General features: G+C 49.7%; 6 protein-coding genes and 1 non-coding gene across 30 annotated transcripts in view; 2 read left to right on the forward strand and 5 right to left on the reverse strand.

Annotated features, from left to right (window-relative positions):
- The window catches only part of ATP8B2 (ATPase phospholipid transporting 8B2), a 49,924-nt gene extending 48,332 nt beyond the window's left edge, over positions 1-1,592 (reverse strand). The window contains exon 1 of the mRNA XM_056853505.1: positions 1,551-1,592. The gene's annotated coding sequence lies outside the window, so the exon portion shown is untranslated. The remainder of the gene's footprint in view (positions 1-1,550) is intronic.
- A 1,152-nt stretch (positions 1,593-2,744) lies between these two features.
- TRNAT-UGU (transfer RNA threonine (anticodon UGU)) lies at positions 2,745-2,816 on the reverse strand. Its single transcript has one exon. It is a non-coding gene; the product is annotated as a tRNA-Thr (tRNA).
- A 15,900-nt stretch (positions 2,817-18,716) lies between these two features.
- Positions 18,717-37,982, reverse strand: AQP10 (aquaporin 10). Its single transcript, XM_056853506.1, has 6 exons — positions 37,878-37,982; positions 32,893-33,019; positions 25,290-25,427; positions 22,967-23,085; positions 21,961-22,178; positions 18,717-18,996 (listed from the first exon to the last, which is right to left on the reverse strand). Exons 1-6 carry the CDS (start codon positions 37,980-37,982, stop codon positions 18,717-18,719), a joined length of 987 nt encoding a protein of 328 aa, XP_056709484.1.
- A 13,345-nt stretch (positions 37,983-51,327) lies between these two features.
- HAX1 (HCLS1 associated protein X-1) lies at positions 51,328-59,323 on the reverse strand. Its single transcript, XM_056853617.1, has 7 exons — positions 59,245-59,323; positions 57,452-57,690; positions 56,510-56,679; positions 55,088-55,142; positions 52,988-53,100; positions 52,389-52,506; positions 51,328-51,418 (listed from the first exon to the last, which is right to left on the reverse strand). Exons 1-7 carry the CDS (start codon positions 59,295-59,297, stop codon positions 51,333-51,335), a joined length of 834 nt encoding a protein of 277 aa, XP_056709595.1. The 5' UTR covers positions 59,298-59,323; the 3' UTR covers positions 51,328-51,332.
- Positions 59,324-63,462: 4,139 nt separating this feature from the next.
- Positions 63,463-143,275, reverse strand: UBAP2L (ubiquitin associated protein 2 like). 10 transcript variants are annotated; one of them, XM_056852395.1, is made up of 29 exons: positions 143,190-143,275; positions 133,610-133,739; positions 130,781-130,858; positions 128,202-128,312; positions 125,804-125,972; positions 123,514-123,609; positions 122,843-122,888; positions 121,281-121,393; positions 117,922-117,981; positions 112,484-112,536; positions 112,301-112,386; positions 110,583-110,751; positions 104,312-104,525; positions 100,849-101,126; positions 98,508-98,680; positions 96,475-96,664; positions 94,065-94,119; positions 92,641-92,818; positions 88,800-88,872; positions 86,687-86,876; positions 84,723-84,811; positions 83,713-83,766; positions 80,796-80,877; positions 78,934-79,151; positions 78,738-78,843; positions 69,094-69,161; positions 66,573-66,770; positions 65,789-65,824; positions 63,463-63,637 (listed from the first exon to the last, which is right to left on the reverse strand). In XM_056852395.1, exons 2-29 carry the CDS (start codon positions 133,697-133,699, stop codon positions 63,542-63,544), a joined length of 3,369 nt encoding a protein of 1,122 aa, XP_056708373.1. In that variant the 5' UTR covers positions 133,700-133,739; positions 143,190-143,275; the 3' UTR covers positions 63,463-63,541. The 10 variants fall into 10 exon arrangements, with proteins under 10 accessions (XP_056708373.1, XP_056708371.1, XP_056708372.1 ...); XM_056852393.1 differs by having other exon boundaries at positions 117,907-117,981; XM_056852394.1 differs by having other exon boundaries at positions 63,464-63,637; positions 88,800-88,875.
- A 3,636-nt stretch (positions 143,276-146,911) lies between these two features.
- Positions 146,912-167,352, forward strand: C7H1orf43 (chromosome 7 C1orf43 homolog). Its single transcript, XM_056853036.1, has 7 exons — positions 146,912-147,049; positions 154,595-154,696; positions 156,281-156,398; positions 158,297-158,350; positions 161,421-161,587; positions 165,220-165,278; positions 167,141-167,352. The coding sequence occupies exons 1-7, from the start codon at positions 146,981-146,983 to the stop codon at positions 167,337-167,339; spliced, it is 768 nt and encodes a 255-aa protein (XP_056709014.1). The 5' UTR covers positions 146,912-146,980; the 3' UTR covers positions 167,340-167,352.
- Positions 167,353-190,201: 22,849 nt separating this feature from the next.
- On the forward strand, positions 190,202-280,849 carry TPM3 (tropomyosin 3). Of its 15 annotated transcripts, none has more exons than XM_056853237.1 (10): positions 190,202-190,372; positions 203,069-203,194; positions 248,537-248,670; positions 251,760-251,877; positions 253,071-253,141; positions 256,824-256,899; positions 262,497-262,559; positions 263,274-263,343; positions 266,491-266,569; positions 278,444-278,486. In XM_056853237.1, the coding sequence occupies exons 1-10, from the start codon at positions 190,259-190,261 to the stop codon at positions 278,463-278,465; spliced, it is 873 nt and encodes a 290-aa protein (XP_056709215.1). In that variant the 5' UTR covers positions 190,202-190,258; the 3' UTR covers positions 278,466-278,486. The 15 variants fall into 15 exon arrangements, with proteins under 15 accessions (XP_056709215.1, XP_056709214.1, XP_056709216.1 ...); XM_056853236.1 differs by lacking the exon at positions 256,824-256,899 and adding an exon at positions 259,696-259,771 and having other exon boundaries at positions 190,204-190,372; XM_056853240.1 differs by lacking the exons at positions 256,824-256,899; positions 278,444-278,486 and adding exons at positions 259,696-259,771; positions 280,754-280,848 and having other exon boundaries at positions 190,205-190,372.
- The last annotated feature ends 2,469 nt before the right edge of the window (positions 280,850-283,318 follow it).

Here is a 283,318-nt window from a genome sequence, read left to right on the forward strand (position 1 = left end):
GGGTGGCCGAGGAGTGGGGCTAAGACAGCCTAACATGAGCATATTTGGGGGAGGAATGGGCCTGGGGAAACCAACTGGGGCAAGCAACGGACTGGAGGAGGGGAATCAGAATCCAGGAGTGTGTGTATGGGGGGGAGATCACATCTGGGGTGGGTATCAACTCCTTGGGTGGGGGCACAGCCCCCAGAGGAGGAACTATGCAAGAAGGGGTGCAGGACCCAAGCGTTAAAATTAAAAAGTGGGGGATCAAGACTTAGGGAAGGGGGTGGGTTTTCTGCGAGGGGTAGGCAAGGAAATCTAAGCTTCAAAACTGGGGGGCAGCTTTGAGGGGGCAGAGAAGGGGCATGAAGAAAGAGACCGGGAGAAAGAGAGTGCTAGGGGGAAAAGGGGGGGTTAAAGTATCTGGTCATGAGCTACCTAGATCGAGATTGGGGGAGCACATGGAGAGGGGGACGGAGCCCTTATTCCAAGAAGATCACCAGCAATTGGAGAGGGGGGGATTATTGCGGGGGGGGGCAGAACTGAAGGCTGCTCTGGGCAAACCTCCTGTCTAGAGGGATCCCTCCCCCCAAAAAAAACCTCGACTGGAACAGGCAACAGGACCTGGAAAGGACCCCCTCCCCAAATCCCAGGAAGTGGAAAGGACCTCTCCTCCCCAAATCTCAGGACCTGGAAAGGACCCCCCTCCCCAAATCTCAGGAAGTGGAAAGGACCTCCCCTCCCCTAATCTCAGGACCTGGAAAGGGACCCCCCTCCCCAAATCTCAGGACCTGGAAAGGACCCCCCTCCCCAAATCCCAGGAAGTGGAAAGGGACCCCCCTCCCCAAATCACAGGATCTAGAAAGGACCCCCCCTCCTCTTCCCAAATCTCAGGAAGTGGAAAGGAATCCCTTCCCCAAATGCCAGGAAGTGGAAAGGACCTCCCCTCCCCACCCCAAATCTCAGGACCTGGAAAGGGACCCCCCCTCCCCAAATCCCAGGATCTGGAAAGGACCCCCCTCCCCACCCCAAATCTCAGGACCTGGAAAGGACCCCCCTCCCCAAATCTCAGGACCTGGAAAGGGACCCCCCTCCCCAAATCCCAGGAAGTGGAAAGGGACCCCCCTCCCCAAATCACAGGATCTAGAAAGGACCCCCCCTCCTCTTCCCAAATCTCAGGACCTGGAAAGGAATCCCTTCCCCAAATGCCAGGAAGCGGAAAGGACCTCCCCTCCCCACCCCAAATCTCAGGACATGGAAAGGGACCCCCCTCCCCAAATCTCAGGATCTGGAAAGGACCTCCCCACCCCAAATCTCAGGACCTGGAAAGGAACCCCCCTCCCCAAATCCCAGGAAGTGGAAAGGACCTCCCCTCCCCAAATCTCAGGACCTGAAAAGGAACCCCCCTCCCCAAATCCCAGGAAGTGGAAAGGACCTCCCCTCCCCTCCCCAAATCTCAGGACCTGGAAAGGAACCCCCCCTCCCCAAATCCCAGGAAGTGGAAAGGACCCCCCTCCCCTCCCCACCCCAAACCCCAGGACCCAGCAGGGACCTCCCCTGCCCGGGCTCACCTTATCGAGCCGCCCCCGGCGGCCCCTCGCCGCCGCCGCCGCCGCCGCCGCCGCGCTCCATCCCCCGGCCCGGGCCGCTACGCCCCGGCTGCCGGACCCCGCGCGCCCCGGCCCCGGCCCCAGCCCCGGCCCGCCCGCCCTGCGCCCATGGAGGCGGCGGCGGGCTGCGCTCTGCGCTCTGCGCTCTGCGGGACGCCGCCGCCGCCGCCTCCTCCGGCCCGCCGCGCTCGCCGCCCTTCTCGCCGCCGCTGCCGCCGCTGGCTGGCTGGCTGGCTGGCTGCTGCGGCTGGCCTTCCCGGGCGGGGATGGCGAGGAGGAGGAGGAGAGGAGGAGGAGGAGAAGGGAATGGGGGGCGGAAGTGATGAAAGGGGCCGCCCGCAGCCCGGGCGGCTCCGGCCAGGGGAGAAGGGGCCGGGCCGGCCGCAAGCCCAGGGCCTCGGATGGAGGGGGGGGAGCGGGCCGGACGCCCCCTTCTGGGGCCGAGCCGTCCCGGGCAGGTTTCCTTCGGAGGAAGCCCCCCGCCCCAGGAACGCGTGGAGCTGCCTTATGCTGAACCAGACCCTGGGCCAATCCAAGTCGGTCTGGTCTACTCCACCGGCAGCGCCTCTCCAGGGTCTTTCCCGTCGCCTCCTTGCCAAGTCCCTTTAACTGGAGATGCCGGGGATTGAACCTGGGACCTTCTGCATGCCAATACCACTGAGCCCCAGCCCCTTCCCATGGCTCTCCAGCATCTCAGGAAGAGGTCTTCCACATCACCTACTGCCTGGTCCTTTTCAACTGGAGAAGCCGGGGATTGAACCTGGGACCTTCTGCATGCCAAGCAGAGGCTCCTCCACTGAGCCACAGCCCCTCCCCATGGCTCTCCAGGGTCTCAGGCAGAGGCCTTTCACATCACCTCCTTGCCTAGTCCCTTTAACTGGAGATGGCAGGGATTAAGAACATAAGAAAGGCCCTGCTGGATCAGACCGAGGCCCGTCAAGTCCAGCAGTCTGTTCACACAGTGGCCAACCAGGGGCCTCTAGGAAGCCACAAACAAGACGAGGGCAGCACCACCATCCTGCCTGTGTTCCACTGCACCCAAAATAATAGGCATGTCAAGCAGATGCTCTACCACTGAGCCACAGCCCTCCCTATGGCTCTGCAGGGTCTCAGGAGGAGGTCTTTCACATCCCCTACTGCCTGGTCCTTTTCAAGTGGAGATGCCGGGGATTGAACCTGGGGCCTTCTGCATACAAAGCAGATGCTCTACCAGTGAGCCACAGCCCCTCCCTTACACACATGAAGCTGCCTTATACTGAATCAGACCCTTGGTCCATCAAAGTCATGTTTGTCTACTCTGACCGGCAGCGGCTCTCCAGGGTCCTGGGCAGGGGTCTATCACATCACCTACTTGCCTAGTCCCTTTTACTGGAGATGCCAGGGATTGAACCGGGGACCTCCTGCATGCCAAGCAGAGGCTCTACCACTGAGCCACAGCTCCCTACCCAACCCCTTAGGGCTGACTCTCCTTTAAACCTGGCCGAGGATCCGGCCGGTTAGCAGTCGCCGCCTCCCCGCCCTAAACGTTTACTTCAGTCAGCCGGTGGGGATGGAGGCTCCAGATTCATAGTGATCCACTCCTACCTGGCCATTTATGCCTGGGAGGTTTTGCCTTGGATTTTTTGCTCTCTAGGTGCACATTTTCCCCATCCAAATTCTCAAAACTCCCGTTAAGCCTGGTGTGCTCTGATGCCACCCCAAGAGCGTGGGACAGCATGGTTTGTCATCCTTGCCTCTGCCCAACACCCCTGCGAGGTAAGTGAGGGCCGAGTGAGAAAGAGGCTGGCTCGAGGTAACTCAGCTTCACGGGAGTGGGGAATTGGCACCCGGGTCTCCCACACCCTAGGCTGGTGCTCTAACCACTGCACCACATTGGCTCAAACCCCAGAGCTGGTCCACCCTAGAATCATAGAGTTGGCAGGGACCACCAGGGTCATCTAGTCCAACCCCCTGCACAATGCAGGAAACTCACAACTACCTCCCCTACACCCCCAGTGACCTCTACTCGCCCAGAAGATGGCCAAGGTGCCCTCCCTCTCATGATCTGCCGACAATCTTAGAATCAGCATTGCTGACAGATGGCCATCTAGCCTCTGTTTAAAAACCTCCAGGGAAGGAGAGCTCACCACCTCCCGAGGAGGCCTGTTCCACTGAGGAACAGCTCTAACTGTTAGAAAATCAGTCCTAATGTCTAGATGGAAACTCTTTTGATTTAATTTCAACCCGTTGGTTCTGGTCCGACCTTCTGGGGCAACAGAAAACAACTTGACACCCTCCTCTCTATGACAGCCCGTCAAGTACTTGAAGATGGTTATCATATCTCCTCTCAGTCTTCTCCTCTCCAGGCTAAACATACCCAGCTCCTTCTCCCTCTCTTCCCACACCCAGAACCGTTGTGGACCCCAAAACATTGCCTCTCCAAATCCTAAAGCCTCCAAGCAGCATCCACCGCCATCAGACCCCTAGCCTCCTAGGGTTGCCAGCTCCAGGTTGGGAAATTCCTGGAGATTTTGGGATGGATGCCAGGATTTGGGAATGGGTATAATGCAATAGAGCAGCAGTTCCCAAACTGTGCTCCACGGAGCACTTGGTGCTCCGCGAAACATTTCCTAGTGCTCCCTGAAGAGATTGGAAAGGAAAACAAAATAAATGTGACAAATGTCTCAAAATTGCGAATTTTTGCGGCCCTGAACTGTGTGTAGGTAAGTATCGAGTAGAAATTATTTCGCTCCTGCAGTGTGCTGTGAAGCAGTAACTATAAAGGGCCAGTCCGTGTTCACTGTGCCAAACTCAAAGTTTGCCATCTGTCGCTCATCATATCAGCCCTATATAGGTGCTAGGTGAAAATTAGTGCTCCATGCAAATTTCTCTCCTGAAAAGTGCTCCATGACTCAAAAAGTTTGGGAACCGCTCCAAAGGGGCAGTTTTCTCCAGGGGAACTGATCTCTAGTCTGGTGATCCATTGGAATTCCAGGAGATCTCCAGGCCTCACCTGGAGTTTGGAAACTCTACTTTCCATTCTTCCCCCCCCCTCCCACCCCAGTCCCTTATAAAGATGGGCTAGATTGTGTTAGCATCACATCACTAAGTTTCTGTGAACTTAGATCATGAGAGGGAGGGCAGGAAGGGTTGCATCCGTGTTTGGCTTTCGTGGCCCTTTCTTACATGCCCAGGGAAATGCCAGTCGCCACTTTGGGGTCAGGAAGCCTTTTTCCTCTAGGCCAGATTGGCCAGGGATTCTGGAGGGTTTTTTTGGCCATCCTCTGGGCATGGAGTAGTGGTCACTGGAGGGGTGGGAGGTAGGTGTGAATTTCCTGCATTGTGCAGGGGGTTGGACTAGATGACCCTGAGTCCTTTTCCGACTCTATGATTCTATGATTTTATTTATGTGCCTACATTGTTTATAACCTACCTCTCTGTTAATGACCCGCGAGACCACTAACAACTAAATTAAAAAGTGTAAGTCAATTAAAATGTGCAGCCAGGGAAGCAACTTTGCCTGGAAACGCATGCCCCTGTTGCCTCCTGTTTCCACTCTGTTGCAGTGAGCAGAGTGTCTATCCTTCCCTTTGAGCATGGGGGTGGGGGGTGGGGTGGCTGCATTTTTATCTGCCACTACCAAATTTTCATCAAAGTATGGTACAAGATCTGTCCACAGCTTTGCGCCTAAGAAAAAGCAAAATACCATTTCCAACTGGTGAGACAGGGCCCGTAGAATCGTAGGGTTGGAAGGGACCACCAGGGTCATCTAGTCCAACCCCCTGCACAATGCAGGAAATTCACAATTACCTCACACCCCACACGCCCAGTGACCCCTACTCCATTCCCAGAAGATGGCCAAGGTGCCCTCCCTCTCACGATCTGCCTGAGGTCATAGAATCAGCATTGCTGACAGATGGCCATCTAGCCTCTGCTGAGTAATTGTGAATTTCCTGCATTGTGCAGGGGGTTGGACTAGATGACCCTGGTGGTCCCTTCCAACTCTTATGATTCTATGAATCCCAGGTTTCATTTGAAATGAAGTGTCTTTGCACAGTAAGTTTACACGGATAGCAGCCTAATAGCCCAGCCTAGCCTGATCTTGTCAGAGGTGAGAAGCTAAGCAGGGTCAGCCCTGGTTAGTCTTTGGATAGGAGACCAGGCTCTCTGTGCAGAGGCAGACAAATGGCAAACCACCTCTGTTCATCTCTTGTCTTCAAAACCCCACGAGTCTGTTGTGACTTGACAGCAGGTCAAGCCAGCCAGCGTGGAGTAGTGGTTAAGAGCAGTGGACTCTCATCTGGAGAATCGAGTTCGATTCCCCACTCTTCCACATGAAGCCTGCCAGGTGACACATGAACACGTGAAGCTGCCTTCTACTGAATCAGACCCTTGGTCCATAAAAGTCAGTATTGCCTACTCAGACCAGCAGCAGCTCTCCGGGTCTCAGGAAGAGATCTTTCACAGCGCGGTGTAGTGGTTAAGAGTGGTGGTTTGGAGCGGTGGACTCTGATCTGGAGAACCGGGTTTGATTCCCCGTTCCTCCACATGAGCGGCGGAGGCTAATCTGGTGAATTGGATTTGTTTCCCCACTCCTACACACGAAGCCAGCTAGGTGATCTTGAGCTAGTCACAGCTCTCTCAGCCTCACCTACCTCACAGGGTGTCTGTTGTGGGGAGGGGAAGGGAATGTGATTGTAAGCTGGTTTGATTCTACCTTAAGTGGTAGAGAAAGTCGGCATATAAAAACCAACTCTTCTTCTTCTTCACCTCCTACTTGCCTTTAACTGGAGATGCCGGGGATTGAACCTGGGACCTTCTTTATGCCAATCAGATGCTCAACCACTGAGCCACAGCCCCTCTCCGAACTCTCTCAGCCCCACCTACCTCACAAGGTGTCTGTTGTGGGGAGAAGAAGGGAAGGCAATGGTAGGCCGTTCTGAGTCACCTGAAAAAAAGGGGGGGTATTAAAACCAACTCCTCTTCTTCTTTGCTCCATGGAGGACTAGCATCTTGCTCAGGGTTTTAAAAACAGTCATAGACCAGCACAGCTCTTCCCAATTTACTATGGAAACCCTTAGCATTACACTCTACCCACAGATTTATACAAATAGTAAAAAAGTTATTTGCACAATTGTTGCAAACTATATATACTACCCGTTAAAATTATTGGCATACCGACGTTCTCCGCAGCGTCTGATGGATTCTACAGGCCGCCGCACAAAACTTTGCCGTTCCTGCTGTAACCTGTGGATTTTCATCTATAACCAGTATTGTAGTATACTCTGGACCTGAATGGCTGGGATGCCAACTAAGCCAGGGGGAGATAAACGTAGAGCGAACCTCTTGGTATAGTGGATAGCGCAGTAGGACGCGCTCCGTTGTTTCAATTTCCCTTCAAGCACAGGGACACACCCTATCCTCCAAGGGAACCTTTCTATATCTCCCATCCAAGAATGCCAAGGGAAGAGCTTGGCATCTTGCAAGGGTTGAATGCTTTCCTGTACCTGAAGATCTCTAACTGGGAGAGGTAGGCGGCAGGAGAGGCTACATATCTGGACTGTTCTGCTGATAGAAAAGCCGGTGCCTGATCTTTTTAGCGCTCCAGCCTGGCTCTCGCCTCCCTAACCCGGTCCTTGTTATTTGCCTAAGGCCCTCCCCCATTCATGTGACAACCTTGTGGGATTCCAGGACAGCCTGACTTCCAGAGGGGCCGGCAAGACCAGGACAGAGCAAAGGTCGCCCCGGCTTACCGCATTCCTAGCCAGACACCTTCAGCCCGGGCCAGCTTCCGCAGATCACATCTGGGTAGGGTTGCCAGGTCCCTCTTCGCCACCGGTGGGAGATTTTGCAGGGTGGCGCCTGAGGGGGCAGGGTTTGGGGAGAGGAGGGACTTCAATGCCATAGAGTCCAATTGCCAAAGCGGCCATTTTCTCCAGGGGAACTGATCTCTATCGGCTGGAGATCGGTTGTAATAGCAGGAGATCGCCAGCAAGTACCTGGAGGTTGGCAACCCTAAGTTATCCCAGTTGACCAGAGTCAGACCCTATTTTCTGAATTTTTTTTTCTTGCAGGCAGGGTTGCCAGCTCCGGGTTGGGAAATACCTGGAGCTTTTGGGGGCGGAGCCTGAGGAGGGGAGAGTTTGGGGAGGGACTTCAATGCCATCAAGTCCAATTGCCCAAATCGGCTATTTTCTCCAGGGGAACTAGTCTCTATCAGCAGGAGATCAGCTGTAATAGCAGGAGATCTCCAGCTAGTACCTGGAGGTTGGCAACCCTACATCTGGGGGGCATAGAATGGGCAAACCATGTTGTAAATGGGGTAGAGTTAAGGTGGCTGGAACGTCAGGAGGGGTCTGTTTGGGAAGACACTGGTGCAAGCCCCTTCACTCCCCCCACCACTGACACTAAGCCGATGCTGTTTTCCCTGGCTTCCTGTGTTGACCCCCTGATTCCAATTTTAGATTGCGAGCTCCTCAGGGCAGAGATCTGTCCTTATATGGATAAAAAACGCGGAAAGATCACAGCCCTTCTGCCTCTTCTCCCTCCTGCCGGCAGCTCCGACGATTTCTGCCGAAGCAGGAATCCTTGCCTGCTTTTCCATTGATTTTGTTGTATAACCATCCCTCCGTTTCCGCACAAAGCGGCTTTCTGCCGAGACTACGGTTGCCAACCTCCAGGTCTGGGAGATCTCCAGTTTTATTTTAGGCAGCCCTTGATTAAGTTACCAGCAGTCCTAAATTGAGATTGTAAATTTTGGGTTTCTTGAAAACATACTTTATTTGATGTATCTAACTACGTTGTAAGCCGCCTCCGTAAGGAATAAAGGCAGCTAATAAGTATTTAAAAATAAATAAAAACTTTTACTTTGATTTACTGGTCACCTGGAGGTTGGCAATCCTATGCCAGGACCTAAGAGCATTATCTCCCCCACACACACACTTTCTGTGCCCCACCCTTAGCACCAGGTGAGAAGAGCCAGCGGGATCTCTTTGGGGCTGTTTGGAGGATCCCTCCTGCCCTGGCCTGGTATCCAAGGCAAGCCGGGCCTTGCCCTGGGCTCGCCAGCCCACATTCCTGGGCCGGTTGTCGGAGGGCCTTCCTCTGAATCAGCTGGCATGTGCCCACAAGCCCATCAGAAAGTGATCGGGGCGGCCTCTAGTGGCAGACACGCGGCCTGGCACCGGCCTGGCGCTCTTTTGGGCGGCTTCCATCCCTTGACTGTTTTGTGCCAAGCGAAAGGCCAGACTTTGCAGCTTGCCTTTGCAGAAGGGGAGGAATATCCCTCTGCTTTAGAGCAAAGGAAGCGAAACTGTCCCTCCTGATCTTGCAACGTTGCTTCTCAGGTTTCCTCGCCGGGATTTTCTTTTCCGTACGCTCGGCTAAACCAAGTATTTCTTGCTTACCTCGGCCCTGGGAGGCGCTGGGAACGGATCCGGCGTCCGAGGCTCGGTAATCCAATTAAGCTTGCCTCTCTGCTCAGCCCTGCGTGGCAGCGATGAACAGGCCGCTGTGCCAGGTTGAACATCACCAGCCGGGTCACGCCAGGAAGCGGGCAGGGTCGCCACCCTCCGGGTGGAGCCTGGAGATCGCCCGGAATTACAGCTGATGATCTCCAGTCTACGGAGCTCAGTTACCCTGGAGGAAACGGCAGCTTCAGAGGGCAAGCTCTATGGCATTATACCCACTCAGGTCCCTAAGAACATAAGAAAGGCCCTGCTGGATCAGACCCAGGCCCATCAAGTCCAGCAGCCTGTTCATACAGTGGCCAACCTGGGGCCTCTAGGAAGCTCACAAACAAGACGGCTGCAGCAGCCCCATCCTGCCTGTGTTCCACAGCACCTCATATAATGGGCATGCTCCTGATACTGTAGAGAATAGGTATGCATCATCAGAACATAAGAACATAAGAAAGTCCATCCTGGATCAGACCATGGCCCATCAAGTCCAGCAGTCTGTTCACACAGTGGCCAACCAGGGGCCTCTAGGAAGCCCACAAACAAGACGGCTGCAGCAGCATTATCCTGCCTGTGCTCCACAGCACCCAAAATAATAGGCATGCTCCTCTGATCCTGGAGAGAATAGGGATGCGTCATAAGAACATAAGAAAGGCCATGCTGGATCAAACCGAGGCCCATCAAGTCCAGCAGTCTGTTCCTACAGTGGCCAAGCAGGTGCCTCTATAAAGCAAGATGACTGCAGCAGCATTGTTCTGCCTGCGTTCCAAAGCACCTAATATAATCGGCATGCTCCTCTGATCCGGGAGAGAATAGGTATGCATCCTATTATCCATTTTTACTAGTAACCACGGATAGTTCTCTCCTCCATGAACATGTCCACTCTCCTTTTAAAGCCTTCCAAGTTGGCAGCCATCACCACATCCTGGGGCAGGGAGTTCCACAATTGAACTGTTCGCCATGTGAAGAAATACTTACTTTTATCTGTTTTGTATCTCTCACCCTCCAGCTTCAGCAGATGGCCCCGCGTTCTGGTATTATGAGAGAGGGAGAAAAGCTTCTCCCTGTCCACTTCTCTCCACACCATGCATAATTTTATAGACCTCTATCACGTCTCCCCTTAACCGCCTAATTTCCAAACTAAACAGCCCTTAGCGTTTTAATCGCTCCTTATAGGGTAGTTGCTCTTTCCCCTCCACAGGCTCTACCTCGAAATCTCCAGGAATTTCCCAACCTGTTGGCAACCCTAGCCTTGGACGGATCACATTCTGGGGTTCCACATCAGCTGGCCACAGGCCTCTGGGCAACCCATAAGTGGAGCCCAGCCTTCCCCTGCTCTTTGTGCCCTGAAGCCGGTATTTCAAGATATACTGCCTCTAAATATGTAGTCTCCGTTGTGAGTCATGAAGGGCGATTGCCGTCCAAGCCCTGCTGGATCAGACCCAAAGATCCGCCCCATTCTGCATGCAGGGACGAACCATTTGCCCAGCGGGAACCTCCTAAACTTGACATGATGTAATCAGTTGCTGTTCGATATTCAGAGGTAGACTGCCCCTAGACATGAAGGCTCCATTGAACTATCATTGCAGATAGTTATGAAAATGTCAGTCATTAATTTTCTTTTTAACGTTTGCTTTGAAAACGTACACGTACCCTGGGTCTCGGTCTGAGACGGTGTGATCCAGCGATCCTTCTGAACCTGGGCAAGTGTGTGTCTGGTCAGTGCCGGAATGGAAGACCTCCTTCAAAGAATCATGTATGTCACCTTGAGCTAGGGTTGCCAACCTCCAGGTACTAGATGGAGATCTCCTGCTAGTACAACTGATCTCCAGCCAGCCGATAGAGATCAGTTCCCCTGGAGGAAATGGCCGCTTTGGAAATTGGACTCTATGGCATTGAAGTCCCTCCCCTCCCCAAACCCCGCCCTCCTCAGGCTCCGCCACAAAAACCTCCCACCAGTGGCAAAGAGGGACCTGGCAACCCTACCTTGAGCTATAGCCAGTCTGCCTAAACTACTTGTAATTAGAGTTGCCAACCTCCAGGTACTAGCTGGAGATCCCCTGCTATTACAACTGATCTCCAGCTGATAGAGATCAGTTCCCCTGGAAAAAATGGCCACTTTGGCAATTGGACTCTATGCCATTGAAGTCTTTCCCCAAACCCTGCCCTCCTCAGGCTCTGCCCAAAAAACCTCCCGCCGTTAGCGAAGAGGGACCTGGCAACCCTACCTTGAGCTATAGCCAGTCTGCCTAAACTACCTCACAGGGTTGTTGTGAGGATAAAATGGAGGAGAGGAGAATGATGCAAGCCGCTATGAGTCCCCATTGTGAAGAAAGGCAGGGTGTAATTGAGGTAAACGAACAAACGAATAAGTGATTAGACTAGGATCTGGGTTCAAATCCTCACTGAGCAGTCACACATTCTCTCTCTCTCTCTCTCTCTCTCTCTCTCTCTCCCCCCCCCCCCTCTCTGTGCCTCACCTACCTCACAGGCCTGATGTGAAGGGTGAAATAAATGTGTCCTAGATAGCTATAAAAGTGATTTTAAAATAACCTAAATACAATTTTAGAATACATCCTGTGTTACTTGAAAACACGCACCCCCCCCAGCTTTTATCCACTACTAGGCTATGAACATCTGAGCACTTTGCTTGTGCTGTGGTTTTGTTTTCGGGTGGGGTCGGGGCAGGAAACGTTACTACGACTTTGTACAAATCAGTTCCTTTATTTACAGCTGTACACAGGTTGAGAGGAACAACGTTAATCTGAAAGAGACAAGGAAGAACATCCATATTATGTTAAACGTTGGTGCCTCGAAGGAAGAAGAGGAAGAGTTGGTTTTTATATGCCGACTTTCTCTACCACTTAAGGGAGACTCAAACCAGCTTACAATAACCTTCCCCTCCCCACAACAGACACCATGGGAGGTAGGTGGGTAGGGTTGCCAACCTCCAGGTCGTTTAATGTAAACAATGGAGCTGTGCTGTATTAACCACAGTTATACCGAAAAAAATCAGTTGGTTAGACTAGGGTTGCCAACCTCCAGGTCGTAGCTGGAGATCTCCTGCTATTACAACTGGTTCAAGGAGCTTTGTCTCCCGTTGATTGAACGGTGTGCTGATGAAGCCGCTGACGCGGCGGTGAAAACGTTAAAGTTAATCCGGACTGCGTTTCACAATCCGTTCACTTTCACCGTTTTCTTCATGAACTTTGTTTGCTGAAGCCTTTGGGACTTGCTTAACTATATCTAAGAAGACTGCTTGAAGACTCCTTGAGAGCTACGTATCATCTTCTTCATTGGTTGTGTCTGTTGTTTGTGTAATCGAGCACCTGTTAATTGCACTAAATTGTGTTTGCATTCACGTTGTTTTGGTGCTTTTCTTCTTCCAACCTCCAGGTCGTAGCTGGAGATCTCCTGCTATTACAACTGATCTCCAGCCAATAGAGATCAGTTCACCTGGAGAAAATGGCCATTGGAATCTATGGCATTGAAGACCCTCCCCTCCCCAAACTCTCCCCTCCTCAGGCTCCGCCCCAAAAACCTCCCGCCGGTTGCGAAGAGGGACCTGGCAACCCTATAGGTGGGGCTGAGAGAGCTCAAAAAAGAACTGTGACTTGCCCAAGGTCAGGCTTCGTGTGTAGGAGTGGGGAAACCAACCCAGTTCCCCCAGATGAGCCTCCGCCACTCACGTGGAGGAGTGGGGGATCGGACCCGGTTCTCCAGATCAGATTCCACCGCTCCCAAGGGGAGAGGTTTGGCCCTCTTTGGACAGAAGGCTCAACTTGGCGTCCCGAACACGGGTCAAACCCCCCACCCAACCAAACAGACGTGTTATTCTTAAGATCGCCCCAACGTCACTGCAGGCCACTAAGAGCTGTAAAGATCTTGTCCATTTCAACCTATTGGCACTCCTTCGCTGATAGAGTGGGTTTGAGCCAGAGCAGGTCAAATTCTTCCCATTCCTGCTTTAATAAGGATGAAGGTGATGCTTAGAAGCCCTTAAAAGACTAAATGCTACACAGCAGCTGAGTCGAAAACCACAAACCCCACTTTAGCTTACAATCTAAAAAAAGACAACCTTGTAGGGGTTGTGGGGGGGGGGCTCAAGAGGAAATGAAGACGAAAGAGGGGATGAGAACAGAGGTCAAAGGTCCACGGTTCAGTTTCCGAACACAGGTTCAACCGGAGCTCCAGACCCGACAGCGCAATCCTGAGCAAGGTTACTCCATTCTACATCCCTCCCTCGATATCGACGGACTTAGAAGGGTGTAACTCTACTTAGGATAGTACTACAAATACGGCTGTTTTTTTAGAAAAAGAACACGATATCTTTTCACAAAGGTAGGCGGGAGGGGATGCTAGAAGAACGGGCGTGCGAAGGGAACGGCAGGCAGAGACTTTTATGGTGTAAAAGGGCTTCTTAGAGATGCTTTAGAGCAGGGGTCCCCAACGTGGTACCCATGAATCCTATAGTAGCCACTGACATCTGGCACCCGTCAAGTTTTTTTAGGAAGTGGGTGGGGCCAGGTAGGGTGTTTGCCCTGGAGGTGATGAGAACAGATGTGGGAACTGATCTGTATCCAGCACTTTGTAATTTATTATCAAGATGTGCAATATAAGAGGGAAATGCTTGAAGGACTGATGAAGAATTCAAATCGCAAAGAATTTGAAACGGCCGTATCCTCCATGAAGTTATTCCTCCTGAATTAATATTTATTACATCTGCTTACTTACCTGCATGGGATGAATACAGAAGATTGCTGTGCATATTTTGAGAGAGACTGCACCTCTGAATTGAACTGTTTCTATTCACCACCATCCTAGAGATGGTTTTGTGTGTATGTGTGATACAACTGTATGAATGGTTCTTTTTGTGTATTTATGAAGTGCGTATTATATTAGACACGGTAGCATATAAATAGTTTTTTGCACTTATAAGTATTCTTCGCTCCTGTACTGATTTTCTAATCTCTTGATACTAGTACAGTGGTGTCTATTTTCTCCCCCAACCTCCAGGTACTGGCTGGAGATCTCCTGCTATTACAACTGATCTCCAGCCGATAGAGATCAGTTCCCCTGGAGAAAATGGCCACTTTGGCAATTGGACTCTATGGCATTGAAGTCCCTCCCCTCTCCAAACCCCGCCCTCCTCAGGCTCTGCCCCCGCAAATCTCCAGGTATTTCCCAACCCGGATCTGGCAGCCCAAGTGGGAATATAACAAGTAACAAAGGAGAAACACGGACAAAGGCGAGGTGGAGGAGAAACTAAATGGGCAGCAAAGATCAGAGGGGAAAGTGAGAATCTGAGAGACGCCCACCAGAAAGAAGAGAATTGCAATAAAACAAGCAAAGAAAGAATGCTTTCATATACATGTTCATATATGTCTTGGTTGATTGCGTTCATTCCTATGGCTTCATCCACATAATAAAACCTGCCTGAGGTCCAGTCTAGAATCATAGAGTTGGAAGGGACCACCAGGGCCATCTAGATAAATGTCTTGCTTTTTAACACAACAGATGCTATCCGAAATTTCCATATCTTCAGGAAGTTGTAGATGATGGGCCGGATACCACAGATCTGTTGGGTGGGTGGAGGCCCTTTTCCTCTGGTCTTCCCCTGATGCAAGAGACTCTTCAGTTAGGGGAAGGCCTTTCGCACCAAAGAAAGCATGCGGGATTCTACTTCCATTGTACTGAATCATGATGAAGTTTCTTTTTGTTCTCTTGCGCTGGGGAGGGAGAAGACCCTCCTCTGTAAGACTGAGGAATCCTATCCCATAAGTAGTGTTGCCAGGTCAGGATTGGGAAATACCTGGAGATTTTTTTGTGGGGGGGAGCCTGGTGAGGGCATGGTTTGGGGAGGGGAAGGACCTCAAGCAGGGTATAATGCTGCAGAGTTAGGGTTGCCAGCTCCGGTTTGGGAAATACCTGGAGATTTTTGGGGCATAGCCTGTGGAGGGCGGGGTTTGGGGAGGGGAGAGACATCAATGCCATAGAGTCCAATTGCCAAAGCGGCCTTTTTCTCCAGGGGAACTGATCTCTGTCGGCTGGAGATCAGTTGTAATAGAAGGGGCTTTCCAGCTAGTACCTGGAGGTTGGCAACCCTAGGCAGAGTTCACCCTCCAAAGCAGCCATTTTCTCCAGGGGAACTGATCTCAATGGCCTGGAGACCAATTGTAATAGCTGGAGATCTCCAGGGGCCACCAGGAGGTTGGCAACCCTACCCACGAGTCCTCAGTATCGTCCAACGGAAGCTGCTTCGAAAGCTTTGGCCCTCGGTTCCCAATCTGGCCTGTCTGTTCGGAAAGTTTGTTCATTTTGCACAGCGCAACCAATGCCCTGGCCAAGTGAGCAAGAGAAATCTGGCATCCTGTATTGTCAAGCGTAACCACAGCGCTGCATAAGTCCGAAGGGATTCCGTTTGTTCGCACTTCCTTGTCGGAGGAAAAAAAACCTTGTCCTGTCCCTTTCGTAAAGACTTAGTGGGTGGAAATGAATGAAGAGCTGAAGCTTTTCATGGCGCTCAGAGGTAAATAGCATCACCTGGTAAATCCCACCCTATCACATGAACTGCCTTATACTGAATCAGCTGCCTTATACTGAATCAGACCCTCGGTCCATCCAAGTCAGTATTGTCTACTCAGACCGGCAGCGGCTCTCCAGGGTCTCAGGCAGAAGGTCTTTCACATCACCTGCTTGCCTAGTCCCTTTAGCTGGAGATGCCGGGGATTGAACCTGGGACCTTCTGCATGCCAAGCAGATGCTCTACCAATGAGCCACGGCCCCTCCCCTATCATGCCTCTATTAGACAGGACTACGGCTGCCAACCCCCAGGCGGTATATAAATCAATAGAAACCAATACCACTATACAAACATGAGACTATTTTATATACATTCATTAATGATAAACTCCATTGCATCTACATAAGCTGTGAGCTTTTATACAATTATTATAACATAAATGCATAAGCTTTTGACAAGGTTTCGCGATTATTTTTCTTTGTTTAACTAGTTGCTTCCTCAGGGGTCGGTGGCTTTAAATTCACAGGAGAATCTTAGCTGCTTATGAAGTCTGACTGATTCTTATCCCTGTTCTCTATATAAAACAAAGTTCATAACATAAGTTTATTTATCCTATATTAACTTATTTATTATACCAACAGAATAATATTGTTATATTTACCCAAGCAAGTGCTCAGTTAAATCTGACAGACCACACGAAACCTTGTCTCCAGGTATTTCCCAACCCAGAGCTGGAAACTCTAGACGGGACATTTTTCTCCAGGCCAGTTGGCAACCCGGCCCTTGGTGCCCATATACAATGTACTGACAGACACATGGACTTCAGGGATCAGTCATCTTGGACTGTGGCCAAGGGATAACAACCCGGGCATTGCCCACTACTGACCCTTGGGCAGTCGCAAATGTCTAGGCCCCATTCTTGGGTGGAGCCACCCCGTCACCTCCCCACCTCTCACCTTGACCCAGCCCTGCGGACATGACTCCACTCTGCCTACCTCGCAGGGTTGTGGGGGATAAAATAGAGGAGGGTTAGCTGCCCTGAACTCTCTACAGGGAGAGCAGGATGAAAATGTACTAGACAGATGTCAGTCATGTGACTAGGGTTGCCAACCTCCAGGGGGTGGCTGGAGACCTCCCACTACTTCATCTGATCTCCAGGTGACAGAGATCAGTTCACCTGGAGAAAATGGCCACTTTGGAAGGTGGACCCTACATTATGTTACCCCATTGAAGTCCCTCCTTTCCCTAAACCCCACCCTCCTCAGGCTCCACCCCCAAAATATCCAGGTATTTCCCAACCTGGAGCTGGCAACCCTACATGTGACTTTCCATGGGAACATAATGGGAATGCTCCTAACACTAGGGTTGCCAGGCCCCTCTTCGCCACCAGCGGGAGGTTTTTGGGGCAGAGCCTGAAGAGGGCGGGGTTTGGGGAGGCGAGGGACTTCAATGCCATAGAGTCCAATGGCCAAAGCGGCCATTTTTCTCCAGGTGATCTGATCTCTATCGGCTGGAGATCAGTTGAATTAGCAGGAGATCTCCTGCTACTACCTGGCAGTTGGCAACCCTAACCAACACCCCAGAAGAGCAAGAGCTTGCCAGATTTTTATGGGATCCTTGAGAGAGACTCCTGAGGTGAAATGTTAGACCACAGGCCTGCAGCCTCTAGCTCCAGAGCCAAATGCACAGAAGCAAAGAGGCTCTTTAACAAAGAAAATGAAATCTTTAACATTGAAGAAGAAGAAGAGTTGGTTTTTATATGCCAACTTTCTCTTACCATTTAAGGGAGACTCAAACCTTCTTACAATCACCTTCCCTTTCCCTCCCCACAACAGACACCCTGTGAGGTAGGTGGGGTTGAGAGAGCTGTGACTAGCCCCAAGGTCCCCCAGCTGGTTTCGTGTGTAGGAGCGGGGGAACAAATCCAGTTCAGCAGATTAGCCTCTGCCGCTCATGTGGAGGAGCGGGGGAATCGAACCCTGTTCTCCAGATCAGACTCCACCGCTCCAAACCGCCGCTCTTAACCACTACACCACGCTGGCATTAACCTATTTGTGGGATGCCAGAATGACCAGTATGCAAAGGGAATGTCAGGCAAAGATTTTTGGCGATGAAAGGAAAACAAGAGTGAACCATGCGCAGATTCTATGGTTCTGTGACTACACGTGGCCCGTCTAGAACCCAGCCGGAGTGACTGTGCATAACAGAAATGTTGCATGTTTCAAAGGCCAATGAACCAAACCGAAGTACACGCCAGCCTTCCTTTTCTGGCATCTCTGTCAGGAGACCCTTACCATTTGTACCAGCTTGGGCGTGACTTCCAGAGAAATCCCAGTCATATCACGTGGCCAGGCAGAATGGCAAGTTTTACCCCACCCTGGAATGTGATGGGTTCAGCCCAGAAATGAGGGTTGCCACCTTTATTGACGCTACAGGCCAGGATCCTTGCCTTTTGCACTGGGCAGGTATTCAGTTGGTGATGCGTACTTGGCATGCAGAGGCCCTGCAAGCATGACCGTTGGGTTCCCACCTGTTCTGCCGCTGTCAACATTCCCTTGCCGTTACTTACAATCACAACGATTTTTTATTTTCAGACGGGGTGGGTGGGAAATCCTCAGTTTTCCATGCAGGGGATGGGAGGCAGTGACCCCTTTCCTCAACACAAGTTGTGGAACTCCCTGCCCCAGGATGTGGTGATGGCTGCCAACCTGGAAGGCTTGAAGAGGATAGTGGACATGTTCATGGAGGAGAGGACTATCCATGGCTTCTAATCAAAATGGATACTAGTCATGATGCATACCCATTCTCTCCAGGATCAGAGGAGCATGCCTGTTATATGAGGTGCTGTGGAACACAGGCAGGATGGTGCTGCTGCAGTCGTCTTGTTTGTGGGCTTCCTGGAGGCACCTGGTTGGCCACTGTGTGAACAGACTGCTGGACTTGATGGGCCTTGGTCTGCTCCAGCAGGGCTTTTCTTATGTTCTTATGTCTCCCTTTGACTACCGAAACAAGCTATGCTGAGACTGATGGGAGCTGCGAATACAAAAACCACGTGGAACGAAGGGCTGTAGGGGAATTGAGCGAGATTAATTGAAAAAGCTGGCCAGATCCAACCCGATATATGAGACGGAAGGACTGTGGGGAAGGATTTCCATCACTTCTCGGACTTTAGGGTGACGGTGCCGCTTCTCTTTTGTCGTGCTCCGTGGCTGGGGCGACCACAGAGTTCCCTTCCATCCACGTGTCCACATACTTGTTCACCATGTAAATCGGAAGGTCCACGTCTTTCTCCGTCCCCAGGCGGGCCTTCTCTGGGGCAGGGGTGGGGAATGCCTCGTCCTCATCTGGAGGGTGGTGGAACGCCACGCAGAGCTGGTAGACGGTCGTGCCGGCGGCCGAGCCTACCATCGGCGCCACGATCGGAACCCACCACCAATAGTTTCCGGCTCTGGAAAAACAAGATGAAATGAGAATGAAGGCCAGCAAAGTTATCCTGTGCCATGCCAAGAGGCTTTTAAGTGCTTCAGATTCAGATAAGCTGCGATTGATTTGATTTAGCCCTGGAATATGCAAAAACAGCAATTCCCAGATTTCTGATAGCTGAGACAATTGTTTGCAAGTTCAGAGTGGAGGCTCTAATGCTCGCAAGTTTGACTTTCAGAGGCTATTTATGCTTGGTAATTATCAGCGCGTTCCAGACTGAATTGCCCCGCATATTTTTTTTGAGTTTTTCACGGTGAACCCTCATTTGGAAAGTGACTGTGAAGCTGGCGCATACCTGCTTCGCATTACTTAAGAGACCCTTTAACGCCACCTTTTGTGTTTGCTCTGCCCCCGCCGCGAAGAATCCCCTCAAGGAAACATGCAAAATCATAGCTGCGCATTAGAAATGCAACCGGCGATGGCTATGCAAACAAGGAGCAGGCGATTGGGGGTGGAGGTGGAACTTCTCCTTTTGCATAGGGACCGTGAATAGTCATTTTAAAGGTCGCATTTAAAAAAGAGCTTTGAGCGAGCTTCAAAAATGACCCTGCATAAATGGCCTCAGCGTGTGCATAAAAGTAAGGATGACCAGGCATCGGAGGAAACTGTCCCTGTATTTTCTGCTTGAGTCAATGCCCCCTGGTTGAAAGGAGAGCAGAGCAGTGACTCATTCAGAAGCCCAACAGGCAGCCTCCTCCCAGGATTCTGTGGCATTTCTACATCAGGGGTCATTGGATGATCCAACTGAATCACCCACGCCTCACGGAGGCCAATTCGGCCAATGACGGGATGATGAGATCACACCAGACACAGAAATGCCACAGAATTAGCTGTTCCCAGCTGAGGCTGATTGGAAGGGGATAAGTTCTGAGCAGGGACTGATTCAGAGGCACAGCAGGCAGCTTCCTGCACAAGTACTGGTTTGTACTTGGATGGGAGACCACCAAAGAAGTCCAGGGTTGCTGTACAGAGGCAGGCACTGTTTGTATCTTGCTTTGAAAACCCTATGGAGTCACTATAAGTCGGCTGTGACTTGAAGGCACTTTCCAGCACCAGAATGAGATCTGCACTGAGCATCCGTGGTGAGATAATTTCAGAAGGTAGCTGTCTCGATCTTCAGTAGAACAGCTAAATTCGAGTCCGGTAGCACCTTAAAGACTGACCAGATTTTCAAGGTTTGAGCTTTTGAGAGTCAAAGCTCCCTTTGTTTGCAAATTCAGATTAGGGGCCTCCTTTCTGCTAATGCTCGAAAGGCTGACTGTTAGATCCCTTCAGCATCTGACAAAGGGAGCTTTGACTCTCAAAAGCTTATACCCCGAAAATCTTGTTGGTATCTAAGGTGCTACTGGACTCAAATCTAGTTTCCTTTCCTTCTTTCCTTCTTTCCTTCTTTCCTTCTTTCCTTCTTTCCTTCTTTCCTTCTTTCTTTCTTTCTTTCTTTCTTTCTTTCTTTCTTTCTTTCTTTCTTTCTTTCTTTCTTTCTTTTCCCCTTCCCCTTCCCCTTCCCCCTCCCTTCTCTTTCCTTTCCTATCCTTTCCTTTTCCTTTCCTTGCTTGCTTGCTTTGTTTCTTGCTTGCTTTGCTTGCTTGCTTTGCTGTCAAGTCACAGCTGACTTATGGCGACCCTGGGTTTTCAGGGCAAGAGACTCTCATTGCCCGCCTCCGCCTCACACCCCTGGTATTCCTTGGAGGTCTTCCATCCAAATACTTGCCAGGGTCGAGGCTGAGAGTGTGTGACTGGCCTACGGTTGCCAACCTCCAGGTACTAGCTGGAGATCTCCTGCTATTACAACTGATCTCCAGCCGACAGAGATCAGTTCCCCTGGAGAAAATGGTCGCTTTGGCAATTGGACTTTATCGCATTGAAGCCCCTCCCCAAACCCTGCCCTCCTCAAGCTCCACCCAAAAAACCTCCTGCAGGTGGAGAAGAAGGACCTGGCAACCGTAGAATGGCCCAAGGTCACCCAGCATGTTTCCATGGCAGAGTGGGAATTCAAACTTGGGTTTCCCTAGTCTGACACCTTAACTTAGGGTTGGGGAACGTCAGGCCAGGGGGCCATTTAAGGCCCGCAAAATAATTTGGTCTGGCCCTTTGTGGGTCCTGGCAGATCTCTAGCTCAGAAGGATCTAAGACTGGTGATCCGCCCCATCCCGCAGACAGGAGTTGCCTCTATTCAAGGCAGATGTGAGTTTGTTTTGCCAAGTAAAGGAACCTTCCCCCACCTTGCAGAAGAGTCGTTAGCTATGGAGCTGCTAGGACTGCCCAAGAAACTGTGTTAACCCTTTCCCACCCGGGCCGTGGAGAAACGTATTCCCTCTGTACTACAAGAGGGCTGGGGGCGGAAGTGGCGACAATGGAGGCAGGGCCAGAATGCATGTGGGGGTGGGGAGTTCTTAGCCAGTGTGTCCTCATTTCATCCCTGCAGGCGGAGGTAGCAGGAGCTGGCTGTAGAATCCAGCCCCGACCATGCGGAGCAGGAGCAACTCCGGCGTGCGGCTGGATGGCTACGCCCGGCTGGTGCAACACACCAATTGTGCCACCAGTTGGGCGAGTGCGCCACTGGTTGGATGCCTGCCTGCTTGCCCACGCAGGGAGGGGGTGTCATCTGGGGCAGCTGCCTGCTTGGGACTTGGTCAGCTAATTTTTAAGTTGATAAAACTTAAAACTTATGGCCTGCGAATGATGTTATAAATATCCAAATGGCCCTTTCTGGAAAAAAGGTTCCCCACCCCTGCCTTAACCACTACACCACACTGGCTCTCTCGAATCTAGCCATAGCGAGATAAAAATCCTATGTCCCTATTCAGTGGGGGGGGTCCCCCCAGTGGTTGGAATACTCAAGTGACTTAAATGTTTACAGAAGGGAGGAAACCCCCTGGGAACAAACACTCTCCTCCTCCTCCCCCTCTCCCCCAGTTTGTGGACTCACCTGAAAACCTGGAGGCCCCATCCAGCCACATAGGTAAAGAGCCGGGGACCCAAATCCCTGGCGGGGTTGATGGCACAGCTGCAGTTGGCGCCCATGGCCAGGCTGAGGGAGAGGACCAGCAGCCCCACGCCCACTGGCTCCAGCCCTTTGGGGATGCTCTTGTTTCGGGAATCAGTGATCCCTAGAATGCACATGATCAGCATCCCGGTCCCTAGCATCTGTCGAGGCAAAAGAGGCAGGTCAGCAAAGAAAGCATCACACACACACATATGGTAAGGTTGCCAGCCTCCAGGTACTAACTGGAGATGGCCTGCTATTACAACTGATCTCCAGCCGATGGAGATCAGTTCCCCTGGAGAAAAGGGCCGCTTTGGCAATTGGACTCTATGGCATTGAAGGCCCTCCCCTCCCCAAACCCCGCCCTCCTCAGGCCCCGCCCCCAAAACCTCCTGCCGGTGGCGAAGAGGGACCTGGCAACCCTAATGCATGGTCTTATAATATATAAGGATGCACAGCAGGGCCTGGGCCCAGGGCTTAAGAACATAGGAAAGCCCCTGCTGGATCAGACCAAGGCCCATCAAGGTCAGCAATCTGTTTACACAGTGGCCAGCCAGGGAAACAACTTCTTTACGGGGTGTGATAATTCACTTGAAGAACTCCCTGCCACAAGGTGTGATTATGGGCTACCGGCTTCAAATTCATGGAAGAGGAGAGGTCTATACTAGGCATAATGGATCCATGGAATTCTCTCCTGAGTAGGGCTGCGAGCTCTGGGTTGGAAAATACCTGGAGGTTTTGGGGGCGGGGCCTGAGGAGGGCGGGGTTTGGGGAGGGGAGGGCCTTCAATGCCATAGAGTCCAATGGCCAAAGCGGCCTTTTTCTCCAGGGGAACTGATCTCTATCGGTAGGAGGTCAGTTGTAATAGCAGGAGATCTCCAGCCACCACCTGGAGGTTGGCAACCCTACTCCTGGGGGTGTCAGGATTTCTGGGAATGGCCAGCCCTACCTGATCCAAGAAGCCGTTGCGTAGGGACAGGTAGGGAGCAGGGTAAGTGGCAAAGATGGAAGCAGTTTCCCGGGGGCCCGTGACTGTCAGGGTCCCATTGGTATAGTGGTGGATGGCATCTGTGGGAAGAAAAGCAGGTGATCACGAGGACTAGTAACACAGAAAGCAAAGGATGAATAACCGCCCGTGTCTGATTCAATCCTCCCAGACAAACGCTCTGTCCTCCACCCTCACCAGAACTCAAATCATACCAACGGCTTGAAATCAAATCAAAAGAGTTTTTGGCTAAACATTAGGAAGATCATTGGTTCTTGTAGGTTATCCGGGCTGTGTAACCGTGGTCTTGGTATTTTCTTTCCTGACGTTTTGCCAGCAGCTGTGGCAGGCATCTTCAGAGGAGAGACACTGAAGGACAGACACTGTCCTTCAGTGTCTCTCCTCTGAAGATGCCTGCCACAGCTGCTGGCGAAACGTCCGGAAAGAAAATACCAAGACCACGGTCACACAGCCCGGATAACCTACAAGAACCAATGAACTCTGACCGTGAAAGCCTTCGACAATATATTAGGAAGATCTTTCTGACAGAGCGGTTCCTCAGAACAGAAGGAGGTGGAGGGCTCTCCTTCTTTGGAGGTTTTGAAGCAGAGGCTAGATAGCTCAGACTAGGCTGATCTCTGCAGATCTCAGAAGCTAAGCAGGGTTGGCCCTGGTCAGTAATTGGATGGGAGACCACCAAGGAATACTGGGGGGTTTTGGTTTTGTTCGGGATTCCCTCAATGATCCCTCCTTCCTAACAATGTTTTAATGTTTTGCAAGTATTTTAACATTAGAGCCAGTGTGGTATGGTAGTTAAGGTGTCGGACTGGGATCTGGGAAACCCAGGTTCGAATCCCCGCTCTGCGGTGGAAACTTGCTGGGTGACCTTGGGCCAGTCACATACTCTCAGCCTCCACCCTGGCAAGTATTTGGATGGGAGACCTCCAAGGAATACCAGGGGCGTGACACGGAGGCAGGCCATGGGAAACCACCATCAAATGTCTCTTGCTTCGAAAATCCTATGGGGTCACCATAAGTCTACTGGGGCTTGATGGCAAAAGATGTATTTTAACTCTGGTTTTTAAATTATATTAATGATGTGTGTTGGAGGGTTGATTTTAATGGTTTTACAATGTGATCTTATTATGTATGTTTTAAGAACATAAGAAAGGCCCTGCTGGATCAGACCAAGGCCCATCAAGTCCAGCAGTCTGTTCACACAGTGGCCAACCAGGTGCCTCTAGGAAGCCCACAAACAATTGTTAAATTGTTAGCTGCCCTGATGGCCCCCTGTGAGGACAGAAAGTGGGATAAAAATTTTGTACAATAAATAAGAGATTCCACCCTCCAAAGCAGCCATTTTCTCTAGGAGAACTGTAGACTGGAGATCAATTGTAATTCCGGAAGATCTCCAGGCCCCACTTGGAGCAGGCCTATTATATTGGGTGCCGTGGAACACAGGCAGGATAAATGCTGCTGCAGCCTTCTTGCTTGTGGGCTCCCTAGAGGCCCCTGGTTGGCCACTGTGTGAACAGACTGCTGGTCTTGATGGGCCTCGGTCTGATCCAGCACGGCCTTTCTTATGTTCCTATGAGCATGCCTAATATATTAGGTGCTGTGGAACACAGGCAGGACAATGCGGCTGCAGTCATCTTGTTTGTGGGCTTCCTAGAGGCACCTGGTTGGCCACTGTGTGACTTGATGGGCCTTGGTCTGATCCAGCGTGGCCTTTCTTATGTTATTATGTTCTTATGACTCACATGAACACATGAAGCTGCCTTATACTGAATCAGACCCTTAGTCCATCAAAGTCAATATTGTCTACTCAGACCGGCGGCAGCTCTCCAGGGTCCCGGGCTGAGGTCTTTCCCATCACCTACTTGCCTAGTCCCTTTAACTGGAGATGCTGGGGATTGAACCTGGAATCTTCTGCATGCCAAGCAGAGGCTCTACCACTGAGCCACGGCCTTTCAGCGTAAGGCAGCTCCATACGTATGTGTCTTCACTTCATAAATCTGCAGAAGCAAGCTCTGACTCACAAAAACCTGTGCTGGAATAAATGCCGTTCGTCTCCGAAATGCCATGGGACTCCGGTTTCGTTTTGCCGCGACAGAAGAACACGGCTACCCCATCTGCTATGGAAATGTGGGCTATAAAGTTTTCTAAATAAATAACCTGCATTCGTCACTGCGAGAACAGAACAAAGAGGGGGTGTAGCAGCCATTTGGGACTAATTCATCCAGAGCCCCCGAGGGAGTGGGTTTGATCTTCGCCCGGCCTCGATTACCATAGTATAGAGCGTAGACGGTGGCCGAGCCCAGAAAGGCCCCCAGGATTTGAAAGGCGGAGAAAATGGGCAGTTTCCACCACGGACACTGGTTCAGCAGACACATGGCAAGGGAGAAAGCGGGGTTCAGGTGCCCTCCTGCAGGAGAGAAAAAAGAAGGGGGAGACAAGAAGTTAAGCGAGGAAGCACCCGTGGCCAAGCTGACAAATGTCATGGGAGAATTTCAAAAGAACTGGAAATTGTGTTTTGACTGGGGTTGCCAGGTCCCTCTTTGCCACCAGCGGGAGGTTTTTGGGGCGGAGCCTAGGGAGGGAGGGGTTTGGGGAGGGGAGGGACTTCAATGCCATAGACTCCAATTGCCAAAGTGGCCATTTTCTCCAGGTGAACGGGTCTCTGTCATCTAGAGATCAGTTGCAATAGAAGGAGATCTCCAGCTATTACCTGGAGGTTGGTGACCCTAATTATGACTATGTAGCAGAATAAAACAAGAGCCCCGTGGCGCAGAGTGCTGCAGTCCAAACTGTGCTCACGACCTGAGTTCAATCCCAATGGAAGCCGGCTCAAGGTTGACTCAGCCTTCCATCCTTCCGAGGTCGGTAAAATGAGGACCCAGCTTGCTGGGGGTAAAGGGAAGATGACTGGGGAAGGCACTGGCAAACCACCCCACAAACAAAGTCTGCCTAGAAAACGTCAGGATGTGACGTCACCCCATGGGTCAGGAATGACCCAGTGCTTGCACAGGGGACCTTTACCTTTACCTATAGCAGAATAAAATAGTGTGGGTTTAGAGCTACTAAAATGTGATGTTATTGAGGGGCAAAACAAGTTATGCATCTTAATATACATGGATTAACGGGAATAGGCTCTTTGGAATCACTATCTTAGATTTATAGATCAGACATAATCGTTTAGAACTATACAATATATGTAATATATGATAACACATATTATACTATGCTGACAGGTTAAAATATATAACACTAGATTTGTATAACAATGTTCACGTACTACTAAGTGGTTATTCTATACGTTGATTAAAAGCTTCAGTATATAACATTAGTATTTTACAATAATAATTAAGCATTGTAATCTATATATCTTGTGGGAAGGGATGAGATTGTGCTCAGGTCTTCTCCTCCCTTTCTAAGGCTTATTTCTTTCTAGATTTATAAATGATTTATTAGAATAAGTAAGAAGGTATAGAATGATTTAGATCTGCTCCAAATATTAGTGGACGATTGTCTTGTCGTAGGTATTAACTACTGTTTATGTATAATGTGTTTTTCTCTCTCTCTTTTTGCTTGTTTGTTCTATGTTGTGTTGAAAATTAAAAATTTATTCCAAAAGAGATTGCTCCGTCTGCAGCCTAGCTCTCTTTGTGGAAGCGGCAGGCAGTGGCTTAGACCACGTGCGCCTTGACACTACAGTTCCCAAGCAGCATTGCAAAAACATGCATGCGCCACATTACGAGCATTTAGAACTCAATCCCTCACCCAAAAACTATTTTTAATCATTCATAGGGTGCTTGCAATCAACAACCCAAACATGATTCAAGGCCGGTGTCTCTGGGTTACTCAACACCAACTTAAATTTGAGACACATTTCACTCTTACGCCTCACAAGGTTTCTTTCAGAAGTATGAAAACAGGAAATGAGTTATTTGCCCTTGGACAAGTGGCCCTTATATCTCTGCATGATAGGGTTGCCAGGTCCCTCTTCGCTACCAGTGGGGTTTTTTTTTGCAGCGGAGCCTGAGGAGGGTGGGGTTTGGGGAGGGGAGGGCCTTCAATGCCATAGAGTCCAATTGCCAAAGCAGCCATTTTCTCCAGGTGAACTGATCTCTATCAGCTGGAGATCAGTTGTAACAGCAGGAGATCTCCAGCTAGTACCTGGAGGTTGGCAACCCTACTGCATCAGCAAATGTTCTGAGTGTTAGATTTGAGCCCTGTTGTCTCTTAGAAACCAACAACATTTGGGAGGGGGCATAAGCTTTCAAGGGGAGGGAAGGCAGCATGGTATAGCCCGATCTTGTAAGATCTTGGAAGCTATGTAGGGTCAGGACTTGGAAGAGAGACCTCCAAGGAAGACTCTGAAGAGGAAGGCAGTGGCAAACCACCTCGGCTTCTCACTTGTCTTGAAAGCCCCTTGCTGGCATCGCCATAAGTCATAGAATCATAGAGTTGGAAGGGACCACCAGGGTCATCTAGTCCAACCCCCTGCACAATGCAGGAAATTCACAGCTACCTCCCCCGCCCCCAGTGACCCCTGCTCCATGCCCAGAAGATGGCTAAGATGCCCTCCCTCTTATCATCTGCTTAAGGTCACAGAATCAGCATTGCTGACAGATGGCCATCTAGCCTCTGCTTAAAAACCTCCAGGGAAGGAGAGCTCACCACCTCCCGAGGAAGCCTGTTGCACTGAGGAACCGCTCTAACTGTTAGAAAATTCTTCCTAATGTCTAGACGGAAACTCTTTTGCCGGCTGCGACTTGATGGCACTTTATACACACACATACGCTTTCAAAGGTCAAAGCTCTCTTCGTCAGAGACATCCTGAGTGTGCATCCTGATGTAAACGGGGGCATGCCCTGAGCAATGACTCATGCAGAGAGACAGTGGGACTCCTCTTTGGAAGCAAGCAAGTATGCCGGATTTGTTCTTTGGGAGGGACTGAAGGATCCAGAGATTGGCAGAAGGTGGAAGGAGGGAGACAATACCAGAACGATGAGTCATGCAGAGGCAGCAGGCCCTTAGCTGCTCCTGTGAGGGAGTAGTTTGTTTTAATCCTTCACGCTGCTCATCTGAATGACAAGAGAGCTTGATAGAAAGTGAATTATGCCGGGTGAACGGGTCCTTCGCTCATCCAAGGGGGCTCCAGGCCGCTTCCCAGCATTGCGGGACACTGGCACCGACCAGAAGGGACACTGGTCATTTATGCATGGGTACTTTCACTCACGTTCACCCCAGGTCTGTCTGGGTCGTTCCTTGGAGTTATGCCTGAGTTTTCCGTCCATTAGAGATGACCTCGCTGCCGGCCCTCACAAATCCCGGGACTTCCCGGTCCTCTATCAACCCGATTCTTCAATCTCTCCTGAGATCATCCCGGGTGAAATAAGCATGCATAAGGCAAAGTGTGGGACACGGAAGCTTAGGGGAGTGATGTTTCGCTCACCGAAAGCACTACAACCAATTACAAAGCAGCATGTCAAGGGGCGGGGATTCAAATGCTTCCTGCTTCATAGAATAGAATAATAGAATTGTACAGTTGGAAGGGACCATCTAGTCCAGCCCCCTGCACAATGCAGGAAATTCACAACTACCCCCCTCCCCACACCCCCAGTGACCCCTACTCCTAGTCCAGAAGATGCCCAAGATGCCCTCCCTCCCTGCTTCCTGGGAGTTCTTTCTGAGCAGAAGAAAGGATTTTAGAAACTAGGCGTGGGTCCCCCCCGCCTAGGGTTGCCAGGTCCCTCTGCCACCGGTGGGGGTTTTTGGGGGCGGAGCCTGAGGAGGGCGGGGTTTGGGGAGGGGGAACTTCAATGCCATAGAGTCCAATTACCAAAGCAGGCATTTTCTCCAGGTGAACTGATCTCTATCAGCTGAAAATCAGTTGTAATAGCAGGAGATCTCCAGCTAGTACCTGGAGGTTGGCAACCCTACCCCCACCCCGTTCCTTTTAGAGAGTTCTGTTTTTTTAAAAAATGTTTTTTTATGCTGCAGTTGGGTTTGGGGGGGCAGACTTTTCTTTCACAGGAAGCACTGCAGCCAATTACAAAGCAGCATTTCAAGGGGCGGGGACTCCAATGCTTCCTGATTTGAGCTTGGAGACTGCTGGTGCAGAGATTCCCAACAGGAAAGTGTGGGTCCAGCGAGCAACGAACGTCAGGTAAAACTCCCGTGCATAAAGGACCAGTGGCTACTTCTTGAGCATGGCCTGAACGCAGCTGGTCTGTTTATTGAAGCATGCGTAGAAGCTGCCCTACAACTAGGGAACTCCCTCTTCCCATGGAGTATCTGCAAGCAGAGCTAGAGAATCTTCCAGAAGTACGGTGCCATCTTTAGGACTGGTTCTGTGAAGGCTGGGCATGTCAGGCTAGGCTTGTCAGCTCAGGGTTGGGAAATACTTGGAGATTTTGGAGGTGGAGCATGAGGAGGGGAGGGTTTGAGATGGGGAGGGACTTTTGGGCATTGGGGCACAATGCCATAGAGCCCAATTACTAAAATGGCCATTTTCTCCAGGGGAACTGATCTCTGTCACCTGGAGATCACTTGTAATAGCAGGAGATCTCCAGCCTCCACCTGGCAGTTTGCCACCCTATGCCAGATGAAGATTTGGGGAAGGGTGTCAGGGTTTTGTTTTGTTTTTAGCTTCTCTGTGATGCATCTTAAATCAGGAAAGCTTATGGCCAAGACACCTGCAGTGAAGAAGGTGAAGAAGAAAAAAAAGAAGAGTTGGTTTTAATACCCGGTTTTCTCTACCTTTGAAGAAGACTCAAACCGGCTTACAGTCTCCTTCCCCTCCTCTCCCCATAACAGACACTTTGTGAGGTAGGTGGGGCTGAGAGAGTTCAGAGAGAGCTGTGACTAGCCCAAGGTCACCCAGCAGGCTGCATGTGGAGGAGTGGGGAAACCAAGCCGGTTCACCAGAGTCCACCGCTCTTAACCACTACACCAATGTAAGAAGATCCTTGCCGGATCTGACCGACAGTCCCTCTGTCCGTGTGCACCAGTGACTAGCCAGAGACCTCTGAGGAAACTGGCTATCGAGCCTGAAGGGGATAGCTTTCCCCACAATTTATTCCCAGCATTCAATACCTAGTGGTATACTGCCTCTGAACATGGAGGCTGCATTTATTTGTCACGGGTGACATGCAGAGTTGACAGCCTGTACAGAGTGCCTGGAGTTTCCTTGGAATTGCAAGTGATCTCCAGAGTACCGAGATCAGTTCCTCTTAAGAAAACGGCTGCTTCAGAGGGCAAACTGTAGGTCAGGGGTCCCCAACCTTTGTGAGCCTGGGGTCCCCTTTGGGATTCTGGCACGGCACGGTGGGCACAGCCACCACAAAAGGGCTGCCACAGCTTAACTTCAGTCATGCGGTGAAGTTTCTTGTGCTGCGGTGGCAGCTGCTGCCAAAGCAACATTTTAAAACATCTGCACTGCCAATCACATCTCCAATAGCCATTCAAACCCTTGCCGGTCAAACGCCCTCCCTGCCCTATCCACTTCCTAAAAACACTTGGCGGGTGCCAGAAAAGGCGTCGGCAGGCGCCGCGGCACCACGTTGGGGGCCCTGCTGTAGGGTATACCACAGATTCTAAGTGAGATCTTTCCCCAGATCTCCCCTCACAGGCACTGCTCCCTGGAATATCCCAGGCCAGAGCTGTCGCTGTGAACAGCTGCAAGTCTTCTGAACTTTACCTGATGAATTAGCCACCTGATGATATTTCAACTTGTAGAGAAATTTCAAACAGTTAAAGGAAACATTTCATGTTGAACTTATGTGACATTGGACTTTACGCTGTATTTTACATCGTTTGGAGTAATTAACAAAAAGTTGTATAATTGACTTATAGAAACACTATGCATGAACATTCACAAACTATGTTGGACATTGGAAATTGTTAAACCGTGACGATCAGCAGTAGTTTTTGAACAATGTATACTAGTAAACATTGGATTTGTATTAGAAACCTGTGTGTGTGTTTGTGTGTGTGTGTGTTAAATGCCATCAAGTCGCTTCAGACTCATGGCGACCCTATAAACCAATGTCCTCCAAAAGTCCTATCCTTAACAACCTTGCTCAGGTCTTGCAAACTGAGGGCCGTGGCTTCCTTTCTAGAGTCAATCCATCTCTCGTTTGGGCTTCCTCTTTTCCTGCTGCCTTCTACTATTCCTAGCATGATTGTCTTTTCCAGTGACTCTTGTCTTCTCATAATGTGACCAAAGTACGACAGCTTCAGTTTAGTCATTTTAGCTTCTAGGGTCAGTTCAGGCTTGAACTGACCTATAACCCACTGGTGGGATTTTTTGGGTTTTTTTTGGCAGTCCAGGGTATCCATAACACTCTCCTCCAACATCACCTTTCAAAGGAATCTACTTTCTTCCTACCAGCTTTCTTCATTGTCCAGCTTTCGTACCCATACATAGTTATAGGGAATACAATGGCATGAATTAACCTGAACTTGGTTGCTAGTGACACATCCTTACACTTCAAAATCATTTCTAGCTCCTTCATGGATGCCCTTCCCAGTCTCAATCTCCTTCTGATTTCTTGGCTGCAGTCTCCCTTTTGGTTGATGATGGAGCCAAGGAATAGAAAGTCTTGAACAAAGAAACCTATAGACCAGGGGTGGGGAACATCAGGCCCTCGGGCCGTATAAGGCCCATGAAATCATTTGGTCTGGCTCTTCATGGGTCCTGGCAGATCTCTAGCTCAGAAGGATCTAAGACTGACGATTCGCCCCCTCCCGCAGACAGGAATAGCCTCTATTCAAGGCGGATGTGAGTTTGTTCTGCCAAGAAAAGGAACCTTCTTTCCCCCTTGCAGAAGAGTCATTAGCTATGGAGCTGCTAGGACCGCCCCAGAAACTGTTAACCCTTTCCCACCCGGGCCGTGGAGAAACTTATTCCCTCCGTACTACAAGAGGGCTGGGGGCAGAAGTGGCAACAATGGAGGGGCTAAAGGGGGCAGGGCCAGAATGCGCGGGGGGGGGGAGTTTTTAGCCAGTGTGTCCTCATTTCATCCCTGCAGGCAGAGGTAGCAGGAGCCGGTTGTAGAATCTGGCCTCAACCATGCAGAGCAGAAGCAACTCCAGAGTGTCGCTAGACAGCTACGCCCGGCTGGTGCAACAGACCATCCTGTGCCACCAGGTGGGCGAGTGTGCCACCGGTTGGATGCCTGCCTGCTTGCTTGCCCACACTGGGGGGGGTCATCTGGGCAGCTGCCTGCTTGGGGCTTGGTCGGTACCCCCTCTCCCTTCTGGTTCTTTCCCCTCTAAGTCTTGCAAAAGACTCGTAGGGTGGGAAAGTGCTGGATCAGGGCATTACTGGACTGGGCTCCTTGGCCTACAAGCCCCAAAGCGGCTTGTCGCTCACTCCGTCTTGTGTTTGCTGCCCTGCCTGAATCTCTCGGGCCCAGCTGGGGTCGGCAGAGCTCAAAAGCGAGTCGCTCTACGTGGCAGACACTCGGAGCCGTCTCCGGTTGTGCCTCTTGGCTAAATGTTTGACCAAATACAGCAGGCTAATTTTTAAGCTGATAATTTTGTATGGCCCGCGAATGATGTTATAAATATCCAAATGGCCCTTGGCAGAAAAAAAAGGTTCCTCACCCCTGCTATAGACTGTATTAAATCATTGCTAGTTATGGTTATATACACATACACTGTAGGTACTACTTTCTATTTGTAAACCTTCCGTATACTTAGTACCTTATGCTCCCTATTATTTATACTTGAACAGCTGGCACAAGGTGGCTGGATCACGGGACGGGTAATGACAGGGGCCCAAGGCCGAGAGAGATAAGAGCATCGGAAGAGATAAAGTGCCACAGATGTTAGAGAGCAGCTCCAGATCCGAGTCACAACAACTCTCTCCCCAATCTCACCTGAGACGCCACCTGAAACGTGAATGGCAACCATCACGCCGATGCCGCTGGCCAGGGCTGAACTCATATAGCCGCCCTTTGTCCCCTCGCTGGTGACAGATTGAGCGGCCGCACTGAGCGTGATCACCTGGGAGAGGGAAATGAGTTGAGTTGTTGTTGGGGTTTTTTATATGTCGGCTTTCTCTACCACTGAAGGCAGAATCAAACCGGCTAACAATCGCCTTCCCTTCCCCTCCCCACCACAGACACCCTGTGAGGTAGGTGGGGCCGAGACAGCTCTAAGAGAGCTGCGACTAGCCCAAGGTCACCCAGCTGTCTTCATGTGTAGGAGCGGGGAAACAAATCCAATTCACCAGATGAGCCTCCGCCGCTCATGTGGAGGAGTGGGGAATCGAACGCGGAATTTCCCAACACAGACTTGGCAACCATAGGGTTGTTGTGAGGATAAAATGGATGAAGTAGGATTGCCATCGACCGGAGGGGGGGGGAAGTCCTGTTACCTTTAACAGAGGTGTAATTAGGGTTGCCAGGTCCCTCTTCACCACCAGCGGGAAGTTTTGGGAGCGGAGCCTGAGGAGGGCAGGGTTTGGGGAGGGGAGGGACTTCAATGCCATAGAGTCCAAATGACAAGGTGGCCATTTTCTCCAGGGGAACTGATCTCTATCGGCTGGAGATCTGTTGTAATCCCAGGAGATCTCCAGCCACCACCTGGAGGCGGGCAGCCCTATGTGCCCATTACAGCCAGCGTGGTGTAGTGGTTAAGAGCGGTGGCTTGGAGCGGTGGACTCTGATCTGGAGAACCAGGTTTGATTCCCCCCACTCTTCCACATGAGCACTAATCTGGTGAACCGGGTTGGTTTCCCCGCTCCTACACACGAAGCCAGCTGGGTGACCTTGGGCTAGTCACAGCTCTCTCAGCCCTGCCTAACTCACAGGGTGTCTGTTGTGGGGAGGGGAAGGGAAGGTGATTGTAAGCCAGTTTGATTCTCCCTTCAGTGGTAGAGAAAGTTGGCATATAAAAACCAACTCTTCTTCTGTAGTGCCTTATTAATTTAGTTTAAGGGAAAACATATATTCTTTTATGTATATGCATATTCACATAGTATAAGACACACATACATATATATATTCTTATATACAAGTCTAGAATCACTATGCATTATGGGTAACATGTATTCTTTGGTCAAGAGACATTTCCTACTGTAAGGAAATGGGTCAGATTGACCCACAACTGTTTGCAGTCAGCTGCAAGTGAGATCATTACCGTATTTCTCTGTGTCTTGACTGGTACAGCCAAACTCGCTAACAAGCTAACAGGCTAGTGATTGATGAGACCATTAATGTCATCCTAGAATGTAAAGAGATGCAGATCTTCATTACCAGCTAAGGTGACGCCTTCACAGGATTCTTATAGGATATGCAAATACTTGTTTATACGTTCTATGTGGTCAGTGGCTCAAGTCTTAGATGTAATTATCATTAGGGCTGTCTGTTTAACCACCTATAAAATATGCTGTTTTCTTTGTTCTAGGTGGAGAGCTCTGACTTTTAAAAAGAGTCTCTTCCACGTGCGCTCTGCTCTTTTATTGATCAATAAAAGACCTGCTTAATTGTTAACCTCTGTCTTGAATTACTTGATTGAATGCTATAAGTAATTAGGACATTACACTTCTTCTTCTTCTAGGTCCGAATGGGATTGTCAAGAGGCCTGAAACCAAATGCCTCTTTCCTTTAATGGAGACTTAATGGATGTTATTTGCTAAGTGATACTATTTACCTCCATGCCACAAAAAGCTTCCCATTTCCACACATTAAGCCTCTATTAAAAGTAGAGGACATTTTTCTCCCGGCCTATTGGCAACCCTACAGAGGAGGGGAGAACTTGTCTGTGCTCCTTGGAAGAGGAGGGGTCAGCTTCAAATGTAATGAGCTGTCTAGTGGGAAGTAAGTCCCACCGAAATCAGCAGGGTTTGTTTCTGAAAACAGATGGGGCGACATATCAAAACGTTGGCAGATGGGAGCGATCTCGTCTGGGAAAAAAATCCCTTCTGAGCATCCTCCCAACAAGGGCCCGGGCGTCTGATTATTTAACGTTCCACAAGACAGGAGAACTGAACTTTGCTTCTTTGAGTCAGGGGCGATTGAAACTGAAGCTCTGCTGTTGGTCGGGCACAACCAAGGTTTCAACATGTGCACCAAAGCGTGACAGGGAGGGCATGGAAATAACCATCCGCTCCATTTCCTAAGATGACTAGCTTTACTTGTCACAGTAAGGAATCCCACTCTTGTTTTGAAAAGACATACAGTCCAACAGGAGGGGTGGGGATACTTGCACCCTGCAGCGTCGGAGGAGGAGGAGGAGGAGGAGGAGGAGGAGGAGGAGGAGAAGAAGAAGAAGAAGAAGAAGAAGAAGAAGAAGAAGAAGAAGAAGAAGAAGAAGAAGAAGAAGAAGAAGAAGAAGAAGGAACGAGGCATTTGGTTTCAGACCTCTTGACAATCCCATTCGGACCTAGAAGAAGAAGAGTTGGTTTTTATATGCTGACTTTCTGTACCACTGAAGGGAGAATCAAACCGGCTTACAATCACCTTCCCTTCCCCTCCCCACAACAGACACCCTGTGATTTAGGTGGGGCTGAGAGAGCTGTGACGAGCCCAAGGTCACCCAGCTGGCTTTGTGTGGAGGAGTGGGGAAACCAACCCGGTTCCCCAGATTAGCCTCCGCCGCTCATGTGGAAAAGTGGGGAATCAAACCCGGTTCTCCAGATCAGAGTCCACCGCTCCAAACCACCGCTCCTAACCACCACACCACGCTGGTGGTGCATCGTTCCGAGCACTGTCAACCTTTGAGCCTGTGTGGGGTAGTGGTTAAAGTGTCAGACTAGGATCTGGGAGAGCCAAGTTTGAATCCCCTCTCTGCCATGGAAGCTCGCTGGGTGACCTTGGGCGGTCACACACACTCATCTTTGCCCACCTCACAGGGTTGTTGTGAGGATTAAATTAAGGAGAGGAGAATGATGGAAGTTAGGGATGCTGGCCTGCAGGTGGGACCTGGGGATCCCCTGGAATTACAGCTCATCTCCAGGCTACAGAGGATCAGTTCCCCTGGAGAGAATAGCTGCTTTGGAGGGTGGACTCTATGGCGTTGTACCCCACTGAGGTCCCTGTCCTCCCCAGGCTCCATCGTCCAATCTCCAGGTGTTTCCAAACCTGGAGCTGGTAAACCTATCCCTCAACCCCCACCAGTGGCTAGGGGGGACCTGGCACCCCTAGAAATAAGCTGCTTTGGGTCTCCACTTGGAGAAAGGTGGGGTATAAACGATGCAAGTAAATAAATAAATGGAGACACCAAGAACTGACCCAGGGACCTTCTGCAGGCAAAGCCGGGTCTCTAACAGTGAGCTACACGCCCTATCTAATAACACTGGAAATAGCCTTACGTTTGCTGAGACCACTAGTCCACCTACTGCTTCAATACTACCTACAGAGACTGTTGTTGGCATTCCAAGGTCTTGGGTCTTCCCAGTGAGATCCTGTCACTGGAGACTCAGGGAATTAAATCAGGGAGCTTCTGCAAGAGAAACAGGTGCTTCACCACTCAGGCGCCTGTCAGTCAACATCCCATAACTCACAGTCCACCGCCTCTTCATAAGAACATAAGAAAAGCTCTGCTGGATCAGACCGAGGCCCGTCAAGTCCAGCAGTCTGTTCACGCAGTGGCCAACAAGGCACCTCTAGGAAGCCCACAAGCAAGACGACTGCAGCAGCATTGTCCTACCTGTGTTCCACAGCACCTAATATATTAGGCATGCTCCTCTGATTCTGGAGAGAATAAGGATGCATTATGATTAGTACCCATTTTTAACTAGCAGCCATGAAGAGCCCTATCCTCCATAAGAACATAAGAAAGGCCGTGCTGGATCAGACCGAGGTCCATCAAGTCCAGCAGTCTGCTCACACAGTGGCCAACCAGGTGCCTCTAGGAAGCCCAAAACAAGATGACTGCAGCAGTACTGTCCTACCTGTGTTCCACAGCACCTAATATATTAGGCATGCTCCTCTGATTCAGGAGAGAATAAGGATGCATTATGACTAGTACCCATTTTTAACTAGCAGCCATGGATAGCCCTATTCTCCATAAGAACATAAGAAAGGCCGTGCTGGATCAGGCCGAGGTCCATCAGGTCCAGCAGTCTGTTCACACAGCCGCCAACCAGGTGCCTCTAGGAAGCTCACAAATAAGATGACTGCAGCAGCATTATCCTGCCTGTGTTTCAAAGCACCTAATATAATAGGCATGCTCCTCTGATCGTGGAGAGAATAAGGATGCATCATGACTAATATCCACTTTGATTAGTAGCCATGGATACCCCTCTGTTCCATGAACATGTCCACTCTCGTCTTAAGGCCTTCCAAGTTGGCAGACATCGCCACGTCCTGGGGCAGGGAGTTCCACAAGTTAACAACGCGTTGTGTGAAGAAATACTTCCTTTTGTCTGTTTTGAATCTCTCACCCTCCAGCTTCAGCAGATGACCCCGCGTTCTAGTATTATGAGAGATGGATTCCAGATCACCTACTTTGACCTGCAGCGGCTCTCCAGGGTCTCAGGCAGAGGTCTTTCATGTCAGCTACTTGCCTAGTCCCTTTAACTGGGGATGCCGGGGATCGAACCTGGGACCTTCTGCAAGCAAAGCAGATGCTCTCCCACTGAGGCACAGCCCCTCCCCATGGCTCTCCAGGGTCTCAGGCAGGGGTCTTCCCCATCACCTACTTGCCTAGCCCCTTTAACTGGAGATGCTGGGGATTGAACTTGGGGCCTTCTGCACGCCAAGCAGATGCTCTACCACTGAGCCACAGCCCCTCCCCATTCCATCCTCAGTGCTCTCTTCGATTCCATCCCATCCTCTGCCTTCTTAGCCTTCTGGACCCTCCTCCCTTATGCGGCCCACTGCTGAACCTTTGGCTCCCCTCGACATCTGAAACTCACGATCAGCACGAAGTCCCCCAGGAGTTCCGCTAGGCACTGGCGAACCAGGAGGTTGCGAAGACGGAGGCAGCCCTGTGCCTTGGCGAAGCAGCGGGCGTAAATCATTGCCGAGCGGGTACGGGGAGGGAGTGGACAGTGCCGCAGAACAGGCCCTGGCAGCAGCATTTATACCGGCGCCACTCGATTGTGACTGGTGATAATTGCTAATTATTCCTTTTGACACGCGCTGATTGATTGCAGGGGGAAATTGCGTAAGGAGAGTACAAAAGGACGCGTACCCCGCAGATCAGTCAGCAAGAGCTTTGGCCAAGGTTCCGATGCCCAGCCCCTCCCGGCACTGGAATTATGACCTCTGTAGGCAGCAACAGCACCTGCTTTGTCCGTCCAAATGCTGTCCGTCCAAATGGTGCATGAACACACGAAGCTGCCTTATACTGGATCAGACCTTTGGTCCATCAAAGTCAGTATCGTCTGCTCAGACTGGCAGCGGCTCTCCAGGGTCCCAGGCTGAGGTCTTTCACATCACCTGCTTGCCTGGTCCCTTTAACTGGAGATGCCGGGGATGGAACCGGGGACCTTCTGCATGCCAAGCAGATGCTCTACCACTGAGCCACAGCCCTCTCCAAAGGGGGGCATCATGAACACATGAACACATGAAGCTGCCCTATACTGGATCAGACCCTGAGTCCATCAAGGTCGGTATCTATTAAGACTGGCAGCAACTCTCCAGGATCTCAGGCAGAGGTCTTTCACATCACCTACTTGCCTGGTCCCTTTAACTGGAGAAGCTGGGGATTGAACCTGGGACCTTCTGCATGCCAAGCAGATGCTCTACAAACTGAGCCACGGCCCCTCCCCATGGCTCTCCAGGGTCTCAGGCAGGGGTCTTTCACATCACCTACTTGCCTAGTCCCTTTAACTGGAGAAGCCAGGGATTGAACCTGGGAACTTCTGCATGCCAAGCAGATGCTCTACAAACTGAGCCATGGCCCCTCCCCAAAATGCTGCCCTCCAGCCCACCTGAAGATGTTGTCATTTCAACTGTTAGTCTACCTCTGAAAGCTTTATTTATACATGAAGCTGCCTTATACTGAATCAGACCCTTTGTCCATCAAAGTCAGTATTGTCTACTCAGACTGGCAGCGGCTCTCCATGGTCCCAGGCAGAGGTCTTTCACATCACCTACTTGCCTAGTCCCTTTAACTGGAGATGTCAGGAATCGAACCTGGAACCTTCTGCATGCAAAGCAGAGACTCTTCCACTGAGCCACAGCCCCCATTCAGTCTGGCAGTGGCTCTCCAGTGTCTCAGCAGAGGTCTTTCACATCACCTACATGCATAGTCCCCTTAACAGGAGATGGTGGGGATTGAACCTGGGATCTTCTGCATGCCAAGCAGAGGCTCTACCACTGAGCAACGGCCCCTCCACATCTTCTTACTCAAGGGACCATTAAAAAATGACCGCCATCCCAGGAGCAGGACCACCGAGCGCTTTCCCTGTGCACCCTGCCGATCTGGCGACATAAGGCTTCTGGCAAAACAGGTAGCGAGTTTGCCACAGGTGCCCTTTTGAGTTTTAGAACAGGGGCGTGTACCGTACACATGTGTATTGGGTACACATGTTGTTCTCTGCATGTGTACACAACATAGCCAACAGGACAAAGAACACCGCCCTGCCTGCCACAGAGATGGGAAAAGCTTAAAGTCAGGCTCCCACAGGCGCGGCCATATTGAAATAAAAATGGATCCGCTTTGATCAGACTGGTAATGTACACTTTTTGGGGGAATGGGAGGCATGGAGACTTTACTGTGAGAAGCCATTTTTAATAGGATCATTTAAAGGATATTCTTTGATTTAATCCCTTTGATAACTTTGAATTATGATTGCATTAAGATTAAGATATTGAATTAACATTTAGATAAAATAAGCCGAGATAAGTATATATTAGTAACAGGATAGGGATTAGCGCTGTTAGCAAAAGTATACAAAATTTAACTTAGGATGGAAGAGAATGAGGGGGGAGTCGTTTTATATATTAATTGCTATATTCTTTACTTTTTACCTTTTAATACTTGATTTGATTTCAAATACTTGATGTTTTTATATATATGTTAATTAAAAGAAGAAAACAATTAAAAAAATTATATTAAAAAAAATGGATCCGCTTTGGTCAAGGAGAAAACGTTCACTGACTAAACAAAGGCCCGTTTCCCCCCCAGTATCAACAGAAGACTCTTTACTCCAGCAGGGATATCACCAGGTTTACCAGTACACCTCCACGGGATCCAACCAGTTCAATCTCAACCTTTTTATATTCTTGCAGCTGCCCTTAGAACCAAGGTTAAGTAGAAAAACAGCAGGCCGCCTTAAAACTGCCCCGCTGTGCCCTAACATAGGGTTGCCAACCTCCAGGTACTAGCTGGAGATCTCCCGCTATTACAACTGAACTCCCACTGATAGAGATCAGTTCCACTGAAGGAAATGGCTGCTTTGGCCATTGGACTCTATGGCACTGAAGTCCCTCCCCTTCCCCTTCCCCGCCCTCCTCTGGTTCCACCCCAAAAACCTCCTGCTGGTGGCGAAGAGGGACCTGGCAACCCTAGCTGATCACCAGGAGACAGAGCTCAGTTCCCTTGGAGAAAACAGCTGCTTTGGAGGGGGGACTCCACGGGACTCTACGCTGCTGAGGTCCTTCCCTTCCCCAAACTTTGCCTCCCCAGGCTCCAACCCTAAAATATTCAGGTATTTCCCAACCTAGAGCTGGCAATCCTAGTAGAGTTGCCAACTCTAGGGTGGAAAATTCCTGGAGACTTTGGGGTGGCGCCTGGGAGCAGCAGGGTTCAGAGAGAGGGGGGAAACATAGACTCCACCCTCCAAAGCAGCAATTTCTTCCAAGGGAATTGATCTCTTTAGTCTGAAGTAGGGTGGTTGGAGATCTCCCGCTATTACAACTGATCTCCAAGCGATAGAGATCAGTCCCCCTGGGGAAAATGGCTGCTTTGGAAGGTGGACTCTAGGGCATTAATACCCCGCTAAGGTCCCTCCCTTGCCCTAGCAAGACTCCACCCCCAAAATCTCCAGAGATTTCCCCACCCAGAGCTGGCAACCCTACCTGGAGAAAATGGATGCTTTGGAGGGTGGACTCTAGGGCATTAATACCCCATTGAAGCCACTGTCTATTCCAGGCTTCATCCCAAAATCTCCAGGAGTTTCCCAACCTAAAACTGGGAACCCTACCTCCCCATCCCCCATCAGTGGCCAGGGGGGACCTAGCAACCCTATGCTCCTACATGGTGGCAGATCCTCCAGCTCATAAGGGTCCCCTGGCCTGTAGGATTGCCAGCCTCCAGCTAGGGTCTGGGCTCTCCCTAGGGTTGCCAACCTCCAGGTACTAGTTGGAGATCTGCTGTTACAGCTGATCCCCAGCCGATAGAGATCAGTTCACCTGGAGAACATGGCTGCTTTGGCAATTGGACTCTGTGGCATTTGAGACCCTCCCCTCCCCAAACCCCGCCCTCCTCAGGCTCCGCCCCAAAAACTCCCACCGGTGGTGAAGAGGGGCCTGACAACCCCAAATCACACTAGATCTCCAAGCTACAGAGATCAGCTCCCCTGGAGAAAATGGTTGCTTTGGACACTATGGCATTATACTCCATGGAGGTCCCTCCTGTCCCCAAACCCTGTCCTCTCCAGACTCCACCCCCATATCTCCAGGAATTTCTCAACCTGGGGTTGGCAACTCTATCCCTGGGAGGAGAGGGACCCTGCCCCTGAAGGAGGTTCATTGCTTTCCGCCAATCCCTGCTTGCCCTCTATCCGTCCCAAACACAAGCAATTCTTTTCGTACGCACACACACCCTGCCCGCTGACCCACCTTCTCAGATAGGGGCAGGGTTCACCTTCTCCAGGCTCTGATGGATAAGTGAGCAGAGCAGGAAAACCATTAGTTTAACCATTAGCTCCTATTAATCAAACATCAGCCAAGAATTCTAAGGGAGGGAATGGGATGGGAAGTCCCTGCGTGTTGGGACAAAAAACAGTTTTGGGGTGCCTTAAACACCTAACCCATCTAGAATATCCTTTTGCGGACTAGAGCCGGCTTTCTCTGAAAAAGCCTGCGTTTTTTGCGTTTATTTATTTACATTTGCTTTCGTCCCTGGTTGGGACTCAAACTGGGATGGTGAAAATTGGGTTGTAGTCTATAAGGGTTTAAGCTGGAAGCAAAAATCATTTGTCTTTGAGGTGCCACAAAAAGACGGCCTTTCAGGGATGCCAGTCTCCAGGTGAGAGCTAGGGAACCTCCAGAATTACAGCTCATCTCCAGATTACCGAGACCAATTTCCCTGGAGAGAATGGCTGCTTTGGAGGGTGGACTCTATGGCATTGTACCCCATTGAGGTCCCTTTCCTCCCCAGGCTCCACCCCCAAATCTCCAGGAGTTTCCCAACCTGGATGAAGAAGAGGAGGAAGGAGAAGAGGAAGAAGAAGAAGAGTTGGTTTTTATATGCCGACGTTCTCTATCTTTTTAAGGAGAATCAAACCGGTTTACAATCTCCTTCCCTTCCTCTCCCAACAGACACCTCTCTCAGCCCCACCTACTTCAATGCCATAGAGTCCAATGGCCAAAGTGGCCATTTCCTCCAGGGGAATGGATCTCTATCGGCTGAAGATTAGTTGTAATAGCAGGAGATCTCCAGCTAGTACCTGGAGGTTGGCAACCCTAGTCATGATGAGTACCTATTTTCTATAGTATCAGAGGAGCTTGCCTATTATCTTAGGTGCTCAGGAGGATGCTGCTGCAGTCGTCTTGTTTGTGGACTTCCTAGAGGCCCCTGGTTGGCCACTGTGTGAACAGCCTGCTGGCCTTGATGGGCCTTGGTCTGATCCAGCAGGGCTTATCTTATGCTCTTATGATGATAGAGATCAGTTCCCCTGGAGAAGATGGCTGCTTTGGGTGGGGGGGGGGGCTCTATGGCAAAGCATCCCCATGAGCTCCCTCCCCTCCCCAGGCTTCACCTGCTAATCTCCAGGAATTTCCCAACCCAGAGTTGGCAACCCTAAATGGAAGTCACTTAGATTCCTTACTGGTACTGTTTCTCTTGGGGAGGGCTTGAAGCAGAAGGTGGCAGTTAGACCTTCAGCCACTTACTGACTAGTCCTTTGTACCGGCGTACTTTCACCCTTGCGCATGAATAAAAAGGATGTTAATCTTTAAGGTGGTACGAAGTCCCCGTTTCTTTTTCGAAACCCCTCACAGTTATCCCCCTGCACATACACACAATCTGGAATTATTCCAATTATTACTGTTACGAGGCCAGCTTCCCCAAGACTGGTCCTCCTCTGTTTTAATATTACATTAAAGTCTCCCCATATAATATTTTTTTGGGCTTTAAAATCTACATCAATGCTGCCATGGGAGCGTTTGCTTGTGAGTCAGGCTAAATTTTATTCTCTACGAAAGGGGCGGCTGAACAGCCAAATTAGTGGACTCCTGGAAAGCTGATTTGTAACCAAGCTTATTCTAAATACACTCAGGGCGAAAACGCATGGTTGCTTTAGCCTCCTTTATTCCCTGTTTCAGCCAGGATCGAATGCATGCATTTTGCCGAATGTGCACTCGATCCTGACTGAATCCTGGCTGAAACAGGGAATAAAGGAGGCTAAAGCGACCATGCACTTTCACCTTTAGGCAGCGTTCAGCCTACGGTTGCCAACCTCCAGGTGGTGTCTGGAGCTCTCCTGCTATTACAACTGATCTCCAGCCGACAGAGATCAGTTCACCCGGAGGAAACGGCCGCTTTGGCAATTGGACTCTGTGGCACTGAAGTCCCTCCCCTCCCACCGGTGGCGAAGAGGGACCTGGCAACCCTAGTTCAGCCCCCTTTCGGTCCACAGGCTTTACGTATCTGCAAGACCGCCTCTCCGGGTATACTCCCCAGAGAAGGTTAAGATCATTCAACACCAACTTACTGGTGGTCAGCAGCCCGAAGAGAATCATAGAAGAGTGTCCAGTTGGCTGCGACCAGGGCCAGGGCCTTCTCTGCTGTGGCCCCGGCCTGGTGGAATAGTCTTTCTAGTGAGACCAGGGTCCCGGGGGACCTTACAGAGTTCTGCAGGGCCTGTAGAACAGAACTGCTCCACCAGGCCTATGGCTGAGGTCAGCTACGGTTTTCCTATAAATGCTGGCCTCCCTACCTTACTCCACTATTGCTGAGTGCCATTTTAGTCCAGGCTATATATTGGTTTCACATGAACCCATGAAGCTGCCTTATACTGAATCGGACCCTTGGTCCACCAAAGTCAGTACTGTCTACTCTGACCGGCAGCAGCTCTCCAGGGTCTCGGGCAGGGGCCTTTCACATCACCTACTTACCTAGTCCCTTTAAGTGGAGATGCCAGGGATTGAACCTGGGACTCCCTGCATGCCAAGCAGAGGCTCTTCCACTGAGCCACAGCCCCTCCAAACTGTCCGCAGGCCATACTTTGGCCTTATATCACAACTCTATGCGCCATTAAGTAAATGTGATTTTAAGCTGTTAGGGCTATTTTAACCTATTGTTTTATGTGGTGTAGCCAGCGTGGTGTAGTGGTTAAGAGTGGTGGACTCTGATCTAGAGAGCTGGGTTTGATTCCCCACTCCTCCACGGGTGGTGGATGCTAATCCGGTGAACCGGGTTGGTTTCCCCACTCCTCCACATGACGCCAGCTGGGTGACCTTGGGCTAGTCACAGTTCTCTTAGAGCTCTCTCAGCCCCACCTCCCTCACAGGGTGTCTGTTGTGGGGAGGGGGAGGGAAGGCGATGGCAAGCCGGTTTGATTCTGCCTTAAGTGGTAGAGAAAGTCGGCATATAAAAATCAACTCTTCTTCTTCTTCTATGTAATTTTATAGTCTTATTGTACTTTTCTGGTTTATGTTAGCCTCTCTGAGCCCAGCTTTGCCAAGGTAGAGTGGACTATAAGAATGATAAAATAAATAAGCAAATAATAAATACCTCCAAGGAAGTTTGTAAGCAGCCGAAGGCAGGCCACGAAGGACCAAAGCAGCAGAACAGATTGGCAGTAGATTAGAAGCAAGAGAAAGGAACATTAGACATAATTGGGAGAGCTGGCTGCACGTTTCAGATGGCCATAAAGGTTTATCGATAGGTCTATCTCCCGCATATCTGCTTTATATCAAGGGATGTCATTAGCCTGTCTCACTCAGATAGGGTTGTTAGCCCCCCTCGGCCAACAGTGGGGGGTGTGGGGGTACAGTTGCCAGATCCACTGAGGTCCCTCTCCTCCCCAGGCTTAGGGTTGCCAACCTCCAGGTGGTCAAGACTGCAGCAAACCTGCAGCACGTGGGCTCTAGCAATATAAAGAGGAAAGGAGCAGGAAGGCTTCAATTGATTGTCAATTCTTTGTGCTGACATTTTGCCACTTATTCCTACTTATAAAACTCTCTCACTATTGAAGCCTTCCTGCTCCTTTCCTCTTTATATTACTAGAGCCCACGTGCTGCATGTTTGCTACCACCTGCAGGTGGTGACTGGAGTTCTCCTGCTATTACAACTGATCTCCAGCCGATAGAGATCAGTCCCCCTGGAGAAAATGGCCGCTTTGGCCATTGGACTCTATGGCATTGAAGTCCCTCCCCTCCCCAAACCCTGCCCTCCTCAGGCTCCGCCCCAAAAACCTCTCGCTGGTGGTGAAGAGGGACCTGGCAACCCTACCCAGGCTCCTTCCCCAAATCTCCAGGAGTTTCCCAACCCAGATCTGGCAACTCTACCCCCCCCAGGGACCTGGCAACCCTGCCCCCCACAGGCTGCAGAGGTTTTCCACGAGCTACAGCTAGGGTTGCCAACCTCCAGGTGGTGCCTGGAGCTCTCCCGCCATTACAACTGATCTCCAGGCAACAGAGATCAGTTCACCTGGAGAAAATGGCCGCTTTGGAAGGTGGACTCTATGGCATTATACCCCGTTGAAGTCCCTCCCCTCCCCAAACCCCGCCCCTCGGGCTCCACCCCCTAAATATCCAGGTATTTCCCAACCCGGAGCTGGCAACCCTAAGTACTGCCGACCCCTGAGATGGAGAAGCTGTGTTTATGCTTTGTTTCTCCCCGCCGCCATGGCAACGGGGCCTAGTTCTGCCCAGGTGGGCCTTTCCATTGCTTCAAGTCAAGACAGGCCGCTGCGGTCAGTAGGGTTGCCCGGTCCTTCTTCGCCACTGGCAGTAGATTTTTGGGGCGGAGCCTGAGCAGGGCGGGGTTTGGAGAGGGGAGAGACTTCAACACCGTAGAGTCCAATGGCCAAAGTGGCCATTTTCTCCAGGGAACTGATCTCTATCAGCTGGAGATCAGTTGTAATAGCAGGAGATCTCCAGCTAGTAAGCTGGAGGTTAGTAACCCTAGTGGTCAGGCAGGAATCCCATCCCTGCCAGGATTCTCTCCCCAATTAAAAAGCGAGAGGTTTATCTAGCAGGCAGGTACCAGGCCTTGTTTTCTTTCCATGGCAACAATTTTGGAGACTTCTGGACCCAAGCATCACGGCCTCCCGAAAACATGCAAGAGAGTTCGCTGAGAGACCAACCCAACGTGGTTTTTGCCTGATCTTGGCTGTTACCTTCAAATTTTATTGCATGCTGAAATACGCTTATTTGATAGACTGAGAAGTTTTTTATCATGCTTGTAATCTGCCTCGAGACCCAGTGAGAACACATAAATACGAGACACGGCTGCCGAGATACTTTCAGAAATGACTTGCAATGCAATCCTATGCAAAGTTATTCCGCTCTAAACCCATGGTTTGGGCTGGAGTAATCCCATGGTGCAGAGTGGTAAACTGCAGTACTGCAATCCAAGCTCTGCTCTTGACCTGAGTTCGATCCCGGCAGAAGTTGGTTTCAGGTAGCCAGCTCAAGGTTGACTCAGCCTTCCATCCTTCCGAGGTCGGTAAAATGAGTATCCGGCTTGCTGGGGGTAAAGGGAAGATGACTGGGGAAGGCAATGGCAAACCACCCCGTGAACAGAGTTAGCCTAGTAAACGTCGTGGTGTGATGTCACCCATAAGAACATAAGAAAGGCCCTGCTGGATCAGACCAAGGCCCATCAAGTCCAGCAGTCTGTTCACACAGTGGCCAACCAGGGGCCTCTAGAAAGCCCACAAAAAAGACAACTGCAGCAGCACCATCCTGCCTGTGCTCCACAGCACCCAAAATAATAGGCATGCTCCTCTGATACTAGAGAGAATAGGTATGCAGCATGACTAGTATCCATTCTAACGAACAGCCATGAATACCCCTCTCCTCCATGAAACTCCCCTCCTAAGTCCCTCCAATCTGGCAGCCATCACCACATCCTGGGGCAGGGAGTTCCACAGTTTAACTATGCGTTGTGTGAAAAAATACTTCCTTTTATCTGATTTGAATATGTCACCCTCCAGCTTCAAAAGATGACCTCACATTCTAGTATTATGGGAGAGGGAGAAAAACTTCTCCCTGTCCACTCTCTCCAAACCATGCATAATTTTATAGACCTCTATCATGTCTCCTCATCCGCCTTCTTTCCAAGCTAAACAGCCCTAAGCGTCTTAACCGCTCCCCATTGGACAGTTGCTCTAGTCCCCTAATCATTTTGGTTGCTCTTTTCTGCACCTTCTCATGCTCTGCAATATCCTTTTTTAGGTATGGTGACCAAAACTGTACACAGTATTCCAAGTATTGTCTCACCATAGATTCGTACAAGGGCAATATGATATCAGCAGTTTTATTCTCTATTCCTCGTCTAATTATGGCCAGCATGGAATTTGCCTTTTTTACAGCAGCCATACACTGGGTTGACATTTTCATTGAGCTATCCACTACCACCCCAAGATCCCTTTCTTGGTCTGTTGCTGCCAGCACAGATCCCATCAGTGTATATGTGAAGTTGGGATTTTTTGTCCCAATATGCATCACTTTACACTTACATTGAATCTCATTTGCCATTTTAATGCCCATTCTTCCAGTATGCAGAGATCCTTCTGGAGCTCTTCACAGTCCGATTTTGTTTTAACCACCCTAAATAATTTGGTGTCATCTGCAAACTTGGCTACTTCACTGTTTAACCCCAACTCCAGGTAATTGATGAACAGGTTGAAAAGCACCGGTCCCAACACAGATCCCTGAAGCACCCCACTGCTCACATCCCACCATTGGGAGAACTGACCATTGATTCCTACTCTCTGCTTCCTATTTTTCAGCCAGCTCTCAATCCACAAGAGGACTTGTCCTCTTATCCCGTGACTATGAAGTTTGCTTAGCAGTCTTTGGTGGGGGACTTTGTCAAAAGCTTTTTGGAAATCCAAATACACAATATCCACAGGCTCATTCCTGTCCACATGCTTATTGACGCTTTCAAAAAACTCTAATAGGTTAGTGAGACAGGAACTACCCTTACAGAAGCCATGTGGGTTTTGCCCAGCAGACCTTGCCCTTCTATATGCTTAACAATTTTATCTTTAATAATGCTTTCCACTAATTTACCCGGAACAGACGTTAAGCTAACTGGCCTGTAATTTCCTGGGTCCCCCCCTAGAACCCCATGGGTCAGTAATGACCTGGTGCTTCCATAGGGGACTACCTTTAACCTAATTCAACATAGGACTGCACTGTTGGAAAATGCTTCCTTTGCAATGACTAAGAACTAGGGTCGCCAACCTTCAGGTGGGGTCTGGCGATCTCCCAGGATTACAACTGATCTCCAGATGACAGAGACTACTCACCCTGGAGAAAATGGTTGCTTTGGAGGGTGGACTCTATCGCATTATACCCAGTCAAGGTCCCTCCCCTGCCCAAACCCCACCCTCCCCAGGTTCTACCCCCAAAATATGAAGTAATTTCCCAACCCGGATCTGGCAACCCTACTCGAGATGCAAGAGCAACCCTGCAGGATCCTACCAGAGGTTCATCATGCCCAGCATCCTAATCCCATAGCGGTCGGCCAACTGTGTCCAGGAAGCGCACAAATAAGCCAACAAGTTAACAGACCTCTCCTGTTCTCCCCCCCCCAGGACCTGGCATTCATGTATACTGCCTCTGAACATGGAGGTGCCATTTAGCTATCACAGGTAATAGCCGGGAGACCTTTCCTCCTCCATAAATGCATCTAATTTCTTTAAAGTCCAATTTATTTATTTACTTACTTTATTTATACCTTGCCTTTCTCCCCAAAGGGGATCCAGAGCAGCTCACATTGTTTGCCTCTTCTTCCCTTAATCCTCACAACAACCCTGTGAGGTAGGTTAGGTTACATTCAAGCGTACACTCTGCAAAGCAGTGAAACGTGATCCATCCAGACAACCTCAGCATTACTAAGAGTACAAATGACAAGGATTCAGGAAGCAGAGCTGGAGATCTCCAAAGAGAAGACCCCAAAACAAGGCCTGGAATTATATCTGCTTATGCCCCTACCCTGCCCGAGAGAAGCTTTAGGTATCAGAAGATGACACGGATAGAGACTTTATTGCATCTTTCTGGGCTGCGGGGCCTTCTCGGAAAACCAGAAGGGCAGGGAGCCACGTAGGAAGCAAGCGATATCCACTACGGGGCGGGGATACACAGTTACGGTTTCTCTCCAGGAGCCAGGTGGGAGCCCCAATCAAACCTAGAAAACAGCACAGACCATCATGAGGGGGGGGGAATCTCACACGGAAACAACCTTTGCTTTTCTGCTCTGCTCTCATGGTGCCAGCTCTGCTCACCTCGGTGCCAGTGTGGTGTAGTGGTTAAGTGCGGTGGTTTGGAGCGGTGGAGTCTGATCTGGAGAACACGGGTTCGATTCCCCACTCCTCCACATGAGTGGCAGAGGCTAATCTGGTGAACTGGGGTTGATTCCCACTCCTTCGCATGAAGTCAGCTGGGTGACCCTGGACAGTTCTCTCCAAACTCTCTCAGCCCCACCTACCCCACAGGGTGTCTGTTGCGGGGAGGGGAAGGGAAGGCGATTGTAAGCCGGTTTGATTCTCCCTTAAGTGGTACAGAAAGTCGGCACATAAAAACCAAATCTTCTTCTAAACCTTGGGCAAAGTACAGAATGCCGCTCTGATCTTCATAGTTTCACGGCAGGATCTCATCAAGAAATGTCTTTTCCTTTACTTAAGTGGAAGAGCCGTTCCAGGTAAAGAAACTGCAGCCCCTGCTGTCAGGTTAAAAGTGAACAAGGGCATGCACTTCAACACACCTGAACAGTGTTCAATTGAATCTAATGCACTGTGAGTATATTCAAGGAGATGGGCAGAGGTGTGCGAAATGGTTCGTTGAAGGGGCCTTGGCGGTGTTTGAAACAGATTATCTTGAATGTGAAGACGGCGTGACTTAACAGAAAAAAACATATACATTCACACATGATGGTGAACTATACTGAATCAGACCCTTGGCCTACCAAGGTCACCATTGTTTACTCTGGCTGGTACTGGATATTCAGAGTTTCAGGCAGAGGTGTTTTACATCACTGACTACCTGACTTCTTTAACTGGAGATGCCGGGCATTGAACCTGGGACCTTCTGCATTCAAAGTGGATGTTCTGCCCCTTAGTCACAGCCACACCCCCTTCCTCCTTCAAGGGCTATTGCTCAAGCATGCATTAACTTGCTTTCACAGTGTTGTTTTTCTACTTCTGCAGTGGCATTTTCTGCATTGTTTAACATATTTCTAGTACTCTTTGCTTTGTTTCAGATTTCTCTAATCCCAGTCCTATTATGTCTCCTCCTAATGATTGCATGGGTTTACGCTGTGTAATCGGCCTTGAGTCTCAATGAGAAAGGTGGACTCTTTAAATAACGCAAATCAATCAGTCGATTCAGACGTCATGCCAAACCACCGTTTGCATTATAAGTTTTAGACATAGCTGTAACCTGAACTCAAGCTTCTGTATGCATCAAGGTTCCTCCAAGAAGAAAACCAGTAAGGCTTAAAAACATAAGAAAAGCCCTGCTGGATCAGACCAAGGTCCATCAAGACCAGCAGTCTGTTCACACAGTGGCCACCCAGGTCCATCTAAGAAGCCTACAAGCAAGACGACTGCAGCTGTGTTATCCTGCCTGTGTTCCACAGAGCCTGCTCCTCTGGCCCTGGAGCAAATAGGTATGCATCATGACTAGTATCCATTTGACTAGTAGCCATGGATAGCCCTACCCTCCTAGTCATGATGCATACCTCTTCTCTCCAGGATCAGAGGAGCATGCCTATATTAGGTGTTGTGGAACACAGGCAGGATAATGCTACTGCAGTCGTCTTTTTTGTGGGCTTCCTGGTTGACCTCTGTGTGAACAGACTGCTGGACTTGATGGGCCTTGGTCTGATCCAGCATGGCTTTTCTTATGTTCTTATGTTGAGTCGGAAGCAACTTGATGGCACTTAACACACACCACACACAAAAGGAAAAAGCTGGTTCTAAAAGGACCTCCTGCCCTCCCCTACTACTACCCACCAGGACAAACTATCGACCCTGGAACCAGCGGCGGAAGAAGGCATTCAGGATGGAAGAGGAGTCATCCAGGTCTTCTCTTGGATTTGCCAGGTCACCTGGGGAGAAACAGCCAGGTTAGCAGGAAGGGATATTGCTGGCCCAACGTATTAATCTACACTACCTATTTATCAGCACCCAAAGCACTGTTATCATTTTTCTTTTCTTTTCTTATTGGGGTTGGGTGAATTCTGCCCTTATCAAGATTCTGGCCCCCTCAAAAAAGATCAGCATTCTGCAACCTGCACAATTCTGCAAATTTGCACGACGTCTCTTCTTTTTTTGCAGAAAGGCTTCTGTGATTTAACAAATTTGGATTTGCAGAACACACACTTTGTCTGCTATTTAGGAGAACACATGAACACATGAAGCTGCCTTCTACTGAACCAGACCCTCGATCCATCTAAGTCAATATTGTCTACTTAGACCGGCAGTGGATCTCCAGGGTCTCGGGCAGGGGTCTTTCACATCACCTACTTGCCTAGTCCCTTTAACTGGAGATGCTGGGGATTGAACCTGGACCTTCTGCATGCCAAGCAGATGCTCTACTACTGAGCAACAAGTTCAGGAGGGCATTGAAATCTCCCAACCACCACCGTTGGAAAATCAAAACCAACTCTCCCTAGCTTCCGCGTTCCTGCAGGCATTCTTCACAGGCTCTCAGGTTTATCTTTTGCAGCCCTAACTGTGAGGAACTTGTGTTTTAAAATAAGAAATGATGCTCAAGAAGTGAATAATGACAACATCAGGCCATAAAATTGGGGACGGATGGGGCGGATAGGTACCATAGGGCTAGGCAGGAACAACAGGCAGAGGTATGGTGACAGAAAGACCTTGAGGGCTGCAGACAAGACACTGGAATTATACCTGTCCTGATCTTCTGCACCTGGTCAATTCTGTCAACATCTTTTTTGAATTGAGGCCTCCAGAACTGCTCCCAATACTCCCCATTTATCTCTTGGGGTCCTTTGCTTCCGAGGCCCTCTGCAGAGTACACAGCTTGACAGGGCTCATTCCCCCGGAACTCACCTGACCCACCCTGCTGGCCTCTATCAAAACCGCGATAGGCCTCCTCTCTGCTCTGGCGGGTAACAACCGTCTCTTCGTGGCCGTGGCTGTCTCGCACTGTCCGGCGCTCTTCCACAGTCTGAAGCGACAAGGCAGAGAGTCATGTCTGAGGGAAAGAGGTCTGCTGGCTAAAATATAACTAAACAGAACTCCCATGTTCAGAAGCAGAAAATGACTGCTTTGGAGGATGGACTCTATTGCATTATGGACACACACACAAAGCTGCCTTATGCTGAATCAGACCCTCAGTCCATCAGTATTGTCTACTCAGGCCGGCAGCAGCTCTCCAAATTCTCAGGTAGACAGAGGTCTTTCACATCACCTGCTGCCTGATCCTTTTACCTGGAGATGCCAGGGATTGAACCTGGGGCCTTCTGTGTGCCAAGCAGATACTCTACCACTGAGCTGTGGCCCGTCTTCAAACCCCACCCTCTCTAGGCTCCCCCCCCCCACAAATCTCCAGGAATTTCCCAACCCAGAGTGGGCAACCCTAGATCCAACTCTCCGTCTCCTGCAAACTGAACATTGAAAGGCACACATGCCCATGCCTCGGCACTCACCCCGTCCGGAGCCACCACTTTTGTGACCGAGATGCTTTTGAAATAAGACCGAGGCTGCTTCGCTGGCGGGAGAATCGTCTCGAGCCCTTCAGATGTGACGTGCGAGTCCAGATCTACGGGGGAGACACAAGCCAACGTTACCAGCCGAACCTAAAACCACACCTGGAGTACTGTCTGTAGTTCTCAAGGCCTCACTTCAAAAAGGATGAGAACCAATGGAGCAGGGGCAGAGGAGAGCGATGAGGGTGATCCAGGGCCTGGAGGCCAAGCCCTACGAGGAAAGGCTGAAGGAGTTGGGAATGCTGAGTCTGGAGAAGAGGAGGTTGAGGGGGGACAGGATTGCTCTCTTGAAGTATTTGAAGGGCTGTCACTTAGAGGAGGGCAGGGAGCTGTTCCTGTCGGCAGCAGAGGATAGGACTTGCAGTAATGGGTCTAAATTATGGGCAGAAAGGTACCAGCTGGATAGCAGGAAATCGTTTTTACAGTGAGAGTAGTTCAGTAATGGAATGGGCTGCCTAGGGAGGTGGTGAGCTAGCCCTTTCAACAAGAAAGAGGAAAACTCACAACCCGTAAGACGTAAATGAGTCACACAACAAGTTAAAAAATAATAATGCTCGTCAGCAAATGCTCAGGAGAACAGGACAGCCTTTGCTTGGTGCTTAAAAGAATATCGAGTGTTCACCAGGACAATACACCTAGGGAGAGGATTTACAGAAATCAGGTGCAACCACAAAAAAGGCCCTGCCTCCAGTAGCTGCCTGCCTAAGCTTCGAAGGGCCTCCAACCATGACCAGATTCCTATGGGAATTGCCGCTGTCTTGGGCCATCGGCTGTCAGTGGTCCACAGTGTCCTGTTCTCTGTGTCTCCTCTGCCCCTGCCTCCAACTATTCCATTTCTACAGCCAGCAAATCCGAAATGATGGAACAGAAATGAATACACAGATTAGATTACATTACGCTTGTTTAGACAGGAGTTGCCCTGGCCTGGATGGCCCAGGCTAGACTGATCTCATCAGGGTCGTTCCTGGTTAGTACATGGATGAGAGACCACCAAGGAAGTCCAGGGTCACTATGCAGAGGCAGGCAATGGCCAAACCACCTCTGAATGTCTCTTGCCTTGGCCTGGATGGCCCAGGCTAGCCTGACCTCGTCAGATCTCGGAAGTTAAACAGGGAGACCACCAAGGAAGTCCAGGGTTGCTATGCAGAGGCAGGCAATAGCAAAGCACCTCAGTTCGTCTCTTGCCTTGAAAACCCTAGGGTGGCGCCATAAGTCAGCTGTGACTTGACGGTGCTTTTGCCCTGACCTGGATGGCCCAGGCTAGCCTGATCTTGTCAGATCTTGGAAGCTGAGCAGGGTCAGCCCTGGTTAGTGTTTGGATGGGAGACCACCAAGGAAGTCCAGGGTTGCTACCCAGAGGCAGGCAATGGCAAACCCCCCTCTGAACATCTCTTGCCTACGGGGTCACCATATGTTGGCTGTGACTTGACGACCCTTTACACACACAGAGAGATAGGAATTAAGGTCCCAGTTAAGATGTCTGGGAAGGAAGGCATTCCAGGGAAAGGGGATGTTCAGAGCAAGAGGGACTAGAAACTTATGCTGTCTCATCAGAAAGGGGAGGTTCTCAAATGGTTGAATTCAGCATCACATGGCAAACTCTGCCCTTGAGAGTAGAGTCGACCTGCCCGTGTCTCGCATAACGTAAAGGCCTGGGATAAGAACATAAGAAAGGCCGTGCTGGATCAGACCGAGGCCCATCAAGTCCAGCAGTCTGGTCACACAGTGGCCAACCAGGAGCCTCTAAGAAGCCCACAAACAAGACGGCTGAAGCAGCATTTATCCTGCCTGTGTTCCACAGCATCCAATCTAACAGGCTCCTCTGGTCCTGGAGAGAATAGGGATGCATCATGACTAGTAGCCCTTTTGACTAGTAGCCATGAATACCCCTCTTCTCCATGAACATGTCCACTCCCCTCTTCAAGCCTTCCAAGTTGGCAGCCATCACCACATCCTGGTGATGACTTCAAAAACCTGAAACAGGCAGCTTCCGTGATGTGTACGTTTTCTCCCAACCCAACCTGTCAATCCTCCACTGACCTCCATCTTCCTTAGGGGTCTCTTGTATGTCAGCGGGTGCCAGCCTCTCTTCCAGCTGCGAAAACCAAGGAGAAAAAAAATGTCAGAAGGCAAACTTGGACTTTTAGGAGCACGGCTCTTGGGATGGACCACTTGGGTTTGTGGGTATGGAATTTTCTTTTAATGCTCCCCTACATTTAATACCTGGATGGCCCAGGCTAGCCTGATCTCTTCAGATCTCAGAAGCTAAGCAGGGTCAGCCCTGGTTAGTATTTGGATGGGAGACCACCAAGGAATACCAGGGTTGCTGTGCAGAGGAAGGCACTGACAAACCACCTCTGTTAGTCTCTTGCCATGAAAACCTCAAAAGGGGTCGCCATAAGTCGACTGTGACTTGAAGGCACTTTACACACACAGACACACAGACACACACATTAATTAAAAAAAAAAAAAAAAGAACTCCCTTCAAGTAGAAAACAAAAACATCAGGGGTAAAGATCTGATGTCACCCTTACTATCTGCAGGGAGCTTTTATCATGGGGGATCGCATTCAGAAACATGATTCTCCCCACCTGGACTTTTCAATCAGACTAACAGCTGGGAGACCCAGGTTCAAATACCCACTCTGCCATGGTGATCTTGAGGCAGTTGCATCCCCTCAGCCTGACCTACCTCACAGGGCTGTCGTGAGGATAAAATGGAGGAGAGGGGAATTATGTAAGCCGCTTCATGTCCCCATGGGGAGAAAGGTGAGGTATAAACACAGTAAAATAAAAAAATGAGCAAACAAACAAGCTGAACTATGAAATGGGGTGGTCCAGCATTTAACCTACACGTTCCTTAGTCTCTCCATTCTGCAGCGTGGATAAAATGAGCCAAGTTAACTTGTCCACTCTTTCTTTCTACGGCAAGGGGTCCCCAACCTTTTTCAGCCTGCAAGCACATTTGGAATTATGACATGGCATGGTGGCTGCAGCCACAAAATGGCTGCCACAAAATGTGGCATGTGTAGGAGTGGGGAAACCAACCCAGTTCACCAGATTAGTCTCTGGCGCTCACGTGGAGTAGGGAACCAAACCCGTTCTCCAGATTAGAGTCCACCGCTCCAAACCACCACTCTTAACCACTACACCACTCTGGCTTCAGTAACACCGTGCAGATCCTTGTCCTGTGGTGGCCGCTGCTGCCAAAGCAACATTTAAAAAAATCTGCACAGCCAATTAAATCTATAATAGTCAATGAGATGCCTGGCTGAGCAAAAGGGCCCTACCTGGCCCTGCTCACTTCCTAAAACCACTCAGCGGGCACCAGAAAAAGTTCAGCAGGTACTAGGTTGCCCATGGGCACCACATCGGGGGACCCCAGATCTACAGCTGCGTTGCTCTTCTTTGAACAACGATCAGGGATTGTCAGAGCTGGCCCTAGCTACATGTGACCACGTACCCCCTGGAATGGGCGCCAGGGCCTCCTCTCTGGAGCCGGAGGATCCAAGTCTTCCTCCGGTACTTGGCTGGGCCTGTTAATCTCTGGGTATTTCAGCATCGAGTCCCGCAGTGTTTGCCTCTTTTTGGGAGAGCGGTTGGCAGGTGGCGGAGCCTCTATGCCTGGGAACTCTGTGGGCAGAGGTGGAAAAATCAGTCACGGCTCTCCTACATATATAGTTATATCACTTAGGCTCCTCCATAAATGATATCTTGAGATGGACTCCAACGCAGCTTTGAAATCGATGCACGCCATGTACAACTGCTTATATGATCCATTTGGGTATTTATTGATAAGGTGTTGCAGTAGAAGGCAACGATCCAGGGTGGAAAGTCCCTGCCTAAATCCAATTTTTTCTGGTGCTAACAAGTTATTTCATAAGAAAAGCCATGCTGGATTGGACCAAGGTCCATCAAGTCCAGCAGTCTGTTCACACAATGGTCAACTCTAGGAAGCCCACAAACAAGACAACTGCAGCAGCATCCTGCCCGTGTTCCACAGCACCCAATATCATAGGCATGCGCCTCTGATCCTGGAGAGAATAGGGATACATCATGACTAGTATCCATTTTGACTAGTAGCCATGAATAGTCCTCTCCTCCATGAACATGTCCACTCCCCTCTTCAAGCCTTCCAAGTTGGCAGCCATCACCACATCCTGGGGCAGGGAGTTCCACAATTTACCTAGGCATTGAATGAAGAAATACTTCATTTTTTTGTTTTGAATCTCTCACCCTCCAGGCTCAGCAGATGACCCCACGTTCTGGTATCATGAGAGAGGGAGAAAAGCTTCTCCCCGTCCACTCTCTTCAAACCATGCATAATTTCATAGACCTCTATCATGTCTCCCCTTAACAGCCTTATTTCCAAGCTAAACAGCCCTAAGCGCTTTTAACCGCTTACCAAAGGGGTGGGGAGGCAGAGTCCAGGATCCCACCTCGTTGAACAGATTGTTAAAGTCCTGGAAGAGCTGGTCAAAGCCGAAGTTGTCGTGGAAACGCATCCCTCCGGGGCCGAAAGTGAAGCCAAAGTTGAAGTCATCAGAGGGTCCGGCCCCGAAGGAGGGGCCTCCGTTGTCTTCATCGTCGTCATCCTCCTCGTCATCATCCCGGGTGATCCCCCCAAAGAAGGGGTCTCGGGGTCTGTGGCAACAGTAGGCGTCTTAGGATAAGTAGAGGAGAACGTCCATCACATTTTTATCCCGCCCTTCCTCCGAGGAGTACGCAGAGTTCTCCCCTCCTCTCAACAACCCTGCGAGGTAGGTTAGGCTGAGAGAGAGAGAGCGACCAGCCCAAGGTAAGCCAGAAAGCTTCTTGGCTGAGCAAGGGTTCGGATCCAGGTCACCTGAGTCCATGTTTGCCACTAATCCTGCCGTTAACGGACAGCCACATTGGCAATCACCATCCACCAAAAGAAACTTGTGACCTCTATCTGCCTTGTGCAAAAAAAGCCTCCACCAATACACACAGTAATATTAACACAATATTAAATATAACCTTCTTAATAAAATCAGAGAATCATAAGGGACCACCAGGGTCATCTGGTCCAACCCCCTGCACAATGCAATAAATTCACAACCCACACACACACCCAGTGACCCCTACTCCATGCCCAGAAGATTGCCAAGATGCCCTCCCTCTCATGACGAAGGTCATAGAATCAGCATTGCTGACAGATGGCCATCTAGCCTCTGCTTAAAAACCTCCAGGGAAGGAGAGCCCACCACCTCCCGAGGAAGCCTGTTCCACTGAGGAACCACTCTCACTGTTCTTGAAAGTTCTTCCTAATGTCTAGAGTCGGAAACTCTTTTGATTTAATTTTAACCTGTTGGTTCTGGTTCGACCTTCTGGGGCGACAGAAAACAACTCAGCACCCTCCTCTCTATGACAGCCCTTCAAGTACTCGAAGATGGTTCTCATATCCCCTCTCAGTCTTCTCCTCTCCAGGCTAAACGTATGCCTGGTCCTTTCAAGTGGAGATGCTGGGGATTGAACCAGGGACCTTCCACAGGCCAAGAAGATGCTCTAGTGCTAGGGATGCCAGCCTCCAGGTGGGATTTGGGGGATCCCCCAGGAATTACAGCTCATCTCCAAACTACAGAGATCAGCTCACCTGGAGAAAATGGCTGCATCTGCTTGGAAGGCAGAAGGTCCCAGGTTCAATCCCCGGCATCTCCAGTTAAAGGAACTGGGCAAGTAGGTGATGTGAAAGACCCCTGCTTGGGACCTGGAGAGCCATGGGGAGGGGCTGTGGTTCAGTGGCAGAGCATCTGCTTGGCATGCAGAAGGTCCCCGGTTCAACCCCCGGCATCTCCAGTCAAAGGGACTAGGCAAGTAGGTGAAGTGAAAGACCCCTCTGCCTGAGACCCTGGAGAGCCGCTGCCAGTCAGAGTAGACAATACTGAATTTGATGCACCGAGGGTCTGACTCAGTTATAAGGCAGCTTCATGTGTTCAATAACTGGAGGGGACTTCAGGGATCGGACTCAGGACCTTCTGCGTGCAAAGCTCGGCTAAAGAGCCTCCTGAATTGGCGGGGCAGGCAGCCGCTCAGCCGGTGCAGCTGAACCAGCGCCCCGCCAGGAGAGAAGAAGCTACACCAGACGGATTTCTGCCTGCTTTGCCACGGGGGTCAAGACTAGGAGGGGGCGGAGCCAGTTTTAGGGTCGCCAAGGCAACGGGGCCGCTGATCTCCCACCTGCGCTCCCCGCGAAAGCCGAAGAAACCCCGGAACAGGTCGTAGAGGCTCATTCCACGGCGACCGTCAAGCGAAACCGCCCCCTTCGCTTCCGCCACTCTGCCGTGACGCGACTTCCCTCCCCCTCCTTCGTTCCCTTCTGCCGTAGAGCGAGCCGTCCTTCACGACGACGCCTCCGAACGTCGTGAGGGGAACCATAGACGCGGGGAAACGAGGGTAGAAGGTCCGTCGCGGGCCTCGCGGAAACTTCCTTCCGCTTTCCCTAGCCGAGGGAAGCCGCAGGGCGAGGCTGCGCAGTGCGCCCCGCGAGGCTCGCTGCCCGCGCTCCTTTGCCCTGACTGCTGCCCTTTTGCGCAGGGCCCGGGTGAAAATGCGGTGAAATCATTTTGCTAAATAATTCCTACTCAAAGCAGAAGAGACTAGAGAATATAACGGAAAGGTTGGCGCACCTTACTGTATTCCTGCGCTGACTTTTAATTTATCTGCCCAAGTCCCTAATCCTCATGGCAACACAAGCTTCAACAGCTTTGATACAGCTTTATTTTTTCCTATCTACTAGCAGGCTATACGTTTAAATTGACCGATTGTTGTTAATACTGCAGGTACTGGTGGTGGGGTGATCTGTCAGTTCCCCAGGGGAGCCTGCGCGGTCATCCCACCTCTTATTTTGTTTTCACGATAACCTTGTAAGGTAGGCTAGACGGAAAGCGATAGGCCCCAGGTAGTGCAGCTAGGGTTGCCAGGTCTCTCCTTCGCCACTGGAGAGGTTTTTGGGGCAAAGCTTGAGAGTGGGTCGAAGGCTTTCACGGTCAGAGTTCATTGGTTCTTGTAGGTTATCCGGGCTGTGTAACCGTGGTCTTGGAATTTTCTTTCCTGACGTTTCGCCAGCAACTGTGGCAGGCATCTTCAGAGTAGTAACACTGAAGGACAGCGTCTCTCAGTGTCAAGGGTGTAGGAAGAGTAATATATAGTCAGAAAGGGGTTGGGTTTGAGCTGAGTATTGTCCTGCAAAAGTATTGTCCTGTAAGTATCAAGATAATGTGCTAATGAGGGTATGGTATGTTAATATGGAACCATTGTATCCTGAAGTGATACAAACAAGGATAAAAGAACATGAAAGATACTGCAGACTTGGCCAACCTGAGAAATCAGCAGTGGCTGAACATGGACTGACACAAACAGGACACAGGGTCTTATTCCAAGACACTGAAAGACTGGACAATTCTACCAACTATTTTGTCAGATTGCACAGAGAAGCCATTGAAATTCATAAACATCAGCACAACTTTAACAGAAAAGAGGAGAGTTTAAGAATGAATAAGGCTTGGCTTCCTGCCCTGAAAAACCTCCAGACAAAGACAACATTCAACAATAGCCATACAGATTAGCTTTGGATTACACACATTAACAGATCACTTCAGGATACAATGGTTCCATATTAACATACCATACCCTCATTAGCACATTATCTTGATACTTACAGGACAATACTTTTGCAGGACAATACTCAGCTCAAACCCAACCCCTTTCTGACTATATATTACTCTTCCTACACCCTTGACACTGAGAGACACTGTCCTTCAGTGTTACTACTCTGAAGATGCCTGCCACAGTTGCTGGCGAACCGTCAGGAAAGAAAATTCCAAGACCACGGTTACACAGCCCGGATAACCTACAAGAACCTTGAGAGTGGGGTTTGAGGAGGGACTTAAATGTCAGAGTCCAATTGCCAAAGCGGCCATTTTCTCCAGGGGAACTGATCTCTATCAGCTGGAGATCAGTTGTAACAGCAGATCTCCAGCTACTACCTGGAGGTTGGCAACCCTAAGTGCAGCCAAACTTCATGGGTCTAGCAGAAATCTGCACTAACTACACTGCATCTGTATTACAAAGCTGCCCAGGCTTGTGTTTTAACAAAATACTCAAAATACAAATTGGCAATTTGTCTGCCAATCCAATAGTTGGAATTAGCTAATTCTGAGTGTCTGACTGGTTCCACCCTTTACATGCTAGTACTAAATATGTTTTTGCAACAACCGCTGTTGGAATGCATCTATAACTTTATCTGCGCATGGAAAGGTACACAGCAGGGTCTGTTGCAGTTTTTTTAAAGTTCCTTGTTTCCCACTTCTTACCTACTGCATTTTCATGCACTAGGCAGCACCCTGTCACATACCCCTCCACGCCAAAGGCTCCTCACTTTGTGAAAAGGAGACCCAAACTCCATCCACCCCCACCAGACGCACGTTACACAAAGCAGAGAGAAGAGCTCATGCTGCAAATAGTTCTTGGAAATTGACCCTGGCATTTTCAGTCACCTCTCTCTTTACCAAGAGCAGAAATACAGATACAATCTTGGACGGCCAGCATATGAAGCAGGAAACACTGCAGACTCCAACAGCAATGTTTTTAGAGCACATGCTTGCCATAACAAGGCAACGGAAAATGGGGGGAAACAGTACCAGGCTCGCATTTTTACAATTACCTGCTATGACAGTGAAACGCACCAGAAATGCGTATTTGGATCTTGTGTTTTGGTCATTTTTACTTTCATGGAAGACATCACCCCGTGTGTCAGGAATGACCCGGTGCTTGCACAGGGGACCTTAACCTTTTTACAGTGGGACAATGAGCGTACAGCTTCTGTCCTCTTGCGCAAACAAGCACTTCCATTCGTGGGAGACTGTGGCTCAGTGGCAGAGCATCTGCTTGGCATGCAGAAGGTCCCAGGTTCAATCCCCAGCTTCTCCAGTTAAAGGGACTAGGCGAGGTGATGTGAAATGCATCCGCCTGAGACCCTGGAGAGCCGCTGCCGGTCTGAGTAGACAATACTGACTTTGATGGACCAAGGGTCTGATTCAGTATTAGGCAGCTTCATGTTTTCACTTCCACCCTCCCACTGCAGGTCTCCCTGTTCTGTTCCCAAGGATCCACCAACCAGCAAGAGCAGGATCTGGAGGGGGGGAGACAGCAAGCTGTAGCTGCAAAGAGGGGCAGATTCCCTTTTAAGAGCATAGTTGAACACTTGCAGAGCAAAAAAATGAACCCATATTATTTAAAGCAGAGGTTCCCAAATTGTGCTCCGTGGAGCACTTGGTGCTCCGCAAAATCTCTCCTAGCGCTCCATGAAGACTTTGGAAAGAAAAATACTACTGTCATTCGGTTTACTATATAGGTGCTAGGTGATAATTAGTGCTCCGTGACTAATTTCTCTCCTGAAAAGTGCTCCGTGACTCAAAAAGTTTGGGAAACTCTGATTTAAAGGATTTTGGGATATTCTCCTGGCATTCACAGATTAAAACCTGGGCTACCCCCATGCCTGAGCTTGTGTAAAAGCACCTGATTTCCCACCTGATTTCCACTGGAGAATGAGCACACAAGGGTTGAAAAAAAAAAGAAGAGGTGGTTCTTACACCTTGTTTTTCTCTACCTTTAAGGAATCTTAAAGCAGCTTACAATCACCTTCCCTCCACGCCCCACCCCCAACAGACACTTTGTGAGGCAGGTGGGGCTGAGAGTTCAGAAAGAACTCTGATGAGCCCAAGGAATTGAACCTGGTTCTCCAGATTAGAGTCCGCCGCTTGTGTGGAAGAGTGGGGGAATCAAACCCGGTTCTCCAGATCAGAGTCTGCCGCTCTTGAACCCTACACCACCCTTGCTCACGTTGGCACACACACAGACACCCCTCACCCCAAACTGACAGCAGCAGCCGGATGGAAAACACAAGGCCCAGAGAAGAGAGTGGGGTTTTCGTTTTTATATACAAGACACATTTATCCATTAAATTTAGAACACAGTACAAAAAAAACACTTCAACTAATTAATCTTACAATGCGGTTCATATCAATTACTGCTCTTATTCCTAATAATAAAGGGGGGCATTGTAGGAGGGGGAGGACTCCAGGTGTTGACTCCTTTGGATCCGCCGGGCGGTACTTTTTTTGGGGGGGGGGGAGCGGGGAGAGGAGTATAGGAGTAGAAAAACAAAACAAAAAAAGGCCCCTACGGCTGAACAGCTCGTAATCTGAATGAATGCAGAGAGAGAGAGAAAAAAAAGAAAAAAAAAGATACAAATTCTATATTACATACAATTGGGGGGGGGGAGAGGGTGGCTGGGGGGGGAGAACACCGAGCCCAGCCACGCGGGCTGAGCTCGCCGGGGCTGCGAGGGCCGAGCCGAGGGTCAAGAAGATCCTCCCCCGGGGTCCTTCTTTCTTGGTTAGGTCGCTTGTCGATCGATCGTCTACTTCCGTCCGTTCGTCTCTTGGTTGAAGTGCGGGGCCGCCCCGAGCCCCCTTCAGTTGGCGCCCCAGTTGTAGCTGTTGTAGGTGGACTTGTTCGCCTGCGATTTCTGCGGGATGGAACTTCCCTGGCTGCGCTGGCCGGTGGCGCTCTGGGAGGTGGGGGGACAAAAAGGAACAGAGAGAAAAGGGGGATTACTTAGGTCCTGCTATAGGGAAGGCGGCCCTACTGCCCAAGGATCTAGGAAGGCAAGTCCTCAGCTGCTCTCTGGGGGAACAAGGAAGAAGAATAGTTTATATGCCGACTTTCTCTACCGCTTAAGGAAGAATCAAACCGGCTTACAAGCCAGCGTGGTGTAGCGGTTAAGAGCGGTGGTTTGGTTCCCCACTCTCCCCCGCCCCTGAGCAGTGGACTCTAATCTGGAGAACCGGGTTCGATTCCCCACTCCTCCACATGAATGGCAGACACTAATCTGGTGAACCAGATGGGTTTCCCCACTCCTCCACATGAAGCCAGCTGGGTGACCTTGGGCTAGTCACAGCTCTCTTAAGAGCTCTCTCAGCCTCACCTACCTCACTGGATTTCTGTTGTGGGGAGGGGACGGAGATTGTAAGCCGGTTTGATTCTTCCTTAAGTGGTAGAGAAAGTCGGCATATAAAAACCAACTTCTCTTCTTCTTCAATTACCTTCCCTTCTTCTCCCCACAACAGACACCCTGTGAAGTAGGTGAGGCTGCGAGAGCTGTGACTAGCCTAAGGTCACCCAGCAGGCTTCATGTGGAGGAGTGGGGAAACAAATCCAGTTCACCAGATCAGCGTCCGCCGCTCATGTGGAGGAGTGGGGAATCAAACCCGGTTCTCCAGATCAGAGTTCACCACTCCAAACCACTGCTCTTAACCACTACACCATGCTGGCTCTCAAACCTCAAAATGGAACTTCAGGCATGTTCCCTTCCAAACTGGTTGGCATTTGAGTTTTACATTCTACGGACAAGTCTGCTAACTGCGCAAGAGTCTCTTGTATTGGCAGAAGATGCCGTTGTTTGAGGAACAGATTTATGGGATCTGAACCACTATCTACACGCTTCAGCTTTGAAGACCGGGTTCTTTCAGCACCAAACTCTGAGAGTTGCTGGTACAGAGCAGCAAGAAGATTACTTATAGTTAGTAACTTCACACAAACACAGTCTCAAGTTTCAATTTAAGTAATGTCCATAACTGGGAGACGGGGATCTATAGCAGCAGATTTCCGCCACATTCTCCCCCTGCTTCTGATCACCCAAAGGGATTATTCTGGGGATTGCAGGTCTCAGGTTAACCAAGCCTCCTGCCCTGGACACATGAAGCTGTTTGTTCACCCAGATCAGAACCCCCAGGAAGCATCTTCCTGAGGGGCTGAACCAGACTGCTGTGGGGAAAAGAAGGTGGCGAGAAGCCGTCTCTGCTGACAGACCACTGGATCCAAGCCTATAAATCCTGTCTGCCTGAAAAGGGAACGTGACCTGGAGAATATTTCGCAGAACTTTGCAGCCAAGGGCTTCGTATTAGATCACTGATGACTTGCTAGTGGCCCACCCCAGTTTAAAAAAACACACACAAAAAACAGTCCTGCTGGTGGAAAGCACTGTCAAGTCGCACCCGACTTATGGGTTTTCAAGCCAAGAGACAAACAGGGGTTGGTTGCCATTGCCTGCCTCTGCATAACAACTCTGGACTTCCTTGGTGGTCTCCCATCCAAGTACTAACTAAGGCTGACCCTGCTTAGCTTCCGAGAGCTGACAAGACTGGGCTAGCCTGGGCCATCCAGGTCAGGGCAGAGATGAGCAGAGGTGGTTTGCCATTGCGTGCCTCTGCACAGCGACTTTGGTAGTCCTTGGTGGTCTCCCATCCAAATACTGTCCAGGGCTGGCCCTGCTTAGCTCCCAAGAGCTGACAAGATTGGGCTAACCTAGGTCATCCAGGTCAGGGCAGAGATGAACAGAGGAGGTCTGCCATCCAAACACTAACCAGGGCCGGCCCTGCTTAGCTTCCAAGCTCTGAAGGTTTGGGCAAAACAGTCTGTCTATATTGTGCTGTTCCCAGTACCTTCCTCTCCTCACACCTATTTTGTTTCCTAGTGGCACAGCACTATTACTTCGACAGCCCCAAGCACTGATGCTCCAGGACCACACGAGATGGAAAACATGTAAGGAAGAGGTACATCTGCGCCCTCCCACCCGCATCTCTGTCTGGGGGCAAGGGCCAAACCCCTATTAGGCGCCAGGCTGGGCAAAAGACACGAGTTGTCCGAGAGGTTCGTTTACCTGGTCTTCTTGCTGGCGCTGGAAGTACAGAATCGGCTGCAAAATTTTAGGAAGGTGGAGGCAGGCCGAGGATATGGAAAATACAAGGACACATTATGACAAAACTCCCTGAACCGGAGCGTGGGAGGGCGGAGCTTGGGGGGCGCGGACCTGCCAAGGACACCGGAATAGGAAGGCTATCCGGGCAGACTTGGTATGGGGAAGGGGCCTGTGGCTCAGTGGAAGAGCCTCTGCTCGGCGTGCAGAAGGTCCCAAGTTCAATCCCCGGCATCTCCAGCTAAAGGGACTAGGCAACTAGGTGATGTGAAAGACCTCTGTTTGAAACCCTGGAGAGCCATGGGGAGGGGCTATGGCTCAGTAGAAGAGCCTCTTCTTGGCTTGCAGAAAGTCCCAGGTTCAATCCCCGGCATCTCCAGTTAAAGGGACTAGGCAGGTAGGGGATTTGAAAGACCTCTGCCTGAGACCCTGGAGAGCCACTGCCGGTCTGAGTAGACAATACTGACTTTGATGGACCAAAGGTCTGATTCAGTATAAGGCAGCTTCATGTGTCCATGTGACCCAGCAACAAGGGAAGTTTTTTTGGGGTGGGTGGGAATGGGACACAAGAACGTCTAAACGATTAACCCTGGGGTCTTCCTCTCATGTGCCAAGCCTGGTGTCCCCTGTCTCCATGCCATGGGATACCAACAAATTTGCAGGAGGGGGAGAGAAGATGGGAACCTGGAGACGGCTGGCATTTGCAAGTGAGAGGGAGGGAATGGAGTGGGGGCGAGGGGGGGCTTACCTGCCCATCCTGCTGCAGGTGGTGATGCAAGATCTGAGAATGCGGCTGCTGATGGGGCGTCAGGATGTGCATGAACGGGGCGGGCGGGTACGCTGCAGCGGTGGCAGGGTTGATGGGGCCGCCACTGCCCAGCGCCGACGGCAGGTTGAACGAGGCCGCCGGGGTCCCGGTGTGAAATCCCTGCTTCTCAAAGGACTGCTGTTTGAGGGGGCAGAGAGAAAATTCAAAGTGCGTGAACCAAACTTTCTCGTGTGGAACGTGATGAAATGACCTGAAATGACCGGAGACCTTCCCCTCCCCACAACAGACACCCTGTGAGATAGGTGGGGGCTGAGAGAGCTCTAGAGAGTTGTGGCTTGCCCAAGGTCACCCAGCTGGCTTCGTGTGCAGGAGTGGGGAAACAAATCCAGTTCACCAGATTAGCCTCCGCAGCTCCAAACCACCGCTCTTAACCACACCACCATGCTGGCTTCTAGCTCTTGTGCTTTTCACTGGCCTCAGCAATGGGAATGGGGAAAATGCCCTCCCTTCTGCCATCTTTCAAGAGGCCTAGGGAATAGCGTGTGCTTGAAGGACCTTAGAAGGGTACCCAGCATCCAGAGCCTCTGGTTAAGCATCTTTTTAGTGCACGGGCTCTCCAAGGCAGTCACCACAGACCCCCCCTCTAACTATTTTGGATGAACCGACTTCAGCCACACATAACTTTTAAAAATGTAGAATCCCCTCCTTGGCTCACCTATGCGTTTTAATTTTACAAAGCAAGTGTTCATACTCAGAATCCCTTAAAACACTGCGGTTTAACTAAACCACGAAAGCATGATGGTTTGGAGTCTGCCGATCTGACTTGAGGACGCAAGAGGTGCTTTGCCGTATTAGTGCAAACCCATCAAAGAATCTGAGCAGCCGGTTGGTGTTTGGCAGTCTGCCAATCAGAAACTGGCCAATGGCCCATCAAGACAGGGGAGGGGCTGTGGCTCAGTGGTAGAGCCTCTGCTTGGCATGCAGAAGGTCCCAGGTTCAATCCCTGGCATCTCCAGTTAAAGGGGCTAGGCAGGTAGGTGATGTGAAAGACCCCTGTCTGAGACCCTGGAGAGCCGCTGCCGGTCTGAATAGACGATACTGACTTTGATGGACCAAGGGTCTGATTCCATATAAGGCAGCTTCATGTGTGTTCAAATATCAAGAGCTATTCAGATATGAACCAGATGGATACAAGAGGGCCACAAACAGTCCGGAAAGGCCCTGAAAGTTACTGTTCTGCAAAAACACTTCAAAGGGAAAATACAATGTGAAAGTGCCAAACTGTAAGTCATCAACAAATTAAACACTCCACGTCATCCTGGCTTACAGATGTTTTTTCCTCAGTGGTCCCAATCACCAGAAGCTCTACAAGACCCACCTTGTAGACATTTTAATTTGCTGTTCTGACCATGTTCTAACAAAGAGATATCAATTTAATTGCACTAATATCAGTTAGTTTTCACTTAAACTCTTTACTTATCTGTTTAAGCCTCTGATCTCTCTCACCACACAGTACGTGTAACTGCTAATTCTGTTGATGTATAATGGGATCCACATCTTGCCTTTCTACAATAGCTCAATAACTGGGTAGCAGTGTGTGTGAACAAGATCTTGGGGTACCGGTGGACCGTCAGTTAAATATGAACAGCTAGAGTGATGAAGCAACAAAAAAGGCTAATGCGATCTTGGGGTGTATCAACAAGATGTCATAGCGTTGCTGTACACTGCATTGGTCAGGCCACACCTGGAATACTGTGTGCAGTTCTGGAGGCCTCACTTCAAAAAGGATATGGACAGAATGGAGTGGGTGCAGAGGAGAGCAACAAGGATGATCAGGGGCCTGGAGACCGAGCCCTATATCCCTGAGAGCTCAGAACCAAAAGAAGCGGATAAATGCTTATGGAAGTGTGATCTTGCTATTTTTATTTAGATGCCAGAGTTCTCCCTCCCCTCTAAGATCTGAGAACTTCTCCCTCCCGTCCTATTGCACCTAAGAAATACGGGACCCACAGCTACAGAATCTGTGAGAGTTTTTAAACACCGTATGAGAGCTAAGAAGAAATTCTCAACTTGGGTCAAGTAAATAAGTAGGAAAAAAATATAAATGCAAGGCTGTCTACGGGATCAAGCACCCACACCACTTGCAACAACCCTGAAGGGTAGGCCTGGGCCTTTATTGCAGACAGGAAAAGGAACATAGGCTGGAAAAGATCGGCATGCAGAAGGCCACATGGCAGTCCTGGAGCAGAGATCAAAATAAAACCTGGGAATTCTCAACTCACTGGTCACAACCTTCGCCCTCATGCTATAGAAAGGAAGAGCTGCAAGACCCCTCAGAGGCACATCACTCGGGGCGCCTACGTGTTTAAGGGAGAAAGAGGAGCGACTGATTGCCCAGGAGGCCTGACTCCAAAGGCCGTTCTTTGCGCCTCATCTCTCATCTGCAACCGCGTGGGCACACAACTTTGCACGGTGCAAAATCCTCTGTCACAATACCAACCTGTGTTTTGGAGTAGACCGAGCCAGAGATATCCGGCACGCCTGTGTTACTGGATGTTACCGACACACCTGGAGACAAAAGGAGAAATGGAATAGGTGAGTGGGTCAGTGACACCATAGAGCATGGGTCCCCAACTTTTTTTGAGCCTGCAAACCCATTTGAAATCTTTAAAAAAAACAGCAGTTTTTGTTACAGTGAATGAACAATTGTAATAAAACTCAAACGGCTGCTACATAAGCAATCTCAAACATGCATCAATGGTTTGAACACTTGCAATCCATTACTGCAGATATATGACAGCTCCACCATTTGGAAAAAAAGTCTAGTAGTTGTAGTCCAATACACGAGACAGGAATCCGGTATTTCCTATTTCATAAAGTGTTCTTTCTTCAGTCGCATTTGAATAAGTTGAACTCCACCGCAGTATTATTCAATCCATATGGCAGCCGAATTGGCATAAATACAACTTTGCTGCAAAGTGCCCTGAAATTGGACTTATTCAGCCTCCATGAGGACTAGCAAGTGAACTGTTACAATTGTTCACTCACTATACTATATTTTCAGAGATTTCGTTAATTGTATAAGATATGGCCACAGTTGCTGGGTTTTTTTGGGGGGTTAACTGTTTGGATATTCAGCACGAGTTACTTTTGATTTCACATTTGAAATTCTGACACGGCACGGTGGGAGCAGCAACAAATGGCTGGCACAGGGGGTGGCGCCAGCCACAAAATGATCGCCACCGCTTAACTTTGGTAATACACAGTGTAGATCCTTCTTCTGTGTTAGGCAGCTGCGGCCAAAGCAACATTGAAAAAAAATCTTCACAGCCAATCAATCAACTCCAACAGTCAATCAGATGCCTTGCCAAGCAAAATCCCTACCTGGCCCTACCCACTGCCTAAAAACCTTTGGCGGACGCCAGAAAAGGTGTGCGTGGACACCATGGAACCCTCGGGAACCATGTTGGGGACCTCCGCCATACAGAGGCAAGCCTGGCTTCCCTTCCCTTGTTCTTGCTCATCATTACGGAGGTGTGGGGAACTCCCCTCCCCCCCGGACCACAATATGCTGGTGGCATCCACACACCTATGGGGTCTCGTTCCAAATTCTGAACAAGCAGCTCATGTTTCTAGCCATCGTGAGGACCGAAAGCAGCCCAAGGCCGTGCAAAATCAGCAAATATCCACTCAAGCACTTTTGAGCCTAACAGTCAGCAGCTGCCAGAGCATGTGCCAGTGGAGATGGGTGGTTTTGCTTGGTAAGCGCGGCACCAGCTTCTCTGAAAGGCCGTCTGCGTATATGACAAAGGTCAGCAAGTGTCTTTCATTTTAAGAGAAATGTACGAGGACTAAAACTAGCCAAACTGAGGATAGCGTACGGGAGGGGGGGATGTTTTTCAGCTGGACGGCCACACTTGGTTCTCCTCCTGCTTTGGGGGGCTCTGAGCTGGGTACCTGCCCTTGTTGTTTCCAGCGCTGGAAACAGGAAGAGGGGGCATCCAACCCTGGTGCCCTCCTTTACTTTACTGATGCTGCTCATACAGTCAATTCGGCTCTGAACAGTGTCACACTAAGACTAAAACAAAAAAATATATACATATAAGAAGAGGAGGAGTTGGTTTTCATATGCTGACTCTCTCCACCACTTAAGGAATAATCAAACAGGCTTACAATCACCTTCCCTTCCCCTCCCCACAACAGACACCCTGTGAGGTAGGTGGGGCTGAGTGTGACTAGCCCAAGGTCACCCAGCTGGCTTCGTGTGTAGGAGTGGGGAAACAAATCCAATTCACCAGATTAGCCTCCCTGCTCATGTGGAGGAGCGGGGAATCAAACCTGGTTCTCCAGATCAGAGTCCACCACACCGAACCACCGCTCTTAACCACTACACCACACTGGCTCTCTCTCCATGACTTCCTTTATTGAGTCAATCCATCTCTTGTTGGGTCTTCCTCTTGTCCTGCTGCCTTCCACTTTTCCTAGCATGATTGTCTTTTCCAGTGACTCTTGTCTTCTCATGATGTGACCAAAGTACGACAGCCTCATTTTAGCTTCTAGAGTCAGTTCAGGCTTGATTTGATGTATAACCCACTGATTTGTTTTTTGGGCAGTCCAGGGTATCCATAACACTGTGAGGGCCATCTGGTTTTGGCTCTTATCTGTTTCTATCTCTACCCCTTTGAACTCGTACAAGCAGTTCGCACCTCTGTGTATCTTCCTGAGTCCCCCGCCTCGTCCTTCTTGCCCAGGTGCCACCTCTCCTCCCCTGCTGTGCTTTCTGCCTTCACTCCCTCGGGCCGAGTCCGGCCTTGAAATGCAGATAGCCCTCACTGTCTCTCTAGGACTGTTTGATGTTTTATGCTGCACCAGTTTGCCTTGTAACCTCCCATGCCTCCCATGCGTGTGAACCTTCGTGCCCTCTAGTAGATAAATACTGTAACCCCGATAAGCTAGTCACTCGCAACTTTGTATCCATGAGCCTGTCTTCTCTACCTGAAGCCTTCAATAAATCTTTTGTTTCTGCATCCAAGTCTGAGCAATTGATTTGGCGAAGTTTGCCCAGCTAGGTTGGGGACTCTCACATTAAGTTGCGAGTCTTTGCCTCTTCGTTCTGCATCTGTACCCTACGGGACAGCCATGTCAGGCGACGAGGACAAAACTACCCCTCCGGCCTCGCCGGACGGAAGCGGTGCACCGGACAAGCCGGCCCCGAAGGACAGACCGGACCAGAAGGTGCCAGGTGCGCCCCGCCCGGGCCCGGGCACACGTCCTAAGACCACTTTTAATACTTGGCTGGATTCGCCGAAAGGTTGGTCGCTTTCCCGGACTGAGGCAAAGCACCGCCGCTTGGCCTTAACTGGTACGGGGTTCGAGGACGACCCCGCCCGTCGGGACGCTCTGATGGATGAGGAGCGGAGACAGTGGCAGGAGGAACGCCAAGCGATGGTGGAGCGCATAGGTGCCATGCAACTTGTGATGGAGGAGATGGCCGCGGCCATGGACGCGCTGAAGGTACAGCCCCCGCCGGGTAACCCTCCGGATGGGACACCGGCGGCTCCCCCCGCGCCTCCTCCCAGCACCCCGGCCCGCCGGGACCTGAAGATCACGTATGATGGGTCGGGGGACCAGTTGACCTTTTTCATGGTCCAAGTGGACATTTTTATGCGGGAGCAGGGCCGGACCTTTACCTCCGAAGAGTCCCAGGTCCAGTATGTGGCCTCCCTCCTGCAAGGCGAAGCGGCCGCGTGGATGGTGTTACAGTACGAGCTCCGCTCCCCTGTGCTACGGAGTTTGGATGACTTTATGATCGCACTCCGTAACAGGTTTGAGGACACGAATCTGGGGGAGCGGGCCAAAGCCGCTCTGATGCAACTGCGCCAAGGAACCAAGTCGGTGGCGCAGTATGCGAGCGAGTTCCAGTCCTTATCGAGTCGGATTCTGGACTGGAGCGAGGCTACCCGGGTGCAGTTGTTCAGGGAGGGCCTAAACCCGGACCTGCAGCATTGGGCCTTTATGCAAGGTAACCCCCCTGACGTTGAGGGTTGGGTGCGTCACGCCGCCGATATCGAAAATAGGAAGCAGCTCCTAAACTTGTCCAAGCAACGATCCGGCCGCGACTTTAAACCGAGAGGAGACAAGGCAAGTGGGATCCGTGACCCTCGCACCCCAGGTGGCGGCGGCCCCACGCCAGCGGAGCGCCGCAAGCGCTTCGAGGCAGGGGTGTGCCTGGTTTGTGGAGGAAAGGGTCACTTCGCCTCCCAATGCCCATCCCGCTCCGGACGCCCGGCTTCCAATCGTCCCGTCCCGAGCGAACCAGAGAAAGCCCCCGCAGAGGGTCAGCCGCGACGCCGAAGCAACGCTCCAGGACGACGGAGCACTCCCTCGGCACTACACGCGCACGCCCTGGATGGGATCGCCAGTTCGACCGGTCCATCGGGACCCCGGATTACCAGTGCAACCTCTGACTCTGCCGAGTCACGGATTACAAATACCTCGTCCAGCGAGGAGGAAGAGTGGGATGTGCCGGCAAAAAACGCCGTCGGTCTGCTGTAAGGGGGGCTCCTCAGCAGACCGCACCGTCCCCTGTGCAAGGAGCTCCACCGATGGTAAGCGCCCAGGAAGATAATGTTTATATCCGGGTTCACCTCTCACTACCCAAGGGGGGCCCAGTTTTAGAATTCCCCGCGCTCGTGGACTCGGGGTGCGCCCGCACTTTGATTAGTGAGGAGGCGGCCCGGAAATTACAAGTCCGCCGCAAGCGCCTCCCGGGTCCCCTCCGCTTCTCCCAGATGGACGGGAGTGACTTTAAAAAGGGGCCTGTCACTCACCGGACTACCGCGATAGTCATGACTGTAGGGGAGCATTGGGAACAGTTGTACTTTACCATTGCCCCCATAGTTGCCCCTGTAGTACTGGGAATGAACTGGCTACGGGGCCACAACCCTTCCATTGATTGGGTCAAGCGGACCCTTACCTTCCCAGAGGATCCCTGCGCCATGCATGACAGGGACCGCATGACCGGGACCCCGGCGGCCGCCCTAGTGGGTTCCCCAGGACCCGTTTCCAATACCCCCAACCTACCCTCGGAATACTCCCAATATTCGGATGTGTTTGATGTGCGGGAGTGTGACGAACTGCCACCGCACCGGGAGACCGACTGTGCGATTGAAATAGTTGGAGACGGCAAGTTATCCAAGGGAAAGGTGTACCCCATGAGCCCCAGTGAAAAGGCAGTGTTGCGGGACTATTTGGACACTAACTTGGCAAGGGGCTTCATCTGCCCCTCCAAGGCTCCGTACTCCGCCCCCGCCTTTTTTGTCAAAAAGAAAACGGGTGACTTAAGACTGTGTATTGACTTTCGGAGGCTCAACGCTGTCACGCAGTCTAACGCTTACCCCCTCCCTCTCATTCCAGACCTGCTAGCACAATTGAAGGAGGGCCGGATTTTCACCAAACTGGATTTAGTGGAAGCCTATCACCGCATCCGCATAAAAGAGGGGGACGAACCAAAAACGGCTTTTTCGAGCTGTTTTGGCATGTTTGAGTATTTAGTCATGCCGTTCGGACTTTCTGGGGCTCCGAGTGTGTTCATGCAGTTAATCAATGAAGTGTTACATGATTTGGTGTTTCGGGGGGTGGTGGTATTTCTGGACGATATACTCATTTATTCTGAAACCATGGAAGAGCATGTCCGGCTGGTGCGGGAGGTCCTCCAGCGGTTACGGGACCACAAGTTATATGCCAAAGTGTCTAAGTGTGAATTCCACCAGCCTTCCATTACCTTTCTAGGCTATGTAATCTCCCACCAGGGGTTGGAAATGGACCCCGGAAAGGTTCAGACTGTGCGAGATTGGGAACCCCCTACTACGCGCAAGCAACTGCAGCAGTTCCTGGGGTTCGCCAACTTCTACCGCAATTTCATTCCCAACTTTGCGCAAGTGGCTCTTCCTCTCACTTCCCTTCTGCGCACTAAGGGAAAGGGTGCCAAAGCCGCCTTGCCTTCGGCCCGACTGCAATGGTCCCCTCCCTGCCAACAGGCTTTCGAGGACTTGAAGCTACTCTTCTCGTCCGAACCGGTTTTGGCCCACCCGGACTGCACCAAACCGTTTGTGGTCCAGGTGGACGCATCCGATGTAGCTATGGGAGGGGCCCTCCTGCAGCGGGACGAAAGTGGCGCTTTAAAGCCATGCGCCTATTTCTCCAAGAAGTTTACCCAGTCCGAAATCAACTGGGCCATCTGGGAGAAAGAAGCCGCGGCAGTTAAGCACGCCCTCACTGTGTGGAGGCATTTTCTAGAGGGGGCAGAATTCCCGTTCGAAGTGTGTACTGATCACAAGAATCTGGAGGCTCTCAAAGGGGCTAGAAAGCTCAACGCCAAGCAAATACGTTGGGCCCAATTCTTTGCCAAATTTCGGTTCACCCTCAAACACGTGCCCGGCAAGGAAAACGCCCTAGCGGATGCTCTATCCCGACTGCCCCAGTACCGCAACGATTTTGACCGTCCTGTGGACTCTCTGTTCACTCCTGAGCAAAGGGGAGAGATCCCGGGTTTGGCGGTCTCCACCCGGTCTCAAACCCGCCGCCCCAGTGGTCCCTCGCTCAAGGGAATCCCGGAGGCTTTCCAACAACGCCTCCGGGAAGCGTCCCTACAGGAAGCGGAGCAGCAGACGCTCCCTTCCGGTATGGAACAGCAAGAGTCCTGGTGGGTTCAGGAAGGGAAACTCTATGTCCCAGCCTCTCTTCGCAAGGAGGTTTTGGGACTGGTCCACGGAGCCAAGCTGGCCGGTCACTTTGGGTTTGTCAAGACGTTGCATTTGGTACGGCGGCAGTTCTGGTGGCCGGGCATGAGAGGGGATGTAGAATTGTACGTTCGCAGTTGTCCCATATGCGCCACTGCCAAAAACAGGGGGGGCAAAACCCCAGGGCTTCTGAAACCTCTGGAGATCCCCACCCGGCCATGGGAGGTGATCGCCATGGATTTCGTCACCGATCTACCCCCCAGCAGGGGCAAAACCGTACTGTGGGTTGTTACAGACCTCTTCTCCAAGCAGGTCCACTTTGTCCCCTGCGCGGGACTCCCGTCGGCGCAGGGGTTGGCCAAAATGTTTGTCACCCATGTCCTCAGGCTTCACTCGATCCCTAGGAAGGTCCTCTCCGACAGAGGGGCCCAGTTCGTTGCCAAATTCTGGCGGGCCTTCCTGAAGCTTATGGGGGTGGGGGAACAGGGTCTCTCGTCTGCCTACCACCCGCAAACTGATGGCCAAACCGAACGGGTGAATGCCGTGGTCGAGTGCTACCTCCGATGTTATGTCAATTACCATCAGGATGACTGGGTGGACCTGTTACCCTTCGCCGAATACGCATACAACAACGCCCCCCACTCCTCCACGGGGTTTAGTCCGTTCCGTGTGGTATACGGAACAGATTTCGGCCCTTTCGGTGCCGCCCCCGTCTCCCCCGAACTCGAGGCAGTGCCCGAGATGCAGGAATGGGTACAGGCGGTCAGTTCCACTTGGCCCTGGCTACAGAAGAACCTTGAACGGGCCAAGCGGAAATACAAGGAACAGGCCGACAAACACCGGTCACAGGGATGGGAACTCCGAGTGGGAGAACAGGTTTATCTTTCCACGAAAAATCTGCGTTCCCTCCGACCCTGTAAAAAACTCAGTGACCGTTATGTGGGCCCCTTCCCCATTACCCGGGTGATAAACGAGGTAACTGCGGAGCTGGATCTTCCCAAAACTCTTCGCGGGGTACACCCCGTTTTTCACATCAGTCTGCTCAAACCGTTCGTCTCCGCTCCCCAGTTCCACCCCCCTTCCAAGCCAGAAGTGCCCACTGTTGTGGGAGGGGATACCCACATGGAAGTATCCAAGGTTTTGGATTCCAAGTGGAAAAAGGGAAAGCTGTATTACTTTGTACGGTGGAAACATCTAGGCGCTGCGCACGATGAATGGGTTGCAGCCCCCCATATGGCCGCCCCCCGGCTCGTACACGAATTCCATTGCGCTTATCCCGAGAAGCCTCGACCTCCCGAACTCGCGGGAGGGGGGCCTTAAGGGGGGCAGAATGTGAGGGCCATCTGGTTTTGGCTCTTATCTGTTTCTATCTCTACCCCTTTGAACTCGTACAAGCAGTTCGCACCTCTGTGTATCTTCCTGAGTCCCCCGCCTCGTCCTTCTTGCCCAGGTGCCACCTCTCCTCCCCTGCTGTGCTTTCTGCCTTCACTCCCTCGAGTCCGGCCTTGAAATGCAGATAGCCCTCACTGTCTCTCTAGGACTGTTTGATGTTTTATGCTGCACCGGTTTGCCTTGTAACCTCCCATGCCTCCCATGCGTGTGAACCTTCGTGCCCTGTAGTAGATAAATACTGTAACCCCGATAAGCTAGTCACTCGCAACTTTGTATCCATGAGCCTGTCTTCTCTACCTGAATCCTTCAATAAATCTTTTGTTTCTGCATCCAAGTCTGAGCAATTGATTTGGCGAAGTTTGCCCAGCTAGGTTGGGGACTCTCACAAACACTCTCCTCCAACACCACCTTTCAGAGGAATCTACTTTTTTTCTATCAGCTTTCTTCAATGTCCAGCTTTCACACCCATACATAGTAATAGGAAATACGATGGCATGAATTAACTTGATCTTGGTAGCCAGTGACGACATCCGAAGTTAGAGCCAGAAAAACCTAAAGCCAGAACTCTGAACCGTGAACCTCTTCCACCTTCCTGCTGTACGCACTCATAAAAATGGAATACACATAGATAAGCCAAAACTATAAAGTAAATGTCACAAGTACATAGTTAAAAGTGTGCAATATATTTGAATGTAACTTTTACATATAAATACAAACTTACTAATGGCGTACAATGTCAACAATACCGTACAACAATACCATACAGTGATGTTTATATATAAAGTCCCAATACATGATGAAATAGGAGCCCCAAGGCGCAGAGTGGTAAGCTGCAGTACTGCAGTTCAAGCTCTGCTCATGACCTGAATTCAAACCCGACAGAAGTCGGTTTTAGGTAGCCAGCTAAAGGTTGACTCAGCCTTCCATCCTTCTGAGGTGGGTAAAATGAGTACCCAGCTTGCTGGGGGTAAAGGGAAGGTGACTGGAGAAGGCACTGGCAAACCACCCTGTAAACAACGTCTGCCTAGTAAACGTCGGGTTGTGACGTCACCCCATGGGTCAGGAATGACCCAGTGCTTGCACAGGGGACCTTTACATGATGAAAAGCACAAGCTGGTATTCGGTTGGAAAGTGGTAACGTCATTACTCTGGTAATGTAAGCTGTGGGCTACATTGTAATAGGATAGAATGCATACATGTCAAGAAGCAAATGAAACTGATGAAGTATGACTATGAAACGGCAAGATTGCCTCTAGAGGACCGTTTTCCGCTTGGAGCTGAGTTGGTCCGCTTGGAACTGAGCTTCGGTTGGAACTGAGTTGTTACGCTTGGAGCTGAGTTGATTCGTTTGGAATTATGGTGAAAATCCAAAAGGTACAACACATGTTGGGACTTTATATATGAAAATCACTCTATGCTATTGTTGACATTGTATGTCAATAGTAAGTGTGTATTTATATGTGAAAGTTACCATTTAATTCTGTTGCACACTTAAACTACGTACTTGTGACATTGACTTTATAGTTTTGGCTTATCTATGAGTACTGCAGTTTTGGTAGCATTACATATTACATAGAGGTGTGTGTTGTTGTTTATTATGCACACACTCACCAATCAGGTACCCCCACATTTCAGGGGAGGGGCTGTGGCTCAGTGACAGAGCATCTGCTTGGCAAACAGAAAACCCCAGGTTCAAACCCCGGCATCTCCAGTTAAAGGGACTAGGCAAGGAGGTGATGTGAAAGACCCCTGCCTGAGACCCTGGAGAGCCGCTGCCGGTCTGAGCAGATAATACTGACTTTGATGGACCAAGGGTCTGCTTCAGTAGAAGGCAGTTTCATGTGTGTTCAGACTGTACACCCGGGTTTTTTTTGCCATTAGCTGCTCCTAGTGGCCATTGAGGTACACTGAGCATCAGAAACATTGCATAAGAGCCTCTCCCCTCTCGCCCCACCCTGTCAAGCCAACGTGCTGCCCCCCACCCCACCACCACCACCAAATTCCTGCTCACCAGTGCTGTATCCGTGAGAGCCGTAGCCACTGGGCTGCTGAAACGGAGTGGCTGAGGCGTTCACGCCGACATTCACGCTGTGCTGCTTAGAAGAGGTAGGCGCGACCTGGGGAAAGCAAAGAGCTGGCATGTCAGCGGCACAGGTGCCGGCCAGCTCCGCCCCCACCCCGCCGCTCCACAGCAGGCCCCCACTCACGGGGAACACCGCAGGCCCATACTGGAAGGTGCTGGGCAGCCCCGGGACCCCGGTGTAGTACGGCAGGCTGGTGTAGCTGTAGCCGGGGGGCAAGGCCGGGTTCAGGAAGGTCTGCTGGGTGGTGTGGTGCGTCTGCGTCTGGTTCTGCTGGGGCTGCGCCAGGGTGGTCGCTGGCGCAGGGGAGGAGGCGTCACCTCGGCCGAACTTCGTGAGGTCACCTGGGGGGCGGGGAAAGCGAGGGGTGTGGAGTGAGAAGCCGGCATCGGACCGGCCAGCACCTTGGGGAGGACCGGCCGCCTCCGGCCACGGAGTAAAACCAAACACACAACTCTAGATTGCTCTAGTGCACAGCTTATTAAACTTTTCCCACTTGCAACCCCTTTTCGCCCGAGAATTTTTTACGCGACCCCGGGTATATAGGTATATAAAATAGGTATACAAATCAAACATTTACTGATAATAAATCATAAAGAAATTTATACTGCTGCCAAATTTTTGGCGACCCCCACATTCAGTTATGCGACCCCATATGAGGTTGCAACCCATAGTTTAAGAAGCTTTGCTCTAGTGTCAAGAAATTAATATTTTTGTTAACAGACCCAGGGTTTGTTTCCTATAAGACCTCCCTGTTTGCCTTGGCAGCAGAGAAAATAAGGTCCAACGTAGCTGCTAAGAGAGTCGATCCTGTGAGTTGATTTTAAAGGGTTGATAGCTCTTACTGGTTTGCTGGGATTTCGTTGCAACTTTTAGCTAAAAGTATTTTGCATTTTACTAATTTAGCTAACGTAGTTTTGCATTTTACTAATTTGGAATATTTTCCGTTTTTATTATGTATACTTATAACTATTAGAGGTAGTTGTTGACATGTTTGTAATGGCCTATAGCTACATGCAAATAAAACTCATTCACCCATCCTTGAGTACAACTCTAGATCACAGTGGGTAGCTGTGTTAACACACACACACAATTAATTCTCCAATGGCTGAAAAAAAGACTCTGGCTTTTATAATTCACTTGCTGGACGCATTCATTTAGGATTAATGGTTTAGGGCAAAATTGTCTTGCTTAGCCCTGCCTCCGCAGCCAGTGGGGGCATAACCCTTTTCAGGATACCTTTTCCCCACTGATGGAGGATAAAGATTCCTGTAAAGAAGAAAAGGCTCGTTTTCTCTCTCCCGCTCTCATGTGCAATCTCTGGGGATCTGCCATAGGGCTAGCAACTGTGTTGCCTGCTGCAGGAGTGTCAGTTTCCTTCCAATATAAGCAGAACATATGCTTGTAAATAACACCGCAACTCTCCAGGGCTCCATTATTTGGAGGAAGCTAGAACCTGTAGCTTTTCTTTGCTCAGGGATGCAGGAGGTGCTACAGGAATGACTTAATTCCAGCCCAGGACTCGGGAATTTTTACACAGCCGTAACACTACATTAACTAACAACTGCCATTTTCTGGTGCCAAAAGGAAAAAAAAGAACATAAGAAAGGCCCTGCTGGATCAGACCAAGGCCCATCAAGTCCAGCAGTCTGTTCACACAGTGGCCAACCAGGGGTCTCTAGGAAGCCCACAAATAAGATGGCTGCAGCAGCATTTATCCTGCCTGTGCTCCACAGCATCTGATATAATAGGCATGCTCCTCTGATCTTGGAGATAATAGGGATGCATCATGACTAGTAGCCATTTTGACTAGTAGCCATGGCCCTCTCCTCCATGAACATGTCCACTCCCCTCTTCAACCCTCCCAAGTTGGCTAAGCCATCACCACATCCTGGGGCAGGGAGTTCCACAATTTAACTGTGTGTTAAATTATGAAACGGGCGGATTAAGTCCACCCCTTTCAGCTAAGGCGCTGCTGTCTTCCCTACCAGAATAAGGGTTGCTGCTCAGGCTGGCGTCCCTTCCAGTCAGCGGGGTAGTTGGCGTGGGGAACGGGATGCTGTAGTAGTCCTGCCAAAGATGGGAGAAGAAAGTAAGGGAGTGATCCTTGACCAGCTATGTGGGTGGGGAAGAAGCAGTCAGAACAGGAGCTTGCTACACGAATAGGTTTATTAGCTGAGGGCTGCACAGGGTTTGCGCAAAAATTCCATGTATAGGTAAAGGTAGTCCCCTGTGCAAGCACCAGGTCATTAGTGACCCATGGGGTGACATCACATCATGACATTTACTAGGCAGACTTTGTCTACGGGGTGGTTTGCCAGTGCCTTCCCCAGTCATCTACACTTTACCCCCAGCAAGCTGGGAACTCATTTTACCGACCTCAGAAGGACGGAAGGCTGAGTCGACCTTGAGCTGGCTGCCTGAAACCGACTTCCGTCGGGATCGAACTCGGATCGTGAGCAGAGCTTTGGACTGCAGTAGTGCAGCTTAAAACTCTGCGCCACGGGGCTCTAAAAAATGCCATGAGCCTGGTGACAGCAGCAAGAGTAACATATGCAGCAAAATGGAAGGCAGAGAAATACCCAGATTTGAATGAACAGATGAGTAAATTAACTGAATATGCGATTATGGCAAAATTAACATCCTTTATATAGTACACCAATTTCAGAATTCCAAGAAAAATGGAAATGTCTTTTTAAAATATATCTTTAAAAATTAAGAATAAACATAAATCAAAACAGAAGCAGAAAGATTTAGGTAATATGTTTCACAATAAATATGTTATTAGTTATGAAGATACATTGAAAAGATAGTAATGTTTGTTTGTTTTTTATTTATTTTTGAATTTGTAGCCCGCCCTCCCCAGTGAGCCAGCTCAGGGTGGGTAACATCAATTTAAAAATCAACAATCACATAATACAAACACTGATCATAAAACCAGCATTAACATTTTTAACTTACAACCACTAATCAAAGTTGGTGCCAGAATCCCCTTTGCTGTAAGAGCTCCCGCAGTCGGCTGCCCCCCAACCGCACAATATATATGAAGGGGGAGGGGTGGGGAGGCCAGTACAGATGGCATTAGCGGCTGCCCTCAGTCGTAGGCCTGGTGGAAAAGCTCTGTCTCGCAGGCCCTGCAGAACTCCTTAAGGTCCCACAGGGCCCTGATCATAGACTCATAGAGTTGGAAGGGACCACCAGGGTCATGTAGTCCAACCTCCTGCACAATGCAGGAAATTCACAACTACTTCCCCCACACACCCCCAGTGACCCCTACACCATGCCCAGAAGATGCCCAAGATGCCCTCCCTCTCATCATCTGCTTAAGGTCATAGAATCAGCATTGCTGACCGATGGCCATCTAGCCTCTGCTTAAAAACCTCCAGGGAAGCTTACCACCTCCCGAGGAAGCCTGTTCCACTGAGGAACAGCTCTAACTGTTAGAAAATTCTTCCTAATGTCTAGATGGAAACTCTTTTGATTTAATTTCAACTTGCTGGTTCTGTTCCAACCTTCTGGGGCAACAGAAAACAACTCAGCACCCTCCTCTATATGACAGCCCTTGAAGTACTTGAAGATGGTTATCATATCCCCTCTCAGTCTTCTCCTCTTCAGGCTAAACATACCCAGCTCCTTCAACCTTTCCTCCCAGGACTTGGTCTCCAGACCCCTCACCATCTTTGTTGCCCTCCTCTGATGTTCCTTAGCAGAGCATTCCACCAGGCCAGAGCCAGGGCCGAGAAAGCCCTGGCTCTCGTCAAGGACAGCCACACACTCTTAGGGCCAGGGACCACCAGCAGATTCTCATCGGACAATCTCAGTGTCCTTCCGGGGGGGGGGGGGGGTAATACCAGGAGAGGCGGTCCCAAGTGTGAAGGTAGTAACTTAAAAAATGCAAATAGGAAGCTTCGTACAAATGGTATGAATATGGACGTTCACGTTTTATATTTGTTTGTTTTGCATATTGAAATAAAACTTTTAAAATTTAAATTAAAAAAATTTAAATGCCATGTACCGGCCGATAATCAATAGCATAAGAATCAGTAACCCAGATGACATTGTAGGGTGGTGCTATTATGGCAAAACTAACAAGCTGTGCTAGAACAAAAAAATTCAGAGAACAACAAGCTTTTCTGGCTAGAAGCTTTCAGGAGTCAAAGGCATCTGACAAAGGGGCTGTGGTTCAGTGGCACAGCATCTGCTTGGCATGCAGAAGGTCCCAGGTTCAATCCCTGGCATCCCCAGTTAAAAGGGACTAGGCAAGTAGGTGATGGGAAAGACCTCTCTCTAAGAACCTGGAGAGCCATGGGGAGGGGGTGTAGCTCAGCGGCAGAGCATCTGCTTGGCATGCAGTAGGTCCCAGCTTCAACCCCCAGCATCTCCAATTGAAGGGACCAAGCAAGTAGGTGATGTGAAAGACCTCTGCCTGAGACCCTGGAGAGCCACTGCCGGTCTGAGTAGACAATACTGACTTTGATGGACCGAGGGTCTGATTCAGTATAAGGCAGCTTCATGTATGTGACTCTTGAAGGCTTGTAACCAAAAATCTTGTCGGGTCTCTAAGGTGCTACTGGATGCGAATCTAGCTTTTCTACTGCAGACCAACATGGCTACCATCTGAAATCATAGAACAAAAGGAAGACAGAAGCATAACAGCTTTATTCAAAACTTGACTCCATTTATTACTAATCGGCAAAGCCCCTTCTTCTATAAAAACGTCAAGATAAGCAACTATATTTGTACACTTAGTTTCCCTCTTTCTTTTAATACTTCCAAATACAGCACATTGCTGTATTAAAAGGGCATCGCAAACAAGGATAGAGATGCCTAGCACGCAACACAAAATACCGCAATATGAAAAACCCAGCATGAACAGCAGAGAAAAGAGAGACAGCGCCGACTCACCAATGGAAATCTCGTCTGAAGCATCTGCAGGTCGTCATAGCCGTAAACCTGGGGCTGCGGGAGAAGCAGGAATGCCAAGTTAAAGGGGAACCAAGTCCTCCCCCCTTCAGAGGGGCCAGGGAGGTAGCTCATCAAAACCCAAATGAAACGATGCTCTGTCGAATATGGTTAACGTTAACTCATCTGAACTGGAAACTAATTGGAGAATGTATTCAGAAATGGTGAGACTCAGTATTCAGGTGCGTCAGTTCGGTGAAGATTGCCCGAGGACAGTATGGCTCAGCAAGAACATAAGAAAGGGCATGCTGGATCAGACCAAGGCCCACCAAGTCCAGCAGTCTGTTTACGCAGTGGCCAACCAAGGGCCTCTAGGAAGCCCACAAGCAATACGATTGAAGTACTGTCCTGCCTGTGTTCCACAGCCCCAGGATGTGGTGATGGGAGGGTTGAAGAGGAGAGTGGACATGTTCATGGAGGAGAGGGCTACCCATGGGTACTAGTCAAAATGGATACTAGTCATGATGCATACCTATTCTCTCCAGGATCAGAGGAGCAGGCCCATTATATTAGGTGCTGGGGAACCCAGGCAGGAGAATGCTGCTGCAGTCATTTTGTTTGTGGGCTTCCTAGAGGCCCCTGGTTGGCCACTGTGTGAACAGAATGCTGGACTTGATGGGCCTTGGTCTGATCCAGCAGGGCTTTCCTTATGTTCTTATTTTATGTTCTTATGATGCACCTGCCAAGGAACCTCCTCCTCTGCCTGTGTAGGGAGATGCGCAGAGGGCAGATGTGAGCCTCAGCAAGGTGGGAGGTGGCCCGCTCTCAGAGCTGTTGTTCGAGTCGGATGTTGCAAGCACAAGCAGGTTGGGGGGGGGCTGCTTCGATTGCATCTGGTGCCAACTCCAAATTGCTTTCCCACGCTCTGTCCCTCCTGCCGTGGCACTGTCAAGAGCCAGGCAGGATCTACTGGCGTGGGTTTTGCGCCGCGGCCGGCAACGAGAGGTACTCACCGGATAGGCGTGCAACAGCCCCGGGGCCATGATGTACGGGTTCGGCAGCAACGGCGGCACTCCAGGAGGCAAGTTGGGAGGAGCTTTGCCTAGAGGGAGACAGGAAAAGTTACAGGTGAAGTCTCACGCCCCCCACCCAACAGAGTGCTGGAGACTGACGGCTCAAAAGAAAATGACAACTACTTAAGGCTGCTGATGAAAGGCAAGGAAACAACTGAAGGGGACGGGTCTTAGATCAGAGGTACAGAACCTCAGCTTTGTCGGCAGATGGTCCCCAGTTCAGAATGTAGCATTATTCAGGGATTTTTATTAATTCCATACATAGGACTGTTAAATTCTAATAGTGGGAAACAGAAGTCTGATAGTGGGAAACAGAAAACCTTTTGCATACTACTGAAGCCCCTATGCCCGAGGTGGCAAACCTATGGCACGCGTGCCAGATCGAGTACTCAGAGCCCTCTGTGGGCACGCGCGCCGTCGCCCCAGCACAGAGTTCTGCTCTGCAAATGTGGGGAGAGCAGAGCGGGCGACTTGTCCCGGCTGCAGTAGGAGAAAGGAGAGAGGTTCCTGTTTGTCTGCCCTTCCCACTCCTAAAGGGCCCGCTGGACAGGCTGCAGGAGAAAGGAGAGAGGCAAAAAGGCAATCTCAAATCCCTGGGTTGCTCTTGGGGCGCACGCTGCTCCTGTTTGCATTCTTGCTCCTGTTTGAATTCTTGCAAATTCTGGCTCTCTTTTCCCCTGCTTGGGCAGCAATCGCAGGGAAAGCGCAGATGACTTGTCCCAGCTTCAGCAGGAGAGAGAGGTTCCTGTCTGTCTGCCCTTCCCATTCAAAATGGTTCGCTGAACAAGCAGCTCTCCTCCCACCCCACCCGGCTCTTTTCTCCCCTGCTTAAGCAGCAAACGTGGGGAGAGCGCAGGCACTGAGCCTGGTGTCTTCCCTGCACCTTTTTTAGATGTGGTGATTTTCATCTCTTCCACACATACCCCAAGTTTGGTTTTTGAAATGCATGTGATAGGAGCGTGCAAAGGGGTTTGCTCTGACCCATAAGGACACCTCCTTGGCCCAAAAACTGTGGAATGTTGGTTTTTATATCTGTTTAGTATTGGCTTTTATCCCCCCCCCCCAAAAAAAAAGGTTTGCTTTTCAAAGGCATGTGGTATAAGCATGCAAAAGGGTTTGCTGAGACTTTTAAAGATGCTTCCTTGGTCCAAAGTCTGTTTAGTATTGGTTTTTATCCCTCTCCCCCCAAAAAAAGGTTTGCTTTTCCAAATGCATGTGGTGAAAGGGTGCACAGGAGTGTGCAAAGTATATAAAGCTCTGTTATTGTGTTTTTCTTTTAAGACAAAAGACGTTAACGTATGAGTTGTTTTTTCTAAACTAAAGCCTGAGTATTCAGGTTAAATTGCCGTGTTGGCACTTGGCGATAAATAAGTGGGTTTTGGGTTGTAGTTTGGGCACTCTGTCTCTAAAAGGTTTGCCATCACTGCCCTATGCATTTGGCATGCCTCATCAAGGGATCTCTAAAGATGGAGATAAATATATGTAGAGGCCCCCTGAGAAAGCTCTGTGCTAAAGGCATAGGATTTTTTTAGTGCACAATACATTTTTCATTTCCCACTGTACTACCGACATTCTGCCTTGCCTTCTTCCATCTTGGTGACTCGGGCAGCCCTCTTGTTTAAGAACAGGGATACCAACCTCATGAGCAAAAGGAAGGATGGATATATCTATATCTATATCTATATATAAAAACAAATCCAGTTCACCAGATTAGTGTCTGCCGCTCATGTGGAGGAGTGGGGAATCAAACCTGGTTCTCCAGATCAGAGTCCACTGCTCCAAACCACTGCTCTTACCCACTATGCCACGCTTTCTCTCTATACCATGCTGGCTCTTGGGGGGGCAAAAAGCAGTTTAACCCCCCAGCCCTACCCCAGCTAAGGGCAGGACTCCTGAGGACGCACCTGATGTCGTGGCCACCGAGCTGCGGGTGGTGGCGGTCACCGTGGAGTTGCTGCTGAGCCCCAGGCTGCTGACGCTGCTCAGACTGGAGGGGGCGCTGACCACCGGGGGCGCAGCCGAAACCGTGCTGGAGGAGGTGGAGAAAGTGCTTGCGGAAGAGTGGAGGCCGGCTTCGCTCTCGACACTGGTGTGCTGCAAAGGAGAGGGGGGCAGAGAGGAAGGGGGTCAGGGGTCTGGGGGGTCAGGGGTCTGGGGGGAGGGGGTGGACAGCCACGAGGGCTCCCAGAGGCGCAGCAGTTACGCATGTCGGAGCATAGCAGTTCAGCCAGCTACCGGTTTGGGTCTGGCTGCATCTGGTTGCTGCTCCGCATTTGCTCTCGCACACCCGCCGCCCTGAGTAGCTATGAGCCAAGCTAGGCAGGAACTGGGAGGGTGTGCATGCCAGAGGCCTCAAGGGTGAGGAAGGGAAAAGGCGAGCGGCGCTGGCCGCGAGCCCAACCATAGAGATCTCACAACCCTCCTCTCCCGCCCCCAATCTCAAACCACTGCATGTGTGGGGACAGGAAGGAGAAGAAGAGTTAGTTTTTATATGCTGACTTTCTCTACCACTTAAGGAAGAATCAAACCGGCTTATGATCACCTTCCCTTCCCTTCCCCACAACAGACACCCTGGGAGATAGGTGAGGCTGAGAGAGCTCGAAGAGAGCTGTGACTGGCCCAAGGTCACCCAGCTGGCTTCATGGGGAGGAGTGGGGAAACCAACCTGGTTCACCAGATTAGCGTCTGCTGCTCATGTGCGGGGGATCAAACCCGGTTCCCCAGATCAGAGTCCACTGCGCCAAACCACCTCTCTTAACCACTACACCACACTGGCTCTCCACAGGCCTGGAAGCAGGCAGAGGGATTCCTCTGCTTCTGACCCCATTTCGTCTACGAGGATATAGCCCCCCCACCTCCATATCTTCCCCCAGGCGCTTCTGTCAGGAGAGAACTATTTTCTCTTTAGCAAGCAGAGAGGTACACCGGGACGCCCTCACTGAAAACGATGCCTTCTGCATCTATTTATTCATTTCCCACGTTCCTCCCCATTTCGGCCTCCAAGTGGCACGTCGAACGTTGTTCTCGCCTCCTCTGCTTTCTCACAACGCCAGCCCTGTGAGGTAGGCCAGGTGGAGAGCTTGTGAGGGGGCCCAAGGTCATCCATCAAGCTTCCATGGTACAAGTGGGGATCAGAAACTGGGTCGCCCGGGGTCCTGGTCTTCCGTTCTATCCACTACACTAAATGGCTCTCAAAAACCATGTGAACATGACTACTCCCTGTGGGGAAATGGAAGGGATACTCCTTATGCACAGATTTATTAGTACACGTGGCAATCATAGAATGATAGAGTTGGAAGGGGGCACAGAGGGCATCTGGAACAACCCCTTGCTTAATGCAGGATCAGCCTACAGCATCCCTGACAAGTGTTTATCCAGCCGCTGCTTGAAGACTGCCAGAGAGGGGGAGCTCACCACCTCCCTGGACAGCCGACTCCACTGCTGAACTACTCTTACTGTAAAAAAATAATAATCCTAATATCCAGCCAGTACCTTTGCACCCATAATTTACACCTATACCCATCAGCATGGTGAAGTGGCTAAGAGCGGTGGGCTCTGATCTGGAAGAACCGGGTTTGAGTCTCCACTCCTCCACATGAGCGGCGGACATTAATCTGGTGAACAGGGTTGGTTTCCCCACTCCTCCACATGAAGCCAGCTGGGTGACCTTGGGATAGTCACAACTCTCTTAGACCTCTCTCAGCCCCACCTACCTCATAGGGGGTCTGTTGTGGGGAAAGGAAGGGATGGTGATTGTAAGCCGGTTTGATTCTCCCTTCAGTGGTAGAGAAAGTCAGCATATGAAAACCAACTCTTCCTCTTCATCATCATTGCGAGTCCCATCTTCTACTGCCAATGGTAACCCTTTTCTGAATAAGCCCTAGCAGAGGAACTCACATAAATCGTGGGGGGGGGGGAACTTAACCCCAGACGACAGAGCGTAACAAGTGGCAAAGAGTTGAAACTTCAGCATTCCTCCACAAGCAAGCCAAACCCGCTCCTCCTGTCCCTACTCACCAGGAGAGTCGAAGTCGACGTGCGGCCAGAGGAAGTGGAAGAGGAAAGGCTGTTCTGCTGGGTGGGTAACGTGCTGCTGAGAGGGAAAAGGAAGGACGGTCAGTCAAGGCTGGCGTTTCTGGCAACGCGCACAGCCGCCGCGAACTAGACGCCTGGCGCAGTCACTCCATCCTTACGCAAAAGACAACTGATTTAATGCCCAATGGCTCCACTTGCACAACCGACATGGTCAGAACTGGATCTGGATCATTTGATTTTGAACACACATGAAGCTGCCTTATACTGAATCAGACCCTTGGTTCATCGAAGTCAGTATTGCCTACTCAGACCGGCAGCGGCTCCCCAGGGTCTCAGGCAGGGGTCTTTCACATCACCTACTTGCCTGGTCCCTTTAACGGGCGATGCTGAGGATTGAACATGGGACCTTCTGCACGCCGAGCAGATGCTCTACCACTGAGCCACAGCCCCTCCCCGTTGCTGTGGGTGCTGTGGTCGAGAGCGGCGGACTCTGATCTGGAGATCCAGGTTCGATTCCCCACTCCTCCGCATGAGCAGCAGACTCTGATCTGGAGATCCGGGTTCACATGAACACAGGAAGCTGCCTTCTACTGAATCAGACCCTTGGTCCATCAAAGTCGGTATTGTCTACTCAGACTGGCAGCAGCTCTCCAGGGTCTCAGGCAGAGGTCTTTCACATCACCTACTTGCCTAGTCCCAACTGAAGATGCCGGGGATTGAACCTGGGACCTTCTGCATGCCAAGCAGAGGCTCTATCACTGAGCTACGGCCCTTCCCCCATAAATACCTCACTAACCAAATACGTTCCGTTTTCTTGTGACTGTATGAAGACTATCCCTCACCAAATACTACATGACTTCTTCTATTTACTAAAAAATGTATGCTTTCCATTTTCAAACTATTTTGGTCTCCAACTCTCCAGGGTCTCAGGAAGAGGTCTTTCACATCACCTACTTGCCTAGTCCCTTTAACTGGAGATGCCGGGGATTGAACCTGGGACATTCTGCATGCCAAGCAGAGGCTCTACTACTGAGCCACGGCCCCTCCCCATTTTCTCCTCCATTTTTCATAATTTTTGTAATACAAGCATACCTCGGAGATATTGAGGGTTCGGTTGCAGACTGCCGCAATAAAGCAAATATCGCAATAAAGTGAGTCGTGAGAATTTTAGGGTTTCCCGCTGTATACAAAAGTTATGTCTATACTATACTGTAGTCTATTATGTATGCAATAGCATTATGTCTAAAAATGAACTGTAATAATGAAAAAAGTTTGAAATATTGTGAGAAGTACCAACATGTGACACAAAGACACGTAGTGAGCACATGCTGTTGGGGAAATGGCGCCGACAGACTTGTGCAAAAACACAATATCTGTGGAGCGCAACAGAAGCACGATAAAGTGAGGTATGCCTGTTTGCCAGATGAACTGGTCGATAGTTTTTTTTATTTCATTTGTACCCCCCTTTCCTCCCTGATGCAGTCACTCCATCCTTACGCAAAAATACAACAGAAGTAATGCACAATGGCTCTGCACGCACAATCTATGCCAGCGTGGTGTAGTGTAGATTAGAATCCGCCGCTTCTGTGGAGGAGTGGGGAAACCAACCTGGTTCACCAGATTAGCCTCCGCCGCTCACGTGGAGGAGTGGGGGAATCAAAATCGGTTCTCCAGATCAGAGTCCACCACTCCAAACCACCGCTCTTAACCACTACACCATGCTGGCTCAGGGGCAACAGCTGGCTCCCTGAAGGGACTCCCCTCTGCCACGTGTCACTCACGCACTGCTAGGTTGCACAGCACACCTGTAACACCACCAGCCTTAGATGACGCACCTGCCAAGGAGCCTCCCCCACTGCCTGCGCAGGGAGATGGGTAGAGGGGCAGCTGTGAGCTTCAGCAAGGTGGGGGCGGCCCGCTCTCAGAGCTTTTGTTAGAGTCGGATGTTGCAAGCACAAGCAGGTTGGGGGGGGCTGCTTTGATTGCATCTGGTGCCGACTCCACATTGATGTCCCACGCTCTGTCCCTCCCGCCGCGGCAAAGTCGAGAGCCGGCCGGGATTTACTGCCGTGGGTTTGGCGTGGGTATCTGAGAACCAGTTGTGATTCCCTACTCCTTGACATGAGCGGTGGACTCTAATCTGGAGAACCTGGTTTGATTCCCTGCTCCTCCACATGAGCGGCAGAGGCTAATCAGGTGAACCGGGTTGGTTTCCCCATTCCTACATATGAAGCCAGCTGGGTGACCTTGGGCCAGTCACAGTTCTCTCTGAACTCTCTCAGCCCCAACTATATCACAAGATGACTGTTGTGGGGAGAGGAAGGGAAGGAGATTGTAAACCGGTTTGATTGTCCTTAAAAAGGTAGAGAAAATCGGCATATAAAAACCAACTCTTCTTTCTTCTATGCAGTTGTAACTGGGTCTGGACCGTCTGTTTTTCTCCTTCATTTTTCTTAAATTTTTGTAATATCTGCCTGACGAACAGTTTGATATTTATTTACTTCAATTGTACCCTGCTTTCCTCCCCAACGGGGACCCCCAAGCAGCTTACGTCGTTCTCCTCTCCTCCATTTTATCCCTGCAACAACCCTGTGAGGTAGGTTAGGCTGAGACCATGTGACTGGCCCAAAGTCATCCGGTAAGCATCTGCGGCAGACGGGAAGATTCGAACCTGGGCCTCCTGGTTCCTCGTTTGCCACTCCAGCCACTACGTCATGTTGGCTCTCGACGATTTCTACAGAGCTTGCGCAATGTTTCATGTCATCTGAGTTGGCCTCAGTAATTATTTTGTTTTCCTGTTCCTTCGAAAGCCCCGCTACTGGTGGGACACATCCATGGGATCCAGCCCCTTGCGACCACAAGAGGCAGGAACAAGAACATAAGAAAGGTCATGCTGGATCAGACCAAGGCCCATCAAGTCCAGCAGTCTGTTCACACAGTGGCCAACCAGGGGCCTCTAGGAAGCCCACAAACAAGACAACTGCGGCAGCATTTTCCTGCCTGTGCTCCACAGCACCTAATATAACAGGCATGCTCCTCTAATCCTGGAGAGAATAGGGATGCATCATGACTAGTATCCATTTTGACTAGCAGCCATGAATACCCCTCTTCTCCATGGACATGTCCACTCCCTTCTTAAGGCCTTCCAAGATGGCAGCCATCCCCATATTCTGGGGCAGGGAGTTCCACAATTTCCTGCACAATGCAGGAAGTTTACAACTGCCTCCACCACCACCACCCGCACGCCCCCAGTGTCCCCTACTCCTTGCCCAGAAGCTGGCCACACACAAAAAAAAATCCTCCAGGACCCCTGGGCACTCTGGCCTGGAGGAAAATTCCTTCCTGACCTCAAAGTGGCGATCAACACTTCCCTGGGCATATAAGAAGGGGCCACGAGAGCCAAGCACTGATGCAACCCTTTCGGCCCTCCCTCTCACGATCAGCCTAAGTTCACAGAATCACCGAATCAGAGATGGAAGGGACCACCAGGGACATCTAGTCCAACCCCCTATATACTGCAGGAAATTCACAACTACCTCCCACACACACTCCCAGTGACCCCCTACTCCATGCCCAGAAGATGCCCAAGATGCCCTCCCTCTCATGATCTGCCCATGGTCACAGAATCAGCATTGCTGACAGATGGCCATCTAGCCTCTGCTTAAAAACCTCCAGGGAAGGATCAGCACTGCTGTTGGATGGCCGTTTACCCTCTTGCATCAAAACCTCCAAAGAAGAAGAGAGTGCTCCTCTGACACGTGGAGGGAGGGGTGTTCGCTGGTCCCCGGCCTTCCGGGAGGTGCCACGGAAGCCCTGCTGCTACCTGCTGTGTTGCGTGGTGGCCGTGCTGGGGAGCTCCTCGGCGTGGTTCAGGCTGCTGAGCACCGAGGAATGCTGGGTGGCCGTCGTGAGCAGGGAGGCGGCGGAGACAGTGTCGTTGAGAGGGGCCGTGATGCTGGGGGCAGAGGGGGAGTCCGATTTCACTGCCGGGCCTGCGGAACCTGTTTATAGAGAGACAAACAGACGGAGCGTGTGAAGGCTCTCGCCCTGGAGCACGGGCCCGGCCACTAACATGCAGGGCTTACGCAGCACAACTCAATCAAACAATATTTATTAAAAACAGTTATAGTCCAGCACAGCTCTTCACAATTTACCATTAAAACCCTTAGTGTTATGCTCTGTGTGTGTAAAGTGCCGTCAAGTCGCAGCCGACTTATGGCGACCCCTTTTGGGGTTTTCATGGCAAGAGACTAACAGAGGTGGTTTGCCAGTGCCTTCCTCTGCAAAGCAACCCTGGTATTCCTTGCTGGTCTCCCATCCAAATACTAACCAGGGCTGACCCTGCTAGTGTTATGCTCTACCCACAGGTTAATACAAATAGGAAAAAAGTTGGTTCTTGTAGGTTATCCGGGCTGTGTAACCGTGGTCTTGGAATTTTCTTTCCTGACGTTTCGCCAGCAGCTGTGGCAGGCATCTTCAGAGTAGTAACATTGAAGGACAGTGTCTCTCAGTGTCAAGTGTGTAGGGCCACAGCTGCCACAGCTGCTGGCGAAACGTCAGGAAAGAAAATTCCAAGACCACGGTTACACAGCCCGGATAACCTACAAGAACCAATGATCTCTGACCGTGAAAGCCTTCGACAGGAAAAAAGTTGTTTGGACTCTTTGCAAACTTTACCCATTAAAATTACTGACACACCAGTGTACTCATCAGCGTCTGACAGATTCTACAGGCCGCTGCACAAAATCTAGCCGTTCCTACTGTAACCTGTGGATTTTCATCTATAAGCAACATTTTAGTATGCTCTTGACCTGAATGGCTGGAATGCCAACTAAGCCAGGGGGAGATAAACTTAGAACGAACCTCTTGGTATAGTGGATAGCACAGTAGGACGTGCTCTGTTGTTTCAATTTCCTTTAAAGCACAGGGACAAAGCAGCACAACTCAAGCCCTTCACAAAAGATGAAGTCGTTACTACAGCCCTGTAAGGTAGGCCACTGCTACCACCCACATGGAAAGGGGCTGAGATTGATAGAACCGGAGCTTCCCTAGGGGGCCCGTAAGCGGAATTCGTGGCAGAAGTGAGATCTAGCCACGGGGCCCTTCTCAGAGCACTGCTCTCGACGGGACGCTGCGCCATGACACGCAATTCGCTGCGCCGCTTTACAAATTCATGCCTGAAACCAACAACCGACTACTGCACAGGTATTCTCCCCCCCACACACACAGTGCTCAAGTGGCGCTCACCTTCAGCTGTCTGCGTGGTTTGCAACTGTGTGGGCGGCACCGAGCTGAAGCCATTCTAAGAGAGAGAGAGAGAGAGCGGGGGAGTCAGCGCCGCTGCTGCAGAAACGCAGATTCCTTCGACCCGGCCAGCCACACCAAGGATCTGCTGCATTGCCAAGAGGCAAAAGGTACTTTTCCACTGAGGGATTCAGAGGCAATAAGCACATCGGTGGTGAAGGAAAACAAGTTTGATTGAAAATCTCTCTCGATATTGGCAAGTCATAAGACCAAAACAGAGAACATACCCTCATACGCCCCTTCTGCAATGGGAAGAACACAACACGCAGTCAAATTATGGAGCTCCCTGCCCCAGGATGTGGGGATGGCTGCCCACTTGGAAGGCTTGAAGAGGGGAGTGGACATGTTCATGGAGGAGAGGGGTATCCATGGCTACTAGTCAAAATGGATACTAGTCATGATGCATCTCTATTCTCTCCAGTATCACAGGAGCCTATTATATCAGGTGCTGTGGAACACAGGCAGGAGGACGCTGCTGCGGTCATCTTGCTTGTGGGCTTCCTAGAGGCACCTGGCTGGCCACTGTGTGAACAGACTGCAGGACTTGATGGGCCTTGGTCTGATCCAGAGTGGCCTTTCTTTATGTTCTTATGTGATAACAATGGCGGGAGGACTGCAAGAACTTGCTGAGGTGCTCAGCTCTGCTCCGTGGTCCACCCTGAGCCAAGATTCGTTCTTGTAGTTCACCCGCTGTCATTCTTTGGGGTTCCTGTAGCAGAAGGGGCATGAGGGTATATTCTCTGTTTTGTTCTCATGACCTGCCGATATCAAGAGAGATTTCAATCAAACTGTTTTCCTTCACCACTGGGATGCTTACTGACTCTGAGCCCCTCAATGGAAAAGAACCTTTTCACTCTTGGCCTTACATCTGCCCAACCCAGTATCCTGCTCCTGGCAGTGGTCAGGTACAGATTACTTAACTTTCAGCTTAGAATCCATTTTCATGTGCCCTCAGCTAGAAGGCACACCCTTAAGTATCTGGGTTAGATGCCCTGCACATGGGAATAGTGACTGATATTGAGCCTAAGAACGTACATTTTTATGCTCTTATACTGAGCCTGAACATCCACCTATTTATTTATTTTTATTTTGCAACATATTTTACACCCCCACCCCTTCTGTACTCATACAGCCACTATGGCAGCTAACAAATTAAACACATAATAAAATCTCCTCCTAAAAGCCATTAAAACCAGACCTAAAATAAATAAACCTGTAAGTTGACACCACTCCTGGTAGTGGTAGTTCCACAGATATCCATCTCAAAATAAAAACGTAAAACTGAACTTAAAGTGAAGAGCGCTTGATCTTCAATACAATGAAGTCATGTCTCTTTCTCTCTGAACCTGGAGGGTGAGACTGGCAAGGAGGGCACCTCTGAGCATGTGCCAAGTGCTTCTTTCCATTACCACCCTCTGCCTTTATCTGTTAGGAGGCAGAAATTCTGGGTAGAAACACAGAAACAAAGAGCTGGAAGGGACCTCAAGAGCCATCTAGTCCAACTCCTTCACAAATTCACAACTACTTCTGCCCCACACTCCCCCAGTGACCCCTAATTTTGCCCAGAAGATGGCAACAAAAAACCTCTGGGATCCCTGTGCCAATGTGGCCTGGAGGAAAATCCTTTCCTGACCCCAAAGTGGTGACCAGCATTTCCCTGGAGTGTAAGAAAGGGCCACGAGAGCCGAGCTCTGGCTCATCCCTTCCTGCCCTCCCTATCATGAGGTCCTCTCAACCTTCCTGTCAGATGGCCATCTAGCCTATGGTCAAAAACCTCCAAAGAAGGCAGAATAGAATAGAACCATAGAGTTGGAAGGGACCACCGGGGTCATCTAGTCCAACGCCCTGCACAATGCAGGGAATTCACAACTACCTCCCCCCGTCACACACATACCCAGTGACCCCCTACTCCATGCCCAGAAGGTGGCCAAGGTGCCCTCCCACTCATGATCTGCCGAAGGTAATAGAATCAGCATTGCTGAAAGATGGCCATCTAGCCTCCGCTTCAAAACCTCCAGGGAAGGAGAGCTCACCACCTCCCGAGGAAGCCTGTTCCACGGAGGAACCGCTCTGTTAGAAAGTTCTACCTAATGCCTAGATGGAAACACTTCTGATTTAATTTTAACCCGTTGGTTCTGGTCCGACCTTCTGGGGCAACAGAAGAGAACTCGGCATCCTCCTCTCTGTGACAGCCCTTCAAGTACTCGAAGATGGTTATCATATCCCCTCTCAAATCTTCTCCTCTCAAGGCTAAACATACCCAGCTCCTTCAACCTTTCCTCATAGCACCTGGTCTCCAGACCCCTCACCATCTAGGGGGAACCAACACGAAGCCCTCCAGAGCGACTCCTACCTTGGCCTGGGTCAAGTCTTTCTGGGGTGAGGAGGAGATGGAGTTCGGGTATCGCCGGGTCTGGGTGGATCTCTGCTCGTACAGTGGTCCCTGAGCGCTGTTCTGGGAGGTATATGTTGCTGTAGGCATGGTGCTGCTCTGGTAACCAGACTCCTGGGTCTTGTTGGACGAAATCGTGGACAGAGACTCGCTGGGGGAAGAAGGAGAAGCGCACACGGTTGAGATTAACAGGCCTGGTAAAGGGCAGCAGAAGGGCAGCTGGAAAGACTACGAAATCCCCGCTCTGTCTGTGTAGTGGTTTCCATGATGTGTGTGCATGTGTGTTAAGTGCCGTCAAGTAGCTTCTGACTCATGGCGACCCTATGAATCAGTGTCCTCCAAAACGTCCTATCTTTAACAGCCTTGCAAATTGAGGGCCGTGGCTTCAATTATAGTCGATCCATCTCTTGCTGGGTCTTCTTTTCCTGCTGCCCTCAAGTTTTCCTAGCATGACTGTCTTTTCCAGTGACTCTTGTACTTTGGTCACATTATGAGAAGACGACAGCCTCGGTTTAGTCATTTTAGCTTCTAGGGTCAGTTCAGGCTTGATTTGATCTAGAACCCACTGATTTGTTTTTTTAGCAGTCCACGGTATCCGTAACACTCTCCTCCAACACCACATTCCAAAGGAATCTACTTTCTTCCTACCAGCTTTCTTCATTGTCCAGCTTTCACACCCATATAGAGTAATAGGAAATATGATGGCATGAATTAACTTGATCTTGGTTGCCAGTGGCACCTCCTTACACTTAAAAATCCTTTCTAGCTCCTTCATGGCTGCCCTTCTCGGTCTCAATCTCCTTCTGATTTCTCAGCTGCAGTCTCCCTTTTGGTTGATAATGGAGCCAAGAAATACAAAGTCTTGAACAATGTCAATTTCCTCATTGTCAGGCTTAAAGTTGAGTAATACCCCTGTAGTCATTACTTTTGTCTTTGTGATGTTCATGATACCAGTGACATTTCCATGATACCAGTGACATTTTGCACCGCTAAATTTTACTACCTTTTTAAAGCTATATACTGGAAATCTGGAGCGAGAAACCCACTGTCCGAGCACTGCAGGCAGCGGGTCAGCCACCAACCTCTGCATGACCAAATCTGCCAGTGAACCCAGTACTTGCTGTAGCATACGTTGTCCCCCCTTTATGGCTATCGGGGAGCCAGAAAGGGTCTACTAGTATGCAGCTGAACCCCAGGAATGGTCCCTCAATTCCCCTGTAGCTACCCATCCCTGAGTTCTCCTCCTTCTATCCTACTGTTACCCTAAACAGGTTTGACCCTGGTGCTGTTGAGCCAATAAACCACACCAAAGGGGCGAAAGGAATAAAAATTATTTCTGTGCACACAAATAAGGTTCCCCCCCCCCAGCTCAAGGGGCTGTTGAAGGACAGAAGCGCACCGTAACTGTTTGCTTCTGGACTCTTGCTCTTTTCTACTCTTTGTTACAGGGGACCCTGACTGCTTGCCAGGGCTGGTTTTTGGCCCTGTGGGGCACATAGTTGAGCACCGTTGTTTTAAATAGTTGGAATTGTTTTAAATTGTTTTAAACTGGAATTTGAAATTTTAACTAGAATTAGACTGTTCTGTATATTGGTTAAATGGTGTTTTACATGATATGAACCGCCCTGAACCCGGCCTAGGCCGGGGATAGAGGGCGGTCAATAAACCTAAAAATAATAATAAAAAAAAACGAGACACGGTGGGAGCACAAGCACTCAAAGAAAAAGCTGACAGATGACCATCTAAGCTCTTCTTTAAAACCTTCAGGGAAGCACTTACCACCTCCCAAGGAAGCCTGTTCCACTGAGGAACCACTCTGTTAGAAAATTCTTCCTAATGTTTAGACGGAAACTCTTTTGATTTAATTTCAACCCCTCCACATCATAATGCAGCTGCGGGATGAGCTGCCCGTTCCTTATACGAGAGGAGTCTCGCCCTTGCCGTGGCGCAAGAGCGTACCCCGCCCCCCCCCCGGACATGAGCAGGGGACTCACCTTGCTGTACTTGTGTACAGGCTGCTCGGAGGCTGGCTCACGGAGGCACTCGTGGCCGGAGCAGGTTCGTACTCCGAGAGGACGGGCTCTGAACCGAACTGCAATGCCCCGAACTGCAAGTTGAGTCCCGAGATATCCGCGGAGCCAGGCATTTCCACCGCCAAAGCAGGAATCTGGGGATGACAGGGAGGACTGTCACTACGGCAAGTGCGCAGCGCTGGGCTGAGCTCGAGGCTTCTCGTTTTGTGAGTCTCTCAACAACGCGCTGGTGCTCTCATAGCAAAGGGGGTCCGAGTCTATGGCCGAGGAGAAGCCGTGCCAATAGGTCTAAACCTGCCATGCAGGCCAGACAAGGAACAAGCAATACTCACTGAAGACAAGAGAAAGACTGGCTGTGGAAGAGAGAGTTAAATTGTGTAGTTAAATTGTGGAACTCCCTGCCCCAGGATATGGTGATGGCTGCCACCTTGGAAGGCTTTAAGAGGGGAATTGATATGTTCATGGAGGAGAGGGCTATTCATGGCTACTAGTCAAAATTGATACTAGTCATGATGCATACCTATTCTCTCTCCAGGATCAGAGGAGCATGCCTGTTATATTAGGTGCTGTGGAACACAGGCAGGATAATGCTGCTGCAGTTGTCTTGCTTGTGGGCTAGAGGCACCAGTTTGCCACTGTGTGAACAGACTGCTGGACTTGATGGGCCCTGGTCTGATCCAGCATGGCCTTTCTTACGTTCTTATGGAGGAGAGGGCTATCCATGGCTACTAGTCAAAATTAATACTTGTCATGATGCACACCTATTCTCTCCAGTATCAGAGGAGGATGTCTGTTATATTAGGTGCTGGCAGGAAAATGCTATTGCAGTTGTCTTGTTTGTGAACTTCCTAGAGGCACTGTGTGAACAAACTGCTGGAATTGATGGACCTTGGTCTGATCCAGCATGGCCTTTCTTATGTTCTTCAAGGCAAGAGACATTCAGAGGTGGTTGGCCATTGCCTGCCTCTGCATAGCGACCCTGGACCTCTTTAGTTTGACTTGCCTACCTCATTTTCCAACCTACCCTACCCCCATCTCTTCTGGATGAACTTCTACCCCAACAGCCATTTTTTAATAAGGCCACACATCGGCACAGCTAGGAGTCATTGCCAGATATTCCTGGAATTGTGTCCCATGAACACTGGCAACATCTGCTGCCAGGACTGTCCACGCCAGACATTGGAAATCCAACATAGTTCCAGATATTACAGAACGGAGTAGCAAACTTCATCACTTTGCATTAATGGCCAGACTAACTCACTTGTTAAAAATGAACTCAGTGGATGAATTTATGATAAGATGGCAACCCTTGTACGACTACTACTCACGTGCCATGAATACTTATTAATAACAAAGAGCATAGAGATATTGTCGAAGGCTTTCACGGTCAGAGTTCATTGGTTCTTGTAGGTTATCCGGGCTGTGTTGCCGTGGTCTTGGTATTTTCTTTCCTGACATTTCGCCAGCAGCTGTGGCAGGCATCTTCAGAGGAGTAACACTGAAGGACAGTGTTACTGTCCTTCAGTGTTACTCCTCTGAAGATGCCTGCCACAGCTGCTGGCGAAACGTCAGGAAAGAAAATACCAAGACCACGGTCACACAGCCCGGATAACCTACAAGAGCCAAAGAGCATAGAGAATTATTTTAGAAACTGTTTAGTGAATGTTTATAATAGTGTTTACATGGTTAAGAAGAATGATGATATTCTGATGTGATGACATTTCAGACTGTGTAAAGTGAAGGAGAAGGAGGATTGGTTTTTATATGCCAACGTTCTCTACCACTTAAGGGAGAATCATATTGGCTTACCTTCCCTTCCCCTCCCCACAACAGACACCCTGTGAGGTAGGTGTGGCTGAGAGAGCTCGAAGAGAGCTGTGACTAGCCCAAGGTCACCCAGCTGGCTTCATGTGGAGGATGAGTGGGGAAACAAATCCAGTTCACCAGATTAGCGTCTGTCACTCATGTGGAGGAGTGGGGAATCAAACCTGGTTCTCCAGATGAGAGTCCACCGCTCCAAACCACCGCTCTTAGCCACTACACCACGCTGGCTGTCAAACAGGTTTCATCTTTTTCCCCTAATCCCTTTTTTCTACTTTTTGTACCACTTATAAAAACAATTTAAAAAAAAGAACCCGGAACTGAACCCGGAACCTAGGCAGCAACCTTCACACCATGCTCAATTCCCAGATTTCATTGCCGCTTGGCAATGCTTGGCATTGGCACACTGAGTTCAGCCCCATGCGCACTTCCGGCCAAGTCGCCCCCCCGGCGCATACTGGGGTCCTCGGCCACCCCCTACCTTTGATGTCAAGGACGCCTTCTTTTTCTGCTGCTTCAACTTCTGCTGGGCCGGCTGAGGGCTGGAGGACTGGTTGTCCGAGGAGCCGGGGGACATCTGAGGAACCGGGTTGGTTTTGCTAGCCAGGGGGGACGAGGGGGGCGCCGGGGCCACGACGGAGGCCGTCACCACAGGCGGCTTGTCCTGCAGGAACACGTCCATCATGGTCGAGGTGGGTGGGAAGGCCTGGCGCTTGGTGAACGGGCTGTGCACTGTGGAATCCGACGAGTTCTTCAGATCTGTTGAGCCAGAAGGAAGGAGAAGGGTCAGCACAGCTTTTAGAAGAGGAAGAAGAGGACGAAGAAGAGTTGGTTTTTATATGCCGACTTTCTCTACCACGTAAGGAAGAATCAAACCGGCTTGCAATCACCTCCCCCTTCCCACAACAGACACCCTGTGAGGTAGGTGGGGCTGAGAGAGCTGTGACTAGCCCAAGGTCACCCAGCTGGCTTCATGTGGAGGAGTGGGGAAACAAATCCAGTTCACCAGGTTAGCCTCCGCAGCTCATGTGGCGGAGTGGTGAATCAAACCCGGTTCTCCAGATCAGAGTCCACCGTTCCAAACCACGGCTCTTAACCACTACACCATGCTGGCTCACCACAGTCATGCTTAGGCAGGGCGGATTTGATTTAAATCAAATCGATTCAAATCACTGGTCAGTAAGACTAGATTTTCATGATTTAAATCACTAGTGAGTTAGACTATATTTAAATCATGGTTTTCTATATAAACAGCACTTCTCATGATGTTATTTCATTCGGACCACCAGGCCTTGCATTTCTTTGTTGCTTTTCGTTGTTGCAGTGTTTGCATTTTGCACATCATAGAATAGAATCATAGAGTTGGAAGGGACCATTAGGGTCATCAAGTCCAATCCCCTGCACGCAGGAAATTCACAACTACCTCCCCGCCACACCCCTAGTGACCAGAAGATGACCTGCCTTACCCACATGTAAGAAACATGTGCCTACCTTACCCACAGGTAGGGAACTTCATTAAAATATTTCCAAACTGGGTCTCTTTTGCAGCCTGACAATTACAGGTTTTCTCCTCCAAGGAGAGAACAACATGATAAACCTCAGGCATTACACGCAAAGATCGCAAGGCTTGTGAAGAATTCTGCTCAAAAGGTTTCACTACCATTTTTTTAGATGAATAGCTGTTAAATCTAGGGAAAGGAATACTCCTAAGCGCCGATCAAAACTGAGTGAAAGCACCGCCTCTTCTAAACTCAAATGCACAGGCATCCAGATCTTTTAATCACAGGGGAACGTGGCCTCAAAGAAAGAGCTGGTTTGTTCCAAGGACCCCAGATGGAGGGCCAGCTACGAACCAGCGGGAACCAACTCTGCTGGTGAACTTGGTACTTGCTTTGGCATACGCTGTCCCCCCTTTATGGCTATGAGGGAGCCAGAAAGGGTCTACTGGTATGCAGTGTGCTGCAGATGGTACATGCTGCCCTGCTTACGAGAGCAGCTGGAGTCCTACCCAGAATGCCCTCTTCCACTGATGAAGAACAGATCTCCACACATTAAGATCAATCACATCCATCTCACAAAGCCACGTCAACCAGTAGAAATGAGAACATAAGAAAGGCCACTCTGGATCAGACCCAGGTCCATCAAGTCCAGCAGCCTGTTCCCACAGTGGCCAACCAGTGGCCTCTAGGAAGCCCACAAAAAAGACGACTGCAGCAGCATTATCAAGCCTCTGTTCCAAAGCACCTAAAATAATGGGCATGCTCCTCTGATCCTGGAGAGAATAGGTATGCATCGTGGCTAGTATCCATTTTGACTAGTAGCCAAGGATAGCCCTCTCCTCCATGAACATGTCCACTCCCCTCTTAAAGCCTTTCAAGTTGGCAGCCATCACCACATCCTGGGGCAGGGAGTTCCACAATTTAACTATGCCTTGTGTGAAGAATGAAGCCTTTGCTGCTCAATCAAATGCCTGGAGCCCATTCAGACATCGGGGGGGGGGGGGAAGAGAGAATCCTGGAGGGTGGAGTCCAGCTAGGGCTTTACCGCTTTATGATGCACGGGCACTAATAGAATGGTTTAATTTCAGTAATACTCTGATCTTGGAAAGCTCTCTCTATTGTGGCCCCCACTTTGTGGAGAGGCCTGCTTGAGGAGGTCAGGAGGGCCCCTGCGCTTCTGCCGTTCCACAAACTTTGTAAAATGGAGCTGTTCAGGAGAGCTTTTCCATACGGGTAATAGGGTTACTGTAACAGTATGGTTCAGGAACGTGCTTTATAAAGGAAAAGTAATTGTGGACCACAGAAGAAGAGGAGTTGGTTTTTATATGCCGACTTTCTCTCCTTTTTGAGGAGAATCAAACTAGCTTACAATCTCCTTCCCTTCCTCTCCCCACAACAGACACCTTCTGAGGTAGGTGAGGCTGACTGAGCTCAGAGAGAACTGTAACTAGCCCAAGGTCACCCAGCTGGCTTCATTGCTTATTACATCTCACCATATGAACTATTCGCTTGCCCTGTGCCATCCACTAGGGGTCTCAATGACAAAGGCAGACTATAAATAAACAAACACGCCTATGATGGAAGAAGAAGAGTCGGTTTTTATATGCCGACTTTCTCTATTACTTAAGGAAGACTCAAACCGGCTTACAATCACCTTCCCTTCCCCTCCCCACAACAGACACCCTGTGGGGTAGATGGGGCTGAGGGAGTTGTGATTAGCGCAAGGTCACCCAGCTGGCTTAAGTGGGGGAAAGCAGTGGGGAAAAAATTCCAGTTCACCAGATTAGCCTCCACCGCTCACGTGGAGGAGTGGGGAATCAAACCCAGTTCTCCAGATCAGAGTCCACCACTCCACACCACCGCTCTTAACCAGTACACCACGCTGGCTCTCAAGGAAGGCTCTCTTCATCACCCCAACCTCTCTCCAGGCATAGGGTCTTCTGTGTGGAAGAGCACGCTTTTAAATGTCCCCTAGCATGGAAGTCCCACCGGCCCAGACTGTGGGCCTTGCCCCTTTTGACACTGTACTCTTTGCATCCAACAAAACAGGTTCACGCTAAGCAGAGCCTCCACTGCAGCACCTACACAGTGCGGTGTAGTGTTTAAGAGCGGCAGACTGTAATCTGGAGAATCGGGTTCGATTCCCCACTCCTCCATGTGAAGCCTGCTGGGGTGACCTTGGGCAAGTCACAGTTCTCTCAGAACTCTCTTGGCCCCACCCGCTCCACAATGGTATCTATTGTGGGGAGGGGAAGGGAAGGCATTTGTGAGCTGCTCTGAGATTCCTTAAAGATAGAGAAAAGTGGGGGTATACAAAACCAACTCTTCTTCCTCTGCTTACAAAGTGCCACCTGGCTCTCTCTCCGCTCATGTCTTTTCAGGATGCCTGAACTGGCTCTTTGCAGGAGCCCTGGGGCCCAGCCGCCCCGGAGCAGAGCCCCTTACCGTACTGCACAAGCGAGGAGGACTGGGTGGTGCCGCCGATATCCCAGGAGGTGGCCGCGGTGCTGCTCCCGGTCGGCTGGGGGTGCTGAGCCGCCAGCTGAGCCAAGGCCTGAGCCGTCTTGAACTGCTCGAGGAACTGCGAGCCCGTGGTGGGGGTGGCAGCGGTGCCTTTCGCCTCGCCGACATCACTGAACCCCTTCCCCAGCATGCTCACCTGAAACCACACAAAGGAAGAACGGGGGCTATGGTGGGGCTTAGGTGCAGGAGCGAGGAGCGCCTTTCCCCCAATTGACTGGCAGATAGAATCATAGAGTTGGAAGGGACCACCAGGGTCATCTAGTCCAACCCCTGCACAATGCAGGAAATTCACAACTACCCCCCGCATCCCCGGTGACCAGAAGACAACCAAGATGCCCTCCCTCTCATCATCTGCCTAAGGTCACAGAATCAGCATTGCTGACAGATGGCCATCTAACCTCCTCTTAAGAACCTCCAGGGAAGGAGAGCTCACCAACTCCAGAGGACGCCTGTTCCACTGAGGAACTGCTCTGACTGTTAGAAAATTCTTCCTAATGTTTAGACGGAAACTCTTTCAACCCGTTGGTTCTGGCCCGACCTTCTGGGGCAACAGAAAACAACTCGGCACCATCCTCTATATGGCAGCCCTTCAAGTACTGGAAGATGGTTATCATATCCCCTCTCAGTCTTCTCCTCTTCAGGCTAAACATACCCAGCTCCTTCAACCTTTCCTCATAGGACTTGGTCTCCAGACCCCTCTGCTTAAAAAGCCTCTTTGAAAAAGCCTGTGCCCTTCTTCTAGGGAGGAAATGAACCAAAAAGTAGAGTGACCCCCCACCACTGAAGACAGGAAGTTTGGAACTAAGACCTACCCTCCTTGACTGGTTGGCAGGAATCATCCCATGCTAAGATGCCTGCCCCCTCAACAGCAAGAAAACAGAGTTTCCTTTTGTGGATTAAGGTTGCTCGTTTTTAGAATCTGAGCGGATTTATTGCCAACTGCCTTGGAAGCACCTTTGCATGGTTGATTCCTGCCAACCCAATATCAAATCAGATGATACAACTACTTCCAAGTTGCAAATATTAAGAGCAGATGATATGAGGCAAGCCAGTCCTCCTCTCAGCCTCCCGCCTTTCACACCCTTTTGGGCCTCTCCTGAGTGACTGCGGTTTCACACATGCCGAATAATGCACTTTCAATCCACTTTGCAGCTGGATTTTACTGTGTGAAATGACAAAAATCCACTTGCAAACCATTAAAGTGCATTGAAAGTGGATTATTTAGTATGTGTGAAATATCAGTAATATCTCCTGGAAAATCTATTGGATTACTTGACCAAATCTCCTGTAATACTATAATGTCAAATGTAGACAAGAAAGAGTTGACCTCAAGGAAAAGGTGTTTTGTTTTCCAACCAGCCTTATTCCAACTTACTATTCTTATATTTTGGGGGTATTGTCATTGACTTCCAGATATATCATTTTCAATTGGGTCAGTTGAAAAGGCAACACTAGGGTTAACAAAATATTGTCGAAGGCTTTCACGGTCAGAGTTCATTGGTTCTTGTAGGTTATCCGGGCTGTGTGACCGTGGTCTGGGTATTTTCTTTCCTGACGTTTCGCCAGCAGCTGTGGCAGGCATCTTCAGGAGTAACACTGAAGGACAGTGTCTCTCAGTGTCAAGTGTGTAGGAAGAGTAATATATAGTCAGAAAGGGGTTGGGTTTGAGCTGAATCATTGTCCTGCAAAAAGTATCAAAGGTAATGTGCTAATCATTGTCCTGTAAGTATCAAGATAATGTGCTAATGAGGGTGTGGTATGTTAATATGGAACCATTGTATCCTGAAGTGATCTGTTAATGTGTGAAATCCAAAACTAATCCGCGTGGCTATTGTGGACTGTAGTCTTTGTTAGTCTGGAGGTTTTCAGGACAGGAAGCCAAGCCTTATTCATTCTTAAACTCTCTTCTTTTCTGTTAAAGTTGTGCTGATGTTTATGAATTTCAATGGCTTCTCTGTGCAATCTGACAAAATAGTTGGTAGAATTGTCCAGTCTTTCAGTGTCTTGGAATAAGACCCTGTGTCCTGTTTGTGTCAGTCCATGTTCAGCCACTGCTGGTTTCTCAGGTTGGCCAAGTCTGCAGTATCTTTCATGTTCTTTTATCCTTGTTTGTATGCTGCGTTTTGTTAACTAGGGTTAACAGATCGTATTTGAACTTTAGGTTCAAGGGGAATTGGTGCTGGTGGGTCGGGTAATGAAATATCCTAAGATGCCCGCCCCCTAAGAGCAAGAAAAACATAGTTCCCTTTTGTGGATTAAGGTTGCTCGTTTTTAGAATCTGACTGGATTTATCGCCAACTGCCTTGGAAGCTTATAGAAGCAGAAAGGCAGGGCGTAATTTATTTAGTTATAGCCCGCCCTCTCCAGACAAGGCCAGGCTCAGGGCAGGAAACATCACTTAAAATATATCAAAAAATTAACAGCAAAATTAATGATAATTCTAAAATTAAATAAAACCACAATTAAAAACCTTTAAAATCCAGATGGCGCCTATGTTAACCCATAAAGCCCGGACTAAGCGGCAGGCCACCCCCAATTAACAAAAATAACACACAAATGAGGGGGGGGGGAGTAGGGAGGCCAGCAAAAGATGATACCTGCGGGCTGCCCTCAACTGTAGGCCTGGCGGAAAAGCTCTATCTTGCAGGCCCTGCGGAACTCTTTAAGGTCTCGCAGGGTCCTGATGTTGCCAGACAGAGCATTCCACCAGGCCGGCGCCAGTGCTGAAAAGGCCCTGGCTCTCGTCGAGAACAGCCACACACTCTTAGGGCCAGGGACCACCAGTAGGTTGTTATCTGATAATCATAAAGGTCTTCGGGGGGTATACCAAGAGAGGTGGTCCCGCAGATACGAAGGTCCCAGGCCATGTAAGGCTTTAAAGATCAAAACCAGCACCTTGAACTTGATCCGATACTCCAGCTGGAGCCAGTGCAGTTGACAGAGCACTGGCTTTATATGCTCTCGGGGTGAGACCCCTGCAAGGAGTCTCATCGCCCCATTCTGTACCAGCTGGAGCTGCCGGGTCAGTCTCAAGGGCAGCCCTACACAGAGCAAGTTACAGTAGTCTGGCTTAGAGGTGACTGTTGCATGGATCACCATGGCTAGATCAGGGCGGGAGAGATAAGGCACCAGCTGCTGGGCCCGGTGTAGATGGAAAATGCTGTTTTGACCACAGCTGCGACCTGGGCCTCCATAGACAGGGAGGCATCCAGATTCAAACGCAGACGCGGTGTGTTACCTGTGAGGTCCCCTTGGACAATGGGCGGCAGTCGGAGAAGGAAAAATGCAGATGGGAAACGGAGCATCTCGCTCCCCTCCTCAATTTGAAAAGGGCATCAATCTCCAATAACTACAGTACTCTCTGAAGCGGTAAGCAATGAGATCAACTCTTTTCTTGATGAGTTTGCAAGTTGACTGAGAGTTGGTGTGATTTTTAACTGTAACCAAACTCTGTCACTTAGATCCATCTTGGACACTTGGTTGAAACAGTTACAGAAAATAGTTAGATTAATTGCTTTTTAATAGACGTTAAGAGTTGCGGTTGATCTTATCTTGCTATTATCAGATATATCTCATATGCAGCTGCTGACTAACTTATTTGCCCTTACATTGCTTATCTCATTTAGTTATAACCAATCAGGTATCTAGACTTAACCACATGATTGTAATAGATCAGATTTAGAGAGAGATAAGATTGATATTTTTCTATAAATATGCACTCCTGTGACAAGCAAATTAGATTTCTCTGGCTGGAAGTTTCAGAAGAAGAATTTTCTAACAGTTAGAGCGGTTCCTTGGTGGAACAGGATTCCTCGGGAGGTGGTGAGCTCTCCTTCCCTGGAGGTTTTTAAGAGGAGGTTAGATGGCCATCTATCAGCAATGCTGATTCTATGACCTTAGGCAAATCATGAGAGGGAGGGCATCTTGGCCATCTTCTGAGCATGGAGTAGGGGTCACTGGGGGTGTGAGGGGGGAGGTAGTTGTGAATTTCCTGCACGGTGTAGGGGGTTGGACTAGATGACCCTGGTGGTCCCTTCCAACTCTATGATTCTATAAACGGTGAGATCTCTGGGTGAGATTTTTGGGTAAATTGGGCTTTTTTGATAATTCCTAAAAACAGCTCTTGGGTGGGAGACCACCAAGGAATATCAGGGTTGCTACAAAGAGGCAGGCAATGGCAATCCACCTCTGTTAGTCTCTTGCCTTGAAAACCCTATGAGTTTGCCATAAGTCGGCTGCGACTTGACGGCACTTTACACACGCACAGAACCAGTGAGGGGGGAAGAAAGCTGAAACCCAATTCGCTTTTTAAAACTAATTCTTGCTATAATATGATTAAGCAATACTAGGAACTTCAACCATTTTAGTCATTATCTTCAATGCTGGACCATACAAAGGCTTGTCCTAGGCAAAGATTCACATCCCATAATGATAGATCACAAAGGGTGTTAGTCTATCAGTAGCAGTAGAAAAGAGCAAGAGTCCAGTAGCACCTTAAAGACTAACAAAATTTCTGGCAGGGTGTGAGTTTTCATGAGCCACAGCTCACTTCTTCATACAGCTAGAATGTGAGTCCATCTATCCTTAAGTAGAGAAGCGTCTCTATTGGTGTCTGAAGAAGTGAGCTGTGGCTCACGAAAGCTCATACCCTGCCAGAAATTTTGTTGGTCTTTAAGGTGTTGCTGGACTCATGCTCTTTTCTACTGCATGTGTGCTGAGAGAGTTCTGAGAGAACTGTGACTAGCCCAAGGTCACCCAGCAGGCTTCATGTGGAGGAGTGGGGAATCAAACTTGGTTCTCCAGATCAGAATCTGCCGCTCTTAACCACTGCACCGCACTGGCTCTCTGCCTTTGGTATTACTGTCTGAAAAGGTAGTAGAAAAGAGCAAGAGTCCAGCAGCACCTTAAAGACTAGTGAAATTTCTGTCAGGGTATGAGCCCTTGCACAAAGATGCCCAAGAAACGACACCATTTAAGCAGCACATACCGTAATTTTCCGTGTATAAGACGCCCCCGTGTATAAGACGCCCCCTATTTTTTTAACTTAAACTTTTTAAAAATAGGGGTCATCTTATATGCGGGGGCGTCTTATAAGGCAAAAGAGTCCTGTCACCCTGGCTGCTGGGCAGGGCGACAGGACTCTGCTGGCTCTCTTCTCTGCCCAACAGCTGTTGAAGCGAGCGGGGGAAAAGAAAGGTGGCCCTGGCCGCCCGGCATTCAAACCAGGCCCCATGGGCCCCGCCCCATGGGCAGGGTGGGCGGCGACCCGTTTGAACGGCAGCCGGCCATGGCCACCAGCCTCTTTCCCCGCTTGCTTGCTTCTAGAGAGGGGGAAAGAGGCTGGTTTGAACTCAGGGAGCGGTCTGAACGCCGGGCCGGCCAGGGCCAGCAGCCTCTTTCCCCCTGCTCTCTAGAAGCGAGCAAGTTGGGAAAGAGGCTTCTTTCCCGCTCGCTTTTCTGCCAGTCAGCTGACTGGGGGGGGGGAGAGAAAAGAGAGCCAGCGAGGTCGGCTGTAGCTGTCGGCCCGCCCATCATGGGCTGGCCGGAAGCAACAGCAGTATTCCATGTATAAGACGACCCCCTAATTTTGGAGCTTATTTTTAAATAAAAAAGGGTCGTCTTATACACGGAAAAATATGGTATTTTGCTCCATTGTGAACACTATGATGCCAGAAATCATTTAATTACTCCCCTCCTATCTCATTTGTACACTCTTACACCTCTGAGGCCTCCTTGGTAGAATATCTACTGGAAGATAGGGTGACTTATATTTCATAGCAAAATTTTGATCTTATGTTTGCTGGAAACGGAAGGCATTTATAAAGAACAAAGACCTTATGGGCAAACCTTCTGATTAATTAGTATGGACGCTGTAAGTGGGATGCTGTAAGAGATGCTGTAAGTGGGAGCTGTATAATTTTATAATAGGATGCATTTTTTAAAATATATTTTATGCTGGCCTTTGGCTGCAATAAATAAATTTGATTTGACAATGTTTAAGCGACTAGATTTGGACTTCGATAACCGCTCGTTTTGCTCTGTGAGAGAAAGGAGCCCCGATGGAGTCGTCGGACCGGGTATCATATCCCACTGCGCAAGGCAAAGCTTTGAGCAAAGGACAGGCCCCACACCCACGGAAGCAGTCTCACCCTCCCGGCCAGTAACCCGGCGGGAAAAGCACACGTTTCCTTACCATGCCGTGGTGAGAGAAGGTGTTCCCCGAAGCGGGCTGGGATATAGTGCTCTGCTTGGAATTGCTGAACACCAGGGGCTGGCTGATTGTCGGGGCCTGCGAGGAGTCCAGGCTGGGAGACTCGTTCTCCAGAGAAGGGGTCTTTCCCAACAGCACCGCAAGGTCGATTCTAGGCGAAGGAGGGAAGAACTGCTGAGGTTAGCAAAGACCGCTGGGTTGGGGGCCTCCCCTCCTATTCATCACCAAAGCTCACTCTTCCCCACCCCCCCTTCTCGTTGGCTTCCTAGAGGAGGCATTCAATATCTATTGGAGAAGATTTTTTCCTTGGTTCAGTTTGCTGCTCATCTGGCTATGCTGCTTGCCATTTTGGGGTGTTTTTTTAAAAAGGCATTGTGTAGGACATTTCTGTCCCATATTGTGATTTTATCAGATTTTGGGCTGCCTTGTTTTCAAAACGGAGGACATGTTTTAAGAAATAAGCATGCATGAAACCTTAAGAAAATAAGAAAGGCCAGGCTGGATCAGACCAAGGCCCATCAAGTCCAGCGGTCTGTTCACATAGTGGCCAACCAGGGCCCTCTAGGAAGCCCACAAGCAAGACGACTCCAGCAGCATCCTCCTGCCTGTGTTCCACAGCTCCTAAGATAATAGGCATGCTCTTCTGATCCTGGAGACAATAGGGATGCATCATGACTAGTATCCATTTTGACTAGTAGCCATGGATAGCCCTCTCCTCGATGAACATGTACACTCATAAGAAAGTAAGAAAAGCCATACTGGATCAGACCGAGGCCCATCAAGTCCAGCAGTCTGTTCACACAGTGGCCAACCAGGGGCCTCTAGGAAGCCCACAAACAAGACGACTGCAGCAGCATTCTCCTGCCTGTGTTCCACAGCACCTAATATATTAGGCCTGCTCCTCTGATCCTGCATCATGACTAGTATCCATTTTGACTAGTAGCCACGGATAGCCCTCCCCTCCATGAACATATCCACTCCCCTCTTAAAGCCTTCCAAGCCTTCCTCTTAAAGCCTTCCAAGCCTCTGCTTGGCATGAAGAAGGTCCCAGGTTCAATCCGCGGATTCTCCAGTTTAAAAGGACCAGGCAGCAGGTGATGTGAAAGTCTTCTGCCTGAGATCCCGAAGAGCCGCTGCCGGTCTGAGTAGACAATACAGACGACTTTGATGGATCAATCACCTGATTCAGTATAAGGCAGCTTCATGTATGTATGTTCAGGTATCCCTCCATCCCAGCACATTTTTAAACACTTGTGAGAACTCAGGAAACTGCATCGGGCATATGTGACTTAGAATCATACAATCATAGAGTTGGAAGGGACCACCAGGGTCATCTAGTCCAACCCCCTGCACAATGCAGGAAATCCAAAACTACCTCCCCCCCACATACCCCCAGTGACCCCTACTCCATGCCCAGAAGATGGCCAAGGTGCCCTCCCTCTCATGATCTGCCTAAGGTCATAGAATCAGCATTGCTGACAGATGGCCATCTAGCCTCTGCTTAAAAACCTCCAGGGAAGGAGAGCTGTGACTGGCCCAAGGTCACCCAGCAGGCTTCATGTGGAGGAGTGGAGGGATTTAACCCGGTTCTCCAGATTAGAGCCCACTGCTCCTGACCACTGCACCACGCTGGCATTCCACGGGATCCAACTCTCTTCCAGAACTGAAATGACGCTACGTTTGCAGACAAAATGAACCACCTCTGTCCAGCAGTGATGGTCACGTTTTCCGCGGGCAGAGGCACCGAAGAGACGTTGGACGCAGTGAAGATCTTGGTCTCTGAAAGCTGGAGGGGGAGACAAGAAAAGTAGGCATCAGGGGGGCTACGTCTGTGTGGGCGCGGAGGAAGGAGGAAGCAGAGTAGGAGGGGAGGGTGTACCTACATCTTCATTCCAATCCTCAGTCCCCCACTCCTCCGTCGCTGTCCTCCACGCGCCTGCCGAGAAAGCAAGAGGTGGTACGTGAGCGCGTCCCGCCGGTCTCTCGGAAGAAGCTGAAGGGAGGAGGTTTCTCAGGAGCGTTGCAAGCAGCTAAGCAGGGTTTGCGCCCCCTCGCCCAGACAGACACAAGTTCAGAGGGGGGAAACCGGCACACCACACAAGCTCCCCACCCCCAATCCCTCCCCCAGCCAACACCAAAGCAAAGAGGTTGGACCCTGGAATCACCTTGGAGGTGGGGGTGGGTTTGCTCTCCTTGACCCCGCCAAGAATCTCGGGCCCTCCGAAGGAATTGCGGGGGCGGCCGGACTGTTTTATGCATCTGCCCGGCCGCATCGCCGCTTGCTCTTCCCCTCCACACCCCACGGATCAGAAATACTACCTCTGCATTTCTCCCTCTCCCCCATAAAATGTCCCTGTGCCTATCCCTACAAAATGGAAAAGCCGACAGCTCCCTCGGCTGAAGTCAAGCTGAGAGGAGACTGCTAGGGGTCCCTCTGGAGGTCCCTCTAGAGGTGGCGCAAACGTTAAGAATGGGGAATTGAATAATGTTTGCTTCCTCTCTTGCTACATAAAGACTTTTTTAAAAATATAAAAAACAAATTTGATAGCGGTAAAACCTCAAGCATCTGGTCACCCGCATCTCAACTCAGGGCCACTTCTAACCACTAGGATTCCTTCCCTCCCTCGATACCGGGATGGGCAGACTCCGGGGCACAGCAAGCTCATTTCAGGGTCCAGGGGAAGGCAGAAAAGTGGAGGCAGGCACAGAGGTCACATCACATGACCGTGGGCGCAAAAACCACCTGTCAGTTCCTGCAAGCCATTTTTTAAGCCCACGCGGCGGGTTGACCAACAGACGGGAAGCAGCAGGGGAAGGGGAGGAAACGCACACAACCAGCGAGGGGTTAAATCTTGGCCGGCTTCTACCAAGCAAGGGACGGAGTTCCACCCGTCACCCCGATACCCTGCTAGGCTGAAATGTTTTCCCTTGGGTGGTATCAGCCTACGAGGGCCCCGATATTCTAGCAAGATCCCAGCACAAACCCCAAGTTCCCAACAAGTGTGGTGGGGGAGAAGACACATAAAAAAGGCCATGCTGGATCAGACCAAGGCCCATCAAGTCCTGCAGTCTGTTCACACAGGTGTCTCTAGGAAGCCCGTAAAAAAGACGACTGTAGCAGCATTGTCCTGCCTGTGTTCCAAAGCAGCTAATATAATAGGCATGCTCCTCTGATTCTGGAGAGAATAGGAATGCATCATGACCAGTATCCATTTGGACTAGTAGCCATGGATACCCCCCTCCTCCATGAACATGTCCACTCCCCTCTTAAAGCCTTCCAGGTTGGAAGCCATCACCCCATCCTGGGGCAGGGAGTTCCACAATTTAACTATGCATTGTGTGAAGGAATACCTCCTTTTATATGTTTTGAATCTCTCACCCTGCAGATGACCCCGCATTCTAGCACAATGAGGGAGAAAAGCTTCCACACAATGCATAATTTTTTAGGCCTCTATCATGTATCCAAGTGTGTGAAGATTTTTTAAATATAAGACAATATACAGCATTAGACGTACATACCGTGTTTTCAAGGACACGTTTATAATTTTTCAAGGACACGTTTATAATTTAAGTGTAATTCTGTCCACAAATATATACTATGGGAGTTCAATGTTTTCAGCACCATGAACACATGAAGCTGCCTTATACTGAATCAGACCTTGCTCCGTCAAAGTCAGTACTGTCTACTCAGACCGGCAGCGCCTCTCCAGGGTCTCAGGCAGAGGTCTTTCTCATCACCTACTTGCCTAGTCCCTTTAACAGGAGATGCCGGGGCTTGAACCTGGGACCTTCTGCATGCCAAGCAGAGGCTCTATCACTGAGCTACGGCCCTTCCCCCATAAATACCTCACTAACCAAATACGTTCAGTTTTCTTGTGACTGTATGAAGACTATCCCTCACCAAATACTACATGACTTCTTCTATTTACTACAAAATGTATGCTTTCCATTTTCAAAACTATTTTGATAACCCTCAGATGGAAAAATCGTGATACATGTGCTAAGGCAGCAGACGGGGCCATAGCTTGTGGCTTCCTCTCTAGCACTGGGTATAGAACCATAGAGTTGGAAGGTGCCATAGAGGCCATCTAGTCCAACCCCCTGCTTAATGCAGGATCAGCCTAGAGCATCCCTGACAAGTGCTTGTCCAGCCTCTGTTTGAAGACTGCCAGTGAGGAGGAGCTCACCCCCTCCCTAGGTAGCTGGTTCCACTGCCAAACAACTCTTACTCTAAAACAAAAAAAAGTTTCCTAATATCCAGCTGGTACCTTTCCATCCGCAATTTAAACCCATTATTGCGAGTCCTGTCCTCTGCTGCCAACAGGAACAGCTCCCTGCCCTCCTCTAAGTGACAGCCCTTCAGATACTTAAAGAGAGCAATCCATCAGCCTTTTCTCACAGGATATATTTCCTCATAGGATACATTTCCTCAAAGTATATATTTGCAGTGTTCCCATCACCAGCTACCCAATTCTTTAGCTTTAGATACCAGGGACTGACCTTCTGCGTTCATAGTAGGTATTCTACCAATGAGCTATAGCCCCTCTTCAAATATTAGTTGTAACAAAAGTTCAAAGAAATTGTGGGACATGTATTGCAGTACACATATAATGAGCAAAAACAAAACTGTTGATAATATTACACAACACCACAACAGTAAACCACAACAGTGACTGTATGCCAGCTGATGTCCCGTTTCAATATCGCTTCTTTGGTCTGTAACCGTGGGATTCTACAACAAACAAAAAATATACCTTCACGTAATATATACATATAACTAATTTATAACCAGGTTGCACAGAATGTACTGTAGCTATTATCCAAACTGAAGAAATTAACCTGGTTGTATATTTGTCCAAACAAGATATCAAAACGGAATTATATGTGTACCGCAATACATGTCTCATAGTTCCTTTGAACTTTTGTTAAGACTATTTTGTATGTTCTTGTAGAAGCTACAATTTGTTATAAAAACGCCTTGCAACCTTTGGTGCTGACAACCTTTTTTCTTCTTCTATCAGAGGTTTCTCCCTCCTCTTCTTTTCCCTCTTCAAATAAATATGCCAAATAAGATAACTATATATGCTAACCAAGAAATGAATGATACATTTTATTTGTCCAAGCACTAAAACAAGGTTGAATTTGCTAAGTACAGCATAATATCTTTTAACAATTTTTTTTAACACATTTTTTTCTCCCTATGATTTTGGAAATTTTACATCACTAAATTAGAATCCCTCTGGCTTTGGAAATTTTATCAAAACGTTTGTTTCTTCAGCCATAATTTGGGACAACAGGTGTTTTTTTTAGGAATGCAGACCCAAAAAAAATTTCTTCAAAACTTCTAGGATGCTGGATTTTAGTCCTAACTACACAGGAACCAAATCATTGCTGTGGAGATGTTATGACAACGGTGCGTGCCTGCAAAGTATTGTTTTAATGCCATATCAGAAAGTTAAAGAGCACACGATTATCATTTTCATTAAAGGTCAGGAGTATGGTTATTATTCTGGAAAGCTGTTCGAAAAAATCAAAACAATATTCCTGATACTTAATGAAAACTATAATCTTGACCCTCCTGACCACCCCATAGAGGATTAAAAGGAAAATCTCCTCCCATCCAGAGGTAGCAAGAGTGGGGAAAGAGAAGGGAAGGGTCCCTTGCTGGAGAGCTAGAGTGGTACAGTGGTTAAGAGTGGTGGACTTTAAGCTGGAGAACCGGGGTTGATTCTCCACATGAGCGGCGGACTCTAATCTGGAGAACCGGGTTTGAGTCCCCACTCCTCCCCATGAAGCCTGCTGGGGTGACCTTGGGCTAGTCACAGTTCTCTTAGAGCTCTCTCAGCCCCACCTACCTCACAGGGTGTCTGTTGAGGGGAAGGGAAGGTGATTGCAAGCCGGTTTGATTCTCCTTAAAAGGTAGAGAAAGTCAGCATATAAAAACCAACTCTTCTTCTTCTTTAAAGATTAAAGGGCCGAAGTGCTGCTGACGAAGAAGTGTTTAATTTTTAAAGGGCCATCGTTTTCTAGGGAAAGCCCTGGCCTAAGTAGGGCCTTTTAAAGTTTAAAGCGCCTATGCACCAGGAACCAGCTAGGGGAAGTAAAAACTGAAATGTAATAAAATAAAGAAAGAAACCCTGCGAGGCAGGTGAGGCTGAGAGTATGGGACTAGCCCCAGGTCACCCAGCGAGCTTCCAATGGCAAAATGGGGGTTTGAACCTGGGTCTCCCAGTTCCTAGCCCAAATCTCTAACACCACACTGGCATGCAGTGGTAGCTAAATGGGACTCAGATGTAAAGAGGTGGCGCATCTACCGTTAGCCACTTCGAAACTTTGGAGAAAGTTTCAACAAAAATACTAGGTTAGATCCAAAGCACTGTGAGTGGTGCACAGAATGAAATTCCTCCGCCCCACAGCTGCATTAACCCCCTGAAACACTTCCTTTGGAGGTCAAAAGGCACCTGACCAGCATGAAGAAGAAGAGTTTTTTATATGCCGACTTTCTCTATCACTTAAGGGAGACTCAAACCGGCTTACAATCACCTTCCCTTCCCCTCCCCACAACAGACACCCTGTGAGGTAGCTGAGGCTGAGAGAGCTGTGAGTAGCCCAAGGTCACCCAGCTGGCTTTGTGCGTAGGAGAGGGGGGGGAAATCCAGTCCTCCAGATGAGCCTCCGCCGCTCATGTGGAGGAGTGGGGAATCAAACGCGGCTCTCCAGATCAGAGTCCACCGCTCCAAACCACTGCTCTTAATCACTACACCACGCTTGAGCCACAATATGGTAGTTTGCGGCAGGAGAGAGGAACTGGTGAAAATTGCTGCCGCCCCTCCTCCAGCAGGAGTTTGGATCCAATCCACAGGGGACAAAAAGTGGGGGACCTACTGCTGTCATTCCCTCCCCCCTTGTGAACTCCCCAGAAGCATGGGGCTGCCCCAAATGGCCTCCCGCAGCCAGTCAAGTTCTTACATCGTACGCTCGAAAGGACAAAAAGAAGGAAGCCAACCACAGGATAGCCGTGGAGGGTGCAGATAAAGCAAAATGTAGTTCTCCTTCATATCCCCCCCCCCAGCTTTCAACTCTCTTCCCTTAAAAAAGGCAGGTGGGGGTGGAAGAAAGGGAGGGGGTCACAGCATTAGTAAAAGCACAAGCAAGAACGCACAAATATCCATTAAGTGAACGGGACAGAGATGGAAAGAGATGAAAAGGGAAAGGAACAATGACATATCCACAGATATATTCCAAGTTCTTTTTTTAAGGGGGAGGAAGAAACACAAAAAAAGAGATCCGGGGGCTGTTTGTGCACCTGGATTTCTCGTACCAGGAGCAGTGTCAAATTTTCGGGGATAATTTGACCCCTCACCCCTAATGTAATCAACTCCTGAAATGAAAACAGAAATAAGAAAAGAAAAAACAAAAAAAACCAACAGTGAAAATTTCATACGTGGAGAAAATGAGGAGGTGCCGCCCCCCCACCCCCCTTTCACCCTCCCCGTCACCCGCGGTACCTGTGGATATTGTTAAACTTAAAAGAAAATATACATACTTAAAACATTGCTAACTAAATAATGAGAATGTGAAATGAGGTGTGCATTTTGTAAAGCTGCGAATGCGGAAACCAGCTCCCTGGGTCGGGGGGGGGGGAGGGGAAATCTACTGATCAGAGATGTTCAGACAGTGACGTTTTCCCCGCTCGTTGCCCATTTCCACTTCACATGCAGTGCCCGACTACGACTCTGCCCTCTGAGTGTCCCCTCCTGGCAACAGACACATTCAATTTCAACAAGGTCCTTCCTGTTACTGGACACGAACCGTAGTTTGCCAGTTCAGATCCAAAGCAAACTCTGGCTTGCGTGCGAAAGGAAAAAAACTTGTGGAATCAAGAGCACTGGGAAGGAAGAAGGGAGCCGGAAGCTTTTAACCTTAGCACCAAATCATTGCTCAGTGTTCCATGAGAACTGATCCTTTCCATTCAGAAGGATCTAAGACTGACAGTCCGTCCCCTCCCACGGACAGGAATAGCCTCTATTCAAGGCAGATGCGAGTTTGTTTTGCCGAGAAAAGGAACCTGTTTTCCCTCTTGCAGAAGAATCGTTAGCTATGGAGCTGCTAGGACCGCCCAAAAAACTGTGTTAACCCCTTCCCACCTGGGCCATGGAGAAGCATATTCCCTCTGTACTACATGAGGGCTGGGGGCGGAAATGGCAACAATGGAGGATTAAAGGGGGCAGGGTGAGAATGCGTGGGGGGGGGCGAGTTCTTAGCCATTGTGTCCTCATTTCATCCCTGCAGGCGGAGGTAGCAGGAGCCGGTTGTAGAATCCGGCCCTGAAGAAGAAGAGTTGGTTTTTATATGCCGACTTGCTCTATCACTTAAGGAAGACTCAAACCGGCTTACAATTGCCTTCCCTTCCCCTCCCCACAACAGACACTTTGTGAGGTAGGTGGGGCTGAGAGAGCTGTGACTAGCCCATGGTCACCCAGCTCACTTCATGTGGAGGAGTGGAGAAACAAATCCAGTTCACCAGATTGGCGTTCGTCGCTCATGTGGAGGAGTGGGGAATTAAACCCGTTTCTCCAGATCAGATTCCACCGCTCCAAACCACCGCTCTTAACTACTATACCACACTGGCTCCCATACTTAAAAAGCCCTGATTTAAGCTACTGGGGGCAAAGGGGAACTTGCCAAAGGGGGAGAACCAGGATCCACTCCTCACATGTTCTGTGGGAGAGTCACAAATGAGCTGGATGATGGTAGCAGGGGAAAAGAGCGAGGTGGCACCACTGTGACCAAGGGACAGGAGCAACACCTGAGTGACCAAGGGACATGATATGGCTTGGATGTATTTTACAGAACACATAAATCCCCACCTCAGCGGGGAAGGGGTGGAAGTGCTCTGAATCCCTTAAAGGCTACAGGAAGACAAAGAATTCAGGCTGGCCGCCCACTTCTGGGCCTGGAAACCACACCTGAACCTTTAGCTGCAGCATCTACAAACATAGCCATTCGTTATTTTTTAAGACCTCTCTTCAGCAAGGACTAGGATGGCAAGGACTTTAGCAAGAACTCATGAGAGTGAAGGCACCTTGGCCATCTTCTGGGCATGGAGTAGGGGTTACTGGGGGTGTGTGGGGGGGAGGTAGGTATGAATTTCCTGCATTGTTCTGGGGGTTGGAGTAGATGACCCTGGTGGTCCCTTCCAACTCTAGGATTCTAGGAGGCAGATAGCTTTTTCTCACACACACAAACACACCCCGGGCATGGAAAAACGATCCAGCTGTTTAAATTTAATTAAGGGAAGAAGCATCCCACAGAAACAGGGCACTGGTCTGCACATTTTTTTCAAAAAAAAATAACACTAGGATGACTGAGTTGACAACATGTTGCTGTAGGAGGCAAGATGCTAATCCCCAAAGCTGCCCTCCAAACCAAGACACCTCTAGTTATTCCATCCGGTCCAGCATTTTGATTTGTCTCCTGCAGACAATCGCCAGCATCACATCCAACGGTGGTGCCGGCGGTGGCATGGGCAAATGCCGCTCCCCCAGACTTGAGCCAGGAATTGCCAGTACACCACCCCAAACCCTGCAGAGTTTGACAGTACAGCTGCAGCCCTTCCAGTTACCACCTTAAGGCATGTCATGGGGGAAACTAGTTTTAATAGAGAAACCGGGCAGACTTTCCAACCCTGCCTTTGAGATGCACTGCGCCGGGCTCTGGGCTCACAGTCCCAAATGCAGATGAGACTCCCTGCTCAAAGCCCACTAAGCATACCAAGCACGACACATATTTTGTTCAGTTGCCCATTTTATGACGCTGTTCATTTTAAATTAACCCAGCATATCCCAGATGTATTAGATACAGTTGAAGGCTGAGTTAGATTTTTAATGGCAGATGTTAATTCTAAGATCACACTTAAAAAAAAAAGAAGGTAAAAGTTCCCTGTGAGAGCACCGGGTCATTCCTGACCCATGGGGTAATGTCACATCCCAACGTTTACTAGACAGACTTTGTTTACAGGGTGGTTTGCCAGTGCCTTCCCTTTACCCCCAGCAAGCTTGGTACTCATTTTACCAACCTCGGAAGGATGGAAGGCTGAGTCAACCTGGAGCCGGCTACCTGAAACCAACTTTTGTCGGGATCGAACTCAAGTCGTGAGCAGAGCTTGGACTGCAGTACTGCAGCTTACATTCTGCGCCACAGGGCTCGTAAGATCAAGCTTAGTATGGCTTTTTTTTAATCGTGTTAGCGCCTAAATTAAGGAACAAATTTGTTGAAAATTAGGCTCCGAAGTTGCCATAGAAAGAATATTTTAGGGGAACTATAATGTTTAAATCGGCAATAATATGTATATACATGACTAACGTTTTACACATTTTATTCATGTAATTCTGGGTTCCATATTGTGTATGGTTTTAATCTGAATATTGTTAAGGTCTGTGAGTAAAGCATTAATAAAATTGATTGGATACTGAGCACAAACATGGGCCATGAGCATGAAGGGGGTTAGCCAATCCACACGGAGAAGATGTGAGCATGGATGTGAATTGAGTGGCCGCTGCCACACAGGAACGGCAGACTCGGAACGCGAGGGGAACCCCACTGTTGTTGCACACCCAGGATGTCAGCGCCTGCTCTGAATTAAGGCCACGCCAAAAAACAAAAATTCAGGTCACTTACTCGTCCCGTCGTCCGGCTCAAAGCTACCAGTATTGTTCCACGTGTTGCTGTTACTATTCCCATAGCCTTCTTCCGTGCTGGAGGGCTCTGCGTAGTCTGCTGGGTTGAAAGTTCTGGAACACAGAGCAGGGTTAGAATATTTTCACTGCACAGGCGTGCTAGGCCGCCCCGTTATACTCCCCTCTATAATTAACCTGGAAAGGCTAGAGTCGGATCTGGTAGCACCTTAGAAGCCGACGAGATTTTCAGGGTATAAACGTTCGAGAGTCAAAGCTTCCTTTGTGGTACATGACAAAGGGAGCTCAGACTCCTGAAAACTTATACCCCCAAAATATCATCAGTCTCTAAGAAGAAGAAGAGTTGGTTTTTATATGCCAACTTCCTCTATCACTTAAGGAAGAATCAAGCCGGCTTACAATCACCTTCCCTTCCTCTCCCCACAACAGACACCCTGTGAGGTAAGTGGGGCGGAGAGAGCTCTAAGAGAGCTGCGACTAGCCCAAGGTCGCCCAGCTGGCTTCACATGGAGGAGTAGGGAAACAAACCCAGTTCACCAGATTAGCCTCCGCCGCTCATGTGGAGGAGTGGGGAATCGGTTCTTCAGATCAGAGTCCACCACGCCAAACCACCGCTCTTAACCACTACACCACGCTGGCTCTAAGGTGCTAATGGACTCTAATCTAGCTCCTCTACTGCAGACCGACGGAGCCACTCTCTTGAGAACTCTCCAGCCACAGGACTTGTTCTGTGAGGAAGCGCCATTGTGAATGCTTGGTTGTGTCCCCTTGCTCACAGGGCCCTCTGCCTACGTAGGAGTGTGTCTCAGGCCTGGCTCCCTGGACCAGAAGCAGCAGCCCCTCTGTACCCCTCCGAACCGAGGGCAGGTTCCACATCCAGTATCAGAGGAGCATGCCTGTTAGGTGCTGTGGAACACAGGCAGGACAATGCTGTTGTAGTAGTCTTGTTTGTGGGCTTCCTAGAGGCACCTGATTGGCCACTGTGTGAAGAGACTGCTGGACTCGATGGGACTCGGTCTGATCCAGCATAGCTTTTCTTACGTTCTTATGAGTGGACATGTTCATGGAGGAGAGGGCTATCCGTGGCTACTAGTCAACATGGATACTAGTACTGATGCATCCCTATTCTCTCCAGGATCAGAGGAGCAGGCCCATTATATTAGGTGCTGTGGAGCACAGGCAGAACAATGCTGCTGAAGCTGTCTTGTTTGCGGGCTTCCTAGAGGGCCCTGGTTGGCCACTGTGTGAACAGACTGCTGGACTCGATGGGCCTTGGTCTGATCCAGCATGGCCTTTCTTATGTTCTTATCTGCCTCTCAGAACCGTCTTCCCTCTGCCCTGCGCTCTGAGCTTCTTCCAATTAGCACCACCTCCCATCTCACCCCCTTCCCAGAATTCCACAACACTGCCGCCAAAATGAACCATGGAAGTGTGCCGGCCCCGTTAACCTGCCAACTGTCTGCTGCCCTATTTTACTCAAACATCCCACCCACAGAAAGGAAGAACCCCTCCCACCCCCAGAAAGTAATGATTTGGGAAACTTACCCCATGCCTTGGGCAGAGAACCTTCCTCCCCGCCTTCCAGAGCCACCTGTAAAAAAAAAAAAAAACCAACACATACACACATGCCTTCAGCAGTGAAACCTCTACACCAGGAGTGTCAAACATAAAGCCCGAGGGCCAGATCCGGCCCCTTGAGAGCTCTTATCAGGCCCGCGAGCCAGTTGAGGCAGCCCCCCTCCCCCACTCTCGAGCTGGGCTGCCGAGGCATGACCCAGCCCGACCGAGTGACATTTGTGTCATATCCGCTCCTGATGCCACCGCTCTACACAAAGCAGCAGCGCAAATGCTTGCAAGTTTCTACAGGTGTAAAAGCAGCGGCGATGGCCAAGGGAGCTCTCTGCCCCGAAGACCGCGGAACAGTCTCCCGCAAGAGATCGACGCGCACAGTTCCTTTAAGCAAGACTTGGAAAGCTTTTGTTGTTCCCCTTACCTTTCGATGGCTGGATTTGCTAACTAGCGCTCCAGTCTTGGTTGTTTACATTATTTGACTGTTGTTTTTTACTAATGGCACGATAATGCTGCTGCTCCCGGCTTGGGGAATGCCATCAAAAGGTGGATTAAAAACTTATTTTGAGACAGCCACAACAGCCGCCCCCCCGCGCTGCTCAAAGGTGGAGGGTGCCCGGCCTCTGTTCCACCCGGGTCTGGCTCACCTCTGCCTCGCCCGCGCCCCCGTCGGCCTCTCTCTGTGCCTCGTCCAGAAGATCCACCGGTCTTGCCACCATCCAGTCCGTTCTCCTGCCCCCGAACTGGAAGATACAAAAGCTCCCTTGTAGGCTTTCGTCTCAGACCGGCCCGAGAGTCTGTTGCAAGGTCGAACAAACAGAACTGCGGCAAGTCTGAGAGCCAGGGTGGTGTAGTGGTTAGAATCAGGCTAGAATCTGGGAGAACCAGGTTCGAATCCCCCCTCGTGCCATGGAAGCTTGCCGGGTCACTTCGAGCCAGTTCACACTCTCAGCCTAACCTACCTCGCAGGGCTGTTGTTATGAGGATAAAATGGGGAGGAGAATTATGTAAGCAGCCTGGGGTCCCCACTGGGAGAAAGGCAGGGTATAAATCAATTAAGTAAAGTAAGTAAAGATAGGAAGAGAGTTGAAGAGCTGGGTTTTTTTATATGCTGACTTTCTCTACCACTTAAGGCAGAATCAAGCCAGCTTACAATCACTTTCCTTTCCCCTCCCCACAACAGACACCCTGTGAGGTAGGTGAGGCTGAGAGAGCTGTGAGTAGCCCAAGGTCACCCAGCTGGCTTCGTGCAGAGGAGTGGGGAAACAAATCCAGTTCCAGGAGGGCACACTGAAAGGGAGGCACCTGGCACGTTGCACCAAAATGCTGGTGCACATCTGGGCACAACAACATACCCAATACCAAGTGTACAAGCATAAGAAAGCAAGAAGAGAGGGAATCAATGCCAGTATCCAGCAACCCCAACCTGGGGGGCCTTGATTTGAAGTAACATGCCAATGTCGAACATATCAGTCTGGCGTGGTTAAGTCCCCAAGCCTCCTAACGTTAGCCAACCAAATTTTCTTTTTGAAGAAGAGTAGAAAGGTCTAACAGATCTAACAGCCAGCGTGGTGTAGTGGTTAAGAGCAGTGGTTTGCAGCGGTGGAGTCTGATCTGGAGAACCAGGTTTGATTCCCCACTCCTCCACATGAGCGGCGGAGGCTAATCTGCTGAACTGGATTTGTTTCCCCAGTCCTCCACACAAAGCCAGCTGGGTGACCTTGGGCTAGTCACAGCTCTCAGCCCCACCTAACTCACAGGGTGTCTGTGGTGGGGAAGGGATGGTGACTGTAAGCTGGTTTGAGTCCCCCTTAAGTGGTAGAGAAAGTCGGCATGTAAAAACCAACTCTTCTAACATGCGACAAGTTCCATAGGTTGCAGAAAAGACAGCAGAGGATGCCGGGGGGGGGGGACTTGGAAGGAAGTGATTAAAGCAGCTGGGAGCGCTCAAGCAAAAGGTGCCCAACGGTCGACTTGTGTCATAGTATTTGCAAACGGCAGGGCTAAGAAAATCCAAGTGCTCGGGGCAACCTGGAGCCTTGGGGAGAGCTGTTTCTTTCACTCTTGTGCAGGGCTGGCTCAAAATAAACAAATGAATGTACAGGTTGTGTATCCCTTACCCGGACACCCAAAAACCAGAATGACCCGAAAACTGGAAGTTTTGAGCCGACATGTAGGCCTTACGAGTGGCACGCCAAGCCTCTCTCACCTTTGCTTTCCGACGGTTCAACGTACATAAAATTACTTGGGTTCGATGTTTAGACTTGGGTTCCTTCCCCAAGTCGTCTCATTATGTATATGCAAATATTCCAAAACACTGAAAGATCCGAAATACGGAATGCTTCTGGTAAATTGTGTAACTCCCTGCCCCAAGATGGGGTGATGGCTGCCAACTTGGAAGGTTTCAAGAGGGGAGTGGACATGTTCATGGAGAGGGCTATTCATGGTTGCTAGTAAAAATAGATACTAGTCATGAGGCATACTATTCTCTCCAGGATCAGAGCAGCATGCCTATATTAGGTGCCGTGGAACACATGCAGAACAATGCTGCTGCAGTCATCTTGTTTGTGGGCTTCCTAGAGGCACCTGGTTGGCCACTGTGTGAACAGACTGCTGGCCTTGATGGGCCTGGGTCTGATCCAGCATGGCCTTTCTTATGTTCTCATGTCCCAAGCATTCTGGATAAGGGATACACAACCTGTATTTGATGGTGATTCCTAGGGTCCAAACTTTTTCCTCCCAGACCTGTGCACTCGACTGCCTTTAAGGTTCAGAACATTCGCAAGAACACCTGAAGTTTTAGCAAGCTGGAAGACTTCTAAAATGGAGTCCCTCCGGACAAGAGCTTCCACCACCGGCCTCCTCTCCTCTCGTCTCATTGCCCTAGCCTGCACAATGGTGAAGCGCCCCCCCTTTTTACGAAGCCGCGATCCATACACTCTCTCCCGCGGCTCGTGCCCCGGCCCCTTCTCGGCAATCCACCGCGTCGTCGGCTGAAGTCTCTCTCCCTCTCTCGGTTCTCTTTGCCTTCTTCGCTGGGTTCCGTCTGCCCGCTGTCCTTCTGTCCCGAAACACCCTTCTTTTTGCCAACCATCTCCCAGGAATGCTGGGGGAAAGAAAGACCAACACATAACTCTTGGCACCTGCTCTCAATTTAACATCCTGAACTATGTAGGGGAACAAGAAGATACCCACAGTGTTCAGCCAAATAGAAACGCCTAAGGAGGTTTTATATTTATATATTTTTTTAAAAAAATTATTTTAAGTTTATTTTATAATAACAACAAAATAAAAATACAGCAACAGTAGGTTAAATATCGTACAGTTGAGATATGTTTCAATACTCGGTTCCAAAATATGTTCCAATATTATATATCAGTACTTTTCACAGAAATCATACCATTTGTTGTATTCGCTTAGTAAAACTTAATAAATGCATATGAGTTTCGTGGGCATCACTTACTTCGTGATGCCCTTCTCCACATATTCTAGAAAAGGCAGCCATCTATTTAAAAAGTTTGTAGAGTAAGATAAATCACCGAATCATAGAGTTGGAAGGAACCACCAGGGTCATCAAGTCCAACCCCCTGCACAATGCAGGAAATTCACAACTACCTCCCCCACGCACACACCCCTAGTGACCAGAAGATGGCTACTTGCTACTTTATTATTTGCTACTTTAAGTTGTGAAAATATCTTATCTAAAATTAAAAGGTTCCACACCTTCTCATACCACTGCCCAGTAGAAGGCATCTTTGCTTTTTTTCCAGTACGAGGCAATCAGAAATTTTGCTGCCAGTAGCAGTGTTGAAATCAACAGATTGATTGTGAAGGTATTATTTCAATTTTATACGAAACTTTTAAAGATAACTCTCCTTTCGTTCCTTCATATACTAAGAAGTGGCAGAGAGAAATCAATTCTAGTATCTCTGAGGATGACTGGACAGCTACTTGGAAGATGTATCCTCTTAAATCAGCTTCTACCAACATTAAAGAACTAGCTTATATTTACAATTTTATAAATATTTATATTTTATAATTATTCTAGTTTCAGGAGCAGCTTCGGGGATGTGGCAGAGGTTCACAAAGGCCACACAAAGAGTACCAGAAGTGGATCAGGAGGACTTTTTCCTCCCTCTGCTACACTACAAGCACTCGGGGACACCTAATGAAATCGACTGGCAGTAGATTCAAACAAAAGAAACCACTTTTCCGATTCAGTTTGTGAAACTCTCTGCCACGAGACGTGACATGGACCACTAGCTCAGCCCAAAGGGGACTCGATAAATTTATCAATGCCCGTTTGCCACGAAAACTAAACGGAACCACCGGGTTGAGAAGCAGAATAAGGAAAGTGTGCTGTCAAGTCACAAGAACCACCAGGACAAAGACTGGGAATGCTTGAAGGGTGACCCCTTCAAGAGGTTTTCGAGGCAACAAAGAGGTGATCCGTCACTTCCTGCCACTGCACAGCAACCCTTCCTTGGTGGTGCAGAGGAGAGCGACAAGGATCATTATTTCCTATGAGGATCATAATTTCCTACGAGGAAAGGCTGAGGGTGTTGGGAATGTTCAGTCTGGAGAAGAGGAGGTTGAGGGGGGACAGGATTCTCTTTAAGTATGCGAAGGGCTGTCACTTAGAGGAGGGCAGGGAGCTGTTCCCGTTGGCAGCAGAGGATAGTACTCACAATAATGGGTTTAAATTGTGAGAGGAAAAGTACCGACTGGGAAAAAAATTATAGTAAGAGCTGTTCAACGGTGGAATCAACTACCTAGGGGGTTGGTGAGCTCCCCCTCCCTGGCAGTCTTTAAGCAGAGGCTGGAAAAACACTTGTCGCAGATGCTCTAGGCTGATACTGCCTTTAAGTGACAGCCCTTCAAATACTTTCAGAGAGCAATCCTGTCCCCCCTCAGCCTCCTCTTCTCCAGACTGAACATTCCCAACTCCTTCAGCCTTTTCTCGTAGGGTCTGAGTAGACAGCACTGACTGGACAGACGAATAGTGTGATCCAGTATAAGGCAGCTTCATGTGCGCAATCGGCATCTGTCTACTCCAAGGACTGGGCAGCCCTCTGACGGAGGCACCGGGCTGGCGCAAAAGCAGATTGGGAATCACCTCTGGAATGACCACAGTCAGAACAACTGGGAAATCACATGAGACATCGTGGTTTGGCTGTACCTCCTCAGCCATCCCAATCAGGAAGGTTTTGGCAAACCAACCCCCCCACCCCATCCCAATCAGGGATATTTTGGCAAGCCAATCCCCCACCCCATCCCGATCAGGGAGGTTTTGGCAAACCACCTCCCTAACCAAGTTGCAGACCGCCAGGCTTACCGTATCCGGATTCCCCTCCAATAGCACATTAATGGCTCTGTTCACGTCCCCGTTACAGTCATGCAGAGCGATGACACACTCATCCTGGTTCTTGCCTGTGATGTCAATTAGCTGCAGAGGGGAAGCGCGGAAGGTCATTCACAACTCAGCATGGCTCACAGGCCCGCAGCTGCAACCCCGGGAGCAAAAGCTACCGGGCCTCGGATCAGACGCCCGCTGAAAGCTCCCCGCCCTCCAGCTTGCAACTGCCATGGAGCAGGGGCAGAGAGAGAAGGATGCAGCAAGGCACCCCCTCCATTATGCCTAAACCTGGTTGAACCAAAAACCTCCACCTCAACGAAGAACACAAGGGTCGAACTTAAAACACCTTTCGTATTGGAGCCGATTGAAAACTGAAAAGCAGGATTAAAAAATGTCAGGCTGGATCCTGCAGGCCCATCCCACTACCAGCCGCGCTTTCGCCTGATGCGGAGAGCTGCCCTCGGCACAGGACACTCCCAAAGCATTTTTGCCACAGGGAAAGTGCAGCCCTTGGCAAATTGAAGCTGCAGGATTCAACCCGATATTACCATTCCCATATCGTCACCATCCAGCATGGCACAATGGTTAAGAGTGTCGGGATTGGGATCTGTGCAGTTTGAATCCCCGCTCTGTCACGGAGGCCCACTGGGTACACTCTCTCTCAACTTAACCTAAACTTACAGCAACCTTGTAAGCAAAATGGAGTAAGTAAAATGTAAGTTAAACCTTGTAAGTGAAATGGAGAATGAGAATAAAGTTGTAAGCTGCTTTGGGTCCTCGCTAGAAGGAAACTAGGGTATACGTTTCCAAACAAAAAGAAATTAATCATCCAAAGCAGCAGTAGCTGCTCCTCGTAAGGCGCTGGTCTCACCAGAAGACATAGAAAGGAGACTTACAGAGCAAGGGACAAGACGGGATTTCTTTCCCACAAGCCTCATGTTATGACCCGATGACACTGCTGGCAGAACTGGGCAAAGCCAGCTAATGGAAGTATCGAGAACTAAAGGGAACTTCACAGTAAACCCCCTGCATACCATTGCTAGGAGACAACATCAGGGGAACATCCATAGGAACTGGTTGGCCACTGTGTGAGACGGGATGCTGGATTAGATGGACCACTGGTTCTTAGAAAGGCCTCTATGCCCTGTTGTTGGACCTCCAGGGTAACTGGTTGGCCATTGTGTGAGAGGGGATGCTAGACTAGATGGACCGCTGGTCTGATCCAGCAGGCCTCTTCTTATGAAGGCCTCTGAGCCCTGTTGTTGGAGCTCCAGAGGAACTGGCTGGCCACTGGACGGAACCACTGGTCTGATCCTGCAGAGCTCTTCTCATGCTTTTATGTTAAGAGCTGCAGCCATGATGGAGCCTATGAAATTTGAGCTGACAGCCACCTTAACTCTGCGACTGCAAAATATCAGTCTTGAGAGCAAGGAAGAGGCAAGGTTACCGTATTGAACAGCAATGCATGCACAGCCTTGACCAGCCTCGATACAGAGAGCAGCTACTTCCAATCCTTCACCAGTGGTTGACTTTGTGCAGAACAAAGGAAGGCACAGAGAGAGAGACTCCGAGAAATTGGGAGGCAAGTGTTGGAGGATGTGAAAGCGGGGACTTGGGACGCACGGCAGTGATACCTCACAGTCAAGCCCCCTGCAGAATATGTTACACACGTAGAAACCAAATTGCATGCATTGGTTACATTTGAGATGCTTGTGACCCTATGACTGTGATTCTACAGCAGGCGGTTTCAAAGGACAGCTGTGCTGCACTGCTCTCTGCCCCATATATAGCACAGCTGGCGATTTCAAAAGAAGCCTCTTCAACAAGTATACATGCAGTTATATGCTCATCCCCATAAACTCATGGAGTAAAGTTATCTGACGAAAGGAGCTTTTGCTCTCAAAAGCTTATGAGGAGGAAGAAGAAAAAGAAGTAGAGAAAGAGGAAGAATAAGTAGAGTTGGTTTTTATATGGCGACTTTCTCTACCACTTAAGGAAGAGTTACACTGGCTAACAATCACCTTCCCTTCCCCGCAACAGACACCCTGTAAGGTAGGTGGGGCTGAGAGTGTGTGACTAGCCTAAGGTCACCCAGCTGGCTTCATGTGTAGGAGCGGAGAAACAAATCCAGTTCACCAGATTAGCCTCCGCCGCTCATGTGGAGGAGTGGGGAATCAAACCGGTTCTCCAGAACAGAGTCCACTGCTCCAAACCAGCACTCTTAACCACTACACCACGCTGGCTCTCAATCCCCGGCACCTCCAGTTATAGGAACCAGGCAAGCAGGTGATGTGAAAGACCTCTACCTGAGAATCTGGAGAGCTGCTGCCGGTCTGAGTAGACAATACTGACTTTGATGTCTGATTCAGTATAAGGCAGCTTTATGTGTTCGTGTGTTCACAAGACACAGTGGAAAGGCAACCACCTAGGGACTTCATGTTGTGGCCAGTGACCGAGAGTGGCAAATTTCCCACTACAAATATTTTGCCCATGGAAATTTTCCCCTTGTGGACAAATCCCCTCCCCCCGCCAGATCTATCAACATCCCAGGGACTCACTTGTTTCACTTTCTCCTCGAAGTCAGCGTCGTTGTGGTCCGATATCATCTGTGCAAGCCGAATTTGCTCTGCAGTGGCCTGGGACAAGAGAGGACAAGGCACCACCATTAAAACCATCTTTTTTTTAAAAAAAAAAAACATGCTATATTCCAAAAGTAAACAAGGGATCCTTTATCCCTGTGTGGTACAGTGTAGTGGCAGTGATCGCCAGGAGTGAAAACGGAGAGGGATTAAAAGACACAAAACATAAACCAAGCCGAGCCATTATCCAGGGTGCAGTTTTAACCTCAGTTCTTCCTCTCCAACAAAAACTTAAATCTGCTCTCTACATGGGGCGCCCCTTGAAGACTGGCCACAGCATTCTGTACCAACTGTAGCTTCTGGACAGTCTTCAAGGGAGGGGGTCGCAGGGACCATATCACTCCAGTCTTGGGCCATCTACACTGACTTCCAATTTGCTTGGAAGTTCAAGGAGCTGGTATTGCCCTTGAAAGCCCTGTACAGCCTAGGCCCAACATACCTTAAGGACCACCTTCTCCCATATGAATCTACCCATATAGCCTGGTGATCTTCAGAGGCCCTGCTCTGGTCGCCCCCAACATCTGAGGCTAGATGGATGGCAACCCGAGAAATGGCTTTCTCAATCATGGCTCCAAAACTTTGGAACTCCCTCCCCAGGAAGATTCATCTGTCTCCCTCTACCAGTGGCTTCAACCAGCAGTTGAAGACTTTTTTGTTTCATTTGGCGTACCTCCCAATAATTTTTAATAGCCCTGGTTCATTATTATTATTATTATTCAGCTCTTCAAAGTCTGGAGAAAAAATTCTGATAGTTTCCCCCAAATTTGCCAGCATGGTGCCATAGCTTGATCTATTGTAAATTAGTGAACAACACAGTTTGAAGGGGGCCACCTCTAGCGCCCCCCCTGCTGCCCCCTTCCCTCTTAGTGCCCCCCTAGGTAATCCCACCGTTCCCAAGGGTGGTACTGCCCACTTTGGGAACCACTGGTCTAGGCCACCAACCATGCTTGAACAGCTTGTCTTGCATTTTCTGTCCTCTGAAGCACACGGCTTCTTAAGCTTGCTGTCACCCTGATGATGCAGCGGCCCATGTGATAATTTGCTCACCATATCCTAAATTCCTTCAGCTGTGCTTCAGCATGATGCGTGAACTGACCCACTGTATCTACTGCTTTTTTCTAAAACAGCAACAACGATGATCCCGAGATCTATTTCTCAGGACCCGGACAAGAGACAGAAATTATTACATGCGGCAAACGCTGCAAAAAATTCTCTTTGGGTTCATGGGGAGCCAGTGTGGTGTAGGGGTTAGAGCATCAGATTAGGATCTGGAAGACCAAGGTTTGAATCCCCAATCTGCTGTGGATGCTTGCTAGGTGACCTTGGCCCAGTCACAAACTCTCAGTCAGACCTACCTCACAGGGCCGTTGTTGTGAGGATAAAATGGAGGAGAAGAAGAAGAGTTGGTTTTTCACATGCCGACTTTCTCTACCGCTTAAGGAAGAATCAAACCAGCTTACAATCACCTTACCTTCCCTCTCCCCACAACAGACACCCTGTGTGGTAGGTGGGGCTGAGAGAGTGTGACTAGCCCAAGGTCACCCAGCTGGCTTCATGTGGAGGAGCAGGTAAACAAACCCAGTTCAACAGATTAGTGTCCACCACTCATGTGGAGGAGTGGGGAATCAAACCTGGTTCTCCAGATCAGAGTCCACTGCTCCGAACCACTGCTCATAACCACTATACCACACTGGCTCTTCTCTGGAGAAGAAGAGACCTTGGAGGAGAAGAGAATGATGTAAGCTACCTTGGGTCCCCACTGGGGAGAATGGTGGGGTATAAATCAATTACATAAAAGTAAGTAAAGACAGGAGGGCATGACTCAGAAGGAGGTGGTTAGAGTTTCGGACTAGAGGCTGGGAGATCTAGGTTCGAATCCCTGCTCAGGCCACGGAAGCTTACTGGGTGACCGTGGGCTGGGCACGCCCTCTCAGCCTAAGCTACCTCACAGTGTTGTTGTGAGGAAAAAACAGAGGAGAGGAGAACGATGTACGCTGCTTTGGGTCCCCAGAGTGGAGATAGGTGGGGGAGTAAATAAAAGTAAATAAATAAATTTAGGGGGTTGATGGCTACTGAGGTACCTAGATGTTTGATGGGGTGCGTGCAGGAAAACTGAGGATTTCTCCATTCCCCCAGCCCTCTCTCACAATCAAAAGAGGGACCCACATAAAAAACGGAGGACTGGTACACGGGATAAAGGAAGGGCGCTGAAATCGGTTTCTTCCACTCCCAGCGTGGTGTAGTGGTTAAGAACAGTGGTTTGGAGCGGTGGACTCTGATCTGGAGAACCGGGTTGGTTTCCCCACTCATCCACATGCAGCCAGCTGGGTGACCTTGGGCTAGTTACAGCTCTGTTAGAGCTCTCTCAGCCCCACCTACCTCACAGGGTGTCTGTTGTGGGGGGGGGAGGAAAGGTGATTGTAAGCCGGTTTGAGTTCCCCTTAAGTGGAAGAAAAAGTCAGCATATAAAAACCAACTCTTCTTCTCCTCCTCCCAGTTTGCGCTCCCAAGCAAGAGCTCTGGCCGGTCTCCAAGGCAGGCCGGTTCAGCTGCACATTAGCAGAAAACATGCCAGGGCGTGGAGGAGTTCCCCCTGCCTTTTCCCTTTGTCTCTCAGGAAGACGTTAGGGCCGGGCAGGGCCATTAGTCACAACCGGAGAGAGGAGTGGCCGGGAGCCAGGACTCCTCCCCTCCCCAAGCTTGCAGGGTTTCCATGGACGCGCCTCCTCCCCACTTTGGCCTCCTCACCTGTGGCCGCTGCTTGTGCTGTGCCTGGTTCTGCGTCTGTGTCTGTTCCCAGCTCCCCCGGGCTCGGTTAGTGCCCACCGATGTCATCATTTACAGTATATACAAATAACAGTATTTACAAGGTAGAACTCTGCAGGGAGGAAAGAGAACAAGGGGTTAAAAAATGGAAATAAAGGGGCAGCCCAGAGATCTTGGCTACTCGCCCTGACCTGGATGGCCCAGGCTAGCCTGATTTCATCAGATCTCAGAAGCTAAGCCCTGGTTAGTACTTGGATGGGGGAACCACCTAAGGGGTCGTTATGCAGAGGAAGGCAATGGCAAACCACCTGTTAGCCTCTTGCCTTGAAAACCCTACGAATTGCCATAAGTCGGCTGTGACTTGATGCTTTGCCCTGACCTGGATGGCCCAGGCTAGACCGATCCCATCAGATCTCAGGGGTCACCCCTAGTTTGTACTTGGATGGGAGACCGCCAAGGAATTCCAGGGTGGCTACGCAGAGGCAGGCAATGGCAAACCACTTCTGTTAATCTCTTGCCTTGAAAAACCCTACTGGGTCTCCATAAGTCACTTGAACCCTTGAAACTGCCTTACGCTGCTTGGTCCATCAAAGTCAGTATTGTCTACTCAGACTGGCAACGGCTCTCCAGGGTCTCAGGCAGAGGTCTTTCACATCACCTACTTGCCTAGTCCCTTTAACTGGAGATGCTGGGGTGGGGGGATTGAACCGGGGACCTTCTGCATGCCAAGCAGAGGCTCTGCCACTGCGCCACGGCCCCTCCCCTAAGCTCTGACTTGACGGCATTTTACACACAATGCACACTTAGCTACTCTTTCGCTCCAGAAAAGGTTCAAGGGCACATTCCACGATCAACTTCCTTCTCTGGAATAATTAATTATCTCAAGTCTTCAAGAATGCAACTCTGCATTGGGCCACAGGATCACAAGTTCTCTACCCTGCACAGATTGCTTCCATCTACCTTAACCTCAGTGAACTCACAGTCAAACTCTTTGAGCTTCTAGACTAGCACTGGTACCCAAAAGGAAAAACCTTTGGCCTTGACCACTTCTCAGCTATTCACCTCTAAGATAAAGGTGTTTGATAAACCACTTTCCCAAGGAAAAGGTTTCCATGACTAACGGAAAGTTGCCAGGCTGTGTTTCCGCAGAACAACAAAAGGAAGCTAAGCGAAACTGACGCTCCGGGCTGGCGCCGAAACAACTGTTGGTTTCTCGCACTTCCAGCATGCCCAGCAGAGGATTCCCCTCAAAGATGGCTGCCACTAACTTTGCAAGCTCATGCCTGATCCAGCATTCAAACCACAGCTTGCATGGCTCCAAATCTAGACTACGCTAGCTCCCAGTGTAACCCTAAGAAGTCCAAATTTGGTCCCAAGATTTATAAATAGAAGCCAAGCAGGGCAAGCCATTATACATAGATAAGAGATTTATGCACTCAGCGAAAATGTCTTAACAGGCAGCTGCAAACCAAGCTGAATAACGTAGGGGGTGTTCTTGATGTACAAAGTTTGTGCCATCCAGCACACCTGTAAACTGGCAAGTGTGTTACCATACATAAAAGAAGAGTTGGTTTTTATATGCCGAATTTCTCTACCACTTAAGGCAGAATCAAACTGGCTTACAATCACCTTTCCTTCCCCTCCCCACAACAGACACCCTGTGAGATAGGTGGGGCTGAAAGAGCTCTAAGAAGGCTGTGACTAGCCCAAGGTTACCCAGCTGGCTTCATGTGTAGGAGTGGGGAAACAAATCCAGTTCACCAGATTAGCCTCCGCCGCTCACATGGAGGGGTGCGGAATCGAACCCAGTTCTCCAGATCAGAGTCCACTGCTCCAAACCACTGCTCTTAACCACCATAGCACGTTGGCTCTCCATAAGGGGCCAACCAGCCAATGCTGCCGCCCCAACAGATGGAATCCACAAAGCAAAACCCCTTTGTGGGGGTCCTTGAAATACCAAGAAAATGTAAAACCTTGGGGGGGGGGGGAGATCCTAAAGAGGCCACACATCCAGAAGTCCCGGGCATTATTACTAAAAGTAATCAAGACCAAATCAGAACCAGGAATGAAAACGGAAACTAGGTATACTAATATTTACTTATGATCCAGTTGTTGCTGAAGGTGAAACTCTAAACTAAATAACTGAAAGTTACGTAGGCAGAAGCGACTGTTCCCGAGACCCCCCGCTACTCTTCATTACCTACCACAAGGGATTCCTGGAATTCCCGGATATCCTCAAAAGGAAGAACTCTCCAACCCATAACCACAGGCAGCCTGGAAGCACCAGATTTTATGTCGGGAAGTGATGGGGAAAGGGGCAACGTAAACCACAGAACCCTGTTTTACAATACGGAGACCAGACCGTAAATTCAGCGAAGGGAGGCAAAAACCTTTATTATGTCCACACTAAGAGGAGGGGCTCTCGTGTGGCCAATGGCCAGCACAGCTGCCTGGAATGGGAAGAGCTTGCCCCAGAAACTATCCTGTCTCCCCACCCCCCTCCACTCTGAAAACTCTCCGAGTTCTTCTCCCAGCAAAAGCTTCTTCGACAGCAGAAGCTGTGGGTAACAGAGGGTGGAAAAGCTGTGAAGCCACAAAATGTTCGGGACTGACAGAAAAGCTGCAGAGTGCATGAATGTCCTCAACAAGGCTTTCTCGGCCCTGGCCCCAGCCTGGTGGAACAGGGCCCTGCAGGCCCTAAGTGAGAACATCAGGGCCCAGCGGGACCTAAATGAGTTCCGCAGGGACTTAATGCAGGATCAGCCATGGGCAGTGGTTCCCAAACTGTGCTCCACGAAGCATCTCCTAGTGCTCCATGAAGAGACTGTAAAGAAAAATACCTCTGTCATTGGGTTTATAGGTGCTAGGTGAAAATTAGTGCTCCGTGACAAATTTCTCTCCTGAAAAGTGCTCCATTGCTCAAAAGGTTTGGGGACTGCTGGACTAGAGCATCCCTGACAAGTGTCTGTCCAGCCTCTGCTTAAAGATTGCCAGTGAGAGGGAGCTCACCACCTCCCTAGGCAGCCAATTTTACTGTAAAAAATCCCCCCCTAATATCCAGCCAGTATTTCCCCACACCCCACAATTTAAACCCATTATTGTGAATCCTATGCTGCCAACAGGAACAGCTCCCTGCCCTCCTCTAAGTGACAGCCCTTCAAATACCAGCTACTTACAAAGAACAGTTAATTTTCCCAACAAACAAGGAACATTTTAGAAAACTGAGGAACCACTCTGTTAGAAAGTTCTTTCTAGACATTAGGAGGAATTTTCTAACAGTTTCTGAGCGGTTCCTCAGTGGAACAGGCTTCCTCGGGATGTGGTAAGCTCTCCTTCCCTGGAGGTTTTTAAGCAGAGGCTAGATGGCTGTCTGTCAGCAATGCTGATTCTGTGACCTTAGGCAGATGATGAGAGGGAGGGCATCTTGGCTGTCTTCTGGGCATGGAGTAGGGGTCACTGGGGGGGTGTGGGGGGGAGAGGTAGTTGTGAATTTCCTGCATTGTGCAGGGGGTTGGACTAGATGACCCTGGTGGGTACCTTCCAACTCTTATGATTCTAAAACCAAGATTTCACCATTATATTTATTTGCCATAATGAGGCATGTTTCTAGCTTTCAGGAGTAACCCAACTCTCACTACGTACAGAATACAGACCTTAAGAGTCAGCCCCGCAGGAAGGCTCAAAGTTAAGAGGGCCCCGTTGGTACCTCCCCACCACCTTTCCATGAAATGCAGGCCCGGTTTTTAAGCAGCAGCATGTCAAACTAGGAAGGCCAAAATGAAAGGCACAACTGAAATGGCTCCTGTGTTTTGCAGCGTTTTCCATTTGGGAATTATAAAAAAAATGAAAGAAAGTGTTTAGGACATGAGCAATAGCCTACTTCATAACTGGCAGGGAGGCTTTTTTGTTTGTTTAAAACCGAAGATGAAAAGGGGAAAAAAAGGTAGAAGCACACATTTTTCATGCGTAAGGTTCCAGTTCAATCCCTGGTATCTGCAATTAGAAAGACTGCCAGTCAAATACTTGGCAAAATTCAAGTCTGGTAGCTGCTTGAAGACCAGCACAATTCCCAGGGTACAAGCTTTCGAGAGTCAAAGTTCCGTTCATCAGAAGGGACTTCTGTCCAACAGCTGCTTGCCTGCCTAAGCAGACCATTCTGGGCAGAATGAATGACATATCAGGTAGCTGCATCTCTTCGTAGGACAGTGAAATGCCTTCTCCTCTTCTGCACCTAAACATTACAGGAGCTCAAAAGCTGCCCACTGTTTTCAAAGTTTCACAGAAGGAAGTGCTCTGGGGAGATCTGTTTTGTTATATTCTGACCAGACAGGCAGTATAAGGAAGAAACTTCGCTTCACTTCCTGAATTAGAACGTCAGTGGTTTTCTTCTCGTAGGTGGAATAAACTTCCTTATTGCACATTCGGCCTCTCAGTCAAGGAGATCAACAGCTATAGCTATTTATTGTTGAAAGTGGAAGTTAAATCCCCACACTGTTTGCAACTCATGGATTGGATCAGGTGCTTCTGGAGCTCAGTGCTGAGAATATGGAAAGAATTCTACCAAACTTCCTTGTTCCTCCAGATCAGCCCCAACCATAGCATCAAGAACAAAATATTAACTGATGCCTTTTCATGCCCATCCGGGTGCCAGCCTGAAGTTCCAAAGGCCCATGTTCGGCAGTAAAGTGCCAAATCTCAAGATGGGCATTGAAAAACTGGGGAGGTTTCGACACACAGGAAGGACGTAGCACAGGGCAAGAGCAATCAAGAAGTGTGGCACTGAGCAATCCTCCGGAAGAAAAATACTTAAGGAGCTTGGAGTTAGACGGAAGAGGAGAGAGAAAAGAGGGAGATGGATGGGAAAGGCCTGCTTCAAAAAAGTAAGAGGGCTGAAGGCCGGACCAAGACCAGGATATCTCCAGATACTTAAGTTAAGCATTAGAATGAATGCCATTCTTTCCTAAGCACACAAAACACTGGTATTAGCCCAATGGACCTCACAACAACCCTATAAGCTAGGCCAATATTACGACCCCTGTAGCTTGGGAAGGGAAAAGCAAAGACATTACTGCTTGCCTAAGGACACCCAATGAGTTTAAAACTGAGAAGAAAGTTGAACTCAGGAGATTCTCAAGTCACCGCCTGTGCACTGAGCCCAAGAACCACATCTGTCATTTGGAACCAGAACAAGGTTCCCAGGAATCCCCTCCTTTAGAGGAGTTGACAGAGGACATGGAGAGGGACCCTTTAAAGGTGTCGGAGTCCCTCCCTCCACACCCCTAACATCATAGGAAAAGATCACAGGCTCAGAAAATGCCCTAAGATCAAAACTATAAGGAGGGTAATTCTTCTTTGTGGAATAAATGTTGAAAAGAGCTAAAGATGCTGAGATTGTGAGCTCCCCCTCTCTGGCAGTCTTCAAGCTGCGGCTGAACGAACACTTGCCAGGGGTGCTCTAGGCTGATCCTGCATTGAGCAGGGGGCTGGACAAGATGGCCTGTATGGCCCCTTCCGATTCTAGGATTCTACAGTGCTTATGTTTTTAACTATTCAGCCAAGCACATTCCACAGCTGCAAACAAAAACAGCTCAGGTACATGAAAAGAGCAAGCTGCTCTTGTGATTAACGTGACATTTGTTGCACACCAGCAGCGTGTCCAAGACTGCAATTCTCTGAGCGTTTACGTTATCGATGGACTCGCTCCTAGAATCAGGCTGCAGGAGACAGTGATGCCAACGGGGAACTCAATTTAGCAAGAACGCCACATTTCCATGAGAAAGCTTGCCGCTTTACAGTTCTCTTAACTGGTCACAAAAAGTTTCAAAAGAAGGAACTTGAAAGGAAGCAAGGTGTCATTTTGTCTAATTATGGGAGCCTTCTTCAGACACAGTGCGGATGGGTCTGTTGAAGTCCAGGGATCCTCAAAAACGTACTTCACCATGGATTCTCTGCAAGGCTATATCTGCTCTTCTTCCCCACCTATAAAAGAGGCATAGCAGCAGCCCACTTGGGGGGGGGGGTGTCCTAGAAAGAACTGGATCGCTCGAAGACTACAAAGCGCTCTGCAGTAGAAGTACAAAGCAATTAGAAATGGTTCTTGTAGGTTATCCGGGCTGTGTAACCGTGGTCTTGGTATTTTCTTTCCTGGCGTTTTGCCCGCAGCTGTGGCAGGCATCTTCAGAGGAGTAACACTGAAGGACAGTGTCACTGTCCTTCAGTGTTACTCCTCTGAAGATGCCTTGCCACAGCTGCGGGCGAAACGTCAGGAAAGAAAATACCAAGACCACGGTTACACAGCCCGGATAACTTACAAGAACCAATGAACTCTGACCGTGAAAGCCTTCGACAATATTTTCAATTAGAAATGGTTTCTGGAAGATAAGCACCCCAGTTGAAAAAGTGAACCACGGCACCACGGAACAGCACAGGGAAGCTGAAGAAGCCAATTCGTTATATGATGTCGGACCAAGTTTTCTTTCGCAAGGAGATTACCTTCCCAGAATGGAGTGCTAAAAACATGAAAAGCAGGGAAGGGGAAGAAAACAGCATGCAGGTAGTTTTCTCACAACCGCCTCATCGTAGCTGGACTTTAACATGCAGCTATTTGCGATCCCACAGTGACGGACAGCAAAAGACCTAAAGATAATTTTGATTTCAGGGGGCAAAGCAGGATAAGAGAATGAACTATATTGATGGTGGGAAGGGAGGGGGAGAACAGTGAAGAATAGAAGAAAATCAGCACGAATGCCAAGCCTTGGAAATTAGTCACAAGCTTGAGATCCTCCAATACAAGCAAACACTATTACACAAACTCATTTCAATTACAGAACTCCCCGCCAAAAATCGCATCCCTGGCTTTTTAAGGGAAGACAAGTTGCATTATATTTCTAGAGCTCATCTCTGGTGTGCCTCTGTATTATTGCAACCTTCTGGATCAATTTTTTTTTAATTGTGCAGGGAAATCCTGGCTTCTTCGGCTGGCCACCCAGCACAGAGGATCTGCATGATATAGAAACATGATATGGCATCAGCTCCAAAGGTTCATATCCAGGCTGTGTAAGCAAACACACTGTATTGTTGGCAGTGGCAGATCTGGGTTCAAACCCCTGTTAAACTGAATTAAATCTTAGGCGACTCATAGTTTCCCCCAGCCTATCCTACCTCACAAGACAATCCCAGGAGATACACTGCAGTGAAGTTTTTAGAGAAAGAAATAAGGCTGTAAAATAAGGAAAAAGAACCACCAAAGAATTCGACAAGGAAAATGGTAAAGAAATTATTTGTGTGTGTGTGTGTAAAGTTCCATCAAGTTGCAGCCAACTTATGGTGACCCAGTAGGGTTTTCAAGGCAAGAGACTAACAGAGGTGGCCTTCCTTTGCATAACAACCCTGGTATTCCTTGGTGGCCTCCCATCCAAGTACTAACCAGGGCCGACACTGCTTAGCTTCGCAGATCTGACCAGATCAGGCTAGCCTGGGCCATCCAGGTCAGGGCAGAGAAATTATTTAGCATAAGAAACATGCTCCTAAGAAGTATGGCAAATTAAGGATGCATTTTACTCAAGAGCTGGTGTAGCACACAGCTGAGCAATGACTACCCTGAGTCAAACCCCACCTTGGCCACAATCCCAAATCCATTGTTTTAGACAAGCTACTCTCTTACACTGCCATCCTAAGTAGCGTTACACCCTTCTAAGCCTAATGACTTCAACAAATTCAGAAGAAGAAGAAAGCAAGGGTCCAGCAGCACCTTAAAGATTGACAACATTTCTGGTAAGGTATGAGCTTTTGTGAGTCACAGCTCACTTCTTCAGAAAGCTCATACCTTACCAGAAATTTTGTTAGTCTTTAAGGTGCTGCTGGTCCCTTGCTCTTTTCTACTGCTACGGGTAGACTAATACTTGCTACCCGTGGAGACTTAGAAGAGTACAACTCTGCTTAAGATTGCACTGCTAGTCTTAGCCCCATGGGCAATACGGGGAGGGGGCAAAAACGCTCCCCTCATTTACAGGTCACGACGGGTAGCCATGTTAAGTCTGTCACTAGCAGCAGAAAAGAGCAAGAGTCCAGCAGCACCTTAAAGACTCACAGCATTTCTGGCAGGGTATGAGCTTTTTTTGTCTGAAGAAGTGAGCTCTGGCTCACGAAAGTTCACACCCTGCCAGAAATTTTGTTAGTTTTCAAGGTGCCGCTGGACTCTTGCTCTTTTCCACTGCTAATTTACAAGGATATTTGCAAAGTTTTAACAATAAGCTCCCCACCTAGGCTCGAAGCAGTTGTGCAGGCAACGCACAAACCCCGAGTGGTGTTACTTGAGAACAGCCCCAAGACAGCAAGGCTTAGGATACAGCTTGTTTTTTTATAGGGTAGATCAAGGACTCTTCTTCTCCCCCACCCCCAACTTACCAACCACCCCCAATTCCACGTGCAGATTGCAAGATTGCTTGAAGTTGTGTTTGTTTTTTATAGGGTAGATCAGGGACTCTTCTTTCTCCCCCCCCCCAACTTACCAACCACCCCCAATTCCACGTGCAGATTGCAAGATTGCTTGAAGTTGTGTTTGTTTTTTATAGGGTAGATCAGGGACTCTTCTTCTCCCCCCCCCAACTTACCAACCACCCCCAATTCCACATGCAGATTGCAAGATTGCTTGAAGTTGTGTTTGTTTTTTATAGGGTAGATCAGGGACTCTTCTTTCTCCCCCCCCCAACTTACCTCCCCCCCATTTCCACGTGCAAATTGCCAGACTGCTTGGAAAGTATTTGGAGATAGGGAGCCCGGGGGGAGAGGAAAGGACCGCCCCGCCTCTTTCCCCCGTGTTCTCTCTCCCCCCTCCCCCGACACTGTGGCGGAAAATAACGCAGAGACGGTGTGGAAAAGCACGAAACAATGGGAGAGGAAAGCCGAGGAGGAGCCCCGCAGGAAGAAGCCCGCGACGGAGGGGAGCCGATGCGGGGCTTCGAGGGGGGAGGGGGGAGGAAAATTGGGGGGGGGGAGGAAAATTGGGGGGGGGAGAAATAGGCTCAAGGGTTTCCCTTCTCTTCTTCACCCCCCCCCCGCCGAGCCCTGGAAGCGGAAACAGTCAGCAGGGCCTCAAGGTTGGGGGGGGGAATAGGAAGGAGGAAAAGGGCCTAAACGATGGAGGGTGAAGGGGGGGTTGGATGCGAGGAGGAGGGGAGGAAACGGTACCAGTCCGGACTTGGTCCGACTCAGGCGCTCCCTGGGCCGGCCGAGCGCGCTACGCGAGGCCCCGGCTTCGTCCCGGCCGACTAGGCCGCGGCTGGCGCCCGAGACCGGAACTCCTCGCCTCCTCACGCCCCCCTCTTCCTCCCGAGGCCCGGCGGCCCCTCCTCCCTCTCGCTGGTTCCAAAATACCGGTCGCCCCCCCCTTTTTAAGGAAAGGGGGGAAATAAAAAATAATCCCCTCACGAAAAAAGGAAATAAAAAAGAATGGGAGGGGGGGAGAAGGGAGATTATTGAGGGGGGGGGACGAGGGCCGGAGGGGCGGGGCCGGCGCTTAAAGGGCCCGCGCGCTATTCCCGGGCCGGCCGCACAACTTTACCTGAGTCTCCACCGCCGGCCGCCACCACACACACACTGACAACTAACCCAGCGCGGCCGCGACCGCCCCCTCCTGGACACGTGACGGGGAAGGGGGGAGGAGGAGAAGGCCGGGAAGGCCGGGAGCGGCTTCAGGACGCCCGCGTCACGTGGAAGGTGCCGGGCCGGCCTCCCCTTCGCCCGCCGCGAGGGGCGCTCGCAAGCTCTTTCTCTGGCACTTTGTCGCTCCGCCCTCCTCCCCTTTTCCGAACGGCGAGCGGGCCGCCGACGTCAAAGGGGCACGTGACTCCTGTGGGCGCTCGCTGCGTAGAGAGGGGGGGAATGAAAGAGATGGTCATTTCCGGTTCCCCTCTTAAGGGCTGTAGAGGAGGTGAAATTGGAGGCAGGAACATTAGCAATTTGAGATATGCCGGTAATACTGCTTTACTGGCAGCAAATGGCAAAGACTTGAAACGACTACTGCTGAAAGTTAAAGGGGAAAGTGCCAAAGCAGGACTACAGCTGTACATCAAGAAGACAAAGGTCATGACTAGAGGAGAATTACACTACTTTAAGGTTGACAGTGAGGAAACTGAAATTGTTCAAGACTTTCTATTCCTTGGCTCCACCATCAACCAAAAGGGAGGCTGCAGCCAAGAAATCGGAAGGAGATTGAGACTGGGAAGGGCAGCCATGAAGGAGCCAGAAAAGACACTGTCCTTCAGTGTTACTCCTCTGAAGATGCCTGCCACAGCTGCTGGCGAAACGTCAGGAAAGAAAATACCAAGACCACGGTTACACAGCCCGGATAACCTACGAGAACCAATGAACTCTGACCGTGAAAGCCTTCGACAATATTTTGAGCTAGAAAAGATTCTGAAGTGTAAGGCTGTGTCACTGGCCACCAAGATTAAGTTAATTCATGCCATTGGTTCTTGTAGGTTATCCGGGCTGTGTAACCGTGGTCTTGGTATTTTCTTTCCTGACGTTTCGCCAGCAGCTGTGGCAGGCATCTTCAGAGGAGTAACACTGAAGGACACTGTCTCTCTGTCCTTCAGTGTTACTCCTCTGAAGATGCCTGCCACAGCTGCTGGCGAAACATCAGGAAAGAAAATACCAAGACCACGGTTACACAGCCCGGATAACCTACGAGAACCAATGAACTCTGACCGTGAAAGCCTTCGACAATATTTTGAGCTAGAAAAGATTCTGAAGTGTAAGGCTGTGTCACTGGCCACCAAGAGTAAGTTAATTCATGCTATTGGTTCTTGTAGGTTATCCGGGCTGTGTAACCGTGGTCTTGGTATTTTCTTTCCTGACGTTTCGCCAGCAGCTGAGGCAGGCATCTTCAGAGGAGTAACACTGAAGGACACTGTCTCTCTGTCCTTCAGTGTTACTCCTCTGAAGATGCCTGCCACAGCTGCTGGCGAAACATCAGGAAAGAAAATACCAAGACCACGGTTACACAGCCCGGATAACCTACGAGAACCAATGAACTCTGACCGTGAAAGCCTTCGACAATATCATGCCATTGTATTCCGTATTACTATGTATGGGTGTGAAAGCCGGACATTGAAGAAAGCTGATAGGAAGAAAGTAGATTCCTTTGAAATGTGGTGTTGGAGGAGGGTGTTAGGGATACCATGGACTCCCCCGCCCCAAAATCAGTAGGTTGTAGATCAAACCTGAACTGACTCTAGAAGCTAAAATGACTAAACTGAGGCTATTGTACTTTGGTCACATTATAAGAAGACAAGAGTCAATGGAAAAGGCAATCATGCTAGGAAAAATTAAAGGCTGCAGGAAAAGAGGAAGACCCAACATGAGACAGATTGACTCCATTAAAGAAGCCACAGCCCTCAGTTTGCATTGATTCATAGGGTCATCATGAGTAGGAAGTGACTTGACAGCACTTAACATATACACATATGAGGGGTAATGTGGTTTCGCAGGGGAGGTTTGCTTGCTCTGCGTTCATGAGAAGATATCTTCGCACACTCGTTTCCGTCTGTGGGTTTTTGTTTTTTTATTGGTTTAAAATTAGAAAAGGGCAAGAGTCCAGTGGCACCTTAAAGACTAACAAAATTTCTGGCAGGGTATGAGCTTTCGTGAGCCACAGCAATCTTCCTCAGATACAGCTTGAATGTGACTCCATCTATCCTTAAGTAGAGATGAGCGAATTAGACACACAATGGCAATGTAAATGTCAAAAGCAAGTAAATGATATTAGCAGGCCTGATTGGATTAGGTGTTATATGCAGAGAGGAAGTAGGCATGGAGAAATCAGCGTTGGTAATTGTATTCCTTGGCTCCATCATAACCAAAAGGGAGACCAGCCAAGAAATCAGAAGGAGATTGAGACTGGGAAGGGCAGCCATGAAGGAGCTAGAAAATATTTTTAAGTGTAAGGATGTGTCACTGGCCACCAAGATCAAGTTAATTAGTGCCATCGTATTCCCTATTACTATGTATGGGTGTGGAAGCTTGACAATGAAGAAAGCTGATAGGAAGAAAGTAGATCCCTTTGAAATGTGGTGTTGGAGGAGAGTGTTACGGATACTGTGGACTGCCAAAAAACAAATCAGTGGGTTCTAGATCAAATCAAGCCTGAACTGACCTTAGAAGCTAAAATTACTAAACTGAAGCTATCATATTTTGGTCACATTATGAGAAGACAAGAGTCACTGGAAAAAACAATCATGCTAGGAAAAGTGGAAGGCAGGGGGAAAAGAGGAAGACCCAACAAGAGATGGATTGACTCAGTAAAGGAAGCCACGGCCCTCAATTTGCAAGATCTGAGCAAGGCTGTTAAAGATAGGATGTTTTGGAGGACACTGATTCATAGGGTCGCCATGAGTCCGAAACGACTTGATGGCACTTAACACACATATGAGGGGAAAGGAGGGTAATGTGGTTTCGCGGGGGAGGCTTCTCGCTCCTCGCTCATGAAAAGATATCTTCGCACACTCCTTTCAGTCTCTGTGGGGTTTTTTTATTGTTTTAAAATTAGAAAAGGGCAAGAGTCCAATGGCACCTTAAAGACTAACAAAATTTCTCGCAAGGTGTGAGCTTTCTTGAGCCACAGCTAATTCTTCAGATACAGCTAGATTGTGAGTCCATCTATCCTTAAGCAGAGACGAGTGCATTAGACACACAATGGCAATGCAAATGTCAAAAGCAAGAAAATGACATTAGCAGGTGTGATTGGATTAGGTGTGATATGCAGAGGGGCAGCAGGCATGGAGAAATCAGCATTGGTAATGAGACAGAAATCCCAAATCTCTGTTAAATCCCGGAGAATGCATAGTCTTGAGCTTCAGTATTAGTTGTAATGCAGCATTTTCTCTTTCTAATCTCCCTTTGAAATCCCTTTGTAAGAGAACTGGTTTAAAATTTTTGTCTACAAAAGTAAACTAATTTATCAAAGTAAGCATTTATAATAAATGCATTTATAATAAATGATAAATTAATGTAGTCCATGTTTGCTTTGATGTCTTTCGAACGGTCCGCCAACAGATCAGAGAATGGAATCCTGCCTGCCCCCCCCCCGCGTTCAACCGGAAACCGGAAGTGCAGCCCTAGCCACATCCACCACGGCGGCCCAAACACGAGTTCAGTCGTCACGTGACCGCGCCCCGCCCGTCTCATGCCGTTTGCCGCTTCTCTAGCTTCCCCCCCTCCTTTGGCTTCCGGTCACCTGACGTCAGCCTGGAGGCCGGCTCTAGGCGTCACGTGACGGGGGAGCAGGCCGGCTTCGGGGGCCGCCATGTTGTGCGGCCCTCTGGGGTGCTGGGCCAGGCGCCGGGGCCGGGGATGGCGGCGTCCGACAGCAACTGGCTCTCCGGGGTGAACGTGGTTCTGGTCATGGCCTACGGGAGCCTGGTGAGGACAATCCCGAGCGAAGGGGGGGGGGCTGCCGTGGCACGCCGAGGGACGGAGGGCGAGGAAGGAAGGAAGGAAGGGGGAGCCCAGCTGCGGGTGGGCGTGGGGGGCGGTCGGGCGGGGACGCCCAGGAGAAGGAGGTTGCTATGGAGACGGCGGGGGCCGCCCAACCCTCCCCTCTGCTCTGTCTGTTTGGGAGGGAGCATCCTTCATCTTGCACATGAACACATGCAGCTGCCTGACACTGAATCAGACCCTTGGTCCATCCAAGTCAGTATTGTCTACTCAGACCAGCAGCAGCTCTCCAGGGTCCCAGGCAGGGGTCTTTCACATCACCTACTTGCCTGGTCCCTTTAACTGGAGATGCTGGGGATGGAACCTGGGACCTTCTGCATGCCAAGCAGAGGCTCTGCCACTGAGCCACGGCCCCTCTCCAGGGTCTCAGGCAGAGGTCTTTCACATCACCTACTTGCCCTAGTCCACTGGTTCCCAACCAGGGGTCCGTGGACCCCCAGGGGTCCGCGAGAACTAAATTAAGGTCCGCGAAACAAAGTTATAAACCCATAATAAATTAATATTTTCAATTAAAAGTTCTCTATTATAAAATATATATATTCAAATATTATTCTAAGTTTAATGTTTAACTAACAGTTATGATTAAAGTTTATTTTCAAATTCTCGGAATTTTTATTTTGAACCTTGGGGTCCCTGTACCGAACAAAAAAGTCCTAGTGGTCCCTGGTCAAAAAAAGGTTGGGAACCACTGCCCTAGTCTCTTCAACTGGAGATGCCGAGGATTGAACCGGGGACCTTCTGCATGCCAAGCAGAGGCTCTGCCGCTGAGCCTCTGCATAACTTTATGTACACACGTGCGTGCACACGTACTTGCATTCATACGTGTCTGTTTATAGAATCCTAGAGTTGGAAGGGGGCCATACAGGCCATCTAGTCCATCCCCCTACTCAGTGCAGGATCAGCCTGGAGCATCCCTGACAAGTGCTTGTCCAGCCTCTGCTTGAAGACTGCCAGTGAGGGGGAGCTCACCACCTCCCGAGGCAGCTGATTCCACTGTCGAACAACTCTTACTGTAAAAAACCTTTTTCTGATATCTAGCTGATACCTTTCCGCCCGTAAATTAAACCCATTACTGCAATTTAAGCCGCAATTTAATGTTTGTATATGCAGGTTTCTGTACTCGCACATGCATGTATTCATCCGCTTGTTTCAGATTTATTTACTGTCCTATTGCATTGTTTATTCAAGAGTTCATCTTATTGTTTGCATCCCCTTACGCTGTGTAACTTGCCTGACTTTCAGTGAGAAGGAAGGCTCCAAATAGGTAATATGTGCAAGCCCTAAATAAGGTGGACCATGGCTAGTAATTGATGGGAAACCCTCAAGGAAGGCCAGGGTTGTGATGCAGAGACAGGTGATAGCAAACCACCTCTGTCCATCTCTTGCCTTGAAAACCCTACAGGGTCGCCATAAATACTTAGATGGGAGACTCTCAAGGAAGTCCAGAGGCATGACGCAGAGGCAGGCAATGGCAAAAAATACCGCCAAACACCTCTTGCCTTAAAAACCCTACGGGATTGCCATAAGTTGGCTGTCACTTGGTGGCACTTTCCAGCACCTACCCTGACTTGGGTAGCCCAAGCTAGCCTGTTCTTGTCAGATCTCGGAAACTAAGTAGAGTTGGCCCTGGCTAGTCCTTTGAAAGGAGACCTCCAAGGAAGTCTGGGGTCGCTAAGCAGAGGCAGTCAATGGCCAACCACCTCTGAACATCTCTTGCCCTACAGGATTGCCAAAAGTCAGCTGCACTTTCCACACTGGATGGCACTTCTTTTTTGTGCCATCAAGTCACAGATTTATAGCAACCCTGTGGGGTTTTCAAGGCAAGAGACATTTGGAGGAGGTTTGCTATTTCCTGCGTCTCCATAGCGACCCTGGTATTCCTTGGTAGTCTCCCTTCTAAGTACTGACCATGGCTGACCCTGCGTAGCTTCCGAGATCTGATGAGCTCAGACTAGCCTGGGCCATCCAGGTCAGGGCAGAGATGAACAGAGGTGGTTTGCCATTGCCTGCCTCTGCAGAGTGACTGGTATTCCTTGGCGGTCTCCAATCCAAGTACAAACTAGGGCCGACCCTACTTAGCTTTTGAGATCTGATGAGATCAGGCTAGCCTGGGCTATCCAGGTCAGGGTTTGATGGCACTTTGTGTGTGTGTGTGTGTGTGTGTGTGTGAGAGAGAGAGAAGTACCATTAAGTTGCTTCCGACTTTAAAACGTGTCTTAATGTTAACAGCGTTGCTCAGGTCTTGCAAACTGAGGGCTGTGGCTTTCTTTATACTCACATACATACATAATGCTGCAACTTGACAGCAAGGAATAGGGCCTTGCCTTGACCTGGATGGCTCAGGCTAGCCCGATCTTGTCAGATCTCAGAAGCTAAGCTGGGTCAGCCCTGGTTAGTCCTTGGGTGGGAGACCAACAGGGAAGCGCAGGGTCGCTATGCAGAGTCGGGCAATGACAAACCACCTCTGTTCATCTCTTGCCTCAACCAGGATGGCCCAGGCTAGCCCAGTCTTGTCAGGTCTCAGAAGCGAAGCAGGGTCAGCCCTAGTTAATACTGGATGGGAGACACCACCAAAGGAATCTAGGGTTTGCTATGCAGAGGTAGGCAATGGCAAACTACCTCTGCTCATCTATTGAAAATCCCATGATGGGTCACCATCATTTCATCTGCAACATTCCACCATCACCACATGTGTGTATATACATATGTACAGATGTCTGTCTATTCTTGCTCTGTGTTGTACTTATGTGTGTACATATTTTGTGTGCGTGAGGGTATAGATGGATATGTATTAGCCTCAGGGTGAAGGTTACTGATCTGCTTTTAAGTGTCAGGTCCTGCTAACTCACTGTAGATTATGTTGTGGGGGTGGGGGGGAATGGCCCAGGTCCACCTAGAGAGCTTCATGACGGCATGGGGCCTTGAAGTCAGGTTATCCTATTCCAACACGTTTAACAGCTAGGGTTGCCAGCACTGGTTTGGGAAATACCTGGAGATTTGGGGGGTGGAGCCTGCGAAGGGTGGGGTTTGGGGAAGGGAAGGACCTCAGCGGGATATAATGCCATAGTGTCCACCCACCAAAGCGACCATTTTCTCCAGGGGAACTGATCTTGGTCATCTGGGGATCGACTGTAATAGTAGGAGATACCAAGTAACTTAAGTGCATGTACAGTGAAGCTGCCTAGCTGGCCTGCGTCCAAACAACTTGCTCTGGTTAGACCTCACCTAGAGTGTTGTGTTCAGTTTTGGGCACCACAATTTAAGAAAGATGTAGACAAGCTGGAACGTGTCCAGAGGAGGGCAACAAAGATGGTGAGGGGTCTGGAGACCAAGTCCTATGAGGAAAGGTCGAAGGAGCTGGGTTTGTTTTGCCAGAAGAGGAGAAGACTGAGAGGTGACATGATAACCATCTTCAAGTACTTGAAGGGCTGCCATAGAGAGGAGGGTGCCGAGTTGTTTTCTCTTGCCCCAGAAGGTCAGACCAGAACCAACGGCTTGAAATTAAATCAAGAGTTTCTATCTAGTCATTAGGAAGAATTTTCTAACAGTTAGAGCAGTTCCTCAGTGGAACAGGCTTCCTCGGGAGGTGGTGAGCTCTCCTTCCCTGGAGGTTTTTAAGCAGAGGCTAGATGGCCATCTGTCAGCAATGCTGATTCTATGACCTTAGGCAGATGATGAGAGGGACGGCATCTTGGCCATCTTCTGGGCATGGAGTACGGGTCACTGGGGGTGTGAAGGAGGGAGGTAGTTGTGAAATTCCTGCATTGTGCAGGGGGTTGGACTAGATGACCCTGGTGGCCCCTTCCAACTCTATGATTCTATGAATTTGCTTCCATCATATCCCACAGAATCAGGCATAGCGAGCACGCCGAAGCCTGGTTGCTCTATTTACCTTGCTGCCCGTCCTTAAGCACCTGGCAGCCGCAGAGCACATGGTTTTGCATAAAGAAATTCCCGTGTTTGATTCACAGAAAGTACCCAGGAAATACCTTTCTCTTGCAGGGACGCGGAGAGCTGCTGCCAGTCAGAGTGGCCAACATTAAGGTTGCTGGAATAGTACTCTGAACTGTGTACGCAAAGCAGGGCTTGTGTGTTTGCTTAGTAGCTGGGTGTGCTTAGCATTTGGTTACTTAGGGGACACACAGATTTCATTTCTCTTAGAACCTGGCAGTGTCGTCATGCTTTCTTAACTGAGCCCTTTGTGTGGGTCTTCTGGTTAGGCCTGGCTTTGTATAGCTCAAGAAAAATGATGCCCACGTGCTCTCTGCCCTATTTATCTGCAGCCCGCCTTTTTCACTGTGACTGGAAGGAGATTAAAGTACATACAGAGAAAAGAAGTGCAATTGTGCATGTTAAGTCCGCGTGGGAAGGATTCACGAGATCAGAGACGGAGTTCAACAATACAGCTTTATTTGATTTCAGCACAGAACTAACTTACACACTGAACATGCCCTGCTTATATGCCCCTCTGGCCGCCTGCGGCCACTCCCCCCCTGATCCGTGATAGGGGGGAATAACCTCTCGGTGACCAATGGGACATGCTGGCTTGGGGCCAATTCCTATTTTCCGTTTTCTTAGTCTACTCAGACCGGCAGCAGCTCTCCAGGGTCTCAGGCAGGGGGGTCTTTCACATCACCTACTTGCCTGGTCCCTTTAACTGGAGATGCCGGGGATTGAACCTGGGACTTTCTGCATGCCAAGCAGATGCTCTCCCACTGACCCACAGCTCCTCCCCATGGCTCTCCAGGATCTCAGGCAGAGGTCTTTCACATCACCTACTTGCCTAGTCCCTTTTAACTGGAGATGCCGGGGATTGAACCTGGGACCTTCTGCATGCCAAGAAGAGACTCTACCACTGAGCCACAGCCCCTGTCCATGGCTCTCCAGGATCTCAGGCAGAGGTCTTTCACATCACCTCCTTGCCCTAGTCTCTTCAACTGGAGATGCCGAGGATTGAACCTGGGACCTTCTGCATGCCAAGCAGAGGCTCTACCACTGAGCCACAGCCCCTCCCCAGGTAAGAGTCCTACGGTGAGGCCTGAAATGAACAGTGCAAAAATACTCCAAAACTGAATGAAAGTGTGAGCAATAATGTAATCATAAAGTATGATAACCAATAAGCAATACAGTGGGACTAGAAATACAAAATTGAGTGACAGTGTGAACACCAGTGCCCAGGCCAGCGCTGTGTAGAGCAAGGGTGTCAAACATAAGGCCCACTGGCCGGATACGGCCCCTTGAGAGCTCTTGTCTGGCCCGTGAGCCAGCCAAGGCAGCCACTGCTACCACCACCCCGTTCCCAATCTGGGCTGGCGAGGCATGGCCCAGCCCGACCAAGTGGCATTTATGTCATACCGGCCCTCGTAACAAATGAGTTTGACACCCCTGATGTAGAATTTGGGGTTACAAAGGTACAAGGCAACGAGGTACTCACTCCTGTATGAAGATCCCCCTCTGGACTGTTCTGTTCCACTACAGATCTAATTCCGTTGCAAGAATGCCCTCCTGGGGAGGGGCTGTGGCTCAGTGGTAGAGCCTCTGCTTGGCATGCAGAAGGTCCCAGGTTCAATCCCCGGCATCTCCAGTTAAAAGGACTAGGCGAGGTGATGTGAAAGCCCCCTGCCTGAGACCCTGGAGAGCCGCTGCCATTCTGAGTAGACTATCCTGACTTTGATGGACCGAGGGTCTGATTCAGTATAAGGCAGCTTCAGGTGTTTACGTTTCTGTTTTGCAAATTTTGCGGAACAGTAGCGTAGGTGCCTTCCTGACTTACCGAGGCAGGCCGTTCCACAAGGCAAGGGGCCCACTACAGAAAATGACAGTCAGCGAGCAGTTGCCGGTTTTACCAATTGGCATGGAGGAACCTTCAAAAGGTTCTCTTCAGATGACCATGCCTTGGCGGAGCATAGTAAGAGAGGCGGTCCTGCTGGTACGTGGGTCTTAGCCGTGAAGAGTTTGGTGGGTGTACAAGCTTTTATTGTTGCTATATACAGAACAAGAAAGAATCAAGCCAACAATGATTACCTGGGCACAAACAATTGGTCATTCTATTCCCTTGAAAAGTTGGGAAAGACTTTGGTCAAGAGACATAAAAAAGATTCTTTCCCAATCGATAAGGGAAAATATCTACAAAATGATTTACAGATGGTACTTGACACCGAAAAAATTGTCTGCAATGTACAGCACAATGTCACCAAACTGCTGGAAATGTCAGGATAAAGTTGGCTCTTTTCACCATGCTTGGTGGCTTTGTGATAAAGCTAAAAACTTTTGGGATATGATATACAATGAGCTAAGGTTAATTCTACAACAAAATATCCCTAAAACTTCAGAGATGATATTGTTAAGCATTATACCAGACTACATTATAACACAACGGACCTTTTTACTCTATGCCACCACAGCTGCGAGAATGGTCTATGCAGCTAAATGGAAAATGACTGAAATACCGGACAAAACTGATTGGATTCATAAAATGTTTGAACTAGCAGAAATGGCAAAATTGACTGAGTTAGTAAATCAAAAAGATAACGAATTTGTTAAGGAGTGGGAGGCGTGGATTGTTTATTGCAAAAATGAACTTAATGTCCAAAATGTTAAAGGTTATAACTTAGACTAAGTTAATTTTCCTGTTTTTATTTTTTTTTCCTTTTCTAATAACTGTAGAAGGTTTTATAAAGATTTTTCATAAAGAATTAGAAAATAATTGCTAAGAGGATTACGAAGATAAGTCAGAGATAGAAGAAGGAAGAGGGGAAGTCAAAGTAGGGGAAGATGATTGCTATATATAGGTTAGTTTAATTGAGAATTAGAAAAGATTGAAAGGCAATGTTAATTGATTGTATCGAATGTATGAAAAAACAATAAAAAAGTTTTTTTAAAAAAGAGTTTGGTGGGTGATAATCAGTGCCTTGAATTGAGCCCCATAACTGATCAGTAGCCCATGGAGCGGCTGCAAGGTTGGTGTGATGGGCATGTTCTGTCTGGCGCCGGCTAGTAGTCTGACTGCGTCATTCTGTACCAACTGGAGTTTCTGGGTTCACTTCAAGGGAGGACCCATGTAGAGTACATTGCAGTAGTCCATCCTCAAGGTAACCGTGGCATGGATCCACGTGGCCAAATCGGCTGACTCAACTGCTTTGTGTGTCCCATTTCAAGGCCATTCCACATCTTTTCTCTGTGTCCTCCTTTTCTTGTCAGTGTTCTCTCTGAATTGTGTTTATATGCTGAGAACCAACCAACCAAATCCTCTTGGTGCTCCCATACAGTGGTGCTTTTAATTCTCAGCTCTTGGAAAGGGATTGTTATAGCCCTGAACATTATTGGCCTTCTGTGCTGCAGCATCACTTTGCTGGCTCATGTCTCAACTCTCATAGGCGGTATCTTTTTATTGGGGGGGGGGGGTCTTGAAGCCTATTTTGATTTATCCGTATCTTGACTCTTGCCACTTTTCCTGGCTTCCTTTCTCAGGTCTTTGTGCTGCTCTTCATCTTCGTCAAGAGGCAGATCATGCGCTTCGCCATGAAGTCCCGCCGCGGTCCCCACGTCCCAGTTGGGCAGCACGCATCCAAGGTTGGTCTGCGAGCAACTTTTGGAAGATTGTTCACCCCCAGGGAAGACAAGAAGTTCAGAGCCTGGGGGGAGGTGTTTAAAAACAAGGTGACAGCTGTGGGACTTGGTGAGAGTCAGCATGTTGTAGTGGTTAAGAGCGGTGATTTGGAGCGGTGGACTCTGATCTGGAGAACCAGGATTGATTCCCCACTCCTCCACATGAGCTGCGGAGGCTAATCTGGTGAACTGGATTTGTTTCCCCACTCCTCCACATGAAGCCTGCTGGGTGATCTTGGGCTAGTCACAGTTCTCGTACAGCTCAGTCCCACCTACCTCACAGGGAAGGTGTTTGTAAGCTGGTTTGATTCTCTCTTAAGTGGTAGAGAAAGTCGGCATATAAAAAACAATTCTTCTCTTTCTTGGCTCGGTTGTAACCCAGAACCCTGGTTTTATTTTACATATGGTTACTTTATAAAACCATTATTCCACTTGCAGAGAATCGCAAGGATCCTGGTTTGTCTCTACAGAAACTGGATATATGGCCTTTGCTCTGGGGGAGTCTCTATGACAGCCTGAAAACAACCCATGCTTAAGCCGGGGCGTTCACATAAGTGGAATCTTGATTTAGACTTAACTATAATTGTTTTAGGAGCCCCGTGGCACAGAGTGTTAAGCTGCAGTACTTCAGTCAAAAGCTCTGCTCACAACCTGAGTTCGATCCCGACGGAAGTCGGTTTCAGGTAGCCGGCTCAAGGTTGACTCAGCTTTCCATCCTTCCCAGGTCGGTAAAATGAGGACCCAGCTTGCTGGGAGTAAAGGGAAGATGACTGGGGAAGGCACTGGCAAACCACCCCGTAAACAAAAGTCTGCCTAGAAAACGTCGGGATGTGACGTCACCCCATGAGTCAGGAATTACCCGGTGCTTGCACAGGGGACCTTTACCTTTTATAATTGTTTTAATTTTTATTTATTTAAAATAATAATGAACACAGAAGGTGGAAAACAGATAAAATAGGTAGAACCGATAGAACAGATAAAACTGATATTATTATTATTATGCATAAAAGTTTGGAGTGGTGGAGTCTGATCTGGAGAACCGTGTTCGATTCCCCTCTCCATGCTGAGCAGATGCTCTGCCACTGACCCACAGCCCCTCCCCATGGCTCTCCAGGGTCCCAGGCAGGGATCTTTCACATCACCTACTTGCCTGGTCCCTTTAACTGGAGATGCAGGGGATTGAACCTGGGACCTTCTGCATGCCAAGCAGATGTTCTACCACTGACCCACAGCTCCTCCCCATGGCTCTCCAGGGGCTCAGGCAGGGGTCCCAGGTTCAATCCCCGGCATCTCCAGTTAAAGGGACTAGGCAAGGAGGTGATGCGAAGGACCTCTGCCTGGGACCCTGGAGAGCCGCTGCCAGTCTGAGTAGACAATACTGACTTTGATGGACCAAGGGTCTGATTCAGCATAAGGCAGCTTCAGGTGTTCATGTGTGATTTCTGGAAAATGTTGTTGGTCTTTAAGATGCTGATGCACTTGAATTGAGTCCTTCTCCACTATAGCCTCCAACAGTGTGTGTTTCTGTTTGTTCTCGTCTTCTCTCAGGGCTTGAAAGAAGAAACCGACATCCGGCTGTCCCGGGTCCAGGACATCAAATATGAGCCCCAGCTATTGTCCCAAGATGACGTCCGACTCCACCAGCTGGAGACACCGAGGAGTCCATGTACTGTATCTAGAAATGTAAAATTTGTGGAAGTGTTGAAGCCACGGGAGTTTTTCCCCAGTTTTTCTTCCCAGGGGGGAAAAACAGGAATTTGGGGGGAAACGGAAATATACGCAATACCTACAGTGCAATCCTACGCAGAGTTACTCCAATAGAATCATAGAGTTGGAAGGGACCACCAGGGTCATCTAGTCCAACCCCCTGCACAATGCAGGAAATTCCCAACTACCTCCCCCCCACACCCCCAGTGACCCCCTACTCCATGCCCAGAAGATGGCCAAGATGCCCTCCCTCTCATGAACTGCCTGTAGAAATGAATAGGTTTAGACTGGAGTAATTCTGTGTAGGATTGAACTGTTATAGTCCTATCAAACGTAAGCTAACTTTGTTGCTTTACCAACATAAAAATGCATCATTTATAAATACTGAGCATATGAAATGGTGACATTTCACATTTTTATGGGCTTTAAAAGTTATGAATGAAAGGCAGCTCATTCCTGAGCCTCCGGTGGCTGGGGACAGCATGGCCGAGGCACCGCCACGGCGCCTCCAGAGCTGTTCCCCGGCTGCTGAAAGGCTTTAAAAAGCCCTTCGTTGGCTTTTTTATTTTTTTAAATGGGGCATTTTGCCCCACTGAGAACAGCAAGACTACGCCAGCAAAAAAAGCTGGCGCAGCAACGCTGTTCTCCCTATCATTGTATCGGGCCGAAAGGGGACAGGAAGCTCCCTACTGGCAGCTCCGCCCCCCCCCCCCCGGACCACCCCCCTGGACACCAGTGCGGGGCAGTACTGGGAGACCGGCGCCCGAGTCCCCCCGCCAGCGTCCGTGCCAACCTGGACTGCGTAAGTGGCATTACATGATTATTTCTATAATATCTATAGATATGATTCCCTTGAAGGCAATAATCTATAATTATTTCTACTTATTTCTGTATACCATTAGTTTCTGTATACCATTAGTTTCCCCCTCCTGCAAAGTAGGGCAATAAGCTACTTGTTACCCAACATTTGGGTATATGGTATCTCAGTGGTTTGAGGGAGTGGAGAAAAGGTTAAACCATGTTGGGTCCAAAGGACTACAGAAGGTACGCAAGAGTTGAAAAGCAACGAAAGCCCTGCATGCTCATAAGATTAGTTATCCTTCTAGGTGCCCAAACGCATCTTGGATTTCAGAGCTGTGTACATCGACATCTTGCTCAACCTGTCTGTGAAAGCACTGAACTCATTCCAAAGGAGAAAATATTTCATAGGAGGGTTTTTTTCCCCAATACTCCCCAAAATTTCCAATTTTTCCCTTGGGAAAATTGAAAAAAAGGGCCTAGGGAAGAAAAAACTCCCCTCCCCAAAAACAGTCCTCTTTTTTTTCTGGGTCTTCACATCTCCAACTGTATCTCACATCCTTCAGTAATCAGGGGTGTGGTTGGGGAGGTGTCCCTCTGCTTCTCCCATTGCCTGAGAATAAGAACATAAGAAAGACCATGCTGGATCAGACCAAGGCCCATCAAGTCCAGCAGTCTCTTCACACAGTGGCCAACCAGGTGCCTCTAGGAAGCCCACAAACAAGACGGCTGCAACAGCATTGTCCTGCCTGTGTTTCACAGCATGCTCCTCTGATCCTGGAGAAAATAGGTACACATCATGTCTAGCGTCCATTTTGACTGGTAGCCATGGATAGCCCTCTCCTCCACGAACACGTCCACTCCCCTCTTAAAGCCTTCCAAGTTGGCCGCCATCACCACGTCCTGGGGCAGGGAGTTCCACCATTTAACTCTGCAGTTGTGTGAAGAAATACTTCCTTGTATCTGTTTTGAATCTGTCACCCTCCAGCTTCAGCAGATGATCCCCTGCGTTCTGGTATTGCATTGCACTGACTCCAACCTTTGTGTGTTTCCTTGCAGTTTGCTATTCCTACTTGTACAGGATGAAGGCCCTGGATGCTATCCGAAATTCAGGTAAGGGTAGGGGGGAATCATGTTATGACAAGGCCATCTACAGACAGGAAAGGCTTCTGATTCTGTGAACTTAGGCAGATCACGAGAGGGAGGGCAGGAAGGGTTCTGTCAGTGTTTGGTTCTCTTGGCTCTTTCTTACATGCCCAGGGTAATGCCACCACTTTGGGGTCAAGAAGCAATTTTTCTCCAGGCTAGATTGGCCAGGGATCCTGGAGGTTTTTTTCCCCATCTTTTTGGCGTGAAGTAGGGGTCACTGGGGGTGCGGGATAGTTGTGAATTTCCTGCACCATGCAAGGGGTCAGACTCGATGACCCTGGTGATCCCTTCTAACTCTGTGATTCTGTGAGTAGGGTTGCCAGCCTTCAGGTGGGATCTGGAGATCCCCCAGAATAACAACCAATCTCCAGAGAGCAGAGGTCAGATCCCCTGGAGAAAACTGCTGCTTCGGAGGGTGGACTGTATGGCATTATACCCTGCTGTGATCCTTCCCACTACTCTCCCCAGGCTCCACCCCCCAAATCTCCAGGGATTTCCCATCCCTGAGCCGGCAATCCTACTTCCGAGCCACGACAAGTCTCAGCAAGGCAGACTCGAAGAAGAAGAGTTGGTTTTTATATGACGACTTCCTCTATCACTTAAGGAAGAATCAAACCAGCTTACAATCATCTTCCTTTCCCCTCCCCACAACAGACACCCTGTGAGGTAGGTGGGGCTGAGAGAGCTGTGACTAGCCCAAGGTCACCCAGCTGGGTTTGTAGGAGTGGTGGAAACAAATCCAGTTCGCCAGATTAGCCTCCACCGCTCATGTGGAGGAGTGGGGAATCCAACCCGGTTCTCCTGATCAGAGTCCACCACTCCAAACCACTGCTCTTAACCACTACACCACACTGTTTCTCTCTGGTTGACAGCTGGCAGGCCCTAGGTTTCATGTGAGCTGGCTCTCTCTGCCACCCTGGGGCTTCTTGAAACTGCTCGGAAGTGAGGGAAAGGCAGAGGTGGAGGAGCCCACAAGGAAGAAAACTGTTGCTCTGTGTATGTATCTTAGGCCAGGGCTGTGTTGACATCAGCCAGCGTGGTGTAGTGGTTAAGAGTGGTGGACTCTAATCTGGAGAACCGAGTTCGATTCCCCGCTCCTCCACATGAGTGGTGGACTCTTTATCTGGTGAACCGGGTTGGTTTCCCCACTCCTCCACATGAAGCCTGCTGGGTGACCCTGGGCTAGTCACAGCTCTCTCAGCCCCACCTACCTCACAGGGTGTCTGTTGTGGGGAGTGGGAGGGAAGGTGATTGTAAGCTGGTCTGAGTCTCCTTGAAAAGGAAGAGAAAGTCGGCATATAAAAACCAACTCTTCTTCTCCATCATCACAGAAGCACAGAAAAGCCTCAAAGTGCGGTCTTGGCTGTAGAAGTCTGCTTTCCAAATGTTTCCAAAAGTCATTCATTTTTTACAGCATGTTTCCAGTCCTTAGCAGCCTAATAACCCAGCCTAGCCTGACCTTGCCAGAGCTTGGAAGCTAAGCAGGGTTAACCATGGTTAGTACTCGGATGGGAGACCACCAGGGAAGACGGGGTTGCTGTGCAGAAGAAGGCAATGGCCAGCCACCTCTGCTCATCTCTTGCCTTGAAAACCCCACGATCTTGGAGTCTATGAGTCAGTTGAGGCTTGATGACACACATTATTCCAGTGGTTATGGCTGTGATGGTGGGGAGAATGAATTTGAGCTTGGTTTTGGTACCCAGGGTTTTCTTTTGTTGGTTTTGCTTCTTTCGCTGGAAGCCAGCAAGGCTTGGCGTCCTCATTTCCTGAACCTTAGAGGCAAAATAAGAACTTGACACTCTTTGCCTGTGAACGGCGATGTCTCATCCTGGCACCGGTTTGGAGAAGGCATGCTCTGCCTCCCTGCATTGCTGCCAGGTTCTTAAGACTTTCCCTGCTGATGGCCTGAATCAAACTTCAAACTAGAATCATAGAGTTGGAAGGGACCACCTCCGCTCCAAGGAAGGAGCGCTTACCACTGTAGTCATGTTAGTGTCCTAATGGTGAATTAGGACGCTTAGGGCTGTTTAGCTTGGAAAGAAGGCGGTTGAGAGGAGACATGATAGAGGTCTATAAAATTATGCATGGTTTGGAGAGAGGGGACAGGGAGAAACTTTTCTCCCTCTCTCATGATACTAGGACTTGGGGTTCACCGGCTGAAGCTGGAGGGTGAGAGATTCAAAACTGATAAAAAGAAGTATCTCTTCACGCAACACATAGTTAAATGGTGGAACTCCTTGCCCCAGGATGTGTTGATGGCTGCCAACTTGGAAGGCTTGAAGAGGGGAGTGAACATGTTCATGGAGGATAGGGCTATCCATGGCTACTAGTAAAAATGGATACTAGTCATGATGCATCCCTATTCTCTCCAGGGAGCAGGCCTGTTATATTCGGCGCTGTAGAACACAGGCAGGATAAAGCTGCAGTCATCTTACTTGTGGGCTTCCTGGAGGCCACTGGTTGGCCACTGTGCGAGCAGACTGCTGGACTCGATGGGCCTTCGTCTGATTCAGCATGGCCTTTCCTTATGTTTTTAATTTTCTATGTGAAGATAAGAATCCTACCATCTCGCACACAGTGGCAAAGTTTTGTTATATTGCTACCAGAATACGGAGATAGTTGTTGCTATGTGAAACAGGTCGCTGATTGTACGATTGGGTACTATTGTGATTGTTTCTTTTTTTACTCTTATGCTGGCCAGTGACTGTATTTAATAAATCTGTCTGTCTAACTGCAGACTGGCGCGGGTGGCCATATTTGTGCTGCCGCGAGTAGCCATATTTGTGCTGTGAAAATAAGCCTGTGAGGGTATACTTAGTGCTAATCAAGGATTTCCAGTGGTCAGAGGGTGGCACTTGAGACCTCTCGCTTCCCTGGCGCAGAGTAGCAGAACACAGATTGTCTGTTTTTCTTTCTGTGCGCATCCAGTCAGCTCAGAGCAGAATTGAGCCCAGAGGGAGACACAGGCCCTGCCTGCCTCATTTCAGCCTGCGGAGGGCGCCCCGTGCTCATTCTCTCGCATCTCTTCCCGCAGAGATCCCATTTTCAGCGGAAGGAAGGCACCCCAAGTCCTCGATAGGGAAGAACTTCCGCGCCTACCTGCTGGACCTGCGGAACTCCAGCACCCCCTTCAAAGGCGTCCGCAAGACTTTGATCGACACTCTCCTGGATGGGTACGACAGTGCCCGCTACGGGACAGGGGTGAGTGCGTTCTCCTCGGGCTGTCGCGGGGAGCAGGGGTTTAAAACCCTTGTGTGCGGCAGCACAGCCAGTGTCAGGCTGGTTTCATTTCATTTGTTAGATTGACAGCCCACTTTTCCCATTGGACTGCTTGAGACGGCTCACTTGTGAGCAAGTGTAAAGTGATGCATATTGGGGCAATAAATCCCAACTTCACATATACAGTGATGGGATCTGTGCTGACAGCGACAGACCAAGAAAGGGATCTTGGGGTGATAGTGGATAGCTCAGTTAAGATGTCAACCCAGCGTGCAGCTGCTGTGAAAAAGGCAAATTCCATGCTGGCCATAATTAGACGAGTAATAGAGAGTAAAACTGCTGCTATCATACTGCCCTTGTAAAAATCTATGGTGAGACCACACTTGGAATGCTGTGTACAGTTCTGGTCACCACACCTAAAAAAGTATATTGCAGAGCTTGAGAAGGTGCAGAAAAGAGCAACCCAAATAATCAGGGGACTAGAGCAACTGTCCTATGGGGAGCGGTTAAGATGCTTAGGGCTATTTAGCTTGGAAAGAAGGCAGCTGAGGGGAGACATGATAGAGGTCTATAAAATTATGCATGGTTTGGAGAGAGCGGACAGGGAGAAGCTTTTCTCCCTCTCTTGTAATACTAGAACACGGGGTCATCAGCTGAAGCTGGAGGGTGACAGATTCATAACCAATAAAAGGTAGTATTTCTTCACACAATGCGTAGTTAAATTGTGGAACTCCCTGCCCCAGGATGTGATGATGGCTGCCAACTTGGAATGCTTTAAGAGAAGAGTGGACATATTCATGGAGGAGAGGGCTATTCATGGCTACTAGTAAAAATGGATACTAGTCATGATGCATACCTATTGTCTCCAGGATCAGAGGAGCATGCCTATTATTTTAGGTGCTGTGGAACACAGGCAGGAGAATGCTGCTGAAGTCATCTTGTTCGTGGGCTTCCTATAGGCACCTGGTTGGCCTCTGTGTGAACAGACTGCTGGACTTGATGGACCTTGGTCTGATCCAGCATGGCCTTTCTTATGTTCTATAACCATCGGACAGAATAAGTACAGTTGAGTACAAAATCGGGCCTGGTATATGAATTGCCACACGGGAGGTGATCTTTGATGCAAACTCAGAGAGCTGGATTTGGTCTCTCCCATTGCTGCTGCCTGCTAAACTTTCTTCCACTGGAGAGAAGAGCAGGTTGGCTTTCTTAAGCCTTTCTTTCCTCGGATGTACTGACTGTTGGGGGCTTTCCACAGCAGCCACTGTCTTCACAAGTAGACTTCCTCTCTCTACTTATTAATAGTTTTCCCCCCTGCAGTCTGCAGTGATCTCTAGAGGATTTTTTGTTGTTTATTTTGCTGGAAATCCAAAGCAGTCTCTGACCTGCAAGGGGTAACTTCCTCTACAGCTTCTCTTCTGAAGTCTGAAAACATAACTAGGGTATATTCTGGAGTGTGTAAGAGTGATCCGTCACTTTTTGAATAAAATCCTGCCCTTTTTCATAGAGGTTCAGGGCGGAGTTAAGAACGTAAGAACAGCCCTGCTGGATCAGACACGCGGCCCATCTAGTCCAGCATCCTGTCTCACTCAGTGGCCAACCAGTTCCTCTGGAGGGCCAGCAACAGGGCAGAGAGGCCGAGGCCTTCCCCTGAATTTGCCTCCTGGCACTGCTATTCAAAGGTTGACTGCCTCTGAATTTGGAGGTTCCCTTTAGTCACTGAGAGACCTCTACTCCATGAGTCTGTCTAATCCCCATGTAAACCTGTCTATGCCTGTGGCAGAGTTTTTAAGAGAGCCCCCAGTTTTATCCTTACAACAGTCTTGTGATAGATCACGATCGGCAGCCTTCGTTAGTCTGTCTGTAGCAGTAGAAAAGAGCAAGAGTCCAGTAGCACCTTAAAGACTAACAACATTTCTGGCAGGTTATGAGCTTTTGTGCATCACAGCTCACTTCTTCAGATCTGAAGAAGTGAGCTGTGACTCATGAAAGCTTATACCCAGCCAACAACCTTATGAGGTTGATAGAGGCCTATAAAATTATGCATGGTATGGACAGATTGGACAGGGAGAAGCTTTTCTCCCTCTCTCATGATACCAGAACGCGGGATCATCTGCTGAAGCTGGAGGGTTAGAGATTAAAAACAGATAAAAAGAAGTATTTCTTCACACAATTCATAGTTAAATGGTGGAACTCCCTGCCCCAGGATATGGTGATGGCTGCCAACTTGGAAGGCTTTGAGAGGGGAGTGGACATCTTCATGGAGGAGAGGGCTATCCATGACTACTAGTCAAAATGGATACTAGTCATGATGCATACCTATTCTCTCCAGGATCATAGGAGCATACCTATGATATTAGGTGCTTTGGGACACAGGCAGGATGGTGCTGCTGCAGTCGACTTTCTTGTGGGCTTCCTAGAGGCACCTGGTTGGCCGCTGTGTGAACAGTCTGTATGAACAGACTGCTGGACTCGATGGGCCTCGGTCTGATCCAGCAGGGCTTTGGTTGTGTTCTTATGAGGTAGGGTAGGCTGAGAGGTAGCTCAGACTTGGCTTCACAGCGGAGCAGGGATCTGAGCCCATATATCTTCCAACCTCGTCCAGCATTCACTCTGGCCACATCGCTGCACCGACTCCCGTTGCAGGGTCGTCGTGAGCTACTTTCAGCGGCTGCCCTCCTTTCCTTCCCAGTAAGGGCAAAGTTGCCTGTTCCCTCTGCAGCAGACGCTGGCGAGATTGCACACCACAATCAGAGACGGGAAATTTCAGTGGACCGGACATTGGGGGGCAAGTGCGAGGAGCAGCTGCCACCATCTTGCCCTGCTTTCCCGGCGCAACTGGCCAGCTGCCAGTGGGGGAACCCCTGTGTCAGCGGGACTCTGGTCTGTCAGCACTTAAAATAGCAAACTCCTCCACCTGCCAGGCTGCTGGTGCTCTCCTCTCGATAGGCTCGGTCCCTCAGAAGGAGGGGCCGTGGCTCAGCGGCGGAGCCTCCATTTGGCATGCAGACGGTCCCAGGTTCAATCCCCGGCATCTCTAGCTGAAAAGACTGGGCAGCGGATAGGGTTGCCAGCCTCCAGGTACTAGCTGGAGATCTCCTGCTATTACAAGTGATCTCCAGCCGATAGAGATCAGTTCCCCTGGAGAAAAATGGCCACTTTGGCAATCGGACTCTATGGCATTGAAGTCCCTTCCCCAAACCCCGTCCTCCTCAGGCTCCGCCCCAGAAACCTCCTGCTGGTGGCGAAGAAGGACCTGGCAACCCTACAGACACATGGACTTCAGGGATCCGCCCTCTTGGACTGTTGCCAAGGGACAACACTGCCCACTACTGACCCTGCCAGCAGGTGACCTAAAATGTGAACTCGAGGGTCAAAATAAGATCAAACTGTTACCACTTCTAGGAAACGTCCTGCAAACATCTGTAAAACGGACTTAGAGTGTCCTCTCAAAGGGCCTGATCCTGTTGATGTAGAACCAAGAGCGCTATTTTCCCGTTTCCCTTAAGACAAGCTTGTTTCTTTCTGCTTAATATGAGGTTCAGGGTGGGTGCGATAGAGAAACGAAGACACCAGCAGGTATTCCTAACTCCCACTTCTCTTTTGTGCTCTAGACTTTCGGCCAAGCGGAGTATCTGAAGTACCAAGAAGCATTGCACGAACTGGCAGCAATGTGAGTCACAGGGCAGATCTGGGGAGGGTGGTCAGGGAAGGAGGATAGGAAGGGGTCTTTTCCCACCCCACCCCATTCTGGCCAAGCAGGATATCAGTGGGGACTATGGAGGCAGAAGTCCTGGACGGCCAGCCTAAAATGTTCTTTTGGTGGGCACGGTACGAAGTTGATTGGCACCGTGTGTGTGTTAAATGCCGTCAAGTCGCTTCCGACCGGTAACCCTATGAATTAATGTCCTCCAAAACGTCCTATCGCTATCAGCCTTGCTCAGGTCTGGCAAACTGAGGACCGTGGTTTCCTTGATTGAGTCAGCCTAAAATGGGGGAGGGGGCATGGCTCAGCGGTAGAGCATCTGCTTGGCATGCAGAAGGTCGCAGGTTCAATCCCTGGCATCTCCAGTTAAAGGGACTAGGCAAGTAGGTGATGTGAAAGACCTCTGCCTGAGACCCTGGAGAGCCACTGCCGGTCTGAGTAGACAATACTGACTTTGATGGACCGAGGGGCTGATTGAGTAGAAGGCAGCTTCATGTGTTCATGTGAGTCCATCCACCTTATGTTGGGCCTTCCTCTTTTCCTGCTGTCTTCCTACTTTTCCTAGTAGAAAAAAGGTAAAGGAAGACCTCAAAATCTGCGAGACAAAGGTACACAGTACAAGAGGTCAACCACAAGAATTCAAAGAGCTTAGCCAAAACTGTGTGTAAAATTTATGAAAAGTGACATGCAAAAAATAATTAAATTTGTGTCACACTATGACAGACAATTCATCAGTAACTCAGTATCAAATACGTGATAAAGCAGTTTGCAAAGTCGCACGTCAAAAACTGTATTCATAATAAGTTTTAATTCCTAACAAAGTATTAGTTCTTAACAAAGTCACACAGCAAAATTACAAGACAGGAATGCTGGCTGATAGTTCATGTTTTGGTTTCTTCCTCAGTCAATATAGCCCATGATTATCGAAACCAAAATTTTCCAGCAGAATCAGAATATAAATAGGTCATCAATAAGAAACAACTGGGCTCATGTCCTAGACTCGGTATATGCTATCCTCTAAGAGTGTTGATAAATGTGGGAGATGCCGCTTAAAAATAAAGTCTTTATTTTCAAGCAGCATCTCCCACGTTTTTGTTAAGAATTATCACTTATTATGAATGCAGTTTTTGACGTGTGACCTTGGAAATAGTTTTTTTACACATTTGATAAAATATATTTGGCTTTTCTCCTGGTTGGGATTCAAAGCAGCTTAGATCATTGTTTTTCCCCTCCTCGGTTTCCTCACCACAACTACCCTGTGAGGTAGGCCAGGCTGAGAGTTTGCGGCAGGCCCAAGGGCCACCCAGCGAGCTTCTGCGGAAGAAATGAGGATTCGAACTCGGGAGGCCCAAGGTCCTAATCTGCCACCCTCTCCACTACTGTGGTGTAGAGGTTAAGAGCAGTGTACTCTAATCTGAAGAACCAGGTTTGATTCCCCGCTTTCCCCCACCCCCCGGTGAGCGGCGGACTCTAATCTGGAGAAGCGGTTTTGATTCCAGACTCCTCCATATGAGCGGCAGACTCTAATTGGAGAACCGGGTTCGACTCCCCACTCCTCCACATGAAGCCAGCTGGGTGACCTTGGGCCAGTCACAGTTCTCTCTGAACTCTCTCAGCCCCACTGACCTCACAAGGTGCCTGTTGTGGGGATGGGAAGGGAAGGCGATTGCCAGCCGCTTTGAGACTCCTTAAAGGTAGAGAAAAGCGGGGTATAAAAAACCAACTCTTCTTCTTCTACTCTGTACTGGCTCCCCCCTGCGACCCGGCCAATCTTGCTTTCTCTCCTCCAGTGGATCTAATCACGCCCCCTCTCTTTTCCGTGTCCGCAGCATCAAGGCCCGCGGAGGCGGCAGCCAGCGGCAGCACCAGTCCGCGGCCAAGGACCTGACGCTCTCCCCTGACGTCTCCGGCCCTACCACTATCCAGGTCACCTACCTGCCCTCCAGCCAGAAGAGCAAACGAGCCAAGCACTTCCTGGAACTCAAGAGCTTTAAGGACAACTACAACACGCTGGAGAGCACCCTGTGACCCGTGGGGGAGGAAGGGGGCACCTGCCTACCAAAGCGACTTGTGGGGGAAGGGGTTCGCCTGCCCTGCCTGCGCGGACCGAGAAGCATCGTCGTGCCCGTGCGCCGGCCTGGCAGCGGGTGCTAAAGCGAAGCAGCTTTTCAAATCGATCATCCGTTGTGAAGCATGTTGCTTCTTTGTGGGGAGGGGGGAAGGCTTCCTGAATTCCCCCGCCGCCCCTCCCTTGTGATTTTGTAAATAATTGTCATTCGATTACCTCTTAAGTTATTTATGAAGACTCTTCTCCGGGCATGCTTTTCTCTTCCTGCCGCCTTTTAGAAGGAGCCAAGAATAGTGGGGGGGACTCCGTGGGTGGTTCTTCTTCTTTTTTTTTACTTTGGGAACTCGTCATCCCCCCCGCCGCAAGGTGGGAATCAACCTTACGCTTCTTTCAGCCCTTCCTCTCTCTTTCCTCCCCTGAACTCTACCTTCTTTTCCTTTTCGAAAGTACGGGAGGTTAAGGCAGGTCCGGAGCAGCGCATTTTCGATGGCCGTTGGGATTTCTGCCCTTTTTTTAAAAAAAGAAACGTTGGCTGTTTCTCAGCTTGGGCTGTAGCAAGAAAGCCGGCCTTCTGCTGCCGGCTGATCCTGGAGCCCTTCGGCCGCTGGCACCCACAGAGAGCGGTAACGGCAAGAAGAAGCAGCCGGTCTCCGCCAACCGAAAGCAGCAGAGCGGGGGAATTTGGCCCCCAAGCAAGAGTCAACCTTTTCCCTCCTGGGGGATGGCGAGAGCCCCCGCTCCCCTCTCTTTTTAAACTGCTGTTTAATAAAAGCGGATACGTGTCCGGCCTCGTGCCTTCTCGTGTCAGTTTTCTTTGCAGTGCCCAGAACAATATTGGCATGGGCTGGAGGGGCATAGGTGCCAAGATCTGGCTCTAGGGCCCTGAAAGTTGTTAGAGTCCACTGCTGTTAACCACCACACACTAACTTGGAGAACCAGGTTTGATTCCCGACTCCTCCACCTGAGTGGCAGACTGTAATCTGGAGCACCAGGTTGGTTTCCCCACTCCTCCACATGAAGCCAACTGGGTGACCTTGGGCTAGTCACAGCTCCCTTCGAACTCTCTCATCCTCACCTACCTCACAAGGCGTCTGTTGTGGGGAGGGGAAGGGAAGGCGATTGTGAGCCGGTTTGATTCTCCTTAAAAGGTAGAAGAAGAAGAGTTGGTTTTTACATGCCGACTTTTTCTACCACTTCAGAAAGACTCAAACTGGCTTACAATCACTTTCCCCTCCCACAACAGACACCCTGTGAGGTAGGTAGGGCTGAGAGAGCGCTAGGATCGCTGTGTCTAGCCCAAGGTCACCCAGCTGGCTTCATGTGTAGGAGGGGGGAAATCAACCCGGTTCACCATGTAAATGTATTCCAAGCCTAGTGTTTTTTTTTATCATATCTACTGTGTACACTTAATAAAAATAATTATCTTGTAAGATTTTATAAGTTCCAGCTCAACTTTTGAGGCTCCCTATGCTTGTATGATTGAGTTCCTCCCCTTTCTCGTTGTCTGTTGCCTCAACCAACGCTGCCGTCTTTGAACTTCTGTGAAGTTGGATAGTCTTGTAATTCTCAGACGCTTCTGCACCTGAGACTCAACAAATTGTATCTACTGATAATGGGTTAAGACGACTTCTAATTAGGGTTGCCAGGTCCACCCCTGGCCACCGGCGGGGGATGGGGGTAGGGTTGCCAGATCCAGGGTGGGAAACTACTGGCAATTTGAGGATGGAGCCTGGGAAAGACAGGGACCTCAGTGGGGTACTGTGCCATAGAGTCCACCCTCCAAAGCCGCCATTTTCTCCAGGGGAACTGATCTCTGCAGTCTGGAGATAAGATGAAATTTCGGGGGATACCCAGGTCCCATCTGGAGGCTGGCATCCCAACTTCTAATCTACACAAGGCCATATAATTATGTTACTACTATATCTTCTTCTTACTGGCCTTCAAGGCTATTCTATTCTGGGTCTGTGGACTCCCTTCTTGGCATGCTTCCCTGAGAGGCCGGGCCTGCTCTGTTTACGTGGGCTGCAACATCCTGTATGATTAGGGTTGCCAACCTCCAGGTGGTGGCTGGAGATCTCCCACTATTACAACTGATCTCCAGGCGACAGAGATCAGTTCCCCTGGATAATATGGCTGCTTTGGCAATTGGACTCCATGGCATTGAAGTCCCTCCCCTCTCCAGCGTGGTGTAGTGGTTAAGAGCGGTGGCTTGGAGCGGTGGGCTCTGATCTGGAAAACCAGGTCTGATTCCCCACTCCTCCACATGAGCGGCGGAGGCTAACCTGGTGAACTGAATTGGTTTCCCCACTCCTCCACATGAAGCCAGCTGGGTGACGTTGGGCTAGTCACAGCTCTATTAGAGCTCTCTCAGCCCCACCTACCACACAGGGTGTCTGTTGTGGGGAGGGGAAGGGAAGAAGATTGTAAGCCGGTTTGATTCTGCCTTAAGTGGTAGAGAAAGTCGGCATATAAAAACCAACTCTTCTTCTACCAAACCCCACCCTCCTCAGCCTCCACCCCCAAAATCTCTAGGGATTTCCCAACCAGAGCTGGCCAACCCTATGCATGATCGTTTTGGTCTAGTCCCGCAACTTTTCCCTATATGTCTGCCCATATCTGTGAAACTGTTGTGGTGAAAATCCAGATCTCGCTCTCCCGCCTCTCCTCTTCAAGTCGGCCCACCCCCTGGTGTCTGAAACCCCTACCCCCCCCGCCCCCTGCTGGCAGTGACCTTGGCGCTGCCAGCCTCGAGGGCCCATCACCTCCTCGGTGCCATCTGGTTATTGACAAGGCTCAGCCAGCGGGGGGGCTGGTTTCCTCCCTCATTAACCAGCCTGTCGCCTTGGCTCACGTCAAAATGCCACGGGCCAATGGCACTGGGGCACCGCGATGGCTAGAAAGCCTGCCAATCAGGATCAAAATTAACCCGACACAAGGACAAAGGCGCCAGCTGAAATTATTATTTGATAAGTTTGAAATTTTTAAAAAAAGTTGCTACTTGAAAGCTGCAGAGGGGAGCGAGGGTGCCGATCTAACATGGAGCCAGCGCGGTGTAGTGGTTTGGAGCAGTGGAGTCTGATCTGGAGAACCCCACTCCTCCACATGAGCGGCGGAGGCTAATCTGGTGAACCGGGTTGGTTTTCCCACTCTTACACATGAAGCCAGCTGGGTGGCCTTGGGCTAGTCACAGGTCTCTCAGCCCCACCCACCTCACAGGGTGTCTGTTGTGGGGAGGGGGAGGGAAGGTGATTGTAAGCCGGTTTGATTCTTCCTTAAGTGGTAAAGTCGGCATTTAAAAACCAACTCCTCCATAAAACATCTTTCTCAATTATTAATGATGATGATAATAATGAACTTTTATTTGTACCCTGCCTTCCCCCGGCTAAGCAAGGCTCAGGGCAGCTTCCAACATAATTAAATATATATCAACACTTGCTGAAATTTTTTTAAAAAAACATTCTAGCACATTTTAATACATTCTGAAAACATCATCAAATATTTTAACATGTTGTAATCCCCTAATTCTAACTTTGGTGCCCAGTCCCTGTAGAAGACGACGAAGTAGAGTTGGTTTTTATATGGCGACTTTCTCTACCACGTAAGGGAGACTCAAACCAGCTTACAATCGCCTTCCCCTCCTCACAACAGGTACCCTGGGAGGTGGGTGGGGCTGAGAGAGCTCTAAGAGAGCTGTGACTTGCCCAAGGTCACCCAGCTGGCTTCGTGTGTAGGAGGGGGGGAATCAAACCCAGTTCTCCAGATCAGACTCCACCACTCCAAACCACCGCTCTTAACCACTACACCATGCTGGCTCTCCAATAACATCTCTGTAGGGAGAGATGTTATTAGGGTGAGACTAGGTTGTTGTAAAACCATGCCCGTATCTCATACCAGCTCATCTCTGGGGGGGGGGGGTGCGGCTCACGGTTTATTGGAATCCCCTTTCCAAGGTGCTGATCTAAGGGGGGGTCACTAGGGAAAGGGTTTCATCTCTCACGGAGACCTAGAACTGGGTAGGGGGCCTCTCCTTCCCTTGTGCTCAGGGAGGGGGTTGACCTCTACTCTGTGGCCACGGCACATCACATCCTCCCATCTGTTCCCTTCCCAAGGTCGCCCGGGTGCCCGCCCGAGCGTGCCATCGCTGCGGGGGAATCTCCATCAGCAGATGGGCCCAGGGATCAATAGGCTCGCATAAACCAGCGCAACACGAGGGAGAATTGGGTACATGAGTGCGCTAATGGGCGTTTGGCCTGCGATGGGACATTAGTGCTTAGTCACGTACAGAGGGGCACGGGCAAAAGCCCAGATCCGTCCCGTGCTTGGCTTCAGAACCAGAAGGTACTAAAATGACCATCCTGAGCCGCTGCCCCCACACGTACACACCTGTTTAAGAAAGTTGAATAGAGCAGCTATGGTTAGGTTGCCAACCTCCAGGTGGGAAATCAAAATTAACCTCGTGCCAAAATATCAGGTAATGTTGGAACGAAAACAACACCGCACTGATGGCTGAACCAAACATTATTTACAAAATTGCCTCTTCGATGCTTTTTAAACTTTAGTCATAAGTAATCATCAATTACAATAAATCTTTTCCACCATACAGTAGTCTCCTGTAGTTACTATACTATAAGCATAACTCAAAACATACTCGAACAGTCAGAACGGTTCCTCAGTGGAACAGGCTTCCTCGGGAGGTGGTAAGCTTCCATGGAGGTTTTTAAGAAAAGGTTAGATGGCCATCTGTCAGCAATGCTGATTCTGTGACCGTAGGCAGATGATATGAGAGAGGGCATCTTGGCCATCTTCTGGTCACTGGGGGTGTGGGGTGGGAGGTAGTTGTGAATTTCCTGCATTGTGCAGGGGGTTGGACTAGATGACCCTGGTGGTCCCTTCCAACTCTATGATTCTATGAGAGCAGTTCCTCAGTAGAACAGGCTTCCTCAGGAGGTGGTGAGCTCTCCTTCCCTGGAGGTTTTTAAGCAGAGGCTAGATGGCCATCTGTCAGCAATGCTGATTCTATGACCTTAGGCAGTTCATGAGAGGGAGGGCACCTTGGCCATCTTCTGGGCATGGAGCAGGGGTCACTGGGGGTGTGGGGTGGGAGGTAGTTGTGAATTTCCTGCATTGTGCAGGGGGTTGGACTAGATGACCCTGGTGGTCCCTTCCAACTCTATGATTCTATGAAATACAACATAAACGGACACCAAGAACACAGTTGGGAACCTCTGGGCTTGTGAATCTCGGGAACTTCTCGGCTTTCCCATTAGAAAACATCCAGCTGTTCAACTAGTATAGTAACTACAGGAGACTACTGTATGGTGGAAAAGATTTATTGTAATAGATGGTTACTTATGACTAAAGATTTAAAAAGCATAGAAGAGGCAATCTTGTAAATACTTTTTGGTTTAGCCATCAGTGCGGTGTTGTTTTTGTTCCAACGTCCAGGTGGGGCCTGGTAGATCTCCCCGAATTCCAGCTGATCTCCAGACAACAGAAATCAGTTCCCCAGGAGAAAATGGTTGCTTTGAAGGGTGGACTCTGTGGTACCACATCCCTGCTGAGGTCTCTGCCCTCCCCAGGCTCCATATCCCCAAATCTCCAGCAATTTCCAGACATGGAGTTAGCAACCCTACATTTGGTCTTCATCCTGCTGGGTTTGGAATGGCCACTGATGGAATTAGGGCAGCTGGATGTCCTCTTTTTCAGAGGAGGGTCCTCTGTTTTGAAGCCTGCCTTCTGTAATGTTTGGGTTCTGGTTAGGGTTGCCAGCTCCAGGTTGGGAAATAACTGGAGATTTGGGGGGGTGGAGCCTGAGGAGGGCGGGGTGTGGGGAGGGGAGGGACTTCAGTGGGGTCTAATGCCGAAGAGTCCACCTTGCCTGTCTCCCCAACGGGGATCCAAAGCAGCTGACATCATTCTCCTCGCGTTTTCTTCTCACAACAACCCTGTGACGTAGGTTAGGCTGAGAGTGTGCGTCTGTTCTAGGGTTGCCAACCTCCAGGTACTATAACAAGAAAATATTAACTAGTGCTGGAAACTATGTAGTTTACAACCAGAACAACAGCACCGAGGCTCACTCTATATAGTAAGAATTTACTCACTTAGAAAAAGTTCTCTGCTGCAACGCAATGATAGGTAAATCACAATATGTAATATACAAACGCAAATAGGTTACATCACCATACAGGACAAAGTCCGTGTATCAAAGTCCCAAGTCCAAACAGTAAGGAAGAGTTGCGTCACTCCAAACCGGAAAAAATTGCCAAACACCGGTCCAAAGGTAAGGTCCAGAAAATGGAAATTCAGTCACTCTGAAGGGGTTGCATCACCCCAAAGAAAAGCCCATAAATCCAAAGGAAAAGCTCAAATGTTGCTGCAGTCCAAGCGAAAGCAAAGCCGAGATGACACTTCTAGATTAGTAGTCGTTTCGCGACGAGATAGCTTCTTCAGTCAATTTTCTTCGTGCATTAAGGGCACTAATGCCTCTACGATCATGGCCCGAAGGGCTCTCCTCACTATATAGAGTGAGCCTTGGTGCTGCTGTTCTGGTTGTAACCTCCAGGTACTAGCTGGGGATCTCCTGCTATTACAACTGATCTCCAGCCGCCAGGGATCAGTTCCCCTGGAGAAAATGGCTGCTTTGGCAATTGGACTCTATGGCACTGAAGTCCCTCCCCAAACCCTGCCCTCCTCAGGCTCCGACCCCAAAACCTCCCACCAATGGTGAAGAGGGACCTGGAGGTTGGCAACCCTAGGGAGAATGTTAACATTTTGACGTTCAAAAACCTGGGGCCTCTTTGTCCAACACTCCTGGTGTGCCCTTGATCAGAGTGGACATCAGGGCAAAATCGCCAAGCCCTTGAGAAGAAAAATAAGAGTTGGTTTTTATATTTCTCTACCACTTAAGGGAGAATCAAACCGGCTTACAATCGCCTTCCCTTCCCCTCCCCACAACAGACACCCTGTGAGGTAGGAAGGGCTGAGAGAGCTCTAGGAGACCTGTGACTAGCCCAAGGTCACCCAGCTGGCTTCATGTGGAGTGGTGGGGGATTGAACCTGGTTCTCCAGGTTAGAGTCCACCACTCTTAAGAAGAAAAGAAGAGTTGGTTTTTATACCCCGATTTTCTCTACCTTTAAGGCGCCTCAAAGCGGCTTACAATCGCCTTCCCCTCCCCACATCAGACACCCTGTGAGGTAGGTGGGGCTGAGAGAGCTCCAAGAGAGCTGTGACTAGCCCAAGGTCACCCAGCTGGCTTCATGTGGATTAGAGGGGAAACAAATCCAGTTCACCAGATTAGCGTCCGCCGCTCATGTGGAGGAGTGGGGAATCAAACCCGGTTCTCCAGATTAGAGGCCACCGCTCCAAACCACTGCTCTTAACCACTACACCACGCTGGCCCATCCACACAGTCCTGACCTATTCCGGCCCCTGACGGAGGAACGCCATAACTGTGCAGGCCAGCGAGCAGCGTATTGACTGGCCATCGACTAGGCCTGGAGGCTCACAAGCAGCCAGCGAGAAAGGGAGATCGAACACTATCGATCGGGACAATTTGACTCTCAAGGACGTTAAGGGGGAGGAAGTAATTAATGGGAACGCGGCCACGTGTGTGGGGCTGAGGCCCCTCGACTATGAAACCTGACCCACCCCTTTTGTGGGACCGGGGAGGGGGACAGGACAGGTTTATAAAGTGCGCTCGAAGTATGACGGCCGTCAGAATGCCCTGGGCCCGCTTGCCGTCCACGCAGGTAAGGCCTTGGATGCTTTGGGCGGGGGAGACGGTTTCCCCCGAAATGAGGTCGGAGAAACTAGGACCAGGGTTACGCTTCTTCTTCTTCTTCTTTTTTACCAAAGCAGATCTATGGATTAAGCCACCATTCATAAATTCCAGAAGAGTTGCTGCGGTAGTCTCCAAATCCCCCAGCGTCCTGTGGCATCCCGAACACCAGCACATTGATCGAGCGGTCCAAAATTTCATAGCCTACGTAGGCCAACGGGGATGGAGCGGGCGGAGAGCCAGCATGGTGTAGTGGTTAAGAGCGGTGGTTTGGAGCGGTGGGTTTGATTCCCCACTCCTCCACAAGAGCGACTGGAGGCTAATCTGGTGAACTGGGTTGGTTTCCCCACTCCTCTGCGTGAAGCCAGCTGGGTGACCTTGGGCTAGTCACACTTCTATGAAGAGCTCTCTCAGCCCCACCTACCTCACAGGGTGTCTGTTGTGGGGAGGGGAAGGGAAGGCGATTGTAAGCCAGTTTGAGTCTTCCTTAAGTGGTAGAGACTGTCGGCATAGAAAAACCAATGTTTCTTCTTCTTTGGCGAGGATGCACCGGTTTAATTCCCAGACCTATTGCCTATGCAGATGAGCCGGGGCTGAAAAAAATTGGGTCTCCCTGACTGTTTCCAGGTCGGAGCGAAAAGTCAAGCGTGTGTGTTTCTTTTGGGGGGAAGGGTTCTTTGCAATTCCTTAGGTGTGATTCGATCGTGGTTTTAGTGCACATTAGTGAGCCTAAGGAGAGAAGCAGACAGGAGACGGTGGTGATTATTCCAGGCTCATTATTCCAGAGTGACAACGGCAATCTTGTTCTGATGCCCGTTCAGGAAGAGGAAACTCTGGCTTTCCAAGCAGAGGCTCATAACCAGCCTTTGTGTTCCTGGCCTTTACCCAGAAAAGGTAGGTCTATGAAGCGGTGAAGATAATTTCTTACCAGTGCTGTCTCCAACCACTTCAGCCTGCGTGGAGAAGTGGTTAAGAGCGGTGGGTTGGAGTGGTGGGCTCTGATCGGGAGAACCGTGTTTGAGTCCCCACTCCTCCACATGAGCGGCAGATGCTAATCTGTTGAACTGGATTTGTTTCCCCACTCCAACACGTGAAACCAGCTGGGTGACCTTGGACTAGTCACAGCTCTCTCAGCTCCACCTACCTCACAGGGTATCTCTTGTGGGGAGGGCAAGGGAAGGTGTTTGTAAGCCGGTTTGATTCCTCCTTAAGTGGTAGAGAAAGCCAGTATATAAAAACCAACTCCTCCTCCTCTTCCTCTTCTTCAGTACTCCAAACCAGCCAATTTACTGGGGGTGCCAGCCTCCAGGTGGGACCTGGGGATCCTCCAGCATTACAGCTCATCTCCAGACTACAGAGTTCAGTTCCCCTGGAGAAAATGGATGCTTAGGAGGGTGGACTCTGCGGCATCGTACCCCACTGTGGTCCCTGTTCTCACCAGGGTCCATCTCCAAATCTCCAGGAGTTTCCCAACCTAGATCTGGCAACCCTACCCCCCCATCCCCCGCCAGTGGCCAGCAGGGACCTGACAACCCTATTATTTAAGGTTGCCAACTCTGAGTTGGGAAATTTCTGAGGATTTGGCAGCAAAGCCAGGGGAAAGGTAGAATTTGGGGAGTGTAGGGACCTCAGCAGGGAAATGATGCCGTAGAGTCCACCTACTGGCATTGACGTTTTCTCCAGGGGAACCGATCTCTGTAATCGGGAGGTCAGATGTAATTGTAGGAGAACTCCAAGCCCGCACTGGGAGGCTGGCAACCATAGGTCCATAACAGTCTACTTTCACCCCTGGGTCTATGTATTCCTGTGCAGACACCTCCTATCTACCAATATTGGTCTGTCTTTCCCATTCTCTCTGTCTCACCTTCCTGTGTGTGTTAAGTGCCGTCAAGTCGCTTCCGACTCATGGCAACCCTATGAATCAATGTCCTCCAAAACGTCCTATCTTTAACAGCCTTGCTGAGGTCTTGCAAACTGAGAGCCATGGCTTCCTTTATAGAGTCAATCCATCTCTTGTTGGGTCTTCCTCTTTTCCTGCTCCCTTCAGCTTTTCCTATCATGATGGGGAGGGACTGTGGCTCAGTGGCAGAGCATCTTCTTAGCATGCAGAAGGTCCCAGGTTCAATCCCCAGCATATCCAGTTAAAGGGACCAGGCAACTAGGTGATGTGAAAGACCTCTGCCTGAGACCCTGGAGAGCCACTGCCGGTCTGATAGACAATACTGACTATGATGGACCAAGGGTCTGATTCAGTATAAGGCAGCTTCATGTGTTCATGTGTTCATGTGATTGTCTTTTCTAGTGACTCTTGCTTTCTCATAATGTGACCAAAGTATGTTAGCCCGTCCTACCTTCCTACCCATCCATTACTTTAACTCTACCTGTCCACCTGTCTCTCTGGCCATTTATGTATGGCTGTTTGCTCGCGGTCAGCCCGCCGACTACCTCGTGGCTTTGCTTTGATTATGCATGCATTTTCTGACCGTCAGAGATTGCTTCGCTCTCCCCGCGCGTTCCCGTGTGTTTCCCCCGCGTTTTCTGGGTGCTGGCTAAACACGAATCCAGAAAACACTGGCAAAATGTGCGGGGAGAACGAGGTGATCCCTGATGGTCGGAAAATGCAAAGGTAATCAAAGCAAAGTCCCAAAGTAGTCGGCGGGGAGACCGCGAGGAAACAGCTATGCATAAATACCCTATGTCTCTCCATGCATCTGTCCACCCTGATGTGACCAAGAACAAAGATGCCCGGAACACAAAGCCAAGCAGGGACTCCAGTCATTGAATGAATAGCTTCCAACATGATTTTTAAAAAATTGTTTTTATAAGAGGGTACAGATGATAGAAAAAGGGATACGGGGGGAAAGGTCAAATCTAATTAATCTTCCAAGCATTATACAGTCTAAAATATCATATCAAAATGTCACCATTCGTCTTAAGCATGTAAACATTACTATGCATTCATTAAGTCATTTCTAAAGTAATTCTCCAAACTCTTTGTTTTTAGTAACTGTTCATGGCACGTGAGTAATAATCACACAAAGGTTGCCATTTTATCATAAATTCATCCATTGAATTCATTTTCAGCAGGTGAGTTAGCCCGGCCATTAGTGCAAAACCCAAAAGTTTACTGTTCCATTCTGTGATCGCTGGTATTGTGTTAGATTTCCAATCTCTAGCATAAACGATTCTAGCAGCAGAAGTTGCATATTGATAAAGTTCTTTATTGGCAGAGTTCACTTGAGAAGGAGTTATGTCCAACCACATATATTTAGGTTCGCAACATTGTCTGAATTTCTCTACTTCCAACACGTTTTGATGTCTTCGCCAGGGCAAATTGATCCACAGTTAAACAGGCATGAAATTGCACCCCCTTCTAGCCTTTCATAATCTGTGGGGAGAAAGTGTAAGGTTAGCCGGCAGTCCTTTTCCTTTTGTTTGGCTTGAGAAACAGTAGTCAGGTTGAGGCTACACGGTTAGAGACGGGCTTGGTTTTCGGGGACTTGCGTTTCATCCTATGGGACGAAGGGGCAGAATCAGCCAAGGGGTAAAGACTGCTTCTTGCTGCAGATTCTGGGGGGTCACCACTGGTAAGGTTGCCCACTTAGCTTGGGAAATTCCTGGAGATTTGGGTGTGGTCCTTTGGAGAGCCTAGTTTAGGGAAGTGGGGGGACGCAGTGGGGATGTCCTGCCCTAGAGTCTCCCTTCTGAAGTGCCACCTCCTTTTAGGGGCACTGGTAGGGTTGCCACTTCCACCTTCGCCACTGGTGGGGGTTTTTTGGGGTGGAGCCTGAGGAGGGCAGGGTTTGGAGAGGGGAGGGACTTCAATGCCATAGGGTCCAATTGCCAAAGCGGCCATTTTCTCCAGGGGAACTGATCTCTATTTGCTGGAGATCAGTTGTAATAGCAGGAGATCTCCAGTTAGTACCTGGAGGATGGCAACCCTAGGCACTGGTCTCTGTAAATCTGGAGATCAGTGTTAATTTGGGGAGAACTCCAGGCCCTACCTCGAGATTGGTGACTCAAGTCCCGAGGGCATGGGTTCTCAACAAGGGGGGAATTCCCCCCACCGGGGCGGATGTTAGGGTTCCGGGGGATGGAATTGGGACCACTATTCAGCCAAGTGTGATGTCCTGTAGATTATGGACAATCTGTAAAATTGTCGTTCGTTTTTAATTTAATCTGCGACATTCAATAAAGTTTATGACTATCTTGGGAAGAGGGGGAATTTTATTCTGAATAATGGTGAAAGGAGGGGAATTGAGCCAAAAAGCTTGAGAACCATTGCCCTAGGGGGTGTCAAACTCAATTGTTACGAGGGCTGGATATGACATAAATGTCACTTGGTCGGGCCCGGCCATGCCCAGATTGAGGGGGTGGCAGCTTGTGGGCCGGATAAGGGCTCTCATGGGGCCGGATCCTGCCCGCAGGCCTTCTGTTTGACACACCTGCCCTAGGGGGAGTGGGCAGGAGATTTGGCACCCCTTGCAGCAAGTGAAACAAGAGGTGAGGGGCAGATGGGGTGGGTGGGCATATGGGAGTGTGGAAGAGGGGTTATGAGGTAGACTGGAGCTCCCCTCCCCGCTTGTTCCCATCAAATGTGCCAGGACTTCTTTAGCTAGCGATTAACAAAGAGTTATCAGAAGACCCCCTGCAGGATCAGAGCAAGAGGTCCGTCTAGTCCAGCATCCTGTTCCCCATTGGTCAACCAGACAGCTGTGGGGAAGCCCACAAGGGGGACATAGAGACAGCAGTCTCCTTCTTTCCTTTGTCCCCTGCATCTGATAATGCGGAATTGCCAGGATTGTTCTGAATGTGGATACTTTTGTATTGGAACGGACTGCATGCGCCTATCCAGGCAGACAGCAGGAAGAAAGACACCCAAACCCCAGCAGAGATTAATTAAACACCAGACTTATGCAGAGGTACAAGAGGGAGCCTCCTCAGTGGGTAAGGTATTCTATTTGAATTCTAACTTCCCCGCAGAGGAGGCTGATTGGGAAGGGACAATACCAGAGCAGCAACTCAGGAAGAGACACAACAGGCAGCCTCCTTCGAGGGTGGGGCAATTCTACAGCCTCTCCGTGCCACAACGGATGGATCGATCTTAATTGCAGAGATGCTGCAGAGCTAAACACCCGTGGAGGAGGCTGGCTGGACAGAGGAAGCTAAAGCCGTAACTCGTACAGAGATCCAGCAGGCGGCCTCTTCTGGTGGCCAGGCAATCCGGGCTCACAGGAACTTTTCATTCGAGTGTGAACTGATGTCTTCTGGCATGCAATTTAAGGATGATTGCATTCGAACCTGGCACTCTCTCTCTCTCTCTATTTTTCAGGCTTCGCACAACCACGTCATGGCACCACCCACCTGAAGAGCCTCGGTTTCCCCTGCTTCTGCCTGATATGTTTGATATTAGGTTGTTCTATTGGGTATCCAACTAAATATCAAACATATTCTGACAGCGCCAGGTTTAATTCAACGGCCACTTTGCAGCTGGGGACCCATCTCTGGACCAACGCTGAATGCATCCCACCACCTGAAGGCTCCAGTCTCCTGGGGGCTCTCTTTTTCCAGCAATAAGAGTTTATCCAAGAATCAGAGATGGCAGCAGGGGAGCCAGCGTGGTGTAGTGGTTAAGAGCAGTGGTTTGGAGCGGTGGACTCTGATCTGGAGAACCGGGTTCGATTCCCCACTCGTCCACACAAGCGGCAGAGCCTAATCTGGCGACCTGGATTTGTTTCCCCCATTCCTACACACGAAGCCAGCTGGGTGACCTTGGGCTAGTCACAGCTCTCTCAGCCCCACCTACCTCACAGGGTGTCTGTTGTGGGGAGAGGAAGGGAAGGCGATTGTAAGCCGGTTTGAGTCTCCCTTAAGTGGTAGAGAAAGTCGGTGTATAAAAACCAACTCCTACTCCTACTCCTCCAGCAGGAGAGTATAGCCGTGTAACTGTTCAGCCAGTATCCTCCCTGGCAGTACTCTCAGTGAGTTACTCGAACTCAGTGCTTGAGCCTGGGGGTTTCATTCCTTCCATCAGGAGTCCCCAGACTATTGGAGCCTGTGGGCACCTTTGGATTTCTGACAAAGTATGGTGGGTGTACCCTAGGGTTGCCAACCTCCAGGTAGTAGCTGGAGATCTCCTGCTGTTATAACTGATCTCCAGCCGATAGAGATCTGTTCCCCTGGAGAAAATTGTAAGGGTTCCACTTCATGGTCTCTGAACCCATAAAGCTGCCTTCTACTGAGTCAAACAAACCTAGAATCATAGAGCTGGAAGGGACTACCAGGGTCATCTAGTCCAAAGCTTGTCAAAGTGTGGGTCGCAACCCCATATGGGGTCTGAATGTCAGGGTCGCGAAACAAGCACATCCATCTCATTAGTATGCAAATTTGCTTTCGTCTTTAATAAATGGTAAAATTATACGTAAACCAAAGAATTGTTTTAAAATAAATTCCCTTATGATTTATTATCAGTAAATATTGGATTTGTATACTTCTTTTATATACCTATATACCAGGGGTTGAGTAACAATTTCTCAAATGGGTCGCGAGTGGAAAAGGTTTAAGAAACCCTGATCTAGTCCAACCCCCTGCACAATGCAGGAAATTCACAACTACCTCCCCCCACCCCACCCCTGCTCTATGCCCAGAAGATGGCAAAAAACCCTCCAGGATCCCTGGCCAATTTGGCCTGGAGGAAAATTGCTTCCTGACCCCAAAGTGGCAATTGGCATTTCCCTGGGCATGCAAGAAAGGGCCACAAGAGCCAAGCACTGACGCAACCCTTCCTGCCCTCCCTCTCATGATCTGCCTACGTCCACAGAATCAGCATTGCTGACAGATGGCCATCTAGCCTCTGCTTTAAAAACTCCAAAGAAGCACACCACCTCCCGAGGAAGCCTGTTCCACTGAGAAACTGCTGTAACTGTCAGGAAGTTCTTCCTAATGTTTAGCCGGAAGCAATTTGGATTTAATTTCAACCCGTTGGTTGAACACACATGAAGCTGCCTTATACTGAATCAGACCCATGGTCCATCAAAGTCAATATTGTCTACTCAGACCGGCAGCTGCTCTCCAGGGTCTCAGGCTGAGGTCTTTCACATCACATCACCTACTTGCCTAGTCCCTTTAACTGGAGATGCCAGGGATTGAACCTGGGACCTTCTGCATGCCAAGCAGATGCTCTACCAATGAGCCACAGGCCCTCCCCAACAGTTTTGGTCTGACCTTCTGGGGCAACGGAAAACAACAGTCTTACAAGGTCAGAATTGTCTGCTGCGACTGGCAGCGGCTCTCCAGGGGTCTCAGGCAAAGGCCTCCCACATCCCCGACGACTTGAGCCTTTTCCTTAACTGGAGACCCGGGGGATCGAACCCGGGACCTTGTGCATGCCAAGCAGATGCGCCACCGCTGAGCCACAAGCCCTTTGGCTTCAGATTCCAGGCTGAAGGGGGCATTCATCACTCATGGCAAGTTGCGCTCAGGCAGCATTGTCTAAGCGAACGGGAACGTTTGGGGCACAAGGAGGGGGGGAATCAGGGTCTCACCACCTGTCCAGATTTGGGAACGGCATGCAGGCGGCCTTGGATGAATGCCGCCTAGCGCTCATTCCCCCTTCCCTGGGCACAGTGGGTGGGCGGAGGTACAGAATTGTTCTGGAGCTATTTAAAGAAGCGGGCTACGTGTCAGCAGGGCAAGGACCCTGAACAGGTTCTGCAGCCGAGCGCTTGGGTGCTGGGGGCACAGAAGCAGGCTGCTAAGTGCTAACCTTAGCAGTCCAGCCCTGCAGTCTCGGGCTAGACTGACAGATGGCAACAAGGTGGTACAGTCCTAAGGAGAGCCAGCGTGGTGTAGTGGTTAAAAGCGGTGGTTTGGAGCGGTGAAAACTGATCTGGAGAACCGGGTTGGATTCCCCACTCCTCTGCATGAGCGGCGGAGACTAATCTGGGGATTTGTTTCCCCACCCCTACACATGAAGCCAGCTGGGTGACCTTGGGCTAGTCACAGCTATATTAGAGCTCTCTCAGCCCCACCTACCTCACAGGGTGTCTGTTGTGGGGAGGGGAAGGGAAGGTGATTGTAAGCCAGTTTGAGTCTCCCTTATGTGGTAGAGAAAGTCAGAATATAAAAACCAACTCTTCTTCTCCTCCTCCTCCTCCTCCTTCTTCTTCTTCGCAGACTGTACCACTTCAGACTGCAGTGTAGGGAACCGTTGTGTCAAATTCTCCCCAATTTAAAAAAGCCCACATGTAGAAAGTTAGAATGGCAGCTGGCATGGTGTAGTGGTTAAGGTGTCGGACTAGGATCTGGGAGACCCAGGTTCGAATCCCCGCTCTGTCACAGAAGCCTGCTGGGTGGCCTTGAGCCAGGCACACACTCTCAGCCTCGTCCCTGGCAAATATTTGGATGGGAGACCTCCAACGAATACCAGGTTCGTGACGTGGAGGCAGGCAATGGCAAACCACCTCTGAACATCTCTTGCCTCAAAAACCCTATGGGGTTGCCATAAGTTGGCTGTGACTTGATGGCACTTTACACGCAGAGAGAAAGGTAGAGAGAAGGCTGTGGTGGACCTTTTCTCCCTGCTTTGCTAGTTTTCTACTTGTGGGGTTGCTGCTTTTTTCAAAAATTGTGTTCCTCCTATACCCAATCAGGAGGAAAGTGGCATAAACACGTTTTTAATATAAATAAATAAATAAGAAAAATAACAAATTCAAAAGCAACAAAGAAGAAGAAGCATTGGTTTTTATACCCCAATTTTCTTTAGTTTTAAGGAGTCTCAAACCACCTTACAATCACTTTCCCTTCCCCACAACAGACACCTTGTGAGGTAGGTGGGGCTGAGAGAGCTCTGAGAGAGCTGTGACTAGCCCAAGGTCACCCAGCAGGCTTCATATGTAAGAGTGGGGAAACCAACCCAGTTCACCAGATTAGAGTTCACCGCTCCTAACCACTGCACCACGCTGGCATGGGGCAACTAACTCTCTGCAGTCCCAAATGCTGGCAGACGTAGCCATGTCTTAGCCTGCCATGTGAGCCCCAGTCGTGGCAGGGAGTTTCTCAAAGCAGGTGCCACAAGGAAAAGGCCCTGCCTCACCGACGCACTCCATCCAGTAGGGAAATGTAGCGCAAGGCCTCCAAAGATTATCTGAGTAGGCACACCTGGATCAATAATTTGTGCAGCTACATAGAAGGATAGACTCCTGCAGGGGTGGCTGATTCTTATTCTTCTGCTGTCTGAACGTAAATCTCTTTGGGAGCTGTAGGGAGAGTACCTGCAATCTGAACCCAGAGAAAAGCATGCCTGAGGCAGCAGAAGTCTGAGAAGCAATATATTAAAAGGGCACAGGTGGTAAGTAAAGGCATAGCAGCGCATGCCAAAACTCCAGGTTGCTAATGCCAAACTGTTGTGTTCCAACAGTGCCAAGCAATTAAATTACAATTAATGATCTAAGAGTGACTCCAAAGCCCTGCGCAATACACCAAGACCGCTCCTTCTCCTTCCCTGGCTTTGACCCAAACACGCCTCCTCTTTCTCCCTAGAGGCACCAGGTGAAGAGCGGAGAAGAGGCAGGAAGCATTTCAACATTGCAACGGTCTTTGTGGAGAAGTGCTCTCCACCCTAGAAGTTGCCTCAAGATTTCAATAATGGGTGCTGCCCACAACATAGGTGACAAAGCTTAGAATCATAGAGTTGGAAGGGGCCACCAGGGTCATCTAGTCCAACCCCCTGCACAATGCAGGAAATTCACAACTACCTCCCTCCCACACACCCCCAGTGACCTCTATTCCATGCCCAAAAGATGGCAAAAAAAAAAAAACCCTCCAGGATCCCTGGCCAATCTGGCCTGGAGGAAAATTCCTTCCTGACACCAAAGTGGCGATTGGCATTTCTCTGGGCATGTAAGAAGGGGCCACGAGAGCCAAACACTGACGCAACCCTTCATGCCCTCCCTCTCATGATCTGCCTGTCACAGAAGCAGCACTGCTGACAGATGGCCATCTAGCCTCTGCTTAAAAACCTCCAATGAAGGAGAGCCCACCACCTCCCAAGCTCCTTCTTCTCCCAGTCACATGGGATCTTTCTAGAGCCTGTTTGCACTTGGTCTTCTAAACTGGGGATAGGGAGGGAGGGGGTAGATCCCTTCAGGAAGGGAGATGGGTAGTTGTGTAAGCAAGGGACTGAGATGAGAGGGGTTCAGCAGTGAGCTCTACAGAGGTTAGAGGGGGGCCTTTCCCTGCCACGTCCCTCCCCTCCTTCCCTCATAGAATCATAGAGTTGGAAGGGACCACCAAAGTCATGTAGTCCAACCCCCTGCACATTGCAGGAAACTCACAACTACCTCCCCCACTCCCAGTGACCCCTGCTCCCTGCCCAGAAGATGGCCAAGATGCCCTTCATCATCTGCCGAAGGTCATAGAACCAGCATTGCTGACAGATGGCCATCTAACCTCTTCTTTAAAACCTTCAGGGAAGGAGCATTGCTGAAGTCCTTGCCTTTCCCAAACCTTGCCTTCCCCGGGCTCTACCCCCTCCCCAAAAAAAAATCTCCAGGTTTTTCCCAACCCAGAGCTGGCAATCTTATTAGCTATGCACATAGGGTTGCCAACCTCCAGGTGGTTTACAAACAATAGAAAGCACTGGTGGCATAAATTAAAATATACTGAAATAACATAAGCATATCATACACTACAATGTAGCCAAAGAGTCCCGATATGTAACAAAGTACAGAAAAAATCAGAGAAGCCGGGAAGAGCAGAGCAAATACCAAAGGGCGGTGGTATAGAAAACCCAGAAAACGGTCAATGGCCCCAAAAACCTGGGTAAAACAAAAACTCCGGTATAAGCATCTGCTATCCAAGAACTCCAAAGAACATCTGTATGGAGATCCCGGAAAACGGCCACTGACCGGTGTGGACAGATGGTCAATAAAAGTTCACAGAAGCTGTCCACTTAATTGTAAGCAATGAGCTTTGCAGCATAGTGAGATAGATGTACATCTTTTGCTGTTTGTTTAAATTATTCCCGACGGATGAAGCCACGGCGAAATGGATTTTACCGGAATCCCATCTCGGAACATAGGTTCACCCCTATGAACTTTTATTGAAAGTAGACTGTTATGGACCTATGGTTGCCAGCCTCCCAGTGCGGGCTTGGAGTTCTCCCAGAATTACATCTGACCTCCGGATTACAGAGATCAGTTCCCCTGGAGAAAACATCAATGCCAGTAGATGGACTCTACGGCATCACTTCCCTGCTGAGGTCCCTACACTCCCCAAATTCGACCTTTGCTGCCAAATCCTCAGAAATTTCCCAACTCAGAGTTGGCAACCTTAAATAATAGGGTTGTCAGGTCCCTGCTGGCCACTGGCGGGGGATGGGGGGGTAGGGTTGCCAGATCTAGGTTGGGAAACTCCTGGAGATTTGGAGATGGACCCTGGTGAGGACAGGGACCACAGTGGGGTACGATGCCGCAGAGTCCACCCTCCTAAGCATCCATTTTCTCCAGGGGAACTGAACTCTGTAGTCTGGAGATGAGCTGTAATGCTGGAGGACCCCCAGTAAATTGGCTGGTTTGGAGTACTGAAGAAGAGGAAGAGGAGTTGGTTTTTATATACTGGCTTTCTCTACCACTTAAGGAGGAGTCAAACCGGCTTACAAACACCTTCCCTTCCCCTCCCCACAACAGACACCCTGTGTGGTAGGTGGGGCTGAGAGAGCTGTGACTAGTCCAAGGTCACCCAGCCGGCTTCATGTGTAGGAGTGGGGAAACCAACCCGGTTCTCCAGATCGGAGTCCACCACTCCAAACCACCACTCTTAACAACTATACCACGCTGGTTCCCAAGTAAAAAGGTTACTTATCTGCACTAACCTTTTCCTAGGATGCGTGCTAATTAAAATGAGCAGTGTGGTACTGTTGCAATATTAAAGGCATTCTATGTAAGACCAAGCAGTTCCTGTTCTGGCTCTTGGGATATAAAAAGGGCCCTGGCAGCCCCCGGGCAGAGTCCACTCTCCAGAGCAGCCATTTTCCACAGGGGAGCTGATCTCTGCAGTCTGAAGATGAGCTGTAATCCCAGGGGATCCCCAGCCCCACCTGGAGACTGGCATCCCTAGTTATCCCTAGTTGAGCCAGTGTGGTGTAGTGGTTAAGAGCGGTGGTTTGGAGCGGTAGAGTCTGATCTGGGGAACCGGGTTTAATTCCCCACTCCTCCACATGAGCAGCGAATGCCAATCTGGTGAACTAGATTTGTTTCCCTGCTCCTCCACATGAAGGCAGCTGGGTGACCTTGGGCTAGTCACACTTTTTCAGCCCCACCTCCCTCATAGGGTGTCTGTTGTGAAGGGAAGGCGATTGTAAGGTGGTTTTATCCTTCCTTAAGTGGTAGAGAAAGTCGGCATATAAAAACCAACTCTTCTTCAAAAGAGTTTCCGTCTAGACATTAGGAAGAATTTTCTAACATTCATAATGGTTCCTCGGTGGAACAGGCTTCCTCGGGAGGTGGTGAGCTCTCCTTCCCTGGAGGTTTTCAAGAAGAGGCTAGATGGCCATCTGTCAGCAATGCTGATTCTATGACCTTAGGCAGATCATGAGAGGGAGGGCATCATGGACATCTTCTGGGCATGGAGTAGGGGTCACTGGGTGTGTGTGGGGGAGGTGGTTGTGAAATTCCTGAATTGGGCAGGGGTTTGGACTAGATGACCCTGGTGGTCCCTTCCAACTTTATGATTCTTCTTCTTCTTAGTTAGCGGAGTACCAAGAATGCATTTCACCTAGTGCGCATATGCTGTAATGCACATGGCAGCCTGGAATGCTATCTAGCTCCTTCCATCCAGAGCAGCTCTTGTTTGCTTGAGAAACAGGTTTCCTCTGTATGGCGTCAGAGCCGGCTGTGTGCGCGCAAGGTTGTTTTATCATCTGCGCCAGTGGCTTTGGAAAGGTCATTGGAGGTATGTGTGTGTGTGATGGGGACCTCATGTGACCTTCTTCCGCTGGCGCTAAGAATAGCGTGACCCTCTTCCAGCTGCTGGGGTTTCCCCACCCTGGAAACACTATGGTCGTTTATGCATGGGAGTTTTACCTGAGGTTTGTGGATCGCTGGACCCACACTTTCCTGTTGGGAACCTCTGCCCCAGCAGTCTCCAAGCTCAAATCAAGTCCCCGTCCCTTTAAATGCTGCTTTGTAATTGGCTTACTTTGTAGAGCTTATTGTGAGAGAAAATTCCCCCTCCCCCAAACCAAATTGCTGCATAAATAAGCATTTTAAGAACAAAAAACGGAGCTATCTGAAAGGGGGGTGGGAGAAATCCAAGCCTCAGTTTTAAAAAGCCTTTCTTCTGCTCAGAAAGACCTCTGAGGGAGCAGGAAGCATTTGAATTCCCGCCTCTTTACACACTGCTTTGCAATTGGCTGTGAGAGAAACCAAGCTTGTGTGTCTCGCGCTTTGCCTTGTGCATGGGAATTTCACCCAGGCTGAGCTCAAGGGAGAGGGAAGAATCAGGTTAACAGAGGGACGGGGAGTCCTGGGATTTGTGAGGGCTCGCAGCAAGGTCCCCACTCCTCTACATGAGTGGCGGACTCTAATCTGGAGAATCGGGTTGGTTTCCCCACTCCTACACATGAAGCCAGCTGGGTGACCTTGGGCTAGTCACAGCTCTCTTAGAGCTCTCTCAGCCCCACCTACCTCACAGGGTGTCTGTTGTGGGGAGGGGAAGGGAAGGAGATTGTAAGCCAGTTTGATTCTCCTTAAAAGGTAGAAAAAGTCAGCATATAAAAACCAACTTGTTTTCTTCTACTACTGCCTGGTCCTTTTAACCAGAGATGCCGGGATTGAACCTGGGATCTTCTACATGCCAAGAAGATGCTCTACCACTGAGCCACAGCCCCTGCTCAGACTGGCAGTGTCTCTCCAGGGTCTCAGGCAGAGAAAGGTCTTTCACATCACTTATGGCCTGGTCCTTTCAACTGGAGATGCTGGGGATTGAACCTGGGATCTTCTACAGCAGAGGCTCTTCCACTGAGCCACAGCCTCCCCTCAGACAGGCAGCAGCTCCCCAGGGTCTCAGGAGGAGGTCTTTCACATCACCTACCACCAGATTATTTAAATGGAGATGCTGTGGATTGGATTTGGGATGTTCTGCATGCCACACAGATGCTCTGAAGTTGGTTTTTATACCCTGCTTTTCTCTACCTTTAAGGAGTCTCAAAGCAGCTTACAATCACCTTCCCTTCCCCCCCCCACAACAGACACCTTGTGAGGCAGGTGGGGCTGAGAGAGCTGTGACTAGTCCAGGGTCACCCAGCAGGCTTCGTGTGTAGGAGTGGGGAAACCAACCTGGTTCACCAGATTAGAGTCCACCGCTCATGTGGAGGAGCGGGGAATCAAGCCCGGTTCTCCAGATTAGAATCCGCCGCGCCTAACCACTACACCACGCTGGCTCTCTGCCACTCAGCCACAGGCCCTGCCCAGGTTGCATGTGCTCCCCCCTCTTAGGCCTTCCATTCGAAAACCACTCCCACGCCAGGGCTAATGACAGAACCCAGGAGTCCGAGTTTCCAGCCTGGTTCTCAGGACCGAGATCTATTTCACTCTCGCTAGTCCCTGCGGGGGGAGGAGGCGGCAGGACCGGCTGCGCATATGTTAACAGAACCCTCTGCCTTAATCCACCTGGCAGTCTGTGAAAGGATAGGAAGGGGGCAGCTCTTTTCTGGAACAAAGCAACCCCCCCCCCATCGCTGGCCACCTCCCCCTGCTTGGGGGTTTCTATAAGCGGCTCTCAGCTGTCCCCCAGGGAGCCCAAATATGGCCACGGCCCTGAAGTCAGTATGCAAGCATCCTCCACTCCCTCAGTCTGGTGCTAGGACAATGGGTCCCTGAAGAGGGACATTTTGGGAGCAGAGGGAGGTGGGACCCAACCACTTCCCCCCCCCCCCCGTGGCCCAAGAAAGGCAAGGCCCCTGAGCCAGCTGGCAGGACGGGGCACTATAAAGGGCAGAGAGGCAGAGAGAAGGTTGCTCAGTCCCCAGGCGGCTCCTGCTCTCCCGTGCCCCGCACGGACGGTTATCCTCAGTCCGGTCTCTCGCACTTGCCACCGCCACCATGGAGGCCATTAAGAAGAAGATGCAGATGCTCAAGCTGGACAAGGAGAACGCCCTGGACCGGGCAGAGCAGGCCGAGTCCGAGCAGAAGCAAGCCGAGGAGAGGAGCAAGCAGGTAGGGGCCTGCCGGATCTGGGCTGCCAGGCTGAGCTGGAACTCGAGGCCTGGCGAGCTGGGTGACAGTGAGGGAGGGTTCCCTACTAAGGGTCCATTTCCTTTGCCAGAGGGGCCGTGGCTTAGTGGTAGAGCATGCAGACAGCTCCAGGTTCAATCCCCGGCATCTCCAGTTAAAAGGACCAGGCAGTAGGTGATGAGAAAAACCTCCACCTGAGACCCTGGAGAGCCACTGCCAGTCTGAGTAGGGGCTGTGGCTCAGTGGAAGAGCCTCTGCTCAGCATGCAGAAGGTCCCAGGTTCAATCCCCGGCATCTCCAGTTAAAAGGACCAGGCAGTAGGTGATCAGAAAGACCTCCGCCTGAGACCCTGGAGAGCTGAGGCCAGCCTGAATAGAGGCTATGGCTCAGTGGAAGAGAGCCTCTTCTCGGCATGCAGAAGGTCCCAGGTTCAATCCCCAGCATCTTCAGTTAAGGACCAGGTCTGAGACTCTGAAAAGCTGCTGCCAGTCTGAGCAGACACAATCCTCTGACAGTGATAGATGCTGCCTCTCTGTATTGGGTATGTTAGTTGACCATTCATCATACAGAGATGCAGTGGTATTGTCTGAGTAGACAATACTGACTTTGATGGACCAAGGGTCTGATTCAGTATAAGGCAGCTTCATGTGTTCATGTGAGGCTGTCTGTCTCTTCTCTGTATGAGTTACTGCTCTGGGCATTTCCCCTTCCAATGAACATGGCAGCAAGTAATACAAAAACATAGGAGTGGAGAATAGTTTGCTCTTTCTAACTTTAACAACACTTGATTCTTTCACACTCTGTTTGGGTGTGTCTGTGTAAGACTGCAGCATTCCTTGAATTTTCAGTTTGTCCAGGCACTGTATTGCCAAGAGGCAAACAGGTTCTTTTCCTCTAAGGACTTTGAAGGCAATGAACACACCACCAGTGGGGAAGGAGAACGGTTTTATTGAAGTCTCTATAGTAATGAGATATCAACAAGAATAAACAGAGGAGGAGGAGGAGGAGGAGAAGAGTTGGTTTTTATATGCCAACTTTCTGTATCACTTAAGGAAGAATCAAACTGGCTTACAATCACCTTCCCCTCCCCACAACAGACACCCTGTGAGGTAGGTGGGGCTGAGAGAGCTCTAAAGGAGCTGTGACTAGCCCAAGGTCACCCAGCTGGCTTCATGTGTAGGAGTGGGGAAACCAATCTGGTTCACCAGATTAGCGTCCGCTGTCCATGTGGAGGAGTGGGGAACCAAACCCAGTTCTCCAGATCAGAGTCCACTGCTCCAAACCACCGCTCTTAACCACTACACCACTCTGGCTCTCAGAGAATATACCCATGCCCCTTCTTCTACAGGAACTCCGAAGAATGACAGCCAGCAGACTCCAAGAGGTGGCTGATGTGCTTAGAGATGCTCTGACATCCAGCTTGAGCCGAAGTTCCTATAGCTGAAGGGGCAAGGGTGCATTATTCTTGTGACTTGTTGATATCTCATGACTATAGAGATTCCAATAAAACTGTTTTCCTTCACCACTGGTAGTTTGCTTATTGCCTTCGAATCACTTAGTGGAAAAGAACATCTTTGCCTCTTGGCAATACAGGAGCCAGCGTGGTGTAGTGGTTAAGAGCAGTGGCTTGGAGCGGTGGACTCTGATCTGGAGAACCGGGTTTGATTCCCACTCCTCCACATGAGTGGCGGAGGCTAATCTAGTGAACTGGATTTGATTCCCCACTCCTCCACATGAGTGGCGGACTCTTATCTGGTGAACTGGGTTTGATTCCCCACTCCTCCACGTGAAGCCAGCTGGGTGACCTGGGGCTAGTCACAGCTCTCTTAGAGCTCTCTCAGCCCCACCTACCTCACAGGGTCTCTGTTGTGGGGAGGGGAAGGTGATTATAAGCCAGTTTGATTTTTCCTTAAGTTGTAGACTAAGTCGGCATATAAAACCCAACTCTTCTTCTTCTTGTGCTTCAACTACTGAGAGTTTGAGAAGTCATGATTTCCCGTCTTAGCAACTACCAGCCATGGAGATTGGCAAGGGGAAGTGAAGGCACAAAGAGTTACGGGGGGGGGGGCATATAATTGGCTACTATTCCCAATTTGGATATATTCTACCACAGATAGGGCTCTTATCTATTCAATCCAGAGATCTGGAAAAGCAGAAGGGGCTTCTATATCAGATTGTCTTGCAACTTTATAGAAAACAAAAAGGCTTTCTTAAAAAAAACTATTTACCTTCTTTCAAATTTTAAATGAACTTGGACCTCATAGCCTGTGCTGGAAGTTATCTTTTCTTGCTGATTTTTACAAAATGTAACACCGTTCCCTACTTTTTTGGGCAAAGTAATTGAAATGGAAGACCTGGTTTCATTAGAGGACACCAGTACTTGACGTTTGTAGAAAATACACACCCATACACAGAGACTTTGCATTCGGGATACCGGCCACCCTGAGAGGGTTAGCTCCATTTTCTTCCTTAATGCCAAGTGTGGGAAATATACCTTGAAACATTTCCCAGATGAAAAGAGGAACATGCTTAGAACTCCTGATTCTCACACCAAATTCCCCACATTATACAATGGTGGTTGCTCTAGTTCTCCACCTGCCGTACATTGCATGTGTTTACCCTATTCTGTGCCATTCGTATGTACTTATGCGCCCTCATGTCACAAATGACTTATGGCAACCTCAGCAAGGGGCTTTCAAGGCAAGTGAGAAGCAGAGGTGGTTTGCCACTACCTTCCTCTGCAGAGCCTTCCTTGGTGGTCTTCCTTCCAAGGAACAACCCTGCTTAGCTTCCCACTTATAATGACCCCAGCAAGGGGCTTTCAAGGCAAGTGAGAAGCAGAGGTAGTTTGCCATTCCCTTCCTCTGCAGAGCCTTCCTTGGTGGTCTGCCATTCAAGTCCTGACCCTGCTAAGCTTCCAATATATAATGCCCCCAGCAAGGCGCTTTCAAGGCAAGTGAGAAGCAGAGATGGTTTGCCACTGCCTTCCTCAGCAGAGCCTTCCTTGGTGGTCTGCCATCTAAGAACCAACCCTGCTTAGCTTCCAATATATAATGGCCCCAGCAAGGGGCTTTCAAGGCAAGTGAGAAGTGGAGGTGGTTTGCCTTTGCCTTCCTCTGCAGAGCCTTCCTTGGTGGTCTCCCGTCCAAGTAACAACCCTGCGTAGCTTCCAAGATCTGACAAGATTGGGCTACCCCATGCCGCCTTTCCTCCCACACGCTGTTCAATCGCCTCTGTTAAAAGCCATTTTCATAGAATTATAGAGTTGGAAGGGACCACCAGGGTCATCTAGTCCAACCCCCTGCACAATGCAGGAAATTAACAACTACCTCCCCCCACAGAGAAAGAGAAATGTAATCATTTTAGAAGCAACCGTTCAAAACATAATTCAGCAGCTGCAGGGCTATGCACAAACATGTGCCATGTGAAAGGGAGCACGTACCGAGGAGTCTAGACATTTCCAACTCCACCACCACCACCTCATACTCAGAGATTTAAGTTCTTGAGATTTTGGGGAGGGAGCCCAACCCTGAAGAATGACAACTTGGTCTTATAACATTTTAACAACATTACACGGCGGATGTAAACTTGTTTAACATCACATGAAGCTGCCTTACACTGAATCAGACCATCAGTCCATCAAGGTCACTCAGACTGGATGCCGCTCTTCAGTGTTTTGGGCGGAGGTCTTTCACATCACCTACTGTCTTGTCCCTTTAACTGGAGATGCCGGGGATTGAACCTGGGACCTTCTGCATGCCAAGCAGATGCTTTACCACTGAGCCACAGCCCCTCTCCATGGCTCTCCAAGGACTCAGGCAGAGGTCTTTCACATCACCTACTGTCTTGTCCCTTTAACTGGAGATGCCAGGGATTGAACCAGGGACCTTCTGCTTGCCAAGCAGATGCTCCACCTCTGAGCCACTGCCCCCTCTTGGAGAACAGGCCTATCAGCAGCTGTTCACCATAACAGTCAAGCAGATGCTCTACCACTGAACCAGAATCCCTACTCTGACTGGTAGAAGCTCTCCAGGGTTTCGGGCGGAGGTCTTTCACATCACCTACTGTGTGGCCCTTTTAACTGGAGAGGCCGGGGATTGAACCTGGGATCTTCTGTATGCAAACTAGAGGCTCTTCCACAGCAACAGCACGTCAGTTTCCCCTTCCCAAGAAGGGGAATTATAAGTGGGGGGAAGTGCTTGTATTTTCTCAGCATCCTCATGAAACTACAATTCCCAGAACCCTTTGGTGAAAGCCATGTTAATTAAAATGAATAGAACTATTATAAATGTGGAGCACTGTTAGGGCTAAGGAATAACTCTCCTGCAAGATCAAAAATATATATACAGGAGGTAGGATCTGAGTCTAGCCAACTTGGATAGCTGTAAAGGTAAAGGTCCCCTGTGTGCAAGAACCGGGTCATTCCTGACCCATGGGGTGACGTCACATCCCGACGTTTCCAAGGCAGACTTTGTTTGCGGGGTGGTTTGCCAGTGCCTTCCCCAGTCGTCTTCCCTTTACCCCCAGCAAGCTGGGTACTCATTTTACCGACCTCGGAAGGATGGAAGGCTGAGTCAACCTTGAGCCGGCTACCTGAAACCAACTTCTGTCGGGATCAAACTCAGGACTTGAGCAGAGCTTTTGACTGCAGTACTGCAGCTTAACACTCTGCGCCACGGGGCTCCTAGATAGCTGTAGCACACAGTATAAGATGAAGAGGAGGAGGAGGAGCTTGGGGCTGTCATAGGGTTGCCATCTTCCAGGTACTACCGTAGCTGGAGATCTCCTGCTGTTACAACTGATTTCCAGCCGATAAAGATCAGTTCTCCTGGAGAAAATGGCCGCTTTGGGAATTGGACTCTATGTAGGGTTGCCAGGTCCCTCTTTGCCACTGGTGGGAGGTTTTTGGGGCAGAGCCTGAGGAGGGTGGGGTTTGGGGAGGGACTTCAATGCCATAGAGTCCAATTGCCAAAGCGGCCATTTTCTCCAGGTGAACGGATCTCTATTGGCTGGAGATCAGTCGTAATAGCAGGAGATCTCCTGCTAGTACCTGGAGGTTGGCAACCCTAACTCTATGGCATTGAAGTCCCTCCCCTCTCCAGACCCCGCCCTCCTCAGGCTCCTCCCCAAAAACCTCCCACCGGTGGCGAAGAGGGACCTGGCAACTCTAGCTTGGGGCCATAGAGAGTGAAATGAACTCTGCCTATGTTCAGAGGCCCTCTTGATTATTTGTTCCTGGCATCCAGCACTAGACCCTAGAACAGAAAACTGATTCCGGGGCTCCTGAAGGAAAGCCCAGGCCAGTGTTGCCAGGTCCCTTTCGCCACCGTTGGAGATTTTGGGGGGCGGAGGCTGAGGAAGGTGGGGTTTAGGGAAGGGAGGGACTTCAATGCCATAGAGTCCAATTGTAGAGTCCAATTGCCAAAGCGGCCATCTTCTCCAGGTGAACTGATCTCTATCGGCTGGAGGTCAGTTGTAACAGCAGGAGTTTTCCAGCTAGTATAGGGTTGCCAGGTCCCTTTTTGCAACCGGCGGGAGGTTTTTGGGGCGGAGCCTGAGGAGGGCGGGGTTTGAGGAGGGGAGGGACTTCAATGCCATAGAGTCCAATTGCCAAAGCGGCCATTTCCTCCAGGGGAACTGATCTCTATCTGCTGGAGATCAGTTGTAATAGCAGGAGATCTCCAGTTAGTACCTGGAGGGTGGCAACCCTAGGCACTGGTCTCTGTACATCTGGAGATCAGTGTTAATTTGGGGAGAACTCCAGGCCCTACCTTCTGTAATAGCAGGAGATCTCCACCTATTACCTGGTAGTTGGCAACCCTAAGCTAGCACCTGGCGGTTGGCAACCCCAGCCCGGGCTTAGATTAAACTGCCGAGCTGCCCTCCTTCCTGGGTGTGCGTTTGAGGAGAGGCGGGGAGGGGTGGGCAGAAAGAATCTGCCTGCCGCCGGGTCCCTTCTCCGAAGGGCTCCAGTTTCACATTCTTCGAGGCTGACAAAGTAATGGCAAACAAAAGAGGGAAAGGCCAGCGCGCGGCCTGCTCAGGATGACTCCGGGGTGACCAAAGAGCTCCCAATAGGACGGGAAGGGGGCATAGGAGGCGCCGTGCTCTGTATTTCTAGACAGGGCGCGATTATTTTGGGCTAGGAATTCAGGAACTCAGGTGAGGTTCTGATTCCTTCAGCTAGGAAAAAGGTAGACACTGACGGAAAATCACCTCCCACTTTTCACCCTAGCAGATTTTCAGATCGCTTACAAATTGTTAAAACTATATCAGTAGGGTTACCAGGTCCCTCTTCGCCACCGGCAGGAGGTTTTTGGGGCGGAGCCTGAGAAGGGCGGGGTTTGGGGAGGGGCTTCAATGCCGTAGAACCCAATTGCCAAAGTGGCCATTTTCCTCCAGGGGAGCTGATAGGGTTGCCAGCCTCCAGGTACTGGAAAAGATCCAAACAGCACACACGAAGTACTATAGAAATAAAGTGGTAATTTATGAAAGTGGAAAATAGTGCAATAAGTGAACAAATATATACAATAGAAATACAACAAGATACACATACAAAAATTCAATAGAAGTCCAGCATGATATAGACAGCTGTCTACAAGTACAAAAGAAATCTATATTGGACAATAGATATTGACTTACCTGACTTACAGGATATTCATAAATTCCATTGAACTTGATATCATGCTGGACTTCTATTGAATTTTTGTATGTGTATCTTATTGTATTTCTATTGTATATATTTGTTCACTTATTGCACTATTTTCCACTTTCATAAATTACCACTTTATTTCTATAGTACTTCGTGTGTGCTGTTTGGATCTTTTCCATTATCCGTACAGCACTGAGCCTTTTATTTCTCCAGCCTCCAGGTACTAGCTGGAGATCTGCTGTTACAACTGATCTCCAGCCGATAGAGAGCAGCTCCCCTGGAGAAAAGGGCCGCTTTGGTAACTGGACTCTTATCGCGTTGATGTCCCTCCCCTCTCCAAACCCCGCCCTCCTCAGGCTCTGCCCCCAAAACCTCCCGCTGGTGGCAAAGAGGGACTTGGCAACCCGTTTGTGTTGTGGTGCCAGCTGCTGCCAAAGCAACATTGTAAAAAATCTGCACGGCCAATTAAATCTCTAATAGTCAATCAGAAGCCTTGCTGGGCAAATACCCTGCCTGGCCCTGCTCGAGTCCTAAAAACACTTGGTGGGTGCCAGAAAAAGTGTGCCCGCCGGCATGAAGTTAGGGACCCCTTATCTAGGCCAATGGACCCTCCTCAGCCTTTGATGTTGTTTCAACATGAACAAACGGCCCCATTACTAACCCCCCAAGTTGCTGAAGCGACTGCTTTTATCAGGCGGAGTGGATGTCCAAACATGTTGCGGCCCTCTGGACCCAGATGCGGTTGTACAAAGGAAAAGTGAGATAAAAACACAAAGGACCGAGCTTGTAAATGTCCGGGTGAGACTGTGGAAAGGAATGTCCCAGGCCTTTCCAGATTACAGCCAGTTTGGCCCAAAGGCAGTGAGACGTTAATTCCTGTTTAAAGCTATTAACGTCGGAAGGGTAGGAAGGGAAGGGTAGCAGGGCTTTAAATATTAGGACTCTTTGTCTCCATTTCGACTTGGGCCTCAAAGTGCCTTTTTAAGGTGAAGAAGAGACGCTGCAAGCTCACCAGAAGCTGGAGTTTATCTTGCAGAGTTAACTCAATCAACGGTAGGGTTGCCAACCTCCAAGTGGTAGCTGGAGATCTCCCGCTATTACAACTGATCTCCAGGCAAGAGATCAGTTCCACTGGAGGAAATGGCTGCTTTGGAAGGTGGACTCTATGCCATTATACCCCATTGAAGTCCCTCCCCTCCTAGAGCTGCCAGGTCCCTCTTCACATAGGCAACTCTATCCCCGCCCGAAACCCTGCCCTCCCAAGGCTCCACCTCCAAAATCTCCAGGTATTTCTCAACCTGGAACTGGCAACTAGGGTTGCCAGGTCCCTATAGGGTTGCCAACCTCCAAGTACTAGATGGAGATCTCCTGCTATTACAATGGATCTCAGCCAATAGAGATCAGTTCCCCTGGAGAAAGTAGTCTTTTTGGCAATTGGACTCAATGGCATTAAAGTCCGTCCCCTCCCCAAACCCTGCCCTCCTCAGGCTCCACCCCAAAAACCTCCCGCTGGTGGCGAAGAGGGATCTGGCAACTCTAATTGTTAACCTCCAGCCTAGAGATCTCCTAGAATTACAGCTGATCTCCAAACGACAGAGATCAATTCCCTTGGAAAAAATGGCTGCTTTGGGGGATGGATTCTATGGGATTATACCCCAGGGCCCGCCCGCCCCTCAAACCCTGCCCTCCTTAGACTCCGCCCCCCCCCAAATCTCCAGGAATTTCCCAACCCAGAGCTGGTAACCCAATCAGATAGAATCATAGAGTTGGAAGGGGCCATACAGGCCATCTAGTCCAACCCCCTGCTCAATGCAGGATCAGCCTAGAGCAGTGATGGCAAACCTTTTAGAGACCGAGTGCCCAAACTGCAACCCAAAACCCACTTATTTATCGCAAAGTGCCAACATGGCAATTTAACCTGAATAGTGAGGTTTTAGTTTAGAAAAAACAACTTATCCATTCACATCCCCACTTCATCCCATGCTAGCGGAGTCACTCTGCACAGGATTGCGCGGCCGGACCATCTCCGGGGGGGGGGCGTGCCCCTCACTTTATAGAGTGCGTAGTGCAGGTACAGGTAAGGGGTGCATCGCTGGAAGTTGCGCAGAGTCTCGGCCGGCGGATAGCGGAGCTGGAAGACGGGCAGGCTGCGCTTGCAGCGCCGCAGGCAGGAAGCACGCCACAAGACGCGTCTGAGGAGCTCCAGCTCAGCCAGCCCCTCGTCCGGCGCGGCGCCAGGGCCCAGCTCTCCAAAGGCCGGCTCCCCGAGCCAGGGCTCCCCCGGCTGCCTCACCGCTGCCAGCGCACTCCTGGCACCAGTGCGCCTCGCTGTTGCACAGCAGGTGGTGGAAGCGCAGGCTGGCCTCCAGAGCACAGATGCTCTCCTTCCAGCCCTTGCCCTCGTACTGCTCCAGCGCATAAGCATAGGCGTGCTGCAGCGGCAGCAGCTCGGCCGCCGGGAAGCAGCAGAAGCTGTACTTCTCATACTGCGTGCCGGCCAGGGCAGCTAGCAGCAGTGGCGGCAGCAGCCCCCTGGCTTTGCCGCCCCCTGCTGCTGCTGCTCAGCTGCTTGGAGGCCCATAGGGAGGCTCTGGGAAGCAGGGCGGAAAGGAAGGTGGGAGGCAGGCCCAAGCGGATCCCGCAGGGTCTTAGCATGGCCGGCGGGCGAGGGGAGGGACCAAATGGCCAAAACGCATGGGAGGTTTTGCCATGGATTTGTAACTCTCTAGATGTGCTGGGGTGACGGCTCGCGTGCCCACAGAGAGGGCTCTGCATGCCCCCTCTAGGTTCGCCACCACTGGCCTAGAGCATCCCTGACAAGTTTTCATCCAGCCGCTGCTTAAAGACTGCCAGTGAGGGCAACCCTATGGGGGAGAGAATAAAACCAACACTGGGCCATCCAATCAGTGTTATTTTAATCGGCGCAACCCTTCATATCTCTAATGGCCCATCAGAAGCCCTGCTGGTTGGGTTGCCAACTTCCAGGTAGCAATCTGTACTAACAAACATACCTATGCTGAAATCAACTTAGTTACAACAACAATCAGCACGCAGGCTCCAATAAGAAATAATTACTCTGTTACAAGGAATATTCCCAACAATAATTGTAATCTCCTCCAAAATGAAACAAGTTAACAACACTATTTCAAAAATAAAGCAGGTAACCAACCCTGATTAATTCCCCACTGAGGGGTACAAAGCAGTCCAAAGCATAAAGGAACACTAATGCAAAGTCCAGGTTCCTTGCGGTTCTCAAAACGTGGATGTGGTTACTTCACCCGAAAGTACAATGGAGGTTGTGACAATCCAATTGTTACTGAAAACAAGGTGGCAAGACGATACCTCTAGGTTGGTATTCGTTTCACATATACGTTGCTTCTTCAGTTGTATGAAGTCTCCAGGGCAAATTCCCTCTGTAAAATAATATTACAAATGCATACACGTAGCAACTAAAGCCTAAGTACACACATGAATTGTCATAAAAAATATTTCTATTGATTGTATCTTACCATTCGTCCTATTATCAGACCCAAAAGGGTTCTTTGACCAGGAGGTTCCTCTAGCCTACTGTGAGGTAATCAAGTATATGGTCCTAACAAAGAGGACCTATTAAATTGAAAAACACATACCTCTCCAGCTGAGTTACATTTTCTGGCGTGGATGGCTCTTAAAGAAACCTGAAGCATTTACAAAAAGCATGTTAAATCAAAATTGTTGTTTAAGCCAGCAGGGGTCAGTGTTTTGAAAAGAAAAATTAGTTTCATTTCTTGTCTATGTAAATTTTTTTGAATGTCTTGATGTTGAAATGGTTTAGGTTTATATTTCCACAGAGCAACGAATCGTATATCATTTTCAGAATGTCCTTTCTGGAGAAAATGTGTGGTGAGCAGTGCTTCCAGATTCTTTGCGCATAAGCACGCCCTATGTTCACCAATACGTAGCTTTAATTGTCTGGTTGTGGAGCCAATATAGAGAAGAGAGCAGGGGCAAGAAATTGCGTACACTCATTGCGTGTAGAACAATTGCTAAAATGATTCAGTTGATATTTGAATTTAAACGCTGATGAACTAATTTCCCTCACCGGAAGGCTAAAGGGACAAAACGAGCAAGAGCCACACTTAAAATGTCTGCGGATGTTCACTTCCTGTGGCATCTCCGCCTGATACGTGTTTACCAAGGAATCCCTCAGGGAAGTAGTTTTCTTAAGCCCAAATAGAGGAGGTTGTTGGCATCCTGGCACATCATGTAATATGTGCCAGTGCCTGTTGATGATTTTTTTCAAATCGTTGGTAAGATGTGTGAAATCCAAGGAAGCATAAATCCTAGAGGACGTGTTACTAGTAACACTGTCCGACCGAAACAGAGATTCCCTGCTCTTAAGATTAGCTTTCACATATGCCCTTTGAATAACTGAATCACTGTAATCTCTCTTGCACCATCGAGCGGGATATTCATATAGAGTGCTGATACGTCTAGGGATGCAAAGACTGCACTAGAGGGAATTTGCAAATGCTCTATTTTTCTAATGAAATCTCCCTCAGAACTGAGGGTTAAATTAGGGGACAGAGGTTTGGAGGAGATTACAATTATTGTTGGGAATATTCCTTGTAACAGAGTAATTATTTCTTATTGGAGCCTGCGTGCTGATTGTTGTTGTAACTTCCAGGTAGCAGCTGGAGATCTCCTGCTGTTACAACTGATCTCCAGCCGATAGAAATCAATTCACCTGGAGAAAACGGCTGCTTTGGCCATTGGACTCTATGGCATTGAAGTCCCTCCCCAAACCCCGCCCTCCTCAGGCTCCACCCCAAAAACCTCCTGCTGGTAGTGAAGAGGGGCCTGGCAACCCTACCTGCTGGGCAGGAGCCCCAACTAGCTCCACCCACTTTCTAAAGACATTTAGCGGGTGCCAGGAAATGTGGCACCACGTTGGGGAGCCCCGTTCAAGACTATTTATTATGCCATTCACTTTTACAAGCCAGAGCCTGCTTCATGAGATACATGAAGTGTTGGCGGTCCGTTGGCAGAGATAAATATACCCAAGCCTACAAACAGAACAAGATGGGGGTTGTTATTACAAAGACACGTCAGGCGTTTCCCAAGATAAGGTGTGTGACTTTACAATGCGGAGCACAAATGTAAGCGAGATCCAGTCAATCCACTCAGAGTGGGTGTGGACCTGTCCTGACTGCTGAATTAACAAATTGGGGTGAATAGGAAATAGTGTACATATGAACCTGTAGGGAAGAACAATCCTTTTCTCTAGTGAAGTAACCATTCCAGTCCCTATTGAGTCCCGGTCTGAGAGTGTGAAATCTTCCTGTGAATTCCAACTCAACAGCTTCTTGCTGGCAACGCCCTTTGAAATGTGTATGATAATAAGGGAGGATTTAAATATTGGGATGCATCTGAGGTAGGGTTGCCAGGTCCCCCTTCGCCACTGGCGGGAGGTTTTTGGGGCGGAGCCTGAGGAGGGTGGAGTTTGGGAAGGGGAGGGACTTCAATAAGGAGCCCCGTGGCACAGAGTGGTAAGCTGCAGTACTGCAGTCCAAGCTCTGCTCACGACCTGAGTTCGATCCCAACGGAAGTCGGTTTCAGGTAACCGGCTCAAGGTTGAGTCAGACTTCCATCCTTCTGAGGTCAGTAAAATGAGTACCCAGCTTGCTGGGGGTAAAGGGAAGATGACTGGCAAAGGCACTGGCAAACCACCACGTAAAACAAAGTCTGCCTAGTAAACGTTGGGATGTGACGTCACCCCATGGGTCAGGAATGACCCGGTGCTTGCTCAGGGGACCTTTACCTTTAGGGACTTCAATGCCATAGAGTCCAATTGCCAAAGCGGCCATTTTCTCCAGGTGGACTTCATTTCTATCGGCTGGAGATCAGTTGTAATAGCAGGAGATCTCCAGCCACCACCTGGAGGTTGGCAACCCTCATCGGAGGAGCATATGGCAAGAAAGTGAACAGGTTTCCTATGCTGTGTCCATGCAGTGACCCTCTTTCTCTCTCTCTTGTCCACTCTGTAGCTAGAGGATGAACTGGTGTCCATGCAGAAAAAACTGAAGGGGACAGAAGATGAACTGGACAAATATTCCGAGGCCCTCAAAGACGCGCAGGAGAAGCTCGAAGTGGCGGAGAAGAAGGCCGCAGATGTACGTATCTTGGGGGGGGGGGAAGGCTGACACCTCTGGCTGATGCACTTGAGATGATTCAAGTCAACTCCAGTTTTATTAATACGGTCAAATGACTGATCACATATTAATACATCAGACGTCTAAGCTCAATGGTATTGTACAGCAAAATTACAGAATGCTTGTAAAAGCGAAGGTATAAGATCAGTAAAAACAGAGACGATTCGTTCATTCACATTTTAGGAAGAAACCCTGCTACGAGCTGATTTGCACCCTAAAGATTCATGTGGCAACAGGGTATAGTGCTAGGGTTGCCACTTCCATCTTCGCTACCGGTGGCGGGTTTTTGGAGCGGAGCCTGAGGAGGGTGGGGTTTGGGAACGGGAGGGACTTCAATGCCATGGAGTCCAATTGACCAAGCGGCCATTTTCTCCAGGGGAGCTGATTATCCCCTGGAGATCAGTTGTAATAGCAGATCTCCAGCTAGTGCCTGGAGGTTGGCAACCCTATATAGTGCAGGGGTCTCCAGACTTTTCGAGTCTGCAGGCACCTTTGGAATCTGACACAGGGTGGTGGGCACAACCACAAGATGGCCGCCACCTAGGGTTGCCAGGTCCCCCTTCATCACCTGGCAATCCTATTTATCTGCCCCCCCTTCCTTCTATCTATGGAACCTCCAGCCATATCTGCTATGACATGCCTTTTGCTTTCCCATTGGCTTAAGGCAGGGGTGGGGAACGTCAGGCCCGGGGGCCGTTTAAGGCCCGCGGAATCATTTGGTCTGGCCCTTCGTGGGTCCTGGCAGATCTCTAGCTCAGAAGGATCTAAGTCTGGTGATCCACCCCCTCTCGCCGACAGGATTAGCCTCTATTCAAGGCGGATGTGAGTTTGTTCTGCCAAGAAAAGGAACCTTCTTTCCCCCTTGCAGAAGAGTCCTTAGCTATGAAGCTGCTAGGACCACCCAAGAAACTGTGTTAACCCTTTCCCACCCGGGCCATGGAGAAACATATTCCCTCTGTACTGCAAGAGGGCTGGGGGTGGAAGTGGTGACAATGGAGGGGTTAAAGGGGGCAGGGTCAGAATGCACGTGGGGGGGGAGTTCTTAGCCAGTGTGTCCTCATTTCATCCCTGCAGGCGGAGGTAGTAGGAGCCGGCCGTAGAATCCGGCCCGACCAATCGGAGCAGGAGCCACTCCAGCGTGTGGCTGGACGGCTACCCCCGGCAGGCGCAACAGACCACCCTGTGCCACCAGGTGGGCGAGTGCGCCACTGGTTGGATGCCTGCCTGCTTGCCCGTGCGGCCGGGGGCGGGGGGTCATCTGGGGCAGCTGCCTGCTTGGGGCTTGGTCAGCTAATTTTTCAGTTGATACTTTTGTATGGCCCGTGAATGATGTTATAAATATCCAAATGGCCCTTGGCGGAAAAAAGGTTCCCCACCCCTGGCTTAAGGACTAGAGGGGCAGAACTAGGAAAAGAGGTAAAAGCAAAGGGTTGAGATGAAATGGTGGAAATTTAGGAGATGCGGCGATTCTGAAATGGGATCTAACAAAATTAGACTTGAGTATCTTCTGTCAAACAAGAACCAACCAACGGCACGATTGGTTGTCTGGTTTTGCACCCAGGCCTGTAATAACAGAAAAATTCAGAAGGGCCTTTAATCCTGAAGAGTGGCAGGGATTTTAGTTCCTAAAATTACTTAATCTCTAGTATTTGCCCAGGAGTATGTCAAAGTGTTAAATTTCTGACAGATATGTGTAGTTTTAGCTGGTATCTATTAGGACTATCCTGTGTTTATCAAGATCATTTGTACATAATTTTTCTTTCTTCTGTCATTAATGTTTCCTTTATACACCGACTGGTCATGGACTGTAATAATAAAGAACTGATTCCGAAATGGACTCTGCTAAGAAGCCTAGAGTGAGGTAGCTAGGGTTGCCAACCTCCAGGTGCGACCCAAACAATATTACTCCTAGTTGTGCTGAAATAGTTCAATACAGTATACAACAGTCGGCTCAATTTATATCAAACAATATCAAATGTATTCAAAACAACAAGCCACAAACAAGGACGATGCAAACAAACAACGGTGCTGAACAATAATTGTGAATTATATACAATATTTACAAAAAATAGTCACCACCAGATAAGTCCATCAAGCTATCCAGCTTATAGGTACTAGCATTACCCTTTTAAGGGAATTTCAAGAAACAGAAGAAGCCGGGTGCTCAACTTTGAGTCTACGGACATTACTAGTACCTATAAGCTGGATAGCTTGATGGACTTATCTGGTGGTGACTATTTTTTTGTAAATATTGTATATAGCACACAATTATTATTCAGCACCATTGAATAATAGTCCTTGTTTGTGGCTTGTTGTTTTGAATACATTTGATATTGTTTGATATAACTTGAGCCTACTGTTGTATATTGTATTGAACCTCCAGGTGCGGCCTGGAGATCTCCCAGAATCTCGACTGATCTCCAGACTACAGAGATCAATCCCCCTGGAGAAAAATGGCAGCTTCAGAGGGTGGTCCCTACGGCATGGCATCCCTGCTGAGTACCTTCCCCTCCAAACTCCACCCTCCCAAGAATTTCCCAAGCCAAATTTGGCAACCCTAGATATAGCCTGACCTCTAGTAAGTTCCTCCTTATTTAGCCTTTCTATTCCCATTGACTTGGCCCATAGCCATGTGTGACCCTTAGTGTTAGTCCTCAGACTTATTTCCTTTAGACCTGGCATTTAGTATTGTGTTCCTCAGACTCGCGTCCCTTGGACTTGGGATGTCCTGCTCGAGTAGGGTTTCCAACCTCCAGGTACTAGCTGGAGATCTCCTGCCATTACAACTGGCAGCCGATAGAGATCAGTTCCCCTGGAGACAATGGCCGCTTTGGCAATTGGACTCTATGGCCTTGAAGTCCCTCCCCTCCCCAAACCCCATCCTGCCCAGGCTCCGCCCCAAAAACCTCCCGCCAGTTGCGAAGAGGGACCTGGCAACCCTAAGGCTAGCCTGGGCCATCCAAATTAAGACCAGAGTAGGGCAGTAGGTGAACATTTTAAAGGACTGGTTGCACTGGAGGACCTAGGATCCGGGGAAAACATGCCTTGTGTGCTGTTATAAATTCAGCAGCCAAGAGCCCTTTTATTGAAACGCAGGGAAGGGGAATTTGTGGCTGTGGGGCAGTCATTATTGCTCAGCCCAGCCCATAGGGTTGCCAGGTCCCTCTTCGCTGCCAGCGGGAGATTTTTGGGGTGGAGCCTGAGGAGGGTGGGGTTTGGGGAGGGGAGGGACTTCAATGCCATAGAGTCCAGTTGCAGAGGCAGCCATTTTCTCCTGGTGAACTGATCTCTATCGGCTGAAAATCAGTTGTATTAGCAGGAGATCTCCTGCCACCACCTGGAGGTTAATAACCAAAGATACAGCAGTACATAGAATTACACAACAATGTCAAACATATTCGCAAAGTGAGTATCAAAATCTTGTATTGTGTGATCTAGACAACTATATGAACACTGAATATCCAAAAATCACAATAATTACAATCAAAAAACCAACAAGTGCAGAAAAATGTCCACAAGGAAATAATAATTAGAATAGAGTCCAAACCGGAGTCTTGTAGTGTTTTTGAGAGCAAAACATATCCCATGTAGTATGATCTCCCCGAGGACTTTTATCCATGGTTCAATGAATCCATAAATGGATGCATCACGGTAAGCAACGTGATTCCAGTGAACCCTTCTCCGACAGGGATCCAGATATTCTCCCGTTTCGATGGAATCTTCGTCAGGATTCAACACGAACTGCTCCTTGTCTAGTTTCTATGTTGAGTGGAACATAAGCGTTCTCCTTTGCGAATATGTTTGACATTGTTGTGTAATTCATTACAGCAGGCTAACTTGTTTTGCTTTACCACCCGGAGGCTGGCAACCCTACTAACCCACCAGTCATTGCCCTCAAGAAATTGAGAACCAGGAGGAAAAAAATTACCATAAAATGACCTCCATAGTGACGCACCTTGCTGCACCTTAAAAAAAGGTAAAGGTCCCCTGTGCAAGCACCGGGTCATTCCTGACCCATGGGGTGATGTCACATCCTGACATTTCCAAGGCAGACTTTGTTTGTGGGGTGGTTTGCCAGTGCCTTCCCCAGTCGTCTTCCCTTTACCCCCAGCAAGCTGGGTCCTCATTTTACCGACCTCGGAAGGATGGAAGGCTGAGTCAACCTGGAGCCGGCTACCTGAAACCAACTTCCGTCGGGATCGAACTCAGGTCGTGAGCAGAGCTTTTGACTGCAGTACTGCAGCTTAACACTCTGCGCCACGGGGCTCCTTGCTGCACCTTACACACACCCTTCAGAAAACTTTGTTTCTGCATTAATTTGTGTGTGTGCTGCACCTTACACACACACAAATTAATGCAGAAAAAAAGGTTTCTGAAGGGAAACATTTTTGCAAACCTCTGTCCAAGGATCATCCGTGGTTGAGGATGGAGCCAGCAGGCCACACCCTTCCATGCCCTAACCTCTGTGGCTAGAAAAGCGGAAAGTGCTGGGAGGGCCGGCCGAGGAAAGGAAATGCTCTCGTTCCGAATATAGCCTTATCTTTTCCAACCAACTGTGCAGTTGGTCTGATGACCGAAGCATCACCGAACAGCCACCAACTTTTGCACAACCACACTAACAGAGCCCCGGCTCTGCCCTACTAACTTTTGATGGGTTTACCCCTTGAAAGCTCTTCCCTGCCACTTTGACATTCCACACAAATGAAAGCAGACCAACCCTACTAGTACCACTGTTCAAACAGAACACTAACTTGTACGTCTCTACTTGGCCTGTCACCTGTGGCGCAGGGTTGCCAGCTTACACAAGAACAGAAGAAAAGCCCTGCTGGATCAGACCAAGGCCCATCAAGCCCAGCAGTCTGTTCACACAGTGGCCAAACAGGTGCCTCTAGGAAGCCCACAACCAAGACGACTGCAGCAGCATTGCCCTGCCTGCATTCCACAACACCTAATATAACAGGCCTGCTCCTCTGATCCTGGAGAGAATAGCTATGCATCATGACTAGTATCCATTTTGACCAGTAGCAATAGATAGCCCTCTCCTCCATAAGAAAAGCCCTGCTGGATCAGACCAAGGCCCATCAATTCCAGCAGTCTGTTCATACAGTGGCCCACCAGGTGCCTCTAGGACGCCCACAAGCAAGACGGCTGCAGCAGCATAACCTGCCTGTGTTCCATAGCACCAGGATGTGGTGATGGCCACCAACTTGGAAGGCTTGAATTGGGGGAGTGGACATGTTCGTGGAGGAGAGGGCTATCCATGGCTAATAGTAAAAATGGATACTAGTCATGATGCGTACCTATTCTCTCCAGGATCAGAGGTACAGGCCTGTTATACCGTTTCCCCCAAAACAAGACATACCCATAAAATAAGCTGTAGCAGGATTTCGTTTCCCATCGAGCAGGTTTAGTTAAGAAGACGACTTAACTATCTTTGAATAAATGTAGATTGTTGTACCATACTTAATAAGACATCCCCTGAAAATAAGCCATAGTGTGTCTTCTTGAGGAAAAATAAATATAAGACAGTGTCTTATTTTCGGGGAAACACGGTATTAGGTGCTGTGGGCTGCCAACTTGGAAGGCTTTAAGAGGAGAGGGGACATGTTCATGGAGGAGAGGGCTATCCATGGCTACTAGTCAAAATGGATACAAGTCATGATGCATACCTATTCTCTCCAGGATCAGAGGAGCAGGCCTGTTATATTAGGTGCTGTGGAGCACAGGCAGGAAAATGCTGCTGGAGTCGTCTTGTTTGTGGGCTTCCTAGAGGCACCTGGTTGGCCACTGTGTGAACAAACTGCTGGACTTGATGGGCCTGGGTCTGATCCAGCATGGCCTTTCTTATGTTCTTAAGCCTTCAAAGTTTCATTCTGGCATCAGCTTGTGTGGGTTTCATGCTGGAATAAAAACTCGCCAGGAACGTGCCGCAAGACGCCTGTCCATTTTCACTGCAACAGGTGAACTCCTTTGAGATTCCTTCAAGGGGGATTCTCTCATGTGTAACTGCTTGGGGGAGGGGGGTTGCCCGGAGCACCTGCTGCTGAAGGAAACTTTGAGTCACCCATGCTTCAGACTTCAGCAAAGAACGACATCTCAGGCTTGCCCAGAGATTGACTCTTCGGCGCATGGCATAAGTGGCGTCCAAATTGGTGCTGTCCCCTAATGCCTGGGCTTGGATGGGAAAGGTATGCTATACCCCCCCCCCCCACCTCCCAAGCCCACGGTTCTTGTATTGACGAGAGCGGTCTCTAGGAAAACAGTGGCATCGGGTTTCTCCTGGCGTGAGGGCTGTCCAATCCATCAAATGGCAAAGGGCTGTCAGCGCCCGTCACAGCTGCTGCCTGGCATTAGGAAGGGATTTTCTGTACAGATTTATCGCCCGGAAATATTTGACGGATATCTGAGCGCTGGCCACCTCCAAACGGCCCGCCCTTCCAGGGCCTGCTCGATCAAGGCATGAATACGGCACAGTGCGGAGGAAACTTTCCAGGAGTGTAAAGGGGTGTTTCGCTTGCTAAAGTGGCCATCAGAGGAGCCAGCTTTCAGCAGCAGGAGGGGCTGTGGCTCAGTGGTAGAGCAGCTGCTTTGGCATGCAGAAGGGCCCAGGTTCAATCCCCGGCATCTCCAATTGGAAGTACCAGGCAGTAGGTGATGTGAAAGACCTCAGCCTGAGACCCTGGAGAGCCACTGCCAGTCTGAGTAGAAAATACTGACTTTGATAGAACAATGGTCTGATTCAGTATAAGGCAGCTTCATGAGTATGTTCTCTTTGCAGGAGGTTTTTGGGGTGGAGCCTGAGGAGGGTGGGGTTTGGGGAGGGGAAGGACTTCAATGCCATAGAGTCCAATTGCCAAAAACGGCCATTTTTTCCAGGGGAACCAATCTCTATTGGCTGGAGATCGGTTGTAATAGCTGGAGATCTCCAGCTAGTAACCTGGAGGTTGGCAACCCTACGTAGAGTCCATCCTCCAAAGCAGCCGTTTTCTCCAGGGGAACTGAGCTCTGTCGCCTGAAGATCAGTTGTAATCATGGGAGATCTCCAGCTGCCACCTGGAGGCCGGCAACCCCAGCCAGTGGATCCCTCTGTTGTAGATGGGGCAACACGGAGGAACATCTTAAGAGTAGAGGGAGGTTTCTAAGGGAGGAGTTACTATTCAGCTGGGTTTCCATGTGTGCCAAAGTCGGCCAGGAGAGGGGGACGGAGAACGCATTCCTTTCCCCCAAGACCAAAAGCTCTTCCTGTCCTGTTAACCCAACAGTTTGCAGAAGAAGAGCCCTGCTGGATTAGGCCCAGCTGCGAGGCTGATAACCCATTTCCCATAGTGGCCACAGCCAGATGCCTCTGCAAAACCCACAATAGCACAAGAAGGCCAAACCCTCCGCTAGCAACCAGGATTCACAGACTTACAGGGTGCTTCCATATTTACCCCCCGCCCCGCCCCGCACAGAAAGGAAGAAACCTCTGGATCAGTGGTTCCCAAACTTTTCGGGCCACCGCCCCCTTGGTTCCACCAACTCAACCCCAGCGCCCCCTACCCTACCCTATAAAAAGCATCATTCAAACTAGGGCTTTGCGTGACTCACTAAAGAAGATAATAACAATAAAATTTCAAAACAGTAACAATTCATTGCACATCTATTCAAAATCAAATTAAAACTTTTTAGTTGAAATTTATTCAACCAAACTGATTAACTTGACCCAGAGGTACCAGCTCTTCAAAGTCGGGGGGGGGGGATTATGATAGTTTCCACCAAATTTGCCAGCAGGGTGCCATAGCTTGATCTATTGTAAATTAGTGAACAACACAGCTGAAGGGGCCCACCTCTAATGCCCCCCTGCTGCCCCCTTGCCTTTTAGTGCCCCTTAAGTAATCCCACCCACCCCAGGGGGTGGTACTGCCCACTTTGGGAACCACTGCTCTGGATGAAAGGGGAATGTTCACATGGCATTGTGTTCATTCCAGGCCATTTTCTCCAGCTAGTACCTGGAGGTTGGCAACCCTAGCTGCATGCCATCATGGGGAGGGGCTGTGGCTCAGCGGTAGAGCCTCTGCTTGGCATGCAGAAGGTCCCAAGTTCAATCCCCGGCATCTCCAGTCAAAGGGACTAGGCAAGTAGGTGATGGGAAAGACCTCAGCCTGAGACCCTGGAGAGCTGCTGCCGGTCTGAGTAGACAATACTGACTTTGATGGACCAAGGGTCTGATTCGGTATGAGGCAGCTTCATGTGTTTCTCTTTTCTTTTTAGAGCTTTTAAGGGCTTTTCCCTGTTTCCCCGACATTTTGCCAGTTTGCATTGGTCACTCTTAGGGAGCGGCAGAACCTAAACTGTCTGTCACATCCTGTTTAATCCACTCATGATAATCTGCCAATTCAGAGATGAAGCTGGGATGGAATCTGGAGATTATTATGGGCAAGAGTGCCTAGCCAGGGCAGGGCTGCATTGCCAATGCTTCCTTGTTCGACAGGGCTTAAAGGATTGCGAACCAATCTCATTCCTCTTCCTCTTTCAGGAGAGTGTTTGGGTACATACATGCGCATGAGGAAGTAGTACGATCAGTGGGTGAACCTCGGGAAGGCTTCTCCCCACCCCCCCATCCCAAACCTTGAGCCAGCCCTGATAATAAACAGGAAAACGTTTCTGAACTTAAAAACTTAAGTCCATTCATGTTTCTGAGTCTGAAATACACATGGGCTTGAGGGGTGGGAGTGGAGACAGAAGTCTGTTTGCTATAGGGTTGCCAACCTCCAGGTTGTGACTGGAGATCTCCTGGGATTACAACTGATCTCGAGGCGACAGAGATCAGTTCAGTTGGAGAAAATGGTCACTTTGGAAGGTGGACTCTATGGTGTGGTGTAGTGGTTAAGAGTGGCGTCTGATCTGGAGAGCCGGGTTCGATTCTCCACTCCTCCACATGAGTGGCGGACACTAATCTGGTGAACGGGATTTGTTTTCCCACTCCTCCACATGAAGCCAGCTGGGGGACCTTGGACCAGTCACAGTTCTCTTAGAGCTCTCTCAGCCCCACCTACCTCACAGGGTGTCTGTTGTGGGGAGGGGAAGGGAAAGTGATTGTAAGCTGGTCTGATTCTTCCTTAAGTGGTAGAGAAAGTTGGCATATAAAAACCAACTCTTCTTCTTCTTCTTCTCCCCCACCCCATTGACATCCCTTCCCTCCTCAAACCCCACCCTCCTCAGGCTCCATCCCCAAAATCTTCAGATATTTCCCAACCCGCAGCTGGCAACCCTAGTTGGATATGAGGAACTCCTTGCTTCACCTTTTATTTATTTGAAGCCCTACCAGGAAGTATGGCATCCCTGCCTAGCAAGGCATGCTGGGGAAAGCACTATCCTGTTTGACCCTAGCACACTGGAGTGGATCCTTGATTACCAGATGGAATATCGTTTGATGGGTCAGATAATTAAAATCTGGTTGGTTAGTCAGAGAGCCAGCAGGGTGTAGTGGTTGAGAGCAACAGCCTCTAATCTGGAGAACCGGGTTCGATTCCCCACTGCTCCACATGAAACCTGCTGGGTGACCTTGGGCCAGCCCCAGTTCTCTCCGAACTCCCTCTGCCCACGCCGAGGCAGGCAATGGCAAAACCACCTCCGAACATCTCTTGTAGGGTTGCCAGGTCCCTCTTCGCTATCGGCGGGAGATTTTTGGGGCAGAGCCTGAGGAGGGTGAGGTTTGGGAGGGGAGGGACTTAAATGCCATAGAGTCTAATTGCCAAGGCGACCATTTTCTCCAGGTAAACTGATCTCTATCGGCTGGAGATCAGTTGTAATAGCAAGAGATCTCCAGCTACTACCTGGAGGTTGGCAACCCTAGTCTCTTGCCTTGACAACCCTACGGGGTCGCCATAAATCAGCTGTGTACTGGACGGCACTTTCCACCACCAGCAGTGTATTCTGGAGGCCCGGGAGTTGCAAGAGAACTTCACAGCTTGTTCCTTGGGCATTTTAACTATTCGGCAGCGAGACATCCCTCTACGACTCCAGGAGGGTGCGAGTAATCTCAGAAGCCAGCCTCCATGCCAAGGAATGTGTTTCTAGCTGGTGCTAATTGGAAAGCCAGGCGAAGGATTGCTATGCTGACCACAGCAAGGAATGAATAAGACTTGACAGTTGCAAAGGGCTTTGCAGGAGAGAATCAGCCCACTTCCTCCAGGCCCTTCCAGATGGCGGCTCCTCTCCCCTCCACCCCCACGGCTGCTTTTATTACTGTAGTGCTAAGTCCAGAGTTTGAGGAAGGGACCTCAAGGAAGAGATATGTGTCAAGCAGTATGCGTCACCTTTGCTGAGCATAATACAGCCAAACATGAATGTTTCAAGTGCTTTTAACAAGTCAAAATTGTATCTGATTCTGCAATTCTGATGTTCGGGGTATTTTTTTATTTAACATTAGTGCTGGAGAGGTTATTTTGTACAGAGCACTGAAGCCGAATCCTTTACACTCTGCACCCCTTTTCCCACAGTCCTTCGGGCTTCATCACAGGTTGGCCCATGACTACAAATACGAGGGCTAGAACAGCTAGATTTGAGTCCAGTAGAGGAGGGGCCATGGCTTAGTGGTAGAGCATCTGCTTAGCATGCAGAAGGTCCCAGGTTCAATCCCCGGCATCTCCAGTTAAAGGGACTAGGCAGGTGGGTGATGTGAAAGACCCCTGCCTGAGACCCTGGAGAGCCGCTCTCGGTCAGAGTAGACAATACTGGCTTTGATAGACCTGGGTTCTGATTCAGCAGAAGGCAGCTTCATGTGTTCAGTAGCACGACTATTAAGGTTGACAACGAGGAAATTGAAATTGTTCAAGACTTTCCATTCCTTGGCTCCATCATCAACCGAAAGGGAGACTGCAACCAAGAAATCAGAAGGAGATTGAAACTGGGACGGGTGACTGTGAAGAATCCAGAAAAGATTCTTAAGTGTAATGATTTGTCATTGACCACCAAGAGCAAGTTAATTCATGCCATAGTATTCCCTATTCCTATGTATAGGTGTGAAAGTTGGACTATGAATAAAGCTGACAAGAAGAAAATAGATTCCTTTTAAATGTGGAGTTGGAGAAGAGTTTTACAGATACCGTGGACCGCCAAAAAGACAAGTAAGTGGCTTCTAGATCAAATCAAGCCTGAACTGTCCCTAGAAGCTAAAATGACTAAACTGAGGCTATCATACTTTGGTCATATTATAAGAAGACAAGAGGCACTGGAAAAGACAATCATGCTAGGAAAAGCCGAAGGCAGCAGAAAAAGAGGAAGACCCAACAAGAGATGGATTGACTCTACAACGGAAGCCACGGCCCTCAATTGGCAAGACCTGAGCAAGATTGTGAACTATAGGACACTTTGGAGGACACTGATTCATAGGGTGGCGATGAGTCAGAAGCGACTTGACCGCACTTCACACACACACAGCACCTTAGAGACCAACAAGATTTTCAGATAATAAACTTTCGAGAGTCAAAGCTTCGTTTGACAGATATCAGCTTTGGCTCTCAAAAGCTTATACCCACCCCCCCAAATCTTGTTGGTCTCTAAGGCGCTACTGGGCTTGAATCTAGCAGTTCTACTGCAGACCAACACACCTACCATCTGAAACTATCTTCTCGAGGACTAGAAACTCTCTTTAGAATTGGTTCTTGTAGGTTATCCGGGCTGTGTGACCGTGGTCTTGGTCACACAGCCCGGATAACCTACAAGAACCAATGAACTTCTTTTGAAAAAATTCTGAGAAATTCTGTAGCTTTTCTGCTTGCCTACAGGACGGCCACGGCCCTCAATCTGCAAGATCTGAGCAAGGCTGTCAAAGGTAGGACATTTTGGAGGACTTTTATTCATAGGGTCGCCATGAGTCGGAGGCGACTTGATGGCACTTAACACACACACACACACTCATAATGGTGACACACTGAAGCCTGGACAATCTCTTCTTTGTGGACTCTTCTTTATAGACTAGCGCAAAGCTCCTTTGCGGCTTGGGGGGGGGTGCCAGCGATACCGGGTCAACGTATCTGACCCTTGAGAAAACTCTCAGAGAGGAAGCGGCCCCAGCCCAGGTTTCCCAAGACAGCTTGGCTCGTAGAAGTGGGAGCAGCTGCTGGAGGAAACATGGACTGCTTTCTGGTCTCCCATTTATTGAATCAGGGATAGGGGGGAAAGGAATCACACTGTTGTTTGAGTAACCTCTGTGTTTCTTTCTGTTCTGCCTGCTTCCCTTCAGCAGTCAAATTCTTGTGTATCTTCACGCAGACCTGTCAGCCACTGCTGTTCCTCTCTGCTGTACCCTCCTGCCAAGAAGAAAACGAGTGGCCAATTCAGTATCATTTTGCAGAGAGTGAAAGATGGTGGAGGTCGAAAAGGGCTCTCAGTAGGGTTGCCAGCTCCGGGTTGGGAAATACCTGGAGAATTTTGGGGCGGAGCCTCAGGAGGGCGGGGTTTGGGAGGGGAGGGACTTTGATGCCATAGAGTCCAATTGCCAAAGCGGCCATTTTCTGCAGGGGAACTGACCTCTATCGGCTGGAGATGAATTGTAATAGCAGATCTCCAGCTACTACCTGGAGGTTGGCAATCCTACCCCAAACTCATACTGTATGCTACAGCTATCCCAGTTGACCAGAGTCAGACCCTGATTTCTGGAATTTTTTTTCTTTCAGGGGAGTTATTCCTTATCTTTAGCATTGCTCCAAATTTACATTACCGATTCATTGTTTTGTTGCATAACTTGAATTATTTGCTGGAAATCACGTGTTTGAAATTACCTAAACCATTATATTCAGTGCATCAGTGGCACTTTATGTATATATGTGACTACCTGGAGGTTGGCAACCCTAGCTATGATTGCGTCTGGGTTGCCAGTTCTGCCTTGATAAATTCCTGAAGATTTGGGGGTGGAGCCTGGGGAGGGTGGCCTTTGGGGAGGGGAGGGACCTCAGCACAGATGTAATGCCAGAGTCCATCTTCCGAAGCTGCCATTTCTTCCAGGAGAACAGATCTCTGTAGTTTGGAGACGAGGTGTGATTCTGGGAGATCTCCAGGCCCCACCTGGAGGCTGGCAACCCTAAAAGGATAGTTAGGATAGATAGGGGCTGCCTTCTGTCTTCCAAGCACTCCAAGGAAAAGAGCGAGTGAACAACTGCCGGATCTTCCAGGCATAACATAATACCACCAAAACTGTTGCTTGTTAAATGAGAATCCCACGCAGTAACGCAGGCAGGAAAGCATCAGTAGCTTTCTCAGCTTTCCACTGTTCAGAGAAAAGGGGACAGGCCGGCGGGAGGGGGTGGGTGGGTGCGTGCACGTTTGTGTGTGCGCAGTGTAGGCAGGATCTCACTGGAATGGAATGTTACCCAGCCCAGCTCCTTCCCCAAGCAAAAGCCCCAGATGCTGCTCTGCAAAGGTTAATTCCAGTTCTCTTGCCCATATATGTACCTAATTGCTCCCCTGGCACTTCAGGCTTCACTTCCTATCTGAAGTTCTCCGTCAGTTGCTTGTACGGCCAATCTGCACCATTCTGAGCCAAACAGGACAGGAATGAGAAAGAGCTATCTTAAAAATGTTAACCAAAAAACCAGGAGGTTGAATAATGTGAGTTACAAAGGCTGAGTTTACAGACTGGAGCTCAGCAGTCCGTGTGCACATTTTTAAAAATAATATTTTATTATTTTTAAAACAAATACAACACAAATACATCACACATGCAATTTACACTCCTCTTACAATACTTCTTACTTACAACATCTTCCTCATATGCCAAATAGAAACAGAGCTCATTCATACTATACGATTTAATATCACTGTTTAGTTCTACATGTACAAATGTTTCTCTAGTTACTCACCATTTTAAACGTTTATTCCAAAGTCTTCATAGTCTGTATATTACTAAGCCTATTTAATACAATTTTGCATTAATATATTAATATTGAATTTTAAGCCTATCTAGCAATATTTCTTAATAATGCCTTCTATTTTTTATTACCAAATCACGTGCCTTATATCTGTAACTGTATGAATCAATTAATACATACTCAGCTCACTATTTTAAGTGTGGCTGCAATCCAATTCTATTCACATTTCCTTGGAAGCAACGACCACTGAATTCAAGTGGAACTTTCCTATTCATTTGAGTAAGCTTTGTGTTGTTCAGCAGGACTTATTCTTAAGTAAATGTACCTAGGGGTACAGCCCCGCAGTTTGGCCCTAAGCATGTATATGCCGGTTGAATTCAATATGGCTTGTAGCTGAATGGTTTATGGATTTATTTGGAAGGAAATTCCACTAAATTCAATGCAGCTTCCTCACCAGCAAGGAAGGACTGAGCTTTGTTTTCAATTTTTCCACAGACTTATTTTGCCCTCCATTAAGGGAAGTGGTAAGCTCTCCTTCCCTGGAGGTTTTTAAGAAGAGGCTAGATGGCCATCTGTCTTCAAGGCTGATTCTATGACGTTAGGCAGATCATGAGAGGGAGGGCACCTTAGCCATCTTCTGGGCATGGAGAATGGGTCACTGGGCGTGTGCGGGGGGGAGGTAGTTGTGAATTTCCTACGTCATGCAGGGGGTTGAACTAGATGACCCTGGTGGTCCCTTCCAACTTTATGATTCTAAGGTAATCTGTAGAGTCCCTCCTGAGGGTGGCCACCAGAGACGGCCTTTTCTGTGGTGGCACCTCTGCTTTAGAATGGTCTCCTCATAGTCCTTTGCTTGGTGTGAAGTTTGGCTTTAGCTGTGTCTGGCTTTAGCTTATGGCGACCCTATAAATCAATGACTTCCAAAGCATCCTATTGTTAACAGCCTTGCAAACTGAGGGCCGTGGCCTCCTTTACAGAGACAATCCATCTCATGTTGGGTCTTCCTCTTATCCTGCTGCCTTCCACTTTTCCTAGCATTATTGTCTTTTCCAGTGACTTTTGTCTTCACATAATGAGACCAAATTAAGATAGCCTCAGTTTGGTCATTTTAGCTTCTAGGGAGAGTTCAGGCTTGATTTGAACTAGAACCCACTGATTTTGTCTTTTTGGCAGTCCACAGTATTCGTAAAACTCTTCTCCAACACCACATTTCAAAGGAATCAGCTTTCTTCCTGCCTGCTTTCTTCATTGTTCACCTTCCACACCCATGCATAGTAATGAAGAATACCACAGTACAAGTTATCTTGGTCGCCAGCGACACATCCTTACACTTAAGGATATTTTCTAGCTCCTTCATGGCTGCCCTTCCCAGTCTCAATCTCCTTCTGATTTCTTGGGTGCAGTTTTCCTTTGGTTGATATTGAAGCCAAGGAATAGAAAAGGGACCTGTGCTTTTCAACCTGTTCATTAACGACCTGGAGTTGGGGTTAAACAGTGAAGTAGCCATGACACCAAATTATTTAGGGTGGTTAAAACAAAATCGGACTGTGAAGAGCTCCAGAAGGATCTCTGCGTACTCGAAGAATGGGCATTAAAATGGCAAATGAGATTCAATGTGAGCAAGTGTAAAGTGATGCATATTGGGGCAAAAAATCCCAACTTCACATATACACTGATGGGATCTGTGCTGGCAGTGACAGACCAAGAAAGGGATCTTGGGGTGGTAGTGGATAGCTCAATGAAGATGTCAACCCAGTGTGCGGCTGCTTTAAAAAAGGCAAATTCCATGCTGGCCATAATTAGACGAGGAATAGAAAATAAAACTGCTGATATCATACTGCCCTTGTACAAATCTATGGTGAGACCACACTTGGAATACTGTGTACAGTTCTGGTCACCACACCTAAAAAGGATATTACAGAGCTTGAGAAGGTGCAGAAAAGAGCAACCAAAATGATTAAGGGACTAGAGCAACTGTCCTATGGGGAGCGGTTAGGACGCTTAGGGCTGTTTAGCTTGGAAAGAAGGCGGCTAAGGGGAGACATGATAGAGGTCTATACAATTACCGGTGTGCATGGTTTGGAGAGAGTGGACAGGGAGAAGTTTTTCTCCCTCTCCCATAATACTAGAACACGGGGTCATCTGCTAAAGCTGGAGAGCGAGAGATTCAAAACAGATAAAAGGAAATATTTTTTCACACAACACATAGTTAAATTGTGGAACTCCGTGCCCCAGGATGTGGTGATGGCTGCCAGCCTGGAAGGCTTTAAGAGGCGAGTGGACATATTCATGGAGGAGAGGGGTATTCATGGTTATTAGTTAGAATGGATACTGGTCATGCTGCATACCTATTCTCTCTAGTATCAGAGGAGCATGCCTATTATTTTGGGTGCGGTGGAACACAGGCAGGATGGTGCTGCTGCACTCGTCTTGTTTGTGGCTTCCTAAAGGTACCTGGTTAGCCACTGTGTGAACAGACTGCTGGACTTGATGGGCCTTGGTCTGATCCAGCAGGGCCTTTCTTATGTTCTTATGTTAAAATCTTGAACAATTTCAGTATCTTCATTGTTAATCTTTAGATTGTGTAATTCCTCAGTAGTCATTCCTTTTATCTTTTTGATGTTCAGCTGTAATTTTGCTTTGGCACTTTCTGCTTTAACCTTCCTCAGTAGCCATTTCAAGACTTTATTATTTTCTGCCAGTTTTGCAGTGTCATCTGCATATCTCAAATTGTTAATGTTCCTTTTGCCAATTTTCACTCCACCATTACCGAAATCCAACCCAGCTTTCCTTATGATATGTTCTGCATACATATTGAACAGATAGGAAAATAAGACATTCTTGTCTGACACCTTTGCCAATTGGAAATCATCCAGTTTCTCCATATTCTGTCCTAACCGTGGCCTCTTGTCCAGAGTATAGGTTGTGCATCAAAACAATCAGATGTTGTGGTACACCCATTTATTTTAAAACCAACCATATTTCTTTTCATGTTCCACAGTCAAAGCTTTTCTGTAATCTATGAAACACAAGCTGATTTTCTCCAGTAACCATCATATATTTGCAACATGCTCCAGTAACCATATGCTCCAGTAACCATCATACATTTGCAACATGATCAATAGTGCTTTTTTTTCTGAATCCAGCTTGAACATCTGGCATTTCTTGGTCTATATTGGGTAACAGTTTGTTGTAAGATGTTGAGCATAACTTTACTCACGTGAGAAATTAATGCAATGGTCTGATAGTTGCTGCAGTCTTTGACGTCTTTTTCAGAACTGGAATGCAGATTCAGCGTTTTCAGTCTGTGGGCCATTGTTTTGTCTTCCATATTTGTTGGCATAAGCTTGTTAAGATTTTGATGGACATTTCTGGGGCTTGAAATAGCTTTATTGATATCCCCTCTCCTCCTGGTGATTTGTTTCTCCTAAGTGCAGCTTTCACTTCACTTCCTAAAACTGCAGGTTCTTCTTCGAAAGATTCTTTAGCTTTAGCTACTAAGTGAAAACTTTTATTCTCCCCACTTAGCTCATTTCTCTTCCTGTAGTTCGCTTTAATGCTGCTCCAACTACAATTTCCTTTCACTATTTTTTTAAAAATAGATTTTATTGCCGTGTGTAGTTTCAGGCCTGCTCATTTTATTCTTTTATTCCCCTACAATAGGTTTTATTGTTCAGCTGAGGCATCTCACCTCTGAAGGGACATAAGCAGGGCATCAGTAGTTTCACATAAAGAACTGCACATTCTTCACAGCCTAGTTCCTCATGTGCGTTTGTGTGTGTCTTAAGTGAGATCAAGTCGCTTCCGACTTATGGTGACCCTATGCATGAATGTCCTCCAAAACGTCCTATCATTAACAGCCTTGCTCAGGTCCTGCAGGGCGGTTGCTTCTTTTATAGAGTCGATCCATCTCATGCTGGGCCTTCCTCTTTTCCTGCCGCCTTCAATTTTTCCTAGCATTATTGTCTTTTCCAGTGACTCTGGTCTTATCATGTGACCAAGGTAGGATAGCCTGAGTTTAGTCATTTTAGCTTCTAGGGAAAGTTCATGTATGCTTACTTTGAAGTAACCATCTCTGATTTCAGTGAGTTTTCCCTCACTGGTAAACACGTGTATCTGAAGAAGTGAGCTTTGGCTCTGGAAAGCTCATACCCTGCCAGACGTTTTGCTAGTCTTTGAGGTGCTACTGGACTCGTGCTATTTTCTACTGCTAGTAGGGTTGCCAGGTCCCTCTTCACCATGGGCAGGAGATTTTGGGGGCGGATCCTGAGGAGGATGGGGTTTGGGGAGGAACTTCAATGCCATAGAGTCCAATTGCCAAAGCAGCCATTTCCTCCAGGTGAACTGATTTCTGTCGGCTGGAGATCAGTTGCAATAGCAGGAGATCTCCAGCTATTACCTGCAGGTTGGCAGCCCTAACTGCTAGCGACAGACTAGCACGGCTACCCATCGTGGTAAACACGTGGTAGGCACCCCTTCTTTTACAGCCACATTCTTTACCCAGGCGTTGCCTTGGAAACAAACCCCACTACTAGGGTTGCCAGGTCCCTCTTCACTACAGGCCGGAGGTATTTGGGGTGGAGCCTGAGGAGGGTGGGGTTTGGGGAGGGACTTCAATGCCATAGAGACCAATTGCCAAAGCAGCCATTTCCTCCAGGTGAACTGATTTATGTCGGTTGGTAAAAGGTAACGGTCCCCTGTGCAAGCACCAGGTCATTCCTGACCCATGGGGTAACATCACATCCCGACGTTTCCTAGGCAGACTTTGGCCATTTATTCATGGAAGGTTTTGCATTGGATTTGCCACTCTTTAGATGCACTTTCCCCCCATCCATATTCTCAAAACTCAAAAATAAGCCACCATGCAGAGTTTTGAGAATTCAGCTGGGGGAAAATGTGCATCTATAGAGTGACAAATCCAATGCAAAACCTTCCATGAATAAATGGCCTTTGTTTACGGGGTGGTTTGCCAGTGCCTTCCCCAGTCATCTTCCCTTTACCCCCAGCAAGCTGGGTACTCGGCTGGAGATCAGTGGTAATACCAGGAGATCTCCAGCTAGTACCTGGAGGTTGGCAACCGTACCCGCTATTTGCAATGTGGGACCAATTCCCAAGCAAACTTGCAAAGGTCAGCGCAAGCCTCTGGGTGCTTCCTGAGGAGGAGTAACCCGCTTTGCCCAAAGGGGCTTACTCCCAGGTCAATGAGCGCAGGATGGGATTCTCAGAGCCCCCGAGGCGTTTTCGGCTCTGGGAGGCCCGCGCCCGTCGCCATGGCAACCCCGCCGGGCAGAGCCGAGGGAGCCGCCCTCATCCGGGGCTTCTTTCGCGCGGGGCGGCGTGACGTCAGCGGGCGGGGCGCGGGCGGGGCGGCGCCGGGAGCGGGGGGAGGGGCGGGTTCCGGTATTTCAGGGCGGGGCGCGGGGGTTGTCGGGTGAGGCGGCGGCGGCAGCAGCGCGGGCACAGTCGAGAGCGGGCAGGGCTGAGCAGCGGTCATGGCCGGAGCGACCACCATCGAGGCGGTGAAGCGCAAGATCCAGGTGCTGCAGCAGCACGCCGACGAGGCCGACGAGCGGGCCGAGCGGCTGCAGCGGGAGGCGGAGGCCGAGCGCCGCGCCCGGGAGCAGGTAAAGGAGGGCGGAGATGGATGGGGGGGGGGGAAGAGAGGCGCGCCCCGTCGCAGGGCAGGAGAAAGTGATTGGTAGGGGGTTTTTTTCCTTTTTGGGAGGGGGGCCTCGCCCGCCCCCAGACTCCTTTGCGCTTGGCCTGAGTTTGGTTTTCCCCACTGTCCCCAGAAGCCTTTGGGGGGTGTGTGGCCTCGCCTGCCCCCAGAATCCTTTGCGCTTGGTCAGAGTTTGGATCCCCTCCCTTCCCCCAGAAGCCTTTGAGGGGGAGTGGCCTTGCCTGCCCCCAGACTCCTTTGCGCTTGGCCAGAGTTTGGATTCCCTCACTGCCCCCAGAAGCTTTTGGAGGGTGGCCTCGCCTCCCCCCAGAATCCTTTGCGTTTGGCCAGCGTTTGGATCCCCTCCCTTCCCCCAGAAGCCTTTGATGGGGAGTGGCCTTGCCTGCCCCCAGAATCCTTTGCGCTTGGCCTGAGTTTGGTTTCCCTCCCTGCCCCCAGAAGCCTTTGAGGGGGAGTGGCCTTGCCTGCCCCCAGACTCCTTTGCGTTTGGCCAGAGTTTGGATCCCCTCCTTTCCCCCAGAAGCCTTTGAGGGGGAGTGGCCTTGCCTGCCCCCAGAATCCTTTGCGCTTGGCCTGAGTTTTGCCCTATTGGGTCTGATCCAAACTCTTTCATTCTCAATTGACCACCAGCTATTCTGTGATTTTTTTTCCTCTGTGTAATGGAGGCAATTGCCCTGCTGCATTGAGTGCTTGCTCACTTTCCCCTGCCCCAGAGGTGCTTAGAGGTAGACTCCTGTTGAACATGGGAGTTCTCTTCTTGGGTGCCGTCTACTTGTTGCTAGCCATAGATCTTCTCGCTGTGCCAGTTTTGCCTTGTGCTTTTTGTGTGTGAGGATTGTCCGGTTAGGGCAGGCCAACGGCAGGGTGTGAAGGTGTTTTGCTGTGTGCCCTGTTTGTTCTGGTGTGTGGAGGTAGATGTTCCCTGGGTGTAATTAGTCATCATGTTTGATAGCTGTTGCCGAACTGGTTGCTGTAAGTGTAACCTAATTCTTTACTAGAATTGCCCTTCCAGGTCAGACCAAAGGCCTGTCTGGCCCACAAAGGCCCGCTGGAAGCCCTGAAGCATTGCATGGACGCCTGTTTATTAGTCCTGTTGCAGGTCTTTCCCCTTCCCCCAGGATCTGTTGATCAGAAACGCCCTGTGTCCATCAGTGGCTTGCCAGGTGTCCCTGTGATGCTCGCAAGCTCTGCAGAAAAGTAATAAGCATTTCCCATCCCGGTATCTGTTCACAGGTATACTGCCTCTGGGCATGAAGGTTCCATTTGGCTATGTTTAATTACAGCCTTTTGATTCCCTTCTCCGAAAATTTGTCTGAATGCCCGTTTTTTTTAAAGAAGGCATGGGAGCCAGTGGCTATCGTGACTTACTGTAGCAGTGAAATCCCGAAGTTAATTATGAGGTGTGTGAAACCAGGCGCCTGCAAGATCTGATACTCGAGAAGGAGAAGTGGCCGAGGGGTGGGTGGGGCAGCCTTGAAGGGAGGGGGGGTGCCTCCAGGTCAAAGATGGGCAGAGCAGTCTGGAATTCAAATCGGGGCGTTCAGGGGATGGAGGAAATCATGCAAAAAATTACTCGGAACCAGCAGGATGTAGTAATGGGGTGGGGTGTTGCAAAAGGGTGGGTTCAGCCAGCACCTTTTTGCATGCATTGGGGGGGGGCTCAGATTAATTCTGCGGTAAAAAAGGGTCGGTCTGGCAAAGACCTCTGCCCTGGAGACCTTGCTGCTGCCGGACAAAGGAGGTGTCGGCCTGAGTCTGTATAAGCAGCTTCCTTTTGGGGTTTTCTAATGAGGAGGTGATTATTTGAAAAGGGAGGGGAGAGATGTCTGCTCTTGGTGGGATAATTTATAGGGTGATGGTGGGGGAAAACTCCAGTTTGGTCATTTGGGGCTCTCGCCCTGTTCAGGGTGTCGGGCAGTTGATCGTCATCCTCCAAGCGGTTAGTGGGGACTAAGGGGTGGGGCCGCGTTCAAATCGACTGATGCCGGAGGGAGGGACTTCCTGGTGACACCATGGTGTGGCGGAGGGGGGGAAGTGGAGAACCACCCTAGCAAGGGCTGTCTCTTTGTCTGTTCACTATGCTTTTGAGAAAGCGTCCTCCCTTACATCAGAGTGTGTGTGTGTGTGGGTGTTCACCAGCGAGGGATTTCTCCATGCCGCGTGGAAGGCGTTTCCAGGAAAAGAGAGCTCCTCCAACGGATCTGAGCTGCAACCGGTGGCTTTCCGGCCGCCTGATCAGGAAATGAAGTGGCAGTTGAGGTTGGAAGCAGGGTCGATTGCCAGGGATGGGTGGAGATGAGAGAGGAGCTGACCCCGGCAGCTTGGTTAGAAGAAACTTTGGAGCGGGGGGGAGGGGGAGTGGTGCAGCTAGGCCAAGCTGCTTTCGCCTGCTGCGCCCCATGAACGCATGAAGCTGCCTTCTACTGAATCAGACCCCAGGTCCATCAAAGTCAATATTGTCCACTCAGACCAGCAGCGACTCTCCACGGTCTCAGGCGGAGGTCTTTCGCATCACCTACCTGCTTAGTCCCTTTAACTGGAGATGCCAGAGATTGAACCTGGGACCTTCTGCATGCCAAGCAGAGGCTCTACCACTGAGCCACGGCCCCTCCCTAAAAGCAAGTTTTTCTTCACAAAAATCCAACAGCCCGGTCCTTTTAACTGGAGATGCTGGGGATTGAACCGGGGACCTTCTGTATGCAAAGCAGAGGCTCTTCCACTGAGCCACGGCCCCTTCCCATTTGCAGGGAACTGGAGTCCTGGTGGGTGGCCCTGGGCTCCTAATTGGAAATTCAGGAGAACTTGTCTGGCAGGGAGGCACCTTGCTGTCGAGCAGGGAGGGGCCGTGGCTCAGTAGCAGAGCATCTGCTTGGCATGCAGAAGGTCCCTTGTTTAGTCCCCAGCACATCCTGTTAAAAAAGGATGTGGGAGTTGGTGATGTGAAACACCTCTCTTTCTGAGGCCCAGGAATGCCACTGCCATTCTGAGTAGACAATACTGACTTTGGTGGACCGATGGTCTGATCCTGTTTAAGGCAGCTTCATGTGTTTGTGAGGGCCAGCTGGGGAGCCCTTGGAGTGGCAGGTCCCAAACATTAAAGGAAGGCATAAACCTCTTTGCACTGGCTGCTGTCTAGAACAGGGGTGTCAAACATAAGGCCTGAGGGCTGGATCCGGCCCCTTGAGAACTCTTATCTGGCCAGCTGAGGCAGCCACCCTCCCCCCATTCCCAATCTGGGCTGGTGAGGTATGGCCCAACCAAGTGAAATTTATGTCATATATTGCCCTTGTAACAATTGAGTTCGACACCCCTGGTCAAACACATAAATGTTTATGTGCTTTAACTGGAGATGCCAGGGATTGAACCTGGGACCTTCTGCATGCCAAGTTAATGCTCTACCCATGAGCCATAGCCCCTCTAGAGTCTTTGGGCATCCAATTGCCCAGCTTATGCCATGACTCTTGTCCAAGGGGAAAGGCTGGAGGTATGGATGAAACCTCAGTCGGCAAAACCTGAGCAAGACAATGTTAAGGATAGGACATTTTGGAGGGCATTGATTCATAGGGCTGCCATAGGTCAGAAGTGACTTGGCCACACTTAACACAGACACACATGAATGGCCAAAACTTGAACCATGGTTCAGGCTTAGCTTTTCCTGATTGGAGCTGAACTTGCTAGAGCCACTTGGATACTTTGACCCTTTGTTGCTTGGGGTTAAGGAAGATGGTGTGGAAACTGCCGGTCAGCCATTTCCTGCCCTCTCTCCCTTCTGGCCAAGCACGGAACCCAGTCTGGCCTCCCGAGAACCACAGGCGTAGGTTTGCTTCATGGTCGCAGTCCCAACCTGATGCTTTATTGGCAGCAAATGGCCTCTTGGTTCAGGAGCTGCTCTGCAGGAAACTGGTTTTTTTGCTTAGCAGCCGATCTGACACCTGATTACCTGCAAGGTAAAGTGTCGGGGCGTCAGAGCTGTGTGTTTTCAGTCTCCTAGGTGTGGATCTGAAGCACTTTGGTCTTGTTCTGCAGCCTTGGCTTAATTGCCTTACCTGTCGTTTCTATTGGGAGCCCTGGCTTCCGGGGTTCCGCCAGCCTCAAGTCAGGGTTGCATGTGCTTGTTTGCTGTTAGCTGAACTATAAGAAGAATAATTGGTTTTTATATGTTGACTTTCTCTGCTGCTTAAGGAAGAATCAAACTGGCTTACAATCACCTTCCCTTCCCCTCCCCACAACAGACGCCCTGTGAGGTAGGTGGGGCTGAGAGAGCTTGAAGAGAGCTGTGACTAGCCCAAGGTCACCCAGCTGGCTTGATTTGTAGGAGTTGAAACCAACCCGGTTCACCAGATTAGCGTCCGCCACTCATAAGGAAGTGGGAAATCAAACCCGGTTCTCCAGATCAGAGTCCGCCGCTCCAAACCACCGCTCTTAACCACCACACCACGGTGGCTCTCAGAAAACATAAAGCATATGTGCTAGAGACGTTGGGAGGTGGTTTGCCATTGCCTGCCTCCCTGTGGGTTGAGAGAGTTCTGAGGGAACCGTGACTGGCCCAAGGTCACCCAGCAGGCTTCATGTGGAAGAGTGGGGAATCGAACCCGGTTCTCCAGATTAGAGTCTGCCACTCTTACCTACCCTCCCAAATAACCCAACTTAGTCTTGTTCGATTTCGGAAGCAGGCTGGCCCTGGTTAGTACTTGGATGGGAGACCCCTTCCCCCTGAAGGAAGTTCAGGGTTGCTAAGTAGAGGAAGGCAATGGCAAGCCACCTCTGCTTGTCTCTTGCCCGGAACACCTCTGCTTGTCTCTTGCCTAGGTTTGCCACGAGTAGGTTGTGACTCGATGGTATATTCTTCTTCCATCTTTGTAGTCATGTGGCTGGAAACTTGTTTCTGCTTTGAGAAAAGGACCCATCTGGATACAAGATGGATATGGAATTTTGTGTGTGTACACATAGTGTGATCATGGTAGAGGTCCCTTTGGGGATGGTGGTGAACTCTTAATGTATAACTTCCAAGTCCAGTTAGATTGGACCAGTCTTTTAAAAAAGAAGGTAGATTAGCATTCTCCAGCATGATAAAAATGAGTTGGCTAGGCTTATACAGCCCTGGCTTGGGATCGCCCAGGCTAGCTCGATCAGGTCTCGGAAATGAAGCAGGGTCAGTCCTGATTGGTATTTGAATGGGAGACCTCCAAGGAAGTCCAGGGTCATGATACAGAGGCAGGCAATGGCTAACCACATCTGGTTTGTCTCTTACGGGGTTGCCATAACTCATCTGTCCCTTAAGTGCACCTGCCCTCCCCAGGCTTAAAGGTGGGCCAGGTTTTACCTTCTCCTTCCTCAAGTGCAACTTGCGAACAACTAAAAGATATGGATTAAAATATATAATTTGTTTTTAGGCCAACGTTGGCTTCCAGAATGAGAGAGTCAAATGCAAGAAGTGGCAACTAAAACTACATAAATGCTTAAGGAGCAGAATCTGGGCTTCCCCTGGTCCTTCGATACCAGCTGGAAGCTGGGGGTGGGTGGTAGGAAGACTGCTGTGAGCTGGATCCAGGCTTGATAGGAGGTTCGGTGGCTTCCTGCCGTACCCCGGCTAAACTTGATGACATTTTTGTCATCTGAAGGGGTTAAGCCCTTCTGTTTAAAATAAAGGATTGGTGGAGGTTAGCTGCCCTGAATAAGAGCTGGGTAGGGAAATTGTCCAGGCTAGCCTGATCTTGTCAGATCTCAGAAGCCAAGCAGGGTCGGCCCTGGCAAGTATTTGGATGGGGAACCTTCAAGGAATTCCAGGGTTGTGACATGGAGGCAGGCAATGGCAAACCTCCTCCGAATGTCTCTTGCCTTGAAAACCTCACCAGGGATCGCCATAAATCAGATGTGACTTGATGGCAAAAGAAAAGAGGGAGCTGACTTTCTGCTTGGCGGAAGCTCACAAACCCAGACAAACTTGCCAGGTTCTTTCAGTGCTCCGGGCTGGGAATGGCGACTACATGCTCCCTTCATCTTGGATGAAGGCCGACCTCCTATTCATATTGAATTCCACCCGATGCTAATGATCAGAATACAAAATGCACGGTCAGTAATCAAAATATCTGTGGGGTTGGCCCCTCGGCCGGGCTGGAGGAAGAAGATCTCATCAACTTACCTGTCAAGTATTATTAAATCAGGAATGTTATTAGGGCAGCAAATACTTCAAGTCGTCAACAGGTTTACTACTTATGTGGCTCAAAGAAACGAGTTGGGGCACTGCTGTTGTGCAACTGCAGGCTGAACGCTGGCGCGCCAGCGGATCTTACCCCTCCCCAGTGTCAGCCTTTGCGGGGCTACTGGGGTGGTGGTGGTGGTAGAAGAAGTTGGTTTTTATATGCCGACTTTCTCTACCACTTAATGAAGAATCAAACCATCTTACAATCGTAATTGCAATTTGGGGAGGGGGCGTGGCTTAGTGGTAGAGCATCTGCTTGGCATGCAGAAGGTCCCAGGTTCAATCCCTGCCATCTCCAGTTAAAGGGACTAGGCAAGTAGGTGATGGGAAAGACCTCTGCCTGAGACCCAGGAGAGCCGCTGCCAGTCTGAATACATAATACTGACTTTGATGGACCAAGAGTCTGATTCAGTAGAAGGCAGCTTCATGTGTTCATGTGTACCTCCCCCCCCACAACAGAAACCCTGTGAGGGAGGTGGGGCTGAGAGAGCTGTGACTAGCCCAAGGTCACCCAGACGGCTTCATGTGTAGGAGCAGGGAAACAAATCCAAATTCAGATTTATTAATACTGCTAATCCAATTAAAACATACACATCAGTTACAGGATAAAATTGAAAAAAGAGGAGAAAATAAAACTATATAATATACAATTCTTAGATATATTAATTTGAGGTCTTTTAAATTGATTAAACTAATATTTTCCCTTTTTAAGTTGGATTACCAGGCCTCAGCTTTACCTGACGTATCTTATATATTGCGACACAGTTCACCAGATTAGCATCCGCCGCTCATGTGGAGGAGTGGAGAATCAAACCCGGTTCTCCAGATCAGAGTCCACAGCTCTTAACCATTACACCATGCTGGCTCTCTCTGGTAGCAGGCCCCATGTCTGTGTCTCAATGGCATGTTCACAAGTGCACCTCCACCCCTTGCGTCTGCTTTCTGATGGTGGTAGGGGGCTGGTAAAGGAAGCCGGGACAACGTCTGCCTCCGTTTTGTGGGATCCAAACCCCCAATTGCTCAAGAGCGGTTAGCTACCCGAGCTTTCGTAATTAGAGCAGGATCTAATACCGGGACATGAATACGAAATTTACGACGCTTCATAACACCTGCATAAATGTGCATGTCACTAAAGATCTTTCGGGATTAAAAAAATCATAAACTGCGGACTGCAGGCCTCCGCTCGCAGCGTTTGTTAAGTGGAAGTAAAGCCAAATCAACTCTTCAGAAAAGCAGAATTCAGCATTAAAGGCAGTTACACGACCGATTCCCCCGTCTGATTCTTCCCGCCCGGAGAAGCAAACAGCCGTAGGAGGCGAAGCTTTGCTCTGCTGTGAGGCTGGGCGGTATGAAGGCCTCGCCTCTGCCCTTTCTAACAAATTACACCCCCATGGGGCGGGAGCTGCCTCCTGCACCAGGGGGCACCCTTGGTTCGACAGAGGCCAAACTCTGACTTGACGCGCCAGCCTTAAATACCTGGTGAACTGGGGCCTACAGTTCTGGTTCCCTTCCAGGTTTGCTCAGGGCCGACTCAAAAAAAACAACAAAAAAAACCACCACTTCCCCCAAAAAACATAACTCTGCATCAGCCTCTTGATCCAGAGGATAAACCTGCTTTTACTAGGTCAGGGTTGTTGGTGAACAGCAAGACGTTTGAGAGCGGAGAGGCTCAGTGGTAGAGCGTCTGCTTGGCATGCAGAAGGTCCTAGGTTCAATCCCCTGGTCCAGTTAAAGGAACTAGGCAAGTAGGTGATGCGAAAGATCTCTGCCTGAGACCCTGGGGAGCCGCTGCCGGTCTGAGTAGACAATACTGACTTTGATGGACTTTGGGTCTGATTCTGTATAAGGCAGCTTCATATGTTTGTATATGTTCCCATATGTAGTAGAGAAAGTTGGCATATAAAAACCAACTCTTATTCTTTTTCTAGTTGTGAAGAACCCTGTGAGGGTATAGCAGTCCTGGCCTGTTCTTTCCTAGTCCTTCAGAGCGCACACGCACGCACCCCCTGCCAGCTGAGCTCTGCACTGGGAAGTCCTGTGGGGGAAGGGGGGACAGAAAGAGGCGCACAAAAGAACCCAGGGAGGGAGCGGATGCTAGGACTCCTGTCCACGGCCACGTTGTAAATCTGTCCGAAACCTGGTTGCCTTTCTTGAGCCTGAATGATGTCATTCACATTTCCTTCTTTTTGGAGGAGGGGGAAAAAAGACCTATTATTTTGCTATTAGGAATCCTGTGCTTAGCGAAAGAATGGCTATTAGCAATTCTGTGCTTAGGGAAAGCAAAGGCTGCCAAGTGGCTTGGATTAACTGGGTGGGTGAGGCTTTTAATTCCCAAGTCTTTTTTTTTTTTCCCCAGAAAAGCTTTTGACCTCTGTGCCCCTGACTTGCCAGTGCTGGCAGAGAGGCCTTCTGTATTCAGCATGTCTCCGTTCTCTTATTTTTCCTCCTGTAAGTACAGTGAGAAGGGGATAAGATTTGACCCCGCCTCACCCTGAAGTAGCTTTAAGCCTTTGAGCTTACCCTGACGGTCAGCCTCAGCCTGCGCCTCGGGGAAGGTGGCAAAAGTCCTTAAATTGGGTAGCTGAGTAGTATCTGATCCCTTTTCCCCCTCCCCTTCCCCCCTCTGGGATGGGAAAGAGACACAGCCTCTGCTCCTCTGGGAAAAGGAGCCCCATCAGCAGACCCCTTAGCCAAGAGGGAAGATTTATGGCAGGCTCTCCTTCATCTGAACAAGGGAGACAGTGAGTCTAGGGAAGGAGGCAATCTGTCCATTTCCCTCCCCCCCTTAAATTCCCCCTCCCCCTTCCAGGCTTGCTGAGAGCAGTCTGGTTGCATACAGGGAGGGGCCGGTCCTGGGAGACTTCTGAATGGTGCTGAGCAGGGGAAGCCTGGTGCCAGGGGAGTGGCTGTAGAAAAGCATACACTTTTTAATTTTTTTTTGCAAGTTCAAAACCTGTGGTGGGGGGGCTGCCCTGTCCAGCCAGCCCACCTTCCTGTACAATCGTAGAACCATAGAGTTGGAAGGGGCCAAACAGGCCATCTAGCCCTCAATGCAGGATCAGCCTGAAGTATCCCTGACAAGCGTTTGTCCAGACTCTGCTTGAAGACTGCCAGTGAGCGGGAGCTCACCACCTCCCAATTCCACTGTCGAACAACTCTTACTATAATTTCCCCCCCCTAATATCCAGCCAGTACTTTTCCACCCATAATAAGAACATAAGAGACCAAGGCCCATCAAGTCTGTTCACACAGTGGCCAACCAGGGGCCTCTAGGAAGCCCACAAGCACGACGGCTGCAGCAGCACCATCCTGCCTGTGTTCCACAGCACCTAATATGATAGGCAAGCTCCTCTGATCCTGGAGAGAACAGGGATCCATCATGACTAGTATCCATTTCTACTAGTAGCCACAGAAAGCCCTCTCCTCCGTGAACATGTCCACTCCCCTCTTAAAGCCTTCCAAGTTGGCAGCCATCACCACATCCTAAGGCAGGGAGTTCCACCATTTAACAATTTAACTTAACTCCGTCCTCGCTTCGCCAAGGAATCTCACGGCAACTAAGTGAAACACAAGAAGCAGCCTTGTTCAGAATCTGGCCTTTGGTATTATCTGATCCTCTGATGACTGGTCGCTGTTGCAGCCATGGAACAAGCCCTGGCTTTTACAGTGGCCCCACCTACTTCCTGAAAAGCTTGGCAGGCGACCACATTGGGGAGCCTCGTGCAGCGTCGAGCTTTGTGGGACAACAAGCAGAATTCCTTTCTCCTCTGGTAAAAGGCAGAGAATAACACATCGCTGTCTGGGCTTTCCTACACGACGCTTTAGCCAGGATGGGAGCACATCCCTTAACAGCAGTGCCTTCCATGCTGGCCAGGGCAGCTGCTAGCAAGCCTGATTGTTGATGGAAAGTACTTCTGGAATGGCAGGACACACGGATGCTTTATTTTTTTATATATATTTTTATTCCCCCCCCCCAAAAAAAACCCTCAAAACAAAACCACACATAACAAACTCAGTCATTCCCATACATACAATATAATCCACCTTCCAGGGGCATCATTTTAAATTTATCATTACAAACTTACAGTAATAATAATCATAAAAACAGAAAGGAACAACAGCCTATATGCTTACAATATGCTGCTTAATCTTCAACTATGCCAGTAGTATTTGTCATTTCTACTTATTCACGTAATCTTCAATGAGCTAATAATCTCTTATTTACCATTCCAAATAAGATATATCATATATCCATTAAATATATAATCTAATATTGCTACTCCAGTTATATTTTATTTTCCCCATTTCACCCCCTCAAATAAGCACAAATATATCGGAACCCCACTTTTCTTAGTTATAGTTTGAATTTTATATAGTCAAAATAAGATGCCCATTTCTTCTGAAATTCCTCCATTGATCTTCCTTTCGCCAAATTAGATAATTTTGCCATCACTGCGTATTCTGCCATTTTATCTTGCCACTGTCCCAATTCTGGAATCTCCTCTTGTTTTCAGGTTGATGCCAGAACTGTTCTTGCCGCTGTAATCATATAGCTGAACAAATCGCTTTGACTTTTCTCCAGCTTTTCCGGTGTTATTCCCGATAACGTCAATTCCGGCTCTAAAGGGAAATTGGTCGCAAGGATCCTTAAAAGGGGCTTGGCACAGGCAGTTCGTCTCTGGCGGGTAACTTTTGCCAGAACTTCCTTCTGCTCCCAGATCACCCACGTTGTCCTATCTGCTGCTTCTGTCGTTCAGATGTAGCCAGCTGCGCATGGGGGTCAGGCGCCCAGGAGGCATCTGGTTCGCAGCACTTGAAGGCCTCTGATCAGAGCGACAAGCTGTTCTGCTTTGGGTCAGGCCCTGTGGTTTGGAAAGGCGATTCTCCTTTTCTCCTGAGGGCTTTGTGGACTTGCGTTGACCCGTGGGCCGCACTTGCATGTCGCAACACAAGACCGGGAGCTTGGGAGCAAACCTCCTGTCGGCACGCCTGGTTGGCGTTCTCTGTGGCTGATGGGCGCAGGAGACCGTATGTCAGTGTGGTAGTGCTGGGAATTAGGCAATAGAGACAGGGCCGTGCATGTTGAAGAAGAGTTGGTTTTTATATGGCGACTTTCTCTACCACTTAAGGGAGAATCAAACCAGCTTACAATCGCCTTCCCCTCCCCACAACAGATGCCCTGTGAGGTAGATGGGCTGAGAGAGTGTGACTAGTCCAAGGTCACCCAGTTAACGTCATGTGTGTGTAAAGTGCCGTCGTCACAGCCGCCTTATGGCGACCCCTTTTGGGGTTTTCATGGCAAGAGACTAACAGAGGTGGTTTGCCAGTGCCTTCCTCTGCACAGCAACCCTGGTATTCCTTGGTGGTCTCCCATCTAAATACTAACCAGGGCTGACCCTGCTTAGCTTCTGAGATCTGACGAGATCAGGCTAGCCTGGGCCATCCAGGTCAGGGCAGCTTAATGTGTAGGAGGGGGAAAATAAATATAGTTCACCAGATTAGTGTCTGCCGCTCATGTGGAGGAGCGGGGAACCAAACCCGGTTCTCCAGATCTGAGTCCACTGCTCTTAACCACTACACCATGCTGAGTAGGTTTTTATGCCCAGCTTTTCTCTACCATTAAGGAGTCCCAAAGCAGTTTACAATTGTCTTCCTTTCCTCTCCCCACAACAGGCACTTTATGAGGTGGGGGCGGGACTGAGAGAGTTCAGAGAGTACTGTGACTAGCCCAAGGTCAGCCAGCATGCTTCATGTGGAAGAGCAGGGAAATCTCCAGATTAAGAGTCCTCTGCACATTGGAGGAGTGGGGAATCAAACCCGGTTCACCAGATTAGAGTCCGCCGCTCTTAGCCACTACACCACGCTGGCTCTCTACCTAAAAGTAAAGTCCTGTGTTTGAACAGCTCAGATTGGTTTAATGGTTACAGAACGTTGGAGTAAGATTTGGGAGGCCCAGGTTCGAATCCTTACTTGCTGTGGAAACTTGCTGGGTGACCTTGGGCCAGTCCCCTACTTTAGCCTACCTCGCAGGGCTCTTGTAAGGCTAAAATGGTGAAGGGGAGAAATGTCGTTTGCTGCTTTGGCTCCCCATCGGGGAGGGAAGTGGGGTATGAATGAAGTGAAATAAATTTCGTAGCCAAGAAAGCTCTGTGTTATAACCTGGTTAAAAGGAAGCAAATTAAGGTAAATTTGTCGATTTTGCTAGTGGGGAAGGATAGGGAATTACAGAGTACTGAATCCTATCCCCTTCCAAACCTCGTTCCAAACCACAGGGCAGTTTTTCAGCTGATATTGGCTGCATATGTTCAAGTATGCCTTTGGGTAGGGCTTCTCTGAAAGCCATGAAAAAATTAAATCTGCACATTATTTATTTAGATTTCTAACCCGCCCTCAATCCCCGGCCAAGCCGGACTCAGGGCAGGTAACAAACAAGATAATAACAATTATCATTAAACGACTCATTAAACTGGCGCATAGAGGCCAAGGTTAGGTTTGCCAACTCTGGGTAAGGAAATTCCTGGAGATTTGAGGGGGGGGGGGTAGAATCTAGGGAGGAACCACAATTGGGTACGATGCCACCAAGCCCCCCAAAGCAGCCATTTTCTCCAGGGGAATTGATCTCTGGAGATCAGTTGTGATTCTGGGGGAATCTTCAGTTCCCTCCGAGAGGCCTTCCAGCGATGTTGCCTCCTGACAACTGGTAATTCAGAGGGTGACTGCCTCCAAATGGGGAGGTTCCCTTCAGTCCCCCAGGCTAGTAGCCGCTGATAGACCTATTTTCCGCACATGATCTTGAACACATGAAGCTGCCTTCTACTGAATCAGACCCTTGGTCCTTCAAAGTCAGCATTGTCTGCTCAGACTGGCAGCGGCTCTCCAGGGTCTCAGGCAGGGGTCTTTCACCTACCTCCATAGTCCCTTTAGCTGGACATACTGGGGATTGAACCTGGGACCTTCTGCATGCCAAGCAGATGCTCTGCCACTGAGCCACAGCCCTCGCCATGGCTCTCCAGGATCTTAGGCAGAGGTCTTTCACATCACCTACTTGCCTAGTACCTTCAACTGGAGATGCTGGGGATTGAACCTGGGACCTGCTGCATGCCAAGCAGAGGCTCTACCACTGAGCCATGGCCCCTCGCCAATCTTGGGCCAGTTGTATGCCCTCATCCAAACCTCCTGGTGCAGAATGGTTGTGATGAAACTGGGCAGCCCCGAGCTCCTTTGAGGAAGAGGTGGCTTGTGGCCTTTGGTCTTTGGATTCTGCAGTTAGATCAGGAGCATGGAGGAGAGGAGCTGTGGCTCAGTGGTAGAGCATCTGCTTGGCATTCAGAAGCTCCCAGGTTCAATCCCAGGCATCTCCAGTTAAAGAGACTACGCAAGTAGGTGATGTGAAAGACCCCCTGCCTGAGACCCTGGAGAGCTGCTGCCGGTCTTGAGTGGACAATGCTGACTCTGATGGACCCAAGGGTCTGACTCAGCATGAGGCAGCCTCATGTGTTCATGGTCTGAATAATCTGTTTCGGTTTCATTCTGGGCCTCGTCCCGCTTGCTGGCTGTCTGCGAAGTCCAGCATTCAGCTCAATGCCTTTTGGTCAAGAAGACGGGGCTTCTGGCCAAGCAGGCTTCTCACCCTCACTGCACGCTGGCTGCTGGGCGTGAAGCGAAACTGAAGCTGATGCAAATCAGGGAGGGGGCAAGGGCGCCCCCCCTTCTGCTTGCCCGTCTTGGAGACGGCAGCACCGAGCCAGCTGCAGGGCTCCGGCTGGCACCCTGGTACAGAAGCCAGGAGCCAGACTGTGGGGGCCCTGTTGGAACATCTGCGTGAGCTCTTCCATGACCTCAGCTCAAAGCTATTTTCACCAAAGCGGAGTCTCCTTGTCTAGGATTGGGCTGGATGGGGGTGGATGGGCGTTCCTTCAGCGGGGAATCTCACGGCTGGCTAAGGCTGCCACGCTGCGCCCAATCTTCCCTGGAGAAGATTGTGTTGGTCTGTTGGGAAGAAGGTAGAAACACCCCACCCCCAAACCCAGCCATGTGGTACCTTCCAGGACATTCAGTTGCTGATTTAAGAGCAGCAGTTCTCTTATAAAGGGATTTCAAAGGGACGTTAGAGAGACTGCTGAAATACAACTAATAAAGAAGCTCAAGACTGTGCATTCTCCTGGACTGAATAGAGACCTGGGATTCCTGTCTCATTACCAATGCTGATTTCTCCCCGCCTGCTGCCCCTCTGCATATCATACCTGATCCAACGCCTGCTAATGTCATTTACTTGCTTTTGACATTTGCATTGCCATTGTGTGTCTAATGCACTCATCTCTACTTAAGGATAGATGGAATCTTGCTTGTGGCTTACTTAGAGGCCCCTGGATGGCCACTGTGTGAACAGTCTGCTGGACTTGATGGACCTTGGTCCGATCTAGCAGGGCCTTTCTTATGTTCTTATGAGTGGACATGTTCATGGAGGAGAGGGCTATCCATGGCTACTAGTCCAAAGGAATACTAGTCATGATGCATCCCTCTTCTCTACAGTATCAGAGGAGCATGCCTATTATATTAGGAGCTGTGGAACGCAGGCAGGATGGTGCTGCTGCAGTCGTCTTGTTTGTGGGCTTCCTAGAGGCACCTGGTTGGCCATTGTGTGAACAGACTGCTGGACTTGATGGGCCTCGGTCCGATCCAGCATGGCTTTTCTTATGTTCTTATGAATCACATTCATGAGGAAGTGAACTGTGGCTCATGAAAGCTCATACCCTGCCAGAAGTTTTGTTAGTCTTTAAGGAGCTACGGGACTTTTTGCTCTTTTCTATTACTTGTACCTTTTGTATTAGAACCAATCAAGTTGAACAAATTAAAGAACAGGATGTTCAGTTCCCCAAGACTCTTCATTAGGCTGGATGTTCGGTTTTAAAGGGGGGAGGAAAGATTGTGATTGTGGGGTGTGCTACAAAAACCCAGTGTCAGCCGTTTCCATCTTCCTTGAAATGGTGGTCAGGAGGGTTTGTGGACCTAATTAGATTAGATGGCGCCGGGCATAAAATACACTCCTGTGATGTGTCGAAGGCTAATGGGGCAGAGAAGCTTAAAAAATTACCTCTCTTCCTTCGGAGAATATGAAAATCCTGCAGTGAGTCGTGTCCATCCCTGGTACTAATTGGAACTCGCGAGTCACTTGTAATGTATGGCTGGAGCAGCAGGTAAGCGTGGAGATGCTCCACTTAACACAACTGTTTGAAATTTCCAGCCAGGTAATGCATTCTCGGGGAGCTTGAAATATCAGTGAGCAAATTGTGACCCTCTGGCTCAAAGGGTCTCTCAAAAATCTTTCCTCTGTGCATTTTGGGAACTGGTCCCTTCACTGTAAGTCTTGTGTGGTGCAGTGGTTGAGAGCTGTGATCAGTTCCCCTGGAGAAAATGGCTGCTTTGGCGATTGGACTTTATGACATTGAAGTCCCTCCCCTCTCCAGCATGGTATAGTGGTTAAGAGCGGTGGTTCGGAGCAGTGGACTCTGATCTAGAGAACCGGGTTTGATTCCCCGCTCCTCCACGGGAGCGGCGGAGGCTAATCTGGTGAACTGGATTTGTTTCCCCACTCCTACACACAAAGCCAGCTGGGTGACCTTGGGCTAGTCACAGCTCTCTTCGAGCTCTCTCAGCTCCACCTACCTCACAAGGTGTCTGTTGTGGGGAGGGGAAGGGATGGTGATTGTAAGCCGGTTTGAGTCCCTTAAGTGGTAGAGAAAGTTGGCATATAAAAACCAACTCTTCTTCTTCTATGTCATTCAAATGCAGAGAAGAACTGCTAAATTAGTCATTTAAAAATGCACGTTTGTAGCTATAACTATGGAGTGTTATGGATACCATAGACTGCCAAAAAACAAACAAACAAATCAGTGGGTTATAGATCAAATCAACCCTGAACTGACCCTAGAAGTGAAAATGACTAAACTGAGGCTGTCGTACTTTGGTCACATTATGAGAAGACAAGAGTCACTGGAAAAGACAATCGTGCTAGGAAAAGTGGAAGGCAGCAGGGAAAGAGGAAGACCCAACAAGAGGTGGATTGACTCTGTAAAGGAAGCCACAGCCCTCAATTTGCCCGTTCTGAGCAAGGCTGTTAAAGATAGGATGTTTTGGAGGATGTTGATTCATAGGGTAACCATGGGTCGGAAGCGACTTGACGGCACGTAACACACACACACACAACTATAACAAAGCTTGACTGTCCTCAAATGTTAGCAGATAGCTTCGTCAAGCTGGACAGTGGGAATGCGTGAAAGTGGGGAGAAAGGGGATGAGTTGGCCAAACTGACAGGGATGTTGTCCAGTCAGCAGTTACACAGGTCTTGCCATAATCCAAGATGATTGTGTTAATAGGCTTGCCTTCCAATGAAAGCAAACTGAACTAACCAGAAGCAGGGCGGTGACCAGCATCAGTGAGCAGGCGGACGGATTGTGTGGCGGTTCAGTGAGAACAAATTAACCAGAGAAAAAGTACAGAGAAGTAGGCCAGTCAGGACTCTTAAAGGAACAATGGGGGTGTAAGTGGTAAGGGACCCAATTGAATAGCCTAGGAAGGTGGTGGTGTGCCTCCGCCTGCCTTGTAATTCCTCAGAAGCAACTTGGCTTAGCTGAGGTGTTTGTGCCACATCTGCCGTACTTCCTGCTTTCTTGGGTTGCCAAATGCGCAAGCCTCCGATTTTCAAATCCAATCCAATCAGGTTTATTTACTGTCAAAGACCAGCAACAGTTGACATAGTTCCAGCCATGTTAAAATTTTCGGATATCACCATTACAATAATACGGCACATCTCTGATCCAAGGTGATAAATCCTTAGTCTAAATATATGACTGTTGTACTCTACTCCATTTTATGGGCAAGGACATCTCCTCATCGTTCACACCTGCACCCAATTTGTTAATAATATAGCATTAGCAAAAAGTACATTTAAAACACCTAAATCTCTATACATTAACTATAATAAGAGTGTTTAAAATTTAAGCTATCTCCTTCTGTCTTATTGAGCATGCCAGTCCCCAAACTTTTGCCACCTTAAGGGTGGTTTCATTGGAACAGTAGGCAAGAAGAAAGTCAGTATTAAAAGAATTTAGTCTGCCTGGATATTTGTGCAATATTGGGCTGATAAACCTAGATCTAATCTCCTGATAAAAGCAACAGACATGTTCAATAGTTTCTATCTTGCCTGACTGGCAGGGACAGAATCGCTTGGGTGTATAAGCCTTGAATTGATAGCTGCAAAGTGGCAGGTCCTGTGCCTCCTGCATGCCGCCCTGCCCTTCTTCCTCTGGGACGCCAGATGCATCCTGCTGCCTGCCTTCCGGGGGGGGGGGGGGCAAACACTTCCCTGTCCCCATTCTGCTGCTGAGAAATTCCACAGCGTGTAAAACTGGTTCTTTATTTTGCCTACCTGCCTGAGATGTGCGAGGGAGGGTTCTGCGTGTAAGTGGCATACAGTTCTGAGAATTTCGTAATTCTTGGTTTTGGTGGGAGAGAGGTCACGGTTGGGAAACCCTTCCGGTTTCTAGTTTCCAAAGCAAAACGAATGCGGAGGGGAAACTTGCGCTCCACCGAAGTGGGTTGTAGCTTCGCAGCTGCATTCTAGTGGCAAATACGTAGTTAAAAGTTGCGAGCTAGTAGCCCTTACTGCCCTGTGGTGGTGGGGCATCCCTAGTAAAAAGACCTGAAAGGAACCAGCTCTTCAAGATCTAGAAAAGCTTCCTGTTTGGTTACCTGGAGGCTGTTTCTACTCACCATAGGCGAGCAACTAATTATAAGTCAGCGCTAATGTGGTACAGAGTTTTGGGTGCTGAGGCTTGGGTCCCCCAGGAGTTCCGGTCACACACTAGTGTCAAACAACCAGCACAAATGCCCCCTCCTTTCTTGGGTTTAGTGGCTATTACTTTTTCAAATCCCTTTTTTCCCTTCACTGGCAGAGCTGGGAAGAGTGTAGAGGCAATCCTGGTAGTTGTGCAGCAACCGGATCCCTGTGGCTTGCTTGAATAATCTCAGGAACGCTGAAGGATTGCCCATTACTGGTCAAAGGTTGGCTTTTCACCTAGTTCACAGATTGGTGTAGTTCACTGGGCCCTAAATGGTGTCGAAAACGGCAGAGGTTTGTAGACCTTGGAGGAAGGTTCATAAAGGTGTGAGTAATTCTCCTGTGTTGATTGCGCAGGGCTGGATGTGACCAGGTCATTCATCATGCTCAGAGATACAGTCGAATGGCTCTTTCAATGGCAGCTGCCTGCTGTGTCTCTGCATGAGTTGCTGATCAAGAAGGTATGCCCAGATCCTGGCCTTGCGTAGCTGAGAGATGGCTGGGTGTGTGGCAGGGTCGAGTGGCAGCTGCCAATTCCACTCCGGGCCAACTCCGAGCCCCGGCCGTAGGAAAACTGGGGTATACTAATGGCATTGGTGGTCTCATATAGTAGCCCCCACTAAGAAATAGGGGAGCAAGGCGTCTGGACATTGAAATTGCAGCGAGGTTGTTAAACTTCGGTGCGTGCTGCCCCCTTGGAAGGTGTTTCCATGCTTTCAGAAATTCCTCCTGCAGACCAAAGAGGCCCGGCAGTGCTTTCTCCCGCCCCCCCCAGGTCTCCAGGCCGCTTCTGTGCAAGTCAGCCAGTTTTGCTGATGAAACTTGCAGAGGGTGAGGCTTGTGGGAGGAGGAAGGCAGCTCAGCTTTGCCCCCAAGGTAAACAGCTCCCGTCCCTGCTTTGCAAACAGGGCGTGAAGCCTGCGGTCTTTTGGGAAAAGGAGTTGCTGTGACCGAGTCTTTTTCTTTTCTCTCCCCCCCTTCTTTCTTTCTCCCCCCCTCCCCCTCAGGGTAGTCTGGTCCCCTTTCCCACGCCTGCCTGCGCGAGACCATCTCTCTTCCTGTGTTCTTTGTCTGCCTCTGGCCAGAATCCCCCTGGGTGCTGAGGGGGGGCGGTAGCTATTGCTGGGACTAGCGGAAATGGCGGTGGGAATCCGGGAAGTGATCTGGCAAACCTGGCTTTGTTCCAGGAGTTTTATGGAGAACTTATCGGGGGTCCCTCCCCAGTTACCGCTGGACTTCAGGGCCTGTCCCTGCCATATATTGCTTGCGCCACTGTGGTTTGGAAGGGCATCTGCCCAATTCCTTTTCTATACAAAGGGGAGTAAGTCAGGGCTGTCTGCTGGCCCCTGCATTGTTCAATCTCTATATCAACAACATGGCCCTCAGACTAAATAACCAACCGTTCCATACTCCTGTACTGGTGCAAACTCCTATCAAAAGAGTTTCCGTCTAGATGTTAGGAAGAACTTTCTAGCTGTTAAAGTGGTTCCTCGGTGGAACAGGCTTCCTCGGGAGGTGGTGATCATTCTTTCCCTGGAGGTTTTTACGCAGAGGCTAGATGGCCATCTGTCAGCAATGCTGATTCTATGACCTTAAGCAGATGATGAGAGGGAGGGCATCTTGGCCATCTTCTGGGCATGGAGTAGGGGTCACTGGGTGTGTGTGGGGTAGAGGTAGTTGTGTATTTTCTGCGTTGTGCAGGGGGTTGGACTAGATAACCCTGGTGGTCCCTGCCTACTCTTATGATTCTATATTGCTTGCACCAGAGTAATGCTTCCTCTTTGTCCCTGGAGCCTCAGGGCCAATAGTGGCTTTCAGTGCAGTGCTGGAATTGTCTCTCTCAAGTCTTTGACTCAGTGGTCGAGCAGGATGCCTCTCCTTTTCCACCCTCCCTCAGTTCTCCAGGAAATGGGGGAGGGGGGAACGGATTGCAAGCATTTTTCTTTAAGCCCTCTGAGCGAGCCTGTGCTCGCTTCCTGCAGGAGACCTTGGGTTCCTCTTGAATAAAAATGGCCCAAATATGGCAGTGGTTCCCCCAAGATCCATGCCTGCAGAGAACTACTGGATTGGATCTTCTCCCCAGCTGGATGAGACGTGGCTTGTAGTGCAAGGTACAACTAAGGGTGGCCCGTGACCAGATCGGCTGCTGAGATTTTGGCATTCTCAGCGATGCGCCTAATTAGACAGGTGTGTGCCATCCAGGTATTCAGGATTCCTTAGATATGCACCTGCAGTGGCAGCCAAGGTTGCTGCCTCAGCTCCGGCTGGGGTGGGGTGTTCGTTTCTCTTCTCTGGAACCCCAGAATCTTAAATTTGCAAATTAGGCTGTAGACTTTTTTTTGCCTAGATGCTTTGCTTGGGCATAGTGATTTCTTAAATGTATTTCTATTAGGAGTGTGTGTGTGAGTGTGTGTGTGTTTGTGTATAACAAAAAGTAACAAAATAAGGATACAGAAAGGAAAACTAGATTAGTAAGGCCCTATTGAAGAAAGCTGATAGGAAGAAAGTAGATTCCTTTGAAATGTGGTGGTGGAGGAGAGTGTTACGGATTCCGTGGACTGCAAAAAAAACAAATCCGTGGGTTATAGAGCAAATCAAGCCTGAACTGACCCTAGAAGTGAAAATGACTAAACTGAGGCTATCGTATTTTGGTCACATTATGAGAAGACAAGAATCACTAGAAAAGACAATAATGCTAGGAAAAGTTGAGGGCAGCAGGAAAAGAGGAAGGCCCAACAAGAGATGGATTGACTCAATAAAGGAAGCCATGGCCCTCAATTTGCAAGACCTGATCAAGGCTGTCAAAGATAGGACGTTTTGGAGGATGTTGATTCATAGGGTCACCATGAGTCGGAAGCGACCTGACGGCACGTAACACACAAGGTCCTATTTTAAATCTTGAAATCATAACAATCATTAAATCCTCTAATACAGAGTTTCCCAAACTTTCTGAGTCATGGAGCACTTCTCAGGAGAGAAATTGGTCAAGGAGCACTAATTTTCACCTAGCACCTATATACGTGTTTTTCTTTCCAATCTCTTCACAGAGCACTAGGAGATGTTTCGTGGAGCACTGAGTGCTCCTTGGAGCACAGTTTGGGAACCTTTAACAAGCAATAAACAAAAGCTAGCAAACAAGTATCTTGTGTGCAATACACAGTAACACAACAGTATGTATCAGTGAAAGGACTAGTAATTCTCAAAGCGATTTTTGAGAGCCAGCGCGGTATAGTGGTTAAGGTGTTGGACCAGTGCCTGGGAAACCCAGGTTTGAATCCCCACTCGTGCCACGGACGCTTGCTGGGTGACCTTGGGCCAAGTCGCACGCTCTCGGCCCTGACCCTGGCTGGAGTTTGGACGGGAGACCTCCAAGGAATACCGGGATGTGGTGTGGAGGCAGGCAATGGCAAACCCACTCCCCAGTGTCTCTTGCCTTGAAAACCATACGGGGTCGCCAGAAATCAGCTGCAATTTGACGGGGAAAACATCGTGATTTCTACTTGGAGAAATCAGGTTTCTTTGAGAGAATCTGCAACTCATTGCCAAGGAATAGGGCATTTGAACATGCAGCTGCTGGGGCATTAGGGAAGCATTTTGAAGCACTCGGGAGTCAGCGGGGAGAAGGGTTATGATCCTTATTCATGGATCTGGAGCTCTTGGATCTTTTCTGGGAAGGGTGGGATGGTTGGCCATGTTTGATCCCCTGGTGAGTGCTTACATATGTCTAAGTGGTAAGTTATATTTTAGTCTCTGCCTTCTATGCCATTTCTTGAATGTCCAAAGCATTTAGCACATTAATAATCCCTCACAATTTCCCTGTAAGGTAGGACTGTATTACCATCTCTCAGTGGCAGAGGAAAGAGCCAAGAATGAATGTGGCTTGGCTAATCCAACCAAGTGAGTCGAAAGTTGAGATTTGAACCCAGGGGCTTCTCACAGCTCAGTCTTCTTGTTGGTATACCCACAAGAAGAATAAGAGTTGGTTTTTATATGCCGACTTTCTCTACCACTTAAGGAAGAATCAAACGGGCTTACAATCATCTTCCCTTCCCCTCCCCACAACAGCCACCCTGTGAGGTAGGTGGGGCTGAAAGAACTGTGACTTGCCCAAGGTCACCCAGCTGGCTTCATGTGGAGGAGTGGGGAAACAAATCCAGTTCACCAGATTAGCCTCTGCCGCTCATGTGGAGGAGTGGGGAATCAAACCCGGTTCTCTGGATCAGAGTCCATCGCTCCAAACCACCACTCTTAGCCACCACTACACCACGCTGGCACTACAACTGCTTGCTGTGTTGCCACATCGCAAGGCTTTGTGAGTCATGCTGCATGGCTTTGGCATGAACGGAGACCCCTCCATTCGTGGCTTCTTCCCTTGCAGCTGTCTGTCCCTGCTATAGCAGTCGAGGCTGGGTGTGATGGAAGCAGTAGCAGGTTCCTTCCCAACAGTTGGCACCTCACCAGGGTGGAGTAGACTGTCCTTTCCTCCGGCAGTTGCCCGCTGTGGGCAGGCACCTCAGGGCACAGCTGGCGCTCGAGTTCTTTTCTGCCTTATGGCTTGGTTCTTGCTGACTCCCTCTTTTAGCTGCACTAGGGGAGGAGCGGCTGGTCCGGGGCTTGGTGCGCGGGTTTTCACTTGAAAGTGTGGGGGCGGCTTCCTCAAAGACCCTTTTCCCTGCAAGTCTGCCATGGGGTGGAGCTATCGTTCCTTTCCTTGTGGGCTCTTGGAGAGGGAGAGAAAAGTCCCGTGCCATTTTTACATTTCTCGGACCTCTCTGTGATTCAAAACAAATCAGGGAAAGCCCCTCTTGCCGAGACTGGATCCAGAGGCGGCAGCGGGCCCAGAAATCCAGGGTGTTTCCTTGGTCTTGGAGCACTTCAGAATGCTTTGGCTGCCACCTCTTCTTGGGGAACTGTGGCACGGCAGGCAGTCTTTTCAACAGGCTAATCTCCTCTGCCGCCTTTGAGGTGCAGCTGTGTCAGTTGGTGGTTTTCCCTGCCTGCAAGTTGGGCTAGGAGGGGTTTCCCTGCTGGAAGGTGCTGCCTCTTAAAGCCGCCTGTCACACCGAATTTTGGCGGGGAAGGCCTTGCGTGGGGTTGGCATGGTTTGCTGCAACGAATGCGTTTGTAACAAGAAACCTTTTGGGTCTATTCAAACTGCCTTTATAATCCGTTTGAGCAGCAGGTTGCTAATGGATTTTTTTTGTCTCAGTTCAGACACAACCAGTTTGGTTCCTGGCTGCTAACTGATTTCTTTTGCCTGTTCAGACCACGCCGTTTGTGTCCCATTTGCAACGGGAGGCTGAGGTGTTTTTTGTGGAAACTGCTTTCAACCCTTTTCACTTCTTCCTTTCGCCTCTGAATCGCTCCAGTGGGCCGTCTAAACCAGGGCTTCTTAAACTTCTTCCACTCACGACCCCTTTTCGCGCAAGAATTTTTTACGTGACCCTGGGCATATAGGTAAAATAGGTATACAAATCAAACATTTACTGGTAATAAATCATAAAGAAACACTTTACTGTTGCCAAATTTTTCGCGACCCTTACATTCAGTTACACAACCCCATATGCGGTTGCGACCCACAGTTTAAGAAGCTTTGGTCTAAACTGCCTGGAGCGCTTTGGGAAGGACCGCTATTGTTTTCCTGCCTTTTTTGCGGGCGTGTTCTTTTCCAGCTTTTTTTAATGTTCTGAGATTTGTGTTATATCGCTATAACGCTATATATCGCAAAAAAGGCAGGAAAACAATCGCAGTGCTGTTTAAACCGGCCAAAGCGCTTTAGAGACGGCTCATAGACTGATTCAAGTGAGCTGTATAAACACCCGTCTTTGTATCGCTTTATTTCAAGATGGGCCAACAATGGATGACATCTGGTTTAGAACAGTAATCTGAATACGGCCCTTGAGATCTCGAGCCTCCGCGGAAGCTGCTTTGTGCCCTTGAAGCTCTGCTGTGTCTCCCAGCTCCAAAGGGCACTGGGCAGGAGTTCCCTCCCTGGCTTGATTCACATTGGGCAGAGGGAAGGTATTTTATTTAAACACTTCTCTCCCACCCGTGCCCAAAACCGATTCTCAGGCACCTGACGAAAGGAGTCAAACCAGACGAGGAAGCAGATTCCAGTCTCCAGAAGTGCCTCAGAGGGTTTTAGAAAGCAGCTGGTGCTGCAGCCCCCCAGGGGAGCGCTGTCACATTTGGTTGATGGCCGTGCCCTCTGCCGCCGCCTATGTGTCTTCTGGCTGCCATAAGTGGGGCCGGGCACTGTATTTAAAATTTGTGCTTGGGTAGTCCTGATTCTGCCCTCGGAACAGCTGAACTCAGCAGCGGAACTCCCTGCCCCAGGATGTTACAAGGGCCGGGTATGACATAAATGTCACTTGATACACCCCACCTGCTCTCTGAAACAGTACAGTCTCTTCTCCCATCTCCTCCAGCTCCATGTACAGATCTGACCACACATACATGGTGAGAGATTCAAAACAGATAAAAGGAAGTACTTCTTCGCACAAGGCATTGTTAAATTGTGGAACTCCCTGCCCCAGGATGTGGTGATGGCTGCCAACTTGGAATGCTTTAAGACGGGAGTGGACATATTAATGGAGGAGAGGGCTATCCAAGGCTACTAGTAAAAATGATACTAGTCATGATGAATGCCTATTCTCTCCAGGATTAGAGGAGCATGCTTGTGATATTAGGTGCTGGGGAGCACAGGCAGGACAATGTTGCTGCAGTCGTCTTGTTTGTGGGCTTCCTAGAGGCTCCTGTTTGGCCACTGTGTGAACAGACTGCTGGACCTGATGGGCCTTGATCCAGCATGGTTCTCCAGATTAGAGTTGGCCACTCTTAGCCACTACGCCACGCTGGCTCATAGATAACAGTGTGTTTTGTACAGTAGTAGAAAAGAGCAAGAGTCCAGTAGCACCTTAAAGACTAACAAAAATATTTTCTGGCAGGGTATGAGCTTTCATGAGCCACAGCTCACTTCTTCAGATACAGAATGTGTTTTGTACAGTGAGATAAGCAGAGAGCTTTGTTACAAAATGTTTCCAGCAACACTGAACTCTTCCTATTATAAGTTTATATATTTCTCAGGCTTCCATAATCAATTTCAAGCAGGTGACTCCCAGCGGACTCCTCTGATTTAATCCTGTCCCAGTATATAGTAAAAGGATGCCATACCTCTACCTCTGCCCTTCCCATAATTTCCTGTATACCGACATCTTTTCCTTTTAACAGATCTCTAGAGATCCAGCGTGGTGTAGTGGTTAAGAGCAGTGGTTTGGTGAACTGGGTTGGTTTCCCCGCTCCTTCACATGAAGCCAGCTGGGTGGCCTTGGGCTAGTCACAGCTCTCTTAGAGCTCTCTCAGCTCCACCTACCTCGCAGGGTTTCTGTTGTGGGGAGGGAAAGGAAGGGGATTGTAAGCTGGTTTGAGTCTCCCTTAAGTGGCAGAGAAAGTCGGCATATAAAAACCAACTCTTCTAGGGGAGAGGGCTGTGGGTCAGTGGTAGAGCATCTGCTTGGCATGCAGAAGGCCCCAGGTTCAATCCCTGGCATCTCCAGTTAAAGGGCTAGGGTGGCAAATAGGCGATGTGAAAGACCTCTGCCTGAGACCCTGGAGAGCCGCTGCCGGTCTGAGTAGACAATACTGACTTGGATGGACCGAGGGTCTGATTCAGTAGAAGGCAGCTTCATGTGTCGTTCATGTGTTCTCTTCTCCTCCTCCCCCACCCCCCAGGCTGAAGCTGAGGTGGCATCCCTGAACCGCCGCATCCAGCTGGTAGAGGAAGAGCTCGACCGGGCTCAGGAGCGCCTCGCGACAGCCTTGCAGAAGCTGGAGGAAGCTGAGAAAGCTGCAGATGAGAGTGAGAGGTAAGGGCCGGGGAGGGGTGTTGGGGACAGAACCACTCACTCCTGATTTTTCACTGAGTGGGTGAGTATTGCCTACACCATGTCACCCTCCCAGGTAGTGCCTTACATAATGGAAGGTTCCTCCTTGCAATTATAAAAAATAAAAATCCTTGCACACAGAAAACCAGCATGTTGGAGAGAAAGGTTCTAAATTCACCTTTCTTTTAAATTTTTTAAAGAAATTATTTTAATCTTATTTAAGGGGGAAGTACAGGGAAAGGGAACAATCGAAAAATGTAACCATTCACAGAGAAAGCAAAAGTTGGTTACATTTCGTGTTACGTGATTTGCGTGGTTTACATGTCAAGACAACTTTCTCAGCTAATAAGTGTGATTGGTTGAAATTAATATCAGTTATATCTATCGACAGTCTACCTTTCTACAGCTACTCCTTTACATATTGGTAATAAAGATTCAATTTTTCATAAATCAGTTCACAATATTGATAATTATTTGCTAGGTTATTCATTTTAGCCACAATTCCATATTCGGACATCTTTTCCTTCTGTTCTTCGATGTCTGGAAGTGGTGTCAACTTCCATTTTCTTGCTAAAACTATTCTGGCCACAGTTGCAGCATATTTAAACAGTTCTTTAGCTTGTGTCGGCGATTCTGATGAGAGTAATGTTGATAGGCATTAAGTTTGCCTTTCCTGACATGCTAGCTTTTTGTGTGCAGGGATTTGTCTGATTTGCTTATACACCGTCACACAAGCCTTCTCCTAAAGCTGCACAGTTGAAACATGGGGTTTACTAACTAGGTAGTAGAGGGTAAGGGCATTGTGTACTGTGTAGAGCCGTGGTTCCCAAAGTGGGCAGTACCACTCCTGAGGGGGGATTACCTAGGGGGCACTAAGAGGCAAGGGGGCAGCGGGGGGAGGGCGCTAGAGGTGGCCCCTTTCAACTACTGTTCACTAATTGACAATAGATCAAGCTATGGCACCATGCTGGCAAATTTGGTGGAAACTATCAGAATTTTTTCCCAGACTTTAAAGAGCAGGTACCACTGGATCAAGTTCATCAGTTTTGTTGAACGAATTTCAACTAAAAAGTTTTAATTCGATTTTGAATAGATGTGCAACTAATTGTTCCTGTTTTGAAATTTTATTATCATCCTCTTCAGAGAGTCAAGCAAACCCCTATTTTGAATAATGCTTTTTATAGGACAGGGTAGGGGGGCACTGGGGTTGACTTTGTGGGACCAAGTGGGTGGTGGCCCAAAATGTTTGGGAACTGCTGGTGTAAAGCTTAAGGGCGTTGTGAACAAACGTATGCAAATGGCCTAGTTTTGCACCTGGTCCTTCTGCTAGTCCCAGAGGGACAGCGCCCCGTGCAGAGCACTGAAGCGTCGCCCCACTTCCCTTAACCGCTAGAAGGAGTTTCGCTTGGTACGCTGCCTCCTGAAAGGCCCCTGCTGGATTCTTGCACCCTTTTGAGCTCTCCTAGGCCAAAGAGGCTAGGTGCTTTAAAATAAGCCAAGCGTCCCTGGCAGGTGAGCTACCACATCTCGGTTGTGAGGGCGTGGAGTGATGGCTCAGTGCGTTCAAAAGCACAACGCTGGATTTAGGCTGGGGAGGGGTATCGGCCTCACTCTGTGCTTCCTTTGATGGCTGCTGATGGGCGTTAGTTCTCATCTTTTAGTTGAATTCTTCTGCAGTAGCAGGAAGTTTTATGCACTGTTGGTATTTGTCTCCAGCCAGAGTTGCGCCCCCTCGGTGCATTCTGGTGCTACTAGGTGGGGTTTCTTCCACAAGCCCTGCGGTTAGGGTTGTCAGGTCCCCCTTCTCCGGCGGCAGGTTTTTAGGGTGGAGCTGGGGCGGGGACCATGCTTGTGCGATCTCCGCTCCTCAGCCGGCCAGTGGATTGGCGGGTAGTCAATCCAAGCAACCTGGCAACCCTACCTGTAGTAGAGTTGGAGGTTCGCAGACAAACCAGAGTGATTGATTTCCCCCCCCCCAAAGAAACTGGGAACACTGCATCTTGGAATTAACTTGAGCAGTACGACAGGCCCAGGGCATCTTGTAAGAGTGCTTCGCAGTCTAGAAGGAATGGAGCAGAGAACTGTCTGCTCCCTCCTCATCTAGATGTGACCTGAGATGTGTTAGTGCACATGAGCAGAACGCAAGATGCACGTATCCCTTCGCATTCCGGCAGATGTACCCAGCATGCGCCACTGTGTGCCTGAACACGTCCAGGGTTCGCATTGCACATCTGCAGGCCACAGGTCCCCAACCAGCCAGCGTGGTGTAGTGGTTAAGAGCGGTGATCTCTACTGTAGTGAACTGGGTTGGTTTCCCCACTCCTACACGCGAAGCCAGCTGGGTGACCTCGGGCTAGTCACACTCTCTCAGCCTCACCTACCTCACAGGGTGTCTGTTGTGGGGAGGGGAAGGGAAGGTGATTGTAGGCCGGTTTGAATCTTCCTTAAGTGGTGGAGAAAGTCGGCATATAAAAAGCACCTTCTTCTTCTTTGAATTCTGGAATTCTGATGCCACATTCTGAATTTCTAGCCCAGCAACAAAATGATTGCCACAGCTTAACTTCAGGAACGCAGTTACTGATCTTTGTGCTGCGGTGGCAGCTGCTGTCAAAGCAACCTTTTAAAATCTGCACAGCCAACCAGAAGCCTTGCTGAGCAAAAGCCCTACCTGGCCCCGCCCACTTCCTGAAAACTCTTGGTGGGCACCAGAAAAGGTGTCGGCAGGTGCCCTGGCACTAGGGTTGCCAACCTCCAGGTACTAGTTGGAGATCTCCTGCTATTGCAACTGATCTCCAGCCGATAGAGATCAGTTCCCCTGGAGAAAATGGCTGCTTTGGCAATTGGACTCTATAGCATTGAAGTCCCTCCCCTCCCCAACTCCCGCCCTCCTCAGGCTCCGCCCCAAAAACCTCCCGCCGGTGGCGAAGAGGGACCGGGCAACCCTACCTGGCACCCACATGCCCCACATTGGGGACCCCTGCTGTAGACCGTGTCGCTTCAACGCTGCCTTGGAGGACTTCCCTGTGCTGCAGGGGGCAGATGTTCAACTGTCTCCACTCTGTCTCGGGCAGGGGCATGAAGGTCATTGAGAACAGAGCCCTGAAGGATGAAGAGAAGATGGAGCTGCAGGAGATCCAGCTGAAGGAGGCCAAGCACATTGCTGAGGAGGCGGACAGGAAGTATGAGGAGGTGAGAGTCCCCGGGGCTGTCGTCACCCAGCCTGGCCCCATCTTTGGGGGCACCGGGCCTGTGGGCGTCCCTCTTAAGCTGGCACCTTGACGTGTGGGTGGCAGCCGGTACCAGCTGGTTGTGGGTCTGGCCACCAGCCCTTCAGTGGGAGAAGCCAGCGTGGTGTAGTGGTTAAGGGTAGTGGTTTGGAGAGGTGGACTCTGATCTGGTGAACCGGGTTTGATTCCCCACACCTCCACATGAAGGCAGCTGGGTGACCTTGGGACTAGTCACACTTTCTCAGCCTCACCTTCCTTACAGGGGGTCTGTTGTGGGGAGGTTAAGGGAAGGTGATTGTAAGCTGGTTTGATTCTCCCTTAAGTGGTAGAGAAAGTCGGCATATAAAAACCAATTCTTCTTTCCCCAGCCAAGAGACCTGTCCTGCCCAAGAGAGAAAGAGCCTTTTAAATTTCTCAGACCTTCCTGCTGGCTGTGAGTGCTGGCCAGGAGGGTAGATGAGAAAACTGACAGGACCAAAGGCTCAGCTTGCTAAGCCCATCTTGAGTTTATGGGCCCCAAGCAGCAGCCCAACCTAGCCTGCTGCGGCTACCAATCTGTTCACAAGGCTGCCCCGGCCATAAGGTCAGGGATCTCCCCTTGCCCTTGGAATCATAGAGTTGAAGGGGCCATACGCTTGTCTGCCTCTGCTTAAAGACTGCCAGTGAGGGGGAGTTCACCACCACCTGAAGTAGCTGATTCCACTGTTGAATGACTCTCACTGTAAAAAAATTTCCCCCTAATATCCAGCCAGTCCTTTTCCACCCGCAATTTAAACCCATTATTGTGTGTCCTATCCTCTGCTGCCGACAGGAACAGAGCTCCCTGCCCTCCTCTGTGACAGCCCTTCAGATACTTCAAGAGAGCAATCATGTCCCCCTTCCACCTCCTCTTCTCCAGACTGAACATTCCCAGGTCCGTCAGCCCTTCCTCGTAGGGCTTGGTCTCCAGACCCCCGATCATCCTCGTTGCTCTCCTCTGCACCCCCCTCAGCCTTTCCTTGTGGGGCTTGGTCTCCAGGACCCTGCTCGTCCTCCTTGCTCTCCTCCGCACCCACTCGATTCTGTCCACATCCTTTCCGAAGTGAGGCCTCCAGAACTGCACCCAATACTCCAGGTGCGGTCTGACCTTGCTGACTTGTCCTCCACCTTTCCCAGGTTGCCCGGAAACTGGTGATCATCGAGGGGGACCTGGAGCGTACAGAGGAGAGGGCTGAGCTGGCAGAGTCGTGAGTATCCGTGTGCTCGGCGCTCCTTCCCTCTTGCATGAGCTGTCTTGGCTGCATGGAAGCTAACACTCGGTGGCTGTGCTTGCACCCAAGTAAGCGAGTCCTGAAGCGTGGGGCGCCTGGGCCGAGAAGCTGTGCCACCCCCTCCCCTTACCCTTCCCAGAGGGTTGTGGCTAATCTTGGCGGTTTCTACTTTCCAAGTCACTTCGCGGGGGATTCTTTTCTCTCGGCTCGCCTTTTTGAGGCATGGAGCGCGACCTCCTGGCAGCATTCCCCCGCTCGGATGAGATTGAATGCTCCGTTGGCAAGCCGGGTTGGGGGTTGCACAGAGTGGATTTCTGTGACTTGCTGCTGGCCCCACGCCAAAGGGCTCAAAAGGGATCCTCCCGACTTGGTTTTCGTGAAATTGTCCTCCCCTTTGTTGGTGATAAGCGAAAGCCAAGCGACAGACGGGAAGGTTTAAAAGGTTGCTGGAGCCATTCTCTGAAGGTTGCAGAATGGGAGGGGCTGTGGCTCAGTGGTAGAGCATCTGCTTGGCATGCAGAAAGTCCCAGGTTCAATCCCCGGCATTTCCAGTTAAAGGGACTAGGCAAGTAGGGGATGTGAAAGACCCCTGCCTGAGACCCTGGAGAACCGCTGCCGGTCAGAGTTGAAAGCACTGACTCTGATGGACCAAGGGTCTGATCTAGTATAAGGCAGCTTCATGGGTTCAAGTGATGCAGGTGTGGGCTGTTCCACTTCTTCAGATGGGGAGAGCCACTCCCTCTGTAGTCCAAGGAGGGAATAAGCTGAGCTTTGCTTAGAGCCAGGTTAGTTTCCCACATACAGAGCGTCTCCTCCGTAGAGATGGGGGAATACATTCAAGAATGGCCATGGTTGCCACCCCACCAGCTGTGGTATAGTCCAAAATTCAACCTTGCTCTGAGTCATATGGCAGATGGTTCCTCTGGCTTTCTCCAACATGAAGTTGGTGTGGGGGGATTGAGCCTGGCAAAGACGAAGGAACCAGAATGGGGGCTCCCTTTCCAATATGGTGTAGTGGTTAGGAGCGGCAGACGCTAATCTGGAGAACCGGGTTGGTTTCCTCACTCCTCCACATGAAGCCTGCTGGTTGAACCTTGGCTAGTCACAGTTCTCTCCGAACTCGCTCAGCCCCACCTACCTCACAAGGTATCTATTGTGGGGAGAGGAAGAGAAGCCGATAGTTTGAGTCTCCTTAAAAGGTAAAGAAAATCGGCATATAAAAACCAAGTCTTCTTCTTTCCTAGCCAGGCAGTTGGCTACCTTTTTTTTTTTTGGCACCTGCAGAATCCTTCCATTTTCTGCGGCGGTGTATTCACAAGCTGCTCTGCAGGAACGGGCCTCCAGACCCAGGCCAGAAGGAGCCTTCCACTGCCACTGGGAAGGGGGCAGCCGCCAAGGCCCTGGAGCCCAGATGCTGCAGTCTTTTGGGGGGCAGAAGGGGATCGTCTGCAGCAGGGTGGTCCCACATTCCAGATGGTGGGGCTGTGTCAAGTCTGTGGCACATCTGGGGGCCTGATGTGTGAGGTAGGGGAAGCGGAGGAGGAGGAATGCGAAGCATTTCTTCACAGGCCCGTTGGTGAGGGTAGGGTAGGGTGCGAGAGAACAAAGCCCTTAAGCATAGCTTTCAAAAAAGAAAAAAACTCCCTTCAGATACCTGCATCTTCCACGAAGATGGATCGGTTGATTTCCCAGCTCTTTCCGCTATAAATGCGAGGGCCTTCTGTAGTTATGGAGGTGTACCAGGGCAAGTGTATTTTTAGGTGGTTTCCACAGACATAAATAACAAGTTCAGGAAGAATTAATACTAAATATCTGGCTGTTTTCTCTCTCCCCCCCCCCCCCGGTGTTCCTGCCTCTTAAAAACTTGGAGGCTGAGAGCTGCGTTCTAATCTTTCCGAAAGGCTGCTGACGTGATAGCAGGCAATATATTTTTTCCCCTAGGGAGACCAAACACTGTGTAATATAACAACCAATAAATCTGTTTTTATTATACATTGTGCACAATTGTATTTAAAAACTCAGGGCCTAAAATACAGGCTTCCTGAAAAGCACAAACATAGTTTACAAATATTACCAACTCATAACAGTTGATGTTAGTACATAAATTGACCGAAATCTGACCAGACATGTTTTGGCCTTTTAGAGGCCTTCCTCAGTGGTTATACACACATAATTTTATGATACACATCCTGCGTGGTGTAGTGGTTAAGAGCAGTGGTTTGGAGAGGTGAAGTCTGATCTGGAGAACCGGGTTCGATGCCCCACTCCTCCACATGAAGCCAGCTGGGTAGCCTTGGGCTAGTCAGTCTCTCAGCCCCACCTCCCTCACAGGGTGTCTGTTGTGGGGAGGGGAAGGGAAGGAGATGGTAAGCCGGTTTGATTCTCCCTTAAGTGGTAGAGAAAGTCGGCATATAAAAATCAACTCTTCTTCCGACATATACACAAATGTTGTACAAGGTAATATATGTATAAAAAAGCCTTTTGGAGGGAGAAAAAAGAGGGGTGAAAAATCCAATTAGTATTACTTGAATAAATAATATAATTTTTAAAAAAAAATTCTCAGTTGGGGAGAAAGGCGGGGATATAAAATAAAATCCCCCCACTTGAGACTGTCCCATGGGAAACGGCCTCGTTTCCTTTTAGAGACGGCGTCACTGCAGATGAACTCTCCCTCGGAGTTTCGGAGGGTGCGTCAGCTTGGCCAAAGCCCCTCAAGTGCAGAGGGAAAGGCGAGAATCAGGAAGGAAAAAGGGTTGCCTGGGAAGAAGGTCCCCCCCCCCACGTCCACTCGGAGGAGGCAGACAGCCGGTTCCTGGAACCGGCCGGTGGGAAGGAAGCCAGATTCTCAGCGGTGGCTTGCTCGTGAGTGAAGTCTTCCCTTAAGGGAAGGGGCTACTCATGAACCGGGCGAGCAGTAGGTGCGGCTAGAAAGTGTCACATACAAGGGAAAGATAGTGGGGGGAGATCTGTGACTTGGAGAGCCAGGAGGAAAGGGGTCAGGGCACAAGTAACTCTCTCATGGCTGAGGCCGAAGGAGCCTGAAAGCCCTGATCCTTTTTCTTCCCATGCTGGGAAGTGTAGATTGTTCCTGCCTGGGACTTGGAGATTCAGCTAGTCTGACCTATCGATTGGCCAGGGATCCTGGAAGGGTTTTTTTTTTTTTTTTTTTGCCATCTTCTGGGCATGGAGTAGGGGTCACTAAGGGTGTGTGGGGAAGAAGGAGTTGCAGATTTCCTGTGCCGTGCAGGGGGTTGGACTAGATGACCTTGGAGGTCCCTCCCAGCTTGACGTTTCTCTGCCTCCTTAATTTGTGTCACAAATGCCCTGTCCTCCTCGAGCAGCGACTCCTATCGGAGGGGATGTCTGGGGCCCGCCGCACATGCTCCCATTGCTTTTGCCGCTTCTGGGCCTTGCGTAACCAACTCCTCCCCCCCCCCCCCGCGCGCAGCATGCAGCCTGCAGAAATTGCCCTGCTTCCCCTCCCCCGTCACAAATTCCCTCCTCCTTTTCTCCCCTAGCATGCACGTTGTGACAAACTTTTTTCTTTTCTCTCCCCCCCCCTTCCCCTCTCTCATTTTTACGGCTTCGATCTGTATATTTTGTTGCGCTCCTTTTCCACCTCACCCCCCCCCCCCGTCGCCGTGGGCCTCCCTAATAGCCATGGCCGAGAGCTGGAGGAGCAGATCCGGTTGATGGACCAGAACTTGAAGTTCCTGGCTCAGGCTGAAGAAAAGGTACTAATCCCTCCCTCAAGTCCCGAGCTCCCTAACCTGTTTATCTCCCCCACTCCAGTTAACGCCTTCTGCTGCCCCCCTTTCCTTTCCTGCATCTCCGTACGCTCTGCTCCGCTTGCTCTCCTCTTGCTGGCTCGTTTTTTACTTCCTGTCGAGCAGGCGGCAGCCGCCGGGGCTGCTCCTTGGCCCGACCGGCTTCTTCCACAAGGGCGGCGAGTCAGCAACGGTTCCGCCGGAGGCTGGACCCAGCGCTACAGGCAGCTGCGCTCGCCCCCTCCCTGCAGCGCACGAGCCTTGCTGTCTCATGCCGTCGACGACTTTGTGCGAGCGCCCTGGACTTTTCTTCCCTCTGGCCCCTTTGTGTGCCTTGTTGTGTTGAAGAGGACGACGCAAGGGGGAGAGATGTGGACGGGGGACCCTTTGTGGCCTTGCCTCTGCCACAGGGCTCTTTCCCAGGCTACCCAAAGGACGGCACCAGAAGTGTGGAGTCATGTGTCTGGGGCTTCATGTGCAGGAAGCACCTGTGTGGCTACTGGAGGTGCCTGGCATTACCTTAGCTGCCTGGAAAAAACCCACTCATCACTGGCCTCTGTTGTCTCTCAGGGGAGAGGCTGTGGCTCAGTGGAAGAACCTCTACTTTGCATGGGGAAGGTCCCAGGTTCAGTCCCCAGCATCTCCTGTTCAAAGGACCAAGTAGGAGGTGATGTGAAAGGCCTTTGCCTGAGACCCTGGAGAGCTGCTGCCCGTCTGAGTAGGCAATACTGTCCTTGACGGACCAAGGGTCTGATTCATTATAAGGTAGCTTCATAGGTTCATGAGGGAAGGGCTGTAGCTCAGTGGAAGAGCATCTGCTTGGCATGTAGAAGGTCCCAGGTTCAATTCCCGGCATTGCCAGTTAAAAAGATCAGATAGTAGGTGATGTGAAAGATCTCTGCCTGAGGCCATGGAGAGCCGCTGCCGGTCTGAGTAGACAATGCTGACCTTGACAGACCAAGGCAGTGTAAGGCAGGTCTGTGTGTGTTGGTAAGAGTCTTGGGGGCTTTGCTCCTCAGCAAATCTGGCACCCCTGTAATTTATTTAAGACATTTCCATGCTGCCTTTTCCACCCAATCCAAGGTCCCCAAGTGAGTGAACATTTCGGGCATTAAAGAGCATTTAAAATATAAAGAGCCCCGTGGCGCAGTGGTAAGCTGCAGTACTGCAGTTCAAGCTCTGCTCATAACCTGAGTTCGATCCCAACAGAAGTTGGTTTCAGGCAGCGGGCTCAAGGTTGACTCAGCCTTCCATCCTTCCGAGGTTGGTAAAATGAGTACCAAGCTTGCTGGAGGTAAAGGGAAGATGACTGGGGAAGGCACTGGCAAACCACCCTGTAAAAACAAAGTCTGCCTAGTAAACTTCGGGATGTGATGTCACCCCATGGATCAGGAATGACCCGGTGCTTGCACAGGGGACCTTTACCTTTTAAAAATATAAAATGCTTAAAAATCATTAAACCAAAGGTAGTGTAAGTGCATTAAAAGTAAACACGGTGACAACGAGGAGGGCTGTTAAGAGTTAGAGAAAGACCAGTAAATTTTAAAAAGTCTTCAGTGGCTGGCAGATGACAAAAATAGGCGGGGCTGTGGCTCAGTGGTAGAGCATCTGCTTGGCATGCAGAAGGTCCCAAGTTCAATCCCCGGCATCTCCAGTTAAAAGGGACTAGGCAAGTAGGTGATGTGAAAGACCTCTGCCTGAGACCCTGGAGAGTCGCTGCCGGACTGAGTAGACAATACTGACCTTGATGGACCAAGGGTCTGATTCAGTAGAAGGCAGCTTCATGTGTTCAGACAAAGCCCGGTCTGGCTGGAGTTCCAATGCATCAGCGCCCAAGCTGACAAGGCTCTTTCTTTGATTCCTCCCCCCCCCCATTAGCCTCAGAAGGCACCCAAAGGATAATTGAGGGTGGTGGGGCAGTGATACTTTTTACGCACGAGAGGTTTGCCCAGATGATAGTGCTCACCAGAGCAACGGAGGGGGAAACTCGCACTTCCAAAAAGCAAGCCAAGGAGATGTTGATGGGAGAGATGCAGAGCGAGAATCTGGGGGGAGGGGAGGATCCAATCCACTAAGTTTGGCGCCTTCCCTGGGGAAGGCTCTGATTTTTTCCTTGGCAGAAGGTTGCCAGACAGATAAAAGGAAGTATTTCTTCACACAAGGCGTAGTTAAATTGTGGAACACCCTGTTCCAGGATGCGGCGGTGGCCGCCAGCTTGGAAGGCTTTAAGAGTGGCGTGGACATGTTAATGGAGGAGAGGGCTATCCATGGCTATTAGTAAAAATGGATACTAGTCATGATGCACGCATATTCTCTCCAGTGTCAGAGGAGCATTCCTGATGTATTAGGTGCCATGGACCACAGGCAGGATAATACTGCTGCAGCCGTCTTTTTTGTGGGCTTCCTAGAGGCTCCTGGTTGGCCACTTTGTGAACAGACTGCTGGACTTGATGGACTTTGGTCTGATCCAGCATGGCCTTTCTTATGTTAACTGTGATGATTCCTCGATCGCCTGACTACACAGTTCAGCAAGGCAGAGCATCGGGCAGCTGCCTGTAGCCCTGGGTCCTGAAGAGATGGCCCCTCCACTGCGACTCGGAAACCGTTGCTGGCCTCCGTAGGCCCCTCACCTGATGTTCACCGCAGTCTTTCCATTCCATACATTCACTCTCTTCTCTCTTCTCTCCTATCCTCTTTGGTTCCCACCCCCTCCCTTCCCCCCCACTTCTTTTTGTGCCCCTCCCCCCCACAAACGTTTTGCAGTAAGTGCTCAGAGCTGGAAGAAGAGTTGAAGAATGTCACCAACAATCTCAAGTCCCTTGAGGCTCAGGCTGAGAAGGTAGGGTGTCTTCCCCCCCCCCCCCAATGGCTGCTGGACGACCTTTCGGCCTAGAAATCGCTCTGGAGACCCTCCCTTAATTTCCGGAAGTGTGGGATGTGGACCGCAGGCCACGGGGGCCACCCTGTGCAATGGGGTAGCCCGCGGCTTCATAAATGAAGCCCCTGCTCTCCATACTGAGAATCCACAGGTTCAACCAATCACATCTCCAGTTAGGAGGATCTCTCAGCCTAATATACCACGCAGGGTTGTTGTGAGGATAAAATGTCGTAAGCCGCTTTGAGTCCCCATCGGGGAGAAAGGTGGGGTGCATAAAGTAAATAATAAATAGGGAAGCCAGCATGGTGTAGTGGTTAAGAGCAGTGGTTTGGAGCAGTGGAGAACCGGGTTTGATTCCCCACTCCTCCACATGAGCGGTGGAGGCTAATCTGGTGAACTGGGTTTGTTTCCCCTCTCCTACACACGAAGCCAGCTGGGTGACCTTTGGGCTAAGTCACAGCTCTCTCTGAACTCTCTCGGCCCCACCTACCTCGCAGGGTGTCTTTTGTGGGGAGGGGAAGGGAAAGTGTTTGTATGCTCGTTTGATTCTTCCTTAAGTGGTAGAGAAAGTCGGCATATAAAAACCAACTCTTCTAAATTGCATGATCTGTTCAGATGATATTGGGCTATACTGGTCTCTCTACTGTGAAGAATGTGGACAGTGGAGGTAGTAAAAGATGCCAGACAAATGGAGCAGATGTTCTTCCCTCTAGAGCAGGGGTGGGCACAGCCATGGAGTGGCTACAGCAGGAGGCAGAACCAGCCACAAAATGATCGCCGCAGCTTAACTTCAGTGTAGATCCTTGTGTTGTGGTGGCAGCTGCTGCCAAAGCAACATTTTTTAAAAAATCTGTGTAGCCAACTAAGTCTCCAATAGCCAAATAGAAGCCTGGGTGGTCAAAAGCCCTACCTGGCCACACCCATTCCCTAAAAACACTTGGTGGGCTCCAGAAAAAGTGTCAGCAGGCGGCCTGGTACCCATGGGCACTCTCGTGGGGGAACCCCTGCTCTAGGGGACTGCACCGCTTCTGCTGTGCATTCCTATCCCATATGCATGGGTGGGGGGGGGGGCAACAGTTTTTATTTCTGAAGCCTTAGTGCATCTGCACAAACGCTCAAAGGTGCCCACAGGCTCAGAAGGGTTGGTGAACATTAGTCCCTGGCATTGCCTCTGAGATATATGTAAAAGCAGGTGTTTTAAGTCCAGGGGGAGTAAAAACCCTGTTCCTTGGCTCCACCCTGAATGAGGAAGCCGGTGTAGTGATTGGAGCATTGGGTTAGGACTGGGAAAAGAGGCGAAAAATCTGTAGGGGTTCTGAAGCCCCGGAGGAAGCTGTCTCCATTAGGAAAGAGTTGCCCAAATTACTCACATTTAAACAAACACCCTGAAATCCATTGTCTATGGTTTTATGTATGTATATATCAGATTTACCCGTTATCAGTTCTATAGACTCTTGCCTAAAACTTTCCATGCTGTACAATGAGTGAGTAAAACCTTGCTGTAGAAAGAACTAAGCTCATTTGATGAAGAAATATTTCACAAGAGTCTTCCCATAAGTTTCCAAGTTTTTAATCGGAATACTACAAATTAACCTCACCCCACCCATTTTTCTGTTTGTCCCGCTCCCCATTCCGGATGGTCACCTTTAACTGGGGATATCTTAATTCAAATCCCCCTTTAGAAACTCTCTGGCTGACCTGTGTGCTACTCCCGCTCTTTTGGCTTAATCTACTGCACAAAGATGAGCAAATAAAGAGTGGGGCCCTGGCTCAGTGGTAGAGCATCTGCTAGGCATGCAGAAGGTCCCAGGTTCAATCCCCGGCATCTCCAGCTGAAAGAATCAGGCAGTAGTTGACGTGAAAGACCTCAGCCTGAGACCCTGGAGAGATACTGCCAGTCTAAGTAGGCAATAGTGACCTTGATGGACCAAGAGTCTGATTTAGTATAAGGCAGCTTCATGCGAAAGACTGTGGCTCAGTGGCATGTAGAAGGTCCCAGGTTCAGTCACTGGCATCCCCAGTTAAAGAGGACCAGGCCGTAGGTGATGTGAAAAGTCTCCGTCTAAGACCCTGGAAAGCAGCTGCCAATCAGAGTAGACAATACTGACCTCAGTGGATCAGCCATCTGACGGAGTATAAGGCAGCTTTATGAGTGGGATCCTATGATTCCGTTCCAAGCGCTTCTAAGGGAGGAAGTTTTCCTGTTGAAGGAAGACTTGGGGAGGGGCCCGTGGCTCAGTGGTAGAGCATCTGCTTGGCGTGCAGAAGGTCCCAGGTTCAATCCCCAGCATCTCCAGTTAAAAAGGGGACTAGGCAAGTAGGTGATGTGAAAGACCTCTGCCTGAAACCCCAGGGAGTTACTGCCAGTCTGAGTAGACAATACTGACTTTGATGGACCAAGGGTCTGATTCAGTATAAGGCAGCTTCATGTCTTCATGTGAAAGGGAGTCAGGCTCTGTCCCAAGGTGGGCTGGGCTTCCCTGAGCTTAGAGGATGGACCGAATACAGTGCGCCAGATTCCAAGGTCTTCGACCTTTCTGATATACCTGGGCAATTCCCAAGAGACGTTTTGGGTATGACTTCCTTTCCAAAAGAAAAGAAGAGTAGTTTTGCAATAGGCTTTATTGCTGAATGGGCTGCTACACTCTGGGCCTCAAGAACGTGTCTCTCCCTCCTCTGTCTCCAGTACTCTCAGAAAGAGGACAAGTATGAAGAGGAGATCAAGATCTTGACTGACAAGCTCAAGGAGGTAAGAGGTTGGGGCTGGGGAGAAGGGTGGTGGCTAGTGGGCATCTCCATGGTGGACGCAAAGAGCACCTGTGCTGGAGAAAGGGGCCGTCGATTCTCAAGGCTCCAGGCCCTGCTCTGTCTAGCTCCAGTGGGAACATCTGCCGTCAGCTGTGTTTCCCCCCATCATTCATAGGGGGCCTGGTCACTTTCTTGACCGTTTCTCCTTGTAGTGGTTGAGAGCGGCGGACTCCAATCTGGAGATGCCCCACTCCTCCACATGAAGCCTGCTGGGTGACTTTGGGCCAGTCAAAGCTGTCTTAGAGCCCTCTCAGCCCCACCTACCTCACAAGGTGTCTATGGTGGTGCAGTGGTTAAGAGTGGCGGACTCTGATCTGGAGAACCGGGTTTGATTCCCCGCTCTTCCACATGAAGCCAGCTGGGTGACCTTGGGCCAGTCATAGTTCTCTCCGAACTCTCTCAGCCCCACCTACCTCACAAGGTGTCTGTTGTGGCATAGCGGTTAAGAGCGGCAGACGGTAATCTGGAGAACGGGGTTCGATTCCCCACTCCTCCACAGGAAGCCTGCTGGGTGACCTTGGGCTAGTCACAGTGCTCTCCAAACTCAGCCCCACCTACCTCACAAGGTGTCTATTGTGGGGAGAGGGAGGGAAGGCGATTGTAAGCCACTTTCAGAAAAGTGAGGTATAAAAAAACCCAACTCTTCTCTTCACAGGCTGAGACTCGGGCCGAGTTTGCAGAGAGATCAGTAGCCAAGCTGGAGAAGACCATTGATGACTTGGAAGGTAGGTCCTCACAGAGAATGCTGACCTGGTGGCTGTTGGGAGCTGCCCGCGTACAGAACTGTGCTTAGTGTGTCGTTGGATTCTCTGGACAACCTTTTGGGGTAGAACAGATTAACGGACTGGGCGTGTCTGTACCCCGTGTCAATGAGTGGCCGAGCTCCTTCTTCCTGATCCATCTTTACAGACCTGATTTGGCCCCGGAAAGGGAACATTCTATATCTGCAATGCCGTATAGAATCTGGAAAACACCTGGGAAGGAAAAGGCTGTGTATCCCACCCCCATAGAGGCTCTCTGCACTGTGATCTTTATGGTCTCTCTGAAAGCTGATTAGAGGTGGGCTTGGGTCCATCTCCCAATTTTATTCCCCCCCCCCCCATACAGTGTGGAAATCCAGGTGCAGCTTCCACCTGGTTTGCAGATGTGAGATAATGAGGTTGTAGAATGTGCTCCCAACACCCGAAGCACAAGTGGAGGGACAGCTGAATTGGGAACTGAATGATCGATCGATAAAACTAGACCAAACGGGGACAAAGTTTCTCCGGGAGTACAGCTGACTGCTGAGCGTACCTGGGCTTGTAACAGGCCCTATCCCGTCTAGGAACCTGGCGAATGTGCTGCGGCACTCTCGATTCCCACGCCTTCTGCTTCTAGGGGGGCGGGTGTCAGTCCACCCACACCTGCGCTTTCAACTCCAAACTGTTTAGACAGGTGCAGCCACGTTTTTGAGGTCTGTTACCTGCCAAAGGGGTGTCTTATGTTTTGCACTTTAGTCTAGGTCCCATGGATCCATTCCACTGCTTCCTTCTTGGCCCGAAAAGCTCCTTACGTTGAAGGAGAGTTCCCGTTGGCTGATCAGGAGGATCTTTTTTTCCCCTCAGACAGTAGCTGAAGAACCAAATTCTGGTTTGGCGGGTGAATTTGAAGCCTTGAAATTAAACTCCTCAAACTTGGCATTTTCTGCTGCTTTCCATTCAGCGCCCCCCTGGAATATTCGCTAGCCTTTCTAGGATCTCCCCCCCCCCCAAAAAAAACCTAAATTATTTGCAAATATTTCTTTATACGGATGTGTGACTGTGACTGAACATAAAGTTTGGAAAGCTGGAAGTATCCAAACTGAAACAGATAACCACAAAGTGATATAACATGCTGGGTATGTTTTATCACATCTCACTGAGATTCCCGAAGCAGTAAAAGAAAAAAGAAGTCAATAAAATAATGTAACTTGCTAAGTATAGAATGTTAAAAAAACCCACTTAAAGTTCCATCAGCAATTACCATCTAACTGAGGAAAGGGCGTGACAAAATGATAAAAAAGCCATATATGAGCAGTCCACTTAAAAATTCCATCTGGCATTATCATCTGACAACTGGGATTTCTGCTGCTTTAAATTCAGTGGCTCGTAGAATATTCTCTAGCCTTTCTAGTGTTTCCCTCCCCCCCCCAAAAAAAACCTGAATTATTTGCAAATATTTCTTTATTCGAATGTGTGAATGGCTGAACGTAAAGTTTGGAAAGCTGGAACTATCAAAACTGAAACAGATAACCACAGTTATATAACATGCTGGGTATTATTTTTATCATAGCTCACCAAGATTCCTGAAGCAGTTCACAAAATAAAAACCCCTATCTTGCTAAATATAATTCACAGTGGGTAGCCGTGTTAGTCTGTCTGTAGTAGTAGAAAAGAGCTGTGGCTCACGAAAGCTCATACCCTGCCAGAAAATATTTTTGTTAGTCTTTAAGGTGCTACTGGACTCTTGCTCTTTTCTATTGCTAAATATAGAATGTTAAAAAAAGAACAGTTGAAAATTCCATCAGTAATTATCATCTTACAACCGAGGAAGGCATAACAAAATGATTTAAAAGGCCATATATGAACAGTCCAGCAGTCGAGCAGCTGGAGAAAATAAAAAGGGCAGGGAAGCGAGTAACAAAAACAGTCTCCTCAAAAGGCCAGATGAAACTGAAGCCTCTTCACTTGGCACCAAATCCAAAACAGACAGGTGGATGGAAGGGGGTTTGGGCGGGATTACTGGGATGGTGGGTGAATCCAGGGGGATGAATTGAGATATTATGGAGAAGGGACCCTACCTCTCCTCCAGTCAAGGAGGAAGTTCTTGCAGGGCCTACGGAGATGTGGAGGACTGGAGATATGGAGGCGGCTAACAACCCCCCAAAAATGCATCATTTTAAAATAGATACACTGTACAACATATAGGTCAACATTTAAAATCATTTCCAGCGTTAACATTAAAGTTCCAAGTGATGCCCCTACTAATAATGGGGGAACAGAAGAGAACTTTTACACTCTGAAAAGTCTCTTTGCGTTTGGTTTGTCTCGTAATCTGGTACAGGGTTTTCCCAGGCAAAGAAGCCAGATTGCAGGCACACAAAAAAAAAAGCAGGGACCCGTTATTTCCTAACAAGAACCCAGTAATAGTTTTCAGCAGCGGTGGGATCCATTCCCTGCTTCTCCCCCCCACCCTCCAAAAAAGCCACATCGAATGCCACTCGTAGCAACTTGAAAAACAATACAAAATACACAACCGGTGCTGCGAAACTTGCAGTAAAGAAATAACAGCACCATGAGGCCACCAAGTATGTAGAAGCTCCGAAGTAACAATTTTGTAACGCAGTCCCAAAGCATCAATGCACAGCTCTGTAAAAATACAACTAAGGATAACATTGCAGGTGCCATTCAGAACCACATAGCATACTCTGTGAGTTCTTCATGTACACATAAACAGTCTAATTCAAGTCCAATGTGCATGATTGAAAATTGGAGATAGAACTGTAGATGAAGGCCACAGGCTGAAGACTGCACCCTGGCATTCAGTCGTTTTGCGTAGCTTCCTCAGTTCCAACTGTATCCACTAGAATGGAGATGTGTATGCATGAAACCTTCCCTGGGATTCACAGCGTAAATTAACAGCTTTAGAGATGCAACTTGGCCCGTGTAGATGGAACTCGGCTGGCCGCCTTCCCACTGGCTGGTGAGTGGGAGCCGGCGTTCCGCTGTGGTCAGCAGTCTCACTTCCCTCCGGCTCGGAACGGGAGTCTGCTCTGTGCCACCCTCTCTCATTCCGTTGTCGCTTCCTTTCCTGATGTGCGGACTCGCACGCCTTCTTCCCTTCCCTCTTTCCAGATGAGCTGTATGCCCAGAAACTGAAGTACAAAGCCATTAGCGAGGAGTTGGACCACGCCCTCAATGACATGACTTCCATGTAAATAACCGCGCCTGGGCCAGGGGGCTTGTGTGTCGCTCTCTGCTTGCGCGTGCCTTTGTGTGCTGTGGCCAGGGCGAGGTGGGGGGTACATGGGGGGAGTCATCGTGAGCAGCAGCGCAAGCGCTATGCAGCGGTCGGGGCCGGGGCGAGGCTATGTTGCTGACCTGCTGGTTCAGGTTTCTCTGCCACCTCTTGGGTCAGCGTTCGTTCTTGACACAAAAGGAGACTTGTGGCATGCAGTGAGTTTCATTTGGGAAAGCCCCGGTGCATTTTGGTACGTGCAGCCCCATACCTGCTGATAGGAGAGGCGCCGCCTTTACCTTGCATCGGTCACAGGGCCAGTGTGGTGTAGTGGTTAAGAACGGTGGTTAGGAGCGGTGGACTCTGGTCTGGAGAACTGGGTTCGATTCCCCCATTCCTCCACATGAGCAGCGGAGGCTGATCTGGTGAACTGGATTTGTTTCCCCACTCCTCCACATGAAGCCAGCTGGGTGACCTTGGGCTAGTCACAGCTGTCTCGGCCCCACCTACCTCACAGGGTGTCTGTTGTGGGGAGGGGAAGGGAAGGTGATTGTAAGCCGCTTTGATTTTTCCTTAAGTGGTAGAGAAAGTCGGCATATGAATACCAACTTGTTCTTCCAAGCTGGTTTTTTTCTCCTTAAAAAGGTAGGGGAAATTAGCATATAAAAACCAACTCTTTTTCTTCCAAGCTGGTTTTTTTCTCCTTAAAAAGGTAGGGGAAATTAGCATATAAAAACCAACTTTTCTTCTGTTACACCTGACAGCGGACAGGTTGCCCTTGTAGAGAGGCTGCCCAGCTCCAAATGCACTGATCCCTTGGTAACTGTGCGTTTTTAACCCTCTGCACGCCTAACAGTCTTCCTCTTGCGTTGGATTTGGGGGAAGTTGCCTTCCGCGCCTTCTCCCCCGAATGGTACTGCCGCTGCTGCGTGCCTGTTCACGGCCTGTTGGGTTTGGTTTGGACGCCTGGCCGCTTGAGGCTGGCATACTGGGTTGGATCCGTTCTGCCGGATCCCTGGTGTCCTCCAGGGATTTTTATTTTTTGTTGAGACTGAGGATCTGAGCTGTGGTGTAGTGGTTAGGAGCGGTGGACTCTGATCTGGTGAACTGGGTTGGCTTCCCCACTCCTCCACATGAAGCCAGCTGGGTGACCTTGGGCTAGTCACAGCTCTCTCTGCTCCACTTACTTCACAGGGTGACTGTTGTGGGGAGGGGGAGGTGATTGTAATCAGGTTTGATTCTTAAGTGGTAAAGAAAGTTGGCATATAAAAACCAACTCTTTTTCTTTTTCTGTGTGCTGTGTATGTGTTTTTAGGAGTTGGCTTGGCAGGGGGCATCAGAGGGGGGGGAACCGCTTGAGTCTGACCTCGAAGCGTTTGGCTTGATATAATCAGCTGCTCCCGGCCTTGTGTTTGGTTTGCAGATGTTGATTCTTAACCTTCCTTCTAACCGCACAGTGCCCCTCTTCCAACCCGCACCCCAGCTTGCCTTTCCCCAAGGCTGGCTGTGCGTGAGCCCTCTGGGTTTCCTTAAATCTGGTCTCTCTTTTTTCCCCCTCCCCTTTCTTTCATACAGATAAGGATTGTGATTCCAAAGCACCACTTAGTGGCTTGGCCTCTGCACCTTCTCTTTCTTTTTTGTTTCACTTCCTGTTCTTTCACTTCCTGTTGGCCGAAGTTCCTGTCTTCCAGGCTGCCCATGCACCTCTCTCCCGGCAGTCCTGGGAACAAAACATCCTCCGTGTCTGGGGAAGGGGAGAGGTTGCGTGTGACCTCACCAGTAGCCGGAGTCCTCTCCTCCTCCTCCCCCTTCCAGCCGCGCTGTGCTGTCTCTGAAACAAAGCAGCCTTTGTGATTTCCAACGTGCCGGAGCCTACTGGGCGTGGAGGGCGCTGCTCTGACCATACAGCTGTGTATATGTGGGTGTGTGTGTGTGTAGGGGGGGTGGCTGGTTGGCTGGGAGGGTGGCGGATTCCTGTCCGCATCGCTGATAGGACCACGGCACCTCCCCAGCCCGCCGTTTCCCAGGGCAGGATGCGGCACTGTGTAGCACATTGGTTCCCAAACTGTTTGGGCCACCACCCCCTTGGTTCCACAGACTCAGCCCCCAGCGGCCCCTACCCTATAAAAAGCACTAACTCAAAATAGGGGTTTGCATGACTCTCTCAAGAAGATAATAACAATACAATTTCAAGACAGTAACAATTATTTGCACATCAATTCAAAATTAAATGAAAACTTTTTAGTTGAAATTTATTCAGCAAAACTGATGAACTTAATCCAGTGGTACCAGCTCTTCAAAGTCTGGACAAAAATTCTGATAGTTTCCACCCAGTTTGCCAGCATGGTGCCATTGCTTGATCTATTTGTAAATTTGCGAACAACGCAGTTGAAGGGGCCCACCTCTAGCGCCTCCCCCTGCTGCCCTCTTGCCTCTTAGTGCCCCCCTAGGTAAGCCCACCGCCCCCTCCAGGGGGTGGTTCTGCCCACTTTGGAAACCACTGGCGTAGCAAGAGGAGGCAGGGAGCAACGCACAGCCGGGATTGGGTGTGTCCAGGAACGTGCCGCTGTAGCGGCTCTCGCACGGCGTCGCTTTTACCAACCAGTTTGTAACCGTCGGTGGAATGTAATATAGACTCTGTGCACTAAAACAGCGGCCCTGGCTGTTATTTCCCCACACACACACCTCCAAACTTACTTGCTTCAGGCTCCCGTTGCGCACTGTTGTGGGTAGGTGCTCCCGGATGATGAAACATCGGTAACAAAGGGTTATTCTACACGTGTTAAATTCCCACTTTGGACTTGTCTACACAGGTGCTGTGGCAAATTCAGTTCATGGGGGATTTGCCAGCGGAGAGGGGGGCAGTTGGATGAAATCGATCATTTCGTAACGCTGGGTTTTGGTTGGGTGGGGGAGATAAGTCAACCAACGGGCCTCGGCTCAGCGATCGAGCATCTCCTTGGCATGCAGAAGGTCCCAGGTTCGATCCCCAGCACCGCTGGTTAAAGGGATCAAGTGATGTGAAAGGCTTCAAACTGATACCTTGGAGAGCGGCTGCCAGTCTGAATAGACAATACCGACCTCGACAGTCTAAGTCAGTACAAGGCAGCTTCATGTGTTCATGTGAAAGGGAGTCTTAGGCTCTGTCCCATGGTTCAAACTGGAAAGAAGCATTAAGCTCTGCCAAAAGGAAGGACTGCAGTCAATTTCACAGGTGTGATGGGGTGTGCGTGGGGCAGTTGGTTCTAAATGTGGAATGGAGCCACTGTGCAGGAGGGTGGCCATCATTGGCTACCTTGGCCCCAGCAGCTTAACTGCGCCTTCGCGTCAGCAGCAAGGGTGCCTCTGAAGGCCCAACGTTTTAGGGGTAAGCGGGGAAGGCCACTGCCTTCACGTCCTGTGGGAGAACACCTCGAAGCACCTGGCTGCTCCTTTTGAGAATGGGGATGCTGGACTCCCACCCAGGTGGGCAGTATAGGTTCAGACGTTAGGTATGCTTGCAACATGGGGCTGCCGGTTTCCTTTGATGGCTGCTAAGATGAATCTGTGCTGAGAGCCAGCGTGGTGCAGTGGTTAAGAGTGGTGGTTTGGAGCAGTGGACTCTGATCTGGAGAACCGGGTTTGATTCCCCACTCCTCCACATGAGCGGCAGAGGCTAATCTGGTGAACTGGGTTGGTTTCCCCACTCCTCCACATGAAGCCAGCTGGGTGACCTTGGGCTAGTCATAGCTCTCTTAGAGCTCTCTCAGCCCCACCTGCCTCACAGGGTGTCTGTGGTGGGGAGGGGAAGGGAAGGCCAGTTTGACTCTTCCTTAAGTGGTAGAGAAAGTGGGCATGTAAAAACCAACTCTTTTCTTCTAGTTAAACACAATGGCTTTGCGGCCCTCCCTTCTCATCCTCTGCACAATATGAAGATGGATCCTGCAGAGCTATTCTGCTAACGGTGGCACTTTCCACCCATGCAGCAAGCCTTCCCTGGATGCAGGGGGCTCAAGCCTTCTGTGTCGGGGCCGAGCTCTTTGTGCTTGGGGAGAGGGCTGCTGTTGGCAGGCTAGCTCTGCAGGGTCCCGCCCCTGAGGAGGCTGTCTGGGTTTCAGAGAAGTTACTTTGCTGTAAGTGGGACTTGCCATTGGCCTGTCTATGGTAGGCTAACCCCTTGCCCATGACAAATTAGGGAGCAGGAAGGGGAAAAGTTGGCCTCTATAGTGACCCTCTAGGAATTTCCACAAATGTCTGTGGTCTTTACCATAGAGATTAGGGAAAATTCTTTGCATATCAACCTGGAAGTGACATCACAACCACCCCAGGCACCACTCAGAATCTTCTGTCATTGGATAAGGCAGTGTTGGCAACTCTACCCTAATGCTGCCCAGTTGTCTTGATATAAGAGGATAGGAAGCTTCACACAAGGTCTCTTTCATCTACACTTTGGGTGTACCCCACTGGCTTTCAAGCTTCCTGGGAATTGCATTGATTCCATCACCAGGGATAAGCATTGATATGTTAATCCCACCCTACTACTTGTTTGTATCAGTCATGGGCCTTGAAAGGAAATAAGTGCTTCTAAGGTGAGCAGGGTGTTTTTCCCACTGTAAGATAACCAGGTTTCACCACATGTGGGATGGGCATGGCTTCACACAGTTCCACCTTAGCAACATAGAGCTGAAAGGGAACTCCAGGGTCATCTAGTCCAACCCCCTGCACAATGCAGGAAACTCACAACAAAAACCTCCAGGACCCCAGGCTCATGTGGCCTAGAGCAAAATTGCTTGGTGCTAGTAGAGAACAAAACCATTGTGCTCTTTCACCACCCAGAAGTCGCATAGATATCATCTACTCTATGGTTGAGGATAATGCCAGAAAGGCTTGGGGAGGTGTACATGGGCAGATATGACTCCCTGCACACGTGATTGCTCGGGGAGGTGTACACGGGCAGATATGACTCCCTGCACACGTGATTGCAATGGCCCTGTAGTATTGACTCTGACCTGGTTCATCTTTGTGGTGGTGGTCACCAAGAGAGACTGCTTCTCTGCAGAACGGGACCCCGGTCCGGCTCATGCCTGAGTCTTGTGCTTGTCCAGCAGTTACTTACTCATATTGGACCTTCTTTGCGTTCAGTGTCTTTCACGGCCCCTCTCCAGGGAATGAAATCCTGTTGCGTCGCACCCCATCCTCTCCGCACTTCACATCCACAGGAGAGGCTGGCTTCGTACACACCCTTTGTGCGTAGGCAGTCATGTTCCAGAAAGGTAATAACTAATTTCATCCCTGACATCAGGAGTCTGGATTCTGAGCCGTGGACTGTTCAGTAACACTGACAATGGGGTGGGGGGAGTCCCGACACATTTGCCAGCTTGGAAGAAAGGGGATAAAACTCTAGTCATAACTATTTTTACTAGACTACATGTCTGCACATTCCCTACACTAGGGCCCCCCAGTGTGGTGCCCGTGGGGGCCACAGTGCCCAACAAACTTTCCTGGTGCCCGCTCAGTGTTTTTAGAAAGTGGGTGGGGCTTTTGCCCTGCAAGTTTTCTCGTTGGCTGCTGGAGATTTGATTGGCTGTGCAGATATTTTTTTTAAATGTTCCTGCAGCTGCCATTTTGTGACTGGCTCCGCCTCCTATGGCAACCATTTTGTGGCCTGCACCCAGCACACTGTGTCAGAATTTCGGCAGTGCTGACAGTCTGGAAAAGGTGGCAGGGGCCGTGGCTCAGAGGTAGAGCATCTGCTTGGCAGAAGGTCCCAGGTTCAGTCCCGGGCATCTCCAGTTAAAGGGACTAGGCAAGTAGGTGATGTGAAAGACCTCCGTCTGAGACCCTAGAGAGCTGCTGCCAGTCAGAGTAGACAATGCAGACCTTGATGGACCGAGGGTCTGATTCAGTATAAGGCAGCTTCATGTGTTCTTGTGACCCCTGCCCTACACTACCCATAGCTTAAACGAGAAGGTGATAAGAATAGAATCCCACTTGAGTCTATGTTCTCTAGTTGAAGGCAGCTCCTAATTTCTTCAGGTGAGGCACTGGGGCATTCCCCACTGAGACAGAGGAGCTCGGGGGCTGGTTCTCCACACTGCTGGGCTGTTCTTGGGCCTATGTGTCTTCTCCCTGCTCTAAAATCAGATATAGTATATCCTACAATAGTACCTTAGTAGCAAATATCTTTGAGGCAATTTCCCTCCAGGCCAGGGAATCTGGAGGGGTTTTGTTGCCATCTTCTGGGCAAAGAGTAGGGGTCGCTGGGAGTGTGTGTGTGGGGAGGGAGTTGTGAATTTCCTGCATTGTGCAGGGGGTTGGACTAGATGACCCTGGAGATCCCTTCCAACTCTGTGATCTTTTTCCTGGTGTAGTGGTTAAGAGTGGTGGTTTGGAGTGGTGGAGTCTGATCCGGAGAACCGGGTTTGATTCCCCACTCCTCCACATGAGTGGCGGAGGCTAATCTGGTGAACTGGTTTGGTTTCCCCACTCCTACACATGAAGCCAGCTGGATGACCTTGGGCTAGTCACAGCTCTCAGAGCTCTCTCAGCCCCACCTGCATCACAGGGTGTCAGTTGTGGGGAGAGGAAGGGAAGGTGATTGTAAGCCAGTTTGAGTCTTCCTTAAGTGGTAGAGAAATTTGGCATATAAAAACCAACTCTTCTTCTTCCTTTGGGTATGGTGGAAGGACTTCCTGTCCTAAAGTTTATGTTGGAAGTTAGCCTTGCAAGTTGGCGGCTGCCCAAATGGGAAGGTCCTTGATTATTTGGGGCAGTCAGCGCTTGTGAAGAGAGGTTGCGCTAGCGCACTCCTTGAGGCCATGAGGAGGACTTCCCTTGGTGCCGCACACCCGGCAGAGAAAACTGGAATTGGGTTTGGGAGCATTGTATGCGGGGGAGCCTGCATTTGTATGGATCTTGTCATTATCGGAGGAGGGAGTTAGAGGCTTTGGAATTTATTTATTATTATATTAAAAAATCCCAAACAGAACGCAATATCAAATATAAGAATAATGGTGGCAAGCCTACAGAAAAAGCCTCAATAAAAAGGTTTCCAAATATCTAAAAATCCATCTGTGCGCAGTTGTCCTCTATGGGCAGTACATAAGGTTGTAAAGCCTTAAACCATTAGATTACTGGAGGAGGGGAATAACCGGACAGGCTCAAAGCGTATGTTGCGTCATGAGAGTTACACTTGCTGGTGGTCTTGTGGCTCGAGACAGAGCATTTCTCTCTCTGCCATGCGCACACGAAAGGGATTTGGGTGTTTTGCTGGCATAGAAAATGGGTTCTGTGACTCCTCCATGGTGCAGTTCCTGAGAGGGGCTGGTCCAAAATTTTCTTGGGGGGGGGAGCAGAGCAGGCAGCTTATGTGCAGAAGGGCCCCGGCTTGACTCTTAGGGGCCCCTCTACCTATTTTTAACGCTCTGGCTTTGGCCTGGCATAACCGAGAACTGCTGCCCAGTGGTGTAGATAATGTCCGATGTAAATGGGTCAGTGTTCTGTGGGGCTGCTGGGTGTGTCAGATGCCCCCTTCCCCCTCTGTAGCTTTGGGCAGTGAAATGCCTTGTCCGGTCGATTTGGCAGTGAAATGCATTGTCTGGTCGATTTGGAGGGGGGACGTCAAGTCGCAGCTGACTTCTGACAGCCCCGTGGAGCAGGGGTGTCAAACATAAGGCCCGCTGGGCCGGATCCGGCCCCTTGAGAGCTCTTATCTGGCCCGCGAGCCAGCTGAGGCAGACACCCCCCTCCCCAATCTGGCAAGGCATGGCCCGGCCCAACCAAGTGACATTTGTGTCGTATCTGGCCCTCGGAACAATTGAGTTTGACACCCCTGCTGTAGGGTTTCCAAGGCAAGAGACGTTCAGAGGTGGTTTGCCATTGCTTGCCTCTGTGTCATGATGACCCGGCCCCATCCAGATTCTAACCAGGGCCGACCCTGCTTAGCTTCCGAGATCTGATGAGATCAGGCTAGCCTGGGGCTATCCCGGATCAGGTCAGATCGATGGCTCCCTTTCAAACCCCTAAATAGGCCAAGTGACCTTCCTGTTAAGTTTTCTGTGGCCGTTTGGAGGGCAGCGGATGCTAGGTCATTGGGCTGAAGAGACTGGCTAGTGGTGGCTGCTTTCGGAATGGGAACAGGAAGCGAGGGCTGTGTGGTGCCATAGTCTTCCTGTGGCCCCATGGCTGGAGCCTGTTTGCCATTCCTGGGCTGGCCACCTCTCCGCTGTCCTCTCCCCTCAGTTTCTTCTGAATCGCCTCTAGATTCCGGGCTGTTGTCAGCGTGCAGGGGCCCAGGCATGCTGCGTCACGATGAGCAAGCACGAAGGCCGCCCCACTTACCAGACCTTCTTCCGGCTGGCTATCATTGGTGGCCCAGCTGCTTCCCCCTTCCTGCCCTCTGTTTTCAAAGCTAGTTTGTGGGAAGAAGAAGAGTTGGTTTTTATACCCCTACTTTCTCTACCACTTAAGGCAGAATCAAACCGGCTTACAATCACCTTCCCTTCCCCTCCCCACAACACACACCCTATGAGGTAGATGGGACTGAGAGAGCTTGGTATCTCCAGATTAGAGTCCTCTGCTCCAAACCCCCTCTCTTAACCACTACACCACGCTGTAGGGAGGAATGAAGCAAGAGGTCGGCACGTTGGACACAATTATTCCCCCCCCCCAAGTTGGCTTCTACACAGAGCAACTGCCACCCTGCCAGGACGTTTGGTTCGGGGGGACATCACGGTCCTGACTAACTCCGCTCATTACATGAGAGGCCTAAGGTGTTTCATCCTCTGCTCTGGGCAGCATACGTCATTCTCCGCTGTATCATCACAACAAACCTATGAGGTAGGCCAAGATTAAAGTGTGACTGGGCTGAGTCCCAGCTTTCTGGCTGAGTGGGGAGATCCAGAGTGGTGTAGTGGTTAAGAGCAGTGGTTTGGAGCGGTGGACTCTGATCTGGAGAACCAGGTTTGATTCCCCACTCCTCCACATGAGTGGCCGACGCTAATCTGGCAAACTGGATTTGTTTCCCCACTCCTACATGTGAAGCCAGCTGGGTGACCTTGGGCTAGTCACAGCTCTCTCAGAACTCTCTCAGCCCCACCTACCTCACGGTATCTGTTGTGGGGAGGGGAAGGGAAGGTGGTTGTAAGCTGGTTTAATTTTTCCTTAAGTGGTAGAGAAAGTTGGCTTATAAAAACCAACTCTTCATGTGTCACTCAGGACTGAAGGGGGCTTGGTGGTAGGGAGCCCTTGTGGCCTGGTGCAGGATGAGAACCCCACACACAACCTCTCCCCATGATGACGCTGGTGGGCTGGCGAAGAAAAGGGAAGGGGTGAAAAAGGGACCTGGACTGTACTTGACCGGACGCAACAGGAGAAAGCTGGGGCCAGGCTGCACAGCCAACACCACACAGGCTGGCCTCAGACTGTGCCAGCGGCAATGGGCATAAGTGGTTTTCTATGCTTGCCAACCTCAGTGGCGTTGCCAGCACCTCAGAGGCTTGCTCTGATGCTTGGGCAGAGAACCCGGCCCTGCGTGCCAGGCAAACTGGCTCGGTGCTCTTTGGCGCGCGTGCCAGGATTCAGCAGCCCCTGCTCTAGCTTCTTGGTGCTCTCCAAGGAAACAAAGGCCACTATGCTCAAAAAAACCCAGATGGTGGCCTTCGTCATGGGGCCAGGACTCCACGTTGGCTTCCTAGCTACAGGTGTAGTGGTTAAGAGAGGTGGTTTGGAGCGGTGGACTCTGATCTGGTGAACTGGGTTTGATTCCCCACTCCTCCACACAAAGCCAGCTGGGTGACCTTGGGCTAGTCACAGTTCTCTTCGAGCTCTCTCAGCCCCACCTACCTCCCAGGGTGTCTGTTGTGGGGAAGGGAAGGTGATTGTAAGCTGGTTTGAGTCTCCCTTAAGTGGTAGAGAAAGTTGGCATACAAAAACCAACTTTTCTTCTTCTTGGGCGGTGCCCGCTTGGGGCAAGCACAGCCGCATCCGTCTCCCAAGCAAAGCCACTCTGAAACGGCACAATGTTCTGTGGCGAATTCTTCCTTTCTGCTCCCGTAGAGCATTGGTCCTCCGTGGCTGGATTACGGCCTGCCCAGAGGTGGATTGAGGGCAAGCAAATTGTCCTGTGCTCATGAAAAAAGCAAAAGTGTTGACAATATCACACAAAACCACAACAGTGACAGGTCTGCCGGCCAGTGTCCCATTTCGATGTCCCCCTTTTGGACTGTAACCTTGAAATTCAACAACAAATTGAAGTATAACTAGTACAAATATCATACAGTAATTACATATAACTTATTTACAACAGGTTATATGGGACTTACTGTAGGCGGAGAAAAGAGTGTGCAAAGAAACCAGAGGTTAAAAGGCGTTTATTTAATCATTTGTAGCTACTCCAGTTACAAAATAGTAGTACCGTAACAAAAGGTCTAATTAAATTGCAAAACATGTATTACAGCATACAAATAATGAGCAAACACAAAAAGCAAAAGTGTTGATAATATAAAAGCACAACAGTGAGGTTTCCCGGCTAGTGTCCCATTTTGATATCCTCCTTTGGACTGTAACCTTGAAATTCAACAACAAATAGAAGTATAACTAGTAGAAGTGGTTATGTTATATTATCAACACTTTTGCTTTTTCTACTATTTTGTAAAACTACTATTTGAGTAGTTTTGAGTAGACAAGATCAATAGTCTGATGGGGTCTACATGTGTTTTGGGGTGAGGCTGCTGCTCCGCGGTAGAGCATCTGCTTGGCGTGCAGAAGGTCCCAGGTTCAGTCCCCGGCATCTCTAGTTAAAGGACCAGGCAGGTAGGTGATGTGAAAGACCCTTGCCTGAGACCCTAGAGTGCCATGGGGTGAGGCTGTGGCTCATTGGTAGAACATCTGCTTGGCATGCAGAAGGTCCCGGGTTCAATCCCTGGCATCTCCACTTAAAAAGGACCAGGCAGTCAGTGATGTGAAAGACCTCTGCTAGAGACCCTGGAGAGCCACTGCCAGTCTGAGTAGACAAAGACTTATCTTGATGGACCGTTAGTCTGATTCAGTAGAAGGCAGTTTCATGAGTCCTACACCAACTGTTCCCTGTGCCCTCCTTAGCCATCTGGTAACTCCTTAAGAAATGAGTGGGGGGGGGCAACCCCCCTGTATGCAGTAACTGAGGTTCATTGAGGGCAGGCGATTTGACTGCTGTGAAGCCTCAGGCTTGGTGTAGTGGTTAAGAGCAGTGGTTTGGAGCGGTGAACTCTGATCTGGTGAATCAGGTTTGATTCCCCACTCCTCCACGGGAGCGGCGGAGGCTAAGCTGGTGAACTGGATTTGTTTCCCCACTCCACATGAAGCCAGCTGGGTGACCTTGGGCCAGTCACAGCTCTCTCAGCCCCACCTACCTCAGAGAGTGTCGGTTGTGGGGAAGGGAAGGTGATTGTAAGCCGGTTTGAGTCTCCCTTAAGTGGCGGAGAAAGTCGGCATATAAAAACCAATCTTCTTCTTCCTGACAGGTAAGGAAAGGAAATCCTCTCAGCTCTGTTTCCCCTGACAGCACGTCTCAACTAATCTGCTGGGCCGTAATCTTGTCCACTCAACCTCTCCGCTTCTGTCTCGGTTTTTTTTTAAAACGTAGGACTTTCTCTCCTCCCTTCCCTTTGGCTGATGCCGCTCTTCTCGATTTCTCCTCGCCCCAGGCCTCGGTCTGGTGCCCTTCGGTAAAGGCAAGCCTCTTTGCCTAAACCCCGTAGAGCTGGCGTGGGTCACCGCGGCGGGAGGAGCCCCTCTCCAGCCCTTGACTAACTTCCCTTTCTCTTTTTTCTCTCTCTTTCTCTCTCTCATTTCCCCCTCCTAATCTCCTCCTCCTCCTGGTTGCCGCTGCAGAGCGCCTGTACAGCCAACTTGAGAAAAACCGCCTCCTCGCTCACGAACTGAAGCTAACGCTGCATGATCTCTGTGACTGAGAAGGGGGGGGTGTCCGCTAACTCCATTTAAAAACGGCTTATCGCGAGACACCGGGGAGGGGCCCACGTTGGATGCAGTTGAAATCAGAACACACTTTTAAAATATTCCTTGGCAGATTTTTAGGGCAATTCTACTGCTGCTTTTAACCAGGGCACCCGCTGCTTCCCTTTTCGTAACGTACTTATTTTCTAAGAGCTTTTGTATATCTATATTTTGAAGGGGGGAAATCACCGCTGGTTCTAATTGCGGTAAGCCACTAGCAAAAGTTTCTGTGGACATGGTCTCCTTAGTAGCTTCTGCCTGCTTTTGTAGGAAGCTGGAATCGCCCTGGCCGCTCCGTTCTGCTGTTGCGGGGGTCCGCGCCAGGCCAGCTACTCCTGTTGACCTTTTCCCCCATTCTCCATAGTCGGCATCTTCTGTACTGTTTTCTCCCCCCCTGCCTTCCGTAGGCTGTCTGCATGGATCGGCTAACCCAAGTTGTTGTTTTCCTGTAACAATAAAACCACTGGCCCACTTTGTACGTGCCCGGGGTCTCTTTTCATGCCGCCGCTCGATTGCGTTTGTGACCAGGTGGGGAGGGGAAGGCGGCCGTCGGAGGACGCCAGGTAGGTACCTGCCACTGGCGTCGCATCTCCTGCCTGGAGGGGGACAACCCCGGCAACAACGGCAAGCAGACCCACGCAAACAAATCGGACGCGGCGGAAGCGGTTGGCTGTGTAGGAAGCATGTTTTGTGTGTGGAGTAGAAACGGAAGCACTTGGAAACGCACACCTGCTCCCTGCTGCTGTTCACCAGACTTCGCTCGGAAGGCATCTTCCAGCCCCTCTGTGTCCTGAAGCCAGGAGCTCGCAGAGGGGGGTTCTGTTAGGAAACATGAGTGCGCACGCTGCCCGACCTGCTTGGACTTCCCCGCTTGACGCTTCTGCGCATGGGTGGTTATGTATGAAGGCATATATTTTGCTACTGTTGTGGAGGCACAAAGGTTCTCAATGGTGATTCTTCCTCTCCTCCTGATTTCTCCTCTTAACTGCACCTTTGGAACCTGTGGAAAGTTCACCTCCATCCCCAGCGTGGGTGGAGGTGTTCAGACCCTTTTTTTGGAGCCCAGACAGATATGACTGGATCATGGACTCTGCGCATGCTCTTTTGGCCGAGAAGTCCTTTTCAGACACAAGCGCTTAACTTCCCATGGCAGCTGGGGCTTGGGATGGGATGGATGTGATTCATAGACGGCACAAAAGGGGTCTCCATTAAGGGAACAGATGAGGGAAACGTCTATGGTCCAGGAAACCTGCGTAGCATTAAGTGAAGGGTTTAGACTCCTGAGAATCGGTTCTCTTAAAAAAAAAAAAAATCATAGCCCCTGTGGCTGTGAATACATTCTGGAAAGTGTGTGGAGAATGCTTCCTGAAATCCAAGACTTAGAGGGGTGGCTGAATCAAATTTATTTTGTTTAGGGTTAGGGTGAAAAAATGCAGTTAGCTGCTCCAGCGTGGTGTTGTGGTTAAGAGTGGTGGACTCTGATCTGGAGAACCGGGTTTGATTCCCCACTCCTCCACATGAGCGGCGGAGGCTAATCTGATGAACTGGGTTGGTTTCCCCCCTCCTACACACGAAGCCAGCTGGTGACCTTGGGTTACATGCACTCTCTCAGCCCCACCTACCTCACAGGGTGTCTGTTCTGGGGAGGGGAAGGGGATTGTAAACCGGTTTGATTCATCCTTAAGTGGCAGAGAAAGTCGGCATATAAAAACCAACTCTTCTTCTTCCTTAAGTAGTAGAGAAAGTCTGCATATAAAAACCAACTCTTCTTCTTGTGTTCAGTGGGAACAGACTAAATTGAACTGAAACTGGAAACTTTAATGAAATTTGCCCAGCACAATTGGCCAAAGTTTGAGTATCCTCGGTACTAAATCTTACAGTTCCAAGCATGGAGTGTACCCAGCTCTGGCTACGCAGTGGGAAGATGGGTGGGTCGGCACGAAGCCTGCCTAGCGGCATGCCAGGTACATTGGAAAGGATTACAGTGGAAGCGGATGGGAACACTGGCGTTTGTTGTGGGGGGATGCACAAACCACGCCCTTGCAAACTGAAGCTTTGTGTGGCTGCACAGCTGTGAAGAGCACCGCATTGGGGGGGTGCGCATTGTTGGGGGGGCGTGGCACAGATGAGCTGAGATCAGTTATCTCGTAAGCCCGGACTAACTTGAACTTTTTTTTTCCTTCCCAGATAAACTGAAATGCACCAAAGAGGAGCATCTCTGCACGCAAAGGATGTTGGACCAGACCCTGCTAGACCTGAACGACATGTAAAAGACCCAGCCACGAGCCAGCCTGCCTCCCCTTTTCCTCTCTCCCCCCTCCCCACTCACTGCCTTTTTGTAGCCATTGGAACAGCGAAATCTCCGCTGGGGCAGGCTGTCGTCTTAAAAAAAGCTGACCTCTAACCCTTGGAGGGGGGTCGGCGGGTCAAAGGTTAAGCTTTTTAAAAAACAAAAAAATGAAACTCATTGTTGCCAACTTAACCAAAATGCCAACCCTTGCCCACCTTCCGGGGCTTACGGGCCACCGGGGTGCGCCAGGCCACCGGCAGCTCTATTAAGGGAAAGAAAAAAAAATCTGCGCACAACAAAACGCTCTTTTTTTAGGGAAGGTGTATCTGAGATGTACGCTCTTTGTAATAACGGAGGGGAAGAGGGGTTGTTTTTAGCAAACATTCCATGTAACTCCCAAAGCTCCTAAAGCTGTAGGCTTGTCAGGTATGCGACTAATTCTGATCTTTCCCCTCCCACCCCCCGTTCACGCCTTGAATCACCAGCTTTTTTGGGGGTAGCTTGTCTTCTTCCTGCCCCCTCCCCGCTTACTTGAGAGAAGGTAGCCCCCACCTGTCTGTGGAATCTGCTATGGGAAGCTCACCTCTGCACAAAAATAAGTCTTTCCAACTTTTGGATCTAGGTAATTCTTGCTTTGGGCAAGAGTCGTGGGAGGGTTTTCTTTTTGGCCAAAGTACAGTATTAACTCTTGTGCTTTAAGGCTATTGGTAGTATGGAGAAACATGTATCATTAATATTAAATTTCAGGATTTTTAAATAATCTGTGGTTCTCTTCCTCCTCCCCCCCAACACATCCCTTACCTATTCTTTGGGCACCTTCTCAGGTTCTCTCACCTGGTCAGTCAGCCAGCTGTAACCCCTCAGCCTGCCTCGCTCAATCCAAGAACTTTTCCCCAGCTAGGCTTAGCTTTCTTTGTGCTTGGTAAAGCTTTAGTAGCTTCTGCGTGGAGGCCAAAGGGAGGGAGGGTTTTACTCAAGGCGAGGGCAGGGCCTCTCCCCCTCCACGCCCCAGCCTGGGGCCATCGTACTGTCTTACTACGCAAAAACTGGATTCCAGCCAGCCACCGTGTTGGGTTGGTCTCTTGCTCGTGACCTGTGATCTGCCAAGGTGTTCTTGCATTTGTGTGCAAAGGGGAGAAAGCGCTCCGGCTGCGGTGGCATTCGGGGCCAGTGTGGAGAAATGAGGAACCATATCAAGTGTTTTGATACTAAAAAAAAAAAAAAACCTCTTTGTCTTTTATTGTGTCTTATATTTTTTTGGAAATAAACAGATGCATTCCCTTCATTGTTCTGTATTATATTACTCAGCAATCTTCCTGTTCTAAAGCAAGGTGGGGAATGAGGGGACCACCAGAGTCCAGCGGTGGGGTTAGGGGACAAGGGAGCCAGAGTGGTGTAGTGGTTGAGAGCGGCGGACTCTAATCTGGAGAACCGGGATTGATTCCCCACTCCTCCACATGAGCGGCGGAGGCTAATCATAGAATCATAGAGTTGGAAGGGACCACAAGGTTCATCTAGTCCAACCCCCTGCACAATGCAGGAAATTCACCACTACCTCCCCCCCACATCCCCAGTGACCCCAACCCTCTCCCCGCCATGCAGAATCTCAGCCTCTGCTTAAACACCTCCAAAGACGGTGACTCCACCACCCGCTGAGCCAGTGAGTTCGATTCCCCACTCCTCCACGTGAGCGGCCGACTAATCTGGAGAACTGGGTTTGATTCCCCACTCCTCCACATGAAGCCTTCTGGGTGACCTCAGGCCAGTCCCAGTTCTCTCCAAACTCTCAGCCCACACAGAAGCAGGCCATAGCAAACCATCTCCCAATGTCTCTTGCCTTGAAAACCCTGCAGGGTTGCCATAATTCAGCTGTGACTTGACGGCACTTTCCACCTCTGCCAGAGTACAGGTAACCACTTTTCTTCTTCCAGAGGGAACTTGCTCTGCTAGCGCAGGGCCCCCCGGGTACCATGACAACCATAGACACCTTTCCTGGTGGCCAAGTGTTTATCGAAAGAGAGTGGGACTTTTGCTCAGCAAGTCTTCAGATTGGCCACTTGAGATCTGCGGCCGCCATTTTGTGGCTGGCTGTGGCAGCCATTTTGTGGCTGTACCCACCATGGCACAGAGTGGTCAGCTGCAGTACTGCAGTCCAAGCTCTGCTCATGACCTGAGTTCGATCCCAACGGAAGTCGGTTTCAGGTAGCCGGCTCAAGGTCGACTCAGCCTTCCGTCCTTCCAAGGTTGGTAAAATGAGTACCCAGCTTGCTGGGGGTAAAGGGAAGATAACTGGGGAAGGCACTGGCAAACCACCCTGTAAACAAAGTCTGCCTAGTAAACGTCGGGATGTGACGTCACCCCATGGGCCAGGAATTACACAATGCTTGCACAGGGGACCTTTACCTACCCACCATACTGTGTCAGAGTTCCAAAGGTGCCCACAGGCCAAATGGAGACCCCTG

Source organism: Euleptes europaea, chromosome 7 (genome assembly GCF_029931775.1).
Source record: "Euleptes europaea isolate rEulEur1 chromosome 7, rEulEur1.hap1, whole genome shotgun sequence".
Lineage (NCBI taxonomy): Eukaryota > Metazoa > Chordata > Lepidosauria > Squamata > Sphaerodactylidae > Euleptes > Euleptes europaea.

Coding starts and splice junctions, on each gene's coding strand:
- UBAP2L (XM_056852392.1), bottom strand. CDS start 133,699: ATGATGACATCGGTGGGCACTAACCGAGCCCGGGGGAGCTGGGAACAG. Junction 78,844..78,933: donor ATGGGCCTGCGGTGTTCCCC/GTGAGTGGGGGC, acceptor TGCTTTCCCCAG/GTCGCGCCTACCTCTTCTAA. Junction 63,638..65,788: donor AGCGCCAGCAAGAAGACCAG/GTAAACGAACCT, acceptor CCCACCTCCCAG/AGCGCCACCGGCCAGCGCAG.
- HAX1 (XM_056853617.1), bottom strand. CDS start 59,297: ATGAGCCTCTACGACCTGTTCCGGGGTTTCTTCGGCTTTCGCGGGGAG. Junction 55,143..56,509: donor CCTGGCGCCCATTCCAGGGG/GTACGTGGTCAC, acceptor TGGTTTTCGCAG/CTGGAAGAGAGGCTGGCACC. Junction 53,101..55,087: donor GACCCCTAAGGAAGATGGAG/GTCAGTGGAGGA, acceptor TCTCCCCCGTAG/ATCTGGACTCGCACGTCACA.
- AQP10 (XM_056853506.1), bottom strand. CDS start 37,982: ATGATTTACGCCCGCTGCTTCGCCAAGGCACAGGGCTGCCTCCGTCTT. Junction 25,428..32,892: donor CGTTTCAGGTGGCGTCTCAG/GTGAGATTGGGG, acceptor TCTCTCCTGCAG/GAGGGCACCTGAACCCCGCT. Junction 22,179..22,966: donor GCAACGGCTTCTTGGATCAG/GTAGGGCTGGCC, acceptor TTGCCTCGACAG/ATGCTAGGGACCGGGATGCT.
- C7H1orf43 (XM_056853036.1), top strand. CDS start 146,981: ATGGCGGCGTCCGACAGCAACTGGCTCTCCGGGGTGAACGTGGTTCTG. Junction 147,050..154,594: donor TCATGGCCTACGGGAGCCTG/GTGAGGACAATC, acceptor TTCCTTTCTCAG/GTCTTTGTGCTGCTCTTCAT. Junction 158,351..161,420: donor GGATGCTATCCGAAATTCAG/GTAAGGGTAGGG, acceptor CTCTTCCCGCAG/AGATCCCATTTTCAGCGGAA.
- TPM3 (XM_056853237.1), top strand. CDS start 190,259: ATGGAGGCCATTAAGAAGAAGATGCAGATGCTCAAGCTGGACAAGGAG. Junction 203,195..248,536: donor CGGAGAAGAAGGCCGCAGAT/GTACGTATCTTG, acceptor CCCACCCCCCAG/GCTGAAGCTGAGGTGGCATC. Junction 256,900..262,496: donor TGGCTCAGGCTGAAGAAAAG/GTACTAATCCCT, acceptor CTCTGTCTCCAG/TACTCTCAGAAAGAGGACAA.